General features: G+C 56.5%; 3 protein-coding genes, 2 long non-coding RNA genes and 1 other non-coding gene across 9 annotated transcripts; 3 read left to right on the top strand and 3 right to left on the bottom strand.

Annotated features, from left to right (window-relative positions):
* The first annotated feature begins 111,441 nt into the window (after positions 1-111,441).
* Positions 111,442-182,591, top strand: LOC117079088 (maestro heat-like repeat family member 5). The gene is given in 30 exon segments (XM_033202703.1): positions 111,442-111,607; positions 121,839-122,020; positions 122,861-123,006; positions 123,408-123,536; positions 127,384-127,543; positions 129,061-129,113; positions 137,743-137,850; positions 138,161-138,213; positions 138,215-138,275; positions 138,858-138,977; positions 139,421-139,564; positions 140,259-140,381; positions 140,671-140,750; positions 141,997-142,132; positions 143,921-144,032; positions 145,048-145,233; positions 145,521-145,687; positions 148,507-148,656; positions 149,491-149,645; positions 167,372-167,531; positions 169,032-169,213; positions 174,714-174,857; positions 175,231-175,345; positions 176,127-176,270; positions 179,631-179,807; positions 180,424-180,579; positions 181,210-181,332; positions 181,532-181,634; positions 181,832-181,906; positions 182,365-182,591. Coding segments are annotated over 30 exon segments (3,825 nt in total). The 5' UTR covers positions 111,442-111,527; the 3' UTR covers positions 182,466-182,591.
* On the bottom strand, positions 169,571-169,645 carry LOC117079709. Its single transcript, XR_004435563.1, has one exon. It is a non-coding gene; the product is annotated as a small nucleolar RNA SNORD5 (small nucleolar RNA).
* Positions 182,592-184,178: 1,587 nt separating the features above from the next.
* On the bottom strand, positions 184,179-228,861 carry PTP4A3 (protein tyrosine phosphatase 4A3). Of its 4 annotated transcripts, none has more exons than XM_033202300.1 (6): positions 228,758-228,861; positions 193,626-194,575; positions 190,543-190,635; positions 188,595-188,725; positions 187,844-187,918; positions 184,179-185,667 (listed from the first exon to the last, which is right to left on the bottom strand). In XM_033202300.1, exons 2-6 carry the CDS (start codon positions 193,728-193,730, stop codon positions 185,550-185,552), a joined length of 522 nt encoding a protein of 173 aa, XP_033058191.1. In that variant the 5' UTR covers positions 193,731-194,575; positions 228,758-228,861; the 3' UTR covers positions 184,179-185,549. The 4 variants fall into 4 exon arrangements, with proteins under 4 accessions (XP_033058191.1, XP_033058192.1, XP_033058190.1 ...); XM_033202301.1 differs by lacking the exon at positions 228,758-228,861 and adding an exon at positions 205,472-205,565; XM_033202299.1 differs by lacking the exon at positions 228,758-228,861 and adding an exon at positions 199,236-199,647.
* Positions 228,862-228,973: 112 nt separating this feature from the next.
* Positions 228,974-232,883, top strand: LOC117078812. Its single transcript, XR_004435170.1, has 3 exons — positions 228,974-229,261; positions 231,274-231,548; positions 232,240-232,883. It is a non-coding gene; the product is annotated as an uncharacterized LOC117078812 (long non-coding RNA).
* A 20,571-nt stretch (positions 232,884-253,454) lies between these two features.
* Positions 253,455-264,140, top strand: GPR20 (G protein-coupled receptor 20). Its single transcript, XM_033202923.1, has 2 exons — positions 253,455-253,574; positions 262,667-264,140. Exon 2 carries the CDS (start codon positions 262,691-262,693, stop codon positions 263,768-263,770), a length of 1,080 nt encoding a protein of 359 aa, XP_033058814.1. The 5' UTR covers positions 253,455-253,574; positions 262,667-262,690; the 3' UTR covers positions 263,771-264,140.
* A 1,508-nt stretch (positions 264,141-265,648) lies between these two features.
* Positions 265,649-269,344, bottom strand: LOC117079222. Its single transcript, XR_004435321.1, has 3 exons — positions 269,334-269,344; positions 268,909-268,913; positions 265,649-265,736 (listed from the first exon to the last, which is right to left on the bottom strand). It is a non-coding gene; the product is annotated as an uncharacterized LOC117079222 (long non-coding RNA).
* Positions 269,345-283,171: the final 13,827 nt, after the last annotated feature.

The following is a 283,171-nucleotide window of genomic DNA, read 5'->3' as shown; positions in this document are numbered from 1 at the left end:
ATGTAGTTCATATCTCAAATGATTTTTTTTAATTATTTGGAATCATTTTGCCCATTTTTTCCTGGGAGCTGGTCAATCATGACATTTTGGGTGGCATCTGCTGGCAGAGGTCTGGTGTCAGGATTGACAGGAGCATCACCTCCACTGCTCCCGGGCTTGTAGGGGGCTTGCACCCTCTTCAGTCACAGTCTCTGGAGGTGCAGTAGTCAGGCAGGCTGGTTTACGCGGCAGGAGCAAACAGCACCCCCCAAGCCTCAGGAGTTTCAACAATAAAGCGTAGTTTCTCACGCACGCTGTGTGGCCACCAAGGGCTGCAGGAGCCTAGCGCAGTCTCTCCTCCCTGTGGGCATCCAGGAACCCAGCGGAAAGAGCAGCCCCATCTCCAATGCTGCCATGGACAGGGGAGGGGAGAGGGAGCCTGGGAGCCACATTCCTGGGAGGGAAGGCACTTCAAATTCCTCTAAGCAGCCCTGGCGACCTCCAGGGACACGTTCCAGGGCATCTGTCCATTCTGTGAGTGTGATGTGAAACACGTCTGGAGAAGCTGGTGAATAAATCCACAGCACTGGACACTCATAAACTGCAAAAGGCACAGTACACTGGAAGGGGAGAGTGGGTGCTGCTGTCCATTCCTCCACACTGGGGACCCCACTCTGGGGTGCCCTGGGGTCCACAGTGCACACCCCTCTGACATCAAGCAGGAGCAAGGACCAGGGCACTCCCTGCCTCAATGCTATCACTGCGGTTCCGAAGTGCACAGAAAAAACACCCTACACAGAAGCTCTCACCTGCTCCCTGCTCTCTTATGGGCGATCCTGCACACCCCCATGACCAGGCAACTGACTTGAAGACCACTGCTCCCCCGGAGGGGGCCACACACACTGTGGGAGCCGGGCAGGGAGTCAGGGAGAGACACACCTCCAACTGAGGCTGCCAGGAACCCTTCGAGCAGCCACTCCCGGGGGGCCATACCTGATGGCTCCCGCCAGCCCCCTGCCCGCTGCCTGGTCAATACCTCTTCATCCAATTAAATGAGAGTCCAGAAACCAGGGACACCGTGGATGCTGAGCCATCCGAGCAGCTTGGGGGACGTGGGCAGTGACCAGCAAACAGTGTGTAATGCTTTCTGCCTAAGCATTCACAGAGCAGGGCTGTGGGGCCACCGGGGCAGCATGAATAAAGCCTGTCTATAACCATCCTTTCCTTGGGGGTGAGGAGGATGGGAGACCTGGTGGGTGTTGGGGACACAGAGAGCCCAGTTCTTACTAACAAACCACAGCCCTGCCCTTGGAGGAGGAGGGGATCTCCCCAAAGCACCTCTGGACTGAGCGGCACCCCCAGGCTGGACCACGCCTGATTCTGTGGGAGGTGCCCCCACCTCACCTGCCCAGGATCTCAGCTGGAGTTGGGCTATCACAGAGGCGTGCATTCCCAATGTTTGTTTCTAGCCACCTGAAGAGTTTCTTACAACTCAGGGCATTATAACAGAAGAAATGAATTCATCAGGAACTATTTGATCCACGGCGGAGCAGCAAGCGTTGCAGGTTTATAAAGCCATTCATTGTTAGCATGCAGGACTGACTACAAAACAATGAGGAATCGCTTTACTCCACCTCAAGACTGTTGGAAACCATGACAATCGGTTTTGAAAACCTGGAGGTCCTCTTACACTGTCCTCCCGATTCTCTGGCCTCCCTGGAGCCTGTGAAGGTCATCGGACCCATTCCATGAGCCTCGCAGGCCTGTCCAACCCCAGGGCCTGGAAGCCAACGTGGTCAGGAGCAGGGTCACCCCTCCGGGCACACTTGAAGCTGAGCTGAGCCTGCCCTGCTTCATGGCTTCTCTCCGATGATCCCCTGCTCCTGACTCTCACACCGGCTGTTTCCCAGAAAAGGCTGGATCCCTCTATCCTCTGTCCTTGTCCACTCTGGCTCTGCCATGGTCACAGCGGTGAGCTCACAGGTCACCCTGGGCCCCAGGGAGTGGGAGAGAACAGCTCCCATGACGAATACAGCACCGGGGAGCTGGGGAGAGCAGCTCCCATGATGCAAACAGCCCCGGGAGTGGGGGAAGAGCAGCTCACATGATGAATACAGCCCTGGGGAGAGGGGGGAGAGCAGCTCCCATGATGAATACAGTGCCAGGGAGAGGGGGGAGAGCAGCTCCATGATGAATACAGCCCTAGGGAGAGCAGCTCCCATGATGAATACAGTGCCAGTGAGAGTGGGGAGAGCAGCTCCATGATGAATACAGCAATGGGGAGTGGGGGGAGAGCAGCTCCCATGATGAATACAGCCCAGAGAGCGGGAGGAGAGCAGCTCCCATGATGAATACAGCCCCGGGAGTGGGGGGAGAGCAGCTCCCATGATGAATACAGCCCCGGGAGGCGGGGAAGAGCAGCTCCCATGATGAATATAGCCCTGGGGAGTGGGGGGAGAGCAGCTCCATGATGAATACAGCCCTGGGGAGTGGGGGGAGAGCAGCTCCCATGATGAATACAGCCCTGGGGAGTGGGGGGAGAGCAGCTCCCATGATGAATACAGCAATGGGGAGTGGGGGGAGAGCAGCTCCATGATGAATACAGCCCTGGGGAGTGGGGGGAGAGCAGCTCCCATGATGAGTACAGCCCCGGGGAGTGGGGGAAGAGCAGCTCCCATGATGAATACAGCCCTGGGGAGTGGGGGGAGAGCAGCTCCCATGATGAATACAGCCTGGGGAGAGGGAGGAGAGCAGCTCCCATGATGAATACAGCCCTGGGGAGTGGGGGGAGAGCAGCTCCCATGATGAATACAGCACCGGGGAGCAGGGGGAGAGCAGCTCCCATGATGAAAACAGCTCCAGGGTGGGAGGTGGTGGGGCAGGGGAGGCCTTTCCTGTCACTCCTCCCTGGCCTCTCTGATGTTGGGTCATCTCAGCCTCTCAACCTGCTGCCACTAAAACAGCTGTTTAGTTCTTGATCAGACTCTGGGGCCCCAAACTGGTTTGATTAAAATATAACACCTCCCTCCGCCTGCTCCAAGGAAGAAGGCCTGAGATTGCTGGCTCCACAAAGCAAACGTCAACCCGTCTCAGGTCCTGCAGCACATGGCTGGGGACTGCAACATCCCCACGGTGCTTACAAGAGGAAGAGTTCCCATGACCCACAGATAGAAAGGCGGCCAGAGAGGGGCAGCCACTAGCACACGATCACACAGCTCATGGGGGACACACCCGTCCCCTTTGACTGTGCACACCGTGCCTCCACCACTGGAACCAGCAGGTGCCTTCCTTCCATCTGGGACGCAGGGAGCACTTGAGGCAACCGAGAGACAGACAGGGACAGATGTGGGAGTTGAGGTCACCCAGGCCTGTAGTGTCAAGACACAAGGCTCTGTTCCAGACAGGAAGCAACACTTGGCTAAGACAAGTGGCCAAAATCAGAGACCAAACACACTTAGAGTTATTCAGTTCCTAGAAGAACATGGAGGAGGGACTCAGCCAAATCAGATGAAAAATGTATTCATTTGTTCAGCTGCAGAGATCTGGGATCTTATTATGAACTTTTCTGTGGGGAATATGCATGTAGTATGGGGGCCCAGACCCCCCAGCCCTGGCCGAGGAACTACAGACGTTGTGAAGACAACACTCTTTCAGTGTGGCCACCAGACTCCATGGGTCCCAGCTGAGCCACCAAACTCCACGGATCTCTACTTTCTCCTCCCAGCCCACTCTCCCCATGGCCTGTGGGTCAGGGGAGGAAAAGCCCCTCTTCCAAGTTTCCCCCCACAGGCAAGATCTAGGCTTGCCAGATTCATCAACTAAAATTACAGGAATTCAGATTTTTGAATTTCAGATAAACAATGAATTATTCAGTATAAGTATACCTCAAATACTGGATGGGATATACTTATGCTGAAAAAAATTCATTAATTATCTGAAATTCTAACATGACCAAACATCCCTCATTTTACCCGGCAACTCTAGAAGGGGCACTAGGGTGATTGTGGCTACTTCCAGGCCACTCCCAGGACTGCCATGCTCCCCAAAACCCTGCCCATGGGGCGAGCTGTCCCTTCTCCCAGAAGTCCCCAGCCCCCAAGCCACAGGCCTGGAGCTGCCGGTGGCCTGCTAGGAACTGGGCCCCGCAGCAGGAAGTGAGCAGTGGACGAGTGAGCATTACTGCCTGAGCTCCGCCTCCTGTCAGATCCGTGGCATTAGATTCTCATTGGAACTTGAACCGTGAGCATTACTGTCTGAGCTCTGCCTCCTGTCAGGTCAGTGGCATTAGATTCTCACGGGTGCTTGAACCCAGTTGTGAATTGTGTGTATAAGGGATCTAGGTTGCTCGTTCCTTATGAAAATCTAATGCCTGATGATCTAAGATGAAACAGTTTCATCCCGAAACCATCCCCCACCCTGTCCATGGAAAAACTATCTTCCATGAAAGTGATCCCCAGTGCCAAAAAGGCTGGGACTGCTGAATTCTGCTCCCTGCCTCCTGACTGCTGAGTAGGCTGGGCTGCCTCATGCTCGACTGGAGACATCTTACTCACAGCTCAGCCTCTCCTTCCTCTCCCCTTTCCAGTCCCAACTCAGAGGACATCCCCAGGCACATAGCAGGTACTCAGTTACTACCTGTTGAGTTGAGTGGATGAAGAGTCAGATATCAGAACCCAGCTAGCTGTGAAGCTGAGAGCTGGCCAGGAGTAGGGAGGCTGTCCTGGACCCTGGGCACAGCCAGCCCCTCAGTTCCCCAGTTAGCCCGTGGCCCTGGGTGAGGGCACCAGTGTTGCTCACCGTGATGCCCGACCTCTCCTTGCTCACTGTTGCCTGCCAATGTGCACCAGGAGGGGCTCAGAGGGGAAGGAGTGAGGACAGCACATCAGGCGCCAGGCTTCTGCACCCCAGACACCAGCTCTGTCCCCTCCACCTCTCTCCATCTTCCCCAACAAGTGCCTCCAGGGTGTCCAAAAGCTGCAGCCCTCCAGCTGTCCCCTGGCCCCTGCTGGGGTGATGAGTGAGGCTGGGCATCTCCAGCCGAGACAGGGTCACAGGTTGGCTGCAGAGTAGAGACGCCCACGTGGGGCCCATCCAAGGCTGGGAGGGTAGCAGCGATGCCATGGCCCCGGGCAGCACTTGAAGGTGGCCAGATGCTGGTGGAGCCTGGGGCAGCACCGAGGCTGATGTGGGACCCTCAGGGGTGAGCCACAGCTCTCTCAGCCAGGCCAGCGCTGAGCAAGTGCAGGTTGGAGGGTTCCAGCTGGGGACAGCAGGGATGGGGCATTGCAGACGGTACCCAGCAGTTCTCACAGGCCTCCCCACTCTCTCCTTGCTGCCCTCCAGCAGGGTGAGCCCCCCAGATGTGGCTGACAGTGCCACTCCCTGCTCAGCCTTCCACGACACCTCCACACCAGTGGGATGCCTTCCCCATGACAGTGGAGCCCACCTCTCTTGCAGCTGGGCTGAGGGGCCACCCACTGGGGAGGCTAAAGTCCCTACCCAGAAGCACAAATCACTCGGAGCCCTGAGTTACCTTTCCACCAATGCCAGTTGCTCTGTTTGTAATAAGATGTCAGGCCTCCCACTGCCAGGGAGAAAATCTCATGTTCTGAGCAGCGGGGATCCGGCAGCCCTGGTCTATTTGACGGCTGAGTTGAATGCAACCTGAAAAGGAAGCAGAGACGAGATGATGGGGGCTGAGGAGTGGACCTGGAGGTCAGGAGGCATCCTTGGAATTTAGGAAGCAGGACAGGCACAGGCAAGACACAACTCCTGGGCTCAAAGCAACTGATTCACAAACTTTGCTCTTGGAGTTCGTGTTGAAACGACATCACTTGCTGGGGCACCTGGATTAAGAGGACAGGCTCTCGGAAGGCAGCAAGCAGTCAGCATGTGATATCAGGAGCATGAGGGGCCCTACTGTGTGCCAGTGTGATAGGGATGCAGGATGAGAGACAGGTGCCATTGGGACCTCTGCGTTTCCCCAGACTGCCCCTGGAGCACAAGGAGATGGGGAAGCGCCTGGCAGACGCAGCCCCAGGCCCGAACCCCGGCCGCTCTGCAGATCTCACCTCTGCCACAGGAGCTGGACTTGGAGTGAGGCCAGAGATGGCAACCACAGGTTGGTGCACACTGCAGTGCTGTAGGCTAGGAAAAGACTCTGCCAATTTTCTGGTGCCACGTCCTCATGCAGAGACGGAGGGTGGGTCTAGACAGCAAGTGATTTTTCTGCTGTCACACACTCGGCCTCTCTGAGACCATCTTCTGACTTGAGCCTTGTGGCCTCTTCAGGGCACCATGGATGGGCAACCAATGCCTTCTGGACACCCCCACCCGGAAGTCCTAAAGTGTCCCAAGCTCAGCATGTCCAAACCCAAATGCAGTGTCTTCACCCACATAGGTTTTGCCATGGTTTTCTATTGCTGTGTAACAGATCGCCCTACACTTAGTGTCTTAAAGCAACATCCTTTTTAGCTCCAGTCTTTCTCGCCATGTGAGTTTGGCTGGGCTCTGCTCAGGGTCCCATGGGCCAAAATCAAGGTGCGGTGGGGCTGGACTCCAACCTGGAGGCTCCAGGAGGAAGCTTTGCCCAGGCTCACTTGGGCACTAGCAGAATCCGGGTCCCTGAGATTGCAGGACTGACACCCCTGTTTCCTTGCTGGCATCTACGGAGGCTGCTCTGTGCCCTAGGGCCCCCATTCCTCCTTGGGTGACCCCTCCACCTGCCAGTCAGCCATGCACACTGCATCCTCCTCAAGCTTCAGTCTCTCTTCCTCTCCTGCTGCCTGCCAGAGAGCATTCTCCAAGTAGGGGATCACCAATGACATTGGGCTCCCAGGACAGTTCGGGCTCTGGTCCCTATCCCAAAGTCAGTTGTGCCTAGAGGGGCCAACAGGGCGAGGTGGGCATGTGTGCACAGGGCACCACGTGCCCCACAGAGCCAGACACAAGACTAAGCCGCATGCCAACCATGAAGTCAGCTGCGTAGGTTCAACCTGTGGAAGAAGAAACAAAAGGTCAGAGTGGTGAAGGGGTTTGCCAAGGCCGCATGGCCAGGAGATGACACAGCCAGATTTGGAGACACTGTTTAATATATGTCTGGGTGACAGTGGCATGACTTGGCACTGTTGAGGCATCAAATGAATGCTATCTGGGGAGAGGAAGGCAGGCCCTAGGGACAGGTCCTGGAGGGCACCGGGACAGTCTCAGCACCTCTCATTGCCAGGCCCTGTGCTCACTGGGGCCACCTCTTCTGTTCTGCAGGGGCAGAGCCTGGCCCAGGGCAGGAGCAGAGGGAGGAGGCAGGCACTGCCGGTGTCCTGGGCTCAGAGGGGTGGGGCCAGGTGTCCAGGGCCACGGGGGGGGGGGGGGGGTCTGTTCACACTGTGACCTTCAGCAGCATCACAAAACTCTTTCATGTTTGAAAATTACAATTGTCACAATTCATCATTTGTGAGTTATTGAGTGAATTAAAGATAGGCAAATCCTGGCTCTGAAGCTGGGCAAAGCTGCGCAGAGCCTGACTGGCGTGTCAGTCGGCTTCTCTGTTGCTCCTTGCAGGATGGTGTGGTTCCGGCTTAGACCCCCTCTCGGAGCCTGACCTGGCCTCCAGCCCCCTCACGCTGGACTCAGAGCCACTGGCAACCTGGGGACTCGTGGCCGCCCATCAGGAGCCACCAGGGATCCCGGCCATCACAGCTATGCCTTGAAACCACCTTCCCCTGGCCCTTGGCTAGAAGAAAAGGAGTGGGTAGGGGAAAGCAGGGACATTTTAAATAAAAGCAAAAGAGTTGACATAATTTACAACTCCGGAACAACTAACTTCTCACTGGCATCTGCTCAGAAAACGCAGTCCCAGCTGCTGGGCTAATTACCCTACCAGCGCAAGAGAGCTGGAGAAATGGGCCTGCTGGTGGGGGCGACGGGGCAGGGCCCCGGCCATCACTCCTAGGCATCGGATTCTGTAGGTGCCTAAGAAACGCTTCGGTGACTAACAAACCCCATGCTGTGGCCGGTCTGTATGAACTACCGCCCAAGGGCCCTTTCCATCCCTCACTCCATCCTCCTCCGGGGCAGCCCCGCCTTGGGAAGTAAACTGGAACCCCCAGGCTCTATAAACTCCCACCACCTCCCTCCAACCCCCAAGCACAGCCCAGCTTGCCCCCAGCCCCCACCCCTGCCACGCGGTCCCCGCAGGCTGCGGTCCATGGCAGTCGCCAAGAGATGCCTGGCAGTAGGTTCTCAGCTTCAGCTCACGGTGCTGCCACTTTGGAGCTGCTGAACCTCAGAGATGCAGATCACTCTGCTTTACCTGTCTTCACCTGGACAATGGTGAGGTACCTGCCGCCGGAATTTCTAGAAGGGTCAGATGGGGAAATGCAGGAAACATCCTAGCATCCCACCTGCTCAGAGGACGTGCTCAGTAGCCCTCGACCATTATTACCATCACTCCCCCACCCCCCACAGCACGAGCCCCGCACTGCAGGTGGATCAGAGGACACCAGCACTGGTGCTCACTCCTCATGCAGCTCCCACTGCCCTGGCCACCTAGCTGTCCCTGCCCTGTAGTACCTGCTCCTGCAGCCACTGGACATGGGGTGCAGCCCTGGTGTCCCCAATGCCGGGGGACACATTCCCCTCAGCCCCTCTAATCCAGCCACCTTGGGAGCTCATCCTCAGGCATGGCTCATGACCCTGGGTGCCAGCAGTGCCTCCAAGGACTGAAAACCAGCCCTTGGGCATGTGGAAGCCACTTTGCACCAACATGAGGCTGGGACTGAGCCCCACAGGTGTCTCTGGGGACATGGAACAACAGCCAAGCAGCTGACAGCAACGAAGTGCCTCCTTTCCTATGACGCGCACTTGGCCGTACCACCTGCAGGCTGGACCCCTCGAAGGCCTGGTGTCTGAGCTCATGGAAGCTGCTATAACAGGATGTCAAAGCCTGGCGGCCTGCCTGGCAATTAGGGCAGATATGGAGCCCAGACAACCGTGGGAAGGGAAGCAAGCTTATCAACAAGAGAAATTTATTTCGCACAGTTCTGGAGCTGGAAGTCTAAGATCAGGGCGCCAGCAGACTTGGCGTCTGGTAAGGGCTGCCTCCTGTCCATAGATGGCTGTCTTTTTGCTGTGGCCTCACATGGTGGACAGGGCAAGGCATCTCTCTGGAGTCTCACTGTTTAAAGCGCTAATCCATCATGAGACTCCACCCTCAGGACCTCCTCGCCTCCTGAAGGCCCCACCTGCCCATCCCATCACCCTGGGGGTTAGGATTTCCATATGGAAATATTAGAGGTACACAAACATTCAGCCCTTAGTCCCGGCGGAGGCAGGAGCTGCGGGCGAGACCCCACCAGGGCTTCTGTCTTATTCCCACCACGCCTTGCCCCCTGCAGCAGCCCATACTGCCCTGCCACGCCTTGCCCCCTGCAGCAGCCCATACTGCCGGTAGGGCAGGGCATGTTTAGGACTCTTGGAAAGGAAGCCCAGCCTTAGAGAGCCCAGCCACTGGCCCGTGGTCCAAGGACAGGACCTGCATTCTATATTGGAATTACCCTTTTCCAGGTTGTCTTTCCAAAGACTGGGGACTCCGTCAAGTTTTCCTACAGTCCCAGGGCCCTCCTGGCCTGAAGCAGGGGCTGCCCAGTGAGAGGGAGGAAGGAGGGAGAAGCCAGGGCCTGATGTTGGGCCTGGATGGCCTCGGGCACAGGGCCATGAGGCTGAGGGCGGCAGCTTAGCCCCAGGCTCACAGAGGCGACTCTGTGTTTGACTGCAGCACTGCTCTCTCCCACCTGTCTAGCAGTGGAGGAGAGAAAATAATCCATAGCAGAATGATAAAGCGGCGATAAGCAGTCATCCCAGTGGCTTTTTTTAGTCCAAAAGGCTGGATGGAGGAGGGGGTTGCAGAGTGGAGGGCATAGAGGGCGTCTGAGCCAGCCCAAGAAGCCAGCACCTGAGTGTTATGTCTTAAAGGTGCGTTTATGAAAAGCCACGTCCATTTCCACTTAAATCCCTAGCCTGGGATACCTTCGCCTAGGATTCTATTTTAAAATGTCGAAAGCACTATTTCAGTGCAGAAATCAATAAAATACACCCAAAAAAAAGGGAAAAGGAGCCTACTGGGCAAAACATCTTCCTGCCTCTTAGTACACGCTATTTTTCGAAAACATCAATAGCTGCAGTTTTAAACTTAATTCTGGGATCTGCAGTCGGTCTGTTTAGATATTTTTGTGGCGATGCGGCACCTGCTGTCTTGTCCCGACTACACAATCAGGGTGGGCAAACCAAAGCCGGGCAGGACCTGGCAGCTGCCGCCCGCGCCCCTGAGGAACGGGGTCTCAGCACCCAGGGCCACGGCTCACAGCTCCAGGCCCTCTGAGGTGGGTGGACAATGGTCTCCAAGTCCACCAGGAAGACATGCACGCCTTATGGAAATCAGCAAAGTCCTCACTTACCCCCAACTGGGCAACAACTAAGCCGTGGAGAGAATAAACCTCACGTGGCTCCAGTGCCTCTGAAGCTGGAGGCTCGGGAGGCCAGGTCAGGCGGGAAAGGGAGGGGAGAGACAGAGGGGGGTCAGGGAGGCCCCAGGAGTGGCCCTGAGCACCCCGACACCCCAGCTCTCCCAGCTCATCAGAGTGAATGCGTACCCTCCTCCTGGCTCCCTCTCTTAGGCTGACAGTTCTTACACCTTATCAACCTTCTCTTTTCTCCTCTGTCTTCCCTAAGGGCCCGGCAGCTTCACAAAAGTGTCCCTGCACCTACCTGGCAATGCGGGCAGACATGAAGCCTGGACGTCCTCAGGAAAGGAAGGAACCCTGCCCTGTGGACTCCACGGGTGACTCCAGAAAAGAGCAGAGCCCTGGAGGAGGAGACTTCAGCCCATGGCCTGGCCCTGTGCCACCTGTCCGGGGAGACTTAGGCAACTGCCTCTCCCCTCTCTGAGCTAAAGTCTCATTGGGCCAAAATGTCTCCCTGGCATAAATGGTGGTTGGGCCAAACCAGCTCATGGGACACTCCTTTTTCTCAGATCCAGTTGTCTGTTGGGAGGCTGGAGACCAGGGTGGGCACCAGACAGACCCCAGCAGCCCTGCCAGCCTTTCTGTGCCTCAGCTCCCACAGACCTCCATCATCCTGCAGGACCAGGAGGCAGAGGAACTGGTCCCCGCCTAGAAGCCCCTCGAATCTGCAGCTCACCTGCACTTGAGCATCAGGGGCCCAGACCCACTTGACCCTCTTCAAGACAAGCATCAGCTCCCATGTGGAAGCACACACAGTCCCAGGTGCCCTTCCGGAAGCTTCTGAGGCTTTTGCTGAGGTCACCACCGGCCCTGATGCCCACAGCCTCCCAGCAGGAAGTGGAGAAACATTGAAATTAAGAAGCATCCGGAAAACTGTCAGCTGTGCGGTTGCCTCTGCCCACTCCATCCCTAACCCTATCACCCTGCAGGGGCGGGTAGGGAACAGGAGGGTGGGGCAGGAGGGATGGGGCAGGAGCCGGTCGCTCAGCCAGGCAGGAACACACATGAGCCTCCAGCCTCCACTGCTGCCAGGAAAGAGGGTGGAGAGCAGCCCAGATGCAGATCCTGGACGCCCGGTGTTCAGAAGCTGCCATCTCAGATGCCTGCCCACCTTGAGGCAGTGGCAGAGGAGGCGACTGGCATTACAATCATCATAACAAGGGGACAATGAAAAGCCCTGTTCACTGAGAGAAGCCTCACTGCTGTGATCAGCTCCAGGTAAGCCAGGCCTCCGCGGACCCACTTTACAAAGGATGACTCCATGGCATAGGGACATGGCTGCCCACCCACGGGGGTGAGATAAGGGTGGAGAAGGATCTGAACACGCACAAGCCTGCCATGACTGCTCCCCAGCCCTGAGGCGCCCCGGTCATGCCCCTTCTGCTCCCCTCCAGTGCACCCCTCACCCCACCTGCTCAAAGGTCCTGAGTGAGGGAGGCCTCTCCTGCCTACCTCCTAGAAACCACCCCAGCCTCCCCGCGCCTCCAGGCTCTGGCTTTCTCCAGGCCCTTCTGGCTGCCTGATTCGAGCTTGCTGCCCCTATTTACTTCTCTGTCTAACCCCATTAGGATGTAATTCCAGAAGGCAGGGCCGGCATCACTATCCTTCAAACCCACACTGGCAACAACCGCCTGGCATCCAGGGTGCCCCGAGTGTAGGGGACAGGGCAGCCCTGGATCCAGCCTGTGGAAACTTTGAGCTCAGGACTGGCTGCCCACAGGTCCCCACTCACTTCCCCAAGCCTCAGGACACCAGCCTGGGCTCACCTGCCACGTGGCTGCCCAGAGCTCTTTAACCACCTCACTCAGGTACCCCACAGAGCACACAGCCAAGGGCCCAGTGCCTCTGCCCCCTCCTCATTCCAGACCCTCTGGCAGCCTTTCTGGGTAGGTGTGAGGTCCCCATGCCCAACTGCCTGTGCACAGCACTGTCAACACTGCCACAAAAGCCTCTGCCACGGGAGCACCAGCCATGGTCAGGCTGGACCAGCAAGGTCCAAGTAACACCCAGCCTGGCCTCTGGGCTCATTTCTGCCTCCCATGCAGGCGGAGGCCACTCAGGAAAGACGCTGCCTCTCCACAGAAAGGACAGCTGGGGCCTGCCCTAGGGCCCCGCAGGATTGTCACCCCAACATGACACCACAGGCCCTCCCCAAGCAGGGGGCACCCCCACACACCCATGCACAGGGCAGCCAGGTCAGGGCCCCTGTCTGCGTGGCCCCTGAGGGCCTTAGACAGGAGAGGCCAGCGGCTCTTGGGGAAGGGGGAACCTTCTGGAGGGCAAAGTAGAGGCCCTGGTATGAATGAGAGCCGCGGTCCTTGAGCTCCGTGCACTGCCACATGCCTTCAACTTCTTGGGAATGAGATGGGGATCCAGCAACATAATAAAGGACAAAATAAAAACGATAACACAGCCTGTGATTGATCTCACCAACCCAAATCGCAGCCTTACAGTATTAAGCACCCTTTTTTAATGGGGCCCCTGTGGCTTTGAGATTAAGGGTCGTGCCATGGTCACACCGAGCAGGGATTTGGACACTGGACTTTCCCTTCTCCAGCCACCTCTGGCCTCGCTCACCGAGACCCTGCCCACACTCTGTCTCTCTGAGCCTTGCCTGGGCTCATCCCATCCCTCTTGGGGCCCAGCGGAGGCTGCTCCTTCCAGACCCTTGACCCATCCTGGGGTCTCTGCCCAGCTTTGAGGGAGCCAGGCCCCTTGAGCCTCTGCCTTGCTCACCCCCATGGACAGGAAAAGGTGGTCTGATGCAGATCTGGCTCCCTTGGCGGGGGCTGAAGGGTGGCCCTAAAAAAAGATGTGGCAAAACCCTAACCCCTGGAGCCTGTGAAAAACCTTATTTTGGAAAAGGGGCCTTTGCAGAAGTAATTAATTCCAGGATCTTGAGATGAGGAAATCGTCGTGGATTATCCGAGAGGGCCCTAAATCCAAGGACAAGCATCCTTAACTGCAGGAGAGGCAGAGGGCGATTTTGGCCGTCTCCTCTAACCGTCCCAGCATGCTGTGCGAGCTTCTTTCTGGGGAGAAGAAAATTGAGGGTCAGAGAAGCCAGCATACTTGCCCAAAGACACCCAGCTGTTCAGGGAGAGAACTAAGACTTGAATCCAGGCCTGGGAGGCCACAGAGCCCCTCTTTCCCTGATGCTGCTACCTCTCCAAAAACCCAAAGCCAGATGTTGATAGCAGCCGGTTCCCCCTGGCCTGAGCGGGACTTTCACAGAGTCCACCGCGCCCAACTCCCCTGGAGAATGCGCCTCAGACCCGCCAAAGAGGAAAGACAGCTGTGGTGGCCCTGGATCTGGGAGGGCCGACCCAGCCCCCAGCCTGAGGGAAAGTGAGTTCGGAACCCCAGAGACTCTGCTCACCCCCAGCTGCCCAACCTGGAAAAGCCGCCACCTGCTCCATTAGAAGAGATCGGTACCATCTGGTCGCGCCACCAGCTCACGCTGACACACGTTTACTGGGGGCCTCCTGTGTGCTGGGCTTGGTGGGGAAACCATACAAATCCCTACGGTCTCCAGAGGAGGCCAAGGCCCCTCCCCATCATCTCTCACGCCTCTTCTCCTTCTCCAGGGAACTCGTATTGAGAGCCTGCGATGTGCCAGGCACTATGCCAGGGCCGGGGCCTCCAGGGACACCGTAGCCTTGAAGGCTCAGGGTTTTATTCACTAGAACGGTGAGGATAGGGGAACTGAAGGCACAACCGGATCAAGAGAGGGATTGATTTTCCCGGAGGCCAGGGGGTTGGAGGGGATGAGAAAACAGAGATAATGTCTCCATTTCACATTCGAAAGCTCGGATCCTCTGACGGCCCAGCTGCGCCTTGTGTGAAGTGGCAGAACTTAGGTTCTCGCCCATCTCACTGCGGGTTTGTCCCGTGTTCCCTAGGGCTCAAACCCACCTGCTGAGGCTGAGACTTTGGGCATGAGAAGCTATGCCATGGACCGATTCTTTCAGGAGCTACCAGTCACCCTGAGGAGACAGCTGCCCTCCAGCAAGCCACTGTTCAGAATGGGGGTGTGTCCAACGTGGCCGAGTCAAACCCGACTGTCTCTGAAATTCCCTCGGGCAGGTCCACAGTGGCCTCCCTGCACACCCTGTCCACCGAGCAGCCCAGCAGGGCAGGAGCTCCCAAGCTGCCCTCTGGCTGCCTCATACCTGTCACAGGACCCTCTAAGCATGGAGAGCTATAAGGCAACACCAGGGCCCTGTGTTCCCAAATCATCTCCACCATGAACTCCACTGAAGTTGCCCTTCACTCCTCCTGGGTGTTGAGGAAGCAAAATCTGATCAAACCCCAGTGTAACACACACAGGAAAGGTAATATGTTCCCTAGCACCTCCCTCAGCTGACACGCTCTCACTCTCACTCCTGTGCTCTGTCATCCTCTTTCTCCCCTTCTCCCTCCCTCCTCCTTCTCTCTCTCCTCCCTACCTTCAGCATAAGTGCCAACATCAGCTGAGTATCAAAATACCCCATGAAGAAGCTAAGTGTGTATATGTAGATATATTATATAGTATCTGTACACATACATACAGTAACATACTACATATAACATCTTAGGGACAGTCGGCAAATAATAACAGGGTGCTTACTGCACAGGCTCTTTTTGTGTTGGTGGTGGAAGTGATGAAAGGCAAGTTAGTCCCAAAGCGGGGCTTAGCCAGCAAGGGTTCTTGGCTTCACCCAGAAAGGAATGCAAGGGCCAGCCAGAGGTAGAAGGGAAGAGCTTTCCTGATGCGGAGCTCAGGTTGCAGCTCCATGGCAGCTCCCACGGAGCAGGCTCCCTGAAGGGCAGAGAGCAGTGGCCCAGGGCAGTTCAGTGGTCACATTTATACCCACTTTTAACTGCCTGCAGATTAAAGGACTGTTTATGTGGAAATGTCCAGGAAAAGGGTGGGAACTTTTGGGTCACTGAGTCATTGCCATGGAAAGGGGTGGCCACTTCACTCCCAGGAACTGCCATGGCAATGGTAAACTGACAGGCACACTGGGGGGCATGTCTCAGGGAAAGCAGCTTCCACCTGCTCCCTGTTTTAGCTGGTCCTCAGTTTGGTCCTGCCTCTGGAGTTGAGTCCCACCCCCTACCTCAGAAGGAGGGTAGGGAAAGGCAGAGAAAGATTGTGTTTGTATCCAAACAGACCCAAATAATTCAAACAGCAGTCCTTTATTTAGAAGGACACTCAACGCATATCTGCTCTGAATAATTAAATTTTTCATCTTCACCAAATCATTAAGTGAAAACAAACACATTGCTTGACAAAAACAACAGCTAAGCAGCTAACACGTATGTACGGGCTGGGCTCCAGGCAGGTATGATCCCTGTTCATACTCACAGCCTATCAGGTCAGTGCCATCACAACCCCACATTATAGCCAAGGAAACAGGCACAGAGAGACCAGGTCACCCCAGTGCAACCTGCATCCAGGCCCTGGCTCCAGGCTCCACCTTGGGAGGGAGGGGCAAAGGGCAAGCAATGGGGCCAAAGGTCACTGGTGCAGGTATCATGAGACAAGGGGTCACTAATGCAGGTGTCTCAGGGCCAGGAGGTCACTGGTGCAGGTGTCTCAGGGCGAGAGGTCACAGGTGCAGGTATCTCGGGGTCAGGGGTCACTAATGCAGGTGTCTCAGGGCCAGTGGTCTCTGGCGCAGGTGTCTCAGGGCCAGGGTTCTGAGGTCCAGGTGTGCTATCTCTGCCCTTCTGTAGCTGTGAACTTCTGGTGGTGGTGACGGGTAGATGGTTGAGGAACAGGAGGCCCAGAGAGGGTGAACAGGCTGTCCAGGACCACACAGTTCGGAAGGAGTAGAGCAGCCCTGCTCACACCTGCATGTGTAGAGGGTGCCTGGCTGCAGCCAGGACCAGGACCAAGTCTCTACCACCAGCAGACGCCAGGCCAGGCTGCCCTCCCCCCTCAGGTCAGCCAGCCTCACCTGCCTTTTCCCCACCTGTGCCCCAGAGCCCCCGGCACAACCACTTCCTCCAGCTCAGCTTGAGATTTCTCATCTTGCCCTTGGGCTCCACTAGCAGCCACCCTCACGGGCCCGCCCCGTAGCCAATCCCCAGAATAATAACGGCGTTCCCTGCTCAGCCAGGTATGTGATCGCTGCCTTTGTTTCTTTGATATTAATGTCCATCCCCTGGCAGCCGACACCCTCGTCGGGCTCTGCTGCATTCAAAGGGAATTTGCCACTGTGGAGAGCAAGATAAGATGTGTACGGCCTGACGTGCTGTGACCTTTCTTTTTCCTCCGAAAACCACTTGCTTAAGAAAAATCTCAGCCATCATAAATCACCATCACTCAGGGGCACGTGGGCCCACGCTGGAAGCTCGGGGGCATTTATCATGGTTTGGGGACGTTGACAGCTTGTTCACTCTCGAGTTTACAAATTGCAGCCCCTTCCCCTCTGCCACCACTCCTTCTTTAACAGAGAAATGTTATTTAACTGGGATCCCCTTCCCCCTCCAGCCTCTAGGTGACACCTCCTATTTCAAGGCAGCCTCAGACATCACCTCCTCTAGGAAGCCCTCCCTGACTGCCTCCCTAAGGCTGAATTTGTTCATGAGAGAGAAATCGGTGCTGTTGACAAGGTCATGGCAAGACTACCTAATGATGGTGGTCATTTCTCCAGGATCTGAGCATGCACAAGTGGATTTTCTTTCCTTTTGACCAGTCAGCATCCCATAGCCTGCCAATCCCATCCAGCCCACTGTCTGTTTTCATAAATAAAGCTTTATTGAAACAATCATGCATATTCGTTTCTGTATTGACTGTGACTGCTTTTGCACTACAACGGCAGAATTGAGCAGTTGCACAGAGACCATGTGAGCCATGACGCCCGAAATGTTTACTATCTGGGCCTTTCCGGAAAAGGCTTGCCAACCCCTACCTTTGACCCTGACTGCCCCCCTCCATGAGTGACTGCTCTCCCTGTGAGCACCTTCCCGTGAGCTGGTGCAGAACAAGATAAGGTTCAGAAATGGTCAGAGGACCTCCCAGGGCCGCACAGCAGCGTGTCCTGGAGGCAGAAGGCTGGAACCCAGGCTGAGCTCCCCCAGGCCAGGCCACACTCTGCTCCCCGACAGCCCTCCTGGAGGTCTGCATGTTTGACCTTGAAGGCTGAGCTCACACAGAGAAAGACAGCCAGAAACGGGACATCCAGAGGAGGGGACAGCGTGATCATTCCAGTGGAGTCCCCCAAGGCTTGGCAAGCCCAGCCCCACCCAGCCTGCCTCTTCTCATGTCCCAGCTTCAGAACCAGCAGCTCACGGGCCTCAGCTGTGTGACCCAGCCACTCATTTCCTGAGACCCGCCACTCTGCCCAGGGGAAGGCTTTCTCAGCTCAGAGTTGATCATGGGGGAGCGACCCCCCCACCCCTGGCAGCCAGGCCTCATCACAGAGCACCCAAGAAGGGGGACTGAGGAAGCTTCCAGAAACCCAGCGGCAGGCTGCAGGCTTAGGGAGGGAGGAAGCCCCGGGTGGCAAAGCAATGTGGTGGGCACCTGGGCTGGGGTCCTGGCGGGAACAAGAGGACACAGTCACGGGTCACTGGGGAGAATCTAAGGGAGGAGCCTCACAGAGGGGACATGCAGGGCTAAGGACCCCAGCAAGGGACACCGAGTCACCTAGAGACTGGCGGTGGCAGGAGCCGGGGCCCACCTGTGGCACAGGAGCTGGGCGGGAGAGCAAGCACTGAGATTCTGCCAGAGCCAGAGGGCAGGGTCGGCAGGGACTGGGGGTCAGGTGAAGGAGGCCACCGCCACTCAACCACAGCTGGCATGGCCACAGAAAAACCGCAGACCTCTTTCTCTTCCCACCCCCTATCTCCCAGCAGGGCCTCCCAGAGCCAAACCCAACCATGACCTAAGGGCAAGGGAGCCTGGAGGGGCGCAGCTCAAGGGCATGGCCAGGCCAGCGCACCTGTGCTGTGTTCTAAGACTGGCCTTTCGCCCGCCCAGCGGGGCCAGTGAGAGCTCCTGCTATAGGGATGGAAGAGACACAGGCCGAGGGGGAGGAAGAAGGAGGCTCTGCAGTACTCCTGCCTCAGAGGAGAGTCCTCAGGCCGTGGAAGGTGTGAGAAGCACGAGTTCCGAGTCAGGAATAGCCACGAAGTGTGTGGGAGCTGCAACCTCTGAGGCGGTGCCTGCCAGGGAGCCCCAGGCAGCCTGCAGCTGAGGAGCCGAGGTCCGTGGAACTAGCGAGCTCGGGAAGAAGCTCCAGGAAAGTGAGGGCAGGTCAGGCCTGAATTAGGAGGCGGAGATGGGTGGGGAAGAGCCTCCCAGGCTGAAGGAACAGCCTGTGCAGAGGCCCACGTGGGAGACGGCAAACACAGTCAAGAAATAGGAGGCCAGGCGAGGTGGCTCACGCCTGTAATCCCATCTCTTTGGGAGGCCGAGGCAGGAGGATTCCTTGAGGCCAGGAGTTTGGGAGCAGCCTGGGCAACCTAGTAAGACTCTGTCTCTATAAACATTTTTTTTAATTATCTGGGTTTGGTGGCTTGTGCCTATGGTCCCAGGTACTCGGGAGCTCAGGAGGTCAAGGCTGCAGTGAGCTATGATCGCACGACTGCATTCCAGCCTGGACAACAGTGCATGACCCTGTCTCTAAAGAAGGAGGCAGAGAGAGCCAAGGCTACAGGGCTATAGGCACTGAGCATGCAGGGCGTCTCTGCCCCAGCAAGGAGCCTGTCTCTGTCCTATGGGCAGTGGGACCCAGCCCTCCGGCTGCCTGGTGGGGACTGTGTTATGGGAGTCTGGAGCAGGGCTGGGACACCACACTCACCCACTCTGCCAGAACACAGAGGTGTGGGGTGAGGGATTGTAGGAGCTAAGAAAGAAAAGGGGGAGTTGCTGGACAGGTGGAGACCCCCACAAGGCCTCCTCCTTCCCCCACCCAGCCACCATGCTGGGTGTTTTCTGCCATCTTCAGAGCAGCGTCTTCTGCCAGGGCTGTTCTGTTGCCGGCATTGGAACAGGACGCCATACAGCCAAATACAGCCATTAGAACAAACGCCTCTGAAAGCCTGTGCCCCCATGCCGATGAAGACAGGAAGCCACTGCCATGCCCATGGTTCTTGTTGGGGCATGTGGGGAGCCCAGAGAGGTTCCCTTCGGCCTGCCCTAGTGTGCATTCTGCCCCGCCCGGACCACCATGGGATGAGAGACCCAGCCCTGACTAAGGGAGCCTGCAGTCTACATGTGCACCTGACACAAAAGCACGGGTGGTGCAGACAGTCACACACGCACCCATCCAGTGGGCACCCACGGGTGGTGCAGACAGTCACACACGCACCCATCCAGTGGGCACCCACGGGGGGTGCAGACAGTCACACACGCACCCATCCAGTGGGCACCCACGGGTGGTGCAGACAGTCACACACGCACCCATCCAGTGGGCACCCACGGGTGGTGCAGACAGTCACACACGCACCCATCCAGTGGGCGCCCACGGGTGGTGCAGACAGTCACACACGCACCCATCCAGTGGGCACCCACGGGGGGTGCAGACAGTCACACACGCACCCATCCAGTGGGCACCCACGGGAGGTGCAGACAGTCACACACGCACCCATCCAGTGGGCACCCACGGGAGGTGCAGACAGTCACACACGCACCCATCCAGTGGGCACCCACGGGGGGCAGACAGTCACACACGCACCCATCCAGTGGGCACCCACGGGGGGTGCAGACAGTCACACACGCACCCATCCAGTGGGCACCCACGGGGGGTGCAGACAGTCACACACGCACCCATCCAGTGGGCACCCACGGGGGGTGCAGACAGTCACACACGCACCCATCCAGTGGGCGCCCACGGGTGGTGCAGACAGTCACACACGCACCCATCCAGTGGGCGCCCACGGGTGGTGCAGACAGTCACACACGCACCCATCCAGTGGGCGCCCACGGGTGGTGCAGACAGTCACACACGCACCCATCCAGTGGGCGCCCACGGGGGGTGCAGACAGTCACACACGCACCCATCCAGTGGGCGCCACGGGTGGTGCAGACAGTCACACACGCACCCATCCAGTGGGCGCCCCACGGGGGGTGCAGACAGTCACACACGCACCCATCCAGTGGGCGCCCCACGGGGGGTGCAGACAGTCACACACGCACTCATCCAGTGGGCACCCACCGTGCACCAGTCCTAGAGGGGAGCAGAAAGCAGGCCTGGCTCCCGCCCCAGGGCCACGGTCGGTCCTGCAGGGGCAAGGCACAGTTGCTCACCCATCAACGTCAAACCTCTGTGGAGGGAGCAGGCCCTGGGAGCCACTCTGATGGGACCTGACCCAGCTGAGCAGGGGAGAGGGACTGGGAACAGCATGCCATCCGGCAGGAACAGAGCATGTGGAAGGGAGGACGAGGGCCGCAGCTGGAATCGGGGATGTGGCGGTGGCAGAAGCCGGAAGGAGCCTTGTGGACCTACATGAAAGAGTTTTGTCTTTATTCCAAGAGAAAGAGAAGCCACTGAGTGTCTGGGTTTTGGGTTTGGGCTTTCTTTTTTTTTTTTTTTTTTTTGCCGGGCGGGGGTGTGCTATGATCAGCTTCACAATGTGGAGTGGGAGAGCTATTTAGGGGGAAATTGACAAGGCAGGGTGGTGGGTGGGGGAGGGGAATCCAGACTCCAGGCTCAGATCCTCCGTGGAAGGAGGGCCCTCCCCAGGCTGGAGGTTAGAGCAGGGGAGAGACAGAAAGGGAGGGAGGGGGAGAGCAGAGCAGCTTTGACTCAAATTAAAGAGCCTGTCTCTCTTTCTCTCAGGGGAGGCCCGGGCTAACCTCTTGGGCTGCCAGAGGAGGTCTGCCAAGATGGGAGGCTCCCCCAGGGCTCCCTGACCTTGGGTCCAGGAATCTCCTTCTCCCACTGGACAACCCTTGGGAAGTCCTGAGGCCTGTGTGGAGCCCAGACAAGCGAGGGGATGCTAACACCCCTCCCCAGCCTCCTCCTGAGTCTTAGATGAGGGCCCAGGTGAGGGGATGCAGGGGATGCAGGGAATACAGTCCTCAGAAAAGCTGCCTTTGGGGCCAGGACAATGGCAGGCATTCTGCTGGAATCTATTTGTTGGAATTTTCTTAAATGCCTGGAGCTAAGGCCTTTATGAAATCTGCCTGCATATTCATTCAAATAATATGCAAATCACACCACCCCCAGATCAGCTGCAGGGAAGTGTGGCTGTTTGTCCTCCTCCCCGAGGGTCAGCTCCGCCCAAGCAGCTGGACCAGGAGGGACCTTGTCATCTGCCCTCACATACCTACGGCTGGGGAAACTGAGGCCAGGGAGAGGGATGGGTGCCCCTAATATCACCCTGCATGTCTGGGTGGAGCAGGGCAGGAAGCCCCCAGGCTAGGTGCTTTCTAGACCCCCTGCTTCATTCTACTTAGAGAAAATGAGCCAGGCTCCCCACTCTGGCAGGGACCCAAACAAACAACATCTAGAATCTCACTGCTGGAAGGAGGCGTCTGCAAGAGGCTCCTAGATGCCTCTGATAAGAAACAGTAATATTTGCCTTAAATCTACTCCCAAGGTACATAGCTAACAATACCCTCCCCAAATCAAAGCCAGCTCCAGAAATAAAGCATCCGCCAGCCCCTGCATAGATTAAATGTCACCACAGAGAAGCGGAGGAAGAAGGATTCTATGTAGAGTCAGGCTGAGGGAGCTGGGTGCTGAGTGAGAGAGTGCCTCTCGCTTTCAGATAACCCCTGAAGGCCTGGCCCTGTGCCTGCTCTGGGCCGGTGCTGTGCTGGGTGCTTAGTCACCATGAGTCTGTTCCCCACAACCAAGTAGCTCTCAGCCTCCAGCCCCATTGCTCAGATGAGAAAACTGAGGCTTAGGGAAGTTAGTAATGCTTCCGGAAGAGCATGTGCAGGGGCTGAGATTAGAACCAGGTCCCTGGTCTTTGGCTCCCATACGGGGACGTGCAGGAGCTTCGGATCTGCCTCTCTGAGGTTCCCTAGATTCCTCGGAGCCAGAGCACAAGGGAGATCCATGTGCTAGGGTTCAGGGCCACGGCCCCCTCTGCTCTGGAGCCTGAAGGCCCCATGCACTGCAGACAGGCCTATAGGATGGAACCCCAAGGGGTAGATCCCACTGTGCTGGCACAGCGTGGGGACACTGTGCAGGACCTGAGGGGCCTCTTCTAGGGAGTGGAGGCCAAGAGCAGGACTCGCAGGGAGACAACTTGAGGCCATGCCCTGACTCGGCCACTTGTGATTCACTGGAGCCTCAGTGTCCTCATCTGTAAAATGGGGTCAAGGCAGTGCTTACTGTTCAGGGCGGCCATGCGGACGGGGTGAGATCTGGGCTCTGGAACATTAGCCCCAGAAAGAACCACCCATAAGTGCATGCCAAGTGTTTAGGAGGGTGCACGGCAGGGTAGGGAGGCTCCAAAAATGCCAGCTGCAGCGGCTGTTAGCACTCTCAGAGATGATCAAACAGGGTCAGCAAAAGCTAACAGCTCCGGGGCCTGAGGGCTCTCTCTTCTTCCACAGACCCTCTCCAAGCTACACACGCAGAAGCCTGTCCACACTCCCCCAGTATTTCCTAAATGGCCTCCAGGCACTTCTGGGGACAAAGGGACACTGAGGAGGGAGGCCCAGATGGGGAAGTCACAGCAGATGAACACTAAAGGGAAACCTCAGACCTGGGACTTCTCTGGACACTGAGCTGACCACTCGCCCTCCTGTAACAAACTACCCAGAATCTAGTGACTTCAGAAGACAACCAGGTGCTCATGAACCTGCAAGATGGGCAGGGCCCTGCAAGGATGGCTCATCTGTGCAGTGAGAGCAGCTCAAGCGGGGCTGGAGGACTTCCTTTTTAGGTGGCTCACTCAAGTGGCTGACAGCTCAGCCAGGCTGTGGGCCCTGGGCCTTGGCTCTTCTCCACATAGGCCTCACCAGGGGCTACTTGGGTTCCTTGCAACATGGCAGCTGGGTCCTAAGTGTAAGTGTCCTCCGAGAATAAGGCAGAAGCTTACCACCTTCTGTGAACTAGCCTAAGAAGTGACCTAGCATTATCTCTGGCCTCATCGCAAGGCCACTGGGATGCAGGGGATGGGGACACAGAATCTACCTCTCTCTGGGAGGAATGTCAAAGCCACATGGCAAAAGAGCGCGTGGCATGGGGAAGATCATTGCAGCCTATTTGGAAGTGGGAAGCATCCATGAGAGGTCCTGGTCTCTGTCATTATGTGATGGAGTGGAAGAAACCCTCATCATCCAGCCGCAGGATCTGGACCCCTGCTCCCTGTCACAGCCACCCTGATATGTCACCTTTGTCCAACACACCACAAGCCCCAGCATCTGACCTGGCAGCAAATTCTGTTGGCTTCTCCATCAAGGTACACCCAGGTCCCAGCCAAGTTTCTCTGTCTCACAGCCACGGACCCCACCATAGCCATGGGTCCTGTTAAAGCCCAAGTCGCACCCTGTCCCTCCCTGTGTGGCTCCTGTCCTGCTCAGAGTAAACCCAGATTCCACTCCACAGTGCGTGTCTCCTGGCCCACTCTGCTCCAGCCACACTAAGCTCCCTTCTGCTCCTGGGACCCCTGCCGGCCCCTGCCTTGGGACCCCTGCAGCACCGTTCCCCCTGTGGGAACTGGGCTCCCTCCCACACCTCCTTCAGGTTTCTGCTCAGAGCTCCCTGCTCACGGAGGCTACCCAGATCCCTCTTCAACCTTGCCCTTGACCCTCAGTTCCACATCCCCCTCATTCCTCTCAGCTTTTCCTTTCTCTTGTTTGTCCAACTTGCTCTAGAAGGCCTTGATTACAATGCTTCATGTGCTTTGTCACACATACACACCCCTGCACACATGCACACACCCCCATGTGCATGAAAACACATATGTGCATGTGCACCGGAAGGTAAGCTCCACACGCCTGCCTTGTCACCGATGGCTCTGGGGTTCTGCTGACACACACAGCCCCACTATCTCATCACCTTGCCTTGGCATACCCTGGTCCCTCAACCTGCAGCGCCCTCTCCCCGCTCACAGTGCAAATCCCCTTCATGGTCCTGCCGCATGCCTAGGACAGGGCAGGGTGCCACCCTCAGCGTGCTCCAAGGCCCTGGGTGCCCCTTCCCAGCCTGTACCTCCATGCGTGGGAGTTGTCTGGGGACCAGCTTGGGTCTCCCTGCACAATGGAGGCCCCTTGAGAAGCAGACACCGGTGCCCTCAGCCACATCTGGGAGCCACGCCACCCACCTGTCCCCGTGGCCAGGCATGGCTGTGATCTCCATGCCCCTCCTATGCCCACACACGGGTGTGGCCATCCTGGCTGTGTAGCCACAGTGGGCCTGACCACGCTCCCTGGCAGGAGACATTGTGACGCCTGCTGCATCTCCATGATGAATGGTGTGTTCCGTACCCGGAGCTCCCGAGAGGAGGTCACCGTGGAGGCAGTGCGGCCTCCCGGGCCAGAGGGAACCAGGCTGAGATTTATGAAATGGCAAGAAGACACCAGGGGCAGGAGATTTAGGGAACGTGTGAGTCCCACAGCTCTCAACCAAAGAGGCTGGTATGAAAAGCTGGGAAAAGTCCATCTCTGCAAAGAGTCGGTGGCAACAGCCAATCCCAGAGCTTCTCAGGGAGAAAACAGAGCTGGGGAAGGTGGGGACGGAAAGAGGAAGGAGGGCAGTTTGATCCCTGGAATTTAAACACACGCCTCAGAGCTCAAGACTGGCCCCAAAACACCGAGGGAGCAAAACACACCCAAGCCGAGGGAGCACCACACACCCAAGCCAAGGGATCATCACACACCCAAGCCGAGGGAGCACCACACACCCAAGCCAAGGGAGCGCCACACACTCAAGCTGAGGGAACTTGGACCTCAACCTGGGTGGGTGGAGGAGCATGAGGAACAGGGGCTGTGTTTGCCCTGGGGTCCCACATGGGGCAGGCACTGAGACGCTGCCTCATTCAGGCTGCACGACCTCCATGGGAGAGAACTGCTATGACCCTGTTCCACAGACAGAGAAACTGAGGCTCTGTAAGTTCCAGGCAGAAGCAAGGATGGCAGGGCTCAGACAAATCCACCTCCACGCAGCACAGGGCCTCCCCCACCACAACCCCGCGAAGGCCAACAGTTCTCTCCCCAGTGTTGGGTAAAGTGTGCACCATATCCCCCCACCCGCGATGGGGGCGTCACCCTCCAGGGAACCTTTTCAGTGTTCCAGCATGGGGGCTTGGGAACGCGGGGGACAATCTCCACTGATCACCAGCACTCCAGGTGAGGAGACCTCTCCCACCTTCACTCAGAAGGGGAGGGAGCCGGGCCCCTCCAGGGGAGCAGGAGCTGGAGCCACCAGCGTCCAGAACAGCAGCACCAAGTGCCCTGTAGTTTTCTAGGGATGTGCCCTGCACTGCCCGAGGTGTGGCCCCTGGGAAAGCTGATGGGGCTGAGACGGTTTCCAGGGCTGAACATTCCTTGTTGTTCCCTTGCAGGGACAGCACCCTCCCTGCCTGCCCCTGCAGGTAGCACCGCTGTCACCCATGCTGCAGATGCTGGGGAGCTGGAGAGAGTGTGGGGCTCAGATGGACATGGGTTCAAGTCCAGGATGGGGTATTCCTGAGCTGTGGGGCCTTGGAAAGCCGGGTCTGCCTGCAGGAACATGAGGATGGCATGGAACAGATGGTACCGGTCAGCGCTGCCCCTGCCGGACTCAGGCGGCCCCCACAGCAGCCCCGCCTCTGCCTGCAGATGATGGCTGTCATTGCAAGCCCTGATCCCTGACCCAAGCCCTGGGTCCAGAGGGAGCGTGAATCAGTGTTTGGGATTTTAGAAGAGCAGTATGGTGTTCTCTATCACAAAGTGCCTATCGTATAACACTCTCGGGGCTGGGGGCTCCCACAACACAGATAGTGATAGTTTCACAGCAAAATCCATTCATATTCACACTGGGTGAGACAGAGATCCCAAATGCATTTGTGGAGGTCAGGTGCACCACCACACGCATTTCAAGTGGGTTGGTTTGTTCAAGCACATTTTGGGTTCATGTTGCAAATGGGGGCTGTGAACCTGCATGATGCACAATTTGCAGATGAGGAACCTGAAGGTCAGAGATGCTGAGTGATTCACCTAGGGTCACACAGGCTGCAGGAGAGGGAGCCTGCATCAAGCAGGTCAGGCTGCCGGTCATAGGTCTGGCTGGCTGGCTTCAGCAATTTTGCTCACAGGCCCTGTCCAGTCTGACTCCCAGTAGGGACAGCGGGGGAAAGTGTGGGCTTCAGAGATGGATACACTAGAGGTTAAAGCCTGGCCCTTGGAGGGCCACTGGAGGGGTAGGGACGAGCTGTGTTGGGCATTATCAGAAGGCAAAGGCAAGGCGTCCAGTAAAGCTCTCCAACTCTTCAATTCTCTCCTCTCTCACACGCACACGTGTGTACACACACACATGCACACGCACACATGCACACGCACACCTGTACACATGCACGCAGACACATACACATGCACATACATGCCTGCACACACATACATATGCACGCACGCACGCACACACATGCACATATGCACACACATCCCTGATATGTCAAGGTTGAGAGCCATCCTCTGGAATGCGCCTGGCCTCCCAGCCCCATTGGCTCTCCGCCCTGCACAGTTCCTCTAGCTCCCTGACCACTCTAGGCCCTCTTAGCTTTTCTGTCTCCAGACATGAGGATCCCACCACTCCTTACCTTGAGGACTCTGGGTCTGAGAACTTGCTTGGATCTGGCACCAGGCAGCTGACATTGACCTTCCACTCATCCATCCTTGACTTCTGATTATATATTAGCAGATATCCTCGTGCCTGCCCATTATCATGCCCCTAGGAGCACAGTGTTCTAGGACCCCCTATAATTCCCCCCACCTTGCTTCTGCAATGAAGTGGTGTCTCCCATCAGCCTCTGCAAGTCTGTCACCTTCTCACCCCATTGCTTCTGGGGGAGCCCAGTTCGGTAACAGCAACTCCTGCTGTCGACAGCTGGAGAGTACAGGCATCGCCGAGCCTCTCCTTACACAGGTGGCCCTTGTTGGGGCAGTCCTGCTCACCTTGGTGAACACCTGGTGGGCTCTGGTTCCATGCAGTGAAACTCTCCCAGCAAGACCACTCCTCAAAGCCTCCTGACCCCATCCTCTGGGGCTGGGCGTGAAAGTCCTGGCCTCTCCTTCATTTAATGGAAAGCTTCCAGGAGCTGCCCCAGGAACACAGGAGCCCAGCTGCCCAGGGGCCCGGTGGGGCAAAATCCAGCCTCAGGGGAGGACACCCCCATACCCACGGGCTCCTTTATCTCCCTCCGTGCCCACCTCCCTGCCACCTCCAGCAGCACCTCGCCCCAGGCCTGCAGGCACCACCACCAGACTAGTGGCTGCCCCTTAGGAGGCCCAGCTCCTCCCTACCATTTTCCTGGGATTTGACCCTATTGTGAGTCCAGCTGGCAGATCCAGGAAGGGACCACGCTGTCCCGCGGTGCCCACCTTACTCAGTGCCTCTAGGGCTGTGTCTGTAGAACTCCAGGGCAGGGCAGGTTGGTGAGGGGGCTTAGGGTTCTCAATGCATCTCTCCAGAAATGCCCCCAGACTCAGGGTCTGCCCCTTCCCTGTCAGGACCCAGCGGTGGTAGGAGACCCAGCTTCTGAGAACTCAGCTCCCCTCCTTCCTTCCGATTCAGTCCTGTGTGTCTTCCCAAGCCTGCTTGGCCCCAATGCAGGGAATTACTTCTTTTCAAGGCTTCCAAGGAAGCCCTCCGACTCCCACAATTTGTGCTAAGTTGATGACTAACAGATCTGAGTGTGTCAATTTCTCTCGTAATCGTCAGTGGCTCTTAGCCGCAGCCTCCGATTGCACTGTCCTCATGACCATGGTGCCTCTCGTCCCCTCTGTCCCCACCGAGATGTGCCTCCGCTCCAGGTTCCTGTCCACTCTCCAGCTCTCGCCCACGTCTCCTTCCACCTGGGCTCCTCCTGGCTTACTCTGTCCATCAGGGAAGCTTCCTCTTGTCCCTCAGCCCCATTCCCAGGCTGGCACCCTCCTGGGGCAGATACAATGGCAGGACAGTCTGAGGGCCCCGAAAGTTGTCCTGCTGGTGGGGTCCTTGCCAGGACACAGCTCACTCATCTAGGGCAGGGTTGGAGGGCTCCCTCAGTCTGCCAGTAATTACACAAATATAGTGGGACTATAGGGACTGTGGGAGCCTGCCGTCCCCTCCTCTGGCTTTCCACAAACCCCAGCTTTCAAGCACATCTCCAGAGGACCCAGAGAATCATCCAGTCACGGACATTAATAAAGGAAGACTACACCCGGATCACATAATATAATAATGTGAATATTATATCAGAATAAAATAATGAGATCACAGAAACAAGTCATGTAGTCAACACAGAATCTGAGCCTCCCAGAATAGAATCACCACACTTAGGTATTACCATGGGGTTGGGTCACAAAACCACTGGACAGGCCCAGAGGAGGCTGGATCTAGAAGGACCACAGGGGTTACTCAGTGGACACCTTCAACTTCTGGATGAAGAGACAAGACGTGAACTGCCCAAATTCAGTCTGAGTCATCATGTCCCAGGCTTCCCAGGAAGTCGCTGCTGGGAGTTGGGGAATCTCAGGGGGAGGGGCAGGCACCAGCCTGCAATGAGCTATGCTCCCTTCAATCCAGCAAGGCTCCACTGAGCAGCCCTGGAGGCCCTGCCCCACACACCGAGCAAGAAAGGCGAGGCAGAGGTGTGAAGTGATTTGGCAGGAAAGGCGAGGCAGAGGTGTGGACTGAGGGTTCAGGCAGCCAGGAGTCTGGCTAGAGCCACATCCAGTGGCACAAACACGTGGGCAGGAGAGGCAGGCAGGACCACAAGCCAGCAGGAAATTGAAGGCAATCACAGCCACTCTGGAGTCTGGTCTCAGGAGCCGGCACGCCACGGGGCTTAGTGGCCTTGTGCAGGAGTTTGTTGAGTGAATAAACAAGCCACCAGAATGCAGAATCTGTAAGAACAAGAGACCCACCTGCCCTGCCGACCTCCGTGTCCCCAGCCTGTGCCCAGCACAGTGTTGGTGCTCGGTTGATATTTCTGGAGTATCTGGTGAAGAATCACAGCTAACCCTTTTTTTAAATTGAGGCAAAATTCACATTACACAAAACCAACCATTTCAAAGTGTCCAACCCAGTAGCACTGAGCACATTCACAATATTGCACAGCTGCCCCCCTCCCTAGTTCTAAAACATTTCCATCACCCCGGAGGGAAAGCCCAGACTCGTGGTCAGTCACCCACGTCCCTCCCTGCAGTGCCTGGCAACCCCCAATCTGCACTGTGCGCATCTGCCGATCCACTCGTCCTGGGTATCTCCTGGGTGGGATGTGAGGCCTTTTGAATCTGGCTTCCTCCCCTTTCACTAACACTTCTTAAGCACTGACCACATGCCAGGTGCTGCCCCTTTGGCTGTGGGCAGCTGTCCCCCTGCCCTCCAGTGGCGAACTGGCCCCAAGACAACACAGCTGGGCTGTGTCTTTTCTCCCCATTTTACAGACAAGGAAACTGCAAACGAAAAATAAATGTATAAGCCCCCCAACCATCTTCATGGACTTCCTCTTCATCCAGGGCACTCTAAAATTTAACCTGAAAGACTGGTTCAGGTCATGACAGGAAGCAGGAGGTTGGACAGGCCTCATTATACCTCTCTGGCATTCACATCAATACAGAACTTGAGTGTGATAAAAAACATTTGCAGTCTCTTCTCTCTGAAGCCTGCTACCTAGAGGCTTCATCTGCATGAAAAAAAAACAACTCTTCCAACCAGTTGCCAATTCGAAAAATTTAAATCTACCTATGACCTTGTATTAGTCCATTTTCACGCTACTGATAAAGATGTATCCAAGACTGGGCAATCTACAAAAGAAAGAGGTTTAATGGACTTACAGTTCCACGTGGCTGGGGAGGCTTCACGATCATGGCAGAGGGCAAGGAGGAGCAAGTCACATCTTACATGGATGGCAGCAGGCAGAGAGAAAGCTTGTGCAGGGAAACTCTCATTTTTAAAACCATCAGATCTTGGCCAGGTGCGGTGGCTCACGCCTGTAATCCCAGCACTTTGAGAAGCCCAGGTGGGCGAATCACGAGGTCAGGAGATCAAGACCATCCTGCTAACATGGTGAAACCCTGTCTCTACTAAAAATACAAAAAATTAGCTGGGCGTGGTGGCGGGTGCCTGTAGTCCCAGCTACTTGAGAGGCTGAGGCAGGAGAATGGCATGAACCTGGGAGGTGGAGCTTGCAGTGAGCTGAGATTGTGCCACTGCACTCCAGCCTAGGTGACACAGCCAGACTCCATCAAGAAAGAAGAAAGAAAGAAAGAAAGAAAGAAGAAAGAAAGAAGAAGAAAGAAAGAAGGAAGGAAGGAAGAAGGAAGGAAGGAAGGAAGAAGGAAGGAAGGAAGGAAGGAAGAAGGAAGGAAGGAAGGAAGGGGAAAAAAAGCATCAGATCTCTTGAGACTTATTCACTATCAGAAGAACAGCATGGGAAAGATCCCCCCCCAGGATTCAACCATCTCCCACCAGGTCCCTCCCAAAACATGTGGGAATTATGGAAGCTACAAGGTGAGATTTGGGTGGGGACACAGAGCCAGATCATAACAGACCTGGAAGCCCCTGTTTCAAGTTGTTCCACCTTTCTGGATCAAAGCAATGTATATCTTAAATGTATCTGATTGATGTCTAATGTCTCCCTAAAATGGATAAAACCAAGCTGCGCCCTGACCACCCCGGGCACATGTTCTCAACCTCCTGAGGCTGTGTCATGGGCCATGATCACTCATATCTGGCTCAGAATAAATCTCTTCAAATATTTTACAGAGTTTGACTCTTTTCTTCAACAAAACTAAGATGCAAGGAGACTAAGACACGTGCCCGAGACCCTGCAGCCAGGGAATGCCCAGGTGGCATGAAAACCTGTCCGACCTGGCCCTGGGGTCTGTGTCCTGGACCACAAAACTGCCCCGCCTCCCTCCGTGACAGACTGAATGAGCAAGGAGGGCTTTCTGGGGGGGCATGAGGCTGGGCTGAACCTTCAGCAAATGTGTGTGAAGCACCTACTCTGTGTTGGTCCAGGGTGGGTAAGTGTGCAGTGGACTCGTGTCCCCACAGTCCCCCCAGCATTCGTGTAATTACAGGCAGGATGAGGGAACCCTCAAGTACATCCATTGCATAGACAGGTCCCGCTGTGGGCCTTTCACTCCATCCACACCTCTCATTCCTCTCGCTCCTGACGGTACCCAGCCTCGACCCACTGCAGTCGCTCAGGGCTTGGGGAGGACAACTCTCCCTCATTGCTGTGACCCTGTAGGATCTGAGACAGCCCTCAGTCAATTTAAAAAGTTTATTTTGCACGGTTAAGGACACATCTTTGACGCAGCGGCAGGAGGTCCTGATGACATGTGCCCAAGTTGTTCAGGACACAGCTTGGTTTTGTACATTTTAGGGAGACGTGAGACATCAGTCAGTATATGTAAGATGAACATTGGTTCAGTCCAGTAAGGCAGAACGACTCAATGCAAGGGGCTTCCAGGTCACAGGTAGATAAGAGACAAGCAGTTGCATTCTTTTGAGTCTCTGATTAGCCTTTCACTGAATCCTTAGTGTAACTCGGTGAATCTGCATTTTTACATAAACAATAGGGCAGAAGAAGTGCATTAGTCTCTTTTCACACTGCTAGAAAGAACTACCTGAGACTAGGTAATTTATACAGAAAAGAGGTTTCATTGCCTGACAGTTCTGCAGGGCTGGGGAGGCCTCAGAAAACTCACAATCATGGCGGAAAGGGAGGCAGGCACGTCTTACATGGTGGCAGGAGACCGGGAGCAGGGAAGTGCTACACTTGAAAACCATCAGCTCTCGTGAGAACTCATTCACTATCACGAGAACAGCAAGGTAGAAATCTACCCCGTGCTCCAGTCATCTCCCTCCAGGCCCCTCCTCCAACACATGGGGATTACCATTCGAGATGAGATTTGGGTGGGGATGCAGAGCCAAATCATATCAGAAAGCAATCAGATATGCATTTGTCTCAGGTGAGCAGAGGGATGACTTTCTGTCCCACGCCTGTGAAGATAAGCTGTCAGTTTACATTGCTGTGGTGAAATTCAACAGAACTGCTTCGTAGTAAAGATCTTGAGGTCCACAGGGAATTCCCTGTGGGCAAGTGGTGAGGGAGATGTGTAGCTTTTTTTTTATCTTCGTAGCTGTCTTATTTAGGAATAAACAGGAGACAGGTCTGCCTCACGCAGTTCCCAGCTTGACTTTTCCCTCTAGCTTAGTGATTTGACATCCTGAGATTTATTTTCCTCTCCCATTGTCATTGTCTCAGTCTGTCTGGGCTACTACACCAAGCTCCACAGACTACGTGACCCAGAAACAACAGAGATCTATTTCTCGCCATTCCGGAGGCTGGAGGCCGAGATCAGGGCACCGGAAGTATCTGGGGAGGGACACTTCCAGGTTTCAAACCCACCTTCTCACTCAGTCCTCACACAAGACCAGGCAGCTCCCTGGGGTCCCATTTATCAAGGCACGGTGCCATTCATGAGGACAACACTCTCATGCCCTCCTCACCCTTACCTCCCACAGGCCCCACCGCCTCATACCATTACCTTCGGGGCTAGGACTTCAACGTGTGAGTTTGGGGGACACAAACATTCCATTGCACCATTTAAAGCCATCCTGCTGCCAAGCCCACTTTCCACCTCTGGAAGCAGGGCTGGCCCGGAACTGGCTTTGGCCTACAGAATATGGCAGAAGAGATGACCCGAGCCTGGGCCTCAAGATGCAGCAGGAGCTTCTACCCCCTGCCTCCCCAGACCCAGCCCCTGCCTTGAGAACGGCCGGAGAAGCCCGCAGGGGAGCGAGCCCACCCCCGGCCACTGTCCCAGGCATGTGAGATGGCCCAGGCCACCAGGCTGGACCAGCAGAGCCTCCCTGCTGACCCGCTGCTAACCACAGACATGCCAGCAAGCCCAGCAGGCGGATCAGACCCACCCAAGGCTCAGGAGAAACCACAGCACCTTGTTGTTTTGAGCCACCAAGTGGAGGGACACTTGTTCACGGCGCTGCTGTGGCAAGAGCTAGCGAGGCAGCTGGGACCGGGTGACGCCTCGCCACGGCTTTCCAGAAAGCGCTCTGTGAGCCCAGGCCCACCCTTCACAACACTCACGGTTCCCTCAGAAACGCTCCTCCCAAATCTCTCACTCTCCCGGCAGCCTTTGTGGTTTCTTTTTTCTTTCTTTCTCTCTTGCAAGATAGGATCAAGGAAAGGTCTCAGACACAAAACGCAACATTTTCCTTCCATGACAGATCTGATATTGAAGGGCTCAGTGAGGAGCCCTGCTCTGGGACAGCTCCGTGATTAGTGCTCCAGAGGCAGTCACAGTGAAGCAGGTGCCCCGTTCCCCTCCTGGCCCACCAACCCCGCAGTCCACCCGGCCCGCTCCAGGCCCAGCCAGCCTGACTGCTTGTATCTGAGACAATAGCCTGGTCTGGAGGCAGCTCAGGATGAGAAAGTCCCGGCCACCAGGACAGCAGCTGGGAATTCAGGCCCAGGGATGGGGATGGGACACAGGACACCACCCCCACCTCACACAAGGAGATGAGGGTGGGATCCAGCATGGGGACTGGAGACCCCTGCGTCCAGCTGCCCCGTTACAATGGGGAAACTGAGACCCAGGCATGGGATAGTTCTGGAGCATCTCCCAGTTCCCACAGAGCTGGGAAGAACCGAGATTCCTGCCCCAGCCTGTGCCCCTTGGCCTCACAGTGCCAGCTCACAGAGAAGGGGGAGGCAGCAGGACTCACTGACGCCCTGAGGAGCCTGGAGGCCCTGTGGAGCCCGCTGGGGCTCAGTGCGGCTCCCGGACACAGTCACTTACCTTCCTGTGACTGCAGAGACTGCACCTTCCAGTCTCTGCAGCCACAGGCCTCTGCAGGAGCCCACGGATGGACCCAACCCAGAGAAGGAGGGGCCGGGTCTTTTCCAGGACAGAGTCTAGGGTTCCCACATTCGAGGAAGGCAAGTGGAGGGAGCTAAGCAAACAGAGGTCTCTGGTCCCCCTGGGAAGTTAGACAAAAAGAGAATGGGAGTCAAATGCAGCTGGATTAGGACCTAGGACAGCTGCTCGGCTTAGCCAAGAAAGAGCGTGGGCGCCTGCTGGCAGGCGGGGGCTGAGCGTCCAGGTGCTGGCAGGAAGGTGGCCTTTGCCCTCAGCCCACACCCATCTGGGGCCCAGAGCACAACACCATGGCCAGCACTGACTGGGCCCTGGTTGAGCACTTTCTATGGATTAACTCGTTTCATCCCAACCACCCCCTTATGAAGTAGCTAAGACTCGGAAACCAAGGCCCAGAGGTCCATTCACAGTCCTGAGGTCACACGGCTGGAAGGTCGGAGAGCCCCATGCGTACCCTTTCATCTCCAGTGGCAGAGCCAGGGCTCGTAACTGTTATGGGAAGCAGCAAGGCCTGGGCTGAGGAGAGAGACAGAGGGTGACCCACCTGGGAGCACAGAGCCCTGGGGCACCCCGACCATGCCCTGGGGGAAGACCCAGCACAGGGCCGAGCTCTCTATGTCCCTCCTTGCCCTCACCCTTTCATCTCTGCCCTCTGCCCTCTTATCTCAGCCTGCCTCCTTGCTGAGTCCCTTCCCTCCCTTCACTGGTCCCTCCTCCTTCTCTCCTGCCTTCTCCCTCCCTGCTGCCTCCCCGAGGCAGTCTCTGTCTGTCTCTCTTTCTGTGCATCTGCCTGTGCGTCTCCCCATCCCTGGGTTTTTGCCTCTGTCTGTCTCTATCTCCCTCTCTCTCTCTCCCCAAGTTTCTCTCTGTTTCTGTCTCTCTCTCTCTATGTGTTTCTGTCTCCCTGTCTCTGTCTCTTTCTCTGTCTCTCTGTATCTCCCTGTCTCTCTCTCCCCAAGTCTCTCTGTCTCTTTCTGTCTCTCTTCCTGTCTCTGTCTCCCGGTCTCCACCTGTCTCTGTCTCCCTGTCTCTCCCCATCTCTCTGTCTCTCTCCCAGGCTCTCTCTATCTCTTTCTGACTCAACCTTTTGTCCCCCACCCTCTCTCAAGGGGTGGGCAGCCCGGACCCTGCCATCAGCTCCTGAACAGCCTGGTCCAGCTTCACAGTGTTGCCCCAGCTGCCTCTCCCATCACTCATCACAAAGCCGTGAGGGGAAGGCCTCAGGAGGCAGGAAGTGCCCAAGTCCCTTTGCCCCATGCAGAGCCTCCCGTCCACTGCACACGATCCGAGGCTCCCAGCCCCACCACGGCTCTGTGGCTCTGGCTCCTCCGAGGGGCTTTGGGTGGAGGGTCCTTCGGTCTCTTCACTGTTAGTCAGGACAGCTCTGCTCCAGGGACCCCGACTCTTGACTCTCGAGGTCCAGCCCCATCTCAGTGTTGTCAGCTGAGGGGCGCTCCCGGCTGGTGGCTCCCCCAGGCAGGAAGGTCTTCTTCAGTTACGGTCTCATGGGCCTGCCGTGTGGGTTGGGCTGAGACCTCCCCTTCCTCATCCTCGGTGGAGAATCTTCTTCCACTACCCCCGGGGGGAGCGAGGAGACTGCAGCCGCATCTAGTTCCTTCCATGCCCTGAGCACTTGAGAAGGGCCGCTGTGGCCTGGGGGCTGCCGGGGAAGGGGAGAGAGACATCCACAGGACTGTGTAGCCAGAGTGAGAAGCGCTGCCCATCAGCAAAGAATCACCTGGATTTCTTTTGGGGGAACCCCCTCCCCTCCCTGGAGGCGCATGACAGAGGGTGAACTGGTCAGAGCACCAACGCCCCTGGCCACAGTGGCCAGCTAAGAGTCGGGCCTGTGGCGCCAGGTGGTCAAACAGAAGGACCCCTGGGACTGAGGGGAAATTGCTAAGATGTTTCCCATTTGCCGCGAACGTCAGCCTGGCAGAAATCTGGCCAGGAGCCGAGGGCTGTCACTCCGCCTCCGCGAGAGCCCACAGATGGACCCAACTCAGGGAGGATCAAAGGAAATGAGAGAGGCTGAGCGCTGCAGATACTATTTGTGCAGCCGGAACTGAATGCTGGAACCGAACGCTGATCTTTTCAGTTATACCAGCCAACAAATGCCCTTTCATGTTTAAGCCTTTTTGAGTTTCATGTTCTTCCACTCGCAACCAAAGTATCCTGGCGGTTAAGCCCTCTTTTCCAGGGGAGAGGGACATATCCCAGAACGTCCTTCCCATTTTCCACCCTTACTCCTGGCCCTCCTCCTTCCCGAAGGCAACAGGACGGTAGGGGTGGGCCCAGGCCACCGTGCACTGAGCCTCATCTTGTCATGTGGCCCAGAGGTCCTGTGGGCTCTTGCACAGTCAGGCCACTGCTCCAAGCATTTTGGGGACCCCAAGATGGCCAGAAGTGGCAGAGCAGGAGCAGGGAGCCTGAGCAACAGCCTGAGAGACCAGAGTCACATCACCCCCACAGAAACTTCTCCAGGAGCCCAGGGCCCCACAGGCCCCGTGGAGAAGAGAGAAGGACGCAGCGGTCTGCCATGCCTGCCTCAGGGCCCGCTGGCCTCCCACAGCCGGGACTAGCGGGCCTTCTGCTTCCCGACACCTAGGTGCTGCCCCCATGTCCACACAGCCCTCTCCCCACCAAGCCAGCTGTTCTTGGAGTCCCTCGGCGCCCAGCTTCCACACCAGGAAACCTGCCTGAATTGTCCTGGCCACGTGGCCAAGCTGACTTCCTGGACTTCCAGAGCACAGATGGACCCAGCCCAGTGCTGTTACTTAACTGTGTCTGGAACGTCCCTCGCATCCCTCTGGTCACACTGTAATCTCTTTAGAGGGATTGGTGAGAAGGCATCAAGATTCAGTCCGTGACCAGAATCAGGGCTCCGTCAGTGGCCAGGATCAGGGCTCAGTATACAAGGGGATCAGTGCCCAGACTATAACCAGGATAAGAGTTCAGTTTGGGGCCAGAACCAGGACTCAGAGTGTGACCAGGGGCAAGGCTGTTTCCATAGCCCCTTCCCAGAGTGGGAAATTCTGCAAAACTGGAAGAAAATTTGGGACCAGCCGGACCTTCCAACGGCCGTGTTTGCTCTCTGTCCACTGAGGGAGCAGGAGCCCAGCTTGGCCCTTCCAGCAGGCCCTCCTGGCTCTCAGCCTCATCCCTCAATCTCACCCTCCTGGCTGGACCTGCCTCTTGGGCCTTGGAAAGGAGAAATGAGCTGCCAGCACCTCCCTGCCCATCTCTTCCCTGCCATTCCACACTGTGAGCTCCAACTCATTATTCCCCTTCCCAGCAATTGTGAGACTCTCAACCAATTCATCATGATTCCCACAAAACCCTGAGCCATCTCTGGGCTGCGGGATAAGAGGGAGGATGCTGAGGGTTCACACGGGGTCTGGCCATGGGGTCAGCGACGCCAAGACGCTGGCCCAGGATCCAGGCTGCATTGTAGCACTGAGGTCCGGTGATCGCACCTCCTGCCTCAGTTCGCAATCTTCAGATGGGCTGGTGGAAGCGGGGTGCTGAGGAGTGGTGAGCAACCCCTCTGCTGGCTCCTCCTCTCCTCCTGCCCTTGAGGGGTGGATACGACCTAGCCCCATCTGTGGGATTTTCACCTCAGGTCCCATCTGTGGGATCCTCGCCTCCAGCCCCATCTGTGGGATCCTCATCTCCATCCCTGCTCTCTCTGCCAGGTTCCAGGTTCCAAACCAAGCGGCCCCATAACCCTGGAGGTCCCTCAGGCACTTCAACCTTGTTCTGTCCAAAGCCAAGCTCTCAGCCAGCCTTGCTAGTCACCCCCAGAACTTTGCAGGGGAAGAGGCTTAGGCTCAGAACCAGGTTCTGACCTGGTTTGAAACCCCATTTCTTCCACTTTCCCATTGGTTGACCGTGCTGAATGTCTTTGCTTCTCAGAACTTGCTTCCTTGGAGGCAGAATGGGAACAACAGCGGCTGCTTTTTGTGGTTGTGGGCATTTGAGACAATGCATGACAAGTGTCCAGGCTGATGCGGGTCACACATAGGCTGTTAGGAAATGGTGGCTGCACTGGTGGTGCCCGTGTTGCTAGAGCACAGTGTCTGCCTGCCTCAGTCCCACCCACATTTTGGGTTCCTGTTGTGGGTCCGGGTCACAGCCACAGCGTATCTGCTCAGACCTCTCACCTGGGCACTGCCCCAGTTCCCTCCTGGGGCTCTCCAGCCTCTGCCTGCCCATGTACCCTCCTCCAAGCAGCCTCCACCTTCCTTCTCTAAATGATCTGGCTGCAGTCCACGTGTGCCCAAGCGTGGGACAGGCAGCACCACCTCCCGTAGGCCAGCCCCACTTCCCCAGGGCTGGGGAGACCTCACAGCTGTCCACAGGGATCCTTTCACCTGCGAAGAGAGAGGGGAGAATCCCCAGAGGAGGCTTCTCACTATGACCTCCACCCGTCAGAGCTGCACATCAGGGCTTTGATTGTTTTGCTTTGCTGTATCTTGGCAGGGAAACAAGGGGAAGACAGAGCCTCAACCTCCATTCGAATGCCAACGTCCCCAGATTCCAGGGGAGGGTTTCCGAGCACACACCCTGGACCCTGTGGCCAGCTGAGGGGTATTTGGACACTGTGGGGATACAAGGCCAGTCCTAGCTCCTACTATTGCCTCAGCAACCCCAGAGAAACCCTCACTCCAGAAGCAGAGGGGAGCTGTGGTCCCAAAAAGGGACACTTCACAGCAGAGGCTGGTAATCCAGTGAAGATGCTATAGGAGCCCAAAGAATGCAGCAGTCTCCTCGGGCTTCCTGGAGAAGGTGGCTTGGGATGGAACCCAGGAACGAGGGGCAGGGGAGGAGATGGAGTGAGACAGGCCCGGGAAGGGGTCACGGGGCCCACCTGGATTCTCCTCTTAGGAAAGAGAAGCCAGAGAGAGTGGTGGCTGGGGGTGCCAGGGCCTGAGCTGGTGGAACTACAAGGTCAGGGTGATGGGATCATGAGGCTGGCAGTTTGCAGAGGATGCACCAGTTCTACATCTAGGAGCTCCCCGAGCAGCCGTCCATGGAGGGAAACTCCTGGTTCTCCGTGTCTGGACCAGCCGCTGGCCACGCTCCTCATACTCACCCCTCAGTCCACATGCTGCAGCCAAGCCCGCCCTTTCTCTCCACTGTAGTCTCTGCTCAAAGGCCGCCTCCTCCGAGAGGCCGCCCTGACTGCCTGCCCAGCCAGCAGAGCAGTCGCTCACAGATACACGTTCTTGGCGCTCCTTACTCTGGGGCGCCGTGTTCTTGGGTATTTATTACCAGCATCCGGCAGGGCTTGGGAGCAGGAACCAGACCGCCTGTGTGCCAGTGCTGGTCCTGTCCCTCCCGAGTGGTGACCCTGGAGGTCACTTGCGCCCCCGTGCCCAGGGTCCGTGTCTGTAGCACAGGCAAGCACAGCCTACCCTGAGAGCTGTGGTCAGGACTGAACGGGGTCAGATTCACGGAGCACTTCATGCCAGGCTGGACGCAGGAAGTGCCCTGTGGATTTCTGTCATCTGAAATATAAACTTCAACCCTCTCTCCCAGCGTGGCCGCTCTGGGGGCTGGGCCTTCTCTTGTTCACCTCTGAATCGCAAAACTTAGGACAGTGTCTGGCTCACAGAAGTTCTCAGGGAGTATTTGTTGAATGAGCAGACAAGCTCCAGTTCTAGGCACCCCAAGATAGCAAAGCTGTCATGGAACTAGGGAAAGCTCCAGCGGAGTGCTGGGGACAAGGATTAGGAGTCCCCTGCATCCCGGGTCATCCCTGCCCGGGGGTACCTGGCTCCTGCAGTGAGCGGGCAGCAGTGAACCGAGTCCTCCTGAGCTGCACCCTCATCAGTCCTGGTACCCAGAACTTTGAGGGCTGGGGGGCCTGCAGGCCGGGACCCCAGCAGCAGCACCAAAGCCGCCCCTGGAAGGGGCCTGACGTCTCAGAACCATCCCTGGATCATGGCGAGGCCCCGTCCTCTCTGACACACAGCCCGGCAGCTTGACTCACAGGGCCTCGAGTTGTCTCCTATGACGCCTGCTAAAACCTCATCATGCCCTCATGTATTCAACTGCTCAGCTTCCATCTGCTGCCCACTGCTTGGGCACATGGGGGGGTTTGGAAGTGAGCACTGAGTCTTCTCCTCTCCCCCGTCATGCTTCCTGCAGGGAACATGAAACCACTGTTGTCCCCTGAGGTGAATACAGCTCTTGGCAGGCAGGCAGGATCAGCACTGGGAGGGGCAGCGCAGGGCAGGGACCACCCGGGTCATGTGGGGCAGATGAGTACTGGCTGGCAGGGAGCCCAGAGAGCATCTAGGCCAGCCCCTCCCTGGACAGATGGGGAAACCGAGGCCTGAGGATGAGAAGCTAGTGGCCCATAGTCAAAGAATTCACAGTGAGCCAAGACCGTGCCATTGCACTCCAACAGTCTGGGTGACAAACATAGACTCCATCACACAAACAAACAAACAAAGAGCTCACAATGTAAATGCCAGCCCCACTCAGAAGCGAAGGACTTCAGCACCTGCCTTGAAGACAACGTGTCATTTGCCACCTGATTCCTGCCACCACCACGTGGTGGGGCTGGCTGGCACCTTCAGCAAGTCACTGGATCTCACCGAGCCTCCACTTCACTCGAGAAATGCGGCTACAAGAATGCCCCCACTGCCCAGGATCAGGGATAACTAGGACAGCAGATTATCCAGGGCCTGGGGCTCAGCCAGTGCCCTAGAAACACAACCACTATTCAATCAGATGTCTGCCCACGGGCCCTGCACCCCTCTGAAGGACAGCCCCCTCCCATGGTCTGTGCCCAGACTGGGCCCCACAGGGCTGAGCCACAGGGTCTTAGCATCTCAGGCTGGGGAGGGCGGCCCCACCTGTCTCTGCAGCAGGGCATCTGTGAGTCCAGGAGACGTCAGACAGGCTGCAGGTGCTTCAAGTGCAGCCACACCAAGGCCACCTTCTGCTTTGCTGTAAAAACAAAGAAGGTGAGAACCCATGGTGGCTGCGCAGAAAAGAAAAAACCAAGGCAAGTGGGAAAGGCCAGGCTGTTCCCTCAGCTGGAATATCCACCTCTAGTCCTCTCGCAGCTTCAGGGTCTCACCGCAGAGCCGCCTCCTCCAGGAAGCCTTCCCTAACGCCGACTTCTGCCCATGGACGGCATCTCTTCTGCAGACTCTCTCAGCACATCTGCTCCTCTTCAGTGCCTCCTCTGGGTTATTTGAAGCCTCATGGAGCTGCTGTGTGCCTTTCTGCTATTGCACAGTCTGTTCACTGTGCACTGAAGAGTCTTTTCCTCCCCTTCTCTTCCTGACAAACTCTAACTCATCCCTCGATACCCAACTCAAGGCTCACCTGCACACGGAAGCATGCTCTGTCCTCCATGAGCTCCTGGGCTTTCCCCACCATAGGACGTTCCACTCTGGCCTGGAACTGCCTTTGGAAGCTCCTCTCCCACTACAGGCCAAGGCATGTTCCCTACTCAACACCTGTCATGGGTCCTAGCACACAGGAATGGTCTAATAAATGCTTGTTACATGAACAAAGGAAGGACTGGAGCCCATTGGGACCTCTTTAGCTTCTTCCCTGGCCTGATCAGCACCAGGAGTTTGGAAACTGCCCCGTGGGCCTCCCAGGTCACCACAGACAGAGCTGCGGAGAGGGGCAGGGGATACCCTGCTCAGGACTGGACACAGCAAGTGACCCGAGGACTCCCTGCAGCTGCCTGGGTGTGAGGAGCCTGGGGGTCATCTCCAGAAGCCCCCAGCTCAGAGGGCTCCTGAGTGCACAGTGAAGGACACAAGCAGCCAACTCTTGTGCTGCTTCCCGTCTTTCTGGAAGGAGCACCCTGCTCTGCCAAGACACTGGACCATGCTCACTCCCCCAGGCTGCAGGATGGAGAGAAACCCTCCGGGGACAATCTGCAGTGTGTCCAACATGGGGTCCACTGAGTGCCCCAAATCTGCTGCGCCTGATTGTGTGACTCGTGACCACTTTGTACCCTCTCAGAGCCTCAGTTTCCCCAACTGTGAAGGCAAGCAGACTCCACTGCCAGGTCCAGCCGAGGCTGGCAGGAGTCACTGAGGAGCATGTGAGGTGGAGTCACTCTGTGGCCATCCTCCCTGGGGGCTGCCGGCTCTGCTGCCTGCCTCTGGAATTGTTACCCAACAAAAAATTGGACAACATGCACAAATAAAGCAAGGCAGCAAAAGTAAATATTTATTTTAAATGAAAGTACACTCCACAGGGTGGAAGCAGGCTCAAGCAAGCAGCTCAACAGCCATCAATCAGAAAATTTTCTGGAGTTTAAATACCCTCTAAACTTTTCCCATTGGTTCACTCTATGCAAATGAAGTAGTGGCTCACAACCAGTCTGACTGGTTGCAGGAGGGGACCAATCAGGATGAAGAGTAGCCCTGCAATCTGTCTGACTGGTTGTGGGAGGGGACAAATCAGAGTGAACCATAGGCCTGTGACCAGTCTGATTGGTTGCAGGAGGGGACCAATCGGAGGTACTTTCATTTTTCAGCTGCCATGCAGAAAAAAGAGCAGCCTCTGATGTCCAGTGGGCATGAATCAGCCTTAGGTTCCCTGCCTCCAGACCCTATTCTCCTGCTTCAGAATCATCTCCTGGGAACCCTGAGGGCCAGACCATCTCACCAGCCTTGCTCAAGGCCACACAGGCCAGTGGGAGCCCCAGAACCAGCTCCCCGATCCTGTTTCAGGCCATATTTCAGGGTTGTCTCCTGCCAACCCACCCCAGACCCCAGCATGCCTATGGGAGACAGTGGTGTCCTCAGGCATCCGTACCAGCCTCAGGCCTGGCACATCCGAGGAGGTGACTCTGACAGACACCTGCTCCCACACTCTGGGCCTGTCCAGGGGTATTAAATGGTTGGTAAAGTTTAATACCAAAAGTGGGTTTTAAGTTGATTAAAGTTTATGACCAGTGCCAGCTCCATCGGTTCCTCCGCCCTCCCCGTCCCCCCTGCACACTGCTGCATTGCTCTCAGGCCCCGTGCAGGTCACTCATCACCAAAGTGTCCCTGGCAGTCATAAAAGTACAGCCAAGAGGGCGGTGCATCGGCAGAAGAGTAAGTCACGGCCTCCCAGAGTGGTTAAAGATATCCCCACTGACCGTTCCCTGGAGAAGGTGTGAAGGTCATACCTGGAAGATGTTTGAGGAGAAGTTCTGGCTCTGCAGGTGGGGCCAGAGCAGCCCCAGAGCCCCATTCTGCGCACCCCTCTGCCTCACTGCCCCCCACCGAGGACTCAGGCTCACCCTAGCACTGAGACAGGCCCAGCCATGAGACCACCCCAGCCAGGTGCCCAGAGGCTTCCCAGGAAGGTGGGCTGTGCCTCTAGGACCCTCCCTGAAGCTTTTGACAAATAGTCATGGGAAGTGTACTCAGAGCTGGGTGCGGGGGCCAGGGGATCAGACGCTGTCAGTTTCCCAAGGAAACATCAATCCCCGTGGGCAAGGCAGGCACCAAGGAAGAAGACCGAGAGAGCCAAGTGTTTCAAACTTCCTTGCATCTGCTGACTCCAGGGCTCCAGGTGTCTGTGGTGCATGGCCACAGCACTCCAATCTCAGCTCCAGGTCACACATCCCCACCCACCGCCTTAATTGCCCTTCCCCTCCCTCTAACAACGACCCTTTGCAAGGGATGCTCCTCCTCCCAAAATCCTTCACTTAAACACATCTGCAAATAACTGTTTTCCAAATAACACCCTTGCACAGGTTCCAGTGATCAGAGTATAAACATCTCCTGGGGGACTACTTTCAGTCCCTGACAGTAGGGAGCTGAGACGTGAGCATGGCTGGTGGACGGGGGAGGGCTGCTTCCCCAGCTCCTCCTCTGTCACCCCGTTGAGGCTGAGCAGCTCCCTCCATCTGGTTCCAGGAGACACCCCCTCATCATCCAGGCAGCTCTTCTTGACTGGGGCTGGGCCACTCTGCCCCCTCTGCCATGTGGTCCCAATAGCAGGGCTGAAAGTGTCCAGGGACATTCCCGGGGAGGGGCTCCCGGTTCAGGCAGCTCAAGCCTGGCTCCTTGGGTCACCAGGTGGACAGTGGGGGGAAAAGCAGAGACAGAGCAGAGCATGGGCTCCAGGAGGTGGCCCGGGAAGAAACTGGTGCATGGGGCGTGGGGCCTGGAGGGAAGTGTGGGAAAGGACAGTGAAAGGAGAGGTGGCTGTGAACTGGATGATGGCAGATCCAGGGCCCCCTTGTCCTTCCTGCAGATCTAGGGCTGCTGTCTATGCGGGAGGCTCCATTTCTTCATCTGCCACCAGCTGGGTGATGACAACTGCCCCAAACCACAGCCATGAGCAGAGCTGACCATAGACTTGCCCCTGCCAACCCGCCCCCACCCCACCGGAAAGCAGACTTGGCCATGGATGACTGGGTCTGGGTGGAGGAAGCCCATGGGGTATGGAACGTGGGAACTTCCCATCTCTGGTGTATGGGGCAAGCATCCCAGTGAACAGGATCCCACTGCCACTGCCCAACCCTCACCCTGGAGTGCCAAGGCTGCTCTGCTGGGTGCTGCATGAGGCCACCAGTGTAGACAACCAGAGCAGGTGCCGTGGGAGCTGGGGACAGGCTGGCTGCTCACACTCCCCAACAAGTCAATGGGGTTGGGGAGGGGGGCTGTGCTGGGTATTCCTGCCATGACTGTGAGCCCTGGGTCTCAGGGGCACCCCTACCCTGCTGGGGAGCCTCTAGGACCCTCAGTCCCTGACCTGAGACATGACCTCCAGTTGGCACTCACCCAGCTCCCTGCCCCTGATATGGTTTGGCTGTGTTCCCCACCCAAATCTCATCTTGAATTATAGTTCCTATAATCCCCACGTGCCGTGGGAGGGACCCAGTGAGAGGTAACTGGATCATGGGGGCAGTTACCCTCATGCTGTTCTCGCGATAGTGAGTGAGTTCTCACCAGATCTGATGGTTTTATAAGGGGCTTTCCCCCTTTTGCTCAGCACTTCTGTCTCCTGCCACCATGTGAAGGACATGTTTGCTTCTCCTTCCTCCATGATTGTAACTTTCCTGAGGCCTCCCCAGCCATGCGGAACTGTAAGTCAATTAAACCTCTTTCCTTTATAAATTATCCAGTCTTGGGCATTTTTCATGGCACTGTGAGAACAGATAAAGGCACCCTCAAGCATGAGAGTTCAAGAAGACCAGGTCCACTGTCCAGGTCTTGGCCAGGGTGCAGCGGACAGCAGGAGCTCAATCAGAAAGCTCCAGTCTCTTGCCCCCACCTTGTTCCCAGGTCCTGAAGCCCTTGGTGCAGGTAGGGCCTGCACACCCATGCCCTCCTGTTCACCCTGTGCAACCACCAGCGTGTCATCAACCGTGCGGTGTTTATAACCAGGACCATCCGGGAGTTTCTCATTCAGACCACAGCATATTGAGGAACCAACTTTCTGGCTGAACAACACCTTTCCCCAAATCCCAGCCCCTTGACCCCTGCAGTGGCTGGGGAAGGGCCTGATTGTGCTTCTAGGTTACCACCCTTCCCCCTACCTAGGTCACATACAGCAGGTGGTGTCAGTAAACATCCAGCTGCCGAGGGATCAGGCAGGTCTTGGTGGGCCCCGAGTTCCCCCAGCCACCCCATGTCACCTCTCCCTCCACAACCCCCCCCCGTGCCAAGGTCTTGGATTTTCCAGCTCAAATCATTCATCACCCACTGAGCCAGATATCCTCCTTACAGATAAGAAGGAGCATAACCAGCCCAAGATCACCACCAGACTCGCTGGAGGGGCCTCAGCAGGGGCGTGGCCCCAGCGTCACTTTCTCATCAGCACACAGCCCACCCCCACGAGCTTAAAGAGGCTTCTCTCCCAGCTAGAAACACACAGACAGGATGGGCTGAAAAAGCCAGCCTCAGGCAAGGGGAGAACGTCAAGGAGTCTGGAGACATAGCTGCTGAGAGCTGGAAGCTGAAGGGGTCAGGACTACTTGGGGCACGTCTGTCCAGGAGGCTAGGCTGAGGGAGCCCTGCGCTTCCTGCACAGCCCTGAGAAGTTGCTCAGCCTCCCCAGCCTCAGCCTCCTGCAGGATGGGAAGCAGGTGGTGCCCCAGGGTGAGGCACGCGCAGGCTGGCCTGTGACAGGTGCTCGGGGGATCCAGAGGCCCTCCCCTCTTCCTTGTGGGAGCCGTATTCTTTCTGGGGATCCTGACCAGCAACCACATCCAGGCCAGCACCTGGATCCAGGGAAGGGGCTTCTCCCCCTAATACCTCTCCACTCCTCCCTACACCCCACCAGGCCAGTAGACTCCAGGCCACTCCGCCTGGGGCCAGGGCCCCATCCATGTCCCAAAGCCACTGTCCCTGAAGCCCTCCCCGACTCCTCACCTTTGTTCTGCCTGGGTGTCCCAGGTGGCTCTGCATAGGGTTGAGGCCTCCTCATGCCAGCCCACCCCTGCTGCCTCTTCCAAGGGTCTCCTGGTCCCATGGTGGGGGCAACGTGGCTGTGAGTGCAGGACACTGACAGGAGTCTCCTGGTCCCATGGTGGGGGCAATGTGGCTGTCAGTGCAGGACACTGACAGGACAGGGAATGTGAGTCTTTTACTGCTTCACCAGATGGATGGATGCACAGCACCACGTTCCCAAGATGGCAACCCCAAAACACCTGCCTCACAAAACACAAAACCCCAGGAGATGCTGCAGAAGACTCTAGGTCCAAAAGATCTCAGGAAGTGCTGCCTCCTACAGCCTCTGCTCTTGGAGAGTCACTGCTGGCACAAGCTTGTCAAAGTCCTGCCACAGAGGCCCCTGCTCAACTGTGTCCAACCCTGAGACCCCCAGACTCCACGCACCCACAAGCCTCCCAGAACCCCAGGAGTGTGAGGGTCCCCCAGAACCCCCGACCAGGACCTAGACAATATGAGACAGGCCTGTTATGTCAGAACAGTGGCCCAGCGGGGAGCTGCACCAGTGGACCCAGCACAAAGCGGCCTTGGTCATGGGGGCTGCAGGCTGCAGATAACCTCCCATGCCTCACCCTGTGCTTGCTAGCGGGGCAGGGAGCACTAGGCCCCGTTCTCAAGGAGGGGCCTAGCCCGTAGCCACAGTGCAGCCAGGAGAGAAGTTTGCCGTCCACTCTCAAGGTGCAGCCCTGGCCTCACTGAACAAGTCACATTCTCCCCACAGTCCTCTATACCCTGCCTCGTCCACTCCCACTGGTCCCTCCTTGAATCAGCTTTCTGTCCACTTCCTCATGGCCTCCCCGGCCCTTCCTGCGTACTTACCCTGCAAGCACCATGACTCAGTCAGGCTTCCCAGCTGCTTGGGCTCCCTGTATCTCCAAGGAGGAATGCAGGGAGAACCGCTCCTTCCAGAGGTGACTCAGAGGGCATGCTGGTCCCCAAGGTTCTGCCAAGGAACAGAGAGAAAATTACAGCTGCTGTTTTATTAGGGCACATAAATGTCCTGTATGTTTGATGCCCACTGCCACCGCACACTGCCGTGAAGCAGGCAGGCTGTACTTCTCTCCATCGCCCCATGGGTCCCATTTGAGCCTAGCATGGCCAAGTCATCCATCTAAACAGGCCTCCCCTCTGAGACAGGTCTGTCTGGAGCCAAGCCTGCCCAGGTAGCCAACCTCCAGTACCGACCAGGCTGCAAGGGCAGCAGGACTATGGCCAGAAGGAGGAAGACAAAGCAGGGTCCCCCCTGGCCAGGTCCAGCCTCAGACTGCCACCTCCAACCAGCCATTCCTGAGGACTTTGATAAGCAGGCAGGTGTGAGGTGCTTTCTCAGTGAGGTGCAGTCTCACTTAGGGGGAAGCGTTAGTGCTGGATTCCTAGAGGAGAAAGTCATGGTTCAGAGCGTACCTTGCTGCAAGTCACACAGCCAGGAGATGGGGGAATTAGCTACATGGTGGGCTTGTTGGGAGAAATCAGCGAGGGCTCCGTGCATGACAAACACCCCCAGCACCAAGCACATGGCAAATGCTGACCAAGCACTGCTGCAGTTAGCCCATGCCCAGCACCATGCTCGGCACTGCTCCCACTAAGCCTTGTTTCTATCCATATTCAGCCCAGGGATTTAGGCTATGAATTCAGGCCTTGAGGCTGAGAGAGGCTACGGCAGGCCCTGACTCCTCTGGCGGGGGCACTGCATGCCCAGCCTGTAAGCTCGGGTCGGTCCAACTCACATCCCTGGTGTAAGAGGCTGACCTAGTTCAGGAGAGGAGGTGACCTGGGACACAGAAAACTCAGGGTCCCTCTTGGAGGCTGTGACAGGGAGCTGAACACCTCTCAGAAGTGTCGCGCTGGAGATGTGGAGGCTGGCATTGTCTGCCCTCACCGGTAGAGCTTTGCTCCTGGGGCATGGGGCCCCCATCTTCCCAGCTGCCCCCGTGCATCCTGAGCACCTCCCGGGGCTCCCATGACAACTGGACAGAAGCACTAAGAGGTGCAGGCAAACTTGAGGCTGGAGCCATCGGTGTGCAGGGCAGGGTCAAGAAATCCCCCTCCAAGGAGTCCCCAGGGATTGCCACCTGGAAGATGGCACAGGTCTGGGCCAAGGAGGGGTTTTCCCTTCTATTTCTCCCCACACAGAAGATGCCCTCTCAGGCCCTTGAGCTGGGGCACCCCACCCACCTTCCCGCTTTGCCTAGACACTGGCCCCCTGGCCACCAGCATAGCTGTGCTTCGGTGAGCCCTGTGGCCTGTGATGGGCAGTGAGGTGCTCTGTCCATCTCAAACCTCCCTGTGGTCTTCTGGCAGGAAGCTGGTCTTCACACCCCCAAGCTGCCTTCACGCCCAGCTCTGCTCCTCAGGGCTCCCCTGACGTGACAAATTCGCTTATCCTGTGGTGCTGTCCATGGTGCTGACCGACAGAGCGCCTCTCCTTTCAAGTAAGTCTAAAACCAGCCCCAGCGTCTGTCCCTTCCTGCCCCACAGCGAGAGGCAGCGGCCTCCACAACTGCTCTCAGGAATTCTAGAATCAGGGCCTGGCAGCAGTTGTCCCCAGGATGGCTGGACCTCACATTGCAGGGCCTGACCGTCTTTACAGGGTCAAAAAGGACGAGCCTGAAAGCAGGACCGCTGACCAGGCAGGGCTTTCGTCCCTCCGGGGGCAGCGTCTGCTGTGGAGTGCTGTCTGCATCTCCGTGACAGGTTGTTATCACTGAGAGAGCATCAGAGCCTCATCATTTGATCTTCTTAGAAAGCCTTGTTCTTCTGCAAAAGGACAGAAAGGTCACATTCATCTTCAAAGCCCCAAAGGAGAGGCTGTGACCACAGCTCTTCCGGAACGGAATCACGCAATCACCAGGCCCACCTGGGGCCATGACAAGCTTGGAGAGAGGATCTCAGACATCCCCCCAGCACAGCCAACTAAATGCCAGGAGCTTTCCTATATTAGGCACTTTATGTTTGTGAACTAATTGTAAACTCACAACAAAATAAAAATCCTTCCATTTGTAGATGGGAGGACTGAGGCTCAGAGAGGTTAAGCAACTTGTCTGAGGTCGCACAGTGGTGACTGGAGCTGGGGCTTGAACCCGGGCCCCGGGCTCTGATGCTCTTGGAGGTTCTCTGTGGTTCTTTCCCCACTGCTGAGGACAAACACAGTGACAAACAGATTGAGAACTGACGACTCAGCAGCACACAGAACGCCACTCACAGAGCCAGAGCTGAAGGAACCTCGAGCTCCCTCAAAGACGACCCCCTAGCTCAGGCCATGAGGCTGCTAAGTGCACCACAGGCCACCCCAAGCCAGAAGGCTCCTTCATCCGCCTTGAAGAGCCCAGTACATCCCGCACCTGAGGCCAGCAGGGATGCCTGTGTCTCTACTGGGAGCAGGTAAGAATCTCGGTTTGTGAGCTGATTCAGCTTCAGAGACCTCCGGGTGCCAAAGAGGTGGACCCGGGGCTTCCAGGCAACCATGGGGTAGAAGGGGAGAGAAAGAGCAAGCCCAGAAACAAGGCAGGGAAGGGCTGGGGGTGGGGGACGGTAACCGCAAGTCGCCCCACATGGATGGAGCAGGGCAGCCAGGCTCTGGGGTTAGAGGTTTGGAACAAACTGAGTTCAACAGGCGTCGCAGAGCCTGCACCAGGCTGGTAGCACCGACTCCCCAAGAGCGGCATGGGAGAGGTGGCGGTTCCCAAATACATGTGCCCCCTCCTTCCCCACCCTCACAGAGCAAAGTCTGGGAAACCTGAGGGGGGACTTCAGGGAGGGGCAAGGCCTGATGGGAGATAAGGCAGAGGCCCTGCCCAGCCTGTCATCCAGGGTCCTCCAAGTCCAGTCTGAGGATGAAAGCACCAGGGAGCTGTGGGTGACTCCAAGAAGAAGAGGACCCTGACATGTTTTCCAGAGAACAGAGAAAAACGCTGCAGAGCATAGGCTGAGTGAGATGAGCTCATGGGCCTCAGATTGGGGGCAGGGAAGGGCAAGGGGAAGACAGTCAGTCAGCCAATGAGAGCAGCTGGAAGTCTCATGAGGCCCTGAACCCACACGCCTTTAGATGGTACAGGGCTGGTGATAGGGAGCCATTGAAGGTTTTAGAGCAGGGAGAGATGGCATCAGGGTGGAGGTTTGAGAAGGAGCATCTGACTGTGATGGGGGCAAAGGTGAGGCCTGAGGCAGGGACCTACGGAGGGGACTGCAGCAGCTATCTTTGCAAACAGAGAGACTGCCTGGATTGGGGTCACACTCCAGGTGGTCACACTGCTGTCAGGAGATGCTGGGGCTGCCTGCCAGGCAAGGCCTGGAACGCCCCAACTCTGTACCACTGGACCCTTAGCTGCAGCTCCTGGGGACCATTAACCGGGCCACACTAACTCTTGAAGGGGCAACTGGACTCAGTGGGCCAGAGTTTGGCCTCGCCATGGAAAGTCAAGAGTGAGATGGGAGTCAGGGATCCTCTCATCCAGAAACAAACCCCATTCTCCTCCCTCTGCTCCTATTTGCATCCCCCATCCTTTATGAACAGAGCTCTGGACCAAGAGCTGGGAGACCTGGGGTCAAGTCCAGCCCCTTCCTCACCAGCTGGGCCCTGGGTGCATCATCCAACCTTTCTGAACTTCAGTTTGCTCATCTCATGAAGAGAGGTGGCTCGGCTGCCTCAGAGCATGTGATCCTGCACCATGCCTGGAGGGTGGGGGCATTCAACAAATAACAGCTTTCTTCCTCCCAGCTCAGTCTACCCATCTGCAGAATGGGCGTAATCTCCAAGCCCAGCCTGTCTTCTCTCCTGGAAGGTGTCGGCATAACTTCCAATCCATCACCACCATGGGCCTTTGCACACACTGGCCTCTCCTGCGGGAATGCCCACCTCTCCTTGTTTGCCACAATAACCTGGGTTAATCTTCATAGCCACTGAACAGAAACAGCTTTTCCTCCTCCCAGCTCCCTGGGCGCTGTGTCCCCCTCAGCCCCGATCACTGCTCTGACTACACTGGGTTTCAAGGATTTGTGCCCAGATCAGTTGCTCCAGGAACAAGCGAAAGGCATTTTTCATCCATAGTATGTGAGAGAACCTTCCAGAAGCAACACCAAACACACCTTTGGGAATCAGTGATTGTCCACCCAGAGAAGGATTTCACATGCATTACTTTATGTTGAATATTCTCCGACTTCCTTTTCTTAACTAGAATCTGTGCTGGGATCACACAGATCCTTCTATCAGGCTGTACTATTTTTAAATGCAAAGGATAAATTTAGAAGTTACATGTGTGTCTCATGCTAACATGGCACTCCCTGACAATATGGCCAGCACTGTTTTAAATGCTTGACTTGAATTAACTCTTTTAATCCCCTGTGACAATCCTGGCAGGGGAGGTAGCATAGTGATCCCCATCTCAGAGATGAGGAATCTGAGGCACAGAGAGATGAAGTGCCTTGCCCTAAGTGGGGAGGTGAGTCCTTCCCTACTCCCCAGAGAGTAGTTACCTCACCAACTTGGCCCCCAGTTCCACAGCCCACCCCACACCTCGGCTGGCTGCAGCACAGAACTCGATGATGAGGGGCTGGTGTTGTCCGCCACTGACGCCTCGCCTGCCTAGGAGGGCTTCCAGGTCAGGGGCTGACACAAAAAGAAACTTGGTGGATACTTACAGAACGGATGGGAGCTTGCCAGATGGATAAACTGGTGGATGGATGGATGAATGAGGTTGAAGGGGTGGATGAATGGATGGACAGACAGATGGATGGATAAACTGATTTATCCAGATGAATAAACTGGTGAATGGGTAGATGGATGAACAGATGAATTGGTGGATAGTGGGTGGATGGATGGATAGATGGATGGATGGATGCTTAGAATGAAGGATTGGATTGGGTCCAGCTGGAGTGCTATGCAGGTAGGGCCAGCCCCTGCAAAGCCCTAGCGCCCCATGGGTGCTGTGTGCATGTGTGTGAGCATGTATGAGCATGTGAGGTAGAGTAAATGGAGGAATTAATCACACCGGCACCCCCTGAGCCCTTTATTAATCATGCAGGGATGATTTGCTCCTGTGCCTTTCATACTTGGCTGTCATTTCCGTCAATAAGAGCTACATCAATCACGATGTCGGGCACGTTTCCCTGTAGGAAGCCACCTAGGGGGCACCAGCCTGCTCCCTCAACTGGGCACCATCTTGGTCATCGTATTGGGCTGTGTCCTGGGCTGCTGTAAGCAGTGAGGAAACTGAGGTAGGGAGGGGCTTGGCTGGTGATCCCCGATGAGCAAGGCCTGCGTGTGGGTCACTCCACTGTGATCCCCACAGCACTGCCTGTGGCCGGGTATGCCTGTGCATGTGTGCATACATGTGAAGTGGATGTGTGTGCATGCATAGGCTTGTGTCAGAACACGTGGACAGGGCAGCTGCATGCCATGTGGCCTGTGCATTCGCATGGGCCCGAGCTCACCAGGCCTGCTGCTTGGTTTAATGCTCTGCTGTTGCCATCGTGGAAGGATTAATAATTTTTAACAATGGGCTCTGAGTTTTCATTTTGGAGTGAGCCCCAAAATTGCACGGGAGGCTGCAGTCAGCGGCACCTGGTATCAAATGCCACCTACCTCCAGTAGCGTGGCCTCCCATGGGGCACCAGCCTCTCCCGCTGTCTCTGCTGCTGAAATGGGTGCAGCACTGTGCAGATGAAGCCCCTGACACTCGGCTGAGGCCTGGCCAGCCACAGGCTGCAGAATCAGTGTCTTCCCCTGCTTGCCACTCCCTCACCCACCCGCTGGGCCCCGAGCACAGGCCCCAGCTCCACCAGTGTGCCAGGAGAGGGCGGTGTGTCCGGGAATAACAGATAACGCCATTAGAGAGGCAGAGCAGCTCCATCTTCCCGAGGAGAGAAATGAGGCTGTCAGGTGGCGGGGGCCCCAGGCCTCCAGGTCATGATTAACAGGATCTGGCGGCCCACACGCTGCGGCAGAGGGTGCCAGGAGATGATTGCTTACAAAATGTATCAATTACCTCCGCGCATTCCCACCCACCCCCGCTGCCAGGCAAATAAACACATCAACTGCCAGCCTGCTCCAGCCTGGGCTTGGAGAGGGCCCAGCAGCCAGTGGGCATGGTGGGAGGGGCTGGAAAGGCCACGTTGGAGGGTGCAGGAGGAACACCCTGTCCCCACAAACCTGGGCAGCCGATGGGACAGTCAGTTGGTACAGGAGGTGACATCTTTTCCCAGGGAAATGTTTAATGTTTAAGCAGAGATACGGGAAAAGACCAAAGGCCTCCCCAAAAAGCTTCATTGAGGCCAGTCACAGAGGCTCACGCCTGTAATCCCAACCCCTTGGGAAGCTAAGGCAGGAGGATCACTTGAGTCCAGGAATTCGAGGCTGCAGTGAGCCATGATTGTGCCACTGCTCTCCAGCCTGGGTGACAGAGCAAGACCCTATCTCTAAATAAAACAAAACAAAACCATAAAACCCTCATTGAAAGGGCTGACCTCTCCCAGCCTGGGAGCTGTGTGTACCAAGCTGTGCACACGTGACTGGCAAACTCAGGGCCACTCCAGGCTTCCTGCCAGCTCTCCAGAGCCACCGGCTGTGTCCCACACAGAGGTATATGTGTCTGTATGCTCATGTGCGTGTCTGGACATGCACCTGCATGTGGCTGTGGAGGTCCACGTTCTAATGTTCATGTGTCTGTGTCTGTGTGCCTGTCAGGTTCGTGGGATGCGTGTGCACATAGCCATGCCTGTGGCGTGTGCATCTGTGTACCTGCATCTGTGCGTGTATCTGGTTCCCTGTGTGTGTGCTGTGTGTGTGCGGATGTGGTATATCTATATCCATGCGTGTGCCTAGGTGTCCACGTGTGTGTGCTGTGTGTGCATATGTGGTGTACCTGCCTTTGTGCATTTATCTGGGTCCCTGTGTGTGTGCTATGTGTGTGTATGTGGTGTGCCTACATCCATGCATGTATCTGGGTCCCTGTGTGTGTGCTGTGTGTGCATATGTAGGCACAAGTGAGCTTTCCACACCCCAGTCCAAACCAGCATGAATGGGCAAAGGGAGGTGCTGCTGAAGTCAGGAGCCTCCTCGGGGCACCTGGCCTTCATCTGGAGGACAGTGGCCAGAGCCAGACTAGAAGGAGACGGACTCTCACTGCAGGAGGGCCTGGGGCAGCCACATGGCCATCCAGGGCCTCCATGGGCACAGCCAGGAGCAGGGACACAAGCGTGGCTTGGCTCAGCCCAAGGAGGGACTTTCTCACAGGCTCACGATGTGCACAAGGCAGTGGGTTGTCTGCAAGGTGGTGAGCCTCCTGGCCATGGAGGTGTGCAAGCAGGTTACCTCCCTCTCCCAACAAGCCTGTCATTTAGGACACTGAGAGGCTCCTCCCTTGAGGGGGATGGGTCAGAACAATGAAGGCAGCTGAGGGAGAAGAGCAAAGAGAGGCAGAGCCCCAAATCACACATGCGTGCACACACATGCACACACACACAGGCTCGCATGCACGTGTCAGTTCACCTCCAGGCCCTAGAGACAGCCCCCGGTGACTTCATGACGTTTCAACATCCACATGGATACATTCTCAGACACAAGCTGGGCTCCTGCAAGGACAGGGACTTTACCGCTGATGGACATGGAGCAAGAACCTTTCAGATTGATGCCAGTTCTGGCCCCACTGTTGCGAACTGGCTGACAGTAGGCTGGTCACACACATCTCTGGGCCCCAGTTTCCAGTCTTGGAAAACACAGTCATAGCTGCAGCCTTGGTATCAGTCCCTCCTCCCTGGAAATCCAATCATGGCCCATCATCAGCCACACCTGATATGGGCGTGGACTTCTGGGCACTGCCCAGCCTGCCCTCGCAGCCCCTAGTGTTACAGCTCCTGCACTCGAGTCCCTGCTCCCCGGGCTCCCTCCCTCTTCCCCTGCCCTCCATTTGGCTCCCTCCTGGGAGGAGGACAGAAACCTCAAATTCCACCTGGGGCTGGAGGATGCTAACGGTTCAGACCCCAGAGAGCTCCAGTCCTCAGCACAGAGCCTAGCAGTGGCCAGTGCCTGCCTCCCTGTGTCCCCTGAAAGGCAGTTGTTACATTTTTGGACTCTGTCTCCACTCAAAGATGCCCCCTTCCTGCCTCCCAGCCCCAAACCACACACCCCTGTACCCCACCCACTTTGCCCCTTCTCCTGCATTTTCAGTGCACAGCAGAGCTGGGTAGAGGCACCTTTGGCGGCCCCACGAGGATAAGGTGGCCAGTCGGCCATTCACCAGGCGGGCGTGGCCTTCCACTCTCTGGCCCCATGCCAGCCACCAACACTGTCACGGGAAGGCCCGCCGGGCTGCATGGCGGGACCCAAGCTCACTCAGGTCATCCCCAGCTCAAGCAGACATTCCAGGCCTGGGGCATGGAGATCAAGTCTGAGGATGTCGCCCCTGACCTCCCAAGCCTGGCCACTTGTGTCCTGCAAGCACCTGCCCCTGGGATCCACATCCCTCCCAATGCCCACCTCATTGGCCAGCACTGGAGCGTGTCCAACTCCAGGTCAGGTAAGAGCAAGCCCCTGAGCTCTCGCTGCCAAGTCCCGACAGGCGAGTGAACCTACCTGTGAGCCCGACGGGCGAGTGAGCCTGCCTGTGAGCCCGACGGGCGAGTGAGCCGCCTGTGAGCCCGACGGGCAAGTGAGCCCGCCTGTGAGCCCGACAGGAAAGTGAGCCCACCTGTGAGCCCGACAGGCGAGTGAGCCACCTGTGAGCCCGACAGGAAAGTGAGCCCACTGTGAGCCCGACAGGAAAGTGAGCCCACTGTGAGCCCGACAGGCGAGTGAGCCCACCTGTGAGCCCGACAGGAAAGTGAGCCCACCTGTGAGCCCGACAGGAAAGTGAGCCCACCTGTGAGCCCGACAGGAAAGTGAGCCCACCTGTGAGCCCGACAGGCGAGTGAGCCCGCCTGTGAGCCCGACAGGAAAGTGAGCCCACCTGTGAGCCCAACGGGCGAGTGAGCCCACCTGTGAGCCCGACGGGCGAGTGAGCCTGCCTGTGAGCCATGCTCCACACTTGCCATGGCACAAGGAGAGGACGAGGAGGCAGGGTGAGGGAGTGAGAGCATGGGGATGAGTCCCAGCCCCTGCCCCTCACCCTGAGTGGTGCTGCTGGGCTGCCTGTCCTCTCTGAGCCTCGGTCTCCACTGGAAGCTCGTGAACAGTATGCCTGTTCCCTGGCTCAACTATGAAGGGTGTGGCCTGTTCCCTGCCCTGAACAGGAGCGACCTCTCACTGCCTCTCAGCCCAGCCAAGTCTGAACCACCCTGTGGGCCACTGCCTAGGTGCCCCCACTCCCAGGAAGCCCTCCCTGACTGGTCCTGCTCTGGTCATCTTTCCCTCTGCCAGGCACAACTTCTCTCTGCCTAATGTTCTCAGCACACAGAGGCCAGGGCCTGGGACGGAGTTGGGATTTTCATTCCAGCCTTCATCATGTGGTAAAGGCCCTGAATAAGGCCTCTAATTTCCTGAGCCTCAGTCTCCTCATCTAGAAAATGGGGATGGTCATATCCCAGGCACTCATTAGGCACTCATTGCCCATCCCAGGCACCATGAAAGCCTGTGGCCTGCACTTCCCCCTTTCAGCCTAACACTAGCACTGTGGGGTGGGTACTGTTACCAATATGTTTTACGCATGGGGAGACCAGAGCTCAGAGAGGTCAAGCCACCTGCCTGAGGTCACACAGCTGGTCCGTGGAGAAGCCAGGGCTCTGCTACTAAGGCCTGCCTGACCTTGTCCCACAGCCTCCATCCAATGCTCTTGCTAAGGGCACCACATGGATATGGAAAGGGTAAGCGACATGATGAGCTCAAATGCCCTTTGAAGACCAACCTCTGGGCGACTGTCAGCTGCCATGCCTCTCTCTGGTCCCCAAGCCAGACCAGCAATTTGAGGTGCAGGACGAGGTTTCAGATCCCAGCCCCAGCCCTGCTCCCAGCACAGGGCCCAGGAAGCGAGAGCCCTTATTCAGCAGCATCACCAGCACTGCGAGAAGGAGAGAGGGGCACATGGGAGGGGCAGAGCCCATTTACGGAGCATCTATTAAGTGTCAATACGTCCCAACAGCTGACCTAATTTATCTCTAACGACCTCAGAAATCCTGTGCGGTAGAAATGGGAAACGCTATGATGCTTTATTTATGTGTTAACCCAACCGGGCTAAGGGATGGCCTGGCTTGGGGTCCAGAGAGGCATGACAGCGGACATTCGCCCAGAGGTTGCTCTTTGAAGGGCGTTGTGCTCATCACATCACTTACCCTTTCCGCAGCCATGTGGTGCCCTTGGTAAGAGAATCAGACGATGGCAAGATCAGGCGAACCTGGGTAGCAGAGTCCTGGCTTCTCCACAGGCCAGCTATGCAATCTCAGGCAGGTGGCTTGACCTCTCTCAGTTCTGTTCTCTCCTTGTACAAAACATGTTGGGAATGGCACCCAACCCACAGTGCCAGTGTGAGGCTGAAATGGGGAAGTACAGGCCACAGGCTTGTGTGGCACCTGGGATGGGCAATAAGTGCCCAGTGCCTTGGGCGTTTATGCTCCTCATGGACACACCTTCAACACCATGAAGCAAATGTGATTTCTGGGTATACCCTTGGACGTCAGCACTCAGGGCTCTCAGGCCTTCAGACCTGGGCTGGGCCTTCCACTCAGCTCCCCTGGGTCCCAGGCTTACAGACAGTGGACCGTGGGATTTCTCAGGCTCCATGATGGTGTGAGCCAGTCCCCCACAATAAAGCTCTCTTGATGGATCCAGCAGTCTATCTACCTAATGCCTACTGGTTCTGTTTCCCTGGAGAGCCCTGACTAACACACACCCACCTGAAGGTAGAGAAGCCCAGGTCAGCAACATCAACAGGACATTGAGCCGTGAGCCAGCTGTGCAGACCCACACAGGAACCTGAGCCTCAGAGTCCCACAGGCTGGCACGCCCACAAGGGGCAGGGCTGGGCACCCCTATGGGCAGGCTGTGCTGGAGCCCGGGCTCCCCAGGGCCCTCACATGTTGGCCGGGTATCATAGCATCTGGTCTCAGGGCTTTATCTCCCTCCAGCAGCTTGCAGCTCCCCCCAGCAGGCCTAGCATCCGCCTCCCTACACCTAACCTGGCGCAGGCACCCCTGACTGCTCAATAGCTAGAACTGAAATTATAGCAGAGACAGGCAGCGGTTTGTTGGTCCTGGAGATGGGACATTTATCTTGTTTGACTGTTTTTGGAATGTCAATAATAAATGCCAAGACATACGATGAATAAAAATAGTCTCAGAAATAATGGGAGAGCAGCTCTCCCCAGACAGACACGTGAATGTGGGGAGGGGGTCTCGGGGATTGGGCCAGCGGGAGTTCTCAGCCCAAGTGTCCCAGTGGACAGACATGCCCCTCTTCTGTCCAGGCCACAGGAATCTCAAAGATGAGGCAGGAGGCAACGGGGTGATGGCAAGGAGAGAGGGACCCAGGAAGCCCTCCCGTGCCTCTGACCCAACTGGTCTGCCTGTGAGTCAACTCAGCCACCAGCGGCGGGCAGGAGGTGCTGGATGAACCACGGCTCTCTCACACCACAGCTCAGCATCTGGCCTCCCTGGCTGCCCTCCAGGGTCTCCAACAGGTTTACATGCCAGTTTCCCAGAGCAGTGGCCAACTGGGCCACACGTCCCCAGTGGGCTGCCTGGGCTGCCCTCCCTTCCTGGTGTCACCCCTGCTCTGGGTTGAATCGTGCCCTCAAGCAACTCACATGACCGGACGCTGTGAATGTGAACCTCTTTGGAAATAGGGTCTATGCAGGCGCCACTAAGATGAGGTGGCGCTGGATTCACGTGGGCCCTAATCCAATGGGATGGGTCTTTATACAGAAAAGAAACAGGTCCAGGTGCAGTGGCTCACGCCTGTAATCCCAACACTTTGGGAGGCCAAGGCAGGCAGATGACCTGAGGTCAGGAGTTCGAGACCTGCCTGGCCAACATGGTGAAACCCCGTCTCTACTAAAAAAATAAAATAAAATACAAAAAATTAGCCAGGTGTGGTGGTGTGCACCTGAGTAGTCCCAGCTACTTAGGAGGCTGAGGCAGGAGAATTGCTTTAACCCAAGAGGCAGAGGTTTCAGCGAGCTGAGATCGCACCACTGCACTCCAGCCTGGGTGACAGAGCCAGACTCTGTTTAAAAAAAAGAGAGAGAGAGAGAGAACAAGAAACATGGATGCAAGCACAGAGGGAAGAGAGCCATGAGACGTTCAAAGCAGACTAGGGGATGCAGCCACAAGCCAAGGAATGCCTGGCACCACCAGAAGCTAGAAGAGGCAGGAAGGAGCCTCTCCAGGAGCCTCAGAGAAGGGGGGCCTGTCAGCACCTGGATCTCAGGCTTCAGCCCCCAGAGCTAAGAGAGAGTCCACATGGCAGTTTAAGGTGCTCACTTTGTGGTATTTTGTTCTGGCCATCTGAAGACTACACGCCCTGCATCCCTGGCCAGCTCCCAGAGGACCTGTACCCTTTTCCCTGTCTCAAAATCTTCAGTGGGGCCTCAAATTAAGACAAAATTTCAACAGCATCCCTCCCGCACCACCCACAAGCCAACCCTGAGAGACTCGGTGGCCTGGGCTGGGCCCTCTCACAGGCTTTGGAGGAAAGCTAGCGAGATTTAAGCCTCAGCCCCAGCAATACCAACTGCAGGACCCTGGCCAGCACCAAGCTCACAGAGTCTGGGGTCCTGGGCCAGCCCGCTGTGGGTAGGAGGCCCTCCTGGAAGGAAACTCGAGGCAATCCCATGGAATGACCCAGGAAAAGCAGCAACTGGCAGTTCCCTGTCTCCCCAGGGTTCTGTCATTCTACCTGCTATATGGCCACCATCAGCCTCCATTCTGTCCCCTCCCAGGCTTGTCTGTCTCTCCTAGCCTCAGCCCAGCTCTCACCCTACACTGGGAGGGTGATTGTATTAGTCCATTTTCATACTGCTGTGAAGAAAAACCCAAGACTGGGTAATTTATAAAGAAAAGGAGATTTAATGGACTCACAGTTCCACATGGCTGGGGAGGCCTCAAAATTGTGGCAGAAGGCGAAGGAGGAGAAAAGGCACATCTTACGTGGTAGCAGGCAAGAGAGCATGTGTGGGCAACTTCCTTTTATAAAACCATCAAATCTCATGAGACTTATTCACTATTAGGAGAACAGCACGGGAAAAACCTGCCCCGTGACTCAATCACCTCCCATGACATGTGGGGATTATGGAGCTACAATTCAAGACAAGATTTGGGCGGGGACACAGCAAAACCATACCAGTGATTTTTCTCCAAACGCCTGTCAAATCAAGCCACATGCCTTCCCAGGGCCCCCCAAAGCTCCACTGCTCCAGTGCCCAAGTCCCCACATCAAAGACCCTTCAACAAGAGTCCAACCTTCCTTTCTAGTCTTCCCTTTAACAAGCCTTCAATGCATGGATATGCCTCCAATGCCATGCACACACTTTCAATGCTGTGCATAGGCCTCCAACAAAATGTACACACTTTCAGTGGCATGGACCTGCCTCCAAAGCCATGGACATGCCTTCAGTGGGATGAACACACCTCCAATGTGATGAACATGCCTCCAATGGTGTGGATACACCTCCAACACCATGGACACACTTCAATGCCATGAACACACTTCCACCACAATGGACACACCTCCAACACCATGGACACACCTTCAACACCATGACATACCTCCAACACCATGGACACATCTCCAACACCATGACACACCTCCAACATGACATACCTCCAACACCATGGACACATCTCCAACCTCATGGACACACCCTCCAACACCATGGACATGCCTCCAATACCATGACACACCTCCAACACCATGACATGGCTCCAGCACCATGACACACCTCCACCACCAAGGACACACCTCCAACACCATGACACCTCCAACACCATGACACCTCCAACACCATGGACATGCCTCCAACACCATGACACACCTTCAACACCATGACACACATTTAACACCATGACACACCTTCAACACCATGACACACCTCCAACCATTACACTCCTTCAACACCATGACACACCTTTAACACCATGAGCATGCCTTCAATGCCATGGGAATGCCTCCAATGCCATGGACTTGCCTCCAATACCATGGACATGCCTCCAACACAATGGACACACCTTCGGCACCATGGACATGCCTACAACACCATGGACACGCCTCCAACACCATGGACACCTCCAACACCATGACACACCTCCAACCATTACACTCCTTCAACACCATGACACACTCCAACACCATGACACCTCCAACACCATGGACATTGCCTCCAATACCACAGACACACCTCCAACACCATGACACACCTCCAACACCATGACACACCTCCAACACCATGGATACACTTCCAACAACATGACACACCTCCAACACCATGGACATTGCCTCCAATACCACAGACACACCTCCAACACCATGACACACCTCCAACACCATGGGCACATCTCCAACACCATGGACACATTTCCAACACCATGGACACACCTCCAACACCATGGACACACCTCCAACACCATGGCACACCTCCAACACCGTGGACACACCTCCAACACCATGGCACACCTCCAACACCATGGACATACTTCCAACACCATGGACACACCTCCAACACCATGACACACCTCCAACACCATGACACACCTCCAACACCATGAGACACCTCCAACACCATGGACATACTTCCAACGACATGACACACCTCCAACACCGTGGACTTTGCCTCCAATACCACAGAAACACCTCCAACACCATGACACACCTCCAACACCATGGACACACCTCCAACACCATGGCACACCTCCAACACCATGGACACACCTCCAACACCATGGCACACCTCCAACACCATGGCACACCTCCAACACCATGGCACACCTCCAACACCATGGCACACCTCCAACACCCTGGACAAACCTCCAACACCATGGGCACACCTCCAACACCATGGACACACCTCCAACACCATGAACACGTCTTCAATGCCATAGGCATGCCTCCAGTGTCATGGACTTGCCTCCACCAACATGGACACACCTCCAACACCATGGACGCACCTCAGCTTCTGCCCAGACAGGAGCTTCTCTCCGCACATGCCCCCTCTGTGGTTCCATTTTCCTCCTCCATTTCTCTCAACAAACCTCTACCTTCCCTCTCTGCCTCCCTTCCCTGGATCCTGGAGGCCTGAAGGTGGCCACTCCTCTGCCTCTTGCCTTTTGAACAGGCAAGTGCACAGTTCTAAGCCCAGTGAGACCTGACCACACTGGAGACCAGGCAGTGAAAGCCACTACCCCTCCTCCAAGTGCAGTGTTCAGCCTCCAGTACGTCCTCTGCCCATTTCTCTTCTCATGTACAGGCGCTCTCTCTCTCTCTCTCTCTTCTCTCTCTCTCTCTCTCCTCTCTCTCTCTCTCTCTCTCTCTCTCTCTCTCTCTCTCTCTCGTTTAAAGGCAAAATAAAAGTAATCTTAGCCAGCAGGACTAAGCTTGAGGCCTTCTCTTTAGAGATGTCGGTGGCCTGGTTCTCTCTGCAGACCTGCCCAACCCTGCATAATACTCGGTGCTTGGGGCCTAAGGAGTTGTGTGATGCAATCCCTTCCTGGCCAGCAGCCTTCAGGACCCCTGTCCCTGTGCCTGAGCTCCCTCACCTCTCCCTGGTTCTATCCCAGGAGCCTCCCCTCTCTCACTCTTCCCCCAGCCTCACCGCAGCCAGGTCAGGAGTGTCTAAATTACTCATGTGTGTTTAATCATTACAACAACCAATGAGTTTGGAGTCTAGTATTTTTAATCCTCATTTTTCAGATGAGGAATCAGCCTCAGGGATGTTAAGAGATGCAGGGTTTTGAATCCAGATTTCTCTGTCTCCAAAGTTTGTTCTCTTAACCACTTCCCCATAGGGAGTATGATGTCCCTATTATAAGGATTAGCCAAGCAGTGGTGGTGATGAATCAAGTGCGTCAGTTCCTGTCGTGGTGTAACCATCACACCAAAAACTAAGCAGCTTCAAGCAGTGACATTCTGTGTTCACAATCCTGTTGGTCGTTTGAACAGGGCTCAGCTGGGATGGGTCCTCTGCTCCACAGGATGCTGTCTGGGCTCACAAGAGCCTTTGCAGTGTGCCGGCCTCACCTGCATATCTGACAGGAGCAGTGGAAATGGTTGGGCCGTGTGTGTGCCTCACATGGTGCCACGGTCCTGCTGCCACTGCTAGAATCCAGTCCCTCACTGGCCCTCTCCCATCTCACATGCCAAAGACCTCAGTGCTGACAGATCAGGGAAGAGCCTGGACCTGGAGTAAAAGTCACAAAGCCTGAGAGCAAAAATGACTTTGGCAAAGCCCGAGGTAGCCTGCCTCATGCTACACAGGACAAGCCCAGGCTGAGAACTCAGGGGGTTTGCTCAATGCACAGAGAAGCCTTGGCTCTAAGCTGGCTAGCTCTAAGCCACTTCCTAAGGACACCTCCCCCAGGAAGCCCTTCCTGATCTGTCAGTTCTCAGTGTCCATCTGTGAAGAGGTAACTGTACCTGAAGGGCCTACCAGTGCCTGTCCCCTGCGTGTTGGCCTGACAGCCTGATCTACCCAGGTCCACCCTCGGCCTGTGGGCAGGGCCGTCTCCCCTGTCCAGTGCCAGTGTCCACATCTGTAAAATGCACGTTCTACCCTCCGCTGCTGGACCCTTGGCTGCGATGAGGACCCTATAAAATGAGATGAGAGATACAAAAGCTTTTTGTACAGTGATGGTGAAGACAACGAGGAAGAGTATGATGAAGCGAGCTCTGGAAGGTTAAGCCGAGTCCCCTTGATGCCTGGTGGATGCTCCCAGCTGGGCAGCTCATGCTGTATCAATGTCTACCCTGCTTTGCAGCACCTGTGTGGGCGTCTTAGCCCTAGAGTGAACATCTGGAACATATGGGAAACTATGCGCACTGAGTGTATGTGAGCATGCACATTGCTCACAGGTGGGTGCACACATACACTCACACGCACTCACACCCACTCACACACCCACACTCACACACCACACACACTCACACACTCACACACCCACACACCCACACTCACACACCACACACACACACTCACACATACTCACACACACACACCCACACACTCACCCACACACCCACACACTCACACACACTCACACACTCACACACCACACACTCACACACTCACACACACTCACCCACACACCCACACACTCTCACACTCAGTCCCACACTCGCACACATGGTCGCACTCTCACACATTTACACCCATTCACACACTTGTGCACTTGCACAATCGCACTCACACACACTCACACACACACCCGCACTCACATACTCACACACACGCACATTCACACACTTACATACCCACGGCAAACAGTCACACCTCACACTCTCACACTCACTCTCACACACACACTCACACCCTCACACACACTCAAACACATTCGCACTCTCACACACTCGCACTCACACACTCAAACTCTTGCTCACACACCCTCACACTCACACACTCACACTTACACACACTCTCACACACACAGTCTCACGCACCCACACACCCACACACTCATACTCTTGTGCACACACACACCCACACACACACTCACAACTCACACAAACTCATGCACACACACCATTCACTCCCTGCTTGGAGGAGAGGTGGTCACACCATTAGACTAAAATCAGCCTACACAGATCAAGACGGCAGTAGGCAGCAGGACTGTTCGCGCTTATCACTGCCAGCATCAGACCGGAGTTATGAGCAAGCATTTGGAACAGGAAGCTGAGGCCAGCTGCCCTTCCAAGCTGACCAGAGCAAGAGATGGGAGGGCTGAGGGGTCCTTGGTAAGTGCTCAGGCAGTGTTTGTTGAGGGATGGAATGGCTGAGCCTTCTTGAGTCCTGGTGAGCTTCAGACAGCCCAACCAGGGCCACATGCCCTCCCTATGGACAGTAGAGCTACCATGCAGAGCCACCATGCCATGCCGGTCAAGGCACCAGTGTCCCCTCTGCCCCTAAATTACTAGCACGGGGAGCTGTGGTCAGGGAAGCAAAACTGCAGGTTCAGGGGTACAGTAGGGGAATCAAGGGGTGCCTGGAGAAGCAGGGCACAACAGGAAGGGAGGAGGCAACTGGGGGGTGTGAAAGTTTCTGCTACTGGCCCTCCCTCTGTTCTGAGTAATTGTGTTCAGGGTCGCCCTCGAGCAAGGAAAATGCAATAAGCAATTCTGTGTCTCCTGTCAAAATGTGAAGAGGTTAAGTGAATGAATAGTGGAAGATTCAACCTGGCAACCACTTAGGTTTGGTGTCTTTTTGGAAATCAGGAAGGGCATCTCAGCTACGGTTCCCACAGGAGAGCAGCAGGCGTCTTGCACAGCCAAGAGCCGGGCTGAGACTCCCAAGGACCCCGGGGAGAGGCCCAGGGGCCAGAAGGAGGCAAAGAGAGGCAGAGAAACTGCTCAGAGAGGGAAGGAGGAGGAGCCAGACTTGAGGTCTTGTGAGCAGGAGCAGGAGCTGGCCAGGTCTGGAAGGGATGGGGTTGGCAGCTGCCTCTCCTGGCATCCCAGCTCAGTACAGCTGAGGTGGACATGGCAGGGCCAGACTGCAGGGAAACAGGAGCCTGCAGGAGGGATGTGGGTCGGGTCAGGGCGGAAGGGAATGGGGCTGAGCATGGAAGTGTTGGGGAGGGGTGCAGGCGTGGCTCCACCTGCGGTTGGGGGCGTGAGGGGGTTGGGGGCTCTGCCACCTCTGCTGTACTCCCTTCATGCGGCATGCGGCCCCCAAGGGAGCAGGACTGACTGTGCCTCTATGCTAGGCCTAGGTGTGCCCAGCACACAGAGGAGCAATTCTGCAGACAGCCCCTGCTCAGGATGGGCAGGAACTAAGGTCCTCTAGAGGGGCACCGGCCCGGCCCCCAGAGAGACCCCTGCCCACCAGGTGGAAGCGCCCTTGGCCCCCGTTCCTCTGCAGCATGTGCTCTTGCAGCACTAGCCTCGCTGAGGAGTCCTCAGCCTGGAATCCGCCTGATGGTGGCCATCCTCCTCCCTGCTCACCTGGTTTGCTCTCTGACGTCCACCCCGACCCACTGGATCACCGTGCTTGGCAGATACAGGCCCAGCCCTGGGCCCATGGGCAGCTGACGGGCCTGACTGTGAAGGGTGGCTCGGGACATCGGGTCCAGCTGGGAGCGGCCCCCCAGCCCTGAACACATGCAGGAGAGGCCACATGGAGCCTTGGGGGCAGTGACGCCTGCCGGGGACTCACAGGGTGTGCCTATGTCAGCAGGTGGTGAGGGACAGCATCAGAAGAAAGCTGGGTGCCTGGGGCAGCCTGACCCATGTCACGGGGCTTCAGAGAACAGGACCTGGGCTGCCTGTGGGGCCTGAGGACTCCTTGGGGACAGCTGGGCTGGGCCAGCCCACTGAGTGACAGGAGGAGCAGTGCCCTCCACTGTGAGGCCTCCTGGGCCGAGCACAGCGGTGGAGCCTCAAGCATTTGGGCTGGCTCAGGAAGGCACCCGTTGCTCAGTGGCAGCCGTGGGGTACACAGGTGCTGGGACCCTGACTGCTGGGCTGGGCTGAGCTGCCTGCGGAGACAAGAGGCCTGCCACCCAGCGACCCCAGGTGGACCTGTGGCTCCACCTTCTGTCCTGGAGACCCTGGTTCTGAGCCACACACCGCAACCAAGGCCACCATGGCCAGTGGCAAACAGCCTAGGACACAAAGGAGGAGACTTTCCAGGTTGAGGCACACCCAGCCAGGAAGTAGGCCAGGGGACATGCCAGGAAGGCAGACACGTCACCAAGTCGCCAGGGGCCCAGTCCAGGAAGGAAACAGAGGCACAGTCGGTCCGCCTCCCTCAGGGGCCACATGCCACACGAAGGAAGCACAGCAAAGGTGGCAGGGCCCTGCCCTGCTCATGCCCCCAACCCCCAACCGTAGGTGCAGCCAGCAGAGAAGGAAGTGAAGGTGCCCTGCTCATGCCCCCACCGTAGGTGCAGCCAGCAGAGAAGGAAGTGAAGGTGCCCTGCTCATGCCCCCACCGTAGGTGCAGCCAGCAGAGAAGGAAGTGAAGGTGCCCTGCTCATGCCCCAACCGTAGGTGCAGCCAGCAGAGAAGGAAGTGAAGGCAGTGGACCTGGGCCCCAGCACCTCTGCAGCCCTTCCCTGAGCAGGGCTGGGAAGCCCCACAGGACTCTTCCTGTCGAAGCCCAGGATCCAAACCTACTCCACCCAGAGCCTGGCTCCCAGCCACAGACCTGGGCCCACAGTCCCGTTCCTAGGTCTCTGCCCTGTGGCCCTGAGGAAGCCCCATGCTGGAAGGTAAGGGCTGCTGAGATCATCCCTGAGGGGCCGCCTCTGAGGACATTCAAGGGCAGTGGTGGAAGGGGTCCTGCGAGATGCCAGCCCACCTGTCCCACCAGCATCCATGAGGTGCTTGTGCCTGTGAGGACAGTGATGGCGGGCACAGAACTGCAGGGGCCCCGGGCACTCTGGAAAGCTACCTTGTCAGCCTGGGGCCCTGGGAGTCTGGGGGCAGGCGACGTGCTGCTCAGGAAGCAGGAGCACAGGCAGGTAAGCTGAGCCCGAACTGGCTCCTGGGTCTGCATCTCCACCCCGGCCCTCCTCAAAGCCCTGTGGGGACTCAGCTCGGACCGCCCCTGCCACCCTGCAAAGGTCAGACCTGGGTGGGGAGGAGGGGGAGGAGCGTGCTGCCGGCCAGACCTAGGGTGGATGGGGTGACAGCTGGCAGAGGGAGAGTGGGCGTTCAATCCTGACCCAGAACACGGCCCACGGAGAACCAGGTCAGGATTACAGACAGGGGCGAGGATAATTCTGAGGCCATTTTCCTTGTCCTTCCTCCCTCCCTCTCTGGGGCACAGAGGCTAAAGCTTCCACCATTAAGCAAGCCCCTGGAGCCCCTAAATCCTGCTGCCTGTTCTCTGCCAGCTTCCACAGCCGCCTCATGTCGCTGCAAAGGCATCTGGCTGGCCCCAGGGAGCACTCACCAATTGCACTCAAATGTTAAGTGAGCCCCAGGCCCCCCTCCTTCCAAATGTCACTTTCTGGAGAGATGCAATGAGCTTAGGGCCCCTCCCAGGACACAGGCAGTCAGATCTCCTGACTGCCCTTCCCAGACCCATATCCCACCCCCCATGCAGAGACAAAGCAGGGCTCCAGGATGTGCGGATCCCCCCTGCACCTAAAGCTACCCACAGTGGTGGGTACCATGCATTTATCAAGCACCAACAGATGCAGTGCCTCCACCACGCTCCTTCACTGACCATCACGTTCAATTCTCACACGACCTCAACAGAAGATGATTTTCCTGATTGTACAGCTAAGGAAACAGGCTTCAAGAAGCAGAGTCATTTGCCACAGACACTGTGACAGGGAGAGTGGTGCTCCCACACATTCTGTCTGCTCCTCCACTCTCCCAATGGGCTGTGAGGACAGATACCATGTCCCTTCCAGGCCAAAGCCCAGAGGAGCCAGTGGCACCTGCAGTTCCCCTACCCTTCCTGCAGTGTCCAGCAATATACCAAAGGTGGGTCTTTCGTCGCCCTGGAGCCCTGGGTGACTCTGTGGAGCAGAACCCCCAGCCTCACTCGGTCACCCCCGCCACCCTACAGCAGACCGCATGAGCAAGAAATAGCCAATTCCACTGTCACATTGCCAAAGTTGGGAGCTGTTGGAGAAACTGAATGCATGTGGCCACATGCGGCACTGCTCCTGCCTTAGTGCCCATCATTACCAAGTACTCCCCGGGGCAGAGGGCCAATCCTCTGAAAACGCAGATAACCTGGGGCCCAACTCTTGGCATGGGGACAAGTGATCCTAATATAGGTGAAGCATCCCAAATCCAAAGATCCCAAATTCAAAATATTCCTAAGTCCAAAACTTTTTGAGCACCAGCATGACATTCAAAGGAATGCTCAGTGGAGCATTTTGGACTTCAGATTTCCAGATTTGGGATGTTCAGCCAGTAAGTATAATACAAATATTCCAAAATCCAAAGAAATCCAAGACACTTCTGGTGCCAAGCATTTCAGATCAGAGATATTCAACCAGGATACGAACAGTAGGTGACAAAGGCGCATTGGCATAGCTTGTACATCTAGGCAGTGTGGCAGGGGTTTGTGGCATTTTGACCCGTTCAATTCTGGTGACAATGCTGGCAGTGACCTTCTGCAGGGACCCAAGATCCTCAGCCTTAGGGACAGGCCACAGGTGTGGCCTAGGCAGTGGCCCTCAGCCAGGGATTGTCAGGAAGTGGTGACTGAAGCATCCACATCCCCATCCTCGGAGTAGGGCACTTCTGAGCTGTGAGACCCACATCCCAGGTCCCAGCCCAGTTGAGCTTCAGGTGCCACGGTGGTAACTGCCTTGATAATAGACCCCTCCTCCCGAACGGCTGCTTCCTGAGAGATCTCACACACCCCAAAATAAGCCACACACTAGATTCCTGGCTTCAGAATCTGCTTCTAAGGGAATCCAACCAAACAGAACAACCCTCTGAAGCCTCCATTTTACAGATGGGGAAAACAAGGCACGGAGTGCAGAGTGGCTAGGGCCCCACAGCCCGGGGATGGGGATGCCACCACCATTTGACTCTGGCTCCAGGCTCTGCACCTCCACAGGGTGCAAGGCCCAGCCAATGGTCAGTATGCTTACGCATCCTCTCTTTCCAACCTCATGAGGCCCCACGTCCTCTTTCCAAGCCATCCATTGAGCCCCTCAACCGTTCATACCTCTCTGCATTTATTAGACACACACTAAGTGCCACCCCATGGAGACCCTGGGCTGTCATGATGTCACCATTCACCCTCAGTAACCCCCTGTGAGGCCAGCATGTCCCAAGGGGTGCCCTGCATCCTGGTTTTGCAGAGAGTGCACAGGTGTTTAGGGAGAGAGAGATGTGGGGTCCAAAACGTTTGTAAAAGTTTGGTATAGAAAATGTTGAACACCCACAGTGAGATACCATTTCACACCCACTAACATGGCTGGAACCAAAAAGATTGACCATGACAGGTGTTGACGAGGAGTTGGAGAAAGCGGACCCCTCTGACACTGCTGACATCAATGTGACATGATGCCATTAACTTGGAAGGCTGTTGGGCACATCCTCAAACAGTTAAGGATGGTGCTGCCATGTGACCCAGCAATTCCGCTCCCAGGCATATCCCCAAGAGAAACCAAAGCCTATATCACACAAAACCTTGTACACAAATGTTCACGGCAGCGGTATTCCTAACAGCCAAAAAGTTCAAACAGCCCACATGCTCATCAACTAATGAAAGGATGGGCAAAATGCAGTCCATCCACACAACAGAACAACGTGCCATGGTGAGGCAGAGCGCTGCACGGTCACAAGCCACAGTGTGGGCGAGCCTTGAGAGCCCTAGGAAACTGAAAGGAACCAGACAAGAAAGCCACACACTGCCTGACTCCACTCGTATGAAAATGCCCAGAACAGGCAAATCCAAGGACAGAAAGTGAAGCAGGGGTTGCCAGGGGCTGCCAGGGGGCATGGAAGGGGTGGGGGCTAAGAACACACAGTTTCTCTTTGAAATTTTTCAGCCTCCCCCCCATAAAATGGACCATGGTGCCGGTGGCATGGCCCTGTGAATATGCTTCCAACCCATGGGCTGTACACTTTAAAGCTGTGAATTGTATGGTGTGTGAACTGTATCTCAACAAAACTGATTGTTAGAAATGTTAAACTTTTTCTTCAAAGTTGCCCGGTTTTCCTCTTGGGAGGCTTTCTGGGAGCCTTTCCTGGGCCAACTCTGGGGTCTGCAGATGTCCCTGGGCCTCACTCACGATTTGACCTTGACACTTTTCTTGATCTGTTTTCTACAAAACTGCTTCCGGAAGCTCTGAAACAGGCCTGGCTTGGAGCAGGACAGGTGACCGGGCTTCAGCACCAACAACCCCTGGCTTGGAGCCGCTGTGTCTCCACAAATGGAAAGAGAGCAGCAGCCTGGCTGTGGGAGGCAGAGGACACAGCGGGCGAGTGTCACTGTATAAACAGGAAGTGCAGCATCAATGCTGGCAGCCCTTACGTGGAAGGCAAAGGACCAGAGGGAAGAGGCCACACCACGGGTGAGTGGCCATCTCTGCTCTGCACGGTGCCGCGTGGGGGGTTTCCACCTGCATTTCCTTTGCTGGTATCAGCTCATCCTTCCCCGCTGGACAGGGAAAATGAGCATGATTTCAGAAAGAGGAAAGAAAAGAATGAGCTGGCTCCAACATGTTCAGATTTCTTTTCCACAACTTTGTGAAGCCAGGGCTCTGTTGTCTCCACCCAGCCCTGGAGGCAGCGGGAGCCACCAGTGAGGGGGTTGGGAGTGCCGAGATCTCTTGGGGTTGGGGGACCCCACTGGGTGGCAGGTGGGGGGCCAGGCCCCGGAAGCAAAGCCTGCTCCTAGGAAGGGCTGTATCCCTCAGGGCCTGGGCAGGGAGGCAGGCGGACGAGCAGGTGGAAGAAGGGGCGAGGCGGGGAGGGGGCATTTCCTGGCTGATCCTCTTCATTTCTTTCCCTTTCATGACTGATTTCCGCCTCAATTGGAGTAATTACTCTCTACTCAGCGTCATTTCTTTCCTCCATTCAAGGAGGGGAAGAAACACACCAGCATCTCTTTAGAGGGGAGGAAATTCTTTCAGACCCTGCACAGCTGCTCTCTGCAGGGCGGGGAAGAAGACTTCTTCAAAGTGTCGCTGTCTTTTGTCCCCCGAAAGATGCCCCATCCTTTCTCGAGGGAGTGTGGAGGCTGGTGATCTTTACATTCCTGGGGGTCTTCAAAACCCCAGGCCTCTCTGATCTCCAAGTGGCATTTGATCCGAGACCCCTAGCCTGGCAGATCGGGGAGCCGACAGCCAGCTTGTCCCACTGCAGGAGATAAAGAGATGAGGGCAGACAGGGGCCACACTAAGACCCTCCCACCTGACCACCTTGCCTCACCCTGAGGCCGCAGGTCAGAGGACACAGCCTGCATCTCACAGGTGTGGAGAGGGAGGCAGAGAGTCATGCTCGGGGCTGGCAGTGCCACACCGGGGCTCCGAGGTGCCCTCTGATCCTGCAGTCACAGAAGAGGGTCCCGCTCCTTGGAGTCTGGCCAACAGTTCCCAGAAGCTTAAGTGTGCCGTGCACAGGGACAGACTGTGGACCATCCATGGGTGGAATGAGACACCCAAGCAGCTTCCAGCCGCAGAGGGAGGGAAGCAGAAATCACAGCCACACAGCTGGGCATAAGAGAGCAGCGTGCGGGAGACAGAGGGAGAGGCCTCTCCCGGGTCCCAGCCTCGGGAAGCTTCCTGGGGGTGGTGCCAGGAGGTGGGGTAGGGTGTCAAAGGGGGACAGAGTGGAATGACCCTGCAGTGGAAGGAACGGCAAAGGCCTAGGCGTGGCAGTGGAAGGTTCAGAATGGGATGAGGAAGAGGCTGGTGGAAGCAGACACAAGGTGGAACAAGGATCGGGGCAGCCTGCGCTGGGGCTCAGCCCCATCTCTCCCCTCTTCTAGGAAGCCCTCTGTGAGTTCGGCGCTGAGCCTGGTGCCCTGCGCTCACCTGCCCAGGGCATCCCGAGCTTTGTGTCTGCAGGGATTGAGGTTTGTCTTCCCCACTGGACAGAGGCCCCAGGGGGCAGTGAACTGGCCTCCTACGCTGTGGTAGCAAATTCCCGTGCACTGGGCGGCACTGTTTCGCTCCCTGTTTTGGAGGCCTGAAGTCTAAGATCAAAGTGTTGGCAGGACTGGCACCTTCTGGAGACTGTGAAGGGGGAGCTATGCCAGGCCTCCCTCCCAGCTTTCGGGGTGACCAATGCCTGGTGTTCCTTGGCTGGGGGACGCATTGCTCTCACCTCCGCCCCCGGCATCATGCCACCTTCTCCTGGGGCCTCCCTGTCGCTGTCTTCAAGCGGCATCCTCCCCATCGCTCTGTGTCTAAATTCCCCTCTTCTCATAAGGTCACCAGTCACATTGGATTTGGACCCACCCTTCTCCAGTATGGCCTCATCTGAACTTGATGACATCTGCAAAGACCCTCTTTCCAGATAGGTTCACATTCACAAGTACTGGGATTAGGACTTAAACGTGTATTTTGGGGAGGCCACAATTCATCCCGAAATATGGAGCCTGTCTACACCGCTCAGGGGCAAGCACAAGACAGCCACGTGGGGGACTCCCCACACAGTACGTCCGCTGATTGAATAATGGCTCCACTCCACCACTCCCTCCTCAGGAGCACAGCTCTCAGCACCATGGGCCAACATCACCCAGGCACTCAGCAGCCGACTTCAACGTCTGAGTTTTCATTTCATGGGAGAAGAGAGAGAGATAGGCTGACTGGGCCCCCACCCACAGCCTGAAGGAAAGAAGGACAGAGACCTCCAGCAAGGGGCCAGGGCCACCAGCCTCCACTTGTCTTGGGGACTCCTCCAATTGGAGGACAGAAAGGTATGGACCCTCCAGGGAAGAGACAGAAGCATCCCCAGCTCAAACCTCCCTGAAAAACATGCAGAACACAGAGCCGTTAGTGTGATTTATTAATCTGCCAGGAACTTTTCAAGATCTTAATTTGAAATTTAGAATCTACTTAGCTGGGTAACAAAAACATCCGACACCAGGAACGGTAAATAATTTTCCCATCCATCGGGCCTTCCATGTGCCAGTGACTGCTCTTCCTTTCTCTGAGCCGCTCGTGGCAATTTTCAACTTTTTCTCTCTGCATTTGGAACGAGTGCCCGGTTCATCAAAGAAAGCACCAATGGTGGGTTTTGGGGAAAGCCGAAGAGGGACCCGTGCCAGTGTGTGATTAGAATACAAGACGGAGGATCAAGGTAATTAATTTTTTAACTTAATTTTTTTTTTTTTTTTTTTACTTTCTCCATCAGCTCCTGCAAAGCCGTGTGAATTCTATCTGCTTATGTAAATAAAGCTTCCGGGTGATAACATTAATTAGCAGCATAAAACTTTTGCTCATCCAGCTGGAGATAGCAGGTAGTTGGGAGAGATGATTAATTTCTATTTTAATTAGAAATTTACATTTTCGGCAGCTTGGCCTCCAGCAGTGAACAATGTCGGTGCCCAGTGACAGATTCCGGCCCCTCCCAAATGTGCAGGCTTCTGAAAGGACACCGCAGACATCTGCCCCCAGAGGGGCATCCCAGCCAGCACGGGGCTGGTTGATTAAAAAGGAAGTGATGGGTTGAGAAGCGTCCTTCATGCAGTCAGCTGGTCCTGTGTGGGGCTGGTTCCCCCGGGGGCTGCCTGTCCACCTCCAGCCTCCAGCAGGTGGGAGTCCCCCTGGGTCCAAGCTGTCCTGGATGGAACAGGAGGGCAGAGGTGAAGCCTGGGAGGACGAGGCTGCAGCACTAGGGTCCCTGATACTGCCCCATTGCCAGGAAGGCCTTTGTCTTTCATGAACTCCATGCAGGAAGAAAGTATGCGGCTGAGAGGCCTGGCCTGGCGTGTCCTCAGGGGCTGTGAGTGGCAGCCACGGGTCCCTGTTCACGGAGACACACCTGGCTGGCCCCACCCAGGCGTAGCGAATCAGACCCCAGGCAATCCCAGTGACCTCTGGAGCCTGAGAGCCCTGGTGTAGAGAGTGCAGGACCTGGCCATGCTCCGCCTGCACACATGTGTGCTGTGCACGTGTGAAGGAGAGCCACGGCTTCTGTAAAATGCATGTGTCTGTGTAACACAGGAGCCAAGCATGTTTAGTAAGGTCTATGTGCTTCCTGGGCTGTGCACGTGGAGCACTGAGTATGACAGGAATGCACAATGGACATGGAGTTTGCAAGTGTGTGAAAGGTGTGTGTGCAGACAGGGTTGTGTAGATTGTGTAGAATCGATCCTGCAGCAATGGAGAGCACTGAAGAAATGACCCTAAATAACAAGAGTCTCGGCCCCGCTGCAGGGAAGTGGCGCAGGCAGTTCCCCAAACCTGGAGAAGGAGGGGTTTATGAACTGAATCAAGTGCCCCAAAAATTTCTCTGTGGAAGTCCTGCCCCCCAGGACCTCAGAATGGGACCATATTGGGAGCCAGGGTCTTTAAATAGGCAGTGAAGGTAAGCTGAAGTCAGTGGGGTGGGCCCTGATCCAGGATGCCTGGGGTCCTTATAAGAAGAGGCGATGGGGGCCGGGCGCGGTGGCTCAAGCCTGTAATCCCAGCACTTTGGGAGGCCGAGACGAGCGGATCACGAGTTCAGGAGATCGAGACCATCCTGGCAAACACGGTGAAACCCCGTCTCTACTAAAAATACAAAAACTAGCCGGGCGAGGTGGCGGGCGCCTGTAGTCCCAGCTACTTGGGAGGCTGAGGCAGGAGAATGGCGGAAACCCGGGAGGCGGAGCTTGCAGTGAGCTGAGATCTGGCCACTGCACTCCAGTCCGGGCGACAGAGCGAGACTCCGCCTCAAAAAAAAAAAAAAAGAAGAGGCGATGGGGACACAGGCACACTCAGAGGGACAACCACGTGAGGCCACAGGGAGAAGGTGGCATCTTGCAGGCCCCCCCAGGAGGGACACCTTGATCTGGGGTCCCGCCTCTAGGACTGTGGGGACCCGTCTGCGTTGTCTCAGCCACTCAGCCCGTGGTGCTTTGTACCACAGCCCCGGGAAACTAACACAGGAGCTCTCCCCAGCTGGCAAAGAAAAAGGAGACCTGGAGAAGCCTCAGGGCTGGGAGTGGAGGCCCCAGCCTTGTTCTCCAACCACGACCTGGGCGTCTCTGCTTCAGGCCATGGGGTATTGGTGGGTGATGAGGCAGGATCTGCTTGCCCAGATGAGGGCTGAGACCGGCAGGAAGCAGGGCCAGCTCCCACGGCAGTACTGGACACGGAGACACAGGGGCCAACCAGGGCACTTCCTGCTCCGTCCTGACCCGGGGGGGTCCTGTCCATGCTCCCTATGTACACAGACAAAGACCCAGCCACCCTGCAAGCCAGGGCCACGGGGACAGGGAGAAGGTCCCCCAGGGAGTTCCTGACCCAGATGTCACCCTCAGTGAGGCCAATGAGCGAGAGAGCATGCCAGGACGCTTCCTGGGCGCACCGTGGATCTCATGTGTGTGTGGAAGTGTGCACATGGACACGTTTGTGTGTGCTGCGTGTGTGTGCACATGTGTCTGAGTAGACGTGGCTGTGTGCAGACACGTGCCTGTGTGTGTACATGTGTCTGAGTGAGCATGGCTGTGTGCGGGCACGTGCCTGTGTGTGTGCACGTGTCTGAGTGAGCATGGTTTGTGTGGGCACGTGCCTGTGTGTGCACATGTGTCTGGGTGGGCGTGGCTGTGTGCGGGCACGTGCCTGTGTGTGTACATGTGTCTGAGTGAGCATGGCTGTGCAGACACGTGCCTGTGTGTGCACACGTGTCTGAGTGGGCATGGTTGTGTGTGGGCACGTGCCTGTGTGTGTGTACATGTGTCTGGGTGGGCGTGGCTGTGTGCGGGCACGTGCCTGTGTGTGTGCACGTGTCTGAGTGAGCATGGCTGTGCAGACACGTGCCTGTGTGTGCACACGTGTCTGAGTGGGCATGGTTGTGTGTGGGCACGTGCCTGTGTGTGTGTACGTGTGTCTGGGTGGGCGTGGCTGTGTGCGGGCACGTGCCTGTGTGTGTGCACGTGTCTGAGTGAGCATGGCTGTGCAGACACGTGCCTGTGTGTGCACACGTGTCTGAGTGGGCATGGTTGTGTGTAGGCACGTGCCTGTGTGTGTGTACGTGTGTCTGGGTGGGCGTGGCTGTGTGCGGGCACGTGCCTGTGTGTGTGCACGTGTCTGAGTGAGCATGGCTGTGCAGACACGTGCCTCTGTGTGTGTGTGTGCACACGTGTCTGAGTGGGCATGGCTGTGTGTGGGCACGTGCCTGTGTGTGTGTACATGTGTCTGGGTGGGCGTGGCTGTGTGCGGGCACGTGCCTGTGTGTGTGCACGTGTCTGAGTGAGCATGGCTGTGCAGACACGTGCCTGTGTGTGTGCACATGTGTCTGGGTGGGCGTGGCTGTGTGCGGGCACGTGCCTGTGTGTGTACATGTGTCTGAGTGAGCATGGCTGTGCAGACACGTGCCTGTGTGTGCACACGTGTCTGAGTGGGCATGGTTGTGTGTGGGCACGTGCCTGTGTGTGTGTACATGTTCTGGGTGGGCGTGGCTGTGTGCGGCACGTGCCTGTGTGTGTGCACGTGTCTGAGTGAGCATGGCTGTGCAGACACGTGCCTGTGTGTGCACACGTGTCTGAGTGGGCATGGTTGTGTGTGGGCACGTGCCTGTGTGTGTGTACGTGTGTTCTGGGTGGGCGTGGCTGGTGCGGGCACGTGCCTGTGTGTGTGCACGTGTCTGAGTGAGCATGGCTGTGCAGACACGTGCCTGTGTGTGCACACGTGTCTGAGTGGGCATGGTTGTGTGTAGGCACGTGCCTGTGTGTGTGTACGTGTGTCTGGGTGGGCGTGGCTGTGTGCGGGCACGTGCCTGTGTGTGTGCACGTGTCTGAGTGAGCATGGCTGTGCAGACACGTGCCTCTGTGTGTGTGTGCACACGTGTCTGAGTGGGCATGGCTGTGTGTAGGCACGTGCCTGTGTGTGTGTACATGTGTCTGGGTGGGGGCGTGGCTGTGCGGGCACGTGCCTGTGTGTGGCACGTGTCTGAGTGAGCATGGCTGTGCAGACACGTGCCTGTGTGTTGCACACGTGTCTGAGTGGGCATGGTTGTGTGTGGGCACGTGCCTGTGTGTGTGCACGTGTCTGAGTGGGCATGGCCGTGTGCAGGCACGTGCCTCTGTGTGTGTTGTGCACACGTGTCTGAGTGGGCATGGTTGTGTGTGGGCACGTGCTGTGTGTGTGTACGTGTGTCTGGGTGGGCGTGGCTGTATGCGGGCACGTGCCTGTGTGTGTGCACGTGTCTGAGTGGGCATGGCCGTGTGCAGGCACGTGCCTCTATGTGTGTGTGTGCACACGTGTCTGAGTGGGTGTGGCTGTGTGCGGGCACATACTTGTATGTGCACACGTGTCTGAGTGGATGTGGCTGTGTGCGGGCACGTGCCTGTGTGTGTGTGCACATATTGCACTGTGTGCACATGTGTCTGAGAGTGTGTGAGTGTGTGTGCATTTGCATGTGCAAGTGTCCATGTGTGCTGGTGTGCATAGTGTGTGTGTGGATGGGGGGACCCAGGGTTCACAGCACTCTCTACACTTCACCCCAAGCTGGGTGACCTCAGGCAGTTATCACAGCCCCGACCCTCTCTCTCCTCATCCAGAGCAGGGGGTGACGGGTGCCTAGAAAGGCGGTCAGTGACCAAGATGATGAGCGGGGACCCGTTTTCTGTGCCTGGATCATGGGAGGAGGCCAGCGCATGTGAGGCTCCCTAGCTTCCCCGCTCAGGGCTCTCATGCACAGTTTTCTCAGACACAGGAGGGTCCTGACCTCTTCTGCTGGGCACAGCCCCAGCCCAGCCTCCTCAGGGAAGCTGTCTCACCCCAGCCATGCCAGCTCTCCCTGCTGACCCACACCTCCCCACCACTGAGGCCCTTGCACAGGAAGCCCTTAATCCAACCAGGATCAGTCACTCCTACAGCTCCTACACAACCACATCACTCCCTGTCCCACCACCTTCAGAGGCTCCCGCTGCCCCAGCCAAGGACTGTAAGGAAGCTTCCGGGGGAGAGGCCCCTGGAGCACCATGTGGAGGGTGACTGAGACGCTCCCTGCACCTGGGCCGGAGAAGTGGTGCTATGGTTGATGAACAATGCATGCAGGAGCCTTGGGGTGGGGCACGGTGCACTCACCAACCTGCAGCCCCCAAGTCCTCAGCTGGCCCTGCACCCTTCATGACATAGCCACGCCAGCAGCCACTCAGTCACTGTTTGACTATTACCTGCTCCGGGCCAGGAGTAATCCGGTAGGGCAGGGCAGGAGAGGCCCCCACACACCGGAGTGTCCGCCGACCCTCGGGTGATGGTCAGGCGGTCGTTAACGGTCTCTCTAAAGTAATAATTGGCCACAGCCGGCGCCAGGGAAAGGCCGTCTCCCAATAGATAGGAAACACCTGAAACGTGATCAGCCGCTTCCCAATAAGATCTCAGGAGCTGGGCGAGTGGGCTCAAGCATGAGCGTGCAGACAGCGCACCCCAAGGGAAGCGTCAGGGCAGAAGGGCCACAAGACACCGGAAGTGTGAGTCTCTGCAGCCCCGTCCAGAGGGGCCGCCCGTGACATACTCTGGTGCCATGTGACTCAGATTGGTGCCACCACCGCCAACAGACCCAGTGAGGGAAACGCCCCCTGCGGGTGCCAAGGAGGATGCAGAGGCCGTCGGTGAGCTCTGGGAAGTGCCCTGCTCCCTGGACTGGGGCTGAGATCCATCTAGCTCCTCCCTGCCACTCCCACACAGAGCCACCTGTCCAGAGCAGCAACTTTGGACATGACACCTCTTCCCACCTAGCCTCAGTTTCCCCATCTGTGAGATGCCCCCACCAGTCTCTGACCTGCTGGGCCTTCCTGGATCCGCCATGGTGAGGACCGTGCTGGGCCCGTCCACAACCCTACGATTGGGCAGCCTGCTGGTCACAGCATCTCTCACCCCATCCATCCAAGGACACTCTGGGCCTCACCTCAGTGACTCTGTACCGCCTCCGCCTGACACGTTTCCAAGACTTGACCTCTTATGTGGAAATCCTGTCTCCAAATGGCTTCCGGGGGCACCAAAGACCAGGCTGGGAGATGCCCAGGAAGGGAGACACTCTGAAGCCACCTGAGCCCACAAGTCAGGACCGTGACCCAGCCCGGGGGAGGGCAGGGCTGCCGGGGGGAGGATGCAGGAGGTTGGGTGGCCTTTGTCATGATGACAAAGACGGCAGAGGCCAGTTCCTTGTCTGCTGGACAGCCTCCTCTGCAGGGAAAAAGTGATCCTCTCATTCTCCCCTCAGCCCCACTCTGGATGAGGAGGCAGCAGAGCCGCGTCTCTCTATTGCCCAGAGAAGAGCCTCTTCTCCCATGGAAGCTCCCCTGCTCTCCGTCCTGCACGCCAGCTCCCAGCTGCTCTTCAACAGCCCCACCGTGGGCACGAGGAGGACGCGTTTGAGGGAGCCCACGTGCCGCCCTCCCTCCCAGCCAGGTGATGCCTCTGCTACAGCTTCCCTCCAACTGACTGTCCTAATCAGGCTCCAGAGGGGAGGCTGACCGGAGCTGCAGTGGGTGGGAGCTGGGATAGACTGGAAGAAGGACTTCCCAGACCCCTAGGGAGACCCAGGAAGCAGGGGAGGGTGTGGGACCTGCTACAGCACCCCCACCAACCTAGGAAGGTCTCCAGCCCTGCTCAGGCCATTACAGATTCTCATCACTGAGCACCCCAGCCCTGCGCACCCCAGCCCTGCATCGCCCAGTCCAGCCCAGATGGAGGCTGGATCCCAGCCCATGGTGCTCACAGGCCCCTGCCCCGGGGAGCTGGGAAGGGTGTGTGGGTGGCACCTGTCCCTCCTCTGGCTACCCAACCCAGCTGTATGCCCTCCCCTCCAAGCTGCCCAGGTACAGGGATGGCCAGAGGAGAGCAGCCCAGGGCTGGGGCCCTGCCCAGGCAGGAGGCAGGTGGCTGAGCAGCACACCCCCATGGAGCTGTCCACCTCGTCTGCCCCATGGCTGGTCACATCACACAGCCAATTTCCCTTCGCTTGTCGGGCCCCCAGCTGGACCTGAGATCCTGGGGACAAGGCCTGACAAGGGCTATTCAACTCTGGATCCCTGGACCCCAGAACTAGGCCCGGCCCTGAGTGGGTGCCCAGGAGCTGATGGACCCTGACAGTCATAACAGCCCACCTGTTGTCAGGCTCCAGATCCATGGCCCAGTTGGATTATCCCAACTACTCACTAAGGTGGGGTGACTAGTCCCCCATCTCACAGCTGAGGACACGGAGGGCACACGGAGAGATCCATTAACAGGGCCAGAAGTAGACCCAGCAGCCCGGCTCTGAGTCCATGCCACCATGCCAGTGAGGCAGAAGTGGGGGATGGAGAGGGAGAGGCCTTGCCGGTCCCTCTCCAGGCGGCCTGCGGGAATGGGGGACGAGGCTAAGGGTGCGGTTCCTGCGCCGCCAGCAGGGCTCATGGGGAGGTGTCCACTCTCTGCTTGAGGATGCCGGGCTCCACAGGGCCCCAGGTGAGCCGCCTGGGGTCCGCAGTGAGGGAAATGAGGTGAGAAGTCACACCCAGCACAGTAACTGATGAATGAGTGAATGCATGAGGGAGTGAATCTGTCCCGCCCATGCCAATAGCAGGGCCCCTCCCTTGGTGCCAGGCAGGCCAGCCCCAGCTCTGCCCCTCCTCTGTGTGACCGGGCAGTCCTGAGGCCTCTCTCCCTGGGCATCCTTATCTGGGGAGGGACAAGAGCACCTGCCTGGCAGGTGTTTTCAGAGCGACCCTGAGGACAGACGGGCACCACCTGGCACCCAGGAGAGCCTCGGGCAGCAGCTTGGCCTGGCCCTCTCCACCCATAGCCAACGACAGGGACCCCAGCGCAGCCATGCCTCCAGCAGAGAGGCCCCAGCCCCTCCCCGCCACCCACCGCCCCCTCCCGAGGCAGCATATGTTCCCGGCAGGCGGATCCGTCGCCAGGCTGCTATTTTTGTGCAGCATGTTCTGCTTCTGAGAGCAAACGTTTCTGCAGCTCCGGCATCCAGGCACCAGCCAGTCCCGTCCCATCCCAGCGGGGGAGGAGAGGGCACCAGCCTGAAGCTGGATTTCAGGCCCAAACACTGCCCGAAAGCCCAGGAGATGGAGGCCATGCTGAGAGGACAGCCAAGTTCCAAAGTCACTCTCCAGGTCAAGGGAAGGGCTGGGCTGGGAACCCTGGACCCACACGGGCTGCCTTGGGCCCGTGTCCTGGGCTGGCTGGCCTCCGCTCCATAGCCTCACAGACCCCCAAGTGTCCAGGCCCGGCTCAGGGAGTGAGAGGAGGAGGAGCCCCATCCCCCTAGGATTGTGGGGTCAGGCCAGCCACAGGGCTATGGAGTGCAGCCCCAGACGCCCTGGTTTGGCCAAAGTTGCAGGAAGTCCGGGGTCCATGGAGTTCTCCCAGGTACAGGCTTGGGGGCAGTCACTGTTAAGCCCCTCACTCAGGAAAAGAGGGAGTGTTTCCCACCTACAGGCCACCGTGGGGCCTGCCTCAAGCCCTGCCTGCCCCTCTTCCCCAGATTCCCCAGGGGGTTCAGTCCCTCTGCTCACCCACTCCCGCCTGGCACCCTGAAGAGACCCACTCCGAGTGCCCACTGCATGCCCACTGATGGGACAGAGATGACCATCCCCCTCCCCCTCGTGCTGCCCATCCAGGCCCACCCAGAAGCTGTCGCCCCTCCTGGCTCCTCATTCCTGCCCACCCAGCTCCGGTCCTCCCTCCATCCGTCCCATCCATCCCGTCCATCCCATTCATCCAACTCAGTTTCCCCAGTCAGCAGCATTTGGCAATGAGGAAGCAGTTCCCATGACAATGGCCAGGAAGCCAGCTCCAGATAGGGGGCTGTCCTGAGAAACTGGCTCTGCTGAGGCCTGAGCTGCAGGCCAGGGTGGGGTACAGCCACCTGGGTGGGAGGATCCTATGGTGGGGTCTGAGGAGGACCAGTGGGAGGAAGGATGCCAGGCAGCCCTAGCGAGTGAAACAGCCCAGCTGGAATCCTTTCTGGCTGTGTAACCCTCGACAGAGCAGTTCCCCCGAACCTCAGTTTCCCCTCTCAAAAACAGACACATTGGGGCATATTTCATAAGGTCTGCAGGAAGATGATCATTCCCAGCAATAACTGGTACCAGGTTTAGAACCTCTACAAATGCCGGGCACTTTGCACTCTTCGGTCTTCAGAGGACACCTGTGAAGAAGTTACAACCGTCCCATGTTCCAGAGGAGAGGAGAGTGTCCCAGGGAACGTCCCAGGGAGGAGAACTCCTTTCATCTGTTGCCCCAGGCTGGAGTGCAGTAGCACGAGCTCAGCTCACCACAACCTCTGCCTTCTGGGTTGAAGTGATTCTCACGCCTCAGTCTCCTGAGTAGCTGGGACTACAGGTGCCCACAACCACACCTGTCTAATTTTTGGATTTTTAGACAGACAGGGTTTCACCATGTTGGCCAAGCTGGTCTCAAATTCCTGGCCTCAAGTGATCCTCCTGCCTTGGCCTCCCAAATTGCTGGGATTACAGGCATGAGCCACCACGCCTGACCTCAAGGTCGTGATTTAACAAAAAGTATTTTCTGTGCTTCATCAAAGACAGTCCTAGGTGAAACTGACTGTTTTGGGGCTTGGGAGTTTTGCAAGCATGTGGCACGGCAGAACCCGATGCCCGCCTCCAAGCAGCACTGGGACCACCGTGGAGATGGTGCTCACACATCTGCAGCATTACCGGTCATTGCTTTGGCACCATCGGGGCAAACATCAAACAGCAGGAGACAACAGCACCTGAGTATTCTTGCTGAAACAATTTTGAACTTGCAGATCCCCTGAAAGCATCTTGGGGGCTCAAGCTCAGATGCTTTGCTGGGCTCAGCCCACCCCATCCAGCCCACCCCAATCCAGTCCATCCAGCCGGCAGCACATCTTAATTTCTTGGCCTCATCAGACACGTCAAAAACATTTCAACCCTGGCATGGCGGTGGGGTCTTTCCAATCCTGCCCAGGGACCACCTCCGTTGGCTAGCTCCTGGCTCCCCGCACAGCTCCATCCCAAGGCTGACTTGCCCAGCCTTCTGGGGAGCCACTCCTCTTGGGGTCCCCCTCTTGAAAAGGCCCCTGCCCAAAGCTCCAGCCCTGGCATGCTGATAGCAGCCACGCTGAGGTTGAGGCTGGGGGTAGAGGGGCCATCTAGAGCAAGCAGTCACTCCCACTACCTGGCGACTTCTGCATGTTTATCATGCCTTTGTCCATTCCTTCACCAAAAATTATCCATTCTGAGATCACAAATGCCAGCCCTCGGTAGGAAGGAGCAGCTCCAAAACCCATACAAAGCGCCAGGCATGTGGCTAGCTGCCTCGGGAAGCAGACAATGGCGGAGTCGGTGCTACTATTCCTGTGGATACTGAGCAGAAGGAGAGGCAGCTGTCCCAGGGTACACACTGCCTGGCAGGAGACAGACACCAGGAGAGAGAAGCACGCAAGTGTTACGTCAGGGAGTCCCCTCAGGGCCCCATGGGACACAGAGCCTACCCAGCCACTGGCCAGAGACACCATGGCCCCCGACGGTATCCAAGCTGGGACTTGAGAATCAGTAGGAATTCTCAAAGAAGAGAAAGAAGGCTGTTCCTAGTGGAGGAAACAGCAAGGGTGAATGCCTGGAGGAAGGAGGGGGCAGGGTACAGGAGGGTGGATTCCAACAACCCAAACCCATTCCAGGGGGCAGTGGGAGGGGTGAGTAAGGGGCACAGATGGTGGGACGGGGCATCTCCATCAATGTGACCCTCACACATCTTAGGATCTTCAGATTTCAGAGTCTATTCAGTTGGGGTTTTTTTGTTTTGTGCTTTTAGTTTTACAGATGGAGTTTTGCTCTGTTACCCATGCTAGAGTGCAGTGGCACAGTCACAGCTCACTGCAGCCTTGAACTCCCGGGCTCAAGCCATGCTCCCACCTCAGCCTCCCAAGTAGCTGGGACCACAGGCGCATGCCACCACATCAAGATAATTTTTTATTTTTTTGTGAGACAAAGTCTAGGTATATTCCCCAGGCTGGTCTTGAACTCCTGGCCTCAAGTCATCCTCCTGCCTTGGCCTCCCAAAGTTCTGGGATTACAGGCATGAGCCACTGCAGCCAGCAGAGTGCGGAATCTAACAGCCAACATGCAAGGCAAATAGCTATGGAGGACCCTCATTCACTCACAGGTTCATTTCACAAACATGCATTCATCAGCAGATACCAACTCCTCTAGTTGGAAGAAAAGACTCCCTGGAGGAAGAAGAGACCCACGAACATTCTGAGGGCCAAGGGAGGACCTAGTTCCAGGGGCCGAGTTTAGCAACATTCGCTTCTTCCTCTGAGCTTTGGGAGCCACTGAAGGTTCTTGAGCAAAGAAGGGTCCAGCGCGTCCTCTGTTCCTCAGTGTATTAGTCAGGGTTCTCTAGAGGGACAGAACCAATGGGATAGAGGTATATATAAAGGGGGGGTTATTAAGGAGAATTGACTCACACAATCACAAGGTGAGGTCCCACAATAGGCCGTCTGCAAGCTGAGGAGCAAGGAAGCCAGCCCGAGTTTCAAAACCTCAGAAGCCAACAGTCCAGCCTTCAGTCTGTGGCTGAAGGTCCAACAGTCCCAAGGCTGAAGAGCTTGAAGTCCGATGTTCGAAGGCAGGAAGCATCCAGCAGGGGAGAAAGATGAAGGCCGGGAGACAGCAAGTCAGGTCCTTCCATGTTCTTCTGCCTGCTTTATTCTAGCCATGCTGGCAGCTGATTAGATGGCGCCCGCCCACGTTGAGGGTGGGTCTGCCTCTCCCAGTCCACTGACTCAAATGTTAATGTCCTCTGGCGACACCCTCACAGACACACCCAGGAACACTTTGCATCCTTCGATCCAATCAAGTTGACGCTCAGTATTAACCATCACATGCAGGCTGGCATCTCTGGGCTGTGACAGGCCAGTGCTTGTGAGGGTGGACAGGCCTGGGACAGGCAGCCTGGGATTCAGGGGACCTGCCTTCCTGCCCCTGCTCTGAGGGGCTGTGCTGCCTCAGCAGGGCCCCGGCCTCCTCTGGCCCCCACCTCCTTTCTGGGAAGCAGCAGGTTTCACATGCAGATCGTGAGGTTCCCTCGCAGCTCTGAAGCACCCTGATGCTTCAGATGGGGGAAGTGCAGGGACATGACGGGGCTCCAGGCTCTCCGCAGTCCCCAGTCGAAAATCAGCATCACCTTTTGAAAAATGTAAGCAGAAGACTTCATAAGGAGTTAATCGCATTTCTTGCTGCAGCTTCTCTCTGGGCAAAAACTCACAAATATGACATTAAAATCTATAAGTAGCATGATGGTTTCATTAATTTAATGTTTTCATGATTGCCACAAAATGAAAGTGGCACTGTACAACCATAAAGAACAACCAGAAAGACGGCCACCCGGGCCGGGCGCGGTGGCTCACGCCTGTAATCTCAGCACTTTGGGAGGCCGTGGCAGGCGGATCACGAGGTCAGGAGATCGAGACCATCCTGGCCAACATGATGAAACCCCGACTCTACTAAAAATACAAAAATTAGCCGGGCGTGGTGGCGGCGCCTGTAGTCCCAGCTACACGGGAGGCTGAGGCAGGAGAATCATCTGAACCAGGGAGTGGGAGGTTGCGGTAAGCCGAGATCTCACCATAGCACTCCCAGCCTAGGCGACAGAGCGAGACTCTGTCTCAAAAATAAATAAATAAATAAATAAAGTCCACCCTGAGTGCCCCCAGCACTGCACTGTCCCTGGCCAGCTGTGCTCCCTGTGAAGGGAGTGGGTGGCAGTCACATGCCCCTCCCCCAGGCTCCCCGTGCCCCTCCCAGGCAGTTGGCCTGCTGGGGCGGAGCAACACCCAACCACGAGTCCCCGTGGAGCTGCCAATCACAGCAGCATTTTGGCCCAACAGCAACTGATTGGTCCAGGGTGTGAGCACATGACCCAGAGTGGACCAAGCAGGCACCTTCCCTGGGAGTCTTTTTGAACTGGATCTGAGAAGGCATTTCATCTTTTCCCAGTGGAGGGGCCCAGCTAAAGGGAAGAGAATGAAGACAGTGTGCACAGGTGGGCAGAGGGGCCGAGGGGACAAGTGAGCTGCCTGGGCCTGCGTCTTGGCTCTGTCCCTGGGCACAGCTTTCACCCTCTCCCTGGAATGAGGAGGATGGGGCTGGAGGCTGGGCTGGGCTAGAGCGAAGGCAGGACGCATCCCCACCATCACCGTCTCTGTGAATGCAGCCATCTGTCCCCAAGGGGGATGGGGTCACTCCTCATGGGACTTCCCCAGCAGTCCCACACCCTACAGGCATCCACTGGCCCAAAGGACCTGGGGCCCCTTCTGTTTGTCTGTTGCAGGCTTTGGAACCCAATGACTCTGCAAGGCACCAGCCATGGGATCCTGGGCAAGTCACCTCACCTCCCACAGCCCCCACTTTATCACTTGCGAAAGGAAGAGACGGGTGGAGGGATCTGGTAGGAGGAGCTCCCAGCAGACATAGGACTATAGCACAAGCCCTCTCTCTCGTTTATGCAATGAGACCACAAAGTCCTTGAGGGATCCTCACTGGGAAGGAGGCAGGGATGCTGTGGACAGAACGTGGAAAGGGGCATCTCCATGTCACACCTAGTGACTGAGAAGCCAAGGATCACGTCTCCATCATCAGCAAAGGAGGCCAGTACCGCGCCTCTGTCCCTGAGGCCCACACCATTACTCTGGGCCCACAAGGCCTTTCCTGCATGCTCAGACCCACCACGTCTCCTCCCATTGGGGACACCAGCGAAGGGAGCTGAGGTCTTCCTTACACGTCTAAGGCCTTAGTCTGTGAACATGATCAAGACTCAGTTCATGGCTGAGATCAGGGCTCAGATTATGACCAGGAAATGGGCTAGGTTTGCAACCAGTGTCAAGACTCAGTTAGTGCCCAGGATCAGGGCTCAGCCTATGCCTGAAGTCATGACTCAGTCTATGACCAGGATCAGTGTTTAGGATGTGACTGGGATTGGGGCTCAGTGTGTGGCCAGGGTCAGGGCTCAAAGCTCCAAGTATGACCTGGCATAGGAGCTCAGTACATGACCAGGATTAGGCTCAATGTTCAACCAGGGTCAGGGCTCAGGCTGGGAGTGCAAAATGAGGGTTAGCAAGGGGGAGCCATCCTGCACCCCTGCCAAGCTCCAGTACTGCGTGTGCCGTCAGAGCGGTGTCTGCAGAGGACGGATCTGGAGAAACTGCCTGTCGTTTCTGACAGCAAGACACACTTGTTTTGCCTGATTTTTTTCCCCTCCCCTACCCTCAGCCCAGCCAGGCAGCAGGCGAAGGTGTAATTAAAAATCAGGTTTGTTAACACGAACACGACGTACATAATATTTAAAACATCCAAGCGCCTTTAACTTGATACCAACGTGCATTTGCTCATTAAGCAGGAATTTTTTTTATGGCAGCAACACTGCAAATAGCTCTTATTAAAATGCTCAAAACACCATCTGGTCCTTAGCTGAGCCTCCGAAGCATCGCGGAGGTAGCCTAACACGCTTGGAGACCTGGAGATTCCCAGCAGGACAGCAAGACTGGCTTTCCCACCAGCTCCCCAAGCATCCTGGACAGCAAGACTGGCTTTCCCACCAGCTCCCCAAGCATCCTGGACAGCAAGACTGGCTTTCCCACCAGCTCCCCAAGCATCCTGGGGTCCCAGGTGCACCTTAGCTCACCTCGCCTCACCTCAGTCCACGGCACCTCCATTTTACAGATGAGCATATGGAGGCTTGGCGGCAAGGAGCCACCTGCCTGGAATCACGCAGCTAATAAGAGAAGAAGCCTGGGTGTGAACCTGAGTTTTTCTGACTCTGGGCCCAGGCTCTCCCCAGAAAGGGCCTAGAGGCAGGAAGGAGGAAGCAGCAGGGCAGCCTCGGCATCTGGTGGAGGGAGCCGGGGTCAGGAACGCAGCCATGGTCTTGCTGCAGGGTTTTCACCAAGACACACCATCCCCAGGGCTAGGTGGGCGGGGCAAGAGCCCCCCCTTCAGGAGGCTTACAAGGGAGACGTGGAAAATGTTTTGCAAACTGTACCAGGAGCACTTCATCAGTTCGCCAAGGGCGCTCCAGCTGAGGCTGGGGAGGGGCCCTGAGTCCCCCTGGGGCTGGACAGGTGGCCTGCTGGGGGGTCGGGGGCTTTTTGCCAAACCTGCTGGTTCTTGGGCTCCAGGCCTGCCAGGGCAGGGCCCTGCTGCCAGCTGAGGTGAGGGAGTTCCCACACCCATGCAGCTCTGAGCCAGAGGAGAGGCGGAGTCAGCCCCACACAGGCCCAGGTTGTAAGCTTCCCTCAGTCTCCTCGCCTTCCATGCCTCTTCCTCTGTGTTTCTCCCTGCCCTCTGCTGCTCCCTCCTCCCTCCTCTGCCCACTTCCACCCACTTTTGGGCATACTCTGTGCCTTAGGCCTGTGACAGGACAAACACAGATGCAGGAGAGACCCTCCCCACATCCCCTCAGGTATCTACAAGCCAAAGGAAAGCCAAGAGCTGAGCTGACCTCAGTGGCATGCAGGCTGCCAGACCCCTTCCACACTCATGGCAGACATTATCAATCTATCAGGGTGTTCCACACCATGGCAGACATCACCAATCCATCAGAGTGCATGCCTGACTGAGCCAAGAACTCACTTCAGGGTCTTTCTCAACACGTCACCAGAGGAAGCCCACACCCAAAGACCAGCAGCAGCACACAGCATGAAACCTGCCTGTCATCCCCCAATGACATGGGGCTGGGAGAGGTCAGGATCCAGTTCATCCTGAGTTCTAGTTGACATCTCATGTCACCTTGGTGACCACAGAGCATTCTGTGTCTGGCCCTGTGCATCCAGGCCCACAAGACTCAACCCTGCTGGGAATAGATGAACAGAGTGGCAGTCACACAGAGTGATGGCAGTGCTGGGACAAGCCCGGGGGATCCCCAGCCTGGAGTGTGGGGAGGATCTGGGGAGGCTTCCAGGAAGAGGTGTGCCAGGGTGAGGATGTGCAGTCAGGGACCATCTGAGCCACAGAGAGGGAGAGAGGAGGAAGAGTGGGGAGGTGAGCAGACTCCTGGTGGGGACGAGTAGGGGCGGGAGAACCGGAAGACTCCCCACTGTCTGGCTGCACAGATGGCAGGGCCATCTTGGGAGAGGCCCAGCGGGGGAAGCCAGTTCAGGGAGGATCGCAAGTCTCATTTTGCCTTTGGGCCATTTGTGGAGCTCAGAGGTGCATGCCTAGGAAACCACTGAAGTGGGAGCCAGAGGCTCTTGAGGGGAAGAAGGACCACAGCAATGGTCGTGGAGGGTGTGGTAGGAGTGGGCACTGGAAGCGGAGCTGGTGAGAATCGCAGTGAGACCCACCAGGAGGCAAGGCGACAAAGACAGGAGGGGCCTCAGAACTCCGTGTCCTGCCTGCTGCTCCAATCCACCACGCAGCCACCTCTGCCCTTCCCAGGGGGACCTTATTGACATAGATGAGACTTAAAACCAGAAACCCAAGCCACATCCCAGCTGGCAGGTCCTCTGAGCCCTCCCAGCCTCAGTTTCCCCCTCAGTAGAATATGCATAAAATGACAGAGCTCAGAGAGTTCCTGCGACAGAGAGGGGGCGAGGCAGGCATGGAGTTTTCAGAATTACAAGAACTTTCTATTACGACCCATGTACAGAAACCACAGCGAGCGCAGGCACCCGGAGACACACAGATGCACATGCAAGGCACTCACACATGGGTGTGCATGTGTACTGCCACCGACATGTCTACACACACACTAGCAAGCGATGTGCACAGCCGCATGCACGCACAGGTGCACACATGTACATATGTGTGAAGCATGCATGCACGTGCACCGATATCAACAAACACGTGCACAAGCAGAGTGCTCAGAGCTCTGCACAGCCATCTATTGTTCCCGCGCCTCGTGTGTGGCCACGGTCAGTATCAACAGACATAGACAGACATGGTGCTAGATTCTAAGAAAATAACAACCAGATATTCCAGGTAATAAACTGATGTATGACCTATTGCAATAAAAAATGAAAATATGGAAGCAGGATTAAAAATGAACCACATGCAGAAACTCCTCTCTACCTTCCCCTCAATCTGTCCTTGGGTCCTGTGAGGGGAGCCCGGCCCAGAGCCCATGGGATAATGTCCACGGATAACGCCTGTGGATAAAACTCAACCCTGTACCTCCTCCTACCCAGACTGCTCTCCCCACTGACCTCCTGAAAAAGTTGGAGGCCGCCCACCCTGGAGATGCTGAGGATGGACAGGACCTGGCATGTGGGCTCAGCTCGGGGCCTGGGGACTTGGCACGCATGGGGCATCTTTCCCTCAGGCCCTTCCGGGCGGTAAGTGGCAGTTTTTAGAAAGTGTCAACTTGTTCCCAGCTGTTGTTGCCAAAAAAAGGAAAAAAGAAAAAAACCCTCATGGTTTCAAGGAAACTCACAACTTCAGAGAAGCGCGTGAATGTGACGGATGGACTCATCTCACTGAATATGCAGCAAAGGCCAGAGGCCTCAAGTTTGCCACATGCATTTTGGAGCCGCTGGAAGTGGGCCGGGGCTGGCCAGGGACCTCTTCCGGGTCTGGCATTGTTCCTCCCCAGGCGATGCCAGGCTTCCAAAAAGGAACTCTCTTTTATGTCTCTTTATTCCCAGGAATAATGGCTCTTGACATAAACAACTCCCGCTAGCAATTAGCTGTGATTAATGTTGAAGCCGGCTGCAGAAGTGGAGGAAGTTCGTGGAGGGGGTGGGCAACAATTGCATATTCATGGATTTGGAACCAACACATTGAATGGGGGAGCGGGGAGCTCCCTGGGATGTTTTCCAAAGCCCTTGGCCTGGGACTGGGCAAAGGGGATGGGGTGGCCAATGATCAAGGGTAGGGCTGGGGTCAGAGCACTGAGGCCCACCCCAGGGTGGCCCTGCAGTCATGGGCACAGGCACCTTGGGCATCAGACCCAAGCCCTGATGGTGGAGAGAGACCTGGTCAGTCCTACAGTCCAAGCTGGGACCTGGGCTGGACACAGACACAGTGCGTATCTTATTCTATAATCCGCAATGATCTTCTGGCAGTGGTGCCCATCACCCCGTTCCACAGATGAGACCAGAGCTCAGAGAAGTTGGGGGATCCAGCCAGGCCACAGGGCAGTCATTAGCAGCATGGACATTGGGACCAGAAACCTGCAGTGTCACTCTGCCTGCCATTGCTGTGTGCCTCAGTTTCCCCAACTGCAAAATGGTGGGATGGTGGGACCCACCAGGTCTGGGGCTGGGATGTTCTCACGCCTGCCCTTGACCCGCCATCACCTTGGAGCCAGCTGACCCACCCACCGCTCACGGGGCCCGCATGAGACCCAGAGGGTGCCTGAATGTCAGAATACCCTGTAAGCCTCCATACGATACAGTTCTCAGTGGCACAGGGCAGGGACTGCTGGAAGCCTCCCTGCCCGGGCCTCTATCTGTCCCTGATAGAGAGAAGAAGAGAAAAAGAGAAGAGAAGGCAGGGTGCCCTGCTTCTTGATTGCATTTCAGGGCTAGGTAGTGTTCAGTAATGAAAGGGCTACAGGGCAGTCATCACCAACCAGGAACAGCCTGGCCTTCGGGCCTGAAATGGGCCTCAGCAACTCCGGCCCCACCCCAGGGACAGGAACCCACCCAGGGGCGAGAGTCAGCTGCCCCATTTTGCAGATGAGAAGCCCGAGGGCCTGCCACAATCAGGGGCTCCAAGTGCACCTCTCCAGGGGCCCTTCAAGTGTCTCCGCCATCGGCAAGCAGGTCCGCACTCCTCCCCCGGCCTGTGTCCCGGAGTGCTGCTTGCCTGCAGCGTTCACGTATTGAGTCCACCGCCTGCCCCAGGACACCTCAGATCCCCCAGACAGCCCCCAGCAGCCCCATCTCAGTGCACAGAAACCCCACCCTTCCCACCACCCCGGCCCCAGCCTTGCCATCCTGACCCTCTCTTTCTCCGAGTTTGTGTCTACCCTTCAGAAGTCCCCACTGGGTCCACCTTCCAGAGGACCCTGAATCTACCCACTCCTCCACTATCTCTGACACTGCCAGACCCACCCAGCAAGAGAGCTGGCAGGGCTCCTCACAACAGCCCTGAACACCTCCCGCCTCCAACCCCAAACCTATTTCCAGCCCATGGCAGTGAAACAATCCTTCCAGATCAGCGTGTCCCAAACGATCCTTCCGGATCAGCATGTCCTTTCCTTATCACTGCCCTCTAACCTAAGGAACCTTTATAAGCTGCTTTTTTTTTTTTAATTTGCCTCCCCCCACCCCTCCACCATGGAATTTTAAAACCACAGACAAATATGCTTCTGTTTAGATGCCATGTAAGTATCCCAGTTTTCTACATAAACAGTGAGCTTTCTTCATGCCCCAAAAACCAAATGCTCCCCTGGGGCTGAGACCACCCCCTTGGGAATGCTTGTTCTAATGCATGAATGAGATCATGGCATTTCTTGGCTCCAGACCCACCCAAGTGACAAGTCCCAGTTCCCTCCATCAGGCCCGGGCCCCGGGAGCCGCCGTGTCCTCCCATTCTGCCCTCGGGGGCTGCAGTCTCTTGCTTCCCTCTGGCCTCTAGATGCCTGTGCTTCTGTTTCCTCCGACCGGGCTCCCCGCCCGCAACTGTCTGCCTCCACAGAGCCCTCCTTTCCCTGGGGCCTCGGCTCAGCGCCCCTTCTCAGGGAGGCCTCCGTGCTGTCCAGTGGGGAAGGATGACCCTCTCCCCCACCCTCAGGCCTGCCTGATGCCCTCGCAGGCACTTTTCTCACCAAGATGACACACACTCCCTCATACCCTGTGCTCCATCTTTGGGAAGGCAGGGGCTCCCGCTGGGTCCCGGGCCAGAGACCCGTGTCTGAAATGCAACAGATGACCACCTGCTGAGGGAGGACGCTTCTGCCTGCAGGCAGAGGGACAGGAAGAAAGTGGGCAGAGGGACAGGAGGAAACCTCAACTCATCCTCCCTGTGGCCCCTGATGCACGGTCACATCCCTGCTCCATCCCACTTGGGCCTCACAGCCTCCCATTTCACAGATGAGGAAACTGAGGCACAGATGAAGAAAGCCACTCAGCCAAAGCCACATATCCATGCCTGCGGACCCCAAAAGACACCTGGGTCTGCAGCAGAGCTGATGGCACAGGAGGCAACCTGAATGGTCACAGAGGGCCCATGCTCAGAAGGACTCAGCTGGCTCTAACGTGCTGCCGCTGCCATGCCAAATCTTAGTGATTTTCCCACAATGGCTTTGCATTTCACTTCACACAGGGCCTGCACGTTACACAGCTGGGCCTGCCTGCTGGATCCTGTGCTGGTCAGGAGAGGCTCGACAACACTGGAAGAAAGCCTTCCCAAACTTTCAGGGGCTGGCATCATGATGCATTGCGTCTCACTCACACCTCAGGTCCCCCCCGCCTTGGGCCAGCCCAGGACACGGGTGGTGAAGGCGCCACAGTCTCGAGCACACCGGGGGTGGCAGACAGAGAGTTCCGAGGGTCTCACACTGGCCGTAAATGCTGCCACCCAGAACTGGCAGATGTCATTTTGCCCACGACTCGTCAGCCAGCACTCGTCACCTGCTGACCTCATGCACTGCAGGGGCCAGGAGGAGCAGCGTCCCCTGCGAAGTGCCAGAGGCCAGCACAGAAAGCGCGCGATGAACTCCACGGGCCATCACGCCGAGCCGCGGCCCCGACCTTGGCATTGAGGTCTTCATCCAGGCAGCTGCCGCCCGGCTCCCAGCCCTCACTGTCATTCCAGCCCCACATGCCTTTGCCGAGGCCAAACACCTAAAGGGGAGGGACAGAGAGTGGGTCCTCCCAGTAACTCAATTAATCCTCCATCGGAAATTCTCACACAATCAATTTGAGTAGCTGGTCGACATCATAACACAGTAATTAGGAACAACTTTCAACTCTGGGCTTCCTTTGAAGATGGTAATTGCAATTAATTAAACATCCTTGCTGCTCCTCAGAGTCCGTTCCCAGGAAACTGGAGCAGGAGCAAGGAGAGCGGGGTACCTGACCCCTGTCCCTAGTGGTCCCAGAATCAAAGGGGAAACCCATCTCCTTTGAATATCGAAGGGCATGAAGTCTCCGGGGGCAGCTGGGGAGGTGGAAGGAACCTGGCCTCCCGATTCCAGCCAACGCCCCGGACTCCTGCCCTCCCTCTGGGGCTCTGCCTGCACCCTGAATGAGCAGGGCCCCAGGAGGCCCCGGCCCCTCTGTTCCACAAGCTTATCTCCCAGATCACAGTGGCCTATTCAGAGAATACTAACTGCGCACCTCCTGCGTGCCAATCATGGTTCTCAGAGCAGCGCCCTACAGGGAATGAAACAGGTCAAGCAGCATGCCCTGGCTGTGCCCTTGGCAACTCCAACTCCCTGTCAAGGCTGGTACGTCCCGGGCTGAGCCGAAGAGAAGGCAGGCAGCCCTGGCTCCAGGGAGGATAAGAGGCACCCTGCGAGGCAGCTCTGTTCTCTGGACAGAGGAGGGGTGGCCAGACAAGGAAACAAGTCATAGCCACATTTACAGAACACCGCATGGGCAGGTCCCCGGCAGGTCCCACCAGTTCATCGAGGCCGTACACCAGACATGCTTCTGCTGCCCGTTTTACAGGTGAGGACATGGTACCTCAGAAAGGTCAAGAGGCTTGTCCAAGGCCACACAGCTGCAAAGTGGGGGCACATGTGTGCTTCTGATTCCAGAACCTTCTTTTCCCCAGCTGGTGCTGGGGAAAAGCCAATGGCCCCTGCTAGCCCTGGGGAAGGTGCCTGTGCCAGCCTGCATATGAGGCAGGGAGTGTGGCCCGTCATGGGGAAACAGCTGCCCTCTCTCTGTTGGGCTCTCACTGTGCCAGGCTGAAATCGGGGGCGTGACCGACAGTCTCTCTCATGATCCCCCCAGCAGCTCCCCAGGAGGTCCTGTTGCTGTGTCCCCCTCACAGCGGAGGACTAAGGCACGAAAATCAGCAGCGGCAGCTGAGGGCTGCCCAGTCAGTGGTTGGAGGACCCAGCATGCAAGCCAAGTTCTGTCGTCTCCCAGAGCCTGTGCTGTAGCCCCTGCCCACCCCAGTGGCATCAGGGCCCAACGACACAGTGGCTGGCTCCTGAGGAAATAGCCACGGTATTTCCACATAGGCCACCGGGCTTTGTTTAGAAACAATGGCAGAGTCTCCTGGCAGGTCAGTGGGAGGAAGCTCGGGGGTGAAGTGCTGCTAACCAGAACTGGAATCGTGACTTTACAAAAAAGGTATTTCCCTCTAATTTCCAAAAATAATTGAAGCATCATTCTTACAATTATAATCCAGGCATTGTAAGACTGGAAATCCAGGCAGCTGGAGAGGAGGGGCAAGTTGCCCCAAAATGGCAAGCCTGGCAAAGTCAGAACAATGGAGCACAAATGTGCTTTGAGCATCCCAGCAGCCATAGCAAAAAGGGCAATATGAGGGCTACCTGGCTCTCTCTATGTGATGGAGGGGAGCAAGGAAGCTGAGTCCCAGGAGACATTGCCCAGGCAGTCATCCAAGGGGCAATGCGGGCAGCCTATTGTCTTGATACCCTCCCAGCCCTCCGTCTGCCAGCGGCAGGAAGCAGCTTCCCTCCATGAATGCCCAGCCTCAGCATCAGGCACAGAACAGATGCTGAGAAAACAGATTATCGACTCTGCTTCACACAAGACAGAGACTTCAGCCTGGGGTCGTTTCTGACCATGCTTTTCTGTGGGAGCAGAAGGTCTAACTGGAAGGAAGGCATGAGATTTAGCAGAAGTCATCCCTGGAGCAAATCCCAGGGTTCATACCACTTGGTGGTGCTGGACATGGTGGTCAGCTCCCCCACTGTGGGCCACACAGTGTTCTGGACCTTATTATTATAATCCAGCCAACGTCACCCTACCTCCTTGCCACAGATTCAGGCAACACAAACCTAAGCCAATCAATGCATGGTACTCCCTGGGCCACAGGGACGGTGCAGGATTGGGCATATGACCCAACTGGACCCATTGGTCATGTGAGGAGGCTCCCAGGGCTTTGCAGAACATACAGCTGCTCATCTGAGACAGCTCATGGAAGACAGTGGCCTCTGGCCTTCTCAGTGACCAGGCAGACTGTGTAGTCAGGAGTTGCAGCTACCATGTTGCCGCTACTGGGGAAGCCAGTCTGAGGGTAGAAGTGGCATCACAGAAGATTAGGCCTCCATAACAGCATTGAGCCCCTGGATCAAACCTTCCCTGAAGCTCATCTTGTTTCTGAATGTTCCAATTACATGAACCACTTAGTCCCTTTTGTGGTTTAAGCTAGTCAGAGCTTCAAATAACATACTGCTCCATCTGCTCCAGCCTCAAAGAGCCCTGGTTCCCGTTCTTTGACCCTTGAAGCTCTGTTTCATTCCCCAGCCTTTGCCCACATGGCCCCCTTGGCCTGGAATGTCCTCCGCAATATCCATATAACTGGCTGCTCCTCATCCTTCCATCCTCAGCTTCAACGCTGCCTTCTCCAGGGTGACTCGCCTCACTGATCACCCTATTTGAAGTACAGTCAGTCTCTTCGTGTCCTTCACAGCACTCTACATTTCTTCACCGTGTTTGTTTCCTGTCTGATTGCTTGCTTGGGTCTGGGTCCCCTAGACCAAGCTTCTCACGCTAGCGGTGGTGAAGGACCAAGGTTTTTGTTTCCAATCTGTCACAGCGCCACACTGCTATAAACTACTTTAAAAATAAATTTCTAGAAAAATGTGGTTTACAAAAGCACAATGTATAAACCCCACATTTATCTTGTTACACTCTCCAGTCATAAAATTATTCTATCAAATTGTTATAAACATTTCTCAGTGGTCACTGTGAGTTGCTGTTTTCAGGAGAGGTGGATGCATACCCCACAGGCGAGCCAAACTGCCAGTGATGACGAGGAGGTGTTAGTGCTTGGCGCCACTCTCCCTGGGTGGGACGGCTCCAGGCCACGCACCATGCTGTCTCCCAGGGGTCCCCCATAGGACTGACCTCCAGTGTCCACAGGGGTAACTTGCTCCCACCGCACCTTTCCTGGCTTCCTTCCCTGCCTGTCGTGTGTCTTCACTCTGTACCTGTGTTTGCAAGGACCACATCTCCAACAAACCACTTGCACCAGAATCCATGTTCCAGGACTGCTTCTGGGGACCCCAATTCATATATAATATAGGATATATAGTACATAATGTCATTGCTGCTGTTGCCCCGGCCCCGTCAGAATTCAAATGCATGGTTATTGTTGCAATGTAACTGTGCATCTGTAAAACTGAAGAAACAAGGCCCCAGCGAGGAGGAGCCTGAAGCAGGGGCTGGCATCTCAGCTGCAGCCAGTGGCAGCAGAGAAGGGGGAGGCTGGGGACACCTTTTCCCAGCCCAGGGCTTCCTCTTTCTCCAGAGATGAGTGTTCCCATCCACAACTGCTCCTTCAGCAAAGCCAGGGATTGGAAAAACCTTTTCTCCCCATGACTGGGATGTGATAAATAACTCCTGGATTCGGGAAAAAAAGAAAAAAAAAAAAAACCCGGATTCCACCTGCACTTGATGTGGTCTGCCCTGCATGCCTGGGTTCCAAACTCCCCAGCACCAGAGGACGGCACTCTCCAAAAGACCACTGGGCCTCCTGCTTGGTGTTCTGTGGGGAGGAGGAGGAGGAGGCCACCGGGGTCATGCAGTTGTTCAGCTCTACCACCAGCCAGCCCACAGCAGAGCCAGGCCTCTGGCAGGGGTTTGTCACCTGCAGAGGGAGGTGGCCCAGGGCAGAGGCCAGGTCATTGCTGGTCACGCTGGGCTCAGCAAACTCTCTCAGCCCCACATGGGCGAAGCAGGAGGCAGCCCCTCCCCAGGGACCAGGAAGGGGGAGGCAGCAAGTGAGGAGAGCAAGTGCCTCGTGGTGCCCCCTCCTTTGCGTCCCTCTGCCCCACGCATGCTCTCCACTCCTTTCTTTTCCTCTGCTCTGCTGCATCGCCCTTCTCCCGGCCCCCTCCCCAGCCTGCTGCCCCTCTCTCATGGGAAACGGGAAAGCTGCCAGACTTGGTGTCTCCACCTGGGGAACCTAGCTGTTTCCTGGCGGCATGGGGCCTTGTATGCTGGTCTGTGGAATGGGGACGCTAGTCCCCACAGCAGAGCTATGGGGAGGGTCGCAGGGCGTGGGCACTGAGGGTGGAGGCCCGGTCCCCCACCCAGCGTACCCAGGTCCTCCTCCCTCTAAAGAGGGCCTGCCTCCCTCACCGTTTCCATTGCGAATGTGTTCACTGTACCTTCGGAGCCATGCGGCTTCCCAGTACCGCTGCTGCCCGGCCTGGCCCGGTGTCCCAGTTGGGCTCCTGGTCCACCGCCCCACCGCCCCTCTTCCCCGCAGGCCAGGCCACCCAGGCAGAAAAGCGCCGGGCGGGGGAGTGTTGGGGAAACTATTTATTCTGTTCGTTCTCAGGGCAGCGGCGGGGCCTGGGCCAGCCTGGGGGTGCGGTCGCCGGAAGCGCTGGCCTTGGGCTCCAGGAAGGCGGCGGCTGGGCCGGGCAGCAGCAGGACGAGGCCGGGCCCGGGCCCCGCGCGCGGGCGTAGCTCAGGGCCAGCCGCTCCAGGCGCCGCTTGCGCATCTCTGCCTGGGCGGTGGCGTGCAGGGGCCGCAGGAGCACAGGGGGCGAAGCGCCCGGGCCGCGCAGCAGGAAGTCGAAGTCTGCGCGGTCGCGGGGGTCGTAGAAGAGCGGCCCGCAGGCGGGGTCGGGCCCGGGCGGCCAGGCGAACGGGAAGGGCAGCGTGAAGTCCTCGGTGAGCACGCGGATGGCGAAGTCGTCCTGCTTGCCCAGCGCGCGGTAGGCGCGCCCGATGCCGCGGAAATGCGCCTCCCAGAGCTGCACGTCCCCGCCGTAGATGTCCGGGAAGGCGGGCTCCGGGGGCGCCGCGGGACCTGCGGGCGGAGGGGACAGTGAGCGCCCGGCAGGGCAGGGAGCGGCCCGCGCAGGCGAGAGGCGAGGAGGCCGGGCGCGAAGAGAGGTGGCCAGTCTGGAAGGAGCCGCCAAATGAGCTCGAAAGGCAGAGCTGGTGACGGCCAGGGCCACTGGTGATGAGGCGAGGCCGGGCCCTGCATTTCTGAGGAACAGCACCAGCAAACCAGGAAGAGGGGGAGGTCCTGGGTCTACGGAAGGGGACGCTCACTAAGTACTCTTTGGGAAGAGCGTTCCCGATGGAGAGGAGGCTGCAGAGTTTGGCCAGCGTCACCGTGTAGGGACTGAGTGAGCTTGGGATGTTGAGGTCCTCCCTGAGGACAGTGGCCAGCTTGGGGCAGGAGGTGAAGCGGTGACTCTCAGTTGAACGTTGATCCGGCCGCTGTGCAGAGAATGGACTTTGGGGGCCCAGCTTCAAGGTCTGGTCAGATCCAGGGGAGGACAAGATGAACATGAGGATGGGAAGCCACCACCTGGGAGAGGCTGCAGGGCCAAATCACCAGGCCTTGTAGACCCAGATGGGGAGGAGCCTGCGGGGACAGCCTGGCTCCCTGCCTGGACACAGCTGACCCTGGGATCCAGAGGGAGGTGCGACCCCAGGAGGGAGAGGAGGTGGAAGGGGAGTTTGGTTTTGGCTCAGTCATGCCACCCTTCAGCCTATCCGTGGTCCCCAGAAGGCACCCAGGTTGCTGGCCCATGGTCCACACCCTGCCCAAGTCTAGGCCCTCCATTCAGGAGACACCCCTACATTCCTTCTTTCTTTCTTTCATTCAGCAAATGTGCTTAGCTGTGGGGATACTGAAGTGAGCAAAGCAGCCATGGGACCTCACTTGGGCACACAGTCCAGGGAGGAATGTTGTCAGGCCCCAGGTGGATGCAGGAGTGAGACCAGGCAGGTCCCTGGGGATGGCCACACTGGGAGGCTGGGAGGTGGGATTGGATGAATATGACCATGAATTGTCAGATCCTTCTCCCAACACCCTTGGGAGGGGTAACAAAATTCAGTCTGTTTTACTGGTGAGTATACAGACCCAGAGAAGTCATACGCAGATGCCAAGCTGAAGCTCTGGGCTAGGCAATCACTTTCCACTATGCCATGCCCCTGGTTCAAGGGCCTTTTGATTAAGAGTCTCTTCCCTCTGCACAAATATTCACTGACCACCTACTGTGTGCCAGGCAGGCTCTGTTTGAGCCATCAGCTACAGCCATGAGCAGCACAGATGTGGGGGTCCTTCCACCTGTCAGGGCCTGGGCTAATCTTTCACCTTCCATGAGCCTCTGAAAATGGAACCAACCAACCCTGTTCTGCTGCCGTTGCAGATGGGATGACATTGACCAGCCTGTTTGATCAATGGGAAGTACTTTCCTAAATCAGCACCGTGGACAGCGGTACGCTGGCGTGGAGTGTAGCCCCAAGGCTGGAGAGGATCCCGCTCACACAGAGCCTGGACTGCTCTGCTTGTAGAGGGGTTGAGGCTGGAGATGGACACTGGTGGGATGATGTTTAAAGCCACAAAACTAGATGAATCACTGAGGGAGTGGGATTAGAAAGAGCAGAAGTGCAAGCACAGAGCCTAGAGTCCTCCCGCCTGACCACCAGGTCAAGGAGATGAGGAGCAGCCAGTGAGGGCACCAAGAGGGAGCGGGCAGTGATGGGAGCGTAGGGGCTCTGGAAGCCAAGTGTGGGAGAAGGGACCTGAGCCGTGTGCTGTCAGTGCATCACATCAAATGAGGACCCACAAGTGACCTCGGACTCACCAGTGCAGAGGTCATTGGTGACCCTTGCCAGAGCTGCTTTAGTGAAGCACAGGAAATTAAAACCCCGTGAGAGTGGGTTCAAGAGCAAATGAGAGAGGAGAACATGGGGGCAGCCAGGACAGATGACCTTCCTACGGTTTGGCTCTGAATGAGGAGCAGAGAAGTAGGGCGGGAGCTGGAGGGACGTGGGGTCAAGAGACAGGATAAATTGCAGCATGCTTTCATGCCAGTGGGAACGACCTGGGAAAGAGTGGTGTCGTGACGCTGGAGAGAGAGGGTGAAGAGGTGCTGGAGTGACAGCGTAAGGTGGGGGATGGAATGAGAGACGCTGAATGCTGCCTTTGGCTGGGAGGAGGGACAGGGCATTCACAGGAGCAGGCCAGGATGGACAGTGCCCAGTGCCACAAGTACAGTGGGTGGGCACCTACAAAGTCCTCTTCCAATGGCTTCAGCTTCTCAGGGAAGGAGGGCATAAGGCCAGCAGCACAGTGTAAGGAGAGAGAGGATGGGAGCTCAGAGGGAGAGAAGGTGCGAGGCACTTGCTAGGTGAGGAGAGGCTGGGCAGACCAGGGAGGGCAGCAGAGCCAGCCTCCTTGCTGCTGTAGGCCTGGCCAAGTGCAGGATGGGTGGGTGGGTGAATGGGTGGGTGGATGGGTGAATGGAAGGGTGGGTAGATGGGTGGTGGGTGGATGTATGTATGGATGAATGTGTGGGTGGGTGGGTGGATGTATGCATGGATGAATGTGTGGGTGGGTGGGTGGATGGGTGGGTAGGCGAATGGGTGGGTGGTTGGGTAGAAGGATGGATGGATGGATGGACGGATGGATGGATGGATGAATGGGTGGGTGGTTGGGTGGATGGATGGATGGGTGGGTGGGTGAATGGGTGGGTGGATGGATGAGTGGGTGAATGGATGGCTGGCTGTCCCTCCCACTGCCTCTGAGGTCCAGAGCTGTGTTTTAGAAGAGGCAAGGGCAGGAGAATGATCAGGAAGGGGCCCTAAAGAGTGAGAAGGACCCTGCACACCTCCAGGTCCATAGGTCCAAAGGCTTCAGGAAGAGAGCCAGCCCCTTCCTTGGGGACTCCAGAGCATCAGAGCATTGGGGAGAGTAGGGAGGAGAAGGAACTTTATGGGAGGTTTTGATGCCCCCACCCTGGCCCAGCCTCACTGCCACTCTCCTTCACGACCTTGGCAGCGCATCTTCTTCTAGAAGATGGTGAGAGGGCCGCTTCCTGCTCCCACATTCTCAGAGCCCCAGGTGCCCTGTCCCCCTTCCCCTCCATTCCCCTCCCTCACCAAGTGTCTCACCTGGAGGGGGCAGACCTGCCGGGCTGGGGGTCCCAGGACAGGGGGAAGCCATGCCAGCAGCCCAGAGGGCAAGCTTCTGTTTACTTGGCTGCCCAGGAGATGGGCGGGGCCTCCCAGGGGAGGACAGAACCTTGCATTTAAAGGGCCTCCACTCAGGAGTGGGCTGGGGCTGTGGGGGAGGCTGAGTGGGGACCTGTGGGCTCAGTGGCCTCTTGTGCACTAACCTCTCTGTGGACATCACTGCAGCCCCTCACCCAGCACCCTGACCCTCGCCTGGACCCTGCAGGGCCACCCTCTGGTCCAGCCTCCCATCCTTAACCCTTCCCATTGCACCCAGCAGCCCTCTGAGATCAATCCCCAGTCACATCTGCTCACCTACCCTGCTCAGGGGCCATGACAACCTGGCACCCAGAGACCACCAGCCTGTCCCACCAGCACTCTTCCTCCTGACTCGCCTCAGGGCAGCCTGGTGTCCACAGCTGCAGCCTGTGAGCGCTTTCAGGGCAGCTGAGGCCTTGATCCAGCCTCAGCTGGCCTACCCTCCAGACCACGGGGCTCCCGCAGGCATTCCCAAAGTCCTCAGAGCCCAGTCAGCAGTCCCCACCTTCAGCAACTCCAGTAGTCCCTGTGAAGTGGGTCAGACCTCGCCCCAGCCCCAAAGAGCTCGTGAGGATTTCGGTTCCCTCAAAGTGGGATCAAGCGTTGGTGGGGACACGAGACAGAGAAGGGAACGAAGCCTGGGAAGACGCATCCTGGCACAGTTTTACCAGGGATGGCTCCAGAGCTACTCCGCCTGCCTACGAACAGTGGTGGGCTGCTGTGTCCCCAGCAGATGTGGCCTGCGAGCAGCTTGGCAGCCAGAGATGGCCTCAGGGAAAGAAAGGTAAGTGCTCCCAGGGGCCTGAGCTGGAGGACCCCAGCCACAGACTGGGATGTGATCGAGCAGTCAACGCACCTGGTGTTTGAGTGTCGCTCATACCAGGCTCTCTGTTACCATAGCCTCTCGTACAGCACGGCTGCAGCACAGAGCAAGACGGGGCTTGGCCAGGGAACAGGGGCCCCTCCCCTCTCCTGGTCTCTATATTTCTGCACCTCCACCTCTCTGTGCAGTTGGCTTGAGAGGGTACCCTTCCCACTCTCCTCTGCAATGCAGCCCTTTCAGGTTCTGGCTCATACTACCTCCTCTAGGAAGCCCACCTGGCCTGCTCTGTACCTCGGAGCCTCCCAGGCCTGGCTGGCACCCCCATCAGAAGTCACCTGTTTGGATATGGTCCCTCCACTGCCTTCTGTGGGCTCCCATGTGTCCTGGTGATGACCTCAGGCTGCACACGGTCTCATGTCCAGGGCCCTGCCGTTCGAGGCCACACCCTCTGAGCAGCTTGGGCTCCAGCACCCTCACTGAGATTCCTAGGTCAGTGCCAGCCTCAGACTTAGGAAGGTGGGCATGTGGGAGGTAGGGAAGGCCAGGGTTGTCATGGCAAAACCCTGTACCCACTCTGTCTTCCCACCCACCTGAGAACCCCTCAGAACAGGCCTGGGCCACCTCCTCTGGGCCAGACTTAAAGAAAGGCCTGCCCAACCCCAGCAGGTGAGCTGGAACACTTCTCCCCAGATAAGCCACGCCCCATGCTCTCCCCCACCTCCAGCAAGAGCAAATGAGAGAGGAGAACATGGCTGGGGAGCAGCCAAGGAGATCCAGCAGAGGCCGAGGCTCTGAGCGGGACGCTCGAAACCTGTGGGCTGTGCAACCTCCTCATCTCCCTGAGCCTCGCTTGCCCGTCTGTGAAATGGGGCTGAAGACCTGAGGTGAACAGAGAAATAAATGGGCCTTTGAGAAGGGACCACACAGTATAACAAAGCTGGAATTCAACCTGCCCTTGGAACATCCCCTCACCCTGGAGGCCTGACTTCATGGCCACCTCCTGAGGGGACCTTTGTAGTTGAAGACCATCCGATCTTATGCGGGGCAGGGCGGGGCTGGGCCTGGAACCTGCCACAGGGCTTCTCTGAAAGGCACACATGTGTCTCACATTCACTGTTATAAAATGACAGACGTGGAACAGGAAATTGAGCTCCCTGCATTCCTGCATGCATGGCACCTGCACAGTTCCTTCCCATTACTGTCCTGTGTGACACCCCCCCCAGTGAGGTCACAGTGCTCGGATTGCCCCCACAGGCACAGTGCTCAGGAATGTGGAGTGTGCCTGGGATCTGCCCTCCAGCCATGAGGTCTACACCCTCTGCTTCCTCCATCCAGGCCCTGAGCGCCATCCGTGGTCCCAAGAAGCAGCGTCCCAGTGCCCTATCCAGCTTCCACCCCCAAGCCTTTCCTGAGCCCCTGCTGGGCCAGGCTCTGAGCTGGGCGTGGAGGATGGGAAGGCTGAAGCCCAGCCCTCCAGGCACCTGTAGGCAGGAGCATACCCAGCTGTCAGACCTCAGAGTCAGCCATGGTGAGTGTAGTTCTGTATTCACATGACCCACATGTGTTTTCCACCTTCCTGTGCTCCAGCCAGATGGCCCTCCGACACCAATTCTCAAGGCAGGCACAGGTCAACTTCAGCTCAGCCTGGTGCGCTGCGGCTGAGCGGCGGTCCTGAATGGCGGCTCAGCTATCAATATCATTGTGTGACTGCGAGAGGAAGAAACAGTTCATCCTGACATGCTCATTCTGCCAACCACCACTGAGCACCTCCTGGGGACCACGCCCCAGCTGGCTGGTGGCCTCTAAACCAAGCTGTGTCAGTCAGGGAGACATCTAAGCTATTGTAACAAAGCACCCCCAAATACAGTGGCTAAAACAAGACAGAACATTTGTCTCCCTCCTGCAACAGTCCAGCCAGTGCAGGCCTCAAGGGCAGCTCTGCTCCTTGGGGACAGTCAGGGGCCAAGGCTCTTTGGCCTGTGGCTCTGCCCTCACCCGGGGGTGGGTGTCCTCATCTGCAAGACTGAGGTGCAGCGGCACGTACTGCATCCCAGCCCAGGAGGGGCAAAGCAGTCATGGGCTGACAGCTTCCTATGGAGAACACAAGGAGACACTGCCCACACCACTTCTCAAATTCCAGGGCTGGGGATTTGGTCTTGTGGTCCCCCTTGGCTGCAAGAGAGGCTGGGACGTGCCATCCACTCCTGGCTGGCCATGTGCCCAGCATCTGGAGGGACAACCTTCATTTGGCAACAAGAATGAAGCCGACCCAATGCGTCTCAGTGTGGGCTCCCCTGCGGCCGAGAGTGTGCACTTCCTGGAGCTGCTGTAACTAACTACCACCAGCCTGGGTTAAAGTCACATCCCTGGGCCAAAACCAAGGAGCCAGCAGGGCCACGCTCGCCCCAGAGGCTCTGGCAGGAGCCTTCCTCACCTCTGCTGGAAGCTGGTGGCTGCCTCCCTCTAACCTCTGCCTCTGGGGCCACACAGCCTCCTTTCTGTCTGTAGTCAAACCTGCCTCTGCCTCCCTCTTGTAAGGCCACATATGATTGCATTGGGGGACCACCTGGATAATAATGTCCCTAAAGATTCTTCATTTCATCACAGCTACAATGTCCTTTTTTGCCATAAAAAGTAACAAGTACAGATTCCGGGCATGAGAACATTGATACTTTGGGGGCATTTCTTCTGCCTACCAGGCAGATCCCAAGGCAGTCACTCAGGGCAGGCGTGTTCTTGGGACGTGATCCCAGGAAACACTGTGGGATGAGGGAGGAAGAGAGACTCGGAAGGTGGGAAGCCGGAATGGCGTTGTCAAGCACCCAGCATCCTGGAAGCCACCGAGGCGTGATCCCACTGGGTCGCCCTATCAGAGGGGTAGGGCTGAGCTGTCTGTCCCCGCCCCCAAATCACGGGTCAAGGCTGCTCCCAGGAAAGCTAGATTCCCTGGTAGCTTCAGCAGTGGCCAGAGATCCCCCCAGAGAGAGAAACACAGGTGATGGCAGGTGAAGAATAGGAATGACGAGAGCCTGAGCGCAGGGTGAGGGAGCAAGAGTATCTGTGCTCAGCCCACCCTCCGGAGCCTCTTGACTGTAAGCTGGGAGGGCAACAGAGAGAACCCCAGAGGGAAATGCCGTTAGGAAAGGGAAATTTGCAGGGAGCTCTGACAGCATCGAGGTGGGGGGGGGGGGGGACACTCTGTGTCCATTCTGTGATCTGAGATGGCCTCTCAGGGAATGACGCTGAAGCAGGGGCTAGGCGGGCCTTAGGAGCCGTGTGTGCAAAGGTCCTGTGGCAGTAAAAGCCCCAGCCCCTAAGGACCATGAAACATCAGCCCAGGAGGCCTGTGGCTGGTGAGCAGTGAGCCGAGAGGAGGCCGAGGGCACGGGCGAGACAGGGGAAATGTGGGGGACGTGTAGGAGCCAGCCCCCTTCTCCCACCTGGGGCCATGGCCCGACATTCCTTCCTCTGCCATCAGCATTACCCCCTCCCCCCAGCAGTTCCCCCACTACACACTGGCCTTTGCTCTCTCCTCCAGCAGATCAGGAAGGCCCCGCCTTCCTGAGGGACAGAGAAGGGTGTCCGGCAGAGGAAGCCTATTGGTGGAGGCATGCAGGCCCCAGGCCCCAGGCCCCAGGTGGTGGCTGCCTACGGAGGAGGGAGAGCAGGCTCGGCTGGCCTCCCCAGAAAGGCCCCTCCCAGCGCTCCCCCCGCCAGGAGTTATTTTTAAAATCTCATTTTCAGAAAGCGGAGGAGAAAACCTCTTTCTTTTGCCTTTTCTCCACTCTTTTTTCTGTGAAAGTGTAGGAGCGGGTGTGGAGGAGGAGGGGAGCCCTGGAAGGCGAGGAGGAGCCCCTGGGCAGTGTCCCAGCTTGGGGACCCGGGCCTGCTGCTGACTGGGGCTGCCCCACCCTGCCAGTGGGACCCTCCCTGGGCAATCTTGGCACAGGGAATCACCCATCTGCAGGATGGGGACCCACCCAGGGCTGGAAGGTGAGCACTGTCTCTGCCCCCCAAGGGGGGCCTCAGTCCATCCCTGCTGTGCTCCTGAGAGCAGCAAGGCTCAGAGAGGACAGACCCTCCCTCAGCCGGGAGCGCAGAGCCCCGCCCGGCCACAGCTGCTAGGGAAGGGCCAGCCTTGAGGCCCTGCAGCCCCACTTGGGGATCCCAGCGCTGCCACTAGAGGCTGGGTGGGGAGGGCTCAGTGGTGGTTGTTTTTGTTTTTCTGTGGTAAGAACACTTAACATGAGATCTATGCACTTAACAAACATTTAAGTGTGCAGTGCAGCTTCGTTAACTATGGGTGCAATGTGGCACAGCAGACTTCTGCAACGTATCTTCACTGAGACTTTATCCCCATTCAGCAGCAATGCCTCCTTTCCCCTTCCCCCCTACCCCCTGCCCTGGGAACCACCATTTTACTCTCTGCTTCTGACTTTGACTCTTTTAGATTCCATGTAGAAGCAGAATCAAGCAGAATTGGCCTTTCTGGGTCTGGCTTTATTGCACTTGGCATAAAATCCTCCAGGTTTATTCACGTTGTCTCATATGGCAGGTTTCCTTCTTTTTAAAGGCTAATATTCCGTTGTGTATATATACCACATTTTCTTTCTTCATTCATCTGACCATAGACGCTGCAGGTGTTTCCATATCTTGGCTATCCTCAACAAAGCCACAGCCATCATGGGAGTGCAGCTATATCTTCAAGATCCTGGTTCCATTTCCTTTGGCTGTAACCCAGTAGAGGGATTGCTGGATCAGATGGCAGGTCTATCTTTAGTTTTCCGAGGAACCTCCGTGCTGTTTCCTATATTGGTTGCACCATTTTACATTCCCACCAACAGGGTACAAGGGTTCCCTTTCTCCACACCCCGGCCAACACTTGCCATCTTGTCTTTTTGATGCCAGCCATCCTAACAGGTGCAAAGCGATCTCACTGTGGCTTTGATTTGCATGTCCTGGTGATTAGTGATGGGCACCTTTTTATATACCAGTTGATTATTTGTCTTCTTTGGATAAATGTCGATTCATTACCCACTTCTTCATTGGCTGATTGGGTTTTCTGCTATTGAGTGACAGCAGTTCCTTATATATCTTGGATGTTAACCCCTTATCAGAGAGAGGGTTTGCAAATATTTCCTCCCATTCCACAGGCTGCTTTCCATTTTGTTGTTTCCTTCGCTGTGCAGAAGCTTTTGAGTTTGGTGTCGTCCCACTTGTCTATTTTTGCTTTTTCGCCTGTGCTTTGGCTTCATATCCAAAAACTCATTGCCAAGACCCATGTCAAACAGCATTTCCCCTGTTTTTCTCTAGGAGTTTTACAGCTTCAGGCCTTACGTTTACGTCTTCTGTGGGGGTGTCCACTGGTCAAACAGGGCCACTGTCTCCTGGAAAGGGAACTTCAAGGAGTCAGGCCTTGGGGCAGCAGCCAGGGGAACTGGTAGTGGGACCCAGCTGAACGAGGAGCATGGGTGTCCACCTGGCCCCTCCTGTCACCTCCAGTCAAAGCACAGCCCCCATCGTCCCGCCACCCAGTCAGGCCCAGCACGGTTGAACAAACCATATCGAGAATAAATGCTATGGGAGCCCAAAGAAATCAGGGATGGCTTCCCCAAGGAGGTGACCTGGGTGGGAGTCTCCAAGGACAGATAGGAAAGGGCAAAAATGCTCTTTCTTTAGGAAAGTGTGGGGCAGGGCGCATTCCAGGAGGAAAGCACTGCACAAAGCCTCAAACCTGGCTGCAGCCTAGGAACCCCAGGGAGTTGGGCAGGGACAGAGGGAAGGAGCCGGAGAGGCTAGGAAGCTGCCCCTTCCTCATTGAGTCCGGCCCTTCCTCATTGCAGGCGAATAGCAGGAGGGGGAACAGCCTATGCAAAGGCTTGGTGGTGGGACCCACGTGGCGCCCTCAGGCAGTCACTGCTCCCAGGGTGTAGTGCCTGCAGCCCCAGGTCTAAGACGGTGGGATGCCAGGCACCCCTACTGATGACGCCCTGTCTGCGGGTCTCTGGCTGGAGGGAGGGTGCGGCGGGGAGAGCGCGTGGGCTGAGTGGCACGTGTGCCTCTCACAGGCCCCCGGTTCAGGCCGTGCCCTCCCGCCGCGCGAGTCCTGCCTGGACCCGCAGCGCCATCTGCCGGCCGCGCGGGAGGCCGGGTCGCGGAGCCGGCGGCGGGGAGGAAGGGGGTGCCACTGGTCCAGGGGACTCGTCCTCACGCTAGACTTGGATCTAGGGACTTGAGTTTGATACTCATTTCCACCAGTGTGACCAGTCACTGGCTCCTGGCCGTCTCTGAGCTCCGCCCCAATCCCGGGGCGGTGAGCAGGGAGAGGCCCAGGCCGCTAGAGGAGAAAGCGGCCACTCTGACCCTCGGTCCTGCTCCAGTGTTACAGATGGGGAGGAGTGCACTGTGAGGCGCGGCGAGGTTCCCGGGCACGCGGTCAGCAGAGAGGGGAATGGATTTGATTCAGGACAGCCTGCCCAGCCCCACAGGCTGAGCTCCCAGGCTGTCCCCGCTCCTAGTTCCTTCCACTGGAGAGGATCCCAGAGGAGTCAAGCACCAGCACCCAGAGGGGAGCCCAGCACATCGCAGGTGTTCAGACTCAGGCCCAGAGGGGAAGTCACAGCTCCAGTCCCGGGACCTGTCACCCGCACAGGGACCTGGACTTCGCAAACAAATAGCCCAGGCCAGATCATCCACGGGTCTCCCAGGAGACAACTGAGGCCCAGAGAAGGAAGGGGCAGGGCCGGGACCCCTTGAGGACACGTCTGAGCACGCACGCACAAACACAGGCACACACGCATGCCTGCTGTCCCCACAACACAGACCCTAGAAAGGACGCTGTGGACACTGGAACCATTGTGACCTCAGGGGTGAGGTCAGGCCTGCCAGGGCGGGGGAGGGTCAGTGCCAGAGACAGGGCCAGCCCACAGGCGTGAGGCCAGAGCTAGTGGTGGGTTCCTGTGGGTCTCTGCACTGCGCCCCAACCATGGACGGGCAGTGTTCTGAAAGGCCACATAGCCGCACCCCGACGGGTAGAATGTCGTCAGCCGTGTCCCAAAACTCCAGGTCAGCTCAGCACCAGCAGGGACCCTCTGACCCCGACCAGTACTCAGCCTTATCTGTCAGGGGATCCTCCCTGCAGGCCATCCAGGGGCCCCAGTGCTGAGGAAGAAGGGTCCTGCCCCCAGGAGCAGCCTGCCGGGGTTGGAGTGGGGATCAGGTTGGAGGAGAAGAGGCCAGGAGGGCAGAAGTTTAAACTGGAGTGAGAGCCTTGCCCACATAGCCTGCACCTGTGAGGGCCAGAGGGACCATGGCCTGTGTCACCAGCAGTGCCTGCAGGCTGTGTGAACGGGTCAGTGACTGGATGGACAGACTGTCCACCTGTTTCTCTGAGCCTCGGCTTCTATTCAGCACAATGGAGATGATATCACAGCAAGTGTTTCTGCAGGGATTTAAGGTACATGAATAAAGGAAGGTTCCTCCACAGCCTTCCAGGGTCCCCAGGGTGCCCCAGTGTCCCAGGGACCTGGACAGACATAAAGGGCATCTCTACCTTCCTGTGTCTGACAGGCAAGTCAGAGCTGTCTGGTCCCCAGCCCAGTGCCTCACCTGCTCCCTCTATAGGGACCCAAAGCAGGTTCTGCTGTACAGACACTCATCTACCCGGGCTGGGGCCCACAGCCAAGCCATGGGTTCAGAGTAGGCTTCCCAGTTGCAGTCCACGCTGGTGAATGTTCTGGGAGTGTCTCGGTACCTGCCTGTGAACTCAGGCATTTCCAGCCTTCGCAGTCCCGGTTTGAATGTTGTCAGGCCTCCCTTCTCTGCCATAGCTTCTGTTGCTAAGCCAAGAGTGCTCCTCTGCAGATGTTTGCTAATAGTGTGTTCACATCGTTTATCTATCTTTAAAAATACATTTAGCTCTGGAAGCCACAGGGGCTGTGATGTGGGTTTAGAGGGGCAAGGGACGGGCCTCGCTGGTGCCTGCGGCCCGTGCTGTGGCCACTGCTGTGCCTGGGGGAAGCCGGGCTCTAGCTCCAACAGGATCCTCACTCCCACGCCCAGAGTCGGCCCCAGCCAGGTGTGTCTGGAAGGTCACCCTTTCCAGGATGAGGGAACTGGCTAGTTTTCGGAGAGGCCACAGGAAGGAGGCAGCTTCCAGAAGGGATAAACTGTGTGTTGACCTCTCAAGGTCAAGACGGCAGGGTTTGAGGGCCTCCCCAGAGCTGCCCTGGCCCTGAGATGCCAAGAGATGCCAGAACATGTGATCTCCAGGACGCAGGCTCTGGAGCTCTTCCTACTGCAAAGCTCAGATGCGCAGAAATGCAGCTTCTCAGGCAACCCCAACCTTACGATGCAGTTATGGGATGGAGAAGACTGGTGGGTGTCCACCTACAGCTCTGGCAAGGGGACAGAAAGAAAGGCGGAGAAGGAGACATACTCTGGGCAGAGGGGCCAGGGAAGCAGAGCCTCACAGGGTCCACCAGAAGGCGTTTGGGAAGCTGGATCTGGTGTGATGATTGCAGGGGACAGACTGGATCCTGGAGAGATGGGAGGGCTGTCACAGTGCCATGTCCAAGGTCAGGACTGGGCCGGTGGTGGCTCTGGACACATCCCCTGCTATGAAGCACTCCATTCATTCCGCCAGTATTTGCTGGGCACCTGCTGCGTGGACCAGGTGTTCTAGGTGTCGGGGATACTGCTGTGAACAAAAGAGATAAAGACCCTGTCCTCATGCCTTACCTTCCAGGGAGGGAGACTGCCAGTGAGACCAGAAGCAGGAAAGTAAAGGATATGATGTTACAGGGCAAAAAGGGACGTGGAAAAAAGAGAGGATGGGGAGGAGGAAGTGTGGGGTGTGGATTTTAAATCAGTTCTTCAAGAAGGTGACAACTGAGCAAAGACTAAAATCAGGTGAGGGACTGAGCCAGGCAGCCATCTGGAGGAAAGGTGTTCCCAGACGGAAAGAGTGGCCACGCGAAGGTCCAGAGGTAAACGTGCTCCCAGTGGTGGGAGCGCCCCACCACCGCGGTGGAATAGGCAAGGGAGAGCGGAAGGAAATAAGGGCAGAGAGACCACCTTTGCTCTTATGTGTCTTTTTTCTTTTCCATTACAGTATGTTTACAGATGATAAAATTCACTATTTTTAGCTTATAGCTCTCAAATTTTGATAAATGTAGATAGTCATGGACCCACCATCACAAACAAAATATGGCAGTGGGTACATGACCCCCAGACAGCTCCGCCTCCCAGACACTCCCTCCTGTCCCTTGGAGGTGAACTCTCTCCAACTCCCAGTCCTTGGGAACCACTGACCTGCTTTCTGTCTGTAGTTTCACCTTTTTCAGAATGTCATAAAAGTGAAATGACACCACATGTAGCTTGTGGAGTCCGGTTTCCCTCCTGGAGCATCCGTGTTTTCGTGATTATCAGTGATTCACCTCTCTTGTTGCTGAGTAACTTTACTGTGAATGTGACATGGTTTGTTTATGCATTCCCAGGGTGAAGGACATTTGGATTATTTCCATGTGGAGACCTCATAAATAAAGCCAGTATGAATGTTTGTGTATATATTTTAGTCAGTAGTCGTTTCGCTTGAGTGAATGCCTAGGAGTGGGTAGCTGAGCTGTTTGGTAAGTGTACATTGACTTTATTAGCAACTACCAGGCTACCTTCCAAGAGGGCTATGGCACTGTGCATTCCCACCAGCAGTGCATGGAAGCCCAGAGCTATTCCGCAACCTCACCAGCACTTGGTATTTCCAGTGTCTCTGATTGTAGCCGTTTCAGTAGACGTGTGGTGATAGTTCACTGTGGTGTTAGTTGGTTTCCCTCATGAGGAATGGTGAGTGCTTTTCAGGTGCTTCTTTGCCATCCGTCTGCCTCCTCTGAAGCCTTGTCCCAGTCTGCTGCCTGTGTTTTCTTAGGCTGCTTTGCTTTGTTTTGTTTTGAGAGTTCCTTCCATATTCTGGAGATAGTCCCTTATCAGATATGTGATTTGCAAATACTGCCTCCAAGTCTACAGCTGCTCATTTCTTAATGCATATCCCTTAATCTAAATAAAAGAGAGGGGGACCAGGTGCAGTGGCTCATGCCTGTAATCCCATCACTTTGGCAGGTGGAAGCAGGAGGATCATTTGAGCCCAGGAGTTCAAGACCAGCCTGAGCAATATACAGAGACCCTGCCTCTAGAGTAAAAAAAATTTAAAAATAGGCAGACAAAGTGGCTTGCAACTGTAGTCCTAGCTACTTGGGAGGCTGAGGCAGCATCATCTCTTGAGCCTAGGAGTTCGAGGCTACAATGAATGAGCTATGATTGTGCCACTGCACTCCAGCCTGGGCAGCTTTCTCTCTAGAAAACAAAAATAAAATAAAGACAGAGGGGATCTCTAAAAGAAAGTGATATTTATTCAGGAATAGACATGGCAATAGTAATACGTGTGCCATAGTAAACCACATGCCTATTCAAGGCTGGGGCAAGGGTAAGTTTTTAAAGGCAAAATTAAAATGATTGATTATGTAAGTTGTTCTGAAATAATAATTCTTGGCTACAAGCGTCAGTAACAAGGGTGGGGTGAGTCCTACGTTGCAAAGACAGTTTTCTGGGTAGACAAACTCACAGAAGTATTTGTGTGTGTGTGTAAGGTTGCAATTGGCCTTTGTGCAAAGTTGTGGGTTTTGCAGAGTCTTCTGTGATAGTTCTTGCTGTCAGGCATTTGTGCATGAGACCCATTCCTTTATGGCTTCCTCCAGCCCCATTTATCAGAGTTTTAACACAGTGACTCCATTTTGATTCCAACAAGTTTCACGTATCTTTCAAAAAGCAGAAGTTTTTAATTTTTATGAAATCAAATTTATCATTTCTTCTTTTATATAGTGCTTTTGGTGTCACATCTAAGAAATCTTTGTCTAACCCAAGATCATAAAGATTTCCTCCTGTATTTTCTTCTGAAAGTTTTAGAAGTTTAGGTCTTACTTTTGGGTCTTTTTGATCTTTTTGAGTAAATTTTTACATACGATTTGAGGAATGGATTAGGGGTTATTTTTTGCATGTGTCTATCCAATTATTTCAGCACCATCTGTTGAATGCTTTTTTAATAGAGTTGCTCTTGCACCCTTATCAAAAATCAGCTGAAGCCAGGCACAGTGGCATGCATCTGTAGTCCCAACTACTCAGGAGGCTGAGGCAGGAGAATTGCTTGAGTCCAGGAGTTCAAGACTGCAGTGAGCTATGACCACACCACTATACTCCAGCCTGAGCAACAGAGTGAGACCCTATCTCTAAACAAAACAAAACAAAAAGAATCAATTGACCTTATATGTGTGGGCCTTTTTCTGGAATCCATGTTCTGTTACACATATTTATATTTATGGGCTTCTATCAATATTACATTGCCTTGATTACTATAGTCTTGACATTGGTAATGGTCCTCCAATTTGGTTCTTCTTCAAAATTATTTTGACTATCCTAGTTTCTTTACCTTCCCATATGAATTTTAGAAACAGCTTGTTGGTTACTACCAAAAAAATTCCTGCTGGGGTTTTTATTGAAATTGCGTTGAATATTTAGATAAAGTTAGAAAAAATTAACATCTCAACAATATTGAGTCTTCCAATCCATGAACATGGTATATCTATTTATCTTCTTGATTTATTTTATCAATATTTTGTAGTTTACAGTATATAGACCTTGCAATTGTTGTTAGATTTATGCCTAAATAACTCATGATTTTTGGTGCTAGTGTACATGGTACCTTTTTTATTTCAGTTCCCAATTGTTCATTGCCAGTATGCATAAATATGAATATTTTTTATTGACCTTACAATTTGTAAATTTGCTGAACTTATTTTTTAGTTCTAGTAGGCTTTTCTGTAGATTTGGAATTTTCCACTTGTACAATAATGCCTTCTACAAATAAAAATAGTTTGCTTCTTCTTTTCCAGGCTGTATGACTTTTATTCCTTTTTCTTGACTTCTTACATTGATTAAGTCCACAGTCTAATGTTGAATGAGAGGGGTAAGAGCAGACTTCTTGCCTCATTCCCAGTCATGTGGAAAAATATTCAGCCTTTTACCATAAAGTATGATATTAGCTGTAGGATTTTTATAGATACTCTTTATCAGCTTGAGGAAGTTTTTATGTTTATTTTTGAATAGATGTTTAGTTTTACCAAATGTTTCTCTGCATCTATTGAGATCATTATATTTTCTTTCCTTAGTCAGTCAATCTAGTGAATTACACTGACTGATTTTCAAATATTTAGCTAGCCTTGTATTCCCAGGATAAGCCCCACTAGGAGACGATGGATAAGTTTTTCTGTATACTTTGAATTGTTTTGTTAAGAAAGTTTGTGTCTGTTCATGGAAGATATTAGGCTGTAGTTTTCTTTATTTCCAATATCTTTATCTAGTTTTGGTGTCAGGTTTTGCCTCATGGAATGGTTGAGAAGTTTTCCCTCCTCTTCAATTTTGTGGAAGAGTTTGTAGTATTTGTATTATTTCTTCCTGAAACACTTGATAGAATTCAAGAGTGAAGCCAACACAGCCTAAAATTTTCTTTGTGGGACAGTTTTCAACTACACATTCAATTTTCATAATATAGGGTTATTCTTGTTATTTAATTCTTGAGTAAGCGTTGGTATTTTATGACTCTAAGAAATGAGTCCATTTCATCTATGTCACCAAGTTTATTGGCACAAAGTTATTCAGAATATCCCTTCATTATTCTTTTAATGTCTGTAGAACCTATAATGATGTACCCACTCTTATTGATGTTAATAATCTGTGTTTTCACTTTTTTGCCCTAATAAATCCTGCTAGTGGTTTATCAATGTTTTCATCTTTTCAAAAAAAATCACCTACTGGTTTCATTGATTTTCTCTATTCTTTGTTATTTTCTATTCATTAATTTTTGCTCTACGTTTTTTCTTGAGTTTAATATGCTGGGTTTTTTCCTAATTTATTCAGTTACAAGCTGATTTCAGACCTTCATTCTTTTCTAATACAGGTGTTTTAATGCTGCACCCCAGGAATTTTGATATGCTGTGTTTTCACTTCCGTTTTGTTCAAGATACCTTTTACTTTCATTACCATTTATTTCTTCTTTACCTATGGATTATTTAAAAGTATGTTGTTTAGTTTCCCAATACTTAGGTATTTTCCACCTATCTTTCTGTTACTGATTTCCAATTTAATTTCATGGGGTCAGATATCATGTTTTGTTGGATCTGAATCTTTCCCAACTTGCTAAGACTTTTTATGGCACGGAATATAGTCTGCCTTGGTCAATGTACCATGTGTATTTGAAAATAAAGTTTATTCTTTTGTGGTTCTATAAATGTCAGAGTTCTATAAATGTCAATTCAGTTATGTTGGTTAATAATTGTTTGAGCCTTTTATATTCTTACTGATTACCTGTCGACTTATTTTATCAGTTATCTATAGATGGGTATTGAAATTTTCAACTAAGATTGTTGACTTGTCTGTTTTTCCTTCCAGCTCTAACTTCTTTGCTTTATGTGTTTTGAAGTTCTGTGACTAGATGCATAAACATTTAAGATTTTTATATCTCCTTGATTAGTGAACTCTTTCTCTTTATCCCTGTTATTTACTCTAAAATATACTTTGCCTGATGTTAATATAACCACACAGTGTTAGCATGACATATCGTTTTCCATCCTTTTACTTTTGATTGATTGGTATCTGCTATATTTCAAGTGGATTTTGTATAGGCAGTGTACACTTGGCTCTTGCTTTTTTGTTCAATTTGACAATCTCTGCTATTTGATTGTGGTGCTTTAATCATTTATATTTAATACAACTATTGATATGATTTGGTTTTAGTCTACCATCTTGCAACTTGTTTTCTCTTTGTCTCATCTCTTTTTGCGCAATGTTTTTCTCTTCTTCTGCCTTTATTTGCATTGGGTATTTTTTATGACTCCACTTTCTCTCCTTTGTGGACTTGCTAGCCACACATATTTTGTTTTGTGTCATTTTATTATTTAGTCATTGCTTTTGGGTTTCTAGTACACATGTTAACTTATCTCAGTCTACCTTCAAGTGAAATTATACCTTCAAGTAAAATTAAAGTATAAGCATCTTCCAACATTTTGTTTTCATTTCCCCCTCCTGGCTTTTGTGCTATTATTGTTATATATTTTACTTCTATATTTGTTATAAACCCACAATGCATTATTATTTTTACTTTAAATTTTAAAAATAAAAAAATTGGCCGGGCGTGGTGGCTCACGCCTGTAATCCCAGCACTTTGGGAGGCCGAGGCGGGTGGATCACAAGGTCAGGAGATCGAGACCACGGTGAAACCCCCTCTCTACTAAAAATACAAAAAAAATTAGCCGGGCGTGGTGGCGGGCGCCTGCAGTCCCAGCTACTCAGGAGGCTGAGGCAGGAGAATGGCATGAACCCGGGAGGCGGAGCTTGCAGTGAGCGGAGATCGCGCCACTGTACTCCAGCCTGGGCTACAGAGTGAGACTCTGTCTCAAAAAATAAATAAATAAATAAATAAATAAAATTCTATTTACCTACATTTTTCCCATTTCCAGTGCTCGTTATTCTTTTGCATAGTTTTCTATTTCCATCTGTTGCCATTTTCCTTCTGTCTGGAAGACTTTCTCAAACATTTTTTGTAGTACAGGACTCCTGATGATAACTTCTTCTGGTTTTTGTGTACATGAAAAGTGTTTTTATATCACCTTCCGTTTCTAAAGATATTTTCTCTAGGTATGGAATTCCAGCTTGGCAGGTTGTTGTTTCGTTTTGTGTTTTCTTTCAGGGCTTTAAATTGTTGCGCTACTATCTCTTGGCTTGCACTGATTTCAACAAGAACTGTGTTCTCATTTTTCATTCCTTTCATGTGTCTTTTTTCTATGGCTGTTTTTAAGATTTGCTCTTATAATTGGTTTGGGGCAATATTATTTCAATGTGTCTTCATGTAGTTTTCTTTGTATTTCTTTTGCTTGGATTTCGTTGAATTTCCTGGATCTGTGGATTTATAGTTTTCATCAAATTTGTAAAATGTTTAGGTATTATTTCCTCAAATATGTTTTCTTTCCCTTTCCTTCTCCTGTGGGGATGCAAATTCCACATAAAAATGCCATGTGATGTTGTCCCACATCTCACTAATGCTCTGTTTTATTTTTTCCAGTCTTTTTTCTCTATATGTTTCATTTTTCGATAGTTTCTATTGCTGTGTCTCCAGGTTCACTCATCTTTGCTTCTACATTGTCTAATCTCCTGCTAAACTAGTGTATTCATAATATGAAATGTATTCTTCATTGTTTTATATTTCCCATGTCTCTCCTTACCATGCTTATGTTTTGCTCTACCATGCTGAACATGAGAAATATATTATTAACAGTAATGGCAAAAATCACAATTACTTTTGCACCAGCCTTATAACTGTTTTAATGTCCTTGTCTACTAATTATATCATTTCTGTGTTTGTTTAAATTAATTGATTTTTCTTCTCATTAGGGATTTTTTTGTTTTGTTTTGTTTTGTTGTTGTTGTTGTTGTTCGTTTCTTTCCACGCCTAGCAAATTTTTGATTGGATGCTAGACATTGTGAATTTTGCCTTGTTGGGTACTGGATATTCCTGTACTTTTTAAATATTCTTCAGGTTTGTTCTTTAACACAATTAAATTACTTGAAAAGTTTGATTCCTTTGAGGCTTTGATTTTAAAGCTTTAGTAGGAAGAGCCAAAGCATTGTTGTTTAGGGCAGATTTTTTTCCCCCGTTACTGAGGTCATACCATTAACACTCTACCTAATGCCCTGGGAATTACCAGGTTTTCCACTCTTGCTGATGAGAAAAGGAACTCTCCCTAGCCCTGTGTGAGTTCCAAAGATTGTTCCTCCTACCCCTTTTGGAGCTTTGTGGTTCTTTTCTCAAATGTATTGAGCTCAGATGAAGACGGGGAATGCAGGGGATCCCCTGCAAAGCACCAGAACTCTATCTCCTCCTTGTGCAGCTCTCTCCTGTGACTCTTCCCAGCAAACTCCAGCCACTTTGGCTCCCCCAGACTTTCACATCCACTTCCTCAACTCAGAGAGAGTACTGGACTTTATTGGGCTCCCCCTCCCTGCACTGCAAACTGGAAACTTCCCAGGCAGCTGGCTGTGGCCATGCTGGGCTCACCTTGCTGGTTTTCCATTTTCAGGGATCTTCGTCCTGTGCTGCTGTTGTCTGATGTCTGATAATCATGGTTTTGTATATTTTTCCAATTTTTGAGTTGTTTAAGACAGGAGGGTGAAGCTGGTCCTTGTTACACCCTCATGGATGGAAGCATCAGTGTCTTATATGTCATTTTCAGGACTTTGGGTTTTACTCTGAGTGAAATGGGAGGCATATGGGTAGATTTTGAGTGGCATGATCTGACATGCATCCCTCCCATGGTAGGACAAAGGAATGGGTAAAATATTGAGAGACGAACTGTCTTCTGATATACCACAGAATTCACTGATTTGATTTGCTGACTTTATCTCATTCATTGATGCATCTCAGGAGCCTAGAACATGTCCCACCCATGGTAGGCACCTGGGAAGTGGGTACTGAGAGTGAACAAATGAATAAGTCAGGAAGTGGGTGGAGCAGGAGCCTGTTCCTGCCCCAGGAGCCCATGGGCAGGAGTTGTGATGGGGGACCAGGCTTGGGCAGCATCCCTGAATGGAAGGACATGGTCTCTTTTGGCCCCTTACGGCCACTAACACAGCCTGAGATAGTGCTTTCCCCACGTTTGCAAGAGAAGAGGAAGGAGAGGAGGAGAAGGCAGAGGCCAGCTTGGAGGAAGGAGGGGAGGCCTTCCTTGGAGGCCCCTGCATCCTCCCTTGCTCTGTTCTCACTGCTCCTGCAGCTCCCCTGCTCCCCTCGGGGACTTCACCAGTGATGTCTGGGTGACAGGAGCAGTCTCACATGTGGTCAGAATGAGATTGGCTCTCTCAAGTCAAGAGCCTGAGCTAGGGATGCCATACTCTGAACCCTGCAACGTCCCACCAGCCATGTCTGTCTCGAACTCAACCTCAGAACCTGACACTTGCTGGGAGGCCAGGCCTCACCAGGCCTACAGGTGATGCTGCCTACTCAACAGTGCCCCTGAGGCCTCGAGACTCCTGCCCTCCTCCCAGGGCCCAGCCAGTCCATTGAATGGAAGGACAAACACATGGAAAGACGTAGCTGAGCCCGATGGAAGCCAGTGCTGCGCTCAGCACCCCCTGTACTAACGCAGAAATACACACACACGTTCAGACGCTGACACCCAGGGTCCCTCCTCCATTTCAGAATCTCCCTCCCTGTCTCCACATCCACGAAGGACTCATCTTACATGAAGGCACCCCAGGGCTCTACCTGCAGGGACAGATGGTCACACCCCACCACCATCCTGCTTCATAAGTCGCAGAGCAGCCAGGCCGCACTGATGCCACAGGAGCACGGGATGTTCATGGCGGAGGCCTACAGTGCAGGTGACTGCCAGCCCTGGGCTCAGACAGGCAGGGGTGGGTCAGCCCAGATGGGGTCAGGCTCCAGCAGATCCCATGTCCCTCCACCAACAGCAGTCCTGAGGGTGACGACCAGAGGGAGTCTCTGCTCCAAGAACTTGAGGGTATCAAGTGGTGTAGATATAGTGAAGCTTTCAGCAGAGAACCCTGCACACATGACTTGGCCTCTTCATGCCTCCTGAAGCACTGTCCAAAGCCTAAATAATGCCCCAGTTCACCCTATACCCCACCTCCGCTATCCTCCCATTCCCTTTCACACCTCAGAACCGCAGTCCAGGCCTGGTCCCTCCCTTATTCAAACACCATTGAATGCTGGATGACTGGACAGATGGTGAGAGGATAGGATGGATGGGAAGATGGAGGGATGAATTCATAACTGGTTGGGTGGGTGAATAAATTTATGAATAGCTGAATGTTGGGTGGATGGGCAGGTAGATGAATGGAAAGATAGATGAGCAGGTGGGTTAGTAGATGGAAGGATGGACAGATGGGACGTGTGGGTGGATGGACAGATGGCTGGATGGACAGGTGGATGAGTGGATGAGTGGATGATGGGCAGATGGGAATATGAATCGTGAGCGAGGACATGCTCACACACCTGCACTCCTGCTCCTTACCTATGTTGAACCCCAGAAAGTCCATTTGGACAGTCAGGAGGTCCTGGACTTCTTATGCATCCATTCCCCAGTTCTCATTTTCAGAGTACTCCTTCCATCCCCAGACCCACCTCCTGCCCACCCAGCCTGGCTGCCACAGTGTGAGCTACCCACAGCCTGCTCACACGTGCCTTCTTGCCAACCTTAGCCATCTGCCTCAAGATGCTGCAGGACATGAACAGTGCTGACCTCTTCCACTTGAAGTACATCATCAAGAAGATCAAGAACATGGCTCATGGCTCCCCCAAGCTGGTGATGGAAACCATCCACGACTACTTCATAGACAACCCGGAGGTGGGGACAGCTTGGGCCACTGGGGCAGGCACAGGGGGCAGAGCGGGAGGGTGGGACCCCAAGGTGGGCTCAAACCCTGGATCCTGCCTAGAACAGCTACATGACTTGGGGCAAGTCTCAATTTCCTTACATGTCAAATGGGCCGAGTGGGGAGGGAGAAACACTGGACCTGCATGCATTGACCAGCCTCGGAATGCGCTCATGAGATGGTGATCCTGACCCTCACAGGTGGAGAAACTAAGGCATAGGGAGGCCAAGGGATTTGCCTGGAGTCATAGAACCATGAAGTGGCAGAAATAAATGGCTCCTCTCACACCCCTCCCTGTCCACGCCCCTGCCCACATCTCCCACACAATCTGACCTGTTCTGTCCCCAAGCCACCATTGCTCTGCCATCCGCAGATCTCCAGCAGGCACAAGTTCCGGCTGTTCCAGACCCTGGAGATGGTCATCGGGGCCAGTGACGTCCTGGAGGAGACCTGGGAGAAAACCTTCATGCAGCTCGCCCTGGAGAACATGACCAAGGCCACGGTGGGCCTCCCCTCCCCCAGCAAGTGGGCCAACCCCCGACGAGTTCTGGGAATGCCAGCGGCTGCCCCAGGGACCCGAGTGATGCTAGGCGTGCCCAGCCTTGTGAAGCCATTTCCATCCAGTGACTCGCGTTCTCACCCCCAGCCCTTCAGCGGGACAATCACACTTTTCCATCTCACTTTCCCATGTCAGGAAGGTGAGGCTCAAGAGAGCACTGTTTGTCTGAGGCCAAGGGGCCCATAAGTCGGGGGGGGGCCCTCTCCCCCAAGGAGGTCTCTCCCTGCAGCAGGCTATGGTTCCCCTCTGCACCACCTTCCTCACCATTGCATGGCAGCTGCCTGCAGCCCAGCTTCTGGAAGTCCTGCTGCAAGTCTAACCCAGGCTGCAGGCTGTAACTCTGCCCTTGGCCTCTACCTCCTGGGTTCTGCTTGATGGAGACTTGGGGGTCTGGACCTGGACCCCCACCCACCCCACCCCACCCACAGCTTGCAGTCCGAGAGCCGGCCCCGGCCGCCAAGTCTCCACTCCAAGGTGGCTTAGACTGACTAGGCCAGAGCGGCCCCAGGGGACACCTTAATACACACACACACCAGGGTGCCCCACGATGCAGGAGTAGACACCATTTACCCTCCGTGTGCTGCCGAGTCTTAGTTCATGTGATCGTGCAGGAGGCAAAGGCCACTGAAAGTTCTTTAATACTCAAAGCTCCTCCCAAAGCGAGAGGCACAGCACAGTACACCCCACAGGGCCACACAGGCCTATCCCACGCAGGGTCAGGAAGCAGATGAGGGACCATCTGAACATGCCTTCAGGGCCATGGTGGCAGGAAGTAACGAAGTAGAGACGTCCCCTAGGAGCTACAGGGACACTGGCAGGTCGGGGGCACCGTAATGGGACTTCCATGCTCCCCAAAAGATGTAAGCAGCTTCAGCTGCTCACCTGGCCCTACGATTCAGCAAACTCAAGGAGAGGTTATTAGGAATAACAGACATCAAACAGCCAGCGCAGGGCCTACAAGCGCGGCCAATGCACCCTCCACACAGGGGTCTGTGGCCCCATTTACCCATGGAGAGGCTTAGGGACTGGCCTGCAGTCACAGCCCAGCTGGTGGGCGGCAGGTGGGACATGCCCGTGTGCTCCCCCAGAGAAGTGAATGAGGCCACCTTAGGTGTGAGAGACAGAAAAACGGGGAGCAAGGGCCATGTCCACTTAGTCCTTTTTTCCACCCCATTTCTTTTTCTTTTGGAATCCTAAGCGTGTTTGTCACACTCACCGTTGCCAAGTCTATCAGGCATCTCTGCAGTTTACAGATCAATGATCCCAGGGAGCTGGGGTTGGGGAGCAGTGCCCCCAGGGAGGCAAGGGCTTCGGGACACTCTCAGGGCTGTGGTCTGGCCTCAGCCTCTCTGAGGGTGGGCAAGACCCTCCTGGGGCTTCATGAGGAGGGGCCCCCGCACGGAGTCTGGCATGAACGAGGCCAGGACTGGTCTACATTTCTGCTTCTAAACACACCACAGCCCCACGCCAGCCCCCAGAGTAAGTGGACACTTCTGCAGGTCCTACCCACCACCTGGCACACAGAGGGGCATCAGGCACTGTCACCTAGGTCAGGACCAGCCAAACTCAGGCAATCTTCCAGCCCAGCATGGAGCCTGGGGTCAGCAGGGACCAGCCTGTCCCCACACTCCTGATGCCCTGCCCCGGCGGGGGGCTGTGTTTCCTACACCCTGTCTCCCCTTTCCCGATTTACTCTCTTAAACCAGACACAGACTTAGGCTACTTGGAGGCGGCTTCTTGGGCAAGGGCTTTAGGGAAGTAAGATTCTGAGCCTGTGCATTTCCAGAAATCTCTGGATTTGATTTCATGAACTGGACTGTGGGTTGGCAACCGCTGTCCATTGTCCTCTGGCCCTCATGGCTGTTGAGGATCCAGGGTCACTCTGAACCGTGATCCTTCACATGCCACCTGCTGCCTGCTGCGGAGCTCGGGCTCGTGTAGTCTTTGCCCTGCCCATTCCGCAGGAGTGGAACTTGCTCTGGGTCCAGAATTAGCCACCAAGCTTTGTGGGCACGTATCCTTTCCATCTGGCTACCTGAGCCCTTGGTTCCACCGCAGAGTGACCAGGTGAGCCCACTGCTGCCACCCTCACCCAGTTACATCAGTGTCTCTCTGTCTTCCCTTCTGTGCTCTGAGGATTCCCAGGGAGACGCTCACCCAGGGGCCCTGCCTAGAGATCAGGGTCCCATCCCACGGCAGTCATGCCAGGCCTGGCCTGGGAAGTGACTATTCCTGGAACTTACGGGCCTGGCAACCCCTGGACAGAGACACTCATCTGCCCCCTCCAGAGACTGAGACCCCAGACTCTTGCTGGGGTGGGAGAGGGCCGGCTCCCCCCGTGTGTGCAGAGTGCGGGAGGTACATAGACGGACTCAACTACTTCTAAAACTATGTCACCTTTAGTTTCAGCCCCCTCCACTGCCACTCCAGTTCCAGAGGTTGGGAGACAAGAGACCCCCCAACTTCAAATAGTGGAGGATGGTGCCGTGTGGGTGAGCTGGCCTTGGCCTCTGCTCTACTAGCCTATACATGGTCTTCAGTCCCCTCACCTACCTGCTTCCTGCTTCCACAGTGTGGTTACTATTATCCCTTTTAAAAAAATCTCCTAAAGGTAGTGTTAACTGAGGTAGGTTTTTAGAAAGAGCAAAATCAGATTCAATCACCATCTTCACAAGAAGCCCCCATAACCATACTTAGCATGATCTATAAATGATATATCCATTTCGTGCGGTGATTCAAGCTGCATGGCGGGGCTCAGACACCCCCACTTTCAGACGCCCCCAAGTGCAGGCAGGCCTCCTCTTCACCTGCCTCAGAGCCACAGAAGCTGCCTTACGGCTCCTATGAAGACAGAGAAAAGAGTAGATGTCAAAATTGCAGCAAGATGTAAAGGGAGAAAGGTCCCAGGCATGACCACACAGAGCCGGACTCTGGGACCCATGTGGTTCCTTCCTGCTGAAGATGCCCCTCCACTGGACAGTGGGGGCTTGGCCCGGGTCAGGGAAGCCAGGGACCCAGTCAGCATTGTTCTGCCCTTGAGCAGCTGACTCCCTGGCTCTCCTGGACAGGAACATAGCCTCTGGTTCTGAATTCATGATGAAAGAATTAAAGGATGTGACGTCCTGAGCCGCCAGGAGCTCAGGAGGAGAGGTGATGTGGGCTGGAGGTTTCAGGATGAGTGCCCTGAACCCAGGCCATGCAGCGGGCTCTAAGTGGGAGTGGAGGTGCAGGCAGGCACACAGCGTGAGCAAGGGCGCAGGGGCAGGGAGGAAGAGGAGGAGGTGTTCTGGAAATGGACGCAGACCAGGAAGGCCTCAGGCTCCCTCAGCCTCAGTTTTCTACTAAAAGAAACATGGGCTGTGTGGCCAGGCGCAGTGGCTCAAGCCTGTCATCCCAGCACTTTGGGAGGCCGAGACGGGCGGATCACGAGGTCAGGAGATCGAGACCATCCTGGCTAACACGGTGAAACCCCGTCTCTACTAAAAATACAAAAAACTAGCCGGGCGATGTGGCGGGCGCCTGTAGTCCCAGCTACTCAGGAGGCTGAGCCAGGAGAATGGCGTAAACCCAGGAGGTGGAACTTGCAGTGAGCCGTGATCCGGCCACTGCACTCCAGCCTGGGCAACAGAGCAAGACTCCTTCTCAAAAAAAAAAAGAAAAAGAAAAAGAAACATGGATTGTGGCAGCTGTCCTTCTCCCTCAAACCAGCCCTGGCATGTGAAGAAGCGAGGTCTCAGAACAAACCGCTCTTACTCTACCTCCCGCCCTGCCTGCTCCCACCCCACCCCAGGAGCTGGAAGACATATACCAGGACGCGGCCAGCAACGTGCTGGTGGCCATCTGCAGGCACTCGTGGCAGGCGGTGGCACAGCATCTGGAGACGGAGTTCCTGACGGGCATCTTCCCACACCGCAGCCTCCTCTACGTGATGGGCGTCCTGTCCTCCAGTGGTATGTGGGGCGTGCGGTTGCGGACAGGGTAGGGTGGGTCATGGAGAGTGATTCAAGAGGTGGCTTTGAGACCCCACATGGGCAGGGCACAGGGGCCGCAGGTCACTTGTGCACCGCGAGGTAGCTTAGTGCCTGGCAGCAACAGGCTGCTGCCCCGAGGACCCCCATTGCCCACCAGCCCTCAGAGGGCCCAGGCCATGCTCAAGACCTCCCTGGAAAGAGCAACAGCAGGCCCAGCCGTGTCAGCCCCTCTGATGGCTCACCCACTCCTGCTGTCAGTATTGCAACAGCTGGACCTGGGCAGAGCCAGGATGACAGAGGAGGTCCCGAGAGGTGGCCCAGGACAGGTGTGAGGCTGGCACATGGCCGAGCAACTCCACCGCCAGCTGCTGCATCTGTCTCCTCCCTTGGTCACAAAAGGCAGATGGGCCCTCCTCCCCGGGCAGATGAAGAGATGGAGCTCAGAGAGGCAGCATGGCCGGCCACGGCCACTCCCAGCCTGTCATAGCCTGTAGTGTCTGGGCCTTGCGTCCACCATAGCCGCTGCCTCCAAGCTGTGGGAAGGGCTCGCCCGGACAGTGTGGCCTCTGAGGACCCCAGAGGAAGGATGTTCAGGGAGCTGCTGACACAAAACAGAGAACACTGACTGAGCACCTACCTAATGCCAGGCTCCCAGCCACACAGAGGCAAGGGCCAGCCTTCATTCATTCACTCATTCATTCACAACCATATGCTGCTACGCTTCCCACTGGGAGATGCAGGGCTGCCTTGAGGGCAGCTGGGAGAGCCCAGAGAGGAGAGGGACCAGCTGCCCTGGGGCCATCAAAGAAGGCTTCCTGGAGGAGGCAGCCAGTATAGGCCACATCTAGAGGGATGCGTAGGAAGGTGAGGAGGGACGCTCCCTCTGCCAAGGGCTTTCAGAAAGAGTTGGTCGGCAGCCACAGTGAGGGGTGGGGTTGGGGTGTGGCAGGGCCTGTGACCTGCAGGGAGGCCCAGGCCCAGCCGGGGTGTTTGGACCCTAATACCTGGGGTGAAGCAGGACCCTGCTTGGCTTGGCCCTACACCCCCCACGCCAGGATTAGCAGGCTGGGTAGAGGTCCCTCTGCACCCTGGGGGTACTGCTGAGGCCACCAGATCCCTCCCCAAAGCAGCCTCTCCCTCTGGGGTAAGTTCCAAAGTTCCTGAAAAGCTCTCCACTCTCACAATGCCTCCCTCCCAGAGACTTATTTTCCCACTCTTGAGGGGCCATGCTTGGTAGTGCCCCTCCATTCACCATGAGTGAGCCCGAGGCCCAGAGAGGGAACGCAGCCGCCTAAGGACACACAGTAAGGGCAGCAGGGCTGCAAGCCCACCCCAGCTCTCTGAACCCAGAGCCAAGCCTGGCTCACGTCCCTCCAGCTGCCACGCCCCACAGAGCTAGGGTGGGCAGAGGCCAGCAGCATCAGCCCGGGCCAGCACTAAAGGCGGGAGGAGACAGTTGTTAGACAGGGTCCTATGATCCATCCCTCCTCCCACAGAGGAGCTCTTCAGCCAGGAAGACAAGGCCTGCTGGGAAGAGCAACTAATCCAGGTAAGGAGGCAGCCCAGCTCCCAGTCACCAGGCCTTCTGTGGGGCAACAGGGGAGAGGCAGCAGGACGGGTGCCTGGGAGGAGGGGTAGGTGGAAGGAGGGAGGAGGAAGGGAAGGCAAAGGGAGAGAGAAAGGCAGGGAAGGGAGGAAGAGAGGGTAGTAGGGAGACAGGGAAGATGGGAGGAAGGAGGGCATGTGGGGGAGGAAGGAGGGAGGAATGAGAGGGAGGGAAAAAGAAGGAGGGAAAGGCAAGAAGAGGGGATGGAAGAGGAGGGAGGAAGATGGGGGAACAAGAGGAAGCAGGGAGGTAGGGAGGGAGGACCTTTACCCTGCAGATGAGCACACAAGTCTGGAAAAGCGAGGGGACCGCAGTCACAGGGCCGGTCACTGCGGCACTGGGACCGGGGAGGGGACCGCAGTCACAGGGCCGGTCACTGCGGCACTGGGACCGGGGAGGGGACCGCAGTCACAGGGCCGGTCACTGCGGCACTGGGACCGGGGAGGGGACCGCAGTCACAGGGCCGGTCACTGCGGCACTGGGACCGGGGAGGGGACCGCAGTCACAGGGCCGGTCACTGCGGCACTGGGACCGGGGAGGGGACCGCAGTCACAGGCCGGTCACTGCGGCACTGGGACCGGGGAGGGGACCGCAGTCACAGGGCCGGTCACTGCGGCACTGGGACCGGGGAGGGGACCGCAGTCACAGGGCCGGTCACTGCGGCACTGGGACCGGGGAGGGGACCGCAGTCACAGGGCCGATAACTGCGGCACTGGGACCGGGGAGGGGACCGCAGTCACAGGGCCGGTCACTGCGGCACTGGGACTGGGGAGGGGACTGCAGTCACAGGGCTGATAACTGCGGCACTGGGATTGGGGAGGGGACCACAGTCACAGGGCCAGTCACTGAGGCATCAGGATTCAAACCTCGGTCTCCACATGCCTGGCTCAGAGCACATACCCAACACCCTGGGCCAGAGCTGTGGACCTGAAAGGAAGGAAGCAGGTTGGGGTGGACGGAGGGAGCCCCAGCCAAGAAACAGAGTCTGTGCAGGCCCATCCCTGAACACACACCCTAGTGAGTGAGGGGCTGACATGACTGAGGGAAGGGACACGAGACTCCTGCCTCCTGGATCCAAGTCCATATTCAACCAATCACCAGTCTGTGACCTGGGGGGACCCGCTTCACCTCTCAGTACCTTAGTTTCCTCATCTGTCAAATGGGAATCCAAGCACTTCACTCAAATGGTGGGTAAGACGAGTATACGAGGTAATCCGTGTAAAGTGTCGGGCACCGTGCCAGTGACACAGGAAGCCCTTGCTAATGTCATTATTGTTCTATGGTAAGAGTTGTAGTGGTAGTGATAGGAGCAGCAGCGGTGGTGGCAGGAGAATACTTGGAATGGAGCGGTATCCAGTAGAAGTAGCACCAGCAGCAACACAAGCAATTAATAGAACAAGAAGACAAAAAATTACCGAGGATAGAGAAAACTTGAACAATACATTAACCAAATTCATCTAATAAAGTGCAAACAAAATATTCGCCAGGGGATGTGGGGGGAAGTGGGGATGGTTCATGGGTACAAAAAAGAGGAAGAATGAATAAGATTTACTATTTGCTAGCACAAAAGGGTGACTATAGTCCATTATTTAATTGTAGATTTTAAAATAACTGAAAGAGGCTGGGTGTGGTGGCTCACCCCTGTAATCCCAGCACTTTGGGAGGCCGAGATGAGCAGATCACTTGAGGTCAGGAGTTCGAGACCAGCCTGGCCAATATGGCGAAACCCAATCTCTACTAAAAATACAAAAACTAGTCCAGGGTTCTGGGACACGCCTGTAATCCCAGCTACTTGGGAGGCTGATGTGGGAGAATCACTTGAAACCGGGAAGCAGAGGTTACAATGAGTCAAGATCATGCCACTGCACTTCAGCCTGGGCAACAGAGCGAGACTCCACCTTAAAATAAAGTAACTAAAAGAGGGCCGAGCACAGTGGCTCATGCCTGTAATCCCAGCACTTTGGGAGACTGAGGCCGGCGGATCACCTGAGATCAGGAGTTCAAGGCCAGCCTGTCCAACATGAGGAAACTCCATCTCTACTAAAAAATACAAAAATTAGCCAGGTGTGGTGACATGCACCTGTAGTCCCAGCTACTCAAGAAGCTGAGGCAGAGAACAGCTTGACCCAGGAGGTGGAGGTTGCAATGAGCCAAGATCGTGCCATTGCACTCTAGCCTGGGCAACAGAGTGAGACCCCATCTTAAAAAATAACAATAAAATAAAATAAAAGAGTATAATTGGATTGTTTGTAACACAAAGGATAAACGCTTGAGGTGACGGATACCTTATTTACCCTGATATGATTATTGCACATTGCATGCCTGTAGTAAAATATCCCATATACCCCACAAATTTATATACGTACTATATACCTACAAAAATTAAAAATATTAAATTTTTTTAAAAATCACCACGATAGACCATATGCCGAGCCATATATCAAATTCCAACAAATTTAAAACTGCTGAAATCAGAGTACATTTCTCTGACCAAAATACAAATTAGAGTTCAATATGAAATATATCTGGAGAAACTTCAAATCCTTGGATATTAAACAACACATTTCTAAATAACCCATCAGTCAAAGAAGAAATCATAAAGAAAGTTAGAAACTATTTTGAACCGAATGATAATGAAACACAACATATGAAAATCAGTGGGATGTGATAAAAAGCAATACTTAGAAAGAAATTTATATTTTAATGCCTATATTAGAAAAGAAGAAAGGTATAAAATCAATTATCTAAGCCCCCATTTTAAGAAGCTAGCCAAAAAGTGAGCAGATAATAAACTCAGAGTAAGTAGAAGGAAGGGATAACAAAAGCTAGGGCAGAAATCAAAGAAACAAAAAGAGACAAACAACAGAGAATGACTGGAACAAAAAGATCAATACATTGAGCCAGATGCCATGGCTTACGCCTGTAACGCCAGCTACTCTGGAGGCTGAGGCAGAGGGACTGCTTGAGGGCAGGAGCTCAAGACCAACCTGAACAACGTAGTAAGACCCTGTCTCTAAAAAACTTATATTGGGGTTAAATATGAGATTTAAAAAAAAAAAAAACTTCTAAAAGTTATCCAGGCAGAGTAGCTTACACCTGTAGTCCAGCTACTCATGAGGTTAAAGGCAGAAGGATCGCTTGAGCCCAGGAGTTCAAGGCTGCAGTGAGCTAGGATCAAACCACCGCACTCCAGCCTGGGCAACAGAGCAAGACCAATCTCTATTTTAAAAATGACAAATAAATAAATAAATTGATAAACCCCTCATTAGACTGATCAAAAAGAGAGAAAACACAAAATACCAATTTCAGAAAGGAATAAGGAACAACACTACAAATCCTTCAGACTTTAAAAATTATAATGAAATATTCAATAAATTAGATAATGTAGGTTGACTAGACAAATTGTCTAAAAAACACGTTACCAAGCTGAAATGAGAAGAAACAAAAAATGAATAGTCCTATATCTATTAAAGAAATTGAAATCATAATTTAAAACATTCTCACTAAGAAAACTTCACGCCCAGACACTTCACTGTGAATTCTATCAAAAAGTTAGAAAAGAAATAGTACTAATTCTACACAAATTTTTTCAAGAGAATAGAAGAGGAAGGAATAACTTCCTGAATCATCTTATGAGGGCTACACAACCCAAAGACATTACAAAAAAAGAAAGAAAACTAAAGACCAATATATTTTATGAAAATAGACTCAAAAATCTTTTTTTGTTTGTTTTTTTTTTGTTTTGTTTTGTTTTTTTGAGACAGTCTTGCTCTGTTGCTGGAGGCATGTGCCAGGCTGCAGTGCAACAATCTCAGCTCACTGCAACCTCCGCCTCCTGGGTTCAAGCGATTCCCCTGCCTCAGCCTCCCAAGTAGCTAGGACTACAGGCACACACCACCACGCCCAACTAATTTTTGTATTTTTTTTTTTAGTAGAAATGGGGTTTCGCTATGTTGGCCAGGATGATCTCAATCTCTTGACCTCATGATCTGCCCACCTTGGCCTCCCAAAGTGCTGGGATTACAAGAGAGCCACCATGCCTGCCTGAAAATAGACTCAAAAATCTTAACAAAATATTAACAAATTGAATAAAAGGATAATACACCATGATCAGGAGGGTTTATCCCAGGAACACAAGGCCAATTTAACATTTGAAAAGCAATAAGTGCAATTCAACACATTAACAGAATAAAGTAGAAAAAGTTTGATCATATTTATAAAAAATAAGTGGAAAAAGCATCTGACAGAATTCAATATCTGTTCATGATAAAAGCTCTCAACAAACTAGGAGTAGAAAGAAACTACCTCAATTGACAATGGACATCGAAAGCTACAGTTAACACACTTAATGATCAAAGACCAAACACTTTCCCACTAAGATCAGGAATAAAGCAAAGGTGTCCTTTCTCTCCACTTCCACTCAACATTACACTGAAGTTACCAGCCAATGCAATAAGGTAAGAAAAAGGAGAAGGGAAAAAAGACATAGAGATTGCAATTGAAAAAGTAAAACTATCTAGTTTGTAGACAATGTGACTATTTACCTAGAAAATCTTACAGAATCATATTTAAAATACTAGGACTAATAATTACTAATACTTGGATTTAGCAAGATCTCAGGATACAAGATCAACATACAAAAATCAATTGAACTTCTATATATTGGTGACAAACAGAAAATAAAATTTTTCTAAAAAATGACATTTTCAGCAGCATTAAAGATATAAAAGACTCAAAGATAAATGCAACAAAATGTATGCAATATTGTTACAAAGCATTGCAAAAAGAAATTAAAACAACCCTTAAAAATGGAGACATATGGTGTTTGTGGACAAAATTACTCAATAATAGTAAGATGTCAATTCTCTCAAAATTGATTTGTAGATTGAATGCAATGCCAATCAGTCTCAGAAAATTGTGTTATAGTATTAAATATAAGCTATAGAATAAATTTTTGTAAAGAAATTTTAAAGAACCTAGAATAGCCAAAACAATTATGAAAAAGAATAAAATTGCAAGAAATCTGCTACTTGATTTCAAGACTTACTGTAGGGCTACAGCAAACAAGAAATGAGGCATCGGCATAGGTTAAACAAATAAATCAATTGAAAAGAATAGAAAATCCAGTATCAAACCATATGTAAACAGTTGTTTTATTTTTTAAAAAAAGGTGTCAAAGCAGTTCAAAGGGGAAAGTCTTGAAAAAATAGTTCTGAAGCAATTTCATATATGTAAGCAAAAAAGTGAACTTTAGTGCCTAGTTCAAACCATTCACAAATATTAATTAGAGATGGAGCCAAGGCCTAAAATGTAAAAGGTAAAACTCAAAAGTGTCTAAAAGAAAACGGGAGAAAATCTTGCCAGCTTTAGGGCAGCTAGATGTTTCTTAAGGCTCAGAAAGTAATCATCATAAAGAGAAAAAAAATGATGGTAGATTTCATCAAAATTAAAATGTTTCATCAACTGATATCACTAAGAAAATGAAAAGGCAAGCCACAGACACGGAGAAACTATTCACAATCTGTGTATCTGAAAAGAGACTATATCCAGAATAAATAAAGAACTTCTATAACTCAGTAAGCAAAAGACAAAGAGGTCAATTTTTTAAATGAGCAAAAATGCCACAACACACCTCAGGAAGGAAGACATCTCAATGACCAATAAGGAAGTGAAAAAACGATCAGCAACGTTAGTCCTCAGGGAAGACTCAGTTAAAACCACAAGGAGCCACCTCCGCGTCTGCGCCAAGGGGATGCAGGTGACGAAAGGACCACAACAGACACTGTCAAGGACATGGAGCAAGCAGAACATTGAGGGCGGGGTGGGAAAATGGTGCAACCTCTTCGGAAAAACTGACATTTTCTTTTGAAGTTAACAGATGACTCAGCAATCCCACTTTTCGGTATTTTACTCAAGGGATGTGAAAACATCCATACGCAAAATTACTTCTACAAAAATGGCCATAGCAGCCTTATTCATTCTAGCCTCAAGTGGGAAACAACCCAGACAGGCAGAATTCTGCACACTCCCCCAAAAGATCTAAAGTCAATCATCTAAGTGTCCATCTCAGGAAACTAGAGAAGGATCAAGTTAAACCTGAACCAAACAGAGAAAATGAAATAATCAAAATTAAAATAGAAAAAGAGGTGGCCGGGTGCAGTGGCTCACGCCTGTAATCCCAGCACTTTGGGCGGCCGAGGCGGGCGGATCACAAGGTCAGGAGATCGAGACCACGGTGAAACCCCGTCTCTACTAAAAATACAAAAAAATTAGCCGGGCGCGGTGGCGGGCGCCTGTAGTCCCAGCTACTCAGGAAGGCTGAGACAGGAGAATGGCATGAACCCGGGAAGCGGAGCTTGTAGTGAGCCGAGATCGCGCCACTGCACTCCAGCCTGGGTGACAGAGCGAGACTCCGTCTCAAAAAAAAAAAAAAAAATAGAAAAAGAGGAATGAACCTGCGGTACATGCAACGACATGGATGAATCTCGAAAACAGGCTGCGTGAAAAAGTTCCAGACACAGAAGATCACAGACTGCATGCTTCCAATTACATGCAATTCTAGAAAGGCCAAACTAATCTGCAGGGAAATCAGAACAGTTTTGTAATGATCGAGCTTAACCAGGAAGGGGCATGACAGAGCTTTTTGGAGTGATGGCAAACGCTCTATATCCTGAAAGGATGTGAATTACATGGGCTGGATTCATGAACTCTACAGGAAAGATCTGTGCACTTCATTGTGTGTGAGTTAAAATACCTCGATTTTTTAAATACTTCACACTTTAAAAATTAAAAATTTGGGAAGAGATGGGCTTCAAAATTCAGAATATTTTAGATTTTTTAAAAAGGAATATGATATACACGCTGTATATTCCAAGAACATCCTTAACAGGGTCTGGGCAGATGCAGAATGAAATAGATTAGGATCCCTGCTACAGAAGCAGATAGTCACACCAGGTCCCACAAATTGCATCACGTCAGTGTGGCTCAGTGTCTGCTATCCAGTGAGGTTGCTGCAAAGCTAAGGGGGAAAAAATGTTTAATTTTCTGAGCTTGGGAATTTGAATTTTAAACAAGGAACTGTGGCGTTGTTACGTGCAACAGTGAACAAAGACAGTAAAGGTCTGGGGAAGAGGACCTTCTGCGGGACGACCTCAGGACTTCTTGGGGGGCTGAGGTTTCATAGAGATTCTGCTGACACCTGTCTTGCGGGTGAGAGAGCCCCGCAGGTCCTACTGCACCCCAGTGCTTTACAGATGGCCAGGAGGAGGTCTACCCTGGGCAGACAAGCTCATCCAGCTTCTGCCATAAGTGGGGGAGCATTTCCATTCCAGGAACCGAGGGATCAACCCCAAGGAGGATGCAAACGGTCCTGCCTACGTCTTCTGCCCCATCAGATGTCCCCTCGTGCTCACGGCATCACATATTTAGTATTCCTTCAGGATAAACTTCTAGAAATGGGGTTGCTTGGGGAAATTGTCCATATTTTAAACTTTGATATTGACATTGCCTTTTAATTGAGATTGAAAAAACCTTCCAAAAATGCAGATCCAACCACCCTCCCACCAAAGGACACTTCCTTGCTGATAGTCAGTGTTTGACTGTTTGCCAGTCTTAGTCAAAACGTTCCATTAGTTTTCATTCCTGAAGTCTTAGCGAGGTTGAGTTTACAGTGTGTTCATCGTTTATGTATCCCTTCATCATTTTACAATGCCTTGTTTGTCATCTTCTTACCGATTTATAAAGCGCAGGTTGTTGATCTCTGAAGTTAACCCTTGGCAATAGGCGGCAACAAAGATCAAAACAAAATTTTGCCTCATCTTTCAACTTAATTTATAGTGATGTTGCTGAACTAGCTTTTTAAAATGTTTATCTTCACATTTATCAAATTTTGGCTTTTAAGATTTTTGGGTTTGGGATCATAATTTTGAAGGTTATCATCCAATCCCAAAGAATCTTTGGATCAAAAATCTTGGAAATGTTGAATCACAGAATCTGGGAACACTTGAAATTCAGAAATATTGTAGTCATCGTTATAAAATCACGTGATGGTAGGAACGGAACTTTCAGGACCTTGTATTTTGAAGGGACAGTTCATTCATTGATCTGATTTCTCCTTCATTGATTTATAAAATTAATGGCCTATCTGCTGTGTGCCGGGTACCACGCAAGGTGCTGGGGATCCAGCTGTGAATTACCAGACGAGGCCCTGCCCTCCTGGCACCCACCGCAGAGGGGCCACCTTCCACTGGCACTCACTAATCATCTGGTCTGTCAGAGACTCCTGGGTGGTGCCCGGGACATAGTCAGGACTCCACTCTCCAGCCTCCTGGTTTTCCAGCCTCACCTTGAACCCCTCTGCAGAAAGAATCTTCAGGAATGAGTTCCCTGTCCCTCAGAGCCATAGAACGAAGAAGAGAGCTGGGCGCTGGGGACTCCAAAGAGGGGAGGGACAAGGGGGTGATGGATTCAGGGTTCAGGGTGGCCAGGGTGGGCAGGGGCAGCTAGAATCCCAGGCCCTGCTCTCAGGTAGAGGGAGAGATGGCTCCAGCCCCCCATGCCCCTCTGCTGACAGATGGCCATCAAGTCAGTCCCATTCCTGAGCATAGATGTGTGGTCCAAGGAGCTGCTGTGGACGCTCACCACGCCCAGCCGGACCCAACAGGAGCAGTCCCCTGAGAAGGTGAGCCCCACCCTGCCTCCAGGAGCAGCCCCTGCCTGCCCCCTACACAGCCCCAGGGGCTCTATCCATAGGACACCCAGGGCGCTAGCAAGAAGTTGGTGGACTTGAGGCAGGGGTGGGGCCTGGACAGCAGGACTTGAGCTGCACCTGCTGCAGCCGCAGGCAGAGGCTTGGACAGTCCACAGCCAGTGTCGCTGTGGCTGCAGGGGCCCGGGGAGGCCAAGCAAGCATGGTGAGGGGCAGCTGCTCAGAGGAGGTGGCAGGCCATCGGAGGGGTCAAGCACAGGATAAGATGCTGCCCTTCCCACAGGCCTTCCTGTTCACCTACTATGGGCTAATCCTTCAAGCTGAAAAAAATGGTGCCAGTCAGGAGACACCTGCAAGCCCTCCTGGAAACATCCCACCAGTGGCCCAAGCAGAGGGAGGTAAGGACCCAGGCCCCATCCTGTCCCCACCACCACCTGACCCTGACCACAGGCTGAGCCTGATGGCTGGTCTCACACCATGCCCTAATCCTGATCACAGCTTGAGCCTTCTCCCTGTTCTCACTCCAACCCCTGACCCTGGTCACAAACTAAGTTCTGACCTTGGTCTATGGTTGAGCCTTGATGCTGATCACAGGCTAACCCCTGACCCCAGTTACAGCCATGATCTCAGCCGCAGCGTAGCCCTCCTCCTCCATCGTAAACACATCTCCTCATTCCCATTCCAGCACAGCCTGCTCATAGCCAGCAGTGAGGGATAATGGGCCTCCAGGGATCCACCTCTGCCCCCCGCGCCCCTCACTCCTCCTACCAGACCCCATAAGCCGTGTGTCCCCTGGCATGGGCTCGGTCACAGGTCCTGACAGAGTGGGGTGGGTGCTGGCTACCCTGGGGCCCTGGATGAGCCCCAACCCCCTCTGGGGGTCCCATTCCCCCTCAGTTTTCACTCCTGCTAGGGGAGGAGCCAGGTCTGTTCCTGGACTTTGGGATCCCCTGATGAGTGACCCTGACCCCGACGTACAGGGCATGGCTCTGACCTTGGGGCTGGCGGCCACCCGCCACCTGGATGATGTCTGGGCTGTCCTGGACCAGTTTGGCCAGAGCAGGCCCATCAGATGGAGCCTCCACAGCTCTTCCCCAAAGGTACTGGCTCAGGGGCCCCCAGAGACCAGCAGGGGGCTGGGACAGCAGGACCCCCACCCTCCATGAAGGCCAGCCTCTGGGGACTCCCAGGACACTGCCCCGTTCAGCAGGAGGGGAGGAGGTGGGTGTGGGAGGGGCCACCACAAGGAGGGGAAGGCAAGGGGCCTGGACTCCAGCCAGCACCAGCAGAGCCGAGCACCCCGCACACACCCCACCCTAACACCCTGCCCAAACCGTGGCTCTAACAAGGCCCGAGCCATCCCCCAAAGAGCCAGTCCCAGTCCCCCTGTTTTCCAACTGAGGGCCATGGAAGCCCACTACCCCTCAGGACAGACGCCTGCCCTCAGGGCCCTGCTAGAGCTGGGCGACCACCTCCACAGCTCTCCAGAGGAGGGTAGGGCGGGGTGCTGACACTCCTCACCTGCCTGCCACCCCTTGGCCAGAACTCGGAGGACCTGCACTGGAAATGGTCCAGCAGCACCATCCTCCTGGCATACGGCCAGGTGGCGGCCAAAGCCCGGGCCCACATCCTCCCGTGGGTGGACATCGTGTCCCGGATGGTCTTCTACTTCCACTACAGCTCATGGGTACGCCCCTGGCTGCCCTGGCAAGATCCCAACACCTACCCGTCCCCATCAAGACCGAGTCCTGGATCCCAGCCCAGCTGCCCTGCCGGCCTCTGAGAGCAGAGAATTCCAGGACCTCCCAGGGCCTTGGAGCCCACCGCCACCCCACGCTGGAATCATGAGGAACCAGGCCGAGCTTCCTGGTGGCCCCACGATTTCGTCTGTCCGTCCCACCGAAACTTCTCTGGGCTTCATGGTGCCTCTACCCGCACTTCTGCTCTTAAAGCAAACCCTGGGTTTTCACTTTGCGGGTGGGGGACATGGGTGTGGAGAGGCCAGAATGACGTCCATCATGCCTTGATGACAAGCCCCTGACTCCACACCCCACACCAGGGGCCTCCAACCCAGGTCACTGTGAGAGGCCCCGCCAGGGCTGCCCCCACCCCAAAGTAGCCACATCGCTGCCCCGGGTCGCCGCTGCTGTGGCCCTGGGGCGTGGGGTTGCCACATCTCACGAGACTTACAGGCACTCTCCCAGTGTTTAAACATTGTCAATTTACAGTTTTAAACAAAACCATGCAGCCCCACCCCTTACGAAGCCCCCCAAATGCGGCCCCGGTGGGTGGTCTCTGTGGTCCCTCGGATCACAGCCTCACGCTCCTGCTCCCACTGCACGTTCCCACGTCCTGGGCCCTGACCCTGTCCCGCATTCCAGGATGAGACCCTGAAGAACAGCTTCCTCACGGCCACCCTGATGCTGATGGGTGCGGTGAGCCGGAGTGAGGGTGCCCACAGCTACGAGTTCTCCCAGACCTCCGAGCTCCTCTAGTGTCTGATGGTGCGTTCCAGGCCCTGGGCGAGGCGGGCAGCCTCTCTGAGTTTACCCCTTGCGGAAGGGGTGGGGTGGGTTTCTAGGGCCTGTTCTGACCTGACTGCAGTGGCTTTGCTCTGGTGCTCCGGCCTCCTGGTGGGGCAGCTCACAGAGGCCCCTCTGGGTGGGTGAAGGGCCAGAGCATAATCCTGCGACTCTCGGGGATGCCAGGCACTGAGGTCTTCCCGGGGTGGGAAGACCTGGTGAAGTGAGACGGGCCAGGCCTGAGTGGCTTGGTGCCACCTGTGACTTGCAGATTTTGATGGAGAAGGAGCCCCAGGACACTCTGTACACGCGGAGTCGCCAGCAGACCATGCACATCGCGTCCAGCCTCTGGTAGGCCCCCCGCCTCACACAGGGCTTCCTCAGCGCCATGCAGCAGCCTCTCCACTCGGGTTTGGAGCTGTCAGGCAGCGAGGTGGACAGGTCAGTAATGGAGCACCATTCTGTGTGCCAGGCACCATTATGGGGTCTGAGGACCCAGTTGTGGGTCAGCAGGGAACATCCCTGTTCTCTAAGACTGACACCTGGGGAGTGGGGACAGACCATGAACAAACCACACACCTCAGCGACACTGACGCTGCTGCCTGAAAGCAGATGGAGCTGGGGGAGCGAGGTGGAGGGGAAGTAAGATCCTCACGGGTTGAGGGCTACAGGAGACTCTGCAAGGAGAATTGATTAACTGAATATTGGTGGACTGGCGCCCAGCACCAGCCTCATGCTCTTCTAGGCTCCAGAATACAGCCTGAGGCTGGGATAGACGGCCCTAAAAGGGGACTTTTGGGCAAAGACCTGAAAGGGTGAGAGAGTAGCCCTGCAGTGCCTGGCTGAAGGGAAAGCGGGTGCAAAGGCCTTGAGGCTGGTGCACAGCAGGGTTGCTGGAGGACCTGCAGGGGCCAGGGTGGCAGGGCTGGAATGCATGAGGACCGCGGGAGCCATGGGGAAGGTCATCCAGGCTACTGCAGGGCACTGGCTCTTGCCTGAGCGAGGTGGGGCCTTGGGGGAGGCACACTTGAGAAGGAATGTCTGGATCCAGTGTGGAGAGTAGAGGGAGCTCCCAAGAGAAAATGGGGGACCAGTCAGGACCCCCTAGAACAATCCAGGAGAAAAGTAACAGTGGTCTGATTAAAAGTAAGGAGTCCTTAAATGTCAAATTGTGATGGTAGAGCTGTCAGGAGCTGCTGGAGGGCTGCATGCAGCTTTCGAGGGAGGGGAAAGAATGGAGAATGTGCTGAGGTTTTGTCCAAGCAACAAGGAGGATGGCACTGCATTCCACTGTGATGGGGCAGGCTGTGGGTGCAGTTACCCTGGGGGAATGCGTCAAGATGGAGATGCTCCTTAGACAGCATCAGGATGGCATTTAAAGCCAGGGACTGAGAAGAGAGATGGACCAGGACATCACCTGGCCAGGATGCCCCAGCTTAAGGTCCTGCAGAGGCAGGTGGGCCAGGGAGGCAAATGTGTGCACAAGAGACTCTATGAACAGCAAAAGGCCAGGAGTCTGCAGGGATGAAGGCAGATGCCACTCAGCCACCTCCCCAGGCCCCAGCCCCATGCTAATGGCCCTCTGTCTTCCCAACAGCAAGCTGAGGCCTCCTATAGACTTGGAAAGGAAATCTCAGCTCCTGTCCACCTGCTTCCGCAGCGTGTTTGCCCTGCCGCTGCTGGATGCCCTGGAGAAGCACACCTGCCTCTTTCTGGAGCCTCCCAACATCCAGGTGTAGCCCATGGCTCGGGAGTGGGCAGGCTGGATGCACCAGGGCTGGGCACCCGGGGCAGTTCTTCACTGCTCTGAGCACCTGCAGGTTTGCTGCATGATACATGCCGTGGTGTGTTTGCCCACCTGTAAAATGGGGGTGATACTAACAGGGCCGATGGTACTTAACATTTGGCAACTAAACTGAGACAGTGGGTGAGCAGTGGCGCGGAGGAGCACCCTGTAAAGAGTGGCGCATGTGGCCTCCCTCCCTCCCTGCCGGCCCTGAGAGCCAGCAGAAAGAAACTGGCAAGCCTGTGTTGCCCAGCCCTGTAGGCCTTGGCCACCATGCTATGTGGCAGGGTCAGGTCTGAGTTTTTGCCAAGCTCCCCAGCAGCCCAAGGGAAGTGGAGAGGAAGGGAGGCGTTCCCCAACCTTGTAGTGGTTCCTGCAACACTTGGAATGAGTCACCTTCCCTGCAGGGTGGGCTTAGTCTCACCACACAGCTACTCAGAGGGGGTGCCGTGCCCAGGCCGTGCCCAGCCCACCCTGCCACCCCAGGAGGCTGGGGGAAGGAACTCCAGGATTGCTCTCAGCACTTGGCCAGTGCCCACCCCTTCCTGGGTTCTGTTCAGTAAAAGCTGCCCCTGCAGAGAGACACCTGCCATTGCTCATGGCCACCACCGGGTACATGTGTGGCTCCTGGGCACAGTCACCGCACCTACTTCTTGAGTGTCTGCAGTCCTCGGCCTGTGGCCAAAGCCAGTTTTAACTGAGCCCCTGCTAGGTGCCAGGCCCTAGACCAGTTATATCACCTTCCCAGCGGTGGCCCCAGAGTAAAGAAATGCTCAGAGAAATGAGGCCGTCTGGTGGGAGAGGCAGGGTTTGAACCCTGACCCTGCCCCCCGAGGCTGAGTCCAGGCTGGAACTAGACAGACAGACAGACACCTAGGGTGGGGTGGTGAGAGAACGAGGGTGTCCTGGGCCCAGAGCAACACAGCCCCCGATAAGGGTGGCCCCTGGCCACACCCCAATCCCACCGCAGTTCAGAGTGACCCTGTTACATGATGACACAGTGACACTGAGGTTGGCTCATCCAGGGAGTGCCATGCAGTGTCTGGGGGTCCGGGACTGGGAGCTGGAAGTACCGAACTGAGGTTCCTGTTGACTCTAATCCTCTGCCTGCTTCCACTGTGGCAGGTGGGGCTGGCTTCATGCCATTCACAGGTGAGGAAAGTAAGCTCGGAGAGGCAAAGCAAGTCTCCTCAGGGTACCTAGTGAGTGAGTGACCAGAGCCCCAGGGCTCTGCTCCTGGTGGGCCCTGGAGGGGAGGGTCGCTGGGGGCATTTCTCTGGTCCTCGCCCTCCCTGAACATGCCCAGCAAGCAAAGCAGTAAAGATTGGAAACGGCATGTAAGACCCGGAACTCAGCCCTCTGTGTCGTTGGCAAGGCCTGGGCAAAATGAAGATGCCAGCCCCTGCTTCAAGCCTAAGAACCTCCAGCGCATTCACCCAGCACAGGGCCCCTTTCAGCCCAGGACCCTGGGACCACTAAGGGTGCCCTCCTGTGAAGCTAGCCCTGCGAGGAGTGAACTCACCTGGGCCACTAAGACACCTGTGCCCTTGGGTGACCACCAGAGGCCTCCCCACCTAGTCCCCATAGCTGCCAAATGGGGGCCATGGCAGCCCTCTCGCAGGCATGGTGGCAAGCCCCAGTGGTGAGCAGCCCAGCACATGCAGGAAGTGGGCGCTCCTCAGGCCCTGTGTCCATCTGGTCGTGGCACTACCTGACCACCCCCGTCTCTACACAGAGCCTGTACAGCAGGACCATGGAGGCACTGGACCTCATGCTGCAAAGCCTCATCATGCAGAACCCCACCACCGATGAGCTGCATTTCCTGCTGTTGGTGAGGCTGCGGGGAGGCTAGTCGGCTGGGGCTGAGGGGTCCTCAGCCTATGGCCAGACCCCAAAGGAGGGCATCCCAGAGGAGGCAGGGCGGGACCTGGGGGCTTTGAGTGGTACAGGAACCAGGAGGGGTAAGGGCCACCCCCACTTAGGCATCACAGTGATTTGGGGCACTGGGGAGGGAGAGACAGCAGGTGGCCTGGTAGAAAGAGGGCTGATGGGCCAGGCGCAGTGGCTCACTCCTGTAATCCCAACACTTTGGGAGGCCAAGGGGCGTGGACCACTTGAGGTCAGGAATTCGAGAACAGCCTGGGCAACATGGCGAAACCCTGACTCTACTAAAAATACAAAAAAAAAAAAAAAATTAGCCGGGCATGGTGGTGGGGGCCTATAATCCCAGCTACTTGAGAGGCTGAGGCAGTAGAATTGCTTGAACCTGGGGAACGGAGGTTGCAGTGAGCCAAGATCTCACCACTTCACTCCAGCCTGGGCAAAAGAGAGAAAGTCTGTCTCAAAAAAAAAGAAGGAAAGAAAGAGGGCTGATCAGGGTTCTGCCCTCCCCTCCTGGAGAACTTCCCCTGCAGCGTCCCCTGAAGGGGGACAAACCCGCTGCCCCACTCCCACCTGCCCTCCCTCACCTTGTCAGGAGGGAGACCAGAGCAGGCAATGACAGTCCTGTAATCAAGATGATTCATATTTTCATGTGATGTTTTTAAAACTCAATTTGGCAAGCTATGGCCCATGGGCTGACCACCTGCTTTTGTAAATAAAGTTTTATTAAAACAGGACCAGGATGAGAGTAGGACAGCCAAGGTGACATGCAAAAGCAGGGTCAGATCCTGACTTTACTCACAGTTTTGAGATTTTGCTCATCACAGAGTTTTTTGCATTTATTCTGATTTTTCTAAATATTGCATTAAAATATTACTTCTCTTGATTACTGAATGTTTTGCCTAGCCCCCAGTCCTGGCCCTGCCACACCATTGGAGGGGTCACCTCTGACGTAGGCCGTGCTGGGTGAGTGTGTGGCAGGGCTCTGCAGGGAGGTTCTGCCATCAGTGATTCCCATACTCTCAACACAGCCAAAGGAGAACTTCAAAAGGATTGGGCAACTGGTGGGCATACTGGGGATGCTGTGCCAGGACCCAGACAGGGCCGTCCAGCGCTGCAGACTGGAAGGGGCGAGCCATCTCTACCAGCTCTTGATGTGCCACAAAGGTGATTTCTGTGGTGCACCAAGTTCCACCCCAACTGCAACCTCTAGCAGACCCACAACCTCATCCCTGACCTCAACCTTGCCCCAAATTTGCCCCCAAACCCAACCCTGATCTGAACCATAACCCTGTAATGGCCTCACCCTGACCCCCACCACTCTAATCTCAGTCCCCAAACTGGGCACAAGCCTGACCCTAATTACAAATGACCCTACCCTAACCCTGCTCTGTCCCAGACTAGACCCCAAGCCCACCTTCACCCTGCCTCCACCCCACCCTGTCCCTGGCCAGCAGGAGAAGCTTTGCAGGCAGAATCACAGGCCCCTACGGAGCTCTCCCATGCCCATTCAGACGGAGCCCCACTCTGGAGCAGCAGAGACCAGAAGGCCACTCCCCTGGGCCCCCAGGAGATGGCGAAGAACCGCATCTTCCAGCTTGGCAGCTCCCAAGTCATCAAGGTCAAAGTCCTTAGAGTGGAGGGCAGGGCAGGGGCATAACCAGAGCACACCACATATCTGGGGAGTGGGGAGTGGTGGGTAAATGTGCTCGCTTGCTCTCTCCCACGTTGCTGAGGTGGAGCCAGGAAGGTTTGGGGGGCCAGCACACATTAGATGCCTACTTATTACCTATGCCAGGGGCTTCACAGACATTACTACATCCCTTCCTCAAGTTTTATAAACTGAATTGAACCAAATGATGAAGAAATGGTGGCACAGGGCTGGTCAGTGCCCCACTGGAATCTGATCCAGCCCCAGCTACTCCAGAACTGGTGCTCTCAGCAACTGGTGCAAGCCATTATTGTGCTGAGGCCGGTTAGAAGTTTAGTGTGGAAAACCTAAAGCCCTGGGGCCAACTCACTGTCTGTGTCCAGAAGGGAAATACCTCACTTGGCTGCAGTTTACCCTACAGAACCTGCCCTGAAGGCAGAGGCAGAGCCGAGAAGGAAGAGTTGCACTGAAGGGACAGCTGCTTCACCCCATGTGGTCCCTGCACACAGACCATGGGTGTCCAGCTCTGGCTCTCCCCAGACAGACAGGAGCAGGAGAAGAGAGAGGATGAGAGGGTCTGCTAATCATAGAACCATCATAGAACCACAGGACTGAAAAGGTTCCAGCTGAGGAACAGACACTTTGGGCCTGGGTTCTGGTCCCAAGTTTGTCCCTAACTCCTCATTTGGTCTTGGATACATAATATCTTTATCACTACCCCCACTGTCATCATCACCACCAGCATTATCACCACCATCATGGTCACTGTCACTGTCACCACCACCACCATTATCACACCATTATCACCTTCACAGCCACCACCAGCATCACCATCACCATCATCACTACCACCACCATCACCATAAGCATCATCACCACCACCACCACAGCCACCACCACCAGCATCATCATCACCACCATCACCATCACCACAACCATCTCCACCACCACCATTACTACCATCACCACCTCCACAATCATCATCACCACCAACAGCATCACCACAACCATCTCCATCATCACCATTACTACCATCAGGACCTCCACAATCATCATCACCACCAACAGCATCACCACCATCATGATCACTGTCATCATCACCACCACCATCATCATCACCATCATGATCATAGTCACCACCACCATTATCACCACCATCACCATCACCATAACCACCATTGCCACCACCACCGCATCACCATGACTACAACCACCATCACCATCTGCATTACTATGACCCTGCACCACCATCATTATCACCACCACCACCACTTCTACCATCACTGCCACCTTTATCTCACATTTATTGCTGCCCTTGATTGAAGGAAGATGGCTCCAAAGTCTTTACCAATCCTGAGACTGTAGTATTCTGAGAATCTAACCACCATTCCAAGTTGAATTTCTTCACAAACATTCTAAATGCCAGCTTTAACCAAAAGTTTAACTTATAGCAAATGATTTTAATCATCTAACAAATATTCTAGCCCGATGTATAATAACAATATTCTTGTAAAAAGTTCTTACCACAAATCTTCCACAAAAATTATTTTAACGTTCTAACCATTGTGCTAATACTCTAACATTCTCACAAACACTGTATCAAAATTTTAGAATTAAAAGATTCTAATAAATATTCTAACGTCTATTATTTAACACTTAACTTGATGTTCTAATATACTTAGAAATGTCCTAACAGATTGCAGGCACTCCAACAAATATCCTAACATGCAAAGAAGAGTTTTGCCATCCTGACATCCTTACAGACACCCTAATTTTCTGTCAGGCTGCTCTCCCATCCCTCCTTCAGCTTCTAACTTCCTTTGGTTCAATGCTGCGTGTCCCACTGTGCAGAGAACCCTCTGGAAGGATGGGTGTGTGCTATCTCTGTGCTAACCAAGGTAGCCACTGGCCACAGGGAGCCATGGAGCACTTGAAATGTGGCTAGTGCTACTGCAGAACTGAATTTTTAATTTTACTTAAATTGAAATATAAATAGCTGTGTATAGATAGTGGCACAATGCCTGAAGTCTTTCCAGAAAGTTCTACCTTTGCAGCAGTGACTGAGGCCCGGTCCCCCCTCCAGGAGACTGTAGTCTGAGGCTATGAGGCAGGGGTCACACCCACCATCTTGCATTTCTTGAGAGCCGCTTCCTTACCCCTGAGCTCATGGCTACTTGCGGAGGTGAGACTCACCTTCCCGGACCTTTAGAGCCACTCCTGGGAGGAGATGGAGAGGGTGTCAGGGTCCTGGGACAGCGCTGCCTGTCCTGGGACGGGAGCCAGGTCCCGGCTGCACCCACCCTGACCTGCTCCAAGGCTGAGGGCAGCCCACACACTCTTCTGGGGGTTGGCCCAGGTGAACTTGAAGCTCCTTCACAGCCCGGAAGTTCACTTTCTCTTTGATAAATGCTCATAAGGAGGACTGAAGCCTCGCAGGGGGCACCCCACGGGGCTGAGGCTGGCAGATAAGGAAGCCCTATGGGCAGAGGACAGCAGAAGAGGGGGCAGGGGAAGCCCGGCCACCCGGTCCTGGGACAAGCACGGAGTATGAGTGTGGAAAAGAGCCTGGGCCATGGTTGGCTCTGACAGATGTGGACGTGTGCAAGTCTAGACTGCAAATCGCTGGCAGGTGCTTGGAACCTGGAGGAGTGGGGCTTAGGAGGTCAGATATGCTCAGAGACTTGGGAGATCCTGGGACAAAGGAGAAGGGGTAAAAGCGGAAGTGGGGAGGCAGGTGCCCAGGCCCAGGTGGCCCAAGGTGATGGCCTCTCTCCACCCCTGCTGTACAGGCGATCATGCAGCAGCTCACCCTGGCAGAGTTGAATGACCTCATCTGGACGGTCATCGACAGCCTGGGCTCCACCAGCCCCTTCCGCGTGCAGGCGGCCTCCGAGATGCTGCTCACAGCCGTCCAGGAGCACGGGGCCGAGCTGAAGATCGTGAGGGCGCTGGGGCCAGGCCAGGAAGGGCCAGGGGGTAGAGGGAGGGCCCAGCGGTCAGCATCCAGGGCTCAGGTCCTTGAGCCTGATGGGGGAGTCACAGATCCCACCCTGGGAAGCAACTAGTCTGATGGTTTTGAATGAGCGAATGAGTGAATGGCCCAAGCAAGTCCCCTGGGTCCTGGGTGGTGACTGCGGGGTCTGAGCAGTCGCTGTGTGCTGTAATATGGGAATGGTGGGAAAGGAAGGGAAAGGCACAGACCAGCCCCTTGAGGAGCTTGGGGTCTCAGGGAAGACGGACACACAGCCAGATGTTGCCCAGACAGCACAGGGGGATGTGATCTGGGGGAGGAGGACCCCACAGGGAGGTGAGGGGTGCACCCCAGAGAGAGGATGCCCAGTGCCAAGTCCTGCAAGTGGGCGAGCTCAGACAGGGAGACTGGCACTGGGCATTAGGGATGATCAGGAGAGACCCCAAGGGGAAGGCAGGGTGCCCCAGGCACAGGGCACCTCATGGGCAAAGTGGCATGTTTAAGAATGAGATGGGAGGCAGCGGGGCTGGACCTTCCAATGTCTGCCTGGGCAACGTGGACAGCATACAAAGACCCCAAATGTCATGCAGCACATGGCAGGACCTGTCCCCCCCAGACTGGGACTTCTCTGCAGACCAAGCATCTGGGAAGGGGGCACAGCTCCCCCCAGATGTGCCCCCCATCCAGATGGCTCAGGACAGGGCCATATCTGAAGGGGCTCATCAGGGTGAGACCTCCCTCTGCCTTCAAGCTCCCAGGGCAGGGCTGGGCCTCCCTGTCAGACCTCTCCCTCTCTGCACAGGTTTCCAGCATGGCCCAGGCCATCTGCCTCTGCCTGTGCTCTGTCCGCATCCCCCAAGCCAAGGAAAAGACCCTGCACGCCATCACCCTGCTGGCCCGGAACCACACCCGCGAGCTGGTGGCCACCTTCCTGGACATCTCCATCCCCTTGGACAGGTGCCTGCCCCTCTTCCCTCATTGCCCACCCCCTGTCCTCTCCCCAAGCAGGGGTGGTGACCTCTGCCCTCCTGTCTGCCCCCATCATGGCCCACAGGGATCCCTATAGGGCTGGGTGCTTGGAGGGAGCCCACATCTGTTCATCATTGCACACTTCCTGGGTGGGCACAGGGGAGGCACTGCTCACTGTCTCCTGTCCTGGCTCCACATGAAACCCCTGACACAGCCGGGCCACACTGTCACCTGATGGAGAGGCCGCAGGACCCTGGGTGCTCCTGGCAAGACCCCAGCCCACACCGAAGCCTCGCCACCCAGCAGCAAACCCCTCTGTCTCTCCTCATCAACAGACATTATCTTCTCCTTCCTGCCCCTCCACAGACCACCCCGCTATGTCCCCGAGGCCATCAAAGCCCTCTCAGGTGGGGCTGGCTTTTTTCTCACAGCCCTCAGACTCCTGTACCTGGAGATGGGCTAGGGTCCTTGCACTGCTCACTGCCCTTCCTTCCCAAAGCCCCAGCTCTGCCTCCCAAGTCCTCAGTCCATACCCCCTGCCACTTACCTACTACGTATCTGTCCTGGATGGCCCCTCGCTCCAGTCAGGGACACCCCCAGCTCACTCCCCATGCCTGACTCCTGGGGGATTTCCCTGTCTTCCCCTCACCCTGACTTCTCCAGGCCTGGATCTCCTCTCTCCCAAGGACCTTGTCTTCCATCCCCGACAGCCACCCACTCGCCTGCCCATCCCTTGGTGTGACCATCACTGGCTTCAGGCACTCCCACCTTTACAGCTCACCTCCAGACCCAGCAAGCCTTACCCCCAGGACCTGCCATGCACTGCCCTGCACCCCTCTTACTTCCCCTTACCTGTCCTCACTGTCACCCTCCTTCTAGCCTGGGGTGCACCTGGTAGTGAGACAGTGACTCCCACACACACACAGGTCCCTGGTCCCAGCTGCTGGCCTTGCTCCCATTTCACTGAACACTTAGAAGCCAACAGAACAGGGGTGTCCTAAGCTCCCAGAGCCCGAGTTGTTTCCAGGAAGATGTCTAATTTCCATGTGGAAACACACCTGTGGGTCTGTGAATAATTTCTAGTTTTACTGCACTGTGGTCAGAAAGTGTTGTCTATAAAGCTTTTACCTTATGGAATTTACTAGTCTTTTAAACGCTTTTTGTGAATGTCCCATTGGCACTCAAGAAGGAGGTGTATTTTCTGTTATCAGGGTGTAGAGTCTGAGGTACCGGCGTATCTCAGGATATTACAGGTTCGGTTCCAGGACACCACAATAGAGCAAGTCACATGTGCCCCCGTGTTTCCCAGTGCACGTAAGAGTTCTGTTCATACTATACTGTGGTCTATTCTGTAGGCAATAGCATTATGTCTTTTCAAAGAACCTTAAAAATTTTAAACCTACCTTAATTTTAAAATGCTTCAGTTCTAAAAAATGCTAATGATCATCTGAGCCTTCAGCAAGTTGGGACCCTCTTGCTGGTGGATGGTGAGGACTGCTGACTGATCAGGGTGGTGGCTGTTGAAGGTTCAGGTGTCTGGCAAGTTCTTAAAAACAAGACGATGATGTTTGTAGCATCAATGGACTCTTCCTTTCCCAAAAGATTTCTCTGTACCATGTGATGCTGGTTGATAGCATTTTGTCCACAGTAGAACTTCTTTCATGTTTGGAGTCAATTCTCTCAAACCCTGCCACTGCTTTATCAATAAGAATATTGATAAAGAATATTCCAATATCCTAAATCCTTTGATGTCATTTCAACAGCATCTTCACCAGGAGTAGATTCCATCTCAGAAACCACTTTCTTAGCTCATCCGTAAGAAGCAGCTCTTCATCTGTTCAAGTCTGATCATGAGATTGCAGCAATTCAGTCTTCCGGCTCCACTTCTAATTCTAGTTCTCCTGCTATTTCTACCACATCTGCAGTTACTTCCTCCACCAAAGGCTTGAGCCCCTCAAAGTCATCTGTGAGGGTTAGAATCAACTTCTTCCCAACTGCTGTTCATGTTGCTATTTTGCCCTCCTTCCCATGAGTCACGAATGTTGCTAATGGCATCTAGCATGGTGAATCCTTTCCAGAAGGTTTTCAATGTACTTTGCCCAGATATATCAGAGAAACAACTGTCTATGGCAGCCACCCTCTTACAAAGTGTATTTCTTCAATAATAAGACTTGAAAATCAAAATGACTCCTTGGTCCACAGGCTGCAGAATGGATGTTGTGTTTCACAGGCAGGAAAATATCATCAATCGCCTTGTACATCTCCATCAGAGCACTTGGGTGATAGGTGCATTGTCAATACGCGGTCACATTTTGAAAGGAATCTTTTAGTTCTGAGCAGTAGGTCTCATCAGTGGGCTTAAAATATTCAGTAAACCATGAAGCAAAGAGACGCATTGTCACCCAGGCTTTGTCGTTCCATGTCTAGACCACAGGCGAGTGGATTTAGCATCATTCTTAAGGGCCCTAGGATTTTCAGAATGGGAAATGAGCATTGGCTTCAACTTAAAATCACCAGCTGCAAGGCCAGGCGTGGTGGCTCACGCTTGTAATCCCAGCACTTTGGGAGGCAGAGGCCAGTGGATCACGAGGTCAGGAGATCAAGACCATCCTGGCTAACATGGTGAAACCCCGTCTCTACTAAAAATACAAAAAAACTAGCCGGGCATGGTGATGTGCGCCTGTGGTCCCAGCTACTCGGGAGGCTGAGGCAGGAGAATGACGTGAACCTGGGAGGCGGAGCTTGCAGTGAGCCGAGATGGCGCCACTGCACTCCAGCCTGGGTGACAGAGCGAGACTCTGCCTCAAAAAAAAAAAAAAAAAAATCACCAACTGCATTAGCCCCTAATGAGAGTTAGCCTGTCTTCTGAAGCTTTGAAGCCAGGCTTTGACTTTACCTCTGTAGCTGTGGAAGTCCTAGATGGCATCTTCCAGTAGAAGGTGATTTCTTCATTGAAAACGTGTTGTTTAGTGTAGCCACCTTCATCAGTGATCTTAGCTAGATCTTCTAGATAACTTGCTGCAGGTTCTCCACCAGCACTTGCTGCTTCATCTTTCACTTCTATGCTGTGGAGATGGCTTTTTTCCTTCAACCTCATGAACCAACCTCTGCTAGTTTCCAGCTTTTCTTTTGCAGCTTCCTCACCTCTCTGAGCCTTCATAGGGTAGAATAGTCAGGGCCTTGCTCTGGATTAGGCTTTGGCTTAAGAGAATGTTGTAGTTGGTTTGATCTTCTCTTCAAACCACTAAAACTTTTCATCCATATCAGCAATAAGGCTGTTTCACTTTCTTCGTATTTGTGTGTTCACTGGAGTAGCACCTTTCATTTCCTTCAATAATTATTCCTGTGCATTCACAGCTTGGCTCACTGTTTGGCACAAGAGTCTTTGCTCTGGGCCTATCTTGGCTTTCAACACGCTTTCTTCACTGAGCTTAATCATTTCTAGTTTTTGATTTAAAGTGAGAGAAATGGGACTCTTCCTTTTAAACACTTAGAGCCCATGTTAAGTTATTAACTGGCCTAATTTCAATATTGTTGTGTGTCTTGCGGAATAGAGAGGCCCAAGGAAAGGAAGAGAGATGGGGGGACAGCCAGTGGGTGGAGCAGTCAGAACCCACAACATCTATGGATTCAGCTTGGCACCTTATATGGGCGCGGCTCATGGTGCCTTAAAACAATTACCATAGTAACAGCAAAGATCACTGATCACAGATCACCATAACAGATTAATAATAATGAGGATGTTTAAAATAGTGTGAGAATTACCAAAATATCACACAGAAGCATGAAGGGAGCACATGCTGCTGGAAAAATGGCACCAACAGACTTGCTCAATGCTGGGTTGTCACAAACCCTCAACTCGTAAAAAATGCAACATCTGCAAAGTACAATAAAGTGACGCACAGTAAAACGAGGTGTGCCTCTCTATGTACAAGGTTTACCTTGATTGTGTTGTCGAGGTTTTCTACCTCGAGGTTTCTACTTCATTTCTGTCCTCTTGATCTGGACTGAGTGTGTGTTAACATCTCACTAAAGAAATGTTGGTGTGTCTCTATCTGTACTTTCAATCCCTGGACTTTTACTTCATGAACGTGGTTGCCATGTTATTTGGCACATACATATTCAGAAGTATTCTATCTTTATGAACCATGACTTTTAGCATTGAGAGGCCCTGCTTTGTCATGCTTAATGCTTTGGGGACTTGAATCTACTTTATCTGTTCAGAATCAGTAACCCTGCTTTTTTATTTTTCCATTTGCCCAGTATGTATTTGTCTACTTCTTTATTTCAGCCTTTGGGAATCCCTTTGTTTTAGGTCTCCATCTTATATACAGCACAAAGTTTGTCCTGATCTGTGATCCAAATTGAAAATCTTTTGTAATAGGTGAGTGAAGCCTCTTGATATTGATGCAAATAATATGTTTGGTCTGTCATGACATTCTGTAGTTGTGTGTATTTCATGATATTTGCTGTTTCTTTTTCTACAAGAGGTGTATTCTTTGCTCTTTAACTTCAATTTTGTTTTAATCTAGGAAATGTATTTTTGTCCTAGTTGTTACCTTTGTGCTCCTAACCTATTTTAATACTCTTAGTCCCCATTTTATTATTCAGCCCTTTAACATCAGGTTTACTTTTTTTTTTTTTTTTTTTTTTTGAGGCAGAGTCTTGCTCTGTCACCCAGGCTGGAGTGCAGTGGTACAATCTCAGCTCACTGCAACCTCCACCTCCTGGGTTGAAGCAATTCCCCTGCCTCAGCCTCCCAAGTAGCTGGGATTACAGGCGTGCACCACCACACCTGGCTGATTTTTGTATTTTTAGTAAAGACAGGGTTTTGCCATGTTGGCCAGGCTAGTGGTCTTGAACTCCTGACCTCAGGTGATCCACCCACCTAGGCCTCCCAAAGTGCTGGGATTACAGGCATGAGCCACCGCAACCGGCCAGGTTTATCCTTTTTATTTGATACTGATGCAAGGCAGGTGAGCCCCAAAAGTGGGACTTATCCCAGGAAGTTTCTTAGCTTTGCCCAGGAAAAAATTCAAGAGCAAGCCCATGGTCTTAGACAGCAACTTTTATTGAAGCGGCCATGCACAGCAGCAGCAGAGGGGCTGCTCCTTGCAGAGCAGGGCTACCTAGAGGCAGTGAGCCCAGAGGAGCAGCTCAGAAACACTTCTGCAGTTAATTATGTGCAAATTACGGCATAGGTTATGCAGAAATTCTTAGAAAAAGTGTGGTAACTTCTGGGTCGTCAGGTCATTGCCGTGGAAAGAGGTAGTAACGTCCCTGCGTAGCCACGGCAATGGTAAACCGACATGGCACACCCATGGGCGTACCTTATGGAAAGGTGCTTCTGCGCCATCCCTATGATAGCTAGTCCTCAGTTTGGTCCCGTGCCCGTGTCCCACCTCCTACCCCAATACTCTTTAATTCCCACCTGTTTTCTGCACAACAGTCAGTGAGATTACTCTATTTTCCTCTTTCTGTCTCCTTTCTTCTCCCATTTTTCAGTTACATATTTGTACTTTGTCAAAACATTTCACATTCACACTCTACTGCTCCACCCTCATCTCCACACTGTGTTTACACACACACCATCAGTTCCTAGGCTGAAGTTTTCCAGTCATCTTAGTCTAAAGAAGCTCATCCTCCAAAAGACTCAGAATTCTTTAGGTTCTTTTATGTTGAAAGTTCTTTATTTGAAGAATGGTTTGGCTGGATATAAAATTCTTTGTGCACATTTTCTTTTATTAAGTATTTTTTAAATGCTGTTTCATTGTTGCCTTGCGTTGTTTTTTAAAAGTTAATGACAACAGGGGTTTTTTGGCGTTTATAAGTTATTTGATCTTTTTGCCCAGAGACTTTAAGATTTTTTTGTAATCTTCGAAATCTAATCATTCAGTAAGGAAATGTCTCACAGCTGATCATTCTGGGTTACTGTTCCCAGGCACCTGGTACACCCTTTGATTATGTAGATTGAGATTTTTTTTTTCAAGAGAATTAAATCGTTTATTGATTACACATGATACTGGATGATACACAAGCTTCATTCCCATCTATAGTTTTATCTGGTACCATTATTCAATTTAGATATATTTCATAGGATGTGTCAATGATCATTTTTGTTTTGTTTTGTTTTGAGACGGAGTCTCGCTCTGTCGCCCAGGCTGGAGTGCAGTGGCCAGATCTCAGCTCACTGCAAGCTTCGCCTCCTAGGTTTATGCCATTCTCCTACCCCAGCCTCCTGAGTAGCTGGGACTGCAGGCGCCCGCCACCTCGCCCGGCTAGTTTTTTGTATTTTTTAGTAGAGACGGGGTTTCACCTTGTTAGCCAGGATGGTCTTGATCTTCTGACCTCATGATCTGCCCGTCTCGGCCTCCCAAAGTGCTGGGATTACAGGCTTGAGCCACCGCGCCCAGCCAATGATCATTTTTATGACCAATGATTCCATGATTTTGCTTGGACCATCCCTTTTAATGGTGAATTTCAGGTCACAACAGTTACTATCAGTTCAACTACACCAAGGTCTCTGAAGACAATGACGTCTCCACCCAGGCTTCACCCAAGGTTGTATATAAATTCCAAATAGAACCTGGCATCCACCACCCTGAAAGAATTCTAACTTCACACTGTTGGGGAAATTTACCAAGATGGCTTCAGAGTAGACTAACTTCACACCGCACATTAGAAAAAAAAAAAAAAGACATTTATTCAGCATCACAATCAGACTATTTCATAGTCAACAGCATGGGAGGAAAAAGAAAAAAAAAATCTACATTAAAACCCTTTGTTGCAATGCTTTATGCTTTCCACAGAACAGAAACTAAAATAACCTGTTATATAATTAGTCACAAATACAGTCCTCGAGTTTTTTCCCATGCATATGAGTATTTGTCTAAAACATGTCTTCTTTGTAGCAGCTAGACCCTGCCACCACTGTGCTTGGCTGAGTTCACAAATTTGTTGTAACCTGTAGCTTCCCTGTCACTTCTCTGGCTCTCCTCTCCTGCTAAGCTTTGTTTCCTAATTAAAATCTTCTGCCACTGCCATAGCTACTGCTGCTACTGGAACTGCCATAGCCACCTTGGTTTCGTGGTTTAGCAAAGTACTGGCCTCCACCACCATAAGGGCCAGAGTTTCTGCCTCCAAAGTTTCCTCCCTTCATGGGGCCAAAATTTGAAGACTCATTGTTGTAATTGCCAAAATCGTTGTAGCTTCCACCACCTCCAAAATTGCTTCCATCATTACCAAGTCCACTATAGCCATCCCCACTGCCACCATATCCACCACCACCATGGCTGCCACCAAAGCCACCATGACCACTAAAGTTTTCTCCATGACCAAAGTTGTCATTCCAACCAAAATCACCTCCACAACCACCACCAAAGTTTCCAGAACCACTTCGACTTTTTTGGCTGGATGAAGCACTCGCCATTGCTTGCTTTGATGGGGTTTTCCTAACTTCACAGCTGTGGCCATTCGCAGGATGGTATTTCTGAATGACAGTCTTATCCACAGAGTCATGGTCGTCAAAGGTTACAAAGGCAAAACCCGTTTTCTTGCCACTGCCTCGGTCAGTCATGATTTCAGTCACTTCGGTTTTCCCAAACTGTTCAAAATAATCCCTTAGGCGATGTTCTTCTGTGTCTCCTTTAATGCCACCAACAAATATCTTTTTCACAGTTAAGTGGGCACCTGGTCTTTGAGAATCTTCTCTTGAGACAGTTCTCTTTGGTTCCACAACTCTTCCATCCACCTTGCGTGGCCTTGCGTTCATGGCGCGTCCACCTCTTCCACAGTGGCATATGTGACGAACCAAAGCCCCTGGAGTGTTGGTGTTTGGGTCCCTCATGACCACACAGTGCGTGAGCTTTCCCCGTTGCTCAGAATGGCTCCTCAAGGCTCTCATCGGTTGTTTCAAAGCTCAACCCTCCAACGAAGAGCTTCCTCGGCTGTTCGGGCTCTTTAGGAGACTCTGACTTAGACACGATGGCAGGGAGAAGACAGACTTCAACAATGCTTCTTCAGGGGTGTCCACGGGCAGAAGAAAAAAAGAATTGAGATTTTTTTGAGGCTGTTACTTCTGGAAAATTTTCTTGGTTACAGTTCTCTTTTGTTTTGTTTTGTTTTGTTTTGTTTTGTTTTGTTTTGTTTTGTTTGAGACGGAATCTCGTTCTGTCGCCCAGGCTGGATGGAGTGCAGTGGTGCAATCTCGGCTCACTGCAAGCTCCACCTCCCAGGTTCACGCCATTCTCCTGCCTCAGCCTCCCGAATAACTGGGACCACAGGTGCCCGCCTCCATGCCCGGCTAATTTTTTATATTTTTTAGTAGAGACGGGGTTTCACCGTGTTAGCCAGGATGGTCTCGATCTCCTGACCTCGTGATCCGCCCGCCTCTGCCTCTCAAAGTGCTGGGATTACAGGCGTGAGCCACCGCACCCGGCCTACGGTTTTAAATATTAGTCATGTTCCATTGCTGTTTTTCTTCCTCAGGGACTCCAATAATACAAATGCTATTCCTCCTGTCTTCCATTTTCACTACTTTCCCTCTGATCCCTTTTACTTTTTCTTAAATTCACTTTCATTCTCTTGGTTGCTTTCCTTGTTTTCCTAAATGCCCCTTATTAAATTATCATTAGAATCTTATCTCTCGCAGACACCTTGTAATTTTTCTTCATTTCTGAGATAATATTTTTATCTCATCCATTTCTTTCCTGAAATCAATCAACTCTCTTTTCAGCTCCTGTTGGATTTTTTTTGTCCTTTTTTGAATTCATAATTCAGGTAGTTTTCATATCTTTAAATGCTTATTTGAGCACATTTAATGACACATAGAATGAATGTTGTCTTAGGATTTTTTTCCTGCATCGTGATTTTTTCCAGGGGGAGTTCCTTATTTTGTGTGTGCTGATTTTTGTTTTCTCATTTTTTACAATAATTGTATGGATCTGTTCATTTTGCTCCTGCTCATGTTTCTGTTCTTTGAGTGTTTTATATGATTTTAAGTTCAATGGCACCCTCTTCTGTCAATACAGCAAAGTCCAGATAATTTAATATACTGTTTGGGTGGTAAACAAAAGGATTATGGATCCTCCAATGTTTTGGTTCCATTTCCATTGCAGGGCCCTACATTTTTCCCTTTTACCTCTTTCCCTATCACTGCCTAATCTCCAAAGGATACCTCTGCTTTCTTTTTTGCCCTTTTCTTTCCCAAAATCTGTGCATTTTGAAGACCGCCCTCCAAATCTGGCATACTTTTAAGTCACTTCTCTGTGATTGGGGCTCTGACACTTGAACTTTTTTTTTTTTTTTAAGACTTAGGGTGGACTTTGTCTTCCAGAAGGTGCTTTAGGCTTTATATCAGTCTCAAGCCCTGTTGCTAGCTCCTCCCTTCCCTCTTCCCCGCCAGTTTCTCTCAGCCTGCCTTTATCACAGCCTTATGGTAGAACGGGATGAGGCGGGAGCGGTAGAGATTTCATGCTAAGGTTGACACTCTTGACACTCTTCTCTTTCTGCTTAGAGTAATTTTGAAGTTTGGGAACTCTCTGAATTTGCACTGGAGTCACAGTTTTTGTGCAGTTTTATTTTCCTTCTTGTTTTTTGTTGTTGTTGTTGTTGTTGTTGTTGCATCTCAAGGAAATTTTCGGAGGCAGAGACCTAGGCAACAGGCATCATCTTCAGCTACCTAGAAGTTTACAGTTCTATTTTATTGTATTGGAATTTTTATCTTATTTCCTCAATTCTAAGAAGCATTTTTTTTTACATTTTAGCATTTATGAAGTCAGGGTGCATTTTACATTTTAACATTTATGAAGTCAGGATCCATTTTACATTGATGGTGCCTTATACCTGGATTTATGTAGTTTTCTGCCAGTCACCTGGTGGCACTGTTAGTTTGAGTTTAAATTTAAAAGTCTCTGCTTGAGATTTTATTGGGCCACATTGGTGGTGTGAATTCAGGCATCCAAACAGGTTTGGGTTCAAATTCTCAGGATATACGTACCCCTTCCCATTTCCACCCAGTATGCTGACTGAAGCATGAAAGTTTTCTCAATTTTTCTTCCTGCAGGACTGAGTTTTGTTTATTTATTTTGATCACCCTTAAACTGTACATGCAGACCTTTGGGTCCCAGCTCTGTGTTGGGGTCTCCTATAAGACTCCCATCTTGGCCATTTTTTCTTTTTTAGAAGTACATGAAACAATGGTGGGGTGTGTCCTGAAAGTATAAACAGAATTGTACAATATGTAGTCTTCTAATATTCTTCTGTTGTCTGGCTTGGGTGTTTGTTTGTTTGTTGAGACAAGGTCTCACTTAGTTGCCCTGGCTGGAGTGTAGTGGTATAATCATAGCTTATTGTAGCCTCAAACTCCTGGGCTCAAGTGATCCTCCCACCTCAGCCTCATGAGTAGCTAGGAGTACAGGCATGCATCACCACACCTGGCTAATTTATTTTTTTTGTAGATATGGGGTCTCATTATGTTGCCCAGGCTGATCTCAAACTCCTGGCCTCAAGCAATCCTTCCACCTTGGCCTCCTCCCAAAGCGCTGAGATTATAGGCATGAGCCACCATGCCCAGCCTGTCTGGCTTTTTTTTTTCCTCCAATATGATGTGTCTAAGATTCATTTTAACATGTTGTAGTTCATTCATTTTTGTTGCTGTATAGTATTCCATTTTATGAATGCCAATTATTCTTTTTACTATAGGTCAACATTTGGGTCTTTTTACTATAGGTCAACAATTTCCTGTTTGGTACTATGATTAGCAATGCTGCAGTGAACTTGTTTATACATGTGCCTCGATGTATACAAGCTCTCAGTTTCCACAGTGTATGCATCTAGGATGGAAATGCCTGCATCATAAAGCTATGCATATAGCCAACTCTAATACATAATGCAAAATGTTTCCAAAGAGCTTGTACTGATTCACACTATCAGCAGTATTTTTTTTAGAGTTCCTGTTACTCTGCAGTTTACTAACACTTAGCATTCACTTTTCAGCCAGTAATCAAAGTTTTAGTCACTCTGGTGGTGCTATTAATCAGCATTGTGGTATTCGTTTCCACTTTCATGATTAAATAGAGAAGTTGAACATCTTTTCATTTCTTTTTAGCCTCTTTGGTAATATGCCTATTCAAGTATCCTGCACACATTTCTGTTATGTTGTCTGCCATTGCTAATTTGCATTCCCCTGGCTCACCCTATCTAAGGTTCATCATTCCGTTGCTTTCCTTTTATTTAGTTTTATTGCACCTAAACATATTCCCAAAAGTACTTTATTGTTTTTCTAATTTCATATAAATTATAATTTCATATAAGTTATAATTTTTATATTTTCATATGAAGGGCATTATGTTGCATATACTTGTTGGAGGTTTCCATTTGCCTAATATTACTATGGTTTTTTAGAGTTTATAATGTCTAATGTTAAGGCTCTAGTCATATAATAACACCAGTTTTCTTTTGTTGATATTGCATAGTATGTCTTTTTCCAGACTTTTGCTTTTGCTATTTCTACTTTCTTTTGTTTTAGATGTGTCTTTTGTAAACAGTGTTTAGTTGGGTTTTTAATAGCCTGACAACCTTTGTCTTTAATTGAAGCACCTATTCAATTTACATATAATATAGTTGTTTATATATTTGGGATTGAATTTACCATCTTTACTTTCTTTCCAGACCAAAAAACAGAACCTTCAGTCTTCAACTGACTTAACACACTCCCGATTTTAATGCCCTTGTTGTTTAATTCTGTATATTTTTAAATCTCACAAGTCAATATGCATTTAGAGTTGCCCACATTTTCACTATTTTCTTTGCTCTTCATTTCTCTTTAAGCCTCACACCCCTCACCTGAGGCCATTTTCCTCCAAACTAAAGCACATCCTTTAGAACTGTCTTTAATTTGGGTCTGCTGTTAGCAAATGCTTTCAGTTTTTATATGAAAATGTCTTTATTTCATCTTCAATCTTGATTAGACACTTCACTGGGTATAGAATTCTATGTTGGCAGTTATTTTCTTTCTGCACACCAAGCTAACATCCCACTGTCAACTGGCTTCCATTGCTGCTGTTGAGAAGTCAGCTGTCAGTAGGACTGCTGCTCTTTTCATGGTTCTATGTGCTTTTTCCTGTGACTGGTTTTACAGCACTCTAGTTTCTTCTTCTGGTTTGGGAAAGTTTGTTGTTTTGTTTGTTTTTATTTGTCTGATAAGTCACCACAGTGTGTCTAGGAATGGATTTCTTTGTGTTTATCCTGTCTTGAATTCCTGTTCTGGAATATTCTGGTTCTGGAAGAATCCCAGCCATTATCTCTCCACATAGTGCTTCTCCTGCATTCTCTCTCACTTTCCTTCTAGAGCACTCATTAGGCACATGTCAATATCTCGCCATATCCTCTATTTCACTAGATCACTCAGAGCACTGTCAGGAACAGATAACACACTCAAATTGGTTGAGCTGGAAAATTTAATAAAAGAGCTATTGGACAAGGGTAGAGTTTAATGTGACAGACAGGGGAAGGGCCAGTGCCCCAGGAAATGTAACAATGCTGAATCATTGCCAACTTCTAGAACTAAAAGGTCAGGGAATGGGAGTCCTCCCAGAACCAAGGATGTCTATATGGCTAGACCACAGGACAGATGGACACAGCAGTCCTGTGGCCACCCACAGGGAGAGACTCTGGGGTATAAATACCCTGACTTTCCTCCACTCCCACCTTCTGACCTCCTGCTAGTGCTTACCATTAGCCAAGTCAACTGGAAGCCAAAGGTCAAGAGAGCTTCTTGATGCAATCTATACAGGTCAACTTCCTGGGGCATGAGACAGGATGGGGAACAGCAGAGATTATATCTGCAGGGGCGAGCGGAAGATACTCAGCACAATTTCTTACTTCCTTTCCGCTTCCCCATATTTGTGTCCCTCATTGCTGAATTCTGTATAATTTATTTTGAGTTATCTTCTAGTTCACTAATTCTCCTTTAACCATGTCAATGTGATGTTAAAGTTTTCCATTGCATTTTTTTTTATTTCAGATTCGGTATTTTTTATTTCTAAAATGTCATTTTGGTTCTTTTTCTCACCTGCTCTATCATTTATAGTTTCCTCATCCCTGAAGACATTTTTAAGCTTGTCTTTTATTTCTTTATTCATAATCAAATATTTGTTTTATAGTTCATGCCTGACAATGCTAATATCTAAGTTTTCAGGTCTACTTTATTTGTTATTCTTACTGTATGTTACTGATGGAGCCTGCCTTCCTTATGTGTCTGATTATCTTTGACTACATACTGGATGTTGTTTTTGGGGAAAAAAAAGTAAAAATTATTTGGGGCCCAAAATTAAGGTATTATGAAGACAACTTGTCTTTGTCTCTGCCAAGCACCTAAGGATACTGCAGTCCACGATTACGTTAAGCCAAATCCAGTGCTTCAGATGCCCTGGATGCCTCCATGTAATTCAAACGTGGCTGAAATATGCTTGAGTTTTTTCACATCCACTTAGGCACCAGCCTGGAAGTGGCAGAGGGTCTCCTATGAGATTAACCACGTTGTGCAGCCTCTGAACTTAGGTCTCTGTCCCTTCATCCTACAAAGCTGTCAGAACAAAGGATCTGATTTTCCAGAATTGTCAGATGCCCCCAGGACATCAGTAGCTTTCCTGCTCCCAACCCCTCAGGGTCATCATATTCCCCATATGTTGGCCTTGCAGGTTCTTACAGTCTCATCATCTCTTTAATATTCTCAGGACCCTTATTTTTTTTTTCTTTTTGAGACAGGGTCTCACTTTGTCACCCAGGTTGGAGTGCAGTGGCACAATCTTGGCTCGCTGCAACCTCTGCCTCCCAGGTTGAAGCTATTCTCCTGCCTCAGCCTCCCAAGTAGCTGGAATTATAGGCATGTGCCACCACACCTAATTTTTGTATTTTTAGTAGAAATGAGGTTTCACCATGTTGGCCAGGCTGGTCTCGAACTCCTGACCTCAAGTGATCTACCCACCTCTGCCTCCCAAAGTGCTGGAATTACAGGTGTGAGCCACCACGCCCAGCCTACATATTTATATTTTCTCTAACCTTTGTAGTTGTTTTCAATGGAGGAGCTGATTCAAGTAGCTTAGTGCACCACTACTGGAAGATGAAGAAGTCTTCTCATTTGCTTTTTTAAAAAACAGATTTATTGAAATATACCTCACATACTATACAATTTGGCCATTTAAAGTGTACAATTCAATGGGTTTGGCATATTATGTTATTTTTTAATTATAGTAAAATATGTATAATATAAACTTTGTCATTTTATTCACTTTTAAGTGTATGATTCAGTGGCATTAATTATATTTGCAACTGTTGTACAGCTATCGCCACTGTCTAATTCTAAAACTTTTTTATCACTCCAAACAGAAACTCTGTAACTATTAAATAATAATTCCCCATCTTCCCCTCCCCATAGCGCTTGATAACCTCTAATCCACTTTCTGTCTTATGAATTTGTCTATTCTCAACATTTCATGTAAGTGGAATGATACAATATTTGTCCTTTTGGGTCTGGATTATTTCCCTCTGCCTAATGTTTTCAAGGTTCATCCATGCTGTAGCATGTATTGGAACTTCATTTCTTTTCATTGCTGAATAATAATCCACTGCATGGGTAGGCCATATTTTATTTATTCATTTATCTGTTGATGGACACTCAGGTTGCTTCCACCTTTTGGCTGTCATGAATAATGATGCTGTCAGCATTGGCATACAAGCATGTTCAAGTCCCTCCTCTCAGTTATTTTGGGTGTGTACCTAGGAGTGAAGTTTCTGGACCATGTGGCAGTACTATGTTTAGCTTTTTGAAGAACTGCTGTACCATTTTCCATAGCAACTACACCATTCTCTATTTTCACCAGCGAGGTACCAGGGTCTCTGTTTCTCCACATGCTCGCCAGCTCTTGGTATTTCTCATCTTGGGGCTGTAGCCATCCTAGGAGGTGTGAAGTGACGATTTGTGTTTCCCTGATGCTTAGTGACATTGAGCATCTCTTCATGTGCTTATTGGCCACTTGTCTATCCTTTTTGGAGAAATGCCTGTTCAAGCCCTTTCCCCACTTTTGAATTGGGTTGTTTGTGTTTGGGTTGTGAGTTATAGCTCCCATTCCTTCTTAGACCCACATGAACCAGACTTTATGTACTGCTGCTCCAATAAAATGGTTCTCATTAAGGTCACCAGTAACCTCACATCACTAGGTCCAATAGTCCATTCTCTGTCCCCACCTTATGTGACCTGTCAGCAGAATTTGACTCAGTCAGTGACTCTTTCCTCCTGGGAACATTGCCCTCCCCGGCTCTCCTCCTACCTCCCTGGCTACTCCTGCTCAGCCTCCTCCACTGGCTCCTCCTCATCTCCCTAATTTCATAGCCCTGGGGCCACAGGGCTGACCCTTGATCCTCCTCCTCAGCTACACTCAGTTTCACGGTGGCCACATCCATTCCCATGGCTTTAAATATCCCCTAAATACTGACACCTCTGGCCTAAGCCCTTCCCCCAACCCCCTGACAGTAGCCCTTGGATGTCACACAGGCATCTCCCACTGACCCAGCCAGGCCACACCCCTGGCCTCCCCCAACCTGCCCCTCCTGCAGGCTTCCCCATGTCACACCTGGTGACTCTGCTCCCAGCATCTCAGGCTGGAATTCTTGGTGCCGTCCGACTCTTCTCTACACCCACATCCCATCCCCTAGGAAACCCTGCCAGCCCCACCTCTGCCTGTGTGCCGCCCCCGCTGCCACCACCCTAGTCCAAGACACCACCGGCTCTCACCTCCAGTGACTTGCCTACTTCCAGTCGTCCCCCACCGTACTTGAAGAACACACGTAGGCCTGTGCCACGTCTCTGCGTAAAATCCTCCAGTGGTCCCATCTCATTCAAAGCCAATGCCAAAGCCTCCACAGCAGCCGTCAAGGTCGTGCTGTGGCCCCGATGATATCACTGTCTCCCTCTCCTCCTCTCCCCTCCCCACTCCACCGCAATGACACTGGCCTTCCTTTACGTCGCCTGAACAGACCAGGAATCAAGCTGTCTCAGGGCTGTCTGGAAGCTTCTCTCCCCTGCATCGCTGCCTGGCTCCCTCCCGATATCCTCAGGGCTTTGCTCAAGTGTCCCTGACTGCCCTGTCTGCAACCGAAGGCACCCAGACTCTCCCCCTGCCCCCCACGCTGCTTTTATCTCTCGAGCAGCATTGAGCATCCGGCACACTGCGCTTCCTGCTGTGTCCCCACGAGGCTGTCATGCACATGAGGTCTGGGACTCCTGCCGATTCCACCACTGCTTGGTCCCCTGGGACACTGCACGCGATGGCGCTCAGCTCACACCTGCTGACTGAGGGGCAGGCCCGCAGGCAGCAGAATAGAAACACCTGCCCTCCAGGCACACACGCTTGCTCGGGGAGAATCCTCCTGCTTAAGCCTCTGGAGGCAGGCATTGCCCACTACTCTGTGGTCAGGAATCCAAGGCTCAGAGGGGTTAAGTGACTTCCCCAAGGTCACACAGCCAGCACAGGCAGAGTGGAGGTCTGAGCCCAGACGCTTCTGACTCCAAAGGCCCAGCTCTTTCCAGCTGAGTGGAAACTCCTGGAGTCCTCCGAGCTGCAGTGCCCACCCAGCCAAGGGTCAGATGGTCCTGGAGCGGCTTCCCCAGGGTTTTAAGGGCAGCTGCCCTTGAGTCTGTCTTAAAGCAGGAGTGGGAACACATGGAGCCACCCTCCTGTGGCTGGGGCCTCCTCATGCCAGGGGCCCTCCTGCCCCTCAAACCCCTTCCACCCAACACTCAGACCCAAAGACCATTTAGGGTAGTAAACAGGACCATTGTGGTCACCAGCATCTCAGGGCAGCCCAGCTGTGCCTTCCTTCCCTCCAGGCCTCACCGAGCCATGCCCCATGGATCCATGGAAAGGTCACAGGGCTGGACAGCCCTGGCCTCCAGGCTCCCCAGTTCCAAGACAGGGCCTTGATCAGAGCAGGTCTCCTCTCTCCGGTCCTTAGTGGCCCCATCTGCAAAATGGGCACTCTACAAACTGTAAAGCACCGTACTCATGCTAGTGATGGCCTATCACTTGAAGCAGGTTAGGCCTGAGGAGCTGGACCCCAGCAAACCCAGACTGGGAGGGAGTAGTCAGGGAAGGCTTCCAGAGGGAAGTGACTTTGTGATGAGTCCTAAGGGCTGAGGGGGAACTAGTCAGGGACAAGGAGTGCTCCAAACAGCAGGAATGCATGTGTGGGGGCCCAGAGGAAGGGAAGGACAGGCAGGGGCTGGAGGTCAGAGAGCAGAGGGCTTGGAGGCCGTGGCTTTGACTGCCGGCTGGGGCTCTGGTCTGCAGGACCTGGGAGCCCAGGAAGATGACAAGCAGTTGGGAGACAGGGCACATAAGGAAACCTCCAGCATGAGTGAGGAGCTAGCGGGAAGACCCTGAAAGTGGAAAGACCCAGGAGGAAGCTGGTGTGGATGTGAGACCACAGGCAGGGACCAGGGACCCCCTGCCCAGCCCCCGCCTTGGGCCCCTCCCACACCGACCTGCAATGCTTGTATCTGCCCTGAGCCCCATCCCACTAGGGTCCGGCTCAGGACCCAGCCTAGGTTTGCTGTTCCAGGCACCCAGGCCCTGACGATGGTGGCCTGCTCATGTGGCTGAGCCCAGCCAGGCCTGGGTGGCAGCACTGCCCTCACATGCCCTCTCTGCCCACAGCCACACCTTCCAGCTGTGGAGGGCCCTGGGGGCCGAGCAGCCCATGAGCCACCTGGTGTTGACCACTCTGCTGGCCTGGCTGCAGGAGCGGCCTCTGCCCACCGGTGCCAGTGACAGCAGCCCCTGCCCCAAGGAGAAGACCTACCTGCGCTCGCTGGCTGTGAGTCTCTGCCACCACCCTGTCAGATACTGGTAGCACCTCAAGCAATCTCTGTGCCAGGCTGTAGGGGGGCACCTCATATCCAGGCTGTAGACACCCATTCCAGCCCCAGCCTGGAGGAAAGCTGCCCAGGGCTGACCACACAGGCCCAGCTCCCACCTCCTGGCCAAGGGCTGTGGGCTCCTGTCTGTGAATCAGGACAGTCGTGTCCATCCCCCGGGCTGGCAAGGGGACTCACTCAGTCACTGTGGGGAGGCCTCAGAGAGGGGCTTCAGGTAGAGGAGAAGGGTGTGGACAGACTTGAGAGCCCTCCCCATGCTTGAGTTCTAGGGAGTCATAGATTCTAGAGGAATCTTAGAGGCTGCCCTCTGCAGCCACCACGTCCCTGTAGGAAGCCCCCGGTTTTCCTCATAATCCCGGCACTGCTTCTACACTCCCAGGAGCCATGAGCTCCCCTCCTGGCATGACCACACCTGTCCCCCTTACCTGGTCCCTGATGAGGCCACAGCAGTGTTCCTGTTTAGAACTTTCCAGGCTGAGTCCCTGCCCCAAAGGCCCCCCAGCAGTGGCCCAGAGCTCACAGCAGCTCCCCTGCCACCCAGAGCCCCCCAGACAAGCTACTGCCTGCAGCAGGGGTGTGATGAGGGCTTAACAATGGTGGCCGGTGGGAGAGCACCCCCTCGGCCCGGGGATTTGTCAGCTGGCCATCCCCAACACCCCCGCCCTGGTCGGCCCTGGGCTGATGCTGCCTCCTACCAGAGGACCCCACAGCAGCACGGGTGAGACCCACCCAGGGGCAGCAGGGGAGCCTTCCCTGCACCCCACCACGCCGCCAGTTCCTGCCCTCCCCCAGTTGTCACTGCTCAGTGCTAGCCCCACCCTGAGAACATTTTGGACTGAATGCCCTGGCAGGCACTACAGGGCCTTTGGGGCTGAGGGCTGCTATCAGCTGACTCTGCCTTCCAGGGCCATGGGTTCCCCAACTCCCAGGCATCAGGCCCTGCTGCGTGCCAGCCACAGAGCTGAGGGTATCGTGGCACCACACAGTGTAGGACCTTGCCTTCAAGGCAACAGAGCAGAGGGCCCAGATGCCAGCGGGCCACCCCTCAGACAGGAGCAAAGTGCAGAGGGCAGATGGTGGCATCCAGTGTGCAGTCTGGGGGAGCCCCTGGGTCAAGGTGGAGGTCTGCAGGGGTGTCGGGTGGACAGCATCCAGGTGGACAGCTGGGGAAGGCTGGGGACCACTAGGCCATCCAGCAGCAGCGACACCCAAGCAGTGGGTCCAGAGGGTGCAAGAGAGGGCCAGGCTGAGGCCACAGAGGCACAGGGGTCAGATCCCACAGGGAGGGACGGCATGTGGACACTCAGACTTGGTCCTGGAGAGCTTGGAGCGGGGAAGGACGAGCATGCTAGGACGTGGCTTTTGTGGGACAGTAGGTCAGAACCTCTGGTCCCGGGACCCAGGGCCTAGGAGCCTCACTCTATGCCTGCCCCTGACAGGCCACAAACATGCTGCATGAGCTGCAGTTCGCCCGCGAGTTCAAGCAGGCCGTGCAGGAGGCCTACCCCAAGCTCCTCCTGGCCCTCCTCACCCAGATGCACTATGTCTTGGAGCTGAACCTACCCCGGGAGCCCCAGCCCAAGCAGCAGCCCCAGGAGGTGGCTGCACCCAGCCCCCAAAGGTAAGACTAAAGCCTCCCCGGCCTCCTGGCCTGGCCAGACACACACAGGGTTCCACAGGCATCCGAGAGCAAAGACTGTGCTAGTCTCCTAGGGCACAGTGACAAAGATGCACACCCCAGGGACTCAAAGCAACATCTCCCAGTGCTGGAGGCCAGAAGTCTAAAACCCAGGTGTCACCAGGGTGTGCTCCCCTGAAACCCGCGGGGGCCTTCCTCGCTGCTTCTGGTTCCCAGTGTCTCGTGGCCACACCGGGTGCTCCTGGGCCTGAGGCTGCACCACACTTATCTCTACCCCTGTGGTCACCTGACATTCTCCCTTGTGTGCCGGTCTTTAAATTTCTCCTTTTTTTTTTTCAGCTCTGTCAGAATTAAGCTTTAGTTCATGTCTGTCAAGTGGTTCAGCAGCTGAACAGTTAAATTTAGCATCTGAATAAATTTCCCCTTCTTATAAGGACACCCATCATTGGGTTAGGGCCCCACCCTAACGACCTCAACTTGATAACATCTGCAAAGACCTTCTTTCCAAGTAAGGTCACAGTCACAGGTACCGTTGGTTGACTTCAATAGCTTTCTTTTCAGGGGGGACACAATTCAATCCGCAACAGTCATGAACCCAAAGCTCCACCCACGGCCAGGACCACAGGGGCTGTGGTACTTTGTTCGGCCCTCTTACCCGTCACCTGAGGGTGCTTGGCAGTAGAGATACTTAGTGTCACTGCCATACAGGGACCCCAAGGGGATGGCAGTTACCAAGAGCACCCATGCAGTGAGCCACATCTTACCCCAACGGGCTTCCTGTGAGGACTCGAGATGAATCTCACTGTCCCTGCTCTACAGATGAGGCAACTGAGGCTCAGAGAGGGTCAGAGGCTTCCCCTGGGCCACACAGCGTGTCCACGCAGAGGTGACCTGGGCTCACCCATGGGGGCAGATGCTTTTCCAGGCTCTCTTGGGCATCTCATTGGCCCTCGGCACATGCTCAGACTGACATCATGGCCAGCTGCCCGCTCCCCCGCCCGTCCGTATTCTGGCCTCAGTAGGGCTGCCTGCCTTCATCTTCCCTCTGCACCGGGTCATATTTCCAAAAATCCAATCAGCAAGTCTTTAAAAACCGCTGGGGCTGACTCTTTTCATTTGTTTGTATTATGATGTGCGTCACGCAATTTGTCAGTTTTAACAGCTCTCCCCAAGGCAAGTCACTTAAAAAAAAAAATGCCACTTCTTCTCATCTTGCCTCTAAATTCGAATGTGCATGAAGTTCCTTTTTTATTCAGTTCAACCATGCAAAATGCATGAATCTTTCCTAATAAGCTAATAAAACGTTCTCCTCCTGGTACGTGGGAGGGTTGGGAGAAAGCCTCACCCCGTCTGCTCCTCCCGCTGCTGGAATGTTCTTCCCGCAGCCATCCTGCCTCTGCAGGCTCTGCTCACCCGCACCTCGCTGAGGCCTCCCCCACTACCCTCTAAAATAGCAGCCCCTTCGGCGCCTCCCACCCTCTGCCGCTTTATTCCCTCCGCAGCACCGCCATCAGCTTCCATCTGTGATCCGCACCTTTGACCTGCTTTCCTGCCCGCACCCATAGACTGGAAGGTCCCGAAGAGCCAGAGACATCTGTCTGTCTCTCGCGGTCTCCCATACAGCAAGGACGTCTGTCTGTCTCACTGGGGGCCCCCCATGCGGCTGAGACATCTGTCCCTCGCCGGTTCCCCCACCATCAAGGATGTCTGTCTCTCTCGGGTTCTTTATACAGCTGGGACGTCTGTCTGTCTCTCTTGGGCTCCCCACACAGCGGGGATGTCTGTCTCACTGGGGGCTCCTCAAACAACAGAGACATCTGTCTGTCTCTCACGGGTTCCCCACCAGCAAGGACGTCTCTCTCTCTCTCTCGGGCTCCCCATACAGCTGAGACATCTGTCTCTCGCAGGTTCCCCCACCATCAAGAACGTCTGTCTCTCTCGGGCTCCCCACACAGCTGAGACATCTGTCTGTCTCTCGCGGGTTCCCCCACCAGCAAGGACGTCTCTCTCTCTCTCGAGCTCCGCATACAGCAGGGACGTGTGCCTCCCACAGGGCCACGGGTGGTTTCTGCTCCGGCCGCTCTGCCCTCCCGCCGGGCCCCTCTCCAGGCGAGTTCTCCTGGAGCCCTGGAGGTGGCCCCGGCAGCCCCCGCAGCCCCAAGAGGAAATACTCTCACCGTGGACACAGTCCTGGGCTCTGATTGGCCTAGCTTGGTTCACATGCCCACTCCTGAACCAATCACCTTGGCCACAGGGGCCTGTGCAACTCTGATTGGCCAGGCCTGGCTCCCACACCCTCCAGAGAGCGGGATGGGCCCAGGTCTCTTCAACCACCGTGAAGGGGCCCAGGCGCCAGTTGCCAAACCAGCAGCCACGCCATCCAGCGCCACCATGGAGCCAGGGAGGAAGGGAGACATGAGAGCACAGTGTCACCCAGGTGTATCCCGGTGGCTCACGGTCTGAGGTCCCTGCCCGGCTGCCGTGGCACTCTCAAGGTGGGGACAGGGTCCCAGAAGGACACCTGGATGGGCAGTGCTGAGTAGCCACTGTCTCTGCATGCCCAACACGGCGGGGGTGGCACAGGACACCGTGGGGCAGCAGGCGAGTCGTGAGGCCTGATTGGGCTAGCCCTGGGCCTCTGAAGTTCTCATGACCTGCTTAGATGGGGAGGCCTCTGGGACCAGCAAGCATCGAGTGGGGTCGGGCAGGGCACGCTTCCCCAGGCAGGACTGCAACAGGTGCTGCCAGGCCTGCCAGTGGGGCCTCCCTCTCCCCTGCTCCTCCACTAACAAAGCCTTTTCCTTAGAGACGTTTCCTGCGTCGGTCAGTTCTCAGCTGGGTCCTCCTCCAGCCAGTCTCCACCCTGCCCCACAAAGGAATTCTCATTGTTCTCCCATGTCATCCATGTGGGCCAACTCTGTTTAATTCGAATGGGCTACATCGTTTCTCTTCATTTCAAAGACACTCATCATTCTCAGCCTCATCTCATCCTCATCGTTCCCTCTGTCCCCCAGGGATTTGGGGCCAAAAGCTTGTGATCAAAAGAAGAAGAGGAATTTCACACCCATTAGGTTGGTTACTGTCCAAAAGAAATCAGAAGATGAGTGTTGGCGAGGACGGAAATCGGAAGCCTTGTGCACTGTTGATGGGAATGTAAAACGGTGCAGCTGCTTTGGAATAGAGTGTGGAAGTCCTCAAAAAATTAAATATAGAATTTCCATATGGCCCAGGAATTCCACTAATGGGTGTACACCCAAAAGAAAGGAAAGCAGGCACCTGGGACAGACATTTGTACACCCTGCTCAAAGCAGTGTTACTCACGAAAACCAAAAGGTAGAAGCAACACAAGTGTTCATCAATGGGTGAATTAGAATAAGCAGCGTGGTCCATCCATACAACGGAATACTACTTAGCCTTGAAAAGGAAGGAAATTCTGATGCTACAACATGGATGAACCTTGAGCACATTCTGCTGAGTGAAATAAGCCAGTCAAATACTGTGTGAGTTACTTAAGGTCCATGAGTAGCCAAATCTAAAAAGACAGAAAGTAGAATGCTGGGTGCCAGGGACTCGATGGAGGGAGAATGGGGAGTTAATGTTTAATGGGGACAGTTTCAGTGTGGGAAGAGGAGAACGTTCTGGAGATGGATGGTGGTGATGGTTGCATAATATTATGAATGTGCTCAATGCAACTGACCTGTACACTTAAAATGGTAAATTTTATGAGAAGTGTATTTTACCACAATTAAAAATAAAAATAAAACCAGAAGAGCAGGAGGTAGTGGGAGAGGGAAGGGGGTCTCATGGACTCTCAGGCTGGGGGGTAGTGTGGAGAGCAGAGGGGCTTCGCCTCCTCTTTCTCAAGTGCCTTTACCCTCTCCGGGGCCAGAGTGGGGAACGGAGGGTTGGTCGAGTATGGGGCAGGCATCACTGGGATGCCAAGTGTCCAAAGAGGCTGAAGGCAGGCAGTGACATTGGGACCAGCAGGAACAGAGGATGGTTCCTTGAGTTCACGGGCAGGCAGAGACTCAAGGGGCTCCGCCTTCATCGGTCTTGGGGCTATGTATGGATTTCAGGAGACACATGTCCCTGAGCATTGCCAGGGGTCCTGGGCTGGAGGTGAGTTCTACAGACCTGCAGGGGAGTCAGGCGTGGATTCCCGAGAACACTGAGTCAGCCCATCTCTCTGGAAGCCCTGCGGGGCTGCAGGGACAAGGCAGCTGCAGGAACAAGGCGGCCGCAGGGACAAGGCGGCTGCAGGGACAAGGCAATCTCGAAGAACAAGCTATCACAGTGCCCAAGAAGTCACAGCACCAGAAGCTTCTGGAGTCCTCCCAGAGCAAACAAAATGCTACCCCCCCACCAAGTCCCCTTCTTCTGAAAACGATTGTCGCATTGTGGCTGAGACCAGTGACCTGGAAAATGCTGCCTCTTTTTATGACACAGCTTGGGGCGAGAGGACAAGCCAGCTGGCATTTGGATTGGCACTGTCAGAACTTTCACGGATGGCATTTCATCATTTGACACTCAGTTTTGCAAATCTGCTCAGAAACGTGCTTGGTCCAAGCTGACAGCCTGGTCCGGGCATGCTCACACATCCAGGGTGACGCACTCACACTGACCAAGTGCGGGGGACAGGGGCGGAGCTGTGTGGCTGGAACAGTGAGACAGGCCAGCAAGCTAGGGCCATCTCATGTTTCATCGGCCGGCATTCTGAGGCTGTCTACCTGTGCCCCAGGGACTGCGTTCAGTGACAGTGACATCCTGTGACAGTGACATCACTGGCAGGTTTGGAGCCAGGGCCCAGCTTGACCCCACCTCTGTGCCCTTGGCCAGGCTGTGTGACAGGACTGCTCCCTCGTCTGCTGATGGGCAGTGACAGTAGAGGGCCACCTCAGCTGGGCAGCTGAGGCACCGCCCATGGTACCTAGCAAGTACCAAGCACACGGTGACACCACAAGCCATGCACGGCATCTTTTTCCATCACTCACAAGTGAGAGCCAGTGCTGCTGCATTTCTCCATGTCCTCTGAGGGCAGAGGACTCTCGGGAGTGGAGAATGGACACTTCTCTGGGCTCCACTATGCCACACGCCCTGGCTCTCCCGCGCCCTCGCCCGCTGCTACCCTCCGTACTCGTCGCCCATATTTAAACGCTGCCATCCTCGAGCTGAAGGGCAGGTGCCCTTCAGCAGGGTGCCCCTCCCTAGAAGGGCACCCCCTGATCTCCGCCCAAGCAAGGCCCGGGGTCTGACTGGGCACACGCTGCCTCCCCATGCCTGGCCCAGCTCCGCCAATCCTAGGCCCCAGCATTTCCACGTAAAACAGGGCAGGAGAGAGCAGCCCCGGGGGCCTCAGTGACGCCAGGCACAGGAACCAGAACGTGCCTTTCTATCTGGGTCAGCTGAGCACCCTTCCCAGGGCAGGGGGTGGCCCAGGGGGCCGCTTGTGGCCTGAAGCAAGCCCTGAGCCCCCTCTGCTCGGCTGCAGCATGCCACTGGAGGCACTGAAGAGCCTGCTGTCCACCACGGGGCACTGGCCTGACTTTGCCCACCTGGAGCTGCAGGGATCCTGGGAGCTCTTCACCACCATCCACACCTACCCGAAGGGCGTGGGCCTCCTTGCCAGGTACGGTGGGGCCAGGGCACGTCGAGGCAGCCTGCTTCGGGCCACGCCCATCCAGGGGGCTATCTGGACTGCAGCGACAGGACACAGCCCTCTGCCCCCGGTCACAGGCACACACTCAGAGCCTGCTGATGCAGCATCTTCCCCCAGCCCTCACCCTGGCTTGTGACCTCCTAGGGAACAAGGGCTATGCCTGCTTCTCTGTCTCCCACATGTCCAGCCCAAGCCTGGCACACAGTGGGCAGCCAGTGTGTGCAAAGGGAGTGGGAATGTGCCCACCACGTTGGGGTGCTCCGGGATGCCGCCCTGATGAGATGGGTGGGGGCAGGAGGGTGGGCTCTGGGCAGTGACCACCAGCCCAGGCCCACCCCTGCAGGGCCATGGTGCAGAACCACTGCAGGCAGATAAGAGCGGTGCTGCGTCAGCTGCTGCCCAGCCTGCAGAGCCCAGAGGATCGTGAGAGGAAGGTGGCCATCCTCATCCTCACCGAGGTAGGGGTGCAGGCCGGCAGGGAGCACCTCAGATGCCTTAGCCTCCTTCTCCAGCCTCCTTGACACCCCAGCAAAACCCATGCCAGAGCTCACCCTGACCAGGGAGGCCACCCAGACAGACCCCCTCGTACCCCTGCCTTCCCACTCCCAGACCTTGGAGGGGGGCCGCAGCTTTTGGGGACCTGTCTCCCCACTGGGCCCTCCCTGGCACAATCCCTGCAGCGTTGAAGGGGCACTGGGAGCAGACTCAGGCAGGTCCAGGCTCCAACATCAGCCCTGTCCTGCCTGTGGGACTCAGCGTGAAGCCAAAGGGGAATGGGTAGAAGCAGATGCCGCTGGGTGTGGCACACTTTGCAGCTGTGAGCTCAGGCAGGGGTGGGACTGGGGCGAGGAGGGCGCTGTTTCCGTAACTGGCACTAGCACGGGAACCCAAGCGAAAGCCTCACGCCAGCTCCCACCCACCAGCTGCCTGGGCCGCCCTCCATGGGAGCTCCGTCCCCACGTGCCCCACAAGCCCGGCTCTTGAGAACAAGTGAGGCCTTACCTCGCTGTGTAACCTGAGGCAAGGCCCTTTCCCTTCTGGGGCTCAGTTTCCCCAGCTGTACACTGAGGGGTTGAACCAGGGACGTTTCAAATACTTGCCAACCAAGATACCCAGAGGGCACTGGTCAACCTGCCTCCCTGAAACTCCCACTGGACCCCGGTCCTAAAGCCCCACCCCTCAACACAGATGCAGGCGCCTCAAAAAGAGTGACCTGCCCGCCCTCTGGGGCCACCCCAGTTCCTCTACAGCCCTGCCCTGCTGGAGGCGCTTCCCGAACAAGTGGCCTTGGCCGTGCTGACACAAGGCCTCCGAGACCCCAGCCCCGAGGTCCGTGCGTTGAGTCTGCAGGGCCTCAGCAACATCCTCTTTCACCCAGATAAGGTAAGGGCTGTCAAACACGGCTGCTGGCGCACATCCGACCCCACAGAACAGCCAGTGCACCGGGTGTGGACAAGGGCCACAGGGTTGGAATCCCAGCTCTGTCACTTAGGGCAGTGTGGCTTAGGACAGCTGACTCCACCTCTCTGGGCCTGTTTCCTCATATGTAGAATGGGGCAGGTTGTGGGAGGGGTCCAAGTGTCTATTCCCCGGGGACAGTCTCCTCCACACCTGAGAGAGAGAGGGGCCTATCCCCGGGGACAGTCTCCTCCACACCTGAGAGAGAGAGGGGCCTATCCCCGGGGACAGTCTCCTCCACACCTGAGAGAGAGAGGGGCCTATCCCCGGGGACAGTCTCCTCCACACCTGAGAGAGAGAGGGGCCTATCCCCGGGGACAGTCTCCTCCACACCTGAGAGAGAGAGGGGCCTTGCTGCAGGCCTCCAGGTGGCCACCGTGAAGCCCGCCAGGTGACATCCCAGGGCTCACCCAGAGAGGAGAACGCCCTCTGAGAATCTGATGAATGGGCCTCTCCAACCCATTGCTGATTCTCCAATCCCAGCCAATTCTACCTCTTTACCATAATAACCCGTATCCCATCATGGACAGCTGTAGGAGGGAAGGCCTGCAATGCCACCTTTGGGGCATCTGGCCTTACCCCAGCTACAGCCCCCACGGCACCAGGGCACCATGCAGTGGTTAAGAGTCCAGGCCCTGGACCTATCCCCGCTCCAGCACCTTCTAGCTGGCAGACTTTGTCAGCTCTCCAGGCCTCAGTGACCACATCTGTAAAATGGAAGCAGTCATAGTGCCTGCCTCTTGTGGTAGGCAGGTCATGAGTGCCATGCGGAGACCAGTCCCTGGCACGTGGTCAGCCCTAGAGGCACTGGCTGGCAGCAGCAGCGGCAGCAAACTTCCTACCTGGCTGACTCTGCACCATGAAAACGCTGAGTTAGAGGCAGAGATTTTCTCACCTGATCAGGAAGTGTGGAGCCTTAGCCTCCCCTCACCCACCCCAGGGCTGCATTAAGACCCCAGAGGGAAAGCGACATGCCCAGCACCTATTTCTGTTGTTGCTGGAGAAGGTTGTTATGAACATATTTTCAGGGCTTGTGGGAGAAAAGTGTGATCATGGGAAGGCAGCAGAAGAGGCCGTTTCCAAAGAGATCCCAAAGTCATTTGCCTAGCAGACTAGTTCACTCTGATTCTCCTCCAATCACAGGTCTCCACATGGTTAAGAAGACTGACCTCCATTAGGGTCACAGTTGGCAAAGCCTTTTGCATTGTGCATGATGCATCGTAGGTGCTTACTGGAAGATGGAGACTAGATAGCACTTCCTCATTGATCTGTTCATCCCTCCATCCTTCATCCATCCACCCACCCACCCATTCATCCAGCTATTCACCTACCCATCTATTCTTCTCTCCATCCACGCCTCCATCCATCCACCCACCCACCCACCCAATCATCTTCCCATCCATCCATCCACCCATCCATTCATCCCTCCACCCACCCATCCATCCATCCATCCACCCACACATTCATCCAGCTATTCACCTACCCATCTATTCATCTCTCCATCCACGCCTCCATCCATCCACCCACCCACCCAATCATCTTCCCATCCATCCATCCACCCACCCATCCACCTACCCATTCATCCCTCCACCCACCCATCCATCCATCCATCCAACCATCCACCCACACATTCATCCAGCTATTCACCTACCCATCCATTCCTCTCTCCATCCATGCCTCCATCCATCCAACCACCATCCAACTATTCACCTACCTATCCATCCACTCACCCATTCATCCCTCCACCTATGCCTCTATCCATCCACCCATCCATTCATTCCTCCATTCATCTCTCCATCCATCCATCCATAGACCCACCCATTCATTTCCATCCATGCCTCCATCGATCTACCCATTCATCCATCCCTCCATTCATCCATCCATTCATCCCCCATCCACCCACATATCCCTCCACCCACCCACTTGTTCTTTGGGTCCTTCATCTATGAGTCATTCTTGCAATATTTATTTTGTTCATTCTTTATATGTCTATTCATTCACTCAATCAGTTATTCACATTTGCTCCCTCATTCGTTCAGTGTTTGGTTATATCTGCACCAAATGTTCTCCCAGGCAGAGATGATCAGTGGGAAGTTTCCATGTGCCTCCCCTGTACCCTGCACTGAATACAAGCAATACAGAAAGGCAAAGAAGGGCCCTGCTAGATCAGGAGGAGCAGGTCCAGAGAAGAGGGAGTGGTTCCCTACCTGGCATCAGGTGGGATGTGGGCGAGCAGCCACAGCAGGCCAGAGGAGACAGGCCCCGAGAGCACTGCCAGCCAGGGAGGCCTGCTGGCTTGGAGATGTGCAGGCTGAACCAGGTGTGGCTGGGGCAGGCCACCCCGCTGCACTCTCACTGAGCAGAAGTAGGCCAAGCTATGCATTTTTTTTTTTTCTCGCCATTTCCATTACAATTTCATTCTGTTGTCCTGTTCTGACCTGGCCAGAACCCTGGTCTTCAAGCACGGGCTGCACACACAGATGTTCACAAAGTGTGTCTGTTGAATGACTTACTTGCTGAAAATGAATTTAATATTTTCAAAGCAAACAGCTCTGAAAGCCAACAAAGTTGCTATAAACTTGTTTAAAAGTTGTAAAGATCACCCTGGTTTGCACACAAGTCACTGCTAAGGGGCCCAATGGCAGGAAACATCCATTGGTGGGCACACTGCTTTCTGACCATTCATCCCGATAACTCAGGAACTCACTGCAAACACACAATCAAGTGGAGCAGGTAGAACTGGCTGAAAATTAATTGAAAAAAAAAAAAAGACAAGTCGAATGTGTTGGCTCACGCCTGTAATCCCAACACTTTGGGAGGCCAAGGCGGGTAGATTGCTCAACCCCAGGAGTTTGAGACCAGCCTAGGCAACATAGTGAGACCCCATCTCTACCAAAAACAAAAGCGGAAACAAAAAGTGAGGTGGCACGCACCTGTAGTCCCAGATACTCAGGAGGCTATGTAGGATTGCTTGAGCCTGGCAGGTCAAGGCTGCAGTAAGCTATGACCACACCACTGTACTCCAGCCTGGGTGACAGAATGAGACCCTGTCTCAGAAAAGAAAAGAGGCCACCCTGTCCAGGCCACACAGCTCCTGGTGGACAAAGCCCAGGTAGGGGCACAGCTCCCCATGGCGGGCAGTGCCAGGCCGGAACCCACAGCTCTGAATCACCACCCCCCGGCCCACGGTGCAGATGGGGTGAGGGGAGCAACTGGGAGGGTGAGGTGGAGCATGGGGCCAGCGGGTCCTGGTGCTCTCTGCCCACCAGCTGCCACCACCCCCAGGGAAGCCTGCTCCGGGGACAGCTGCGGCCCTTCCTCGACGGCTTCTTCCAGAGCAACGAGCAGGTGATCATGTGCATCATGGACACCGTGTCAGTCATGCTGCACCAACTGGGCACGCAGGGTGCAGGGAGCCAGAGCCTCAGTGTTGCCATCAGTGCACGCTCCTTCTTTAATGACGTGAGCACTGGGGCAGGCGGGGCTACCTCCTGCTCACGCCCTTCAGGACCCTCCTCCCAACCCAGCTCCCTTCCTCTGCCAAAGGGGGGACCCCAAGCTGCAGGCAGGGAGGCCCAGGCCCAGGGGAGCTGCCCGCTTGTGGCCCTCGGTTGAGGTGGGCACTGTGCAGGTGGGCTGGGTGGGTCCGTGGCGCTTGCCCCTTCACCACAGGGCTGAACTAGTTCTCACATTCAGTCTCCAAGTGCACTGGTCTCCGGCCCCACAACAGGCTTACCCAGATGTAACTTTCTGACATGTCAGCATGGTTAGTGTGGCTGTTTTTCCTTCACTGGGAAATCAGGGGGACAGGCGCCCCTCAAATGCATTCATGAGGCCTGGGCTGCCAGGATGCAGTTGTGAGTAGAAGGGAGATGTGATTCTTACGTCCTCAGGGACGCCAGAGAGCCCTGTGTGAGCGGGGAGCCCCAGCCCTTCCCCAGGAGCCGAGAGCCTGGGTGAAGGAATCCTGCAGAAGGAACTGAGTTACACCCCTACAATAAGGTGTGGGGTCCCAACCTGGACAAAAGCTGGGACCCCTAGACAGGTCTGGCCGTGCCTCTGAGCCTCCTCCTTGCAGGAGCGGGACAGGATTCGGGCAGCAGCCATGGCACTGTTCGGGGACCTGGTGGCGGCCATGGCAGACAGGGAGCTGAGTGGCCTGCGGACCCAGGTGCACCAGAGCATGGTGCCCCTGCTCCTCCACCTGAAGGATCGATGCCCAGCTGTCACCACGGTCAGTGCCCTCCCCAGGAAAGGCAGGTGGTAGGCCTTCACCTTGGCCAGGGCACGGGGCAGATGGACAGCAGCAGGGCTGCCTGAGAGTTAGGGGAGCTCCCACGGGGCAGCAAGTGGTGGGCAGAGGGTCTGGCCACCTGCACTGGTTTCTCTGGCCACAGTTGGCCTGCCTGCTCCCCGATGCGCACACGCATGCAAGCAAGGCTTGCCGTCAATGCGGCAGGACCCGGTCTTTTCTGCTCACTGCTGTGCCCCCAGTGCCTGTCATGGGGCGGGGGGTCCAGCAGTTCACAGAGCTTGTGTGAATACGGACTGCACCCTGCCTGCTGTGCCAGCACACGCCCTGTGCATAGCCCATGAAGTCACAACTTGGCCTTGCAGGTCTCCCTGCCATGGGGAAAAAGATACGCGGTAACTGTGGAAGGGCCAGAGGCAGGGGCAGGGCCGCGGGCAGGCCAGCCTGGGCTCCGGGGGGCCAGACGCTGTTGCCAGGGTCCCGGAGGCTTGCCAAGGGGCACAAGCAGGACAGAGCCAGGGAACACCCCCACAGCAGGCGGCCTCCAGTGCCCACGGAGGGGAAAGGGCTCAGACACAGGCGGTGGGCGACCCTCCACGCCTGTCCCCGCAGCAGGCCAAGTTCACCTTCTACCGCTGTGCTGTGCTTCTCCGCTGGCGGCTGCGGCACACCCTCTTCTGCATGCTGGCCTGGGAGAGGGGCCTCAGCGCCCGCCACTTCCTCTGGACCTGCCTGGTGAGGGGCCTGGGATCGGTGGGGAGGAACAGGGCCAGGGATTGGGGGGACCAGGCTTGCGGCTCCCCATTCACTCCCGTCTCACACACAGCTGCTATGGCAGCTCCAGGGGCTGGGCAAGGCAAGCTGGGGCGGGAAGACCCTGGTATCCCCAGGGGCCCCCAACCCGCCCCAGCCAGGTGTGCTCTCCTCCGGCCAGATGACCCGCAGCCAGGAGGAATTCAGCATCCACCTGTCACAGGCCCTCAGCTACCTGCACAGCCACCCCTGCCACATCAAGACCTGGGCGGCGCTCTTCATAGGTAGGGGGGGCAGGGCCGGGCTTAGAGACCCCCAGGCCTGCCCCACCCAAGCACCCTGACCCTCTCTGACCCACCACCCACAAGAGAGGAAAGGGGGTGGATGAGGAGGAGTTTGGGGCTGAAGAGGGGCTAGGGGTGGGCTAGAGACCCCCAGGAGACAGGGAGCCCGAGCCGCCAGCTGCCCGTCTGTCGCACAGGCCACACCATCTGCTGCCACCCCCAGGCCGTGTTCCAGATGCTGAACGCCGGGGACATCAACCTGCTATTCTGCAGTAAGCGGCCCTCCCTCCAGCGCTCCCACAGCCCACACCCTCCCACCCCTGCCCACGGCACAGACAGCAAGACTGAGGCCCCAGAGGGGAACCCCCGCCCCCGTACCCAGATCAGGACAAAGACACAGGCCTCCTGAGCAGTGCCCAGCCCCCATCCCACCTTCATGTCTTGAGGCTGAGGTTGACCCTTCCCCTCCCCAAGCCCGCATCAGGGCACCTGGAGCCTGAGGCTCACACCCACTCCACAGCTGCCTCATGGCACCAATAGAACAAGGGGCCAGGAATGGGGGTGGTGGGTGAGTAGTGGAGGGAAGCATCCCAGGCCTGGAGTCACAGGAGGTGGGGTCTGAGCCGGCCCCACCCACCACCCACCACCCACCCCTCACCCCACCCGGGCTGGAGTAAAGGGGCTGCTCCTGGGCTGGGGTCACCTCTGACCTGCTCCTCCTCTTCTGGAGCTTTTGAACATCTCAAAAATGACCCTGAGCCCAGCATCCAGGAATTTGCCACCAGCCAGCTCTCCTTCCTCCAGAAGGTGTCGGCCAGACCCAAGCAGTGACCTGCAGCCATCCTCCGCAACTGCCTTCCCCCGGCTGTGCCCACCTGGTCAGCCCTGCCCCATCCGCCCCCCACAGAGCTTGGTTGCATAACATTTTTCCATTTGAAAGAAAGATCTAGATTCAACAAAGCAGCTTGATGCGTGTCAGCTCCCTGCCCACCAGGGGCCCTTCTGCTGTGACCAAGCCAAGCCGCAGGAGACATTGGCAGGACTTGGGGATAAACTCAGGGTCAGGCCCAGGGAACAGAGACAAACTGTGAAGTCTGTGACGCGCCCTGCAGGTGGACGCCTGTCCACTCCTGGAGGCAGGGTCCCCTCGATTGGGGCCTGAGCCCAAGCCACAGCCTGCCGGGTCCCAGGGTCCTGGGGGCTGGGCAGGCGCTCGAATCGAGGGCAGCTTGCGCCCAGGGTGGCTGCTCAATCTTCAGTCTATCTCCAGCTTGATGCGCCACAGTGGCTAGGGGCTGATGGTGGGATAGAGTTCCCTCAGTCGGGACCCCAATGTCTCCCTCTACCGCCATCAATATCCTCAGTCCATTCAGGGTTAGCAGCAGAACCAGCCAGGCCCACCCTGGACACACTGTGGCCTGAGGCAGGAGTCTTGGCTCTCTGAGCCTCAGCTGTTCCATCTGTAAAATGGGCAGTAAGACCTTTCTCCCAAGACCCTTGGAGGGATGAGTCCAGAGGCAGGTACCCTGGACTCTCAGAGAGCCACCAGGGAACCTACCTGCCCAACCTTCAACCTCGGCCTGGGTTTCCACCTGGCCTGGGGTCCACACAGCTCCTGGAGAGCCCCTCCCTGCAGGGCTCTGCCTGGGATCTCATCCCATGCTGCCTCTGTCTCGGGATTCTGCCAGGCCAGCCACCATCCCACCGATGGGATGATCCAGACTGCACCCCCTTTCCCCTCCCGGCCACTGCTGACCCCACTCCACACTCAGCTCAGGCGGTCCTTCCACATGGAGCATCTCCCCCACCTCCCAGCCTGGTACTCTGCACTGTGCCCCTGAGGCCCCACCTCCACACCCCCTGTAACCCTGCCCCCCAACAAAGTGGAGCACCCCAAGGCCCCACCTTCATGCCCCATTTCCCCTGCCCGCCACCAAGGTGGAGCACCCCAAGGCCCTACCTCCATGCCCCCACTTCCCCTGCCCGCCACCAAGGTGGGGCACCCCAAGGCCCCACCTCCATGCTCCCATGCCCCCCATTCCCCTGCCCCCACCAAGGTGGAGCACCCCAAGGCCCTACCTCCATGCCCCCACTTCCCCTGCCCGCCACCAAGGTGGAGCACCCCAAGGCCCCACCTCCATGTCCTCCATTCCCCCTGCCCCCCATAAGGTGGAACACCCCAAGGCCCCACCTCCATGCCCCCTATTCCCCCGTACCCCTGAGGAGGAGCACACCAAGGCCCCGCCTCCATGCCCCCATTACCCCATCCCCCCCCAAGGTGGAGCACCCTGAGGCCCTGCCTCCATGCACCCTGTCCCTCAGTCCCCCCAAGGTGGAACACCCCAAGGCCCCGCTTCCATGCCCCCTCTCCCTGCCACCCCCCGAGGTGGAACACCCCTAGCTGTAACTGGGAGGCTTACCAGCCTGTCTTCCCCACAACTCTCCTAGACTGTGAGCCTCTTGGGGCAGGGACATGGCTACACAGGGCCAGCAGAGGTGACCCCAAAACTTGGCTGGTGGAGTGAAAAAATACAGCAAACTTCCCCCACCACGCATCGGATTTACTTGAGTTCCAAATGTGTTTGAGGAAAGGAGTAACCATCCGGAAGAGCTGTTGCCCTTTCTCCACACAGGTCTGTGGCCCCCTTAGCCATGTGTCAGCCTGGGAGGCAGGGCTGCTTGAGAAAGGGCTTTTGGGGTTTCCCCATCTCCCCATCTTATCCACTGACCTCCTCCAGACCTGCCCCAATTGCTCCTTGCTGGAACCTCCTGGGGCCCCAGGACAGACACCACTCCTAGGCTCTCCAAACCCTGGGGCCAGCCCCAGGCCCACCTTCCTCCCAGCTGGGGCCATGCCCTCCATGCACCCTGGCCTAGGGTGGGGCCGGCCACCAACACAGACACTGCACCCAGGAACACATGAGCATCCAGTCCACGCCCTCCAGCAGGCCCCGGTCCAGGCCTCTCACATCCAGCCCCAGGTGCCCAGGAGGTACCCTCCCTCCCTGGGCTGATGGATGGTGCCTTCCTCCACCTGAGCCGCCACCTGCACCCTTCTCTGTGCTTCGGAGCCTGAAATGTGGACACCTGGTTGGGGCAGGACAGGGACCAACCCGCCGGACACAGGCCCTGAGGAAGTGCCAAATGAATCCCAGCCCATCCTGCAGAGGACAATGCTGGTGACCCACCTCGCCTTCTAATGTCACAGTCCGGAGAACCGTCAACATGGCTACCCCGCCCAAAGCAGGGCTCCCGCCTGGGTTTCAAGACAAGGCAGGCCGGCCCCTGGCTCGGCATGCAGGGACCCAGAACGGCCACCAGAGGGCAGCGTAGGAGCACACGGGACCCCATCCAGGGCAGCGGCCCAGCATCCGGACAGCGGCCTCCTGAGCCCTCCAGGGGGGCCCCCAGGCCACCGGCCCGCCCCACCTGACGCCTCAGCCCACTCCACACACACACGGCCACGCCACGGCTCCTGATTTATTGCCTTCGAGTGTCCGGAGCACCTGACTGCCCTGGGGTCTAATAATTTAAGGTGCCGAGAACAGGTCAGGGCAAGGGGTCACAGAAGAGGGGCTGGGGGCGCCCAGTGGTTACAAAATGTACCCCCGCCCTGCAACAAACAGGCCAGAGGAGACCGGCCTGGGCTGGTGTGGGAGGGGGCGGGCAGGGGGTCCAGGGAAGAGGGCGCCCGACCCACCTTGGAAAGACAGAGCCACGGCCAGCGCCGCCAGAGGGAGCGGCAGAGACAGGAGAAGGCCCGGAGGCCACAAGGGCCGGGGGGCTCCTCGGACACAAGTGTGCGGAGGCGTCTGGGAGGAAAAGGCGATGTGGGGCCAGCCAAGGCCTGGAGCCCCTGCTGGGCTGGGCAGAGCAGGGCTGGGCAGGGCCACCAAGCCCGGTCAAGGTCCTGAGCTACATGACACAGCACCGGGTCTTGTGCGTGTGTGGGTCTTTGAACCGCAGCCTCTGTTTGGGCCGGTATTTCTCCAGATAGGTGAGCTGCTTGCTGTTGATGGCTCCACGGCGCTTCCTAGGAAGAGGGGGACAGGGACAGGGTTCATCCAAGGCCCTGGCTCAGCCACCTCACCTGTCCCAGGGAGCTGGAAGCTGAGAGTGCAGGGAGCTGGAGTAACGCCTTGCAGCTGGCCAAGCCCCTCCCATCCCAGGGCCTTGCCATGGCGGCTCCCAGAGTCACAGTCACCCCTTCCTGGCCTCCTGCAGCTTACCCCTGCTTGCCTTCCACACTCGCCAAAGCGCAACCTCCTCCAGGCTGACTCTGGGCTCCCTACGGCCCCCAGGCTTCCCCAGATGGTTAGGACCCACCCCAAGTCCATGAGCAGGCAACAAGGGTGGGGTCTGGGCACCTCTACCATCCAGGAAGGGGGGTGCTGTGAGTAAGGGAGGGGCTGAGCCCAGAATTCCAGCCCAGCTACACGACCTTCACTTACAGCAGGGACCTCGGTTGCGTGCTCACCCTGTCCCCACCATCCCTGCCACCTGGTCCTTACAGTGGGGACCTGGGCTATGTGCTCACCCTGTCCCTGCCACCTGGTCCTTGACCACATATACCTGGGCTGGGGTGGACAGGAAGGCTTCCTGGAGGAGAGGATGCTGCACCCACACCTGAGAGACCCTGAGGTGACAGGTGTCCGGGGCCTGGGGTTGCCCGCCCAGCGCCTCTGGAGGCTCATCCATCCCCACCTGCCATGGCCTCAGGCGTGGCCACGGGCTGGCCCTGGCCCAAGGAAGTGGGAGCGGAAGTAGCGCAAGGAGTCTCTGTCCAGCAAAGCTGCAGGCACCCCGTGTGGCTCCACCATGCTCGCTTCCTCTGCCCAGCAACCGGCATGCTGGGGAAGGCGCAGCCCTCAGCGAGGCCTCCACGGAGGGCCCCCACCAACAGACACGCGGCAGGGGCAAGAAACACCCATGCTGTTCTAGGCCTGGCCATTTCTGCAGCACCGCCCAGCCTGTCCTGACCAGCACAGCCTCAGGTGCGGGGAGCCACACAGCACAAGCCACCAGGGAGAGACAAGCCCTGGCTCGGTGAGACGTGGAGTCGGGAGAGGCCCCAGGGAAGGTGCTCGCCTGTGTGCACCCCCATGTGTGAAAGTGCATGTCCTGTATGAGTGCACACGTGTACATGCCTGAGTGCATCCATGTGTGTCTACGTGTGCAAATACCCACTTGTCTGTAGGTGCCTGTGTTCACACACACCTGCCTGTACGGATGTGCCTGCGTATGTCTGGGTCTGTGTGTGCACACGTGTACTTGTGTGTGTGCTGCATGACCCCCATGCGTGTCTGTGTGTGAGCGTGCACATCCCAGAGTCCCCAAGGAGACCTGAGCACCTGCAGGCCACGCTCCCACACAGACCCACAGGGCAGGCCACGCTCTCGCACGGACCCGCAGGGCTGGCCAGCCAGTATGGCCAGGAATAAGCCGGCCTCTGGGAGGAAGAGATGGCCTCGCTAGCCAAGCCTGTCCAAGGAGTAGCACGGGTGTGTTGCACTCATGGGCAGGCACATGGTGGGCTGGGCAGGGGCAGGCTTCAGGCGCCGCATCCGTTCCTCCAGAGTTGGCCCTGCTGTCCCGGCCAGACTCCCCCAGGGCCCCCTGGGCAGTGGGCAGATGGCAGCCTTCCCCAGGGAGGCCACCAAGTGACAGGGATGGGGCAGGCAAGCTGGACTGGAAGCCTCCAAGGAGGGCGGGAGGGGCTGAGCTGGAGAGCTCAGGGTTGAGGGGGAGGGGTGGTGAGCAGCTGGACTCAGAGCAGCTCTGAGACACTAGCCCAGTGTGAGCGTCGCTGGGGGTGGACACGGTGTGGTATGGGGTTTCAGGCTCTTGTTTTTCATGGAGGGACTGAACTGGCTGGCTGAGGGTCCTTCCACCCCCGTCAGGATGGCTGGGAAGGAAGGAGCTCCGTCTGTGGAGGGCGGGCAGGACGGCATGGCGAGTGGCCTCGCTGTGCCCCTGCGTAGCTGCATGGTCCCTCAGGGGCTGCTGTCCCCACCCATTTGGAACACCTCGGACTTCCCCGTTTCTGCAGCAAGGCCCAGCTTGTGCTGAGCAACGCAGCCTCAGGGCAACAGAATCACACAGTCAATGCCAACACCCTTCGTGGGCAGCCAGATCTCCCCTTCCCCAGCGCTCACAGCCCACCCTGCCCCCTCGGCCACTCAGCCCACCCCGCAACCTCGGCCACTCACTGGCGGATGAACTGGATAGCGTCCTCGTACTTCATCCCACTCTCGATGAGGGCCAGCGCCACAAGGACTGGAGCCCTGGGGGCAAACAGAAGGCCTGGGGTCATCGGAGCCTGCGCACCCCTGTCCCCTTGGCAGGGCACCTGCTGAAGATGCACGGCACAGGGGCCCAAGGGGCCCAGACTCCCCCCTGCCTGAAGCTCCCCCACGGAGGCCACAGCCTCAGAGCCCGGCCTGAGCACTGGGTCCAAATCCTGGCTGCCTCCTAGGCAACCTCTCTGCGATCCGCTGGTGGAGGGTTAAATAAGGGCTCCCGGGTGAAGTGCTAAGAGCTGGATCCGTGCCTGCTATCAACCCTGCTCGCCTAGGCTTCCCTCTGCGGATGGGGCTGTCCCACTGGTCATTTCATCTGATCCCAGCTGCCATTCTTGCTCCCGTTCTCCCAGCAGGGGTCTGAGGCCCCAGCTGTGTGGGGATGGATCTTTGTGTCTGGAGAGGGGGATGACAGCCCTTTCCTGAACAAGATGTCGGGATGGTTACAACCACCGCAGGACGAAGTTGGGTTAGACTGGGAAGCACTTCCTCTCTGTGACGCTGGGAGAGGACCAGTCTGGGAGCCCCAGCACTTGGGGCACGGGCCTCCTGGGAAGGTCGCATGACGTGTGTTCAAGACCCACATCCAAAAGCGAGGCTATCGGACCATGAGATGCCCAACCACCTGACATGGTGAGCCCCGCCCTGCCCCGACACTCACCGGCCCAGGCCCGCCACGCAGTGCACAGCCACGCAGCTGCCGGGGGCCTCACAGAACTTGGCCTTCACCAGGCTCAGCCAGTCTTCCACTACCTTGCCGGGCGGGGGCGCCCCGTCGTCAAACGGCCAGTCCTGCGGAGGGAAGCAACATGAGGACCCCCAGCTGCGGGCAAGTGGAGAGGTGGCCCTGGAGCTCAGGCGAGAACAGGGAGCTCTGAGAGGCAGAGGGTGCCAGGAGCCCACTAGGGTGGGGGCAGCAGACCCAGAGGACACACAGGAGGCGTACAGCTTGACCATGGGCACCCCATGGTGGGTGCTTTAGACTCCTCCTCATTCCCTGTACACTGCAGCTGTCCCCTCCTCCAGGAAGCCTTCCTAGACCACCCCACCCCTTTCTGAGTGGAGCGTCGTCCAGAGTCACACAAATCCTAATCCTCACACCTGTCAGCCCGAGCTCTGGTTCTGGGATCACAATCCCTCACGCCTGTGTGCCGGTGGCAGCCTGAGAGGTTTTGGGTCCGCTGGTGCAAAAGGTCTAGTCCCCTGTGGTGGCACGCAAAGACGGCTGGCACGTGCCACACACAGCCCAGGTGCCAGGAAGGACTGAAGACAGGGTTATGGGGCAAGACAGGGCCCATGTTTCCAAGGGCACTCGAAACAGGCGGCTCCACTGGGACCCCGGCCCATTGTTCCTGGGGGTTCATTTGGTCTTAGAAGATGACCTGTGCTTCCCACTGTCCCGTTCCCCAGCGCCCAGGATCGGTGGGCAAGTGAGTCCTCCTAGGGGAGGGCCCGGGCCAGAGCGCTGCAGTAGGAATGGACACATTTCAATCTTGGGAAAGAGAGTTCGTGCAGGGCCGCGGGACTGTGCCAGGCCTGGGGCTGTCTGGTGCCAGGGAGAGCCGCTGGGCCCAATAAGCAGACACGCAGCCCTTGGGGGCATCTCACCCCTCCCCAGCCTCCAGGCAGGGCAACTCCTAGAGACAACTGGTCTGCATGGCTACTTACGTCTGACCCCAATCCCTCCCACTGCTGTGGAAGAGGAGGAGGGTGTGGGTGCACCCCATGCGAGAAGCGGAGACACGCCTTCACCTCCCATTCTTCCAAGCAGCCCCGCTTTGAGGTGAGGAACCCAAGGCTCGGAGTGACCTGCAGTGTCACAAGGCTGGGGAGGGCAGAGGCGGGACGCAGCCCAAGGCCTATCTGACCCCAAAGCGCCAGCACTGCCACCACTCCAATCCGCCAAGCTGAGGTTATGAAACAGCAACCACAGCCAAAAGCAGAGTCCTGGGATGAAAAGCAGTGACTGAGGGGATCATCAAGCTCCGCACTGAGGAGACAGGCCCGGACACAGCTGGGCAGGCCTGCACCAGGGGGCAGTCATCTACCAGGCTGGGGGTGGACCCCCCTGCCCTGGGGTCGGCTCTGGGCCTGCAGCTGCTGTGGCCCCCCCAAGGATACGGCAGCAGAACCGCCCCACACCCCGCCCAGACCTGAGTCCCCAGGGCCAAAGGAGCCAAGGAAACTGCCCAAGGGTCCTCCCCAGGAGCCTGCTGCCTGGCAACAGGGCTGCAGCAATCCGGGCAGAGACTGAGATGGACCCAAGACAGGACGGGAGGAGGGTCTGAGACAGGCGGAGGAGCCCAACCCCCACCTTGGCCCATGCACCAAGCATGTGCCACCCCTGCCTGGCGAGCCAGGCTGGCCCAATCTAGAGACAGAAAGATGGGGTACACAAGGGTGACTTTCTTGAGGTCACAAGGCCCAACACCCTGGCCTTCCCTTGATGTACCCAGACACACACGTGGCCCAGGCACAAACATGTCCGGGGCTGCCACAGGAGGGGCACCAAACCCTCTGTGCAGACCCAGAGCCCCCACCCCACCCTCCCCTGGTGGCAGCAGTGACAAGGGTCCCCGTGGCCAGGGTCCCCGTGGCGCGCGCCTCACCACGACTGTGATGCCGTCATTCTCCAGTGGCGTTTTGTCATAGGTCACTTCACACACACGCACCACGGTGGTGGCCCCATACTTCTTCAGGTCCTGGGGGAGGGGAGGACGGAGGAGGCAGGGCTGGGCTGGGGCTGCAGTGCTCAGGGAGCGGGACCCACTCACCAGGGCTCCCAGGGCACAGCTGTGTCCCCCACCATCACCCAGGACTTGGACATGTCCCTTCAGACCCCTCAGGTGGAGCCCTGTCCCCTCAGACCTCTCGGGGTGGAATCCTGTCCCCTCAGTCCCCTGGGGCAGGGGCATGGTCCCTGAAGCCCCCAGGGAAGGCAGGCAGACCCTGATGCAGTGAGGCCCACCAAGAGTGGACTTCGGGCTCCGCCACTGGTCAAGGTGGTGTCTGGGTGTGAAAGAGCCTGTCCCAGGTCCCTTGGGCCACCCAGCAAAGGCAAACGTGTCCCCACCTACATTCATGGTCACCGGCAGCTGGGACCTCAGCTCCCCAGCACACCACTCCCTCCTCTGGGGTGCTCAGGACCCCAGATCTACCAGCAAGGACATTTCTTCCAGAAAAGCTACTGGGTCCCCGCAGCAGGAACTGGACCCCCCAGTCCACATGAGCCCCTGCATCTGAGCAGCGACCCCAGCTGAGCCGCAGGGATGGGTCCAGTCCAGGGGGACTTTGGGGTCCAAGAGGGGCGGGCGTCAGCTGGGGCACCTCAGAGCAGGGAGGGTGGGCATCACTCAGATGGCGGCCAGGAGGGAGCTGGGCCCTGCACGCCAGCAGGGAAGCCCCACACGACCAGGGAAAAGGTCGTGGTAGTTCACAGCCAGGCCGACATTTATACCCCCACTGCGGGGGACCCACTTCACAGGGATCACGTGTGAGGGCTGTTCCCACCCCACCTGCTCTCGCAGCTATTTTGGGAGGGGTGAGGAATCAGCTGCCGGGTCTTGCTGGTCATGGGACGGGGACCTGGAACACAGAGAGGCCAGCATCCAACTATCTGAGAATGCAGGGAGCAGGCGGGGTGCTGGGCTCTATGGCCGTGGGGTACCTCAGAGGCAGACCTCTGCACCCTCAGCAGAGGGAATGGCCACCCAGCCCAGGACTCAGCCCTGGCCCTGGTCACAGGTTGAGCCCTTCCTGATCCTGGTCACACACTGAGCCCTGATCCTGGTCACATCCTGAGCCTTGACAGTCACACACCTGTGAGCCCTAATCCTGGTCACATGCTGAGCCCCAACCTTGGTGACACATTGAGCCCTGATCCTGGTCACATACTAAGCCTTGATCTTGGTCGCACACTGAGCCCTGACCCTGGACTAAGCCTTAACCCTGGTCACAGGCTGAGCCCTCCCTAACCCTGCTGACCTACTAAGCTCTAATCCTGGTCACATACTGAGCCCTGATCCTGGACACACACTGAGCCTCGATCCTGGTCACATACCGAGCCCTGTTCCCAGACACACACGGAACCGTGATGCTGGTCACACATGAGCCCTGATCCTGGACACACACTGAGCCTCGATCCTGGTCACATACTGAGCCCTGATCCCAGACACACACCAAACCCTGACCCTGGTCACACATGAGCACTGATCCCGGTCAAACACTGAGCCCCAACCTTGGTCACATACTGAGTGCTGATCCTGGACACACACAGAGTCCCAACCTTGGTCACACACTGAGCCCCGATCCTAGACACACACTGAGCTTCGACCCTGGTCACATACTGAGCCCTGATCCCAGACACACACTGAACCCTAACCCTGGTCACACGGTGAGCCCTGATCCTGGTCAAACACTGAGCCCCAACCTTGGTCACATACTGAGTGCTGATCCTGGACACACTCTGAGTCCCAACCTTGGTCACACACTGAGATCTGACATTGGTTACAGGCTTAACCCTGATCCCAGTCATATTCTGAGGCCTGACCCTGGCCACTCATCGTGATGTTCTCGCCAATCTTTCTTGTACATCCTGCTGTTATCTCAAGGGTCTCAGCTGTGAGAGGGACAACCATCTTCTGTAGAGCACCTGGCTCAGTGTCCAGGGTCCAGGCTCCCTGATGGCAGGGTGCCCAATGCGTCCTGCTGCTCTACAGTTTTCAATATCCTCTCATGCCCAAATCCCTGTTTCATCATGACAAGACCATGATGGCTTATCTCATGTCACAGGGGAAAGGACTCAGTCAGTCATAAATGACCCCGCACACAGCTGCAGCCTCTGACACAGCTGGCACAGTCAGAGGCTGTCAACGGCCCCACACACCGCTGCAGACTCTGCCAATGGCCCCAGGCCTGCAAACAGCAGGGCGTTCTGCAGAGGCCAGGCTCCTCTAGGAGGCCATGCAGGTCTCTTCAGACTCCACTCCCAAGATAGCTTCTGTAAACACATCTGGTCCCATCTGCCAGGGTTTCCAGTGGCAGGCATCTCTGCTGGCTCTCCAGGGCACAGCAGTCCCTCCCTCCTGTGGTCAGTGCTGACCTTTGCTCAGTCCCTCCTCACATAGAGATCTGGGCCCTGAAGCCCCCTGTCCAGCCTCATCTAACCTGAGGCCTCACCCAGAGCCCAGCAACGTGTGGAGGCCTGGGCCAGCCATGGAGCCACCCTGCATACCTGTCCCCCGTCTGCCTGTTTCCCCATTAAGCAGCCACTTCTCATACCAGGGCACCTCCTGCCCACTCAGCCTATGCACAGAGGTCAAAAGGACAGCAAAGGACTCCAGAGGGCCTCAGCCCAGGCCACGGCTGAGCACGCAGAGCCTGGCCCATGTATCCCCCCGCCTCACCCCCTGCCTCTATCCACATGGCATGGAGTTCCTCCTATCACATGCCAGCCCCCTGCAGGCCTCCCAGGGGACCCAGTTGATTCCCCCGACACCCTCACCCCCGACCCCCAGGGTACCCTCATGTCCCTCCTCCAGGATCCTGCAACGGGGACTGGGCTTTGCTTCAAGGCTGTGAGCCTTATCTGGCCAGCCGGGGCTGGGGACCCCTCTCGGGAGGCCTGAGGCAGCTCAGCCGGGCTTCCCAGACACCTGGGCCACCTGCCTGCCACACCTCCGTCTCCACTCACCTCGATGAAGGTGCTGAGCGTGGCGTTGGTGGGGTTGTGGGTGATGAGGAAGCGCATGTGTTTGTAGCTCACCTCCACTGGGGCCGGGCGGTTCATCCGAGCCATGGCGCCTCCCGACGGGCCCGGCAGGGCAGAAGGGACTACACAGAAGGCTGGGGACACGTCCTGAGAAGTCCCCACGTACCCCCCAAAAATGAGGAGGACAAGATCCCTGTGCTTGTCCAAGAAAAGCGAGATTTAAAAACCCACCCCCATACCCCGCACAAATATTGTGCAAATAGTTAGGTGTGGGGGAGGAAGCTGCCCAGTGTTTGGATAATTAAAAAAGAAAACCCAACTCTTAAAAAAAAAGAAAAAAAACAGCGCCCCCCCCCCCACACCCAAAGTAAAGCGGGCAACTCCAACTCCTGTCTCTCACAGCTGGATAGTCATAAAGAGGCAAAAAATAAAAAGAACAACCAAAAAAACCTCAGCAAAGAAAACTTAAAAGCCCAAAGAGAATCCGGCCACCAAGCAGCGTCCAGAGCTGGACCCCACGCTGGGGGCGCCCTCTCCACATCAGTGGATGGGCAGACAGCCCCCTTCACTCAGAGGTGGGCCCCAAGCCCCCAAGGGCCAAAGGAAGAATGAACTTGAACTGAACCAACTCCAACAGCCTTGGGCCAGGGGTCACGGGCAGCGGCCGTGGGGACAGCGGCCTCTGACGTGCGGGGCCTCTGTCACGTTACCCCATCAGGGTACGGTGAGTCCTGGAGGGGGGCAGGGGGCTCAGGCGGTAGAGCTGGCCCCAGGCTGGGCAGCAGAGGCCATGGGCAGGCGAGGGCAATGGTGAGAGCCAGCAGTGCAGGACTCCTCAGCAGCAGGCGCGGCGAGCCTGGGTACAGCAGTGCTCAGGGCTGGGCCCCATGGCCCACTCCATGAACCCCAGGCGGGTCCGCAGCACACAGCATCTGGGGGGAAAGATGAAAATGAATAGAAAGGGGTCGCAGGGGTTCATGCCTACCCTGAGCCCGCAGTCACAGGCGACACCTCTCCCAGAGCGCTCCTCCTGACCATGCTGAGTGAATGACCCTCTTAGGTCTGTTTCCTTATGTGGGAGCACCAGGAAGCACGGCTCCTGCCAGGACTGACCCAGGGCCTGGAGGCGATAGGGCAGCCACCACACAGCCAGGAGGGCATGACAGAGGACAGAGAGGGACAGGGATTTCAGGGACACACACACCCCCGAGGACATGATGAACCCAGCACACAGACGATGGGTCCCTCTGTGGGGACATAGGCTGAGTTCCCCTAAGAAGCCTGAGCCTGGCCCCTGCCCACCTGCTGTGATCTGTGGAAACCCCACCCCAGGGCAGCTGCCCCTCTCCTCTTCCGATTCTTGGCCACTGCGAACAGCTGAGCCCAGGTCTCTCTGGGTGGCCCATCCTGAGGGAACGGGGCCCAGACACTCAGTCAGTGCTGCCAGTACAGGGAGGTGAGGGGCCTGGCCCCACACGCAGCCGTGGGCCACCCCAATTGCCTCTTGCTTTCTGCAGAGTCTCCTGCCTGTCAGTAGTCCCCTGCTCACCAGTGTCCCCCCGCCACTGTGTCTCCGCTGCTCACACAGGGCTCAGCCAAGCTCAGGGGATAAACAGGCCAGCTCTGCCCCTCCAGGAGCTCGTGGAGGCGGGGACAGACCACACCAACAGGCCAGCCATCAGGCACACATGCCAAGGTGGTGACAGCACAGGTGGCCAGGAGTGGGTTCACACCGTAACAGGGCCCTGAAGAGGGAGGCTGCAGGGGGCCACAGCAACCCGAAGCACCTCCACGCCTGCCTCTCTCCCTCTCTGGGTCTCACAACCCCAAAGCTCCCGGGCAAGGGGGTTCCAGGAGCACGCAGCCCCCTTCCCTCTCTACGGAAGGGCTGGGAGACCTTGTACAAGGTGCCAGCCTCTTTGTTACCCCATTAGCACAATGAGGGGCCACACAAGTGACCTAAGCTCCCTCCGGCTATGACCCAGCTGTTAGCAGACTCTCCAGCCCCCTAGACTTAACCCAAGCCGGGCCCTGTCACTACTGTCTACCACCCACGGAAAGGCACTTCAGGGTCCCTTGTCCAGCAGAGCCCTCCATTCCCCAACCCACCCCCTCTCATCTGTGCCCCTGCCCCAGCCCCAGCACCCCTTCCCAGCTGCCCACCAGGCAGGCTGGGCCCTTGGAGTCTCAGCCCAGGTGCAGGGAGGGCTTGAGGCCTGGGCCCCTGGACTCGGAGGGTGGCTACATGGGACCGTGGGCTCCTCCTTGCTTGCTCTCCACACCCTGGGTGGCAGCCAGCGCTCACGGGCTCTGAGCAAGCGCCACACCTCAGGCTCTGTCCATTGCGTGGTTCTGGGAAGGTTAAAACAGAGGGTGGGTGTGGTGGCTCATGCCTGTAATCCCAGCACTTTGGGAGGCTGAGGCAGGCGGATGACCTGAGGTCGGGAGTTCGAGACCAGCCTGACCAACACGGAGAAACCCCGTCTCTACTAAAAACAAAAATAAAAAAAATTAGCCAGGCGTGGTGGTGCATGCCTGTAATCCCAGCTACTCGGGAGGCTGAGGCAGGAGAACTGCTTGAATCCAGGAGGCAGAGGTTGCAGTGAGCCGAGATCGCGCCATTGCGCTCCAGCCTGGGCAACAAGAGCAAAACCCCCCCCAAAAAAAAACGGATGGTGGGGTGGGACCTCCAGCAGGAGGTAAAGGTGGAGACAAGGATCCTGCCCCTGGTCCCGCCAGCCCCCACCCTGCCCAGCTGGAGGGAGGATAGGCTCTGAGAGTGGGTGAGGGAAGCCACCGCGTGTTAACAGCACACAAACACCTGGGTCCCTCCTGGGACGGCAGGATGTCCCTGTGCGCGGGAGCCGAGTTCATGTTTACAGAAAGAAAGGAAGAAAAGCGCTGGAGAAGCCACAGCACTGGGCCTCTCCCTGAGGGGCTGACCAACCCCTCATGCCCACAGCTGCCAAGGACCTGGGAAGACCCCACAGGCAACAGCACGTGGCCTGGCCCTGCTGCCTAGTGGCCCTAGACAGGTCCTCAGGGCTGCAGGCTGCTGGGAGGGAGGAGGCTCTGGACCACCTCAGGGGTCACAACCCAGGCTAGAATGGGGTCGGGGTCCAGGGACAGGCTGGACAAAGCTGGGCTGGGGTCTTGCCGCACACCCCACTTGTCTCTGCACCCTGGAGCCCCTACCCCTGCCCCAGGTGAGAGCAAAGCAATGATGCCCTGGCACCACTGTGTGGCTCTGCCCTGCCTGGTGGCTGTCCCCCAAGGGAGAACACCCCTCCCTAACCGCACGCCCCCACTAAGGTCACCAGGTAGGGCCCTGAGAGCAAGGGTTAAGGATCCCCAGGGATAGGCACTGAGAACTCCCTGAAGCCAAAGCCTCAGGCTTCCCATCTGCGAAATGGGGACAGGTTGCCCCCGCCTCCGTGTGTTGAGTCCCTACCACCCCCACCAAGCCCGTGGCCCACAGCACAGGGACCCACTGGCAGCCATAGCCCCTCCTTCCCTCCTGCTACCAAGCCCTGCAGCACCCTTCCCCAGATCCGGCTCAGCCTCCTCGGGCCAGCAGGCCCAGAGCCCTCAGCGATTTCTCAAGCCCCTTTAAGGAAGAGTCCATCCTTGTCCCTGTTGGCCAGACCAGGAAACAAGCCAGGGAGAGAGGACATTCTCGGCCAGGGCCGCACCAGGCGTCCAGTTAAGTGGGTTCTCTCTGCCTCAAGTCTAGGAGGCAGGAACAACACGGAGCCCCCTGTACAGAAGAGGAAATCGAGGTTCAGGGAGGCTACCACCCTCCTTCCCGATGGCACAACGGGTTAAGAAGTTTGCATCCAGGCCCCTTCAGAGGGCCCCCCCCCCGTGATACTGGGGAAGAAGTCTGCAGGCCCGGGGCTCAGTGGGTCTCAGAAGTAAGGCTGCGCCGCGGTCAGGGCTGAGGTGGGCGCTCTGGGGGGTCCCGGGGCAGCTGTCGCGGGTGGGGTCGTGGTAAGGGGCGCGGCCCCCTCCCTAGACGCCAGCGGGGCTCCCGCCCAGCCCTCCGGAGGGCGCCACCTCCTCCCCGGCGGAGCTGGGGTCCCGGAAGGCCTGGGTCCGCCGGGTCCCCACCTGCCAGGCTCACCCGCGCCGCAGGCGTCCCGCCGCCTCCATACGCGCCGGCCGGGCGGTGCCCACGGTGCTGGGCCCGGTTCGGGGCGCCGCCCCTCCGCCGCGGAGCCGGCTCCAGGCGCTGCCGCCACCGCCGCCTGCGGCTATTTATAGTGCCCGGGCGTCACGTGGGGGGCGTGACCGGCGGGCGACCCGGCTGCCGAGGTCTCCCACACCTGCAGCCTAAATATAGCCGCGCCCTGCCCGGGAAACAAAGCGGCCGCGCAGGGCGGGCGCGGGGAAGAGGAAGCCCGGCCAGGAAAGGGACGTGCGGGGCGCGGCGAGGGCCGGGGGCGCTGCAGCCCGGGACCCCTCCTTCCTCCCGCCGGCCGGCCCAGCGCCCTCTCCCGGTGCCTGCCCTCCCTAGAACCTCAAAGCTCCCCCGGCCCCCTCACGGGGCTGCACGCGGCTGTGGGCTGGGGGTCCTGAGGGCAGGAGCCGCCGGGCCGCGCTCCTGGTGGGAGGCCTGGAGGGAGCACGCCCAGCTTTGCAAATGTAAATGCGGCCCCGCTGTGCAGGTGCTGTCCTGCACCCTGAGGAGGAGGGCGCCCGAGTCCCTCCTGTTCAGATCCCCTGCCCAACTCACCAGCCCACAGCCCCAGCACTCCTCCATGTGTTTACTCAGCACCTACCGTGTGCCAGACGCTACTGTCCCCTCACTTAATCCTCACGACCCAGCTGTGGCTGGCTACGCTGGTCTCCCCTAGTGTACTGGTGAGGAAACTGAGGCACTGAAACGAGGAACATACTCAGGTAACACCGGCAGGCAGGATTCAGCCAGGGAGAGGGCTCCACAAACTCCGAGGCTGGGCACTTCCGAAGAGGCGTCCCCTCTTCCAGGAAGCCCTCCCAGACCCTCTCAAGCAAAAGCCTCCCTGGGACTCCTGGCTCTGCCTCCTGGGAGCATCGTGCCAGGAACTCATGTGCTCCCCAGACTATAAGCCCCAAGGGTGCAGCTGGCATCACGATCCACTCTGTGCCTGCCCTGGCCACCCAGAGCAGGGTGGAGGGGCATGGGTGGCACCCCCAGCACAGGGTCCCTGGAGGCCTGGCCTTGCTTGCAGCTCTCAAACAACCTGGTCCCTGCAATCTGAGGTCATCAAGGGACCCTGCTGAGAGCATGACCCACTCTCCCCCTGCCAGGCTCTCCCCACCCACACTTCCAGACAGCATCACCATCAGCATGGCCCAGCTGTGCTGGCAACCCTCGTCTCCTCCCGCCCCCAGGTGGGCAAGCAGGCCAGGGAGCTGAGGACAGGAGGACTGTGCCCAGTCTGAAGGGACCCATGGGAGCCCCCACCCAAGGGCGCACCAAGCCCTGCCTGCCAGCTCATAGACCCCCAAGGGTGTGAGCTCCCTGGCAAGGACACCCACCCATGTGGGTGCACCCAGCACCACAGGGAGACACTAGGCTCTGACTCCTGCCCAGTGCTGTCAGCTCACCACTTCCAGCAGCATCTCCGTGAAGGTCCAAGGCAGGAATGGGTCAGCTTCAGGGACTCTGCCCCACCAGTCTCCAACCTCAGCCACTTTCTAAGGATACCAGGCTAGACACTGCATTCCCCGAGCAAGGCACCAACACCTGCCACACTGCACTGGCGAACCACAACAGCTCAGAGAAGCTGAGCAACCCGCCTGAGTCACACAGCCAGAAGGCAGAGGAACCACAGTTGGAGCTGGGTCTTGCTGCCCCCCAGAGACCCTGCTTATCCAACTCTAGCCCTCTGGGAGAGAGGACCTCTGGGGTAAGCTGCTCCTGCCACCCCAGCCTCAGTTTTCTGATCCATAAAAGGGTCCTAGAGTGAAAGTTCCCATCAAGCTCTGTGATGCTACAACCAGACAGAGCCCATCATGCCTCTGGGGCTACAAAGGTGGACCCCGGCATCCTCATCGCCCCCACCCAGGCTCCAGCCCCTTGCCTGGGGCCCTCTGGCCAGGCCTGGGGGGCACCTGCTGCAGCTGGCACAGCCCCAGGCCTTTCGGAGAAGTCTATTTATATACGGGCAGGAGCCGTTCCTGGAATCCTCCCAGAGCGAGCCCAAGTCCGCCCATTGCTAGGGGGGCCAGAAGGGTAGACCCAAGCAGGCCAAGCTCACGCCTGATGCGCTAGGACGCCTTCCCAGAGTCCTCCAGGCCCCTGCACCCGGCAGCTCCAAGAGCGCAGCTCCAAGAGCCCAGCTCCCTCACTGCCGCTCCCGCCATGCCATCCTATCCCCTCTCCCCAACCCACCCCATCCCATCCCCTCTCCCCTTGCTATGTGTCCTTTAGAGCAGAGTGTCCCAGGCCCCAGGGAAGGCATCCCAACTGAAAGAGGGTTGAGAGGTCCTCAGTTTCACCCCACCTCCCACACAGGCCCTGGCACCAAGAGGGCTCCCACTTGTTTGTGGAAGGAACAAATGACCCAACGTTCTGGGCAGAGGTCCAGATCTCAGAAACATCCAGAACCCATCACAGAATCTCGACCCCTGAGGTCTAGAAAAACCTCAAAGGTCACCTACGCCACACCTAAGCCCCAGCTTGCACACCTCTGGTGATGGGGACCTCACTATTCCTTAGCATTCCTTGTGCCCTCCACCTTCAGGCAGCCTCTCAAGCTGTCCGTCCCAGGCCCCCTCTCTGGTGCTTCTGAGCAATCATTGCAGGGACGGGGACCAGCAGGAGGAAAGCCCCTGAGCAGAAGAAGCCCCAGGGTGGCAGGTGATCTGGAGGGTGGGAGGTCAGGGAAGGCTTCCTGGAGGAACTGGCCAGGAGGGAGGAAGGCATGATCCTGATGCCTGGAGTCTCACATCAGGCTACTATCCCGACTCCCTGGGTAATCCTGGGCCAGTGCTAGCCCTCTGGGGCCCATGGCCGCCTTTACAAATAGAGACACTGCCAGAGAGGAAAGCCACCTTCCGAGATGGTGTCAGCTCCAAGCCAGTCATGGGGTGCCTGGCTGCAGCCTGGAAGCAGAGCTGTTGGGCACCGGTTCAGGTTCTACCCACTGGGCATCTACAGATAAGTGTGGGCTCCAAGGACATAACCCTGTGCTCAGCCACTGCCCCTCTGGGCCGCACACAGCTTTAACAGTGCCTCCTGGGGCATGGCGCTAACTTGCCAACCCAAGAGGCCTACCCTGCTCCTCCTGAAGCTGCTCACATGCTGCCAGCCACCAGCAGTGCCCAGGCAGGCCAAAGCTCCACCACAGACCTGGGGGCTGTAACCACTGCTTCCACAGGCAGGCTGGTAGGTGGGCACCTGGCAAGAGCATGGGCCCACTCATGGGGCTCCCACCCAGGCTGCCACTGGGCCCCAGGCACCCAGCATCAGGCAGGCAGCAGGTGATGCCCACCAGGCACCAGGAGCCTCCCAAATCTGTGGCCACTCAGGCCCTGCCAGGCCCACCTGGAGCCTCCCAAGCTCCAATGGCGCCAGGAGAACCACCCAGTAATGGGTAGAAACCTGACCCCAGGAGGTGCTTAGTACCACCCTGTGGCCTGCTGCAATGACCAATCCCAACCCAGGACTCAGACCCTACCCCCCTAGCCCAGTGCCAAGCCCCAGCTCCCCACACCTGGACTCAGCTCGGCCAGCCTCACCCCTGTGGGCCTGGACCGTCCCCTAATGGAACCAGGGATGCCAGAGGAAAGGAGCAAGGGAGGAGAGGTGGCGGGGGAGGACGCAGAGGAGGGGGACAGTCACAGGGAGGGGTTCTGACCCCACTCACAAGGTGGCACCAAACCACGGCGGTCAGGACTGGGCTCTGGGCTTACAGGGCCTGGGGTCAAGGCCAGTGCTGTCTGTGACTATTTCTCCCCTCTGAGCCCTGGTTCCCCACCTGTAAAAGGTATGGCAAGCCGTGGCTCACCGGGGTCTTGAGGGGACGAGGAGACAGTGGACACTGACAGCTAGAAGACGAGGCCTCTGGCAGCAGCTCAGATAAGGAAACTGAGGCACGGCCAGGAGAAGTGTGACCCCAAATGTGGCCATGCAAACCCTCCAGGTACCCCTTCTGCCACCCTAGAAGCCCACCTGGCAGCAGAGCAGGTAGGGCAACTTCCCTGCCTGGGGGTGTGACACAGCCAGGCCGCCCTCCCAGACCCCCTCACCCTGGCCTTGTCATTACCCCAGCACCCCAGCCCCCAACCTGCCCTTCCTGGGGGTAAGGATGGGGGTGTCAGTGCTTGGAAAGCATCCCAGCAGCCACTGCCAGCCAGGCCACCTGTTGACACCACACGGTGCCACACTCCGGCACATAAGGCCTGCATCCTGGGCTACCTGCCCTGCACAAGGCCCACCACCCACCTCCCCATCCCTGCAGGGGCGTCCTGCCCTCTACACTGCTCTGCACCCTCCTGAAGCTCAGCAGTGCCTCTGAGCCTCCCCAGCCCCCACCCTGGATCACAGGACTCCCACCAACGAGGACTGGAAACCAGGCAGTCATCCATTCATTCATCCGTTCATTCATCCAATTTGACAAATATGTACTGAGCACCTTCAAGGGCCGGGTGCTGGGCCAAGCTTGGAAGATTCAGGAAAGAAATGGACAGAACCAGCACACAGCCCGCCCACCTTCTCCTGCCCTCCCAGGTGGGGTTGCCCAGTCACCCCTCCACCCCCTGCCCTGCCAAGCTGCCTCCCACACTCCCCGGGCGAGTGGGCCAGGTAATGACAATGTCGTGGGTTTCCAGGGAGGGTCTGAGACGCCGGCATCTCTGCTGAGTCGGGGGTCACTTCCTCCCTGGAGCCAAGTCACTTGGTTCCTCAAAGAGACCCCATGCCAACCTGTGCCTCAGGTTCCCAGGCTGTCACAAACAGGGTTAGAAGGTAGGATGCCTGGCTCACAGCAGAGACACTGCCATGGCAGGCAGATCAGGTCCCAGGGCCGTCAGGCCTCCACTCCCCCTATTGTCCCCAACTGTCCACAAGCTGCCTCCACAGGGCTGCCCACCTCACCTCCCAGCCCACCCCCACAAGCTCCCTCCCCACCTCCTGGCCTGGGTCATGCTCTGCTGGGAACACCGCCTCCTCAGGGGAACCTTCACTACCTAGTAACAGCCACTCCCTGCACCTCGGCTTCCTCCTGTCAAGAGGGACAGCAACCGTCCCTCCCTTACAGAGTTATCGGAAATAAATGGATCTAGGCATGAAAAGTGTTCAGAACAGTGCCTGGTGCTGCCTGTGTGGCCCCTGTATCCCCGAACCCCAGAGAGGATGCCACCCCTTCTCCTCTGGTCTTGGTCTGGGTCCAGGCAGGAATGGGACACTCAGGCCTGGGTGTCCTCCGAGGCCACAGTGAGCCCCTAGCCGCTGCCTCCCTGACCCCCACCTCGCTGTGGGCCCAGGTCTCGGGGCCTCTCACCCACGTCATTATGCCTTCTCCTTGTCAATGTCCCTGACACCCTCAGGCAGCTCAGGACCCCAACCAGAGAATCAAAGGGAGAGCACAGATCTGCCCCCAGAGGGCCACCACTGGGCCAGCCCTGCTTCTACCATTGAGGCCCCATGGGCCCACTGGTCTCCCTACCTGGTTGGGGTCTCTAGTCTACCACCCCTCCCTTCCCCCACCCCCACCCAATCACCAGCCCAGCCTCCTCACCAGGGCAGGTATCAAGGGAGGTACACGTATCCTTGTCTCTTGAAGGCAGCTTGATTCATGTTTGGTAAGTGTGCAGCCCACCTCCAGCCCAGACTAGACTTTGGGTCAAGAGCCCACGTCATCTGCCCACCCACCTGACAAGCCACCCCCTACAGCGAGGCCTGGCACAGGACTGGAGACACAATGGTGGTCCCCACCCTGCTGCTTCTCACATACTTTCCATGGCTCCCTATGGCCTACAAAACCAAGTTCCGGCTTCTCAGCCTGGCCCACTGGCCCCTCTGCCCTTGCCTCCCTCACAGGTGAGGAGGGGGAGGGATTGTAGGAGTCACACTCCAGGTACCCTCTTCTCTCTCCCAAGAATGTCCCTGGACACACCTCCTCATGCTCAAGATCAGACCAGAGTCCCTCCTCCTCCAGGAAGCCTGCAGGTACCCTCAGTGCCTGGGTCTCCCCTACCACGTTTCCATTCATACATGTACCTGCCAAACACGCTCTGGGCTCCAGGCCCCATGGTAGGTGCTGGGTGGGGGTCAGGGGTGAGCAAACCCCATCAGCTACCTTCAGAGGGCACTGGTTGGGTGGTCAGTGGGGGCGGGAGGACACACACTAACCAGGCAAAGGATTATGGCAACAGGAAACGGCATGCGACCCACAGAACCATTGAGTCCCGTCCGTCCTGTGATTGCTGGCGGGGGGGTGCTCAATCACGGAGGCCTCTCTGAGGAGGTGGCCTTCAGGCAGGGTGAGATCCTCCCAGAGGGTGGTATGGGCTCCCAAGATGGGGAATGTACCAGACTCCACTGAGCCCCACGAGCCAGCACACATCAAGTCTGTTCCCACTGACATCTCAGAGCCCTTTCATGCCCCATGTTCCATCACCCCCGCCCCCATGCGTGCTGTCACCCCCACCAGAGATCCAAGCCTTATGAGCCCCATTTGACACAGAGGCCGGCCGGACGGGGCAGAGCCGCTGGAAACCAGGTTTGCCAGTGCTAAGCCCAGGGCTCCTTCTCTTCCACCCCAGCAAATCCTGAGAGCCTCATCTGTTCAGAGCCCAGGGGAGGCTGACGAGGCATGAGCAGCCTGCAGAGCAGCCGAGCAGATGGCAGGAGACTCACGCCTGGACTCAGACACTGCACCCCAGGCCAGCTTCTCAGATCCCCAACTCAGCCAGGGACTGGCCAACCAACCCAGAAAGCCACTGAGACTTTAGACCTCACAGGGATGAATAAAACCCAAGATAAGAGCCGATGACCACCTCAGCTGCCATTTGTGAACAATAATCTCGATGTTTGCCACATGTTGGGAACCTGATTTTTGACAGAGCCTGATGACTGTCGGGATCAGTAGGTCTTGAGTCTTCTCTGCTTATTAGGTGGGGAGCATCTGCAGCTCTGAACCCCCGCTGACCGCGCACTGCAGTGGGGTTGAGCAGCCTCGCCGGCTGCTGTGAGGATGAAGAGGTGAAGTTGGCCCACACTCCGGTGCGGGCGAGAGTCACATCTGCTCTAATGGCCATGCCGACCACGGGGCCGCGTGGCCAGCCTGGTTCCGGTCCCACGGCACCTCCAAGGGCACCTGTGTGACTGGGGTGACCCAGGCAGCCCTGGTCCACCCTGCCGTCCTGGAGTGACCGCTCACAGGACCTCCTTTAGTGACAGAGTGATAAGGGACAAACCATGCGGCCACAGAGTGATGACCCTCAGCTATAAAGACAGGCCACGAGCAGAGGGGATCGGGAGCTTTCTCCTCTGCAGAAGAATCAGGTTGACCCCCACCCGCTGGACCCCCACCCCTGCCTCCGGATGGTGCAGCTGGGAGTCGAGGCCAGAGGTCAGCGATCTAGGGACACAGCTCAAAAAGCCGGCCTCCGCACATCGCCACGTGGGGTCTGGGGAGAGCTGGGTCCCGGCGCCATTCAGGGGGGCTCCGGAGGAGGCGCTTTCGCCACCAGGGCGGCGCCCTCGCCCACCCGATCGACTGCACGCTCAGGCCCAGCGGCGCGCGTGCGCGGAAGGCAGGGCCCCCTCCCTCGCGGGCCGCTCTCCCTGGTCTGTCCCACGTTCCGGGCCCGCCAAGGCCCGCGCAGACACTCACCCGGCAGGCAGGTCCTCCTGACTCGCTCGGAGTCAGCCCAGCCGCGCCGCGGGCTTTATCCCCGCCTGCGCCTGCCCTCCCCGCCCCCGCGCCCCCCTCCCCTGCCCTACCCGCCCCACTCCCCACGCCTTCCACTACCCTCCCCAACCCTCTGCCCCCTCCCCGCGGCCCCCTACCCCCCTCCCCGCCCCCACACCCCTCCCCGCTCCCTACCCCCCTCTCCCCGCTCCCTACCCCCCTCTCCCCGCTCCCTACCCCCCTCTCCCCGCCCCCTACCCCCCTCCCCGCCCTCTACCCCTCTCTCCGCCACGCCCCCTACCCTCCACCCCACCGCCGCCTGCCTCCTATCCCCCCTCGCCCCGCCCCCCGCATCCCACCACCACCTCCCCCCCCCCGGCCCCGCCCCGCCCCCTGCCCCCCCGCCCTCTGCCCACCACGTACGTCAAAAGGGCCCACCCGGAGTCATGTGGGAGGCGGGGGCGCGGGGCTGGCCACTCCCCCGAAGGACCCTGGCATGCTCCGGCTGGGGCCTCGAATTGGGACCGGCCCGCAGGGTCCCAGGGCTGAGGCGGGTACCGTGGTCCCGGCCAGAGGGCAGGAGGGCCCCTCCAGCGCTGGCCTGGCCTCTGGGGCCCACGAGAGACAGGGTGGTCCCTAGGGCCCTGTAACAGCGGGAGGGGGCGGGAGGAGGGTGGCGTACGGAGACCCAGGCCCTGCAACTAGGGTGGGGAAGGACTCGGGGCTGCCCGTGGCTCCGGCCTGTCTCCTCACGTCCTGCAGCAGGCTGGGAAGAGGGTCCCAGGGCCCGCTCCTTGCTGCGCTGGAGGGAGCCTCAGTGCATCCCCAGCACTCCCACGTGCCCACACAGAAGGGCCGGGACCCTGCAGCCCTCCTCGGCTGCTCAGCCCCCTGGGTCTCTTCCCTCCCAGGTGGCAGGCCTGGGCTCAGCAGGCCCTCACTTCATCCTGTTGTCCCCATTTCCTCCAGGAGGAAGTGCAGGCAGACAGGGGAGGCGACTTAGTGGTCCCCACCCAGACTCCCCATCACCCACCCCCCCCCCCACACAAGTTCTAACATAGTTCCTTCCGCAGGAAGTGGGAACTTCACTAGTGGAGGAGGGGCTGTTCCTGCAGTCCAGGGCCAGGGTCACCTGCCCCTCCCCCATCAGGATGCTGCCCCAGGCCTAGTGATATCAGGAGGGGGTGGAGCCCTCCTACCTCACCCTGGAAAGGATGAGGGGGTGTCTCTCAGTCTAGCCCAGCCTCCAGGACTCTACCTCCTGGGGCAGAGAGCGGCCACTAAGAAGTCCACACTTATCCCTGCTCCCCCCAGCCACCCAGACAGCTGCCCCCTAACTCACCACCCCCTGCCTAGGCACCCCATCCACCTGTGCCAGTCTGGGGCTGCCCAGCAGTCACTATGCCCCAGCCTAGGGCTCTTCCCAAGCTCTGTGCCCGCACTCTCCTCAGCCGCCCACCCAAACCTCTCCTGCTCCTCAAGACAGAGTGCGGAGACCCACACACCTGCCACCAGGCTGCTGCTCCCACGCGCCCTCTGTCTGGCTGCCCTTCTCTCTCCCTACCAAGCCACCTCTTCCAGCCTCCCGGTGAGTGAGCCTCCCCTGCCGCAGCCACCATCCCCCACTACAGTCCCAGAAGCCAGGTCTACCTGGAGTCACCCACCAGGCTGGGCCCCCAGACCCCAGGGTCACACTCGGCCCCTTTTGATCTCCCCAGGGTAGGATACAAACCTCAGGGATCATTGTACATGAGTGGCCTAATGTCCAGCGATTGGACAGGACAGCTTCACAACGGCAGGCCAAGTCAGTGGCTCAGACAGGACTCCCAGTTCAGTGCTCATGCCTCACCTCCCGGGATGACTGAGAACCCAGTGTAGAAACTGCCCAGTGGGGAGCTCTGGCAAGCACACACACTGACCTGCATATACAGATGTGTGCTCACGTGCACACACACACGTGCCACAGAAACAGATGACCAGATCAGATGCCTGTGCTGGGAAGATGGGGACCCCATTGCCCTGCAGCAGTCCAGCCCTACGGTGCCCACCAGAGCCTCCAGGGACACCATGAGCCCTGAATCCTCCATGCCCTCCTGTCCACACCCCATCTTTCATCTTGCCTGGAAGGCCTCTGTCCAGGCTAGAATGAGGATGGCACAGGAAGGAGGATGGCACAGCCACACCAGCTGTGGACCAGTCACTGCCCTCTCTGCAGCAACCCTGACCCATCTTGGGACAGACGCAGCTGGACTCCTGAGAGTTTCCAAAACCATGGCCTCCGTAACATGCAGGTTTCCAGGCCACACCCAGCTCAGGTGCCCCACTCACACACTCACGCACACACGTGGCCGCACCTGGCCCTGGGCAGGTAGGAGCTGTGTTGTCGGCCCTAACCCTCCCCGACCCCAGCCTCCCACCCCAGAGCTCTGTTATAACACACCTGGCAGCAGCAGCTTGTGTTGAGAATCAGTCACTGGAGTACAAGGTGTTGGGTCGGAAATTGTGCGGCTCCAGGATTCTAGACGGGAGGAAGCAGGCATGAAGCCTGCCCTGGCCCTGGCGTTAGGCCTGCATGCCCACCGTCCTGCTGCCTTCCTCCTGGGCCCCATTTAGCCCGTGCTGTGCCACCCACATCCAAGGCCCCTAAAGGCCAGTACCCAGAAGTGGGCTTGGTGTCCCGGAGGGCATGGAGTTTCATTCGGAGCTCATGGCCTCTGAGAGGGAGCCTCTCCCCGCCCCAGTCCCTGAGCCCCTGCCAAGAATGCAGAGGCCCCCAGCAGGCCCAGAGGAGGCCCCTGATCTGGCCTCCCGGAGAGCTCAGGGCCTCCCTGGCACACCAGGGCACGGCCCCTACCCCTCCTGGGCCACACACCAGTGGACCCTCAGCAGACACAGCTGACTCCAGGACAGGAACCGACCCCCAAGCTCTCCAAGGGTCCGCGTGGCCTGATGGTCCCTTCTGCTGGCCGGAGGAGCCTGCCCAGGAAGGTCCTCGCCCATCAGCATCAGCCAGAGGCCCCAAAGTGGTCCGCAGTGGGGGAAGGGCATGAGGCCAGCCCTGAGCCCACTGGGCCTGGCTAAGCCTCCACCCAAGTGCCCCCTGGGAACTCCGCAACCCTCCCGTGCATGCTGTGTGCCTCTGGGCCCCTCTCCCGAGCTCCCAGACCTTGTTAGTCACCCACACAACATGGGAATCATGAACCCATCACCAGGTGAGAACACACAGGAACTGCCCCTGAGTTGTGTGCCCCAACTCTGGCAGTGCCCACAGAGTTGTCCCAGAGGCCAAGAGGGCAGGGTGGGCAGCGGGTGCGCTTGCTGTGGGAGGGCTCAAGCTAAGCCTGCTCTGCAGAAAGGATCCAGAGTTTGACTGAATTCCATGTGCCTGCCTGGATAGAGCCAGGCCTTGGGCCCACGGGCCGTCTCCATGGAGAAGAGGCCATGGCTCCTCCTCGGGACCTCTGGACCATCCAGGGGACAGGGTCCCGAGGGCCATGAGCATGCAATCAGCACTAGGCAGGCAGGCAGCCCCTGCCTGCTGTTCCTGGTGTGCCTGTCCCCAAACCCAGGAGCAGGGTCACACCCCACCCAGCACCTTCACGGGAAGGGGAGTTCTGCCCTCTAGCAGGGGAGCCCATCCCCCATGCCCACCCAGCCACGCGTGCTCACTTGGGAAGTGGGGAGCTGGGCCGACCTGTTCCTCCACCGTGGGACCCTGTCAGCAGGGTGTCCAGGAAGCTTGTGGTCCCAGAGGATGGCTGGACCTTGGGGCCATTTCCACCATACCCAGACGCCCTGGGCAGGGCAGCAGTCATGTACACCTCTGCTGTATCACAGAAGACGAGGAGCCCACCCTCAGCCACTGCCCAGCGCACCATCCCCATACACCCCACAACGCCCCTCCCTGAACCCAGTGTCCAGTCCCATGAAAGGCGGAGAAGGCCCAAGAACCCCGTGTAGTGGCCTTGCACGGTGCCCTCCGCACAGGCAATGTCCATGTCTGTCCTCAGATCAGTCCTGGAAGGCGCCCATCACCCCCTTTTATGGATGAGTAAACTGAGGCTCAGGCTGTGCAGTCAGCAAGAGCTCTGAGAGGCTGAGATGGGATTCAGGGCCCACGCAAGGTGGGCACTTTCTCTGCATTTTCTTCTTAAAGCAGCCAAGCCCTACACTCCATGTCAGCGTCCCAGCAGGCGCGGTCACCCTGTGCTCAGTCCCTGGGATTCCCTCCTCTGTGCCACCCAGGGCCTGTGGGGTCAAGGGGGCAGGAGGGGGGTTTGAAATCATGGAGCTGGCCAGGGCCACTGGCCAAGGCTCTAGTGGACGCACGTCAGAGGGGCCTGAGGAGCCGCGGGAAAGAGCTCTGACCTGGCCTCAGGAGGCCACGTCCAAAATAGCCAGCCCGGCACGGTGAGGGGACTCAGCCGGCGTGCACGTAGGCCTCTCGGCCCCAAGCACTGCCAAGCTGGCTGCAGAAGGTCATAGCTATTTCTGGGCTGGCCCGATGGTGAGATGCAGCCTGGCACCCCCAGAGCCAGTGCACACGGCGCCACCGAGGCCCAGCGGGATGGGGCTCCCCCCAGGACACACGGTGGAGGGGCTGGAGGGGCCCGCAGGCTCCCCATGGTTCCTAGATCCTGCTGGGGGAACCGGTGCGATGGCCTTTCCTCTCTGAGCCATCTCCCTCCCAAAAGGCATGTGCAGTGCTATGAGTGGATTGGTTTCATAGTCACACACTGGCTTTTAGAGGCCACCACCACATGCCAAGCCCTGTGCTGGGCACTTGGGTAGACAAAGAACCCGACCCGGTGCCTGAAACAATCAAGAGGGGGCACAAAAAGTGGGGCTTGGCCACTGTCTTCAGCTTCTGTGACCCTGGCATACAGGAGGAGGGTGATTTGTGGCAGGGAGGCCGCTGGGCACACATAAGTCCACCCCGTGCACACAGAGGCGCCCCACGCCTCACCAACCCACACCACCAGTGCTGCCAGCACTGGCCCGGGCTCCATCTACCCTGGGTGTTGGTCTTCCCCATGTGACAAATGGGGAACCTGAGGCTCAGACAGGGTGCGAGACTCAGCCGGTGACCCCCAGGTAGAGCCTCAGCTCAAAGCCAAGGCAGGTAGGTTTTCTGGGGTCCAGGGAAGGGGACAGCTCCTTTCAATCCCCGAGGCCTGGCCATTGCTCAGTCCGTGGCCACTGTCCTCACACAGGGCTGCCAGCTTGGGAGTGTGACCTGGTTCCCCTCCTGGCTCCCCATTGTGAGCTGTGTGATGGGCACATCCCTCAACCTCACTCTGCTGTGTGCTCATCTGTGGGATGGGTTCACTGGAAGGCTGTCCTCTGTGCCTCAGTGTGCTCATCTGTAGGATGGGTTCACTGGAAGGCTGTCCTCTGTGCCTCAGTGTGCTCATCTGTAGGATGGGTTCGCTGGAAGGCTGTCCTCTGCCTCAGCGTGCTCATCTGTAGGATGGGTTCGCTGGAAGGCTGTCCTCTGTGCCTCAGCGTGCTCATCTGTAGGATGGGTCGCTGGAAGGCTGTCCTCTGTGCCTCAGCGTGCTCATCTGTAGGATGGGTTCGCTGGAAGGCTGTCCTCTGTGCCTCAGCGTGCTCATCTGTAGGATGGGTTCGCTGGAAGGCTGTCCTCTGTGCCTCAGCGTGCTCATCTGTGGGATGGGTTCGCTGGAAGGCTGTCCTCTGTGCCTCAGCGTGCTCATCTGTGGGATGGGTTCGCTGGAAGGCTGTCCTCTGTGCCTCAGCGTGCTCATCTGTGGGATGGGTTCGCTGGAAGGCTGTCCTCTGTGCCTCAGTGTGCTCATCTGTGGGATGGGTTCGCTGGAAGGCTGTCCTCTGCCTCAGTGTGCTCACCTGTAGGATGGGTTCGCTGGAAGGCTGTCCTCTGCCTCAGTGTGCTCATCTGTAGGATGGGTTCACTGGAAGGCTGTCCTTCGTGGACCTGCCCTTGGTGTTCTCCTGGGATCGGAGGGACATTACCCTTTCCAAGAGGCCTCGCCTGAGTCCCTGGAACACTGGCACTGTGCCAGGTACCCACAGGGGCTGTGAGGACACCGAGCGCCCCAAGAAGACCACCACCTGGAGGACAGTTCCCAGCAGGCACCTGACAACCCTCAGGGGAACCTGGGCAGATGGGGCTTCCTCCCCGCAGGGCTTCTTAAAGCCCCTGTCCCTCCACAGATGTGGGGACCTCAGAGCCAGGCGGGTGGCCAGAAGGGCATTTCTGGAATGCTTTTGAAACCAGGCACTAGCAACAATGGTACCTCCCAGAACCCCACCTTGGCAACACCAGATTGGGCCAGCCCCATTCCCCCAGTCTGGCTAGGAGCCTGAGGGCCGGGGCCTCCTGACTGCTGCCCATCTGTGTGGCTGTGGGCAGTTCTGTGATCCTGGGGCCTCATCCGTGACATGGAACTTCAGACAACTCAGGCCATGGCATGAGGGGATGGCAGGCGGGCCATGTGGGCTGTGACCATGGTGACCATCCGCAGCAGGGGCTGGGCAGAACCAGGCCTGGTCACCTCCCCAACCCAGCCTGTATGTCCCCATGTTCATCACGGCCGTGGTGACAGTGGCTTGAGGGTAGCAAGTTTAGCTCCCGGCTGCAGGCATTGGCTTCCATGACAACAGCCAAGGCCAGACTGGATGCCCAGCCCAGGTGGGTGGCAGGCAGGCACTGCCCCAGGGAGGGGGCTCCCCATTAGCAGGCACCGCTGGGCACCCAGCCACGGCCCCTCACCAGCCCAGGCAGGGCAGGAGGAGGCCTGGGTCACATGGTGCATCCTGGGAGCTGGGCACGCCGAGCAGCCCGCACTGCCCGATTTGAGCACCTGCCCAGCTCCCAAGAGAGAAGGAGGGGAACCATCAGAACCAGCGGACCTAAGGGAGACCTGCTCTCCCAGGCATCTGAAGACTCAGCAGGCAGGTGGGGAACACCCCAGGGAGGAGCCAGAAACCTACAGGCGCTTTCCAAAGGACCTCAGCTCAGAACGCATCCTGCCAGCCTAGGGGCTACGCCGAGCCCTGTGCCATCTTATGCCCTCCTGCACAGCCCCCTGGGGGCTCTGGGCATTGCCGTGGTGCCCAGAAGGGGTGGGCAGGAGGTCAGGCCACAATCACCAGGCCTGCAGGCAGACTAGGCGCCGGGTCCACGGATGGAGGCTCCCATCCTTCCCATCCCCCTGTCCCACCAGTATCTGCCACCAGATAGCCCTGGACCTGAAGGGTGGATCTGGGGGTGGAGGGAGCTCACAGGAGCTGGTCTCTACCCCGCCAGCTCCAGGACTCAGAGACAGCCCTGGGCCAGGAACTTTGCCCTGTCTGGCAGTGCTGCAGCCAGGCCATTCACATGGGCCTGCTGGATGCTGGCAGCTCCCAGGCCTCCCCCAGCAGGGCCCAGGGAGGACTTGGGAAGGCAGCAGTGGGTCAGCACCTTGGGGACTGGGAGATGCTCAGGTCACACTGCTTTCATGTTGGGGCCGGGAATCCCCAAGGAACCATGCAGACTGGAACCCCACCCTCCAGAATCAAATGCCCCACCAGTCCACCCAGATGAGCAAAGAAAACAGGTTATCCACATCAGGGCGTGGTGACGCTACACAGCAGCGTGGGTACCTCACAACCTTGTCTGTGCCTTCACTCAACTCCCCAGTGGCAAGGCACTCTGTGAAGGCCGGGGAAGGGCCTTCTTAGTCTAGTCTGTAGTGCCCACCAAGCTCCTGCCCTGCCCTGAGCCCTGGATGAGTGCCAGCATCCCTCTGTTCTCCAGTAGCCGGTGACGTCCCCATAGCACTGGGAACCCGGGGGCAGGGCAAGGACACTTTAACCCTATTTTACAGACTTCTGAGAGCTGCTCAGGACAGAGCCTGTGTAGGCGGGGGTGCTATCCTAATTTATTTTTTGAGATAAAATTCATAACGCATGAAATCCACCATTTTAGTCTTTTTTTTTTTAGACGGAGTCTCGCTCTGTTGCCCAGGCTGGAGTGCTGTGGTACGATCTCGGCTCACTGCAACCTCCGCCCCCGGGTTCAAGCAACTCTCCTACCTCAGCCTCCCAAGTAGCAGGGATTACAAATGCCTACCATCACACCCAGCTAATTTTTGTATTTTCAGTAGAGATGGGGTTTTGCTATGTTGGCCAGGCTGGTACCAAACTCTTGACCTCAGGTGATCCACCCGCCTTGGGCTCCCAAAGTGCTGGGATTACAGGCATGAGCCACCAGTCCCAGCCATTTTAGCCATCTTAAAGTGTGTCCTTCCGTGTTTTTAATATATTCACAGTGCTGTGTAATCATCACCACTAATTCCAGAACACTTCCATCACCCCTTCCACCAGCAGTCACTCCACCCTCCTCCCCCAGCCCCTGGCAACCACCAGTCTGCTTTCTGTCTCTGTGGACTTGCCTGTTCGGGACATTTTTTATGAATGGCCTCACCACGTGGCCTTCTGCGCCTCGTTCCTTTTGCTTCTCCTGGCGTTCTAAAGGCTCAGCCACGGCGCAGCCTGGGTCTGTGCCCGCTCCACTTGTTGGCTGCTTCTATTCTACTGCAGGAGTGTGCAATCTTTTGGCCTCCCTGGGCCTGGGCCACACTGGGAGAACTGTCTAGGACCACACATAAAATACACTAACACTAATGATGGCTGATCACCAAAAAAAAAAAAAAAACCCTCATAATGTTTTAAGAAAGTTTATTAATTTGGCCGGACACGGTGGCTCACACCTGTAATCTTAGCACTTTGGAAGGCTGAGGCAGGTGGATCACTTGAGGTCAGGAGTTTGAAACCAGCCTGGCCAACATGGCAAAACCCCATGTCTACTAAAAATACAAAAATTAGCAGGGCATAGTGGTGGGCGCCTGTAATCCCATCTACTCGGGAGGCTGAGGCAGGAGAATCACTTAAACCCAGGAGGCGGAGGTTGCAGTGAGCCAAGATCCCACCACTGCACTCCATCCTGGGCAATAGAGTGAGACTCCATCTCAAAAAAAAAAAACAGTTTACGAATGTGTGTCGGGCTGCACTCAAAGCCGTCCTGGGCCACGCTGCAGACTGGGCAGGCTTGTTCTACTGTATGGGCCTGCCACATTCCGTCTGTCCGTTCCTCAGCTGACGGACATTTGGGGCATTTCCAGGTCTGTCTGAATTTTATTCTCAGGAACTGAGCCAGGGGGCTTTGCAAGGTTGAAGGGAGAGCTACACCTTAACCGTCACCCCACAACTTCTGTTCTCCCAAGACCCCATCGGGTACAGGAGGTTGAGGTCCTACCAGATGCATCCTTGCGGGAGTCCCAGCTTTGTGTCCACATGTATGAAGGAATGGAGGGGGCAGGAGAGGGACTGGGGGTGGGGAGGCCTGGGAGTCCAGGCCAGCGTGTAGACTGCGAGGACACAAGGCAGGCGGGCAGAATCCACACTTTCCAGGGTCTGTCCAGGCTGTGCCAGGCTGCTGAGGGAGGATGCTGGGCAGGTCAGGGTGGGAGGGAGGTCCCAGTGGCCAGGGGAGTTGGGGAGGGACCCTCCAGGATCCCCGACAGAGAGGGCAAAGGGTACCCCCCAAGGGCCTGAGAGAGAACCCAGAAGGTGAAGGTGGCATCAGAGATGGGCCTTAGAGGACAAGAAAGATTTCTGAGTGCATTTTTGGAAGTTCAAAACATAACCCGCATGACCTTGCACATAGGGCACAGGGCAAAGACTTACTTAATTCGCTCAGTGGGAATGGCAGGAGGCAAAGCCGGCTCAGAGGAGGATTCAGGGCAAAGTGCCTACAGCCCTTGAGAGCTGGCAAGATGGATTAAGATGGAAAGAAGAGGTGGGCTGTCAGTGGTGTGCAGGCAACGCAGCCGTCACCACTCGCCATCTTCTCTGCCACAAAGAATCCACTTGCACCTCTACCAAAACTGTAGTTCACGCAGGATGTCAATGAGTCTGGGCCCCATCTGATCACAAACACCGGGACACAGAGCAGAGTGGAAGAAGTGGGCGTCCAGACGGGGGTGCGGCTGGAGCAAGGGCCAGAAGCAGGAGGGCAGGCAGCGGAGAGAGGAGGGCAGGACTTCCCAGGGGTACACCCCAGGGAACTATTCTCCGGAAAGGGCGGGCTCTGGGTAGCAGCGGAGAGAGGAGGGCAGGACTTCCCGGGGGACACCCCAGGGAACTGTTCCCCGGCTTCTCAGAAGTGCTTCAGGGCGTGGACAGGCCTCCACAATCCCCAGTCCAGGCACGTCACGGAACCAAGTGCAAGGTGAAGAAGTGGAAAGTCCCCAGAATCCCCAGACGGGGCAGGAAAGCAGCCATGGGTGGTTGACAAGTGAAATGGTGACACCTGAGCCCAGATACCTAAAGCCACCGCCCAGAGGGGCCATCGAGGGTCACCAAGAATCTGGGATACCCACTGGCATCCTGAGTATCCCCACTGCTGCCCCCACCACTGTCCTTGACCTAAGTCAGATCATAGTCCCCTCTGCACAAAGCCTCCAATGGTGCCCACATCACTCAGGAAAACCAAAAATCTTTATCGCCCTAAAGGCCCCACACGACCTGCTCCCTGCCCTCTGACCTCCTACCACTGCCCCCTCCTCATCTGCTGCAGCCTCACCTGCCTCCCAGCTGTTCCTGCAACTTGCCAAGCACAGTCCTGCCTCCGACCCCTTGCACTGGCTGTGCCGGTGGCCAGGAGCATGCTCTGTCCTCACGTTGTCCGGTGCTGGCCCCTTCTTATCACTCGGATCTCAGGTTCAGCATCCTCCTGTTCCTCCTGCTAGCCACCGAGACCTGTCCTCCGTCCCCCACCCACGGTAGGGGTCATCTGTCCTCCTTCTGGCAAACTTGTCCGCCTCTCTCCCCGCACAGGACAAGAGCCCAGCCACAGCCCCAACCTCGACTCCCTGGTTCTGTGAGCCCCGTACACAGCAGGTGCTGGCTCAGTGGGTGTGTGAACACATTCGACTGTCCCGTGAGTGGGAGTAAGGCAGAGACAAGCATCCCCAGTGAGGGATGAGGATGCTGAGGACGGAGAAAGGAACGCCCGCCAGCAGCCATTCCTTCTCACCCAAGCACTCCCAGCAACACAGTGACCAGGGCATCTGTGGATGGACCCAAAGTCACTGTTCGGGTGGTCTTGGGGAAAACTAACTCTGACCTCAGGGACCCGGAGGTTGGAGGGCCTGGAGGAAGGATCGTCTGCTGGGTGTCTAGCCAAAATTGCTTGGGGAGACCCCAAGGAAGATAGGACACGCCAAGCACCCAGAAAGAACTGGGGGCCACTTCTACATGGGGCCCACAGGACAAGGAGCCAGGCATGCAAGGCCCAAGGGACCTGGGTCCCCACTGACTCGCTGCTCCCTCACCAGGGGGCCAGGGCCCTAAACAGTGCCAGAGAGGTCCTGCTTATTCCTGGGGCAGCCCCTGCAGCCCTGTTCGTGACTTGTCTGTCCCTGTCATGAACTGTGGGCAGCAGACCAGGAGTGTTGACTGACCCATGCCAGGTCCCCAGGATCAGGCACAGGGTCAGGCCCAAAGCAGGTGCCGGTGAACGCTGTGGGATGAGGATTTCTGGCAGTTTAAATGACTTCTTGAACACTCCTGGCAATGTAGACAGTCAGTGCCCAATGGGTGCTGCCAGTGGGTGGTACTTCCTGAGTGCCAGGCACTGCTCCATGCCCTACTTCTGCGCCCGCCCCATGGCTGCCTCCTCCTGGAGGCCCTGAGGGAATCCTTGAGGATGGAGCCCCTGCCTCTGCAGAGATGTTCCGCCTCCAAGCCTCTGCTGACTCAGTATCACCTCCCGAGGACCTGTCCATTCTGTCCATCCAAATCCCACCTCTCTGGAGGCCCATTCACCAGCCCACACTTACTGGGCACCTACTGAATATCATGGCTATACTGTGGGTCCAAGGGAGCTCACGAGGAGAAAGATTCAGTTCCTGGCATGACAGCAAACTTGGCAGAGCAATCAGGAGCTGGACTCATGGCGGCCAGAGACCCCAGGACCCCAGGACAGGGGGAGAGAGGCCCTCAGCTGCTGGGGGGCCCTGCCCCAATGGACCCTCCAACCCCATGAGAATCCCCTATCCTTGACCCAGTTTCTACCCGAACCCCTGAAAGGGGGAGAGGCACAGAGGCCCCGAAGATGGCCCACCTTGTCCTGCACCATCCATCAAGTACAGCAGCTCCTCAAATAACACTGTTGCTGTCAACGTGGTTTCGTGATAACGCTGATGAGAAAAAAATATCGCTTCCCATTCAGGGCCATTGCGTGGCGTGTGCACGAGCTCCCCAGGTCTGTGTGGGTTTCTCCCCATCCTCCAGCTCCCCCATACCCCAACGCGGCGCACATCAGGTAAACAGGAGTGTCGCCATGGCCCTGGCTGAGTGGGTGTGGCTGTGCATGTGAGTGTGCCCCGCAAGGGGTTGGTGTTCTGAGCAGGGTCGGGTCCCACCTTGTGCCCAGAGCTGCTGAGATAGGCTTGGCCACTCGTGATCCTGAACTGGAAAGTGGGTTGGAAAATGAATGAATAAATGAATAAAAAATATTGCAAAATAAAAATTTGTCAAATAGACACAGTCAGACAAATGCATGGCAATACAGGAAGCCGCCACGTTTGTGACTGTTTGATTTTGAAGTGCATGGTGGCAGGAGGCACCCCTGACTACGGTCACCGTGCAGACGTGTGTTCTGTTGTCACTCACTGACACGGAAAGCTGGGGAAGCAATTCTCTTCCCTGTTTAATTCACTTTTCTTACATTATGTGTAGCTCACATTTACTTCAGTGTTTAATATTAGAAGTGTTTGGGGTCTTCATTTGAAGCTTGGTGATGTTTTTGTAACCAGAAGTACCTGGCAGGAACTTAACTGTTACCTATATCTATCAACTAATGGTAATACTAGTTTCCTTAAACCAATTTTCACTTACAACTGGCATCACTTTGCTTAAAGTCGCAGCTTCCAAGAACTTATGGATGACGTGACATGAGGACTCACTGTACACCATACCTAGGAAAAAAGTCTGGGGTGCCCTGTGGCCAGCCTGGGCCCAGCGAGGCCCGGGACTCTCAGACCAGAGCTTCCCCCAACATCCCACAACATTCTCCCTTCTCAGCAGCATCGGCAACACCAGGGAGGGCAGTGCCACTGCACACACGGTGCCCAGCCTCCTCCGTCCTGCGCGAGGCCGCTGCAGCCTTTCCTCTGGGGCTGCGTGCTGGTTGCATGCCCTCTTTCACTTACTGTCTCGTAACAAGACAGGATGGAGAGGCTGACGGGGCTCATCCTGGGGTTAGCCCGGCTCTGCCTGTCTGACCTGGGGAGGTGGCTAACCCTAAGTCCTATCACGCCCTCTGAATCAGGGGCACCACACCCCAGGGCTGCTGGGAGGCTGGATGGAAGAACAGTGGCCCTGGTGCACACAGGAGGTGCTTGGGACCAGCCAGGGACCCTCCTGAGACATCTATTCCTACTCTGGACCTGCCCGCTGGCCAGGCCCCCAGCACACAAGCCCTGGGGCTGCCTGCAGGCACCTGGATCCGCCAAAGCCTGGGTTCTCACGCTCACTTCCTCTTCAGGGGAGGCTGGGGATGCTCGCCAGGCCCAAAACCCCAACACACTCTCAGGGAGGGCTTACCCTAGAAGATCCTGTGTAGACACCTTCTAAAGGGATGGGAAAGGGGAAGCAGAAGCGGGCAGGGGTGGAGGGAAAGTGAGGAAAGAGGGGAGCAGGAGGTAGGGGGAGGGGAAGAGGGGTAGCCAGAGGCGGAAGGGCCATTCCCCAGCCTCCCCATGTGACTCCTGAAGGCAGGAGGCCAGGACAGGCGCAAGGCCGCCAAGAACACAGGGCGCAAGGCCCCACGGAGGTCAGAGATCCCCCTATGGCCAGGCAGGCCCTACTGGCAGTGTCTATGGGAAAGGCCCTGGACGCAGCCTGCTACATTCAGGCCTGTCAGTGGGCACTGGGGTTGCCACAAATGCCAGGGCGGCTGGACCCATCCTGTGGAGTGGGAAGCCCAGGCCCCTGAGCCCGCTCGAGGAGGGTCCAGACCTACAGGGTGACCTGGGGGAGCCCTGAGCAGGGCACCAGAGGACTGAAGGAGGTGGTGGAGAGAGGGGTTCTGCAGGGTCACAAACACCCCGACTGGTCCCATTCATGCCCTCAGCTCCCGCCGGCTGCACCTGCCCACCTCTCCCTTCACCCGCCTCACCCACACCTTGCAGCCTCAGACCTGTCACCCAGGGCGGCCTCCAATGTTCCCAGAGGCTGCACCCTCTGCCAGCACCCCTCTCCTCAACCCCCTTCTCCTGGACACCTCAGCTGCTGCCCAGGTCTCCTCCAGCCCCAACCCAGGGTGGCTTGTGTGATGTCAGGAGAGGTGTGGGATCCCGGGAGCTGGAGGAGTGGCCCTGACAGCACGCAGGCCACCCTGGGCTGAAGCTGGAGTGGCCTCATCTGTGCCCCGAGACTGTGAACTTCATGGGACTGGGCCCTGCTGGGGCCGCAGCGGGGGATGGGTAGGTGACTGTGTGGATGGACAGATGGATGCACTCGGTGAATGGTTTGGTCCATGCTCCAGCCCACGTGCCCCAGCGCCCCCCTCCACCTGCTGTTCTCTGAGCTCCCTGCCCCCCCATGCTTTCCTGGGACTCCACGGCACAGACCTCTGAGCCGATGGCTGTCCTCACAGGCCCGGGGCCCCTCGGGACGGCCCTTCCGGTGACTTCCTGCCAGGGAGGCTGGGGGAGGGGTAAACAAGGCCTCCAGATGGCTTCCTGTGGCTGGGCAGCCGTGGGAACAGCCCGGCCCAGGGACGCCACCAAATGAGGGAGGGTGGGAGCAGGGGCCGGCCAGTAGGATCCATCAGCACAGCATCTGCTGAGATGGACCCGCTGCCCTCTTGGAGCCTCCGACATGGCCGGGGGGGGATGTGACACCCTGTTTACAGAGGGGGGCACTGAAGCACAGGCAGGCAAGTTACCCCAAGGCCAGCCGCGAGACCCCTGAGCCCATCAAACCCAGTGCCCTCCCCTCCACACCAGAGGCTCCTGTCTCTGGCCTCATCTGCAAAGGAGCAGACGAGCTGGCTGGCTGGAGGCCACAACGACAACACATGCAGACATGCAGGTGCCAGCTCGTCTGTCTTCCGTCCCAGCACTGCCACTCCCCAACTGTGTCACCTAGCAGAGTGCCAGCCTCAGACACCAGCTTCCCTCCCTGGGACACAGGGCAGCCGTGGCAGCTGCCACCAGGGGACCCTGAGGTTTAAGGATGTGCCCTGGGTGAGCTCCGGCTGCTGGCCCAGAAGAGGCTCATGACGGTGCCATTCAGAGTGATGCTGTTCCATCAGGTCCTGGGTGCCCAGGAGGAGCCTGTGCTCGCTTGGCTTGCCCCTTCCTGGTGCCTCGTGCACGACTCCCTCTGCACCGTGATGCCATCTCCTCCCAAAAGCCCACCCTGACTAACTGCTTCCTGCCCCACCGTGACTTCTAAGTCTTGGGGACACACGCTTCAGGAAAGGAACTGCCATCTCCAAGTCTATCAATCTCCAGGGAACTGCCGTCTCTAGGTCTAGAAGTCCTACTCATCCATGGGATCTCTTTGGGGTCACGCCCGCCCTTCTCTGCCTCCTGTCATCTCCACAGGGCCAGTGTGGGCCCGGGCAGCCCCCCAAGAGGTGTGGGGAGGCGGGAACTACACAGCAGCCAGGATAGGGACGAAGGCAGTGGCAGGACACACAGCCGGGCACCAACAACCCTCCCATCTGAGCCAGGGTTCTGCCAGTGGGCCAAGAAAGACTCACCCCAGTGCCGAGATGCACATCCTGGCTGTCCGCGGCCTCACTCAGGAGAGCCCATCATGGGGGTGGGGGGATGGCTGGTTAATAAGCATCTGGCCAGACCCAGAGACCAGGGTCCAAGGGTGCCATCGGGAGAGGACCCCAGCCAACACCCAGGGAAATTTCAGTGACACCGCAGAACAGCACCCGAGGCCGGCCTGGTTCTTGTGAAATGAAGCAGAAGCCCAGGGCTGCTGCAGCCATGTACTTACCGGGCTGTTTGAATCTTTATAATGAACATGACCAAATGTGTGACTGAAAAAATAACCACGTTTGGGCTGGGCACAGAGGCGGGCCAGGCGCAGTGGCAGGCCAGGCGCAGAGGCAGGCCGGGCACACAGTGGGCCAGGCACAGTGGCTCACACTGTAATCCCGGCACTTTGGGAGGCCGAGGCAGGAGGATCCCTTGAGTCCAGGAGACCAGCCCAGCCAACATGGTGAAATGCCATCTCTACAAAAAATAGCTAGGCATAGTGGCACATGCCTGTGGTCCCAGCTACTCAGGAGGCTAAGTCAGGAGAATCGCTCATGCCTGGGAGGCAGAGGTTGCAGTAAGCTGAGATCGTGCCATTGCACTCCAGCCTGGACAACAGAGCGAGACTCCATCTCAAAAAAGAGAAAACAATAGCTACATGTTTGAAGTGTTGTTCAAATGTCACCTCTCCCCTATGTGAGCCCCTAGTGGGTCCCGTAGTGCTGCCATCGCAGGTCCCCAGCCTGCCCCAAGAACACACCCCGGCAGGTGGGGAAACTCAGGCACCTGTGGGCAGCCCTCTGCCAGGTCACAGGCCTGGAAGAGAGTAAAAGGCGTGCCACCACGACCCGGTCCATCCATGGCAGTCACCGGCTCAGAAGCAAGCAGCTTGGCTCAGCTGGCTGGGGCTCACCCATCTGCTGTGAGGGCTGGGGTCTCCCCATTCTCCAAACACAAAAACTGAGGCCCAGAAAGGGCAGGAGCAGGGAGAGCTGGCAGAGCCAGGGCCAGGCCTTGTAGCTCCCTAGGGCCATGCAGAGGGGACAGGGAGGCCACCGAGGGGAGGAGCAGCCGGGAGCCCCGGGCACCCCCAGGGACCCCCTGAGCTCCACACGGCAATTCCCAGCAGATGGGCCTCTGGGCAGCTGGCCAGAGGGAAGCAAAGCCCGGGAGGAAGGGCTTCTGCGGCTGACCCAGGACGGGGAGATTAAAGGAGAAGATGTTTGCCTTGGCAGGGGCCCCAGGACCAGGCGAGCCAGAGGAGGGGGCCAGCGTTCCAGGCATCAGTAGAAGATGCCAGAGTGGGGGTGCCAGGAGTAAGAGGTACCCACTCTAGGGGCAGGGGCAGAGTGGATGAGCAGGTAAAGCACATTGTGTGCCGCAGCAGGGGTGGTGACGGGGACCTGAGGCAGGCGGGCAGAAACCCTGGGTGGGGTGGCGGGGAATCCTCCAAGCCCTCCCAAGCCTCTTCCAGGAAGCCTGAGTCACAGGAGGGCCCCAGGGCCAGGAGAGCAGCCGGGAGCACTGGTCCCGTGGGAAGGGGACCGAGATGGGGACAGGGACAGGGCAGGGCCACCCGTCACCTCCTCTAGCTGGGCCAGGCCTGGCTTCGAGGTCTCCGTGGCGGGTGAGGACGAGGCCGTGGGAACAGGCTCCTGCAGCTCTCCGGAGGGACTGGGGGATGGTAAAGCTAGAGAGACTGGGTCCAGCCCATCCTGCAGAAGGGGAAACTGAGGTCCAAGAGAAGAGCCTCCTGGACAATGATGTCATCAACTGCCCAAGTGTCCCCTGGGCAGCCCAGGCCCGGACACTGGGGAGACCAAGGCAAGAGTCTCCCCAGCCAGGCCCTGAGCACCCTCATTCGGGGGTGTTCAGCTTCCAGAGTCCGGGTCTAGCACATCCACCCTCAGCCACAGACCCGAGACCCTCCAACTCCCAGGGTTAGAGCCTCCCTCCTGATGCCCCATTTGCAGGACCCCACCCCAGGGAAATCTGATCCCCCCAGGCCCTGCCCCACCTCACCACCTTGCTCTAGAACATTCCCTGGCTCTGCCACTCCATGCCCCAGGATGGGAGTCAGGGACTTGAACCCTAGCATGCCGCAGTCTGGGGGGTTCCCAGACTCCCATCTGCCCACATCAGTAATGGTGGCTCCTGCAGGGGTAGTGGAATCTTCGGGAGTTGGGGGCTGTGCCTCAAACAGAACCAAGCAATCCGGGGGTACTTCCCCAACTTACAACCACTCATCTGGTCCAGCCTCTTATTTGCAAGTGCAGAGCAGAGACTCCAAGGGATGTTATGCCCACTCTGAGGGTCACCTAGCAGGAGACCTGGGCCCCACTGGCCCACTCCACCTCTCATCCAGCAGATAAACCCTGAGCACTGGCTAGGCCAAGCCCCAGGCAGAGGGCACAGGGGCCCCTCTTCTCGGCCATCCCAACACCACTGGACCCTGACCACATCTTCCAGGGCCAAGGGCTCCAGCCTGGGCACCTCCAGGCAGGCCTCAAGCAGATGCCTCCCTCCCTGCTCTGCCTGCGCTGACTGTTCAGGGTCCCACGTCCCAGTCTCAGCCTGTCCAGGACTCTGCCACACACAGCCAGGCTCACACATAATAAAGGCAGGAGCCAGGCTGACCCTGGACAGAGAGCGGGCTAGTGGTGCCAAGGCCTCAGAACCAGGGGCAGCAGGAGGAGCAATGCCCAACTCAGGTCCAATTTCTGCAAAACATTTTGTTCAACTCCCTTCCAGCTCCAATGGGCAAGGATAACAGAACCTCACTGAACCATCCAGAAAAATCACTGCCTTTTATAGACAAGAACACTGGTCCCAAAGAGGTCAAAACCAGGCTCCACAGCCACTGAGGCACTCAGGCCCCGAGGCAGGGTTCTCATGCCCAGTACCCGCCCCCCGACCTGCCTTGTGAGGGTTTGCAGGGGACGTGCACCCCACCTTCACCTCCTGACTCACTGGACTCCCAATTGAGGCCAGCGGGGAGCACGTGCCCAGCGTAGGGCAGCCAGGTGGCAGAGCTGTCATTGTTCTGTACTTGTGGTAGGAGCTGGGCATGGCAGAGGCCCTTGCCAGCAGGACTCCTGCCCTCTCCCACCCAACCCCAAGCCAGGACAGGCCTTACAGGAAGATGTCCCAGCCCACCCAGGGGGCTCCATCCAGGTCACTGGGACCTCCTTCAGAGAGCCCCCATTGCCTGGAGCCTGTGTGACCTCATGAAGTGACAGAGCCTCAGCCTCTCACTGTACAATGGGCAGACGGCCTGTCCTGCTGTCACAGGGACCTACCAGAATGGGGTCGGCACAGCCCTGCACACCCTGGCAACTATCTTCCCCAAGCCCTGGCTTCCCTGACTGTAAGACAGCTCTCACTCCTGCTCCAGGAGCCACTCTGGCCCTGAGGAGGCGGCTGAAGCCACATTCAACACAGATCAGCCTGCGTTCATCCCCCTGAGCCCTCTAGGGCCTTCCAGCCTGGCTTTCTCCCTGGCCAGCAAAACAGCAAGGGAGGAGAGGCTGCGGGATCCAAGCCCCCAGCCAGCCCGGCCACCCTCCCACAGGAGCACCTGGCTCAAGGGCAGGTCCCAGAGAGCGCAGCCCAGGCTCTTTGGTTCCCTGGATCCTTCGTCCACTGTGCCTGGAACCCCAGCAGGCTCAGTGCACTCAGGGCCCGCACGTCAGCTTATCTGCTCTGCACACACAGCCCATCAGGTGATGCGTGGTCTCGTCCCACAAGAGAAGGGTACACTGAGGCTCAGAAGGTGACATAGCCAAGCTGGCGTGGCCAAGTTAGCCCTTCCCGAGGCCACCTTCCCCCCACTCTGTAGCCCCCATCCCCACCTCATCTCTTCCAGGCCCAATCATCAGCAGGTGCCCTTTGTCCCCCGTGTGCCTGTGGCACAGCTGCTCCACTTGGTGCCAGCTCCTCGGGGCAGGGCTTAGGACTGTCCTTTTCCCAATGGGCCGGAGCAGGCACACACAGTAGGTGCTCCAGGGTTGGGGGCTCGGTGAGAGAGGAATGCTGGACGGGCTGCCTGGGGCCAGATTCCATGCCACCTGATGACCTGGCGAGGGGTCCTTAGGGCCACACCCTTGGCTGGGAGGAACAGCCTCTCCTTTTCTAAACTGTCTTTTGTACAACAGCCTTGGCGCAGCTCAAAAGATAAGTGAGGTTCTCAGGCTCCTGACCTGAGGTGCCCCAAGGAGGGGAGACACGTGCACCCTCTCTGCCAGGTGAACTACTGGGCCATCGGAACCCACAGCTCTTGCCCCACCCACAGTGGCACCGGCTGTGTCCACGTAGCCCTGATCCCACTCGGCTAAAGAACGCAGCTCTCAGCTGCCATAGGTGGCTGCCAGGACCCTCCACTCTCTGCTTGGGCTCCTGGGTGGAAGGAAACACCTGTCTCTGTCCCCGTCCCACCTCTGGGAGCCCCACCCCACCTGACCCCCAGGGAGGCCAGCCTACCCGATTGGCAGGCGTGGGGCACACCCCGGGCTGCCCCCAACCACACCCACCCCACTCGCAGCACACCGAAATCAGGCAGCGGCGATGCCACCCTGACCACGTACCTGTGCGAAGTGCAGTACCTCCTCCTGCGGCCCACAGCCACTCCCACCCAACTCTGAACCTCCACCCGCGGCCCATGGCCACTCCCACCCAACTCTGAACCTCCACCCGCGGCCCACAGCCACTCCCACCCAACTCTGAACCTCCACCCGCGGCCCACGGCCACTCCCACCCAACTCTGAACTGTGCAGAGAGGGCAGGGCTCATCGGCCCTCGGACCTTACCCAGGTTCCTGCCTATGGGTCCTGCAAGCAGGTCCAGGTCAGAAGGAGGGGTGGGAAGTCTTTTTTATCTCACACATGTTCACCGGTGTGACCGAGTCTCACCACTTCCTGCCAGGAAGACCCATCATTGCTCCCATTTTACAGGTGTGGAAACAGAGGGGCAAGAAGTCAAGCATCCAGTAAGACACTGGGAAGCCAGGCCCCCCTGCCTATAGCCCAGCCTCGGCCTGCTGCACTTGCTAGGAAACGCCACTGAGGGCAGGGAGGGGTGCCAGGGATCAGACGGAGTAGGTGACAGCAAGGGTGGCCAAGGTAGAGGGAGGGAGAAGCGGTGCTCTAGAGGTGAGAAAGTGCCCTGGGTGGCCTGGGACAGTGACCATCTGGTTACAGCCTTTGGTCAGGTTTGGGACCTTCATGGAACAAGGCAAGCCCAAGGTCTTGGGGGGCAAAAAATCACTGCTGTCTGTCAGCCCCAGGCCCAGAAGCTCGCAGCTCAGCCCCTCTGGCCAAATGCCACCTGGACACCAACCTGGTACACTTTCCACTCAACTCTCCCTTTCGCCAGGACCTGCCAACCAGGGAGAGGCCTCCCCAAGCTGTATCACTGCCATCTGGATATAACTCCCTAAGGAGGTCACGTGCATAGGCACTGGGCACCAGCGGACACTCTGCCCACCCTGGCGGTGAGCGGGAGGGCTCACACCAGCTTATGTCCCCCTCTCAGGCTGTGTGCACCTCTGCCCAAGTCCTCAGCCAGTAAAGTCACGTCTGTGTAGCTTGGGAGTAGTTACACCACAGAAATTGGCCAATGCCAATTCAGAATTTGGTTAAGCATTTGTTAAGTGTGCCCTCATGTCATTTTTGAGCCCAGCCACCCATGGTGACTCCAAGACCGCCTCACCATCCAAACTGCCCACTTGTCTGAGAAAGAAGCCCACCACCCGGACTTCCTCCTGTCTCCCATGTCCAGTGCCTGACTGCATCAGCCAGCCACCCTCACCATGTCCTCAGCTGGTACTGAGGACAGAGAGAGGACCCACTGAGGCCCCCAGCCTTACTCAGGGCAGGCTTCCAGGAGGAGGGCAAAGGCAGAGAGGAGCAGGTAGCTGAGGAAACCACCTGGCATCTCATCCCCGCCTGCATTTTCTCCCTCATGCTGCATTTCTCCCTCACTGCCTGTGGGGGCCTGTCCACAACCTGCCCCGCTCCGCCAGCCCACCATGCCCCAGCTCCAGGTCCAGCACTAGGCCTGGCACAGAGTAAGTGCTTGGCGAACATGTTGGGGGTGTTGAGGGGTGACCAGCTCCCTAGCGGGGCTATTTGGAAATAGCCCAGGAATTCCTACACAGGGCAGGGCAGCTTCTCCTCCTTAGTAACCACAGTGAGGGGGGCCAGCATGGTGATTGGGAGACCCCCAATGGCTAATTCCACTCAGGTGACAGGCTCGGAGCCCCCCATTGACAGCAGCTCCAACGCCCCCTTCACAGATAGGAACACCAAGGCTCTGCTTAGCCCTACAGGCTGGGGGTTGCACCAACTCCACCTTTCTGGGCCTCCATCTCCTCATCTGAGAAACGGTGTTAATGAACTTGTTGGGAGGACTGCAGGAACTCTGTGAAGCACGGCTCTGCACAGGGCAGCCAGGGGGCTTCTATCTGTGTAAGGCCACAGGCACCCTGTGTTCAGTGACCTCCTCTGGTTTGCAGCCTGGGAACAGGGCCCCCAGGGTCGGCAGACTAGGTGGACGCCCAGCACTCACCATCATGAGCAGGGCACACCCCAGAGCCCGCAGGCAGAGAGAGGAGGTGCAGCACGTGCCTTTCTGCCTTGGCTGCGGGTGCCCGCGCACACACTGTGACCAGCTAGCCTGGACCCCACGCTGCCCTTGGAGCCGCTATCAGAGAGGGCCAGGAAAGCCTCCCTCATAAAGGGCTTCCCTCCAGGAAGCCACAGGCCAGGGTGAAACTGCTCTGCCCACTTGGAGCTAAGCATGTCACCACCCCACCCCTGCGGCCACCAGCTGCCCAGGGGCGTGTCAGGAGTCACCCGCTTAATCCTGAGGCACGTGGATCAAGGCTGCTGACCTGATTCTACCGGGGTGCTGCTTGAAGGGCTGAGGCGCCGCCCGAGTCCCAACACTGGTATGGTCTGAGCCGGACTCCACCTGGTCTGAGACCTGACGCTCCGCTTCCCCGTGACCTCCACTGACATCCACGACCTGCCCTGGAGGCACGGAAGGCTGTGGGGTTCCAGCCCACCAAACTGTGCAGCTGAGGAAACTGGGCGCTTAGTGGGGGTAGAGCCAGATCCTGGGCGGGACCCTGGGCAGGATGAACTCAGGGTAGGAGGTCTCCCGCGCACCCAGAAACGGCAGCGGGTCACCCCTTCCAGTCAGGGGTGTCCTGTGGCTCGCCTGGGGAAACAGCAGCCTCCCGGGGCTCGGCCCCGGCACGTGGCAGCCTCCAGGCCCACGGCCGCCAGGCGAAGGGTCCCGGGACGCGCCGGCAGGGGGAAGGCGGCGGCCCTCCCGGCTGCGCGGCCCCGAGCCGTGCCCGGAGCGGGCGGCGGGCTCGCGCGCGGACGGCCCCCCACGCGCCTGCACAAAGCGCCGCGCGCCCCCGCCCCGAGCGGGCGCGGAGGAGACTGACCTGGCGGTCCAGGCGGCGCCGGCACGACGGGCGGAGGGCTCGGGAAGCGCGCGCGCCCTCGTGCACAGGCGCGGCCGCGGCGCCGCCAGCTTGGGACGCGCGCCGGACCCACCGGGTCACGTGGGGGCACGGCCCAATGGGAGTGTTCCCCACGCCGCGGCCGCGCGCTCGCCTCCCCCGAGGCCGCCCCTGGGCTGGGAGGAGGTGGCTGCGGCCGCGCGGGCGGCCTCGGGGGCTGACCTTGGCTCGTGTACCTTGGCTCCTGTACCTGGCGGGCGCCTAGGCCAGGTCGGCCTGGGGCGGACGGTCCTCGGAGGGGCAGTTTTGAAGCCCGAGTAAGGAGGCAGAGGGCGGGATGTGGACGAGGCCATGGAGTTCACGAAACTTTGGAGTTCTCAGTTTCCCCCTAAGTCGACTGGGGCTGAGTTCCCTGCCGCCAGGCGGGCCGACTGAGGGGATGGGCTGGGGCGACAAGACAGCAGCCACCCGGCCCGGGTACTTGCGGTAAGACCGGCTTCGAGGCCCCCGGACCCCCGTGTTATCAGGACGGGTAGAGCGCCCACGGGACACGTGGTGCTCAGAAGAGCGGGAAGGCTTGTGAACGGGGCCTGCCTGAGCTGCACCACCCCGTGCCTCCAGGCTTCGAGGCCAGCCCAGGTGAGGGCGGCATCTCAGCCTCTAGCCCTTGGGGACCTTGAGGACGTCCTCTTCTAGGTCAACCCTTCCTAGGGAGGCTTGTGGCTCCAGTTACTGGAAAAACCAGTGCTGGTTCATGCAGGAGGCCCCAGGACAGGGGGAAACAGAGGCAAGCTGGGGTCTCCCAGGGGCCTTACCCACCCAGCCCTTTTCCATGCCAATCCCTGGACCCTTGGCCCAGTCAGATGTTCAACTGCTCCAGTCCTGCCTCCACTTCCCCGAAAGATGCTCTTCCACCCATCCACCCTCAGCAGCCAGAGGGACCCTGGGAAGATGGGAGTGAGAGCCGCCTTCCTCTGCAAAAGCCTCCAGGCACCACCTCACTGGTGAAGGCCAGAGACCCTAAACTGTCCCAAGACCACCTGACTGGGCTGCCTCCCTGCCACCTAGCTGCCAGCCTCTCTCAGCGCCAAGCTATTCCTCCAACCTAAAGTTTCCTTCCCAGCTAAGGGCCTTTGCACCTGCTGCTCCTTTTGCCTGGAAGTTCACCCCAGACTATTCCAGGGCCTCTGTCCTTCCCATTGCGTGGTCCCCATCAGCTGCCGCCACCTCTGAGAGCTCAGCCTCCACTGGCCATCCTGTCCCTCAGCCCACTATACTCTCCACTCTGGCAGAAAGTCCCCCAATCAGTGACAACACAGGTCATGGTCCACACCTCATCTGGCTCGTCCCCAGTGCCCAGCATCTGGCACAGAGCTGGTGCGTGCAAATCCTGGATAGGTGGGCGAACTGATGGTGTCCAGAGGCCCCTGGTCCTTAAGGGTAGGGGTGGGGATGTCTCAGAGGACATAACCTTGCAGACCCGGGTTCAAATCTGGGCTCATCAGCTTATTTAGTCCTCACACAGCCCATATTGGGAGAGCTAGTATTCTCCCTGTTTTGCTGATGAGACACAGAGAACGTCAGCACCTCCCCAAGACTGCCCAGCAAGTTGGGAGTAAAGCTGGTACAGTTCCCACGTTTAGCTGCTAAATAGGGTGTCCTGTACCTGGTGTGTTCAAGCAGAGATCCACACACGGGAAGGTCAAGGCAACATCCCTGGTGCTCCAGCTTTGAGGTCCTAGGAAAAAGGGAACCTCCCATTAAATGCTTCTATTGCCGGGAAGTTCAGCACCTGTAAAAGCAGCCCCTTCCCATTTCATTGTGGTTGCATTTTAATTCTTATTTTTTAAATGTTTAGCTTCAGGCCAGGCACAGTGAGTCACACTATAATCCCAGCACTTTGGGAGGCTGAGGCGGGAGGACCACTTGAGCCCAGGAATTCAAGACCAGTCTAGGTAACATAGTGGGACCCTATCTCTACAAAAAATAAAAAATGAGCCAGGCATGGTGGCGTGCTCCTGTAGTCCCAGCTACTCGGGAGGCTAAGGTGGGAGGATCACCTGAGCCTAAGAGGTCAAGGCTAGAGTCAGCCCTGATTGCACCACCGCACCCCAGCCTAAGTGAAAGAGCAAGAGCCTATCTCAGAAAAAAGCATTAATAAATAAATGTTTGGCTTCGTCTAGCCTGGGCAGCACCAACACCCCCTGCCTGTTTCATGCTATTTTCCTCCTCTCCTGCCCAAAATCTCAGAGAGATTTCTATCCCAGCCACCCAAATTTGCTGGGGTGAGTGGGCTCCCAAGAGGCTGGAGTCGCCTTCCTCCCCACACTCTTGTCATCCTGCAGGGAGTTGGGAGCAAAGGAGGAGACTCCTCCTTGCTGGATTCTTTTCAGTTCTCAGACATTCACCGAGTGCTAACCACATGCCAGGGACTTACACCCACCCACAAAGTCCACACTGAGCCCTGCAGAGGAACCCCTGACACCCCCGTTTTGCAGATCAGGAAGCCCAAGCTAAGTGAAAACAGAGTCAAGATTCAAACCCAGTCGTGGTGAAGCCAGAGCCGTCCAACTGCTGTGAGTGGAAGGGCCAGGCGTGAAGAGGCTTGGGGAGAATCCTGGGATTTCATAGCTGGAAGAGAGCTCAAAGTGACGGTGTTTGACAGAGGAGAAGATGGGGCCTCACAGATGATGGCTGAGCCATGAAAAGGTGGGGTCAGAAGCCAGGCCCAGTCTCCTGAATTCCAGACTCCAGAATCTCCCCCAGGATTGAGGTATGTTCCACAGAAAGAATCCCAGCTCCACCTACCCCAGTCACTGGACCTGCCCCTGCCCTGGAGGCATGGCCAGGAGGAGGCCCCCAGCAGGCAGGGGATTGCTGGAGGGGCGCCGACCGTGCAGGACGGTCTAGACAGTGGTGAGGCCCTCTGGGCCTGGCAGGATTAGCAGATTAGCTCCAAGGAGGACAAAGACAAGGTCAGCGCTAAGTGGATTTCTGGAAAGCCTCCTCCAGCCCAGCAGGGCCCTACAGGAGGGGCCCAGGCTGGGGGACCTAGATCTAGCCACGGAGGGCATGGGTGGGCTAATGGCACCAGCAGCAGCTCTTGAGCCCCCATCACTGCGCTGCACACTTTCACCTCTCCTGGCCTCAGTTTCCCCATCTATAAATGTCATGGTAATAGCTCCAATCTCACAGGGCTCTGGGGAGGACCCCATAAGATGGTGCCTATCAAGTGCTGCGTTGCTTCTGCCTGCGCAGAGCAGGTGCTCAGTAGATGTCTTTGTGACTGTCTTTTGAATCCTCCTCCAGCCCTGAGGCTCAAACAAAATTAAAAAGAGCTTGCTGTTTAGTGGTAAGTTAGGTAAACAGAAGCGGGGTGCAGGAGTATACATCTAGGAAGAGAGTAAGTGTGGGGAACAATGCTCTCTGGGCCATCTCACATCCCCCCTGTGCCCTGATTTCAGTGGCAGTGGCCCATTCTGAGCGAGCTTGGACCCTCCTCCTCAGTGCCTGCCTTCCTTGTGTACCGAGCCCCGAAGGGCAGAGGAGGGCCAGCCCTCCGCAGTGTGGCAGGGCTCTGGCGGACACACCTGCCTCCCATCTGCAGAAGGACCTTCCTCAGGTGTCCAGCACGCTTCCCAGGAGGTCCTGAAACCAGCTGAGATCTCGATAACACACCTGTGTTGGCTCCCTCACCTGGTCATCACAGATAAACCACCTGCGCCCATGTCCCCATCTCAGGCTCTGCCATCGAGGGAACCAGCGTAAGCAGCCATGCCCCTGATGCGAAGAGGAAGTAGGGCTTGAGGGAGGCCGGGACCCGGGGGGTTGGCATGCAGGAGCTCTGAAGGTCATTTTCATGTCCCTCCTTCCCCCAGTTTCATTAATGCAACCATGCTACTATGATGATGAAATTTTCGTTTGTGTATTAGTGGTGCCTGTGAAACCTGCTCTCTGTGCATCTGTGGTCAGGAGTTCTGAGTGACTGGGCTGGGCGGTTCTGTCGGGGGTCTCAGGAGATGCAGTCAGACGGCCAGGGTTCCAGACATGCAAGGGCCCGACTGCGGCTGGGGGATCCCCTTCGGAGCCCTCTCACGGGCCCAGCTGGCCAGGCCATGCAGGTTATTCGCTGCTGCTTCAGTCTTCCTCAAGACGCCCCTCTGTAGGGTTGCTTGGGTGTCCTCCCAGCAGATTATTCGCTGCTGCTTCAGTCTTCCTCAAGACGCCCCTCTGTAGGGTTCCTTGGGTGTCCTCCCAGCGCTGGGGCTGGCCTCCCCCGTATGGAGTGTCCCAGGAGAGCAAGACACGTGTGATCTGGCCTCAGAAGCCACCCAGCACCACCTCACTGTGCTCTGTGGGGCACTCAGGCCTGCCCTGACTTGGCATGGGCAGGGTGGGGCGACTTCCCGAGCCTGCAGCCGGTGCTGCCTGCAAGGATGAGGGAAGACCCCTGCAGGCTGAGCTCCGGCCCCTTGGGGGCTGAGGTGGGCGTAGGGCTGTGTCTGACCTGGACTTCTGAGACCACCAATGAGGTAGGGTATGGGAGCTTAGGGGGACACTGAGCTGGGACCCCTGCACTGGTGGGGCTCCCCTAAGCCTGTATGCTCTAGCTGTGTGGCCCATTGACAGCCGAAAGGGCTCCTGGTTCCCACGGCTCCTGCATTTGTCAGACTTTCATTGAGGACCTGTGCCAGGCCGCGCTGGGACCTGCAGTGGGAGTCCCCTTAGACAGTGCCCCAGCTACCATACTGGGGGCACCCAGGAGGCACGTCCCAGGCACTGCATCTGAGCAGGGAGCTGCCGGCCAAGCGTTCTTCCTGGAGGAAAGGGGCTGGCGCTCAGCAGGCAGGAGGGGCGCCTTGGTGGAGGGAGGATGGGGGAGTCAGCAGGGACCCTGTGGCCTGGTGCTAGGGTCCCAGGCAAGAGCTGGGGTGTCTCCTGGGGATGACAGGGCCTCCCTGGGGGTGACCGTGGCCAGGTGTCCCACGATACACGGCCCTGCTGGCCTCAGCCCCATCTGGCACCTGCCGTTGCATGTGTGACCCCCAGCTCCCGGAGGACCACCGTCCCTAGATGCTCCCGCCAGTGAGGAGGCCGGGACACCCACGCTGCAGCATTGAGGATGCCCGGGAGGGTCGGGGCAGGCGGGCCTGCGGGGAGTGGGCCTCAGGCACGCCACACGGGCGCCCCCTCGTGGGGCCTGTGGGCAGGGCTACTGCACTGAGTGCGAGCTGGGCGCAGATCACGGGCGCTGCCCTCAGCCAGGTCAAATGCTCTGCTGTTGCTGTAGGGCGATGTTGAACATTTGTGAATGAGAGGCCTGCATTTCCATTTGTCCCCGGGTCCCTAAAATTGCGTGCCAGGTCCTGTCTGCAGCCCCACCTGGCCTCCTCATCTGCTGGGATTCAAGGGAGACGCCAGCAAAAAGTGTCCACATGCCAGCCCTGCAGCACCCCATTCGGGGTGAGAGACAGAGCCACAGCCAGGGTCTGCTCCTCACCCCACAGTCCCAGTGAAGGAGGATGTGATCTGCAAGCGCAGAGCTCCCCGCTCAGTCCTTTGAGGCTGAGCATGTTCACAGTCTGACTGATGCTCCCGCACACGTGGCACGGCCGAAAGGAGACCTCTCTTGTGTCTGATATGCCCCCATCCTGTGGCCCATCAAGGTGGGGTCCAGCTCCGTCCTCTCTGCCCTGCAGGGTCCAGCAGAGCCAGCCTGGAGTGGCTGGTGGGGAGAGTAGCAGGGCTTTGGGATACCACAGCTGGGTGTGGCCCCAAGGGTGGTGGAGGGCTCGGGGACTCTCGGAGCAGGCCTGGCAGCTGGTGGGTGTCAGGGGGCTGGCCCAGCCACCACCCCCTACTTCCATCCATGGAGACTATGGCCCTGGGAGAGGCCTCCTCAGCACCCAGGACTCCTGGGGGTCAGGACCCTCCCCCAGAGATCAGCCTGGGAGGGCCTGTCTTTTCACCCCCACCAATGTAGGGAGAGCCCGCTCCATGAGTTGCCCTCACCAGGCCCTGAGGCGCAGAGCAGAAGCTGCCCTCCCCAGGTATAGCCCAGACCACTGGCAAGTGGGGAGGGACAGGCTGGTCTGCAGGAAGACCCCCGGCTGGGCCTGAGCAAGCCCACCCCTCAGTGTGACTTAGGAAAATCTGTATCTTCAGAGGGCAGACCTCACGGGAGGTCTCCAGGGAGAGTGGGGAGTGGACTTCCACCGGGGTCTGCCCCACTCACCCACCCGCCCAGGTTCAGAACGCCCCTCTCCCCTGCACCCCTGGCCCACCAGGGGCCCCAGGAGTGGGGTTCCTGCCTCCTGTCCTAAAGCCCTCTCGTGTACCGCTGGGCAAGGGTATTGACAGAGGGCTTTCATCCCACCTCATTTTCTGGGAACCTCTTAGACCCTGGAGGGGCCCGCAGGGCTCAGAGACCACTGTCAACCCAGGAAAAAACACTGTTTCTGGCACTGAAGTTCCCAACCGTCAATCCAAGAACAGTTTGGAGAATTTGTGGTAAGGCTGTTTCTCCTGTTCTTTCCAGAGTCAATGAAGGTCCCTGAGCTGAGGAGGAGAGAGGAGAGATGAGGAAGGCAGAGAGGGGACGGGGAGGAAAGCAAGGAACAGGAGGAAGAAGGAGAGGACGGGGAAGGGAAAGGGAGGGAGGGAGGGAGAAAGGAGGGAGGCGGTGAAGGGGAACATGAGAAGGGGAGGAGGCAGATGTTCGGGGAAGGGATGAGATGGGCCTGGTGCCTGGGCCCCGTGCCTCCCACTCCTCAGCAGATGAGGCCTGTTGGGGAGGCTGGGGAGATTGGTGTCCCCACGGGGAGCAGAGCAGGGCTGAATCTAGAGGTGCAACAATGCAGAGGGTCCACATGTCCCCACCAGGCCCAGAAGAGGGCAGGGGCAGCTGGCCCCACCCAGGGACCCAGGCTCCGGTGGGCTGTGCAGTGCCCAGCAGCGAGGAACGTGGGGCCAGGGCCTCCAGGCCTGCTATGTGCTGAGGCTGCATGCCAACCCCCCATGGGGAGCCTGGTGGGATACAGGGGGCAGCCACAGAACAAGTGACCCTCCCTGGAGGTTGTGAGCCCCAAACACTGGATGCTGCCCAAGACACGGCAGATCCAGGCTGAGGAACCCTGAGGTCCTGACCCTCTCACCATGGGACAGGGCCGGCAGGAGGCAGCCTCCAGGCCCCCTGAACCTGACAACACCTCGTCCTCCTGGTGTGTGGGTCTGTCTTCTCCACTGGCCTGGGATCCATCCGTGGTTGCCATCTCCCTCGTCCCCACCAGTGGGCACTCAGGGACAGGAGTTGAGTGAGGCTGCATATGAGATGCTGGGAACACAGGCACTGGTGGGAGCAGCACGGCTTGCTGGAGTCCCAGCTTCTGGCCGCTCTGGAGTCAAGGAAGGCTGTGGGTCTCATACCATGTCCTCAGAGCTGCTGACCGCCCTCCATGGGTTCCTTTTTCCCAGGAAAAATCCCTCATTCCCAGGAAGCTACTGCTGCCAAAAATATGGCCTGACAGGCACCTGTCTGACGGGTGCTCCTCAAGCACCCATCCGCGGACACATGCTGAACCTGTACGATGCTCTAAACGAGGGGTGCACACTGCAGGCCTCTCAGCATGGGGGCCATGCACCACCAGTTACCAGGAGAGTCCCCGTGGACATCAGATTACAGCCTGCTGGGCTGGAGAAGTGGCCGCCCTCAGCGAGGCACATGCCTCTCCAATCATCCCAGTCCCGCTCTGCAATGACAGGGCCCCAGGGAGCTGCAGAGAAGGGGATTTCTTCTTGCAAACAAAACCCCACAGGGAAGCCCAAGTTCTGGCTCTAGTTTATTCCTCTATCCAGCAAGCATCAGTCAAACACCTCCTGCCTGCCAGGCCTGTGCCAGGACAAGGCGACACCAGACCCTGTCCTCCAGCTGCATCAGGCAGGAATTGGCGAACAAGGGAAGGAACAACAGGAAGGTACCAGTGGAGAGGCCAGGCACGTGCGATGGCAGTGGTAGTCCTCTGTCCTGCAAATCATCCAAAACCAAACAGCAAGGAAATGCAGGCGCGGGGAAGCAAACCCAGGAGCCCCTGATGCCCACGCTTTTAGCCACCCATCCACCTGGGTGCAGAAGATGCTCTCGGGGTTCACACTGAGAGAGAGGCTGGAGCTGGGCGATGGCCCAAGTGAGTTCAGAACAGGCTGTGGGGCGGGAGCACTCCCACATCTCTAGCAGGGCTTAGAGAACAGTCCAAAGTGGATTCCAGTCTCGGTGAGGCAGTGAGTATCCCCCCCTTGGAAGGTAACCGAACCTCTCCAGGGACTCCTGGGATGGTAGATGGAAAGGAGATTTCTCCCCAGAGGGGAGACCAGCCTGCTGTCCCGGGCTCGGCAGCAGCTGAAACTCCTTTTGGGGAATTTTCTTTGGAGCTGATTTATGAGGCACAGGAAGAGCCCAGTGTGGTGCAGCCCCACACCGCTTGTGTCCAGACACAGCCTGTTGCTGTGGGCACCCTCACCCCCTGCTCCTGGCCCGGGGTGGGGCGACTTGCCAGGGCACACAGAGCCCCCTACCAGGAGCCGGCCTGATCCCTGACCTCTGACCCTGGGAGCATTTGGGCAGTGCTGGCTGAGGAAGCAAAACTGCCAGTGTGGCATCCATCACGCTTTCTACATGTTTTAGCAGCAGGGTTTTTGCTTGTTTGTTTAAGAGACAGGGTCTCGCTCTCTTGCCCAGGCTGGAGTGCAGTGGTGCAATCATGGCTCACTGCAGCCTTGAACAACTGGGCTCAAGCGCTCCTCCTGCCTCAGCCTCCGGAGTTGCTAGGACTGTGGCATGTGCCTCCACGGCTGTCGAAGCAGCAGATTTCTTCTTGCAAAAAAAACCTCACAAGGAGAAACTCCAAGTTAGAGAGCTAGCTTATTCCTATACTAGCAAGCATCAGCCAAACACCTCCTGCATGTCAGGCCTGCACAGGACAAGGTGATACCAGGCCCCGTCCTCCGGACACATCAGGGAGGGGTCAGTGAACAAGCCAAGGAATGACAGGAAGATGCTGTGAGTGTGGCCAGGTGCGTGCAGAGGCAGTGGCTGGTTCCCCTCCCTGCAGAACGCACCACCTAAGAGAGAGGCTGCTCGTAACTGGAGATCAGCAACATCCCCTGTTCACAGAGAGGGAAACAGAGGCACGGAGGGAGCATGTGAATGTGGAGAGGGATCAGTTGAGGAAGGAATTCAATGGGATGAGGCGTAGGTACCTCCCCAAAAGAATTAAAAGCCAGGACTCAAACAAGAACTTGTGTGTGAACATGCGTAGCAGTGCTGTTCACAGTGGCCAAAGCCGGGAAACGCTCAAATGTCCGTCAACCATCATTGGATGAACAAAGAAAAGGTGGCACATCTCTGCAGTGGAATAGCACGCGGCCGTGAAAAGGAAGGGCACTCTGATCCAGGCTGCGGTGTGGACGATTCTTGAGAAAATGAGGCTGAGGGAAAGAAGCCAGACACGATAGACTGTATATTGCCTGATTCCATTTACACAGAGTGCCCAGAGTAGGCACATCATAGAGACGAGCACAGATTGGTGGTTGCCAGGGCTCGGCGGGAAGAATGGGGGTTCCTGTTTCAGGCGATGGAAATGTTTTGGAAGCAGAGACGATGGGGCTCCACCCTGTGAATGTACTAAATGAAGCCGGGGTGCATACTTTAACATGGTGACTTTTATGTTATGTGCATTTTTTCCCAAATAAGAACAGGACGCCGCTGTGAAGGGTAGAGACCGCTCATGGGGACTGGATGGCCAGGAAGCCACTGCTGTGTGCCAGGCCCCTTCCAGGCTTGGGGTCATGCCCCCTCATATTAGGCATGGCCACCAGTGTGAGTAGAAGAGATGAATGTGATGGGCACTTCAGGGACAAAGCTTTTAGGAACTGGTGCCCGGTTCTTCCACTGTCCCCCACCACAGGGAGCCTGAGGCCTTGTGTTGAGACAGCACTGGCTGCAGGCAGTGGTGGAGCCTCTGTCATTCGGGTCCCCAGGCCACCAAGGAGCAAGAGCCCCATCCCCTGCCGCACTGACCAGCAATTTGTGGTGTGAGCGACACCCACACCTCCATCAATAAGGCCACGGAAGAATCAGGGGTGTGTGTGGCTGTAGCAAACCCAGATGGTCCTGGCCACTCACCTGCCCTGAGGGGCCAACATTTGAGCTCGGCCCTCAGTGAGGTGAGCAGTGACTGGCCTAAAGGAAGAGCGCTCCTGGCCGAGGGAGGAGCAGTGCCAAGGCCCCACAGCAGATGTGTGCCTGGTGTGTTCAAGGACAGTCAGTGGCTGGCAGAGCCCGCAGTGGGAGGCACAGGCTGTGGGGCCCGGCGGCCCAGGTGAAGCACTATCCTTCCTCATCAAGGAATGGGAGGCCCTGGCAGTTTTCAGCAGGGAGGGATGCAATCAGATGTGGGCTCTAGGAGGATGCTCTGGGCCGTGTGGACACTGGGTACTTTGAGAAGCAAGTGGCAGGATCCCAGGCTTCCCAGTGAGGAAATTCAGGAACTCACATAATGGGAAGTGCAGAGGGACTGTGGGCTCCAGGACATGGTGACCACACCCAGCTGTGCGTCTCTAAGATTTTCCCCACCCTCATTCTCAGGCAGGCTTCCCTCATGCTCACAAAAAGGCTGCCTGTCTATCCGGGAACAGGAGAGAGCTCAGAACCCACAATAAGCTTCTGGTCACCTGTCACTGGCCCAAAGCCGGCTAGGCTAATCCCCCCTAAACCAATGACTGGCCAGGAGGAAGGGTAGCCAGTCTGTGATTTGTCAGCAGTGACAATATAAAACCCTCACGACCCAGCCACGCAGAAAAGGCTTTGAGAGCTCAGACCCTCAGAAAGCCAGCTCCAGCGCTGCTCAGCCACTTGCCATGACTCCCCGCTGTCTGTAGGGCAGAGCCCAAACTCCTGAGTGTGCCTTTCCAGGCTCTGTGTCCTTAGATGATTTCACCCTTGCAATGACCCTGAGAAGTTAATATGATTACTCCTTTGAGAGATGAGGCAACTGAGGTACAGGGAAGTTAAGTAACGTGCCCAAGGCCATTCAGCCATCAGGTGGTGGTGGCAGGACTCACACCCAGACAGTGGCCCAGAGCCTCCCCTGCCCATGCCACCAGCATCTGACTAGTCCTCTCCATGGACGGCCATGGATTTCAAGCCTTCTGGCTGCTGCCTGAGGTTTTCTCTGCGGGCCATGCTGTTCATTCCATGGCAGGCAGGTTTACTCCATGGCAGGCGGGTTTACTCCATGGCAGGCGGGTTTACTCCATGGCAGGCAGGTTTGCTTCCTGGTCTTCACAGAAAACCAATTCGGGCATCCCCCACTCAAAAAGCCTTCCTGGGCTCGCTCCCCTTAGCAGCCTGAGGCCTCGCCTCAGCACTTCCCCTGGCCTGAGTGACCTCCAGGGCCTCGCCTGTGAGAACGAGGACGAGGCTGAGAACAGGGTGACCTGAGACACTGTGTGGAAAGGATGCCCTGAAAGCCCTGCGGTCCCTGCCCTGTCTCCGGCCTCCCTCCCGCACCTGGAGTTTCCGCTGATGGCCCTAGTGTAAACACACCAAGGCGGGAGGAGAAGAAGTGTCAGCCTGGCCTTAAACAAACCTGCTCAGCCGGAGATGGGGAGCAGGCTTGCAGGCAGCGGGGGCTCTGGCTGGAGGAATTTGGATGGGAATTAAATGGGACTTGGTTTACAGAGGGAAAAAATAATTATCTACAAGGCCTCGGATAAAGTAAAGCCCATTTGTTCGTGAGTGAATGAAGGAACACGTGGAAACTGATGATGTCTACTTGAGACTGGGCTCAGGCAGTTACTCCGTGGGAGCCCGACTAGAGGCTGGCCGTGGGAAACAAGCGGGCTGACCCCCGGTATCCACTCGAAGCGGCATCTCAGTGTGTGCGCAGGAGCCAAAGGCCAGCTCAGGCACAGCCACCCTGGCAGCACATCAGAATCATGGCAGAGTCTTTAAAATGCTGATGACCGGCCAAGCGTGGTGGCTCACACCTGTAATCCCAGCACTTTGGGAGGCCGAGGTGGGCGGTCAGAAGTTCGAGACCAGTCTAGCAAACATGGTGAAACCCCATCTCTACTAAAAATACAAAAATTAGCCGGGCATGGTAGCGGGCACCTGTAATCCCAGCTACTTGGGAGGTTGAGGCAGGAGAATTGCTTGAACCCTGGAGGTGGAGGTTGCAGTGAGCTGAGATCGCACCCCTGCACTCCAGCCTGGGCGACAGAGTGAAACTCTGTCTCGGAAAAAAAAAAAAAATGGTGATAACCAGGCCTCTGCCCAGACCATTAAAATCAGCCTGTCTGGGCCAGGCCCGGACATCTGCGTTTGATGGGAGCTCCTGGTGATTCTGATGCACAGGCAGGCATGGGCACACACGGGCTCACTGGACCCCACACAGCCACAGACCAGACCCAAACCACAACTGTTGCCTCATTTACTCCTCACACAGCCCCAAACATTGCTGTCCTCACTATGCAGATGGGGAAACTGAGGCACAGGGAGGCTAAGTAACTGCTTCTGGTGGGAGGCGGTGGGGCCTGGGTTGAGATCTAAATCTGCCATCCCAAAATGTCCCCATCACCCCGCTGATGAGTCATTTTTCTGTTGCCTCCTCCCTCAGATCAGGGTCCCCAGGGCAGATACTGTCCTCATCAGACCTGCAGTCCTCAGGACCATGTCCTCACTCCCTCCTGACTTGCTCCACAGGCTCCTGTGGGGAAGGGGCTGTGTGCTGGCCTGGGTGGGCCTGGGTGTGAGTCCGGACTCTGCCCCCTGCCAGCTGAGTGGTCCAGGGTCCGCATCTCAAGCCTCTGAGTTGGGACCCCTGGGCCCTTGGGTAAGGGCTGGGTCCTGGCAGGCCTCGGGGTGGGGAGGGGGTTGGTTCCTGGGTCTGGGGCTCTGGGGGAGGCAGCTCTGGTGGGCAGAGAGGTGCTTCACCCCTGCCCTGCTTCTGCCCAGGTAGAGGACATGACACATTAAGTATTCCCCCGGACAGTGGACAGGGGTGGGAGGCTTCCGTCGCCCTGCCCGGCAGTCCCACCCAGATGGACCCAAATGCTGAGTGAGGAAGTGCAGAGCCCATGGCCCAGCTCCCAGCAGGAAGAACACTGAGCCAGGCAGGCTGGCCCTGAACACTCGTGGAACTTTGGCAATTCCCATGTCTCTGGGCTTCCGGTTCCTCATGGGTAAATTAAGGAGTCTGGACCCAATCCAGTCGGGGCCATGCTGCCCGCTATGCTGGTCCAGTGGGCCGGTTTCCCAGAGGGCCGGGGAGGGGGTGTCCATCCAGGCTCCTGGGGAGAAGAGCCTCATTGATTGGTGACAACTGCCTGGGACCAGCCAGGGATGAGGTAGGCGTGCACCGGGGCTTCTCTCCTCCTGTCACCCTGCAGCCACAACCTGGGAAGGGAAGTCGGCATGAAGCGACGCATTTCTGCCTCTACTGGTGTGTAGGCCTGATGGTGATATGCAAGTGACTGAACAATTAGACAGCAGAGGAGTTTCTGTATTAAAATTTATTTTGTATAAATTAATAATAAATACAAATCAGTGGAAAGAAGAAATTAACAGTCACCTGCTTTCCCCCGGCCCAGAATGAATCCTTGCTAACGTCCTGCGAGAGTTGCTTCCAGTCGCTCCAGGCAGCTTTTCGCTGTTCTTTAAGGAAGAAAAGGACGTGTGTTTATAGAACGGCACGAGCTCACCGCAAAGATGTCAAACACGGCCAGGATGTACAAAGGTGAAGGACGAAAGCCTCCTGGACGCTGCTGCCTGGAACTAACCCCACACAGCGGTGTCCGGCCCCCCCGGTGGCCTTCTCTGCCAGGGTCCCGGAGAACGACAGATAGACGCATGGTCGATGGGACAAGTGAGGCGAATCTTCCACAGCCCATTTCTCTGTGGGTGTTGACGGGGCTCATCTGAGGCCCATCCCAGTCTCTCGGACAGAAATCTGCCCCTGGAGGAGGGTCTGGGGCATGGGGGCAGAGAAGCCCTTCCCAACAGCTGACCTGGCTCTAACTCTCCAACTCTCAGTGTGGCTTTGGGGACTGCCTGCCCCATTGGCACTGAACGGGGCCGGACCACACCGTGGTTCTAACCCACGTGGGTTTTTAGACCCTTGACAGCCCCGATGGACCCTCATGGCACAAACATGGGCAATTGCACACACACAAGGTCTGGGGGTTCGTGAAGCCATTGGAGCTGCCCAGGACCCCAGATCCAGATCTCTGAATCAAAGGATGTTGCCCGCACTTCCCCAGCTAAAGAGACGAAAGATTCTAAGGGCTTCCTCTTGGAGAATGTTTTCAAATGACCTGACTGTCCACCTGTCCCCCACACAGGTGCCTGGTAGAGACAGAGGCTGGACTGGTGGCTAGGACCCCAGGGTCTTTGCTGGGTCTGAGAGGGGCACACCCCATTCCCCACCCATGGCCATGCCCTGCCTGCCCACTCCCCAGACACCCACAGGCAGGACACAGCAAGCATCTGCTTCTACACACACTCCTGCAGTAGTCCACCCCCAGCAGTCCTGCCCCTGCCCCTGGCCATAGGAGGCCCCACCCAGAACTGGCCCTCAGCCGTGACTCCCGCCTGAGACCTGCTGCCCCTCCCACCACCCACCAGTGGGGTCTCTCTCCTCCCTCCCCTCCAGGAAGCCCCACCTGCTCCTCCACCGACTGCCAACCTTAATCCCACCTGCCACGCCAGGCAGGGCCTTCAGGGACAGGGCTCCCCTGGGTCTGGCTGGGGTCTGCAGAGTTTTTCACTTGCAGCCTTTGCACCCCATGGCCCGGCCCTTGTGGGGAACAGCACAGGTGGCTCTGTGCCCTGGTGTGGGGCCACTGTCATGAGGATACTGCCATCACCACCATTGCTATCAGGAAGGCCATTTGTCTCTTTGTGTTTGTGGATCTGCTGCCTAGTTTCCTGCCGGGCTCAAGGCTCTCACACCCCCACAGAGAGGGGCCTGAGTCACAGGGTCAGGGAGGGCACCCAGTATGGGCACAAGGCTCATTTCCTGAGAGTGGGGCGGGGGGCGGGGGGAGTGGGGACTGGAGTCCAGAGTCCAGCTTGTCAGAGGGAATGCAGGGCCCCGAACCCAGACGCTCACCATGACCCTCTTCAAAAGCAGAGGCCCGGGCAGGATAGGAACCGGGGAGCTGGCCCTCCAAAAGCACCCCTGGCCATGGGCAGCCACCCTGCAGCCTGAGAATGTGCCTGCCCCACCCAGGCTCCCTCACCTCTTCCCTGAGCTTCAGTCACTCCCAGTCGCTCCCACCAGCTAAGCAACTTCCAGGCCTGCTCTCTGTCCTCCTGACACACCTCATAAGCAGGAAGTGGTCTGGGGCCCTCCATAGGCAGGCCTGCTGGATCCCAGACCCCAGCAGCTCCACTGCGAGAAAGACGTGGGGAGCGCCTGGGAGGGAATGCAGGGAGTGCCTGGGCGGGGACTTTGAGCACCTCCCCATTCCTCACTGGAAAGAGGACCCCCACCTCCACCTCAAGTCAGGGCACAGAGGTCATGAGAAATGCCCGACATAGGGCCACCTGGGGTCTATGAGAGGCTTTCTTAAGGGGGCCAGGGTAGATGGGGGGTAACCTGCATCGAGCTGAGTGTCCTGATGGCTGACTCCAGTCAGAGGATGAGCCCTGATCCTGCTCATACACTGATCCCTGGCCCTGGTCACACACTGATCCTTGGTTCTAGTCACAGCCTGAGCCCTGATCCTGGTCACACAGTGAACCCTGACCCAGGCTCACACTTGACCCCCTATATGGCCCCACGAGTTGGTCAGGACAGAGAGGTCAATGCTGTCAACTCCAAGTGAGCCAGCTGAGACTCTGAGCCATGAAACCCTGGCCTTGGTCAGCTGCCATGCTGGGACCTGAGCCTGGGGCTTAGATTTTGAGCCTGGTTCTCACTCCCACCTCCAAAGCACCTGAAGACTTGGCCTCAGCTGCTGCCCTGGAGGAGCAGTGACAGAGTTGAAGGAGGTAGCCCCTCCTAGATCAGCACCCATGGGGCTGAAGGCAGAGAGGGTCTGTGCCCCAGGCAGACAGTGAACAAAGCCTGGTAGGGGTCCAGAGCTAGGCAGAGCCAGAGCTGCCAGTGGGGGCTGAGTTGCCCTGGGAGGCCTCCAGGAAGACCACTCAGGACAGAACAGGCCGATTTTAGGGGGTAGCAGAGACAGGGAAGGTACTTCCTTAGTGAGAGACTCCACAGCTCTTGAGGCAACCTCAAACTGGGCCCCACCAGCAAGAGCTGGAATTTCGATCCCAAGGAGTCCTCGTCCCAGCTTCCAGGGCAGGCTCTGGCCACCCTCTGGTCCCTTCTCCAAGCCTCAGTTTCCTCATCTGTAAAATGCAGGAGACAATCAGGTTCACAGTGGCTTGCAGAAACTTTTGAGGCTGTGTACATTTCAGGATCTGGTTCAGATTTTAGAAAGACGGTGAGATGTACCTAGCGGATGTCATACTCACACACACCCCGTGGGGTCTGGGGAGCACCTCCACCACGCACACGGATACTTCTGCCGCGAGCCTCATTGATATGCCCACGGGGAGGGACACATGGATTCTGAATACCCTTAGGTTGGGTTCAGTCAGTTTATGCAGCTGAGTGAGCTTGTCAAACCTACCTAAATGCTTCCCTATCTCAGAGCAGTTTGGATTTCAGGATCCTGGGTTGGGGCTTCAGCAGGCACACATGAGATCTGGTCTGCAGCCCTCACCAGGGCCCCGCCTACCCTGTTGGGACCGCCCATTGGTGGGTGCCATCGACTCCCCTTTGCTCGGTTCCCAGTGCCCTCCCCTGCCTGCCAACCGGGAGACTTGGCATCAGCCTTGCGGAAAGTAACCTACCCCGCCAACAACAGCTTCCCTCCTCCCGTTCCTGAGCACTCCTCCAGGGCGGCAGGCAGTCGGCAGAGACAGCAGGCCTCTATAAATAGTGGCCCTGACTCCTCCACCGCCTCGCTGGGGTTGTACCCCCACTGCCCAGATGGACAGACCCAGATCGGGAAGGAGACAGGCTGGGACTTGCCCAGGGCTCCCCTGGGAGGTAGAGGTCAGCCCTGGTGAGTAGGGGAGGAACCCATTGCAGGAGGGTCTCTGCACAGAGAAATGTGAGGCTCACAGCCAGGGGGCCAGTCCAAGACCCTAGGCTCACCTGATGGTTCAAATCCTGGCTCCACCTCCCAGTAGCTGGGTGGTTCCTTGGAGCTTTAGTTTCCTTGCTTGTGACAGTGAAGGTAATATCAGCAGTCCATCCCGCTGCCGCCATCCCCCAAGGTCACTGCATCCCCTCCACTCACTAAGAGATGGTCTCCTTGCCCCTAGGAGGAGAGGGCAGGGTGAACAGGTCCAGCTCTTAGGAGCCTCAGAACCTAGACAGAATGAGATGAAGCCTCAGCAGGAAGGACTAAGGTTAGAAACGGGAAAGAACTTCCTGTTCGTAAGAGCAGTGTGTGCCACCCCGGAAGGCTCTGTGGGGAAGTTTATACAGGCAGAAAAGGGGTCCCAGTGCCTGCAATGGGGCCATGCCAGCCTGGAGCCCTGCCCTTCCCACCCATTTTTAAAATGAGTAGGCATTTGCATTTATTGAGCTTCTGCTATATACCTTCCCACATGCTCAGCAACAGAAAGGAGGAAGAAACAAGTGAAACGTTGGCCCTGTCTCGGAGGAGTCAAACATTTGGCTGGAGACAAACTTGGCTCAGGAAAATCCCAGCAAATGATCCAGGCCCAGACCGCCCTCAGAATTCAGGGCTAAGACAAGCCAGTCAGGGCAGGCTTCCTGAAGGAGGTGGCCTTGTGGCTAGAGGCTGGTTTGGATCTGTGGGAAAGGCTTTCTAGGTGGAGAGAACAGTGGAGCAGAGTTGTGCAGGTGGGAAGGCTCTCAGGCTTCTGCAGAGATGGTGAGGAGAGACCTTGGGGTCACATTCTCAGTCCTGCGCTGGTGGCCAGTGCCTGGGAGGGCTTGTTCCGGAAACCCTGAACCCAAGCAACTTCCTAAAAGTTGCTCTCAGAGCCAGAGAGTTCAGAGCCTGGGTCCCCACATCCCGCTCCTTAGAGGTCACCAGTTCCCCTGCCCACCAGTGCCAGATGTCCAGCCAATAGCTTTTAGCATGTGCTGGCCTAGGTCGTTTCGGCCACTCACAGTGACCAAAGCTCATTGCTATGAGGGAAGGTGGAGAGGTCAGGCAGAGAACAGCAGCCACCACTGCAGCGTCCCTGCATGGACACTACCCCTGGACATCCGTGCTCCCAGCTCCTGGGCCAGCGAGGAAGTCAAGGTCAGGAGAACCCGGGTACCCACAGCGACTCCTCTGAGGCCTGCCGAGCAGACAGACACGGACAGACACAGACAGACACAGCTATTCCCGTCCCAAGGGGCCATCAGGGGCTGGGAAGGGCTGAAATAGAAAGCAGGTCCCAAGCCCTGCTGGGGACGTGGCCTGTTCTTGACCTGAGTGGACTGGGCCAACTCTGGAGGGAGTTGCAGCTCAGCCCAGCCCGGCCAGTTTGTGGTGGCTGGCCTGGGCCACCCCGGGCAGGCGCCTGGGCCCAGAAGGGATCTTAGACCCCACACTCTCTCCCCTGGGGTTCCCAGGCTGTGGGGTCCTTGTCACAGTTCCCCAGGGGACGGGTTCCTGGAGCTTTCAGAGAGAAAGCAGGCCTGGCTCAGTGGGGCAATCTGGCGGCTTTGTAAAGGCTGAGAGACTCCAGGCCTGGTCCCAGCTCCACCCTCCTAACTGTGTGACCTTGGACAAGTGACTTTGCCTCTCTGAGCCTCCCTTTCCTCTTCTGAAGATGGGAACAGGATGCCCCGTTATAAGATTATTTGGTGAAGTGATAGACCTGAAGTGCTTCCCCTGTGCCTGGCACGCCAGCAGCGCTCAGTGAGAGGCAGCTGTTATAGGTTTGTCTCGGTGAGCACTGCTTGTTGAGTGACTGACCTGCTAGACCAGTGGTTTCAACTCGTGGATTGCATCCCAGCAGGGCTCCACGCAGCAGTGTCTCATACTCGGCCCTGTTTTGTGTTCCAGTGCCTGGGATAAGAGGTGCCAAGCAGGGCCTGCATGGCCACCACCCCCAACCACCAAGCCCGCTGGACCTGTGCTTGCTCTGGCACCTGTGCTGACCCCACTAGAGCCCTCCCTGGCTGGGCCAGGTGTCAGAGGAGGCCATGGAGGGAGGGAGCAGGGCCAGGCCCCTGAGAGGGCCCCGGGGCTTCCTCTCTCCCTCTCCCTGGGAAGTCTATTGCCCCAGCAGCCCCAGCGGGGGTCAGACCCCAGAGGTCCGGCCGCCTCCTCAAACCCCAAGTGGAAGGCCCCGAGGTAGTGGGAGCCCAGTGGCCTGGCCTCTGAGCTCCCAGGTTCCCACCTGACTCTTCAGGGGCCAGCTGTGTGAGCCCTAGGGAGGCAAGGGACTTAGTCCCCTTGCTTCCTGTGGGGACCCTCACCAGGAGGTGGGTGGGATGATAAGTGCTAGTCCAGGCACAGGCCAGGTGGAACGGGACACACAGGAAGCAATCCTCCCACAGTGGCAATCCTCGGTGCCCCCCACGGTGGCAGTCCTCATCCTGCTATCTCTGCCCTGGGGGAACCCACCACTCACCCAGCACCTCACTCAGCCAGCACCTCCTGGACTGGCCCTGGGTGGGCCTAGAGACCCAGATCATGGGAAGTGCACCCCCTCCCAACCGCAACCTGGCTGGCTGAAAGGAGGCCAGGGTGTGAAGGGGCCCCCCTGCCCAGGTGGCAGGAAGACTGGCATGGAGCTGAGCTGCCTCAGAGCTTTGATAGCTGAACCCCCTCTCTGGGCCTTGGTCTCCTCATGTATAAAAGGTGGGGCCAATTTAGAGGATTCCAAGGTCCTCTAGTCCCAGTGTTCCCCCTGAGGCCCTGCCGCCCCATTCTGTAGGCTAAGACTCAGCTAGCCCCACCCACACGCCACACTCAGACCTCACCCCAGGCTCCTGGACACATGGCAAGGCCAGGCAGAGCCAGTGTGAATCCTGGGAGAGCCTGGGAGGCTCGTGACCAGACCTCCTCCACCAGCAATCCCTTCCGGATTGGGTCTTTGGAGCCTGGGACTTTCCCTCTGCTTTCTCACCAATGAGCCCAGCACCACTATCCCCCACCATTCCCTGCAGGGACCCTCCCTTGGCTCCATGGGGCTCAAGGCTGCAGCTCCTTCCATACGGGTCCCCGCAGCAGCACCAGCCCACGCTGCGTCTCACCACCGTGTACCAGCTGTGTCCAGGGCCACAGCCCTGCCAGACCCCATGATGAGGCCGTGTTCTGGGGGTGCCCCTTCCCACAGTCCACGAGGCTGAGTTTAACAGAAGGGTACTGGGAGGCTGCAAGCCAGGCATGGTTCCGGCCAGGGTCTGCATGCCCCTTTTGCTGTGTGACTTTGGACAGGCCTCCCTGTCTCTCTGGGCCTCAATTTCCCTGTGCGTAAGAGCAGGCGGTGAGATAAGATGCCCTGGAGGGACCCCTGAGTATTGAGCAGGCATGGGGGTATCTTGGGGCACTGAGGGAGCCAGCCCAGAGGGCAGCAGTCCCAGCAGCCACGCCAGGATGACACCCTAGAGCTCCAGAGCCAAGCGCTAACTGTGCACTGGGCACAGCACCAGGTACCCTGGACCTCCCCGGTTGTGCCTGAATTCCAGGCATTCATCCCACCTCTGGGTACCTCCCCACCCATCTCTCAAAGGCTTTGCCCTGCAGGGCCTCATAGCCTGCAACCTCCAACCCTGGGAGCCCCAACACGCTCTGCTACCGTCAAGTCCGCGTCTTCCCCTCAGATAGGAGGAGACTGCAGACTGAGCCCAGGCTGTCCCCTCACTGTTGTGGGCCTTGGGGCTGGTCCTGCCCCTGCGCCCCCAACGCGGTTTCCTTGGTTCCCACTGTGGAGCTGAGCCTCCCTGTGGAGCTGCGATGTGGCCGACAGGACCCGGCACTTCCTGAGAGTGGGGATGCTGCTTCCCAGCCGTCAGCACAGGCCACAGGGCTGAGGCTGAGGATCAGAGCAGACAAGAGAGGCGCCAGGCTGGGCTCGAACCCAGGGCTGCGCAAGGGTTCCCCGGACACGCAGGCTCACCTCTCCCTGGGGCAGAGAAAGGCCCCTGCCCACCCCAGCTCTCTGGCAGGTGCCTGCCTGTTACCCAGCAAGTCCAGAGTGCAGGAGAGGGCCTGTGGGCAAGGAACCCCCAAGGAAGGAGCCTGCAGGTCTCCCGATCGCCCCTCATCTGGAAGTTCTGCACTCGCCCTCTGCCCCTCCTCCATAGCTCTGGCCTCTCGAGTAGGTGGGAGTCCTCCAGAGCTGGCTGGCATCACCCCACCTTCGCAGGTCCCCTCGGACGGGCCTCACCCCTCCACACATGGCAAGAAACTGCTGCCAGGGGCCCGCGGCTGTTTACATCCTCAAGTGGCACCAAGACAAGGGTCCCTCAGGAGGGCAGACGAGGTCTGCAGTGTCAGGCACCAGCAGGGGTGGCAGAACCCGCCTGTCACCATCGTCTGCTATTCCCCGTTGTCCTGCGCCCTCTCCATCCCGTGGACTGCTCCGTGGTTCGTTGTTGGCTTAATCCCTCAGGATGGGGACCCTGTCGCGCCAGCACTGCCCCGATGGGCGGGGCTTGTCAATCCTGATTGCAGCATGGGCGGGGCTTGTCAATCCTGATTGCGGCATGGGCGGGGCTTGTCAGTCCTGATTGCAGCATGGGCGGGGCTTGTCAGTCCTGATTGCAGCATTACGGGATTCCCAACTGCAGCTGCCACAGCGAAAGGCCTTGGCGTCACAGGCCCATCCTCCTGGAAGCACAGGCTCTCGGACCCTCTCCGTGGTCACCAGAGCTGCAAGGCTGAGTCTTGGAGTCAAGGCCAAGGGTGGAGGACAGGAGCCATGGGTCCACCTGGCTCCTATGGGGGTTCACAAGGGGCCACTTCTGCATCCTGCCCAGGTGGCCTGGGAGCCCTGCTGGTGGCTCATGTGGAGATATCATCCTGGCACTTCCCTGCACCCCATGGGAAGGAGGAATGGTTGGGCTGCTGATGCCTCGCCGCTGGCAGGGCCTCCAAGGATGCTTCCATGGGCTTGAGAGGGCTCTCCCCCAGGCCCAGTTCCCTACAATGTCTGCCTAAAGGGCCCCTCCCACCCTGTAAAGTGTGCTGGAGCCCAGGACGAGCAGTAAGTAGGCTGGAGCCCAGGATGACCGGTCCTGCCCTGCTAAGGGCCAGTCAGATACACATGAAGGGATCCTGACCCTGGGCGCAGCCACTCTCTGACCTCTGACCCCAGTCACAGACAGCCTGGCCTGACCTGCCAGCCTAGTAAAGATGACAAGGGGGAAATTGTCCCTGTGCCCAGTCTCTTCTGAGGGTTGTGGGGGGTTGGCCCTGAGCTCGGGACCCCCATCCCTGGCATCCCCCCAAGAGGATCCCTGGGTCCTGCTGAGAAGAGTCTCCCTGGGGGAGGAGTCAGGGAGGCTGGCCTGGGCTGTGACCCCTCCCCAGGCACTTCCCCACTGTTTGCTGGGGGACCATCTCTGAGATTTCTTTGAGAACAAGCCTGAGTGCAAGGCTGGAGCCCCAGGCCCTCAGAGGTGGGCATGAGGCCTGGCACCAGTACGGTAACTCAGCCACCCTCGCCTGCTCAGGAAATCCGAGGCTCCTCTGGCTCCAGCCCTGCCCAATCTGGGCTGCCTCCAGGCCACCCCCACACAAAAATGACATTGTGTCCACCCCAACCTTCCACAAGCCCGGTGAAACTCTGCCTGCCGGGAGTCAGTGCTGGTCCAGAGAGGTGCGAGAAGCTGATGGCCAGAGACTCCTGTGCCTCTCTGGGCCTCAGTTTCCCCAGCTAAAACAGACCCGACAATGTTCTTTTTTTTTTTTTTTTTGAGATGGAGTCTCACTCGGTCGCCCAGGCTGGAGTGCAGTGGCCGGATCTCAGCTCACTGCAAGCTCCGCCTCCCGGGTTCACGCCATTCTCCTGCCTCAGCCTCCCGAGTAGCTGGGACTACAGGCGCCCGCCATCTCGCCCGGCTAGTTTTTTTTTTTGTATTTTTTAGTAGAGACGGGGTTTCACCGGGTTAGCCAGGATGATCTCGATCTCCTGACCTCGTGATCCGCCCGTCTCGGCCTCCCAAAGTGCTGGGATTACAGGCTTGAGCCACCGCGCCCAGCCCAGACCCAACAATGTTCTAAAGAAGATAATTGCAGCCTGTGGGCTCAGCCCTGCGGCAGCAGGGAGGCTGCTCCAGAGTAAAGAAACCCTCCTCTCCCAGAACTTTCAATGGCTCCCCGTTGCAGCACTCTGGTACACATAGAGGCTGCTGAGACTCAGTGTGGAAGTCCCCTGCCCATTCCCAGCTTTGCTCCCCAGGAAGTATTCTGATGGCCTCCTGTCCCTCTGCCCATCTGGGCTGCCTGCCTCCCATTATACCTCCCTCTGCCCCCTCCAGGAAGCCTTCCCAGACTGCATCCCTCCCCAGCAGGCTGCATCAGGACCCCAGGACCCACCTACTCTCTCCTGTTGTTCTGCATTGCAACCAGCCTGAGCTTGGGGAGGCCCAGCGCCTCCTCTGGGGAGCCTTCCCTGAGTCTCCGGTATGCAGCACAACCCGCTCAGCAGGCCCTCGGTGCTCAGGTGGCTTGAAGATTAAAGTGTGAGTATGAACAGAAGCACATTGGATGGGAAAGAGAGGAGATGGCGCTCTCGGCAGAGGAGACAGTACATGGTCCCAACCACTCCTCGACAACCCTGCTGCCACCCCAGGCTGGCCACAAGGCCTCCCGACTCTGAGGCTGTCTAAGGGGAGTGGCCCTCCAGCAGCCCTCTGGGATCAAGCCTGTCAATGAGCTCACGCTTCCTCCAGCACTGAGGTCCGGGAGCCATGTGCTCTCCCCACCTGCTGGCCTGGGTCACATCCAGGTCTTTCCCACACACCCAACCCCATATGCCACGTGCCGCCAGTGCGTGGGTGCAAACAGAGGCCCAGATGCCAGGCATGCAGGCTCTCGGTCATGGGCACACATGGACACAGCCAGACCCAGGACACATGCAAAACAGAGAACCATGCAGGAACCTAGGCTTGCGTGGGCTGAAGCCTCCGTGCACATGCCCCCTCCCGGGAAGGAACCTGGGCTTTCATGTGTTCCCACCTCCTGCCCCGTACACAGCACACACGAGTGCCAGCCACTGTCTCCTGGATAGTACAGCTGAGGCTCAGCCCCTTCGTGCCTCAGTTTTCCCCTCATGCCCCGCACACAGCACACACAAGTGCCAGCCACCCTCTCCTGGATGGTGCAGCTGAGGCTCATCCCCTCTGTGCCTCAGTTTCCCACCTCCTGCCCTGCACACGACACACACAAGTGCCAGCCACCATCTCCTAGATGGTGCAGCTGAGGCTCAGCCCCTCTGTGCCTCAGTTTCCCTCTCTGTCTCCAGTGGGTGTGGGAACTCTGGCACCCCAGGCCCCTCCGTGACTCAGTTTCTCCTTCTGTTTCCAGTGGGTGTGGGGACTCTGGCACCCCAGGCACCCTCCCTCAGGCTCTGAGCCTTGGCTCCTCCTGGGGGCGGGGAAGGAGCCTGCCCCGCCCCCACCCTGCCTTTGCCCAAAAGGAGCCCCAAGCGCTGGCCTGACGTCAGGCCCTAGGAAGGCGAGGTCCGGGCTGCATGCAGATCTGAGAGCTGAGGACTCACATCTCCAGCCTGCCCTGGTGAAGCGCGGTAAGTGCCCCTGTAGGCTGGCCCCAGCCTCCCTCTCCCCAGCTCCCCTAGACAGGAGCCTCCTGAGCTGCTCCCTGCCGGGGTTCTCACTCCCAGCCAAGCAGGAGTGGGAAGGGAAGGGCAAAGAAACTGCCTCCAGATCCAGTCTGGGGAGAGCTCAGAGCAGGTCCTGCCTGACAGGGAGCCATTTCTCATATGAGAAAACGGAGACCTGAGGGAGAACGGGGGCGCGAGCTGGGCCGGTTGCATAAGGGGGAGCTGGCTGCCCACCCAATTCTGGATTTCATTCATTCACTCATTCATCCCTCCAATCAACAGTCATCGAGCATCTGCTGGGCTCCCAGAGCTGGGTCTCAGTTTCCTTACCTGGCAAGGCAGCAGGGTTGCCCACAGGCCAGGCCAGGGACAGAGCTGGGGGACCTCAGAGGCTCTTGGCAGGCTCTGGGGCCTCAGCCACCACCACCCCGCAGCTGGGGCAGGGCCATGGTGAAGGCTTTGTAGACATGGGGCTCCAACGCCATGTTCCCTCTTCAGAGTGCCCATCCTGCCATCCCACAGCTCAGACCCTCTGCAGCAGCCTTGGTGCTTTCTCTACCCCTTAGGGGTGGGGAAACTGAGGCCCAGGGAAGCCTTGCTTGCCAGCCCCCAATGTGGACCTGGAAGCTGGCTCCAGCCCTGCGAAGCTCGCAATGGGGCTGCGCTGTGAGAAGGCGGCGGGACAGGGTCCCGAGGGGGCAGAGGGCTGGGAACTGGCCAGCAGCCAGGGTGCTGGCGGGGCAGACGTGGAGCAGCTGGCGACCTTGCCGGACGGGGAATGCACCCCACAGGAGGCTGGGCCTGTCCACTTGCCCTGTCTTCTTCCTTTAACAGCTGGCCATCCTGGGGCTTCCCTCCCCTCTCCCCACAGGACTCATCCAGTCGCTGGGCTCCGGGGCGGTCTGCTGAGTGGCCGTGGGCAAGTGGCTGCCCCTCTCTGAGCCACACGGTGCGGGCCCATTAGCAAAGGTGGGGTCTGTGGCTGGAGGGCCGGGCGTGGGGGTCATGCAGTTTGGACGGTTTCTGAGCAGCTCCTAGGGTCCACGGGGTGGTCTCGTTGTCTTCTTGTTAAGTAGTGTTAGCATCTCCTCTTTATAGATGAGGAAACTGAGGCTCAGAGAGATCAGAGGGATCTTTTAAAATCATTTGCTCGGTCATTCAGCAGTGACTCAGTGACTCAGAGGGGCCAGCCAAGGCCAGGGCCCCTGAGGCACTCCAGTTCAGTGAGGGAAGCACAACGAATAGGAAAGCAGGGATGCAGGGAACTGCGCGTGGCAGGGCACTGCAAAGGGAGCCAGGCGGTGCAGGTGTGCGGGGCTGCGGGCTCGGGAGGGCCTCCCTGAGGAGGGACGTCTGGGCCCAAAGAAGCTTAAGTTGACCCCTCACCATACGTCCAGAAGCCCTCCCCACACCCCTGGCGTCTCACAGAGCCCTGAACACAGACTCTCCTTCCCACCTCTGGCCCTTCATGCTCACTGTGCCCTTCCCGCTGCCAGGAACACTGTTCCCTCTGAACCTCCCGAGGCCCATCCCAGCCGTGACCAGTCACCTCTCACCCTACCCCGACCTGTGAGATCGGAAAGGTGGGGCCAGGTCTGCCTGGGACCCCTTTGTACCCCCAGCTATGGGGTCTAAGTCCCAGTCTGACACCTCCAAACTGCACAGGGCTGTGTGGCCTGGGGCCTCTGATTCCCTCTGCACACAGGGCTGGGCACAGCAGAAGGCGGATCCCGGGCACTGGGACAAAGGGCCAGCAGGCAGATTGAGGCAGAGCTCAGCCCCTCCTGCACCCCAGCTGGGTGAGCCCGGGCACATGACTTAGCCCCTCTGTATAGTTTCCCACAGGCACAGTGGGGCTGGAAACGCCCACCCAGGGGCATCTTGAGGGAATCAATGAGACCCTGGGAAGGATAAGCCCAGCAGGTGCCCTTCGAATTGCAGGATCATAGCTCTCCCCCTGGGGCAGGGGCATCCAGGGCACTAGGGCGTCAGAGGGGCTCAGGGAGGGCCCTGTGGGACAGTGACTGTGGGTGCCCGGAGCCTTCACCAGGTGGCACAGGCAGAGGAACAGCATTCCAGGCAGAGGGAACAGCACACGCAGAGGGAACAGGCTGAGAGGACCAGGCTGAGGATCTTCAGGTGAAAGGACCGGCTGAGGCCAGGCAGGTGTACATGACAGAATATGCCCGTCCCAGCAGCTGCTGGAGAGGCTGAGGCTGGGGAGGGGATTTCAGGGGCTACTGCAGCTACAGCTTTCCCAGCTAGAGGTGAGCAATGAACCTGGTGATGGGGAGGCAGGGAGGGGCCGGCAGGTGACATGCAGTACCTCCAACTGGCCATGCCCCTCCCAGAGACACTGGTGTTTCCGTCAAAGCCACGGTCTCAGCAAAAGGGTTCTCAGCTGGTGGAACTGAGGCAGAGTCAGGACAGATGGGGCCCACATGTCCTTCCCCACAGAGCTCAGTCCGTGCCCACCAGCAACATCTCTCTCTGCACGGGGGTGGAGGGAGCCCTGGCCTGTGGGTGTGGGGGCTGGGGAGAAAGACTTAGCTTCTGGCCAGGGCCACCTGGGACCTGCTAGGTGACCTGGGGTGAGTCTGACCCCATTTGGAGAGCTCAGCAAGCACCTACCCGCCTCTGGGTGGAAGAAACAGAGGCTCAGACTTTGTCAAAAACAGTAGGTGATATTCAAAAGCAAATGCCGCGAAACCAAGAATAATCATAAAAATAAACAGGCAGACGGTTCCCCCAGTCATGGCTATTTTAGCCTCGGAAGGCCATGAGGGCCACCCCCTCTGGGGTGCAGGCTCAAGCACACACAGACCCGTGGGCACACATGCGGCCTCAGGGCCTCGAGAATCCCCTTGGGCACAAACTCCTGGTCCAGAGATGCCTAATCCAGCCCCTCTGCTCCCCAGCCTGCGCCGCGCTCCACTCCGGCCTGCGCTGGGTCCTGCCAGCGGACCTGGGTCTGATTCCCAGCCCCACCAGCTCCATGCTGGGTAACCGTGAGGACACCACTCACCCTCTGGGCCTCCGGTTCCTCGTCTGTAACAGCTGGGACTGCTGTGTGGATGCTCAGAGCCCCTCTGTGGGGAAAAGGCTGGGCCCATCCTCCACACCTCCACAGGCAGCACACAGGGTCCTGAGCCAGACCCCCAGGCAGGCTCAACAGTCACCCTGGGCCACCTGCTGCCCTGGGGCCGGGGCCACTCTGCTGCCTGGTCTCACATGTGGCAGGACAGAGGCAGACAGGCTGCTGGGCAGCCAAGGGAGGACTCCCAGGTTGGGGGGTGGGTTTGAGAGGAGCCCAGGGAAGTAAGGACACAGCCCTCCCCACCCACCTGCCAAGGAGGGAGGCTGACATGACCCTGGTGCCCCCCTGGAGACCTCTGGGTAGGTGCCAGCACCCCAAGTCCAGGAATCTGGCCTTCCATGGCCTGGTGCCCAGCAGAAATTCAACAAGCTGTGGGTGGGGGCAGGGAGGCAGCAGCCCCCATCAGTGCTCTGGGCACGGAGTAGTGGCGTGGCCATTGGGATGTATGGAGCAGGAATCCCCGGGGAGGGGACAAGGTCAGATAACTTCCATGCTCGATGCTCATTCCCACCCCTTGGAAGGTTCCCAGGACCGTGAGCTTCACAAAGGCTCTGAGAAGTCCTGTGCTGAGCACCCGTGTTGGCCCTGGCCTCTCCCCCGCTGTGAGCAGGCTGGTCCAGACAGGGCCCCATTCAGGAGCCAAAACCAGGAGCCTCCAGTGCTCTGATATCACACGTCTCCCATGTTGGGGATATCTGTGGTGTTTCTCACTTAGTCCAGACACCCTGCCTGATTTCATTCATTCATTCAACAAATATGGCTCCCAAAGTCCCAGGTGAGGGAACTGGGGCTCCCAGTGACGGAATGATTTGCCCGAGGCCTCGAAGGTGGCGGGTGGTAGAACTGGCTTGTGAACCAAAGACCATTGCCATCAAGAGTGGTGATGGGGCCAGGTGCAATAGCTCACGCCTGTAATCCCAGCACTTTGGGAGGCCAATGTGGGTGGATCTCTTGAGACCAGGAGTTTGAGACTAACCTGGCCAACATGGTGAAACCCCATCTCTACCAAAAATACAAGAATTAGCCAGGTGTGGCGTGGGCACCTGTAATCCCAGCTATTCCGGAGGCTGAGGCATGAGAATCACTTGAACCCAAGAAATGGAGGTTGCAATGAGCAGAGATTTCACCACTGCACTCTGTCTCCAAAAACAAAGCAAAAAAAAAAAAAGGAAAAAGAAAGATAAAGCAAGCAAGAAAGAATGGTGATGGGAGATAGAGGGTGGGAAGGAATGTAAGTGTGGGCACAATGGTCGGAGTGATTGGGACGGGCTTCCTGGAGGAGGTATCAGCCTTGCTCGGCTGGGAGGACTTGTGGGTAGTAAGGATGGGGCTGGGAGTGGAAGCCAACTCCCGACCAGTACCAAGACACTAGGTAGGTAGGTTTCAGAGGGGGCCAGGCCAGGTGGCATTCACCCTGAATGCCAGGGTGAGAAACCAGGCCACACCTTGCCAGCCTTGATGGGGCTTTCTCAGGGCGTCCATGCAGCCCAAGGGGAAGACGGGTGCTGCTCTCTGCCAGGCCGATCTGGGTGCTGGGCTGGTAGAACAGATGGGAGCCCTGCCCCCACCCACAGCCCTGCCTTGAGATGCTCAGAGTCCAGTGGGGAAGCCTGCAGCACACAGGATGAGTCCCAGGCTTGAGGAAGCGCAGGGTGCCCTGGGAGGACGCACCAGGGAGAGGCAGCCCAGGGAGGAAGAAGAAGGCTTCCTTAGGGAGGCAAGGCCAGGGGGAAGGCCTAAAAATGGGCACGAATAAGCCGAAAGGGAGAGAGCAGGAACAGCTTGGGGACAGGCCCGGAGGGCGCGTGGAGTGTTTAGGCCCCGCTAGCAGATTCCTCTGCAGAAGCATCAGTCAGGTGCAGTGACTGGAGAGTCGTGTCCCCAGCCCTGCCCAGCAGTCTAGGCCTCAGGCCCCTCCCAGGGAGAACCCACCAGCCAGCGACAGTCCCACCTTGGAAGGCTGTTTTGTGATGTGATACCTATGGGGAGGGCATGACAGGCATCCTCCTTCACCCTCTGCCCCCTCCCCTGGAGGAGTCAGCAAAGCCTTGAAAGGCTGGGGCTCTCAGCGGTGTGCCCACCTGGAGGGGTGGGGGCTCTAAGGGTCTGCCCACCTCAAGGAGTGGGCCAGAAACAGAAAAGAAAGAGATGCCACAGCGCACCTGCCCCTGCCCCACCACACCTGCAGCTGGTGCTCCGTCTCAGCCATGGACCAAGACAGCCCTGCAGGGCAGCATGTCCAGCCATTCCTACTTCACAGGAGGAGAGACTGAGGCTCAGAGAGAACCCACCCAGGTCAGAGCCCTCCCTCCGTGCTGGCAGGGGCAGTGAGTAGTGTGGGAGCTGGACCTGGTCTAGGCTGCTCACCCACTCGCCCTGAGCCCCCGCTGGCAGCGCGTCCCATCCTTTCATCACTTCCTGTGCCTGAAGCCCTACTCTGGGCTGGCACATCAGGACAGGAACCCCCAAGGGAGATTCTGTTTTGCCCACTCTACAGATGAGGAAACTGAGGCTCAGAGACTGTAAGGCCACATAGTCCCTTCAGAGATGGAGCCAGGCTTTGGCAGGGCCATCCAGGCCAGAGCCGGGGCTCCATGGCCACACTCCAGGTGCCCACCCCTGCTGGGTCTCCACTCACTGACTCTCAGCCCTGGAGAGCAGGCCCTTGTTCCCTCTGTTCTGTCCCCAAGGAAGTACTTGTGTATGGGTAGGGAGCAGAGCAGGCCTGGGCCAGTGGGGAAGAGAAACTTCCCAGCCCTGGCACAGCCTCCAGGCCCTGAGCCCCAGTACCATGGCAGCACGGTCAGGACATGGTGCCAGCCCCTGCCTACAGGGCTCTGGCCAGTTGGCCCCAGCCATGGAGTCTGCTGTCTCAGACAGGCCCAGGGTACCTGCCAGGAAAGAGGGAGGAGACAGGGCCATCTCCCCCACACCCAGGTTTGGCTTGAGGACAGGGCCCTGCCTCCCCTCTCTGGCCAGCTCTGAGGGTAAGACCATGCCTCTCCCCTCAGTCCAGGCTCCCAGGGTGAGGCAGAGCTGTGGAAGGCACAAGTGACCCCATTTAGCAGATGAGGACGGTCAGGCTCACTGACCAGGCCCAGGTCTCGGCTGAGGGAGTGGCAGAGCTGGACTCAAACTTGGGTCTCTGTGCTGGTGACTGCTCGTCACCCGGGCCCTCCAGAAAGCAGAGTCTGTGCCTCTTCTGCAGGCAGAGCCAGGCAGTCCCGGGAGGGGCAGAACTTTCTCCTTTCCCCAGTCGCTCGCCAGGGGGCCACTTCCATGGGCCCGTGAAGGGTCTGGAGTCCCCACCTGCGTTCCTCCTCCTTCTGAACAAAGAGAGTGGTGAGTGGGAGCCCAAGAGAGGCCCCTTAATAATCGAATCGGGACATCCGTCACTGTGGGAGGCGGGTGGGGACTGACAATATGGAGATAGAGACAGCCAGACGAAGCTGGGAGAGGAGGGCAGAGACAGGGACAGAAGGTCTGGGCCGAGGGCCCAGGTTGTGGCTGGGATCAGGGCTCAGAGTGCCACAGGAATCAACGCCCATTGTGCTATTAGGATTGGGGTCAGTGTGTGACCAGGGTCAAGCTCAGAGTGGGACAGGGATCGAGGTTCATCACCTTACTGGGATCATGGCTCAGTGTGTCACCAAGATGAGGGCTCAGCTTTGTTTGAGATCAGGGTCAGACCCTTAGTGTTGGGAATCAGCGCATGCTTTGCTAGCTCCCTCTCCTCACCGTTGTGGCCTCTGGGGTGTCCGGCACATTCTGCCCATCCCCCCAGCTCCAGAGGCCGCAGAGCCCCCACATCCCTAGCCAGGACCCCAACACGTCAGCGTTGTTGGTGAGCCTGCTGGGCTGGCCTTGGGGAGTTTTCTGGGAGGGCAGAATCCCCGGGGGCCAGCGTCACCCTGGGACTCGCTCCCAGAGGAAATGTTCTGTGTTGTTTACGATTTCTCTCTAATTGGGACACTAATATAGGCCCCGTACAGACAAACTGGAAAAGCAAAAGGCACCCAGAAAGGAATCCCAAAGAGTTTTTTGGCCCTGCAGTCCCTCAGTCCAGCTGCGGAGCGTCCTGGACCTTTTCTGACAGTGTTTCATCCACAGCAGAAGAGGGACCCATCTCCTTCCGGGTACCTTCTGGGGCTCCTGAAGCCCACTGCCCCGAGATGCCAGGTTCCCAGCCCCCATGTGCCCAGCCTCCTCCCCTCCCCTGGCTGCCTGCTGTGCCCCAAACCCCCTGTCTCTGGTGGCCCACCAGGGCTGAGGGAGGACTGATCTATTCATCCATCAATACCCCCGTGTCAGGGCCTGGAAATAGAGAGCTTGCTTGCAGTCAGGGGGAGCTGGGAGCTGAGCCTGGGCCCTTGTGTGGTGGGGGTGGCAGGAGGGGCTGGACACAGGCCTGGCAGCACTTGACTCCTCCCACCCAGGGAGGTAGCACGCACCCAGGGCTGGGGTCCCAGAGGCAGAGGGCATGCTGGGTGACCTCATGCAGGCACTGACCTCTCTGACCCTGAGGAAGAAGGTGGCCACCGACTGGAGGGACCTGGCCTCTGAAAGCAAGAGTTCCTTGCTGCCCTGAGCCAGGCCAGGGGCTGTTTGAATTCAGGGCTCATTGTTCCCCAGGGTTGGGATGGGGCCACACACTGGTCAGAGGGAGTGGCCGGGCGCAGCGTGTTCACAGCAGGCAGCCACCAGGAGGGGAAGGGGCAAGGGTCCTCCCTTCTCCAGCAGGTGGGGGAAGGGCGCTATGCAGAAGAAACAGCCCACGAGCCTCCCCACCCTGCCTTACCCCAAAGGCTTCTCCTTTCTCCTGAAAAAGCCAGAAATGCCCTTATTTGGAGGGTCAGCCCAGCTCTAGGGTGGGGGTAGGGCCGTTAACCCTTCATTTATAAATAGAGGGATAAATCACTGCCGAGTTAAACACGCCAGGGCAGGAACATAAACAGAGTGGGTGGCTCCGGCACAGCCCCTCGCCCGCTCCCCACCCCGGCCCCCCTGCCCAGGCCAGACGGGAGCTTGGTGTTTATTTGACTCACACCCTGGCTCCAGGCTTCAGCCCCAGCCAGCCACCCCACAGGGGCCTCTGTCTCCTTTTCTGTGGGTTGGGGGGATTATAGAGGTGCCTGCCTCTCAGGGACAGTAGGAGCCTGGGGTGCCCAGGGGGACTGGACCTTGGCTCCCATCCAGCCCCACTGGACAGTCTAGTTCCCTTTGTGAAAGCCCCTCATGAGGACCCCTGTCCAGGGCATTGACCTGACGCTGGCCTGGGAGGAGGGGAGAACAGATGGGTGGTCCCGGACGATGGGGGCCATGACGGTGGGTGTGGGGACAGGGGAGTGGGCAGGGCAGTCAGAGGTCCCCACCACCAGCAAGGCTCTGGCCCAGCAGAACTGGCTCCTCGGCCACCAACTCTGCTGGTGCTGCTGTGCTGACCTGCTTGCTTCATCACCCCATCAGCAACGCCATCACAGTCATATAGATGAGGAAGCAGGTAGAGAGGCTACATGGCCTACTCGAGCACGCACACTAGTCAGTGGCACAACTGGGCCTGGAGCCAGGCCCTGGAACTGCACCCTGGAGCCCTGTGGTCGTGCTCTTATCAGCTCTCCATCCTGAGGACAGCCCTGCACTGCACATGTTTCCACCGCCTCCTCCTGCCAGGACGGTTGCAGAACCCTCCACATTTTGTCAAGGCTCCATGCTGGCCAGTGCCAGGGCTGGAATTTGAACCCGTGTCTGAATCTGAAAGCCTGTGTCTTTTCTGCTGACGACCGAGGCTCCCTCTGGGTAGAGCCAAGGGAGCAGGCATTTGAGGCCCCGGGCCAGGCGAGGGCATGGAGGTGGGGGCTGCTGGGCGTGCAGGGGCAGATGGGCTGGCTGAGTTCCGGGCCTCAGGGCAGGGCTTAAGGCCAGGCTGGCGCCTGGGGTGACCCGGTCTCCTTCCTTCCAGGCCTGGGGTGTGCAGGCTGCCGTCATGCCCTCTGTGTCTCCAGTGGGGCCCTCGGCCGGGGCAGTCCCCAATGCCACCGCAGTGACAACAGTGTGGACCAATGCCAGCAGGCTGGAGGTACCCCTGTTCCACCTGTTTGCCCGGCTGGACGAGGAGCTGCATGGCACCTTCCCGGGCCTGTGGCTGGCGCTGATGGCAGTGCACGGAGCCATCTTCCTGGTGGGGCTGGTGCTCAACGGGCTGGCGCTGTACGTCTTCTGCTGCCGCACCCAGGCCAAGACACCATCAGTCATCTACACCATCAACCTGGTGGTGACCGATCTGCTGGTGGGGCTGTCCCTGCCCACGCGCTTCGCTGTGTACTACGGCGCCAGGGGCTGCCTGCACTGCGCCTTCCCGCACGTCCTCGGTTACTTCCTCAACATGCACTGCTCCATCCTCTTCCTCACCTGCATCTGTGTGGACCGCTACCTGGCCATCGTGCGGCCCGAAGGCTCCCGCCGCTGCCGCCAGCCTGCCTGTGCCAGGGCTGTGTGCGCCTTTGTGTGGCTGGCCGCCGGTGCTGTGACCCTGTCGGTGCTGGGCATGACGGGCGGCCGGCCCTGCTGCCGTGTCTTCGCGCTGACTGTCCTGGAGTTCCTTCTGCCCCTGCTGGTCATCAGCGTGTTCACCGGCCGTATCATGTGTGCACTGTCGCGGCCAGGTCTTCTCCGCCAGGGCCGCCAGCGCCGCGTGCGGGCCATGCAGCTCTTGCTCACGGTGCTCATCATCTTTCTCGTCTGCTTCACGCCCTTCCATGCCCGCCAGGTGGCCGTGGCGCTGTGGCCCGACATGCCACACCACGCGAGCCTCGTGGTCTACCACGTGGCCGTGACCCTCAGCAGCCTCAACAGCTGCATGGACCCCATCGTCTACTGCTTCGTCACCAGTGGCTTCCAGGCCACTGTCCGTGGCCTCTTCGGCCAGCACAGAGGAGAGCGTGAGCCCAGCAGCGGTGATGTGGTCAGCATGCACAGGAGCTCCAAGGGCTCGGGTCGTCATCACATCCTCAGTGCTGGCCCTCACGCCCTCACCCAGGCCCTCGCTAATGGGCCCGAGGCTTAGTCAGCAGGGCTCATGCCAGGGGCTGAAGGTCGGGGCTATCTGGGCATGCCAGCCTGGACACCCACCATGCCAGGGGTGGCAACTGGTTTCATCTCGATTGATTGGTGATGGCTACCCAGAGCACTGCATTGAGTCTAAGGCCACTGTGCTGTGGTTGATTAGCAATGTCTGCCACTGGCTCCAGATGGGATGTGGCGGCCTGAACGCCAGTGATTTGCTGTTCCTGGGGTATCGCGTGTCCCCTGAAAACTCACAGGGGTAGCCAGGAGCTGCTCCTCACTTTGGCCAGTTTGTCTCCAGAAGGAGTTCCTCAGAAAAAAAGACAAAGTGGATTCCATTGATTAGAAGGATGAGATGAAAAAGAAAAAAGGACAAAGATTATTTAGGTACTCGGAATTCCCAAGAGAGTTAACAACAACAATGCTCCCTCCAACACCCACACAGGAGGAAAAACAAGGACAGAAAGCAAAGGCCAGGGAGCATTAATGTTGCATTAATGGAGGTGCGGGGGGGTGCATGTCTCTGCAAGACCCCCCCCACCTGAGGCCTCCGTGAATTGCACGATAGAACAGCAGACACCCACAGGCCACTCTGCTGTGAGCAAGCACTTTGACATCTGGGTTGACACTTGAACCCGCAACAACCCACAAAGAACAGGCGATTTTTCATCCATTTCTTGGTGCTGGAGGGGTCAAGTGACACACACAGGGGCCACAGCTGGGAAATGGCAGGGTCAGAATGAAAACCAGCCCCACCTCCTCCAGTGCCCTTGCACCTCCTTCCACAGAGACTGCACCATCTTCCCAAAGCCCTCACTCTAGGAATAGCCTCAGAACGGCCCACCTGCTGCCCCAGGCAGACGGCAGTGCTCACTGTCCCATCCTATGGATAAGAAAACCAAGAACGAAGCCACACAGCAACGAACCCAGGCCTGCTGGGTTGCAGCCACCATCTCCCCATGCAAAGAGCCATTTTTCTCCCCTCCGGGGGCAGAGAGGTCGTGACCAGCTGCTCTGGCCCAGCTCACTATATGTCCCCATGCCTTCACTAGGGAGGGAGCTTTTCTCTGGCTGGGGCCTCTGGTCATCTCCTCGGAGCTGGACTCCAGGATTGCCTCCCATGTGCCTTCTGCCGAGTGTCCAAGCTCCCAGCCCTTTCGGGACTGGTGTATGGGGAAGGGGGCCTGTGGCGACGGAGAGGAGTGTGGGGCATCCCTGGCACTTCCGGCTCCGAGGCCCTGCCATCATACCTGGCCATAGCCACTGAAGCAGGCGAGATGGGCTCGGGTCCCCAGGCCAGGCCTTTGGCTACAGAGAAGTCCTGCACACTCAGGGTGACCGTGGCCTGTGTGGCTGCGAGCAGGAGGGGGAGGAAGAGGAAAAGACTGGGGCTCCCCGACTCGGCTCGAGGCAGAGTCTCCTATCCCCACTTTAGGGTCCTGGACTTTATATCCCGTGTTACAAATGAGGAAACTGAGGCTCAGAGGGAGAAAGGGGCTTGCCAAGGTCATAGAGTGAGTGTCTGAGTCATCCAAGGCCAGTACTGTCCTCACCAACCCCCAACTGTGGCCATGTGGGGCAGCTGGAGTGGGGGGTGCTGGCCCAGAGGAGGCAGAGGCGTGCCCAGCAAGGTGGTGGAACTGGGAGTGCTGCCAGGGCTGCTTCCTTCCTGGGTCCGGATGCCCAAGAAACAGTGGGTATCGCCATGGCCACCAGCATTCTTGACACTTACCAGGCACCAGGCACAATTCTGGAACCTTCCCCCAGCCCCTAGCTCTCTGGCGCTGTTCAGAGAGAGACTGTGGCTTACTAGGGACACAGCGTTCCACAAGGCAGAGGGGTCCAGAAAGGAGACGGCTGGGGGACGGGGCTGTGCGTGCAGAAAAACCCCACTGACCCAAGGAGCAACCTTCAGGGCGGCTTTCAGGCAAGCAGGCACCACAGCGAGCGAGCCGCCATTCCCAGGGCTGCGAGTCGGCACCCACGTGGTCACGCACCTAGAGCTGAGGAGCAAGGGGTCAGGGCTCAGGTGTCCTGCTCAGCCCAAGCCCGGCTGCGGGCGTCCCTTCCAGGCTTATGTGGCCCAGCAGTCCCTGAATGGCCTTGCTCCTCTGGGACCCCCCACCCATGCTCACAAGTCATCCAGGGCCAGGGACTCTGGACTCCACTCCTCCAGGGGCTGTGGGTCCTCCTGCTCCATCTTAGGGGTTGCCCAAAGCCCCAGAGACTACCTGCCGGCTCCCACTCCTGCCCCTCAAGCAAGCTCTGCACGTGGCCTGGGGTATGACACCCCTCTGCCCTTGGTCCCACACTGTACTGTGAAGATCCTTCCAGGCCAGGGCCGCAAGGAGGCGGGGGGCAGCGGGAAGGGGTGCTCAGGCGAGGGGGAATGGCCTGGGCAAAGGTGAGGCCGAGCGCCGCCTCGCTGGGGCCAGTCAAGGGCCTTCCATGCAGCTTCCCGGCCCCCTCCCCCCGCCAGTGTTCCCTGCCCCTCCTCCTCCAGTGTTCCCTGTCCTTTGGGCCTTCAGCTTCCCCGTCAGTGCCCCCCAACCTGGCTCCATTCCTGGTTGTCACTCTAATTCATGCTGAAGAGTGAATGGCTGACACTCGAGGATTGCTGTGCTCAAAGAGGCAGGGCTTGCAATTTTTCTGGAACAATCCCTCTCTTCAGAGGAGGGCTCTCTAAGGCGGGTGAGCCAGGTCCCCCTCTTTGTCCCCATGTCTGAAATCCCGTCATTCAACTTGGGTTCCCTGGCCTCAGAGGCTTCTCAGACTGCAAGAGGCCAGGAGGGGAAGGACCTCCTGGCCGAAGCAGGCACGTCCACTACCACTCCTGCTGGAGAGCACGGGCCGCCTGTTTTCTGTGGCCAGGGACACAGGCTTGGGGCCCATCCTCAGACCTCTGAGAACTGCCTGCCAGCTCCCCATGCAGAACCCTTGATAGGCAAGCCTCAATTTCTCCACACCCTACTCCTCTTTCTTCTCTCCTCAGCCTTATAGCTGGAGGGCAGGGGGCTGAGGGAGGGGCGCACCCCAATGCCCTGGACTGTCCCACAGCTTCCCCAGCCGCTTGCTTTCTCCTTCTGATGGCTGGCTCCTTCCCACTTCAGCCTCCTTTGTGCCCTCCTCTGAGCCCCAGGAGCTTCAAAAGTCAGACCAAGACTGTCCTTGGTCCCACAGGAGCAGAGGTGAGATCTGTGCGTGCCCCCTCTCCACACTTTCCTGGGGACAGAGCGTGAGAGTTTTGTGCCCCCTCCCCACGATCCCCCTTTCCGGATTTTCAAAACACCCCAGTGACGTGAAATGGTGTGTGTATTTATATCCGACATCAACAATCTCCTTCACGAGATGTCCTTGTCCGGAATTAAAGCTGTTTATTCTATTCTTGCCCACGACTCTGCTCCTGTGCTGGTGGGGGGCATGGAGCTGGCGGAGGGTGTGGAGCAGGGTGGCGGCCCTACACACGCTCCAACTCCGTGTCCTGCGGACCAGCAGCGCTCCACAGGGAGGCAGTGGCCGTGGTTGCATGGTTCTGTCATCCCTGCTGGGAGGCAGATTTAGGAGCCTTGAGCTCCCCCCAGCTCTGATGGGCAGTGGATGGAGGGGGCACAAGTGGCCGACTTGCCAGCAGGGTATGGGCACAGCAGCTTGGGTGGGGGTTGGCATGGACCAGCAGAACAAGGGGCCTCCATCCCTGATCCCAATCCTGCCTACCCAGGGCAAGGACATGGAGGTGGGTGAGGCAGCCAGGCCACCCACAGCCACTGAGTCTCCTATCATATCAGCAGAGATATGGCCTAGAAGGAGAGGGAGCAGATGGGTCGGCTGATCCGATACCCCAGGGAGAGGGAGGACTGGCCTTCTTGTGGGCCTACTAAGTGGCGCTGAGTGGCCCTTTCTCTGAACCTGGGAAGGTGGGATGACCACCTCCATTCCTAGAGGAGAAACTTAGGCTTTGGGGGTGGCCAGGGAGGGGGCTCAAACCAGGGCCCCTGGGTGACCAGTTCTTGGTCTCTGGTCTGGTGCAGCGGAGCTCCGGGTGGGGAGGCGCTGTCTGGGGGCTCATCACTCCCACAGTCTGGCACCCGCGGCGGCCGGAGGCGTCTGGAGGTAAATATTAGGGTCTGTTTAGATTAAGCTCCATTAATAGCAGGAAATGTCGCCTGGGTGCCTGCCCCAGCTTCCTGGGGGCCTGAAGGCATGGGGCGGGGTGGGGGTGCACTGTCTGAGCTGGACACCCCTCTGTGTGCCCTATTGGAGCTGGACACCCCGTATCTCCACCCCTCCACGCCCTGCTTAGCGGCTCCGATTCCAGCCTCCCTGCCTCTTCACGCACAGCCCTTCCTCTCTCCTTCAGGGCCTCCGCAGCCCAGAGCTCTGTGTTCCCCACCCCATCCTCTCTTGGGGTAAGGCCTCATGGGATGAGAGGGGACCCACGGGGCCACATTTGCCTACCCTCCGGAGCTGTGCCCCCACCTGAAGGGGTCTGTGCGCCCAATTTACAGAGGAGAAAACCGAGGCTCAGAGATATCATGGGACCCACCCAACGTTCCCAGGCGCCACCTCAAAAAGGAGCTGGAATTCCCCTCCCAGCCCTGCCTGACACTAGGGTCAAGGCCACCCCTACCTCCTGACCCCCATCAGGAGTCACAGAAAGCTGTGGGCCAGGGAGAGGGGCAGTCAAGCTCAGCATCTGCAGAAGGTCTCTGACTGTGGAGGGGCGGGCCCAGGTGCAGGAGGGAGCGGAGGGATGAGTAGGAAAGGCGGGAGGGGAGAGAGGGGCCCAGGGGAGGGGCTGCGGTTGGAGGGCCAGGACAGGCCTGGGGAAGTGGCTCCGCCCATGAGACCACAGTCTCCTGCTCCCAGGCCTGTCCCCTGCCATTCCCTACCCCTGGATGGTCCCTCACCCCATGTCCTCGGACCACCTGCTCTGTGACTCCTGGCCCTCGCCCCACTGGCCCAGCAGCCTGTGCTTATCCCTAGCCAGGGCCTTCCGCTTGTCATGTCCCACCCCCTCCTCTGTCCCTGCTCTTCCTGGGGACGCCTCTTGAAGCTGATTCCTCCCCACCCCCACCCCACCCCCACCCTAGGACAAGCCACAAGGCCGAGCCTTGCCCTCCAGACTGGACCCTGCCCCACCTTTCCTCGGCCTCACTGATCCCTCAAGGACTCAGCACGGATGACCCCTTCACCGCCCCTCGGCACGTTCTGGGCCTCCAGGTGTGTCTGCCTAACCCTCCCCTGCAGCACCTCCCCGGAACTCAGCTGGAGCTGAGGCCAGGCCCCCTGCAGAGCCCTGGGGAGTCCTGTGCTCTTGTGGCACAGCTGCGGGGGTGCTCAGATCCTACCCCCATGTGGCCAGCCCCAGGGAGAACAGTCAAGTGTTGGGCACAGGACGGGGTCACCCAGGAGGGCTCCAGTGAGGAAGAGGTACTCAACGTCCTTCCCTCCCGGTCATCTCTTTGCCCACCTGGGCCAGAGGGGACTTCTTCCAGATGGCTCCCAGCTGGGCCTCTCACGGAGGGTGTGGTGCTGGGAGCGCCAAGTGACGCGAAGATCTGGACAGGCCAGCAGGGCCAGAGGTGTCGTACCCCCATTTTACAGATGAGCTCACCTGCTGCGACCACACACCCTGCTGCCCAGTCCAGCTCGGCCCCTGATTCGCTGATTCCAGGTTGCCTCTGAGCCTGGGCTTTGCCCCTGTAGGTGGGAGCCTAACACCAAACTGCAGGTACCCCTCGCACCTGCCCAAGGGAGGCAGTGGAGGCCTGGCAGCTCGGGGGTCCCCCTGAGACCTCAGCCATGTCCCTGCCCCTCTCTGGGCCTCAGTTTTCCCATCTGTAATCCAGAGCTTAGAACAAGTGGATCCCTAGCCCTGGTGTGCGAGGCACCCACCCAGTGCCTCTGGCCCCTGCCCACCTCCACTGCTGCCCCAGCCCTCAGCACAGCCTCTGCCTATCATGCCTGCGTGGGGACGCCCTCACAAGCTGACGCCAAGGGCTGCCGTGGGAAAAGCTCTCTGTGTTTGTAAACGAGCCCCAGGCTCTCTGTCTGTCCTCCTACAGCCCCCCAGCTTCCCAGGGCACCAGCGTGGGAGTCCTGGGCAGAGAGGGGAACTCCCCCGCACCACACCACAACCCAGGCAGGCCTTGGGACGCTCTGTGCTGAGACGGAGTGGAGGTGGGGCGTGAACCTGGGTGGGAGGAGTGGGCCAGGTGGGCTGTCACCTGTCCTGCACTGGAACGTCGGGGACCCGGGTGCCTCCCTGGCGTGTCACAGCATCGAGGGCCCTGGGTGTCCAGTGTGCTGTCTGCCCACCCAGTGAGAGCTGCCCTTTGAGCTACCACTTCACCGCAAGGACCAGCCAAGAAACGCCGCGTCATCCATGTGCTGACTATTTCGATGACGTTGTAGCATCACTGGGTTTTGGGGAATCCTGGGTGTTTTACATACAGGGAGTTCACAGGCATCTTCAGCCACCAAGGGTCCCCAGGGGAACAGGCACTGACCATTTGAACCTGGTGTGTCTGGGCGGGGCTCCCAGGGGACTGGGAGGGCTGGGGCCACCACTCTCCTAGTACCTGCCCCATTGCCCATGAGAGTCCCACCCCCTTCCAAATGCATTGCACATTTTACAAACTATTCTGCTTGGAAACTCAGCAAACGAGCTACCTGTGCCGGGAGGGGGGCAGCACGAGGGCCCAACACATCCGGGCCAGCCCCTGTGTACTGCAGGCATCCAGGTGGTACCAGTGACCTCGGGTCAGGGTTCTCCATTCACCCCCACGAGCACCCCTCCTAGTGGCCTGGTGAGGTTGCAGGGTTGAGGTCCAGGAGTCCAAATCCCCCACCTCAACCATCCTTTTCAGAACAAAGCCATGGAAGGGTTCGGGGGAGCTCCCAGAACCCTAACTCAGGAGATCACAGAGAGGCTGCCAGAGCCCAACCCAGAGCAGGCCCTCCAGAATATAGCCCAGGTAACAGAATGGCCCGGTCGCCGGGCCCCTGAATCACACTAGCCCCTGAGCAAGTGATGCGTCTTTCCTGAGCCTCAGTTTCCTCTATGCCAAGGGGAGATTACGGACACGCTCTGCCTTAAGGCAAGGTTGCGATAAGTAAATGAGTGCGTGTGGATCTGTGTGTAGGCGTGTGTTGTGTATGCCTGTGTGTCTGTGTGCCTACCTGTACGCAGGCATTCATGTGTACATGCAGGAATGTGTGTGTGTGCATGTGTGTGTCTCAGTCTCCTATCCGTTGCTATATCCACATGAACAGAACACTGCAAACTGGGATAATTCCTAATGAACAGAAATTAATTGGCTCAACAAATTCCGGAGGCTGGGAAGTCCAAGATGGAGGGGCCCCAACTCCTGAAGGCGAGACAGACAGAGAGACAGAGACAGAGAGCGTGCCAAACTTGTCCGTTCCTGAGCAACCCACTCCCAGGATAATGAACCATTCCCTGCTTTTACCTTTTGTTGCTTTGGGGGAAAAAGAACCATTCCTGAGATAACGCATTAATCCATTCATGAGGGTGGTGCCCCCATGACTCAAACACCTCCCAAAGGCCCCTCATTCCAACACTGTCACACTGGTGATTGAGTTTCTGACACGCGAACCTGGGGGACCTGTGGGAACTGTAGCAGGGTGTATGTGTGAGTGTGTGTGTACGTGTACGTATGTACAGTCATGCGTCACTTACTGGCAAGATACATGCTGAGAAATGCATCATTAGACCATTTCCTCACGAGGTGAACATTACAGACTGTCCTTACACCAACCCAGATGGAATGGCCTCCAGCAGCCCTTGGCTGTACACTACAGCCTCTGCTCCTGGGCTGCAAACCTGTACCGCATGTTACTGTGCTGAATCCTGTAGGCAACGGTAACGCGGTGGTTGGCATGTGTGCATCTAAACAATCTAAACATGGCCGGGCACGGTGGCTCAAGCCTGTAATCCCAGCACTTTGGGAGGCCGAGACGGGTGGATCACGAGGTCAGGAGATCAAGACCATCCTGGCTAACACGGTGAAACCCCGTCTCCACTAAAAAATACAAAAAACTAGCCGGGCGAGGTGGCGGGCGCCTGTAGTCCCAGCTACTCGGGAGGCTGAGTCAGGAGAATGGCGTAAACCGGGAGGCGGAGCTTGCAGTGAGCTGAGATCCGGCCACTGCACTCCAGCCTGGGCCACAGAGCGAGACTCTGTCTCAAAAAAAAAAAAAAAAAAAAAATCTAAACATAGAAAAGGTAACCCATTGTGCCATAGTGTTAAGACTGCTAGGACATCATTGGGCAACAGCAATTTTTCAGCTATTTAGAATCTGATGGGACCACTGTCATACAGGCAGCCCATCACTGACTGAAACGTTATGTGGAGCATGGTTGTATATGTGTCATGTATCTGTGTGTATGTTCGTGAATCTGTATGTGAGTCTGTGTGTATATTGTGTATGTATGTGCATATATATGTATGTGTATAGGCATGTGAGTCTGTATGTTTGTGAGTCTGTGTATGTATTGTATATGTGATGTGCATATGTACGTGTGTATGTACATGAGTCGTGTGTATGTGTGTGCATGTGTGTGTATGTGTTTGTATGTATATGTATATGTGTGTATATTTGTGTGTGAGTCTGTATATGTGTGTGTACATGCATTTGTGTTTGCGAGTCTGTGTGTGTATGTGCCTATGTATGTGTATATGTGCATGAGTCTGTGTGTGTCTGTGTGTGAGTCTGTGTGTGTGTATGTGAGTCTGTGTGTGTGTATGTTAGTCTGTATGTGTGTATATGTGTTGTGGGGAAAAGAAAGAGAGATCAAACTGTTACTGTGTCTATATAGAAAGCAGTAGACATAAGAGACTCCATTTTGTTCTGTATTTGAGATGCTGTTAATCTGTGACCCGACCCCCAACCTTGTCCTTGCAAGAGACATGTGCTGTGGTGACTCAAGGTTTAACGGATTTGGGGCTGTGCAGGGTGTGCTTTGTTAAACAAGTGCCTGAAGGCAGCTTGCTGGTTAAAAGTCATCACCATTCTCTTAATCTCAAGTACCCAGGGACACGTACACGGCCAAAGTTCGCGGGGACCTCTGCCTAGGAAAGCTAGGTATTGTGCAAGGTTTCTCCCCATGTGATAGACTGAAATATGGCCTCATGGGAAGGGAAAGACCTGATCGTCCCCCAGCCTGACACCGTGAAGGGTCTGTGCTGAGGAGGACCAGTGCAAGAGGAAAGAAGGCCTCCTGGCAGTTGAGATAGAGAAAAGCATCTATCTTCTGCCCGTCCCTGGGCAATGGAACATCTAGGTGTAAAACTTGATTGTATGTTCTGTTCACTGAGAAAGGAGAAAACCGCCTTAGGGCTGAAGGTGGGATGTGCTAGCGGCAATGCTGCTCTTTATGCACTAGAAAGGTTTATGGAGATGTTTGCATATGCATATAAAGGCACAGCACTTTTCCTTAAACTTATTCATATCACAGAGATCTTTATTCATATGTCTTACTGCACACTTACCTACGATGATCCTATTATCCTGCCACTTCCCTTTTTCTAAGATGGTAAAGATAATGATCAATAAATCCTGAGGGAACTCAGAGACCGGTACTGGCGTGGGTCCTCTGTATGCTGAGCGCAGGTCTCCTGGGCCCACTTTTTCTTTCTCTATACTTTGTTTCTGTGTCTCATTTCTTTTCTCAAGTCTCTCGTTCCACCTAACGAGAAACGCCCACAGATGTGGAGGGGCAGGCCACCCCTTCAATGTGTGAGTGTGTATGAGTCTGTGTGTATATGAGTGTGTGTGAGTCTGTGTGTGTATGTGAGTCTGTGTGTATATGTGAGTCTGTGTGTATGAGTGTGTATGTGTGTATATGTGAGTCTGTGTGTGTCTGTGTGTATGTGTCTGTGTGTATGTGAGTGTGTGTATGTGTGTGTGAGATGGTGTCTATGTGAGTCTGTGTGTGTGTCTGTGTGTATGTGAGTCTGTGTATGTGAGTCTGTATGTGTGTGTATGAGTCTGTATGTATGAGTCTGTGTGTATGTGTGTGTATGTGAGTCTGTGTGTATATGTGAGTCTGTGTGTGTGTGAGTGTGTATGTGTGTGTATATGTGTGTATGTGAGTCTGTGTGAGTCTGTGTATGTGAGTCTGTGTGTGTATGTGAGTCTGTGTGTGTGTGTATGTGTGTGTATGTGAGTCTGTGTGAGTCTGTGTGTGTATGTGAGTGTGTGTGTGTGCCCTCCCATGGTGTTTGGCACTCAATTAGTGATTGAACTGAGCTAATGAAAGGAGCAGGGCTGTCCTCTGGAAGTCCCCAGCATGTTCATTTGTTAATTCAATCAACAGTTTCTCTACCCACCCTGTGCCAGGTATAACTGAGTGTCTCACTCCCAACAGAACATTTGCCTCCCCACACACACTTAGTCTATGCACCATGATCACAGTGGCCGACCCCTCCACTGGGGCTCATTCCCCCGGGGCCAGCCCTATTTTTCTCTGGGCTTCCCCTGGAACTTGCACACACGTGGGGGTGGGCAAAGCTAAGTGGGCACATTCTGGGCCCCAGACCAGCCTGGGCAAGCCACTCCAGCTGGCCCCAGCCCCTCCGCGGATTCGCTGGGAATGCCCGCAGGAGGGAAGTGCCTGGGACATGTGACCACCAGGTGGCGCTGCTGGCCTGGGAGAGGCTGCAGAGGCACCGGGACCCTCTGACCTTCGTCTGCCACCTGTCTCTCAAGGAGTTGTCACCGGAGCTGGGCAATCCGGGAAGAATGCTTGGAGGATCTGTGACTTCCTGACCGGCCTGTGAGAGACTGCCCCTCCCTCTAGGTCTCTCTCCCCGCCTAGGGCAGGGCTTGTGCTCAGGGGGCACAGCTTGGAGAGAACATCTGCACTCCTCCTTACCTGAGTGACCTTGCAGCTTCCTTTGTCGTCCCAACTTGGGGACAAGTGAGGGCGTCTTCACCGTGTGCCTGCCCCATGCCAGCCTTGCAGATGGAGTCGGGTACAAGTGCCCTCCACCCTCCACGCACAGGCAGGCTAGCTCCTCCCTCCTCTGTACACCCGGACACGAGGGGTTCTTTTTTTTTTCTTTTTTTTTTTGAGACGGAGTCTCCCACTGTCACCCAGGCAGGAGGGCAGTGGTGCGATCTCAGCTCACTGCAACCTCTGCCTCCCAGGTTCAAGCGATTCTCCTGCCTCAGCCCCCCGAGTAGCTGGGACTACAGGTGCCCGCCACCATGCCCAGCTAACTTTTGTATCTTTAGCAGAGACAGGGTTTCCCCATGTTGGCCAGGATGGTCTTGACCTCGTGATCCGCCCGCCTCGGCCTCCCAAAGTGCTGGGATTACAGGCGTGAGCGACAGCGCCCGGCCTGGAGGGATTCTTACAATGCCTGCTCCCAAGCAGGAGGCTGAGGCGCAGCGAAGTGAGCCCTCCCTCTGCCCAGGACACACAGCTGGGGCGCAGAGCCCACTCCTCACCTTCGCCTTTTCTCCAGGTCCTGATGTGTGCTGCCTTGCAGAGAGAAACTGTTTTCCCTATTGTAGAAATGGGTGGGGAGCATGCAGGGAAACAGAAAATGCCTTGTCTGGAGTCACCCCAGCGAAGAGCAGTGGGGCTGGGGCTGGGCAGCTGTGTAGGGGTCAGGGGGCCGCTGGGGCGCTGCCTCTCCTTCTGGATGACAGGCTGCACTTGCAGGGACTTGGGGGGAGCCAAGAGTCCCCACAGCCATCCATGGTCCCCAGGTTAAAAACCTCATTCACCACCTGTGAGCCCAGAGAGGTCAGAGCCCTCCACCCTGAGTCACATAGCCTGGCAGCCGAGCCCACTGTGTGGGCAGGAGCGAGAAACCAGCCTGAAGGCTCGGATGTCCTGACAGGCAGTCCTGAGCATTGCTAACCAGATCACTGGCACCTGCCCCAAAGCCAGGTGGCAAGGGAGAGCGTGCTTTGGTGTGTGTCACTCGGCGGTCTCTGGCCCTTTGGGTCAGGCAGAGGGGACAGGCCCCACCTGTAGGGACAGAGGGAGACAGTGACAGTGTCCAGTAGACCCCTGGCCCGACAGCTGGGCCATGCCCCTGCCTGTGTATCCATCTGCCCACTGCGATTCAGCTGAGGGTGGCCTGGCCTGGCAGGTGGGCACAAGGCCCAGGCCCCAGATTTCTGGAGAGATCGGTGGGAGCTCCCGTCAGGGGGCCCAAGGAAGTGGGCAGTGTGGTCGCTGGGCCCTGAGACCCTCTGGGGAGCCCAGGCAGGGCCGGGCCGGGGGTCTTTCCATCCCACTCCAGCTCCCAGGCTCCGAGTCACCGGCCACCTGTCTCACTTCCTTCCTGTCCACCGGCCCGCAGGCTCCCTGCTGCCACCTGCTCCAGCGTTCACTCTGCCTCATCCATAGGCCTTCACTGGACTGGGGGAGGCTGGAAAGATGGAAACAACTCCAGAACCCCAGAACCTTGATTCTTTTTGTTTGTTTTTAGTTTTGAGGCAGGGTCTTGCTCTGTCGCCCAGGCTGAAGTGCAGTGGTGCAATCACAGCTTACTGCAGCCTTGACCTCCTGGGCTCAAGCGACCTGCTCACCTCAGCCACCCTCACCCCAATGCCCATAGCTGGGACTACAGGCACATGGAACCATGGTCAGATCTCTTTTATATATATATACTTTTAGTAGAGATGGGGTCTCAACATGTTGTTCAGGTTGGTCTCCAATTCCTGGGCTCAAGGGATCCTCCTTCCTCAGCCTCCTAAAGTGCTATAATTAAAAGCATGAGCCACTGTGCTGGGCTGATTCTTTAAACCAGGATTTGAAATCCTTTCTTCGTATCTTGCCCCTGCAGTAGCTAATAGTTCTAGAACCTTCTATCCATTTACTTCCCTCTTCCCCTGTGGCATGACCCCCACAAGTCTTTCACAGAGTAAGCCTCAGGCCACAGTGCTTTCCAAGGACCCCTCTAAGGGGACAAGTTGGGGGCCAGCCTGAGGGAAGGGGCTCCCGCTGTGTCTGTGTGGGAGTCCTTGGGAGACGATGCTGGCCTCCCAGGGTGGGTGCTGGGCCTCGGGGAAAGGTGGAGATGCCACACCTGCCAGCCAGCCCAGGGGTCCGTGGGGCCACGGGTGCAGGGGAAGCAGAGGCTGGGTGGTCAAATACTACACTGCCCACACCAGGGCCCACCTGAGCCCATGCTAGGTACATTGTTTGTGGGGCTGGGACCAAATCCCAGGTCCAGCCCTTGACTGTTGTGTGACCTTGGAGCAGGTGAGTTCACCTCTGTAAGCCTGTTTGCTCCTCAGTAAAACAGCCGTACTCATGCTCACTTCTTGGGTGGTTGAGATGAAATTGTGGGGAAGGGGCAAGGCACTCAACTTAGCAACACACACAGCCCATCTATCATCCAGTACGCATTTATTGAGCACCTACTATAAGCCTTGGCATGGAATCAGGATGAATGAGGGACACTCCCTGCCCTCAAGGAGCCCGCAGCTCTGATCCCGGGCAGTGAGGGCCTGTCGGAAATGTAAGCTGGGCTCAACTGCCTGCGAGAGAGGTGGGAAAGGCTTTCCAGAGGAAGTGACATTTAGCTGGGTTTTGAAGAACGAGTAGGAGTTTGCATCTGGAAGGGCATCTGCTGCAGCAGGAACTGTGGGGGCAGAAGTGGAGATGCAGCTGTGTCGTGGAAGCACAGGGGTCACAGGGCCTGGCTGGCTGGCAGAGGAACCTCAAGAAGGTCACCTCCCCTCTCTGGGCCACAGTTTCCCTATCTCTGAATGAGGATAAGCGTGCCCGCCTCCCAAATGGGGCGGCGGCTGTGGCAAGCGCGGGGTGAATGCTAATGTTCCCCATTTAATTTTCCATGTTCTGTTTTGAGGCCAGTCAGGGTTATTTCTGTCCACACTCAGCTATTTTCAGGCCCAGAGTCCTCCTTTCCCACAGAGGACAGCGCTGGGCCTACCCCAGCCCACTGCCTACTCCCAGGCCATGGTGGGAGGCCAGGGCAGGGGGCACCTGGAGAAGAAATGCAGACTCAGGATGGATCAGAGGCAGGGTGCGGCCCCAGCCACTCCAGGAAGCCCAGGGCTCCAAGGGCCCCATTTGGGGTCCCCGAGGCCGAGCAGCCCCGTTCCAACCCCCTTTTCCAGGTGAGGTGGGATGGAGGCTCCCATGTAGTCAGGGGAAGAGAGCAGAACATTCACCACATGTCCCAGAGACTGCCCCGCTGCTGCCCAGCCTGCCCAGGCAAGGCATCTTCCCATCCCCACAACCACAGTCCTGGTGGGCCCCACCCGGGCCCCTCCCTGGTCTCCCAGCTTCCCAGTTCCCACCATCACCCCCAAGGGGTTGACCCAGGGGTGTGACATCTGGGAAGACATGGGGTGGGGGTAGGGTGCTGCCTGACCTCCTACAAAACAAGTTGTCTTCCTGGTAGCCCTGGGCAGCTGGCCAAGGGATGGCCCACGGGGGCCCCGCCCTATAGCCAAGTTCCCTGCTGCTGGCCAAGAAGCTGGGGTGCTCTGGGCCGCCTCCCTCTCCCTTCTGCAAAGCCCCTGATCCCCACAACCTCTATCCCACCCTGAGAGCCTGCCAGGGGTCCTTCCTGGCCGTCCATGGGCTCGGCCTCCTTGTGGTGGGGCACAGGATTGGGTGGTAGGAAAGAACAGGGGTGGCTGGGGCTGGGGCACAAGGTGGGCAGGGAAGAGGCACAGAGTGGCAGGTGGGGAGGGAGGGGCACAGCTGGAGACGACAGTATGCGGAGGCTCCGGGCAAGCACATCTCATCTCCAGCCCGTTCTGAGCAATCCATCAGTGTGGCTGCCCCTGGAATGTGCAGGGGTGCCAAGGCAGGGTTGCAGAGACTGTTGCTGATATGCATCGTGGGGTGAGTCAGGGTGGGGGACATATATCCCCACTCAGAACTCTGAATCGTAGATCCCATGCGTCCTGACACCTTAGTCTGCTGACATCTAGAAACCCAGCATTTCAGAATCTTCAGGTCCAAGGGTTCTGAGAGCTTAGAATTGTAGGATTTGTGAATTCTAGAAACACAGGCAGGAAGATCATCTGTAGGGTGTCTCCTCTGCTCATGCAGCCTGGAGGAACCTCTCGGTGATCCCTGGTGGACCCCTCCCCAGCACCCAGCCCAAGAACCAGCCTCAACCACCTCCCTTCCCAGCCCAGCCTCACCTGTTGCCCAACCTGCAATACCTCCTCCCATCCCCGTCCTCAGACAGCCCATCCCTCCTGCAAGGTCCAGTCTGAAGCCGCCACCTCCCCCAGGAGGCCCAACCGTCCTCCTCAGCCCAGCCTGACTCTCAGGATCAGGCTCACCCTGGGGAGGCTGAAGCCACCAAGTCATGGTGCCAGTCCCGAGGGGAGGGCAGGCCTAGAGCAGGGGGAGGTGTGGTGAGAACACAGCCTCGGCCCCACAAAGAGGAGTTCAAACCCCCTCTCCAGCCCAAATGGCCTGGGCAGTGCCCTTGCCCGTCTGCTTCAGTGGCCTCACCCGACTACTCACGATGGCTGCAGATGGAAACCGCCCACGTGTCCCTCAGCAGCTGAAAGGATGACTCCACAGTGGACGATTACTCGGGTGTAAAAAGGAGCAAAGCACGGGCACATGCGACAGTGGGGAGGGACCTGAAAGGCATCGTGCTAAGTGAAAGAAGCCAGACACAAAAGGCCACGTAGTGCACACGCCTCCGGAGACGTCCAGAACAGGCAGTCAGAGGCAGAACGCAGACACGCCGGCCAGGACTGGCTCCCTCGGGGGCTGCCAGGGGGGATCTGTTTCCTTGCCTTTTCCAGCCCCTGCGGGCCCCCTGGACTCCGTGGCTGTGGGGGCGGATGCCAAGGTCCTGGGGCAGGGCACGACCACCAGGACCCATTGGGAGTTGGCATCTGATTCCCTTCCACTGCCCTGGGTGCCCCCAGTGAGGAAGAGCAGACTCTCAGCAGCTCTGCCTGGAGTGGCCTGGCCCATCAGCCACGTGCCCCCTCAGCCTTCCTGCCACCATTCAGAGACAGCAGCAAACCCTCCTCCATCCCAGTGTGTGGGCCCAAAGCTGAGATCCCAGCCCAGGTCTCCCAGCTCACAGCGCTGCCCAGGGCCACCCTCCTGCTAGACGTCACCACATCAATGAGCATCTACCCTGTGCAAGGAAGAGGCCAGCGATGGGGTCCAGGTGAGGGGACAGCCAAGCCCACCAGGAAGTGGCCTTCCCTCACCTGCCCATTCTGGGCCAGGTCAGCTCCACCTGGAGCCCAAGCCCAGGCCCCTCCAGTGGCCTCTGCTGGCTGCAGCAGACTGGCCACCCTGGAGACCCTCCTGCGCCTGCCCCAAGACCCTCCATGCCACCCTGCCTCCAACTTCTGTCTTTTGCCCCCACCGTGCCTTCATGGCCCTGCAGGCCGCCCATACTCTGTAAATTCAGTCCACCTGGGCACCCCGTGAGACATCGGACCCATCACATCCTGTTCCCTCCTCTGCCCCCACCCCCCCACCCGATTGGCACTCCCTTAGGGCAGCTCCATCGGGTGATGTCCTCTCTGAGTCCCAGGGCCTGGCACTCAGCAGGCCCTGGGAACATCAACCAGGGGCCCTTGAAGCTGTGTCCCTGGACACAGTCCCTCTGCCCCAAGCCCTGGCACTCTCGGCCCAGGCTTGGCAAAAGTTCCTTGTCCTCCAAGGACTCGGCTGCACTAGCCACTCAAATAAATTGATGTTCCCATCTCTGCTGACTCATGGATGAGAACATAGGGACTCCTGCCAATGGTCACACGCACCCCCAGCCCCACCTGGGAATAGCCCTGCACCCTGTGGGGACAATGTCATGAGCCTGAGAGGCCACCAGCTTCCCCCACTCCGTCAGCACCAAGCTTTAGCCTGCTTGAGCTGTTGGGGGCCCCCTGCCTTGGCACTGTTCCTAATAGAGCCTAGGCTCTTGTTGGAGCCCTACTAAGAGGCAGGGACACCAGGCATCATCTTACAAATGAGGAAACCGAGGCTTGGGAAGGGGAGGAGATTGTGGGTCCCAGTTCCCTGCCTGCTGTAACACTGTAGGACTCAGAACCTGGCCAGTGCCCGGAGGGGGCTTCCTTGGCCAGAGCTGAGCCTCAGGCTGCTCCCACCCCATCTCTCCCCCAGTCCCATTGCATACGGAAACCAGAAAATCAATCCGAAGTCCCCCAGTCAAATGAACGGACCCTCCTCTTGGCCAAGGACATTCCAAAGTTAACCTGAAAAACGAGTTCAGGCTGTGCTGGGAAGCGGGAGCCAGATATACCCTGCTATCCCTCCTCCCTTTTGGAATTACTGGCAGAACAGTCTTTCAGTCTGATAAGAAACATCTACCATTGATTCTCTCTGAAGCCTGCTGCCTGCAGGCTTCATCTGCATGATGAAACCTTGGTCTGCACAACCCATTATCTTAACCCAGGCATTCCTATCTACTGACAATAACTCTTTCAACCAACTGCCAATCACAAAATCTTCTAATCTGCCTATGACCTGGAAGCATCCCCGCTTCCAGTGGTTCTGCCTTTCTAGGCGTCACCAATGTACAGCTCATGTGTATTGATTGATGCCTTGTGTCCCCCTAAAATGTATGAAACCTAGCTGTGGCCTGACCACCTTGAGCACATGGTCTCAGGGTCTCCTGGGGCTGTCATGGGCCACCGGCCATTCATCGTTGGCTCAGAATAAGTGTCTCAAATACTTTACGGAGTTTGACTTTTTGTGGATATATACCTCCAGGGAGGTCTCACTGCAGACTCACTGGGCCTCGGGGGCCTCAAGGACCAGTGTGGCCCCTCCTCTTGGAACAGACAGCAGAGGGAATCCCCCCAAGCCAAGAGGACTTGGGGACCCTGTGGCCCAAATGGGTCATATCACAGAATGGGAGACTGAGGCCCACACAGGGAATGGAGGAGAGTGAGGTGGAGCAAGGCCTTCCCCAGCCCTGGACGGCCCCTTAACCCTTTTGTTCCCCCTCGCTGCCAGGCTTGTGGCTGGGTGGGCCTGGGTCTGCAGCCCTACGGAGCCTGGAGGGACAGCTGTGTGAGCAGAAGGTGCCTTGTGGGCCAAGGCACAGAGGCATCAGGGCCTAGCTGCATTCAGCAGGAAGAAGGTCTGTGAGTGGAATGTGGGGGTGCAGCAGGGTAGGGGGCGGCCAGCCTGCAGCTCAGATGCTGCTCTGGGGCCTCAGCTATGACCACGCTCAGCCTCTGTGTCCTCCCCTGTAAAATGGGAGGAATCGCCTTCCACACAGGACTCAGGGCTGGATGAGGGCTGGGTGGCCACCTCCACCTGTCCTGGGGCAGCAGGAGCTGCAAAGTCAGGCTCAAGGCCTGGGGGAGGAACCCGGTGCTGGGTGCCCAGAGCCCAGACGAGATGGGTGTGGGGGAAGGAACCCGGCGCTGGGTGCCCAGAGCCCAGACGAGATGGGTGTGGGGGAAGGAACCCGGCGCTGGTTGCCCAGAGCCCAGACGAGATGGGTGTGGGGGAAGGACCCTGGCACTGGGTGCCCAGGGTCCACACGAGATGGATGTGGGGGGTGGGAACGTGGCACTGGGCACCCAGAGCCCACATGAAGTGGGTGTCAGAGGAAGGCAACCCCTCCCAGGCCACCCCAACCAGGACTCCGGGACTTTGCCCACAGGTTACCCTCTGGATCTTTTGGAACATTCTGCTGAATAAAAACTGGATTTAAAAAAAAGAGGCCAGGCACGGTGGCTCACGCTTGTAACTCCAGCACTTTGAGAGGCCAAGGTGGGCAGATCACTTGAGATCAGGAGTTCAAGAACAGCCTGACCAACATGGTGAAACCCTGTCTCTACTAAAAATACAAAAATTAGCCTGGCATGGTGGCGCATGCCTGTAATCCCAACTACTTAGGAGGCTGAGACAGGAGAATCACTTGAAACTGGGAGGCGGAGGTTGCAGTGAGCTGAGATCGCACCACTGCACTCCAGCCTGGGCAACAGAGAGAGACTGCATCTAAAAAGAAAAAGAAAAAAGGTATATTCTATGAAACTCTATTTGGGGTGTGCTCTCGTTTTTAACAAGTATTTAAGAAGTATGCTGGTGCAAGGTGTCTCTAAATGCTTCACAGTGTTATCTTTAGCAAACATTTTATCTGATGATCTTTTGAATGAGGAGCTCCTGAACGTTCGGCAGAGGAGGCAGAACAGAAGAGAGAGGGCAGGCAGGGGCGTCTCCCTTCTAATCAAGGTATGACTAAGGGTACAACCTTATTTCCAAACAGAACAGTGGACAAACCGGGAGAGGGAGAGTCTGGCGAGTTGAAACGATGCTATCAGTGCGCCTGACATGTCAATCACAGGGCTGGCCACCGTTCACAGCTCTGAGGCTGCTGGATCTTTCCTGCTTCTCACTTCTACTCTGCTCAGGCAAGCC

This window comes from Trachypithecus francoisi, unplaced genomic scaffold (assembly GCF_009764315.1).
Source record: "Trachypithecus francoisi isolate TF-2019V2 unplaced genomic scaffold, Tfra_2.0 Lachesis_group7, whole genome shotgun sequence".
NCBI classification, from domain to species: domain Eukaryota; kingdom Metazoa; phylum Chordata; class Mammalia; order Primates; family Cercopithecidae; genus Trachypithecus; species Trachypithecus francoisi.
Note: the sequence above shows the minus strand (reverse complement) of the source record. Positions and strands in the feature narration are given on the sequence as shown.

Excerpts from the sequence above, each read along its gene's own strand:
- PTP4A3 (XM_033202300.1), bottom strand. The coding sequence starts at position 193,730 with ATGGCTCGGATGAACCGCCCGGCCCCAGTGGAGGTGAGCTACAAACAC. Across the intron at positions 187,919-188,594 it reads TGCGTGGCGGGCCTGGGCCG|GGCTCCAGTCCTTGTGGCGC; the intron begins GTGAGTGTCGGG and ends GTTTGCCCCCAG. Across the intron at positions 185,668-187,843 it reads GCTATCCAGTTCATCCGCCA|GAAGCGCCGTGGAGCCATCA; the intron begins GTGAGTGGCCGA and ends CCCTCTTCCTAG.
- GPR20 (XM_033202923.1), top strand. The coding sequence starts at position 262,691 with ATGCCCTCTGTGTCTCCAGTGGGGCCCTCGGCCGGGGCAGTCCCCAAT.